At 46.2% G+C, this 286,614-nt stretch overlaps 3 protein-coding genes and 3 long non-coding RNA genes across 29 annotated transcripts; 4 read left to right on the plus strand and 2 right to left on the minus strand.

Annotated features, from left to right (window-relative positions):
* Nucleotides 1-9,324: 9,324 nt before the first annotated feature.
* LOC135314209 (uncharacterized) lies at nucleotides 9,325-15,667 on the plus strand. The gene is made up of 3 exons (XR_010373656.1): nucleotides 9,325-9,599; nucleotides 13,592-13,777; nucleotides 14,952-15,667. It is a non-coding gene; the product is annotated as an uncharacterized LOC135314209 (long non-coding RNA).
* Nucleotides 15,668-39,449: 23,782 nt separating this feature from the next.
* Nucleotides 39,450-151,149, plus strand: MBNL1 (muscleblind like splicing regulator 1). 21 transcript variants are annotated; one of them, XM_064457810.1, is made up of 12 exons: nucleotides 47,720-47,847; nucleotides 48,784-48,883; nucleotides 68,563-69,514; nucleotides 120,098-120,268; nucleotides 126,193-126,393; nucleotides 133,596-133,853; nucleotides 134,932-134,985; nucleotides 135,890-136,049; nucleotides 141,825-141,860; nucleotides 142,557-142,651; nucleotides 146,030-146,104; nucleotides 147,733-151,149. In XM_064457810.1, the coding sequence occupies exons 3-11, from the start codon at nucleotides 69,341-69,343 to the stop codon at nucleotides 146,084-146,086; spliced, it is 1,206 nt and encodes a 401-aa protein (XP_064313880.1). In that variant the 5' UTR covers nucleotides 47,720-47,847; nucleotides 48,784-48,883; nucleotides 68,563-69,340; the 3' UTR covers nucleotides 146,087-146,104; nucleotides 147,733-151,149. The 21 variants fall into 21 exon arrangements, with proteins under 21 accessions (XP_064313897.1, XP_064313883.1, XP_064313877.1 ...); XM_064457809.1 differs by lacking the exon at nucleotides 47,720-47,847 and adding an exon at nucleotides 48,045-48,183; XM_064457813.1 differs by lacking the exons at nucleotides 47,720-47,847; nucleotides 48,784-48,883 and adding an exon at nucleotides 39,521-39,538.
* LOC135314394 (uncharacterized) lies at nucleotides 64,571-68,105 on the minus strand. Its single transcript, XR_010373893.1, has 3 exons — nucleotides 67,658-68,105; nucleotides 65,966-67,443; nucleotides 64,571-65,424 (listed from the first exon to the last, which is right to left on the minus strand). It is a non-coding gene; the product is annotated as an uncharacterized LOC135314394 (long non-coding RNA).
* Nucleotides 151,150-164,537: 13,388 nt separating the features above from the next.
* On the plus strand, nucleotides 164,538-200,805 carry P2RY1 (purinergic receptor P2Y1). Of its 3 annotated transcripts, none has more exons than XM_064457830.1 (3): nucleotides 164,538-164,807; nucleotides 164,942-165,006; nucleotides 193,904-200,805. In XM_064457830.1, exon 3 carries the CDS (start codon nucleotides 193,972-193,974, stop codon nucleotides 195,061-195,063), a length of 1,092 nt encoding a protein of 363 aa, XP_064313900.1. In that variant the 5' UTR covers nucleotides 164,538-164,807; nucleotides 164,942-165,006; nucleotides 193,904-193,971; the 3' UTR covers nucleotides 195,064-200,805. The 3 variants fall into 3 exon arrangements, 2 of the variants coding, with proteins under 2 accessions (XP_064313900.1, XP_064313898.1); XR_010373894.1 differs by lacking the exons at nucleotides 164,538-164,807; nucleotides 164,942-165,006 and adding an exon at nucleotides 193,038-193,308 and having other exon boundaries at nucleotides 193,904-195,178; nucleotides 195,699-200,805; XM_064457828.1 differs by lacking the exons at nucleotides 164,538-164,807; nucleotides 164,942-165,006 and adding an exon at nucleotides 193,038-193,308.
* A 24,122-nt stretch (nucleotides 200,806-224,927) lies between these two features.
* LOC135314396 (uncharacterized) lies at nucleotides 224,928-230,247 on the minus strand. Its single transcript, XR_010373896.1, has 2 exons — nucleotides 228,960-230,247; nucleotides 224,928-228,077 (listed from the first exon to the last, which is right to left on the minus strand). It is a non-coding gene; the product is annotated as an uncharacterized LOC135314396 (long non-coding RNA).
* A 26,557-nt stretch (nucleotides 230,248-256,804) lies between these two features.
* On the plus strand, nucleotides 256,805-258,568 carry RAP2B (RAP2B, member of RAS oncogene family). Of its 2 annotated transcripts, XM_064457832.1 has the most exons (2): nucleotides 256,805-257,785; nucleotides 257,973-258,568. In XM_064457832.1, exons 1-2 carry the CDS (start codon nucleotides 257,292-257,294, stop codon nucleotides 258,340-258,342), a joined length of 864 nt encoding a protein of 287 aa, XP_064313902.1. In that variant the 5' UTR covers nucleotides 256,805-257,291; the 3' UTR covers nucleotides 258,343-258,568. The 2 variants fall into 2 exon arrangements, with proteins under 2 accessions (XP_064313902.1, XP_064313901.1); XM_064457831.1 differs by having other exon boundaries at nucleotides 256,811-258,129.
* Nucleotides 258,569-286,614: the final 28,046 nt, after the last annotated feature.

Consider the following 286,614-nt stretch of genomic DNA (forward strand, 5'->3'; position numbering starts at 1 on the left):
CCTGTCCCCCAGCACCCCCAGGTCCCTTTCCACAGAGCTGCTCTCCAGCCAGCTGAACCCCAGTGAGGAACATCAGCAATGTGCCATTCTGGCAAACGCACTGTCTGTCCCACCCTGAGCAATACCGTGCTCTCTGCCCTTGCATGTGCCAGGAAAACGAGCCTGGGTGCAGCATCCCTGCCTCGCATCCTGTAGCAGAGCAGGGTTAACAGAGCTGCTCCCTGATGGGATGCTCTCATACTAGGGTGGCAAGAGGAGTGGTGTCTAAGGAAAGGTTTTACTGGTCAGAACCACCAGCAGCAGTTCAAATGCTATATTTTCTGTCACTATAGCTAGCCACAAAAGCTATTGATGTGCCTGATGAGTATATGACTAAGTAGGAGGGTATTGCTCTTAGTAGCTTTGCAGCCTTTCCAAACTGTTGGTCACTGTTAATGTCTCTGTTGGTGGAGGAATATGCAGATGCAAACATTCTTCTGTAAGGTGATTGTTTGGTGGTATTTGCTTTTGGGCTTTTTTCTTGATTCTGTCTACATATGCTTTCCTTGTGTAAATCTTTGAGTACTTTGAGAGGCTTTGGGCTCGGAAGAGAAGCTGGAGGAAGCGGTGTTGTAATGGCAGCAGTTCGTGTTTCTGCCAGACAGGAGGGGCAGTTCAACCACCTAGCGAAATGTCTGTGCTGCAAAAGGGAGTGGTGAAGGAGAAGCCACTGGAAGGAGTGCTTGACCTCTGCTTGCATTGCTCCCTGAAAAAAAACCCTTGATATAACAATAAGGTAATCTAAACCTTGCTAATATCCTGTGTTGGTATTTCATATCAACAGAACTGAAACCACTCTTTGATGTGCCCTGATGACACACTTAAATCATCAACCTGCTCGCTTGACTAATGCTGCCTATTTGTGATGCTGAGAACTGGAAAAGCTAAAGCTAAAAATAACTGTAATTCTTAGGAACCAGATTTGAGTTATAGCAGTTGAAAATAAAAAACTACTGAGGTTCAGCAGAGAGATTATGTGCTGATCACTTGGCTTCTTCTGGTATATGGAGAAGCTGAAGTGTCTGCAAGTGCGGCTTTTGGGGGTGTAAAAGATGCAATATTGTGTTACATTGAAAGGGCACATAAAGTACTCCTTTCTCTGAAAATGATAACCATTTATAATAGGGGCAAGGGTGACTTAAACATGTAAATTTTTGTTCAGTACAGATTTCTCCACTCTTAATTTAGGAAGAAAAGAATGTTTGAGTACTTGTTGAAGAGCTGGGGCTTTTTTCCCTTGTGTAGGATAAGATCTTAAAATCTGCTGCTTCTTTATATAGCATTTTGTTGTAGTATTTAATATAAACTAATACTTTAGAGATTTATTCCTTCCAAGATGTAAATGTCATAGAAAAGTTTACCTCACTCCTCTGCCAGGCTGTGCATTTGCCCAGGTGGCTGAGCAGTCCCATGAAGGTGTAGCTGATAGCACCCAGGAAAATACAGCACGTGCCATGGTTCCGCTGGCTGGGGGGGGGCTGTCCACATGCAGCTGGGTTCTGGAGCATGCTGAAGGAAATCCAGAAACTGGTATAGCATGAACTGGCTTCAGAGAAACTTCTCTGGGGTTTGGTGACAATGTGAATTTGACAATACAAAATTTTTATATATACTTCAGTGTCATGCCTTCCATTGCCTCTGCTAGAAGAACACTAGGCAAAATAGTGACAGAGCGATGCTGGCAGAAGAAAAGCTTTCTGTGCACAGGGCACAAGTCTCAGGTGTAAAACTGAGCTCAAGTGCACTTTGGCTGCAAATGCTTAAAATGAAACATAAATACCAATATCAGTAAATTAAGCATTCATCTATTAATACATTGGCTCTTCCATGATTTATCATCTGATGATGATTAAGAACATCCTTGGCTATTGAACCCTCTTTCTTTTTTAGAGGGGTGTCATTGATTTATTTTTAAATATTGGCTTTTGCTTATTGCAGCATATCTCAGTAAGCGTATGAGAAGATGACAAAGAGTCACTTTATTCTATATATGTTGTGTAACTGCACAGGTTTAAGGAAAACACTGCTGCAGCAGCAATGCCATTATTGACATTGTTTGCAGCTCTCTCATGCCAGCCTCAGTTTCCCTGCTGCTTGCTTTCCAGGGGCTTTCATGCCCCCTCGCTTGTAGCTGTTATAGAACAGGCAATGTCTATGCCATGTGGTTTGCAAGTTGCTGGGCGTCTTCCCTCACAGCTCCCCTCTGCAGACCCGAGATCCCAGAGCCAAAATGTCTTGCCTGTGCCTGGGAGGGGAGATACACAGGTTGTAATAAAAGCTATAGGAAAATATTTCTGTAATAAGAAACTGTCACCTAGGCTGAGTGGCTGTGACATTACAGCTTCTTGGGAAGATACTGCCATGGATATTGGGAAACAGCGAAGAAAGGAGTTTCTATTTCCATGGATTTACTTTGACTTTGAGGAATCACTTTAAAAAAAAATAATCTATCCTGGGAAATATTTAAATACTTAGAATGATTCATCTGAGTGGAGAGTGAGTGATGTTCAGCTCTTAAGCTTAACACTTACATTTTTTTCTTCCTTTAGATGGCACTTCCCCCGAGCTTGACACCAGGAGTTGTTCCCCTGGGGTCAGGATGTCTTTCACCACTGGGACTGTGATAACAAGAGCCTTGGGCTGAAGCACATCTCCCAAACGGTTTCACTTGTGTACCATTAGTAATACTTGCAGAGTGTCAGATGTAAGCTACCAGGGAAGTGTGGGTTTAGTACTCATTTAACTTCTTGCTATGTATACCAACCCACACAATTTTCTTCTGAGCTTATTTCAATTGGAGAAGTCATTGTGGGACACAAGTTGGGTTTCTTTGGGCTTCTCTGACACTGAGCCAGGAAGCGGGAAATTCATCATCATCTTCAATAAACTGAATGTGCAGATGATGAAATTCCAAAGTGAAATGAGAAATAATATCAAGCTAGAAACACTTACCTGAAAATCATAGAATCATTAAGGCTGGAGAAGACCTCTAAGATCATCCAGTCCAACCATCAACCCAACACCCCTGTGCCTCCTAAATCATGTCCCTAAGCACCACATCTACACATTTTTTGAACACCCCCACGGATGGTGACTCCACCACCTCTCTGGGCAGCCTGTTCCAATGCCTGACCACTCTTTCAGTACAGAATTTTTTTCCTAATATCCAACCTAAACCTCCCCTCATGCAGCTTGAGGCCATTTCCTCTCATCCTATCACTTGGGAGAAGAGACCAAATCCCACCTTGCTACAACCTCCTTTCAGGTAGTTGTAGAGAGCGAGAAGGTCTCCCCTCAGCCTCCCCTTCCCCAGGATAAACACCCCCAGCTCCCTCAGCCGCTCCTCATCACACTTGTTCTGCAGACCCTTCACCAGCTCCATTGCCCTTCTCTGGACACGCTCCAGCACCTCAGTGTCCTTCTTGTACTGAGGGGCCCAAAACTGCACACAGTACTCAAGGTGGGGCCTCACCAGTGCCGAGCACAGGGGCACCATCCCTGCCCTGCCCCTGCTGGCCACACTATTCCTGACACAAGCCAGGATGCTGTTGGCCGCCTTGGCCACCTGGGCACTGCTGGCTCATGCTCAGCCGGCTGTCAGCCAGCACCCCCAGGGCCTTCTCTGCCGGGCAGCTCTCCAGCCACTCCTCCCCAAGGCTGCAGTGTTGCATGGGGTTGTTGTGACCCAAGTGCAGGACCTGGCAAAAATACACTTGTGAGATACGTGAGCAATATTCCTGTTTGTGTGGGCAGCTGAGATTGAGCAAATCAAACATTTTAAAGGCTGCCAGTGGGCTCTGATGGTCGGTGTATACCCTTTCCATGTTTCATCAAGAGTTCCTTGTGAGTGTGAAAACATGACAGTGACAGTGGAGATCCCTGAGCAGATGGCAAGGGAATAGCAAGCAATGAGGAAAATATGCATGTCATGTACTGGAAATGCAGATGAAGGCTCAGATCTTTGTTTCAGAGTGTTACAGAACGTTCAAAGCATCGCTCTACAGTCCAGGAGTTGTCAGGTAAATGTCGGCATTGACCGGCATTTCTAGGGCATTTATGCCCAACTTCAACTGCTGACACGCCTCATCCTTATCTTTCCCCATGACGTTACAGCTTGGGCTAAATCTGAAGAGACATCTGAAATCTTGGAAGTGAGCAGTTTTTCTGTTATTTGGAGAGGTAATTAAGTTTTGGTTGAATTTTAAAACCTTTAAAAACAACTACGGTCAAATGGCATCAGATTTCGTTGGATTAGGTGAGTACTGACACACATAAGTGTGAAACGTTTTATTTCGATATCTTTGAAGGAATTTGCAAATATTCACACCTGAAATTTGGGAACATGTTATTGTATTTCTAGATCAGCCCTCTGAATTCTTTTGGTTTTTTTGCATTGGAAGTAAACTGGATATTCACTGTGCTGTAAATGAAGTGCAAACTGGTATGCCAGGGTACCCCAAAGGAGGGCAGGCCACAACGCTGTATTGTAACTGGAGGACTGTAATAAAACATCATTTAAAAGCCTTTTGTTGCCAATGTGACCTTTAATATCACCTGATATGACTAGCAGCATTACAGGAGAGATGCTTAGGAGACAGAAAAATTAAGTGACCCACCAAGCATTTGTTTAACCAGGTCATTTAAAACTACTCACTGTTGTTAGCCCTATCGTTCTGCTGGTTTAAATACATGGTGGTAATAATTTGATGCTTTTTAATTCCCTTTAGGCTTTTGTGTGTGCTGAGCCAAGCACTAGCTGGTACCCAGCCCTGCATGCCTGTGGTGGGGGCACATGCACTGGTCCCCGCCTGCGCCCAGTCTGGGGCTGACCCACAGAGCCTTGATACAACAGAATTAGGGAAACCCTGTGATAATGGTGTGTCCTTGTCTGGGGTGGATCATGCTGGCAGCTCTGGGTTTGGGACCAGTGACATCAGCCAGCACTGTTACAGGAGGGATCTGGGGGTGATGCCCAGGTTGGGGCACAGAGCGGGGGGCTCAGCTGCCGCTGGAAGTGCACATCTGACTGCAGTGTTGATGGTTATTGCAAAGGCTCGTTACCGCATTGAGACAATTCACAGGGTAGGCCTTAACATATTAACGTAATATTTTCTACCACCTCCTGTTATAAACATATATCATCATGTAAGGTATATGAAAATATATAAATATATATAAATAAAACCATATTGTATAATATATACTATTTTATAATCTCTATTTTAAATATATTTTATTTAAATCGACTTCATGCCCTTGCAGTTGTTTTCCCTTGACGATCTTTTGTAGTGTTCCTCTTGTAGTCTTTTTCTCTTCTACTCCTGTCCCTATGTGTTCCTCCAGGCCCTAGCTGCTCTCTTCCACCCACGACTCCCAGGAGGCTCTTGAGAACCTGCTCCTGTTGAGTCCCCTGATGCATCGGCAGGACTTGACCCTGCTCCAGACACCCCGGACCAGTGTGCAGTAGAAGTTCACAAAGCCTTTGCTCAGCATCCCTTTGCACCCAGCAGTGACACCTGCTATCGAGCATGCCGGTGGGGCTCCCCTCCACAGATATGGAGATGCAGCCAATGGGATCATGACCCAGGAACTCCACCCTGAGGAACCTCTTACCTTTTTCTGTAATGAAGAGAAGTTAAAATACAGTATATGTTATTTGTTGGACCCTAAAGTTGGAGGTGGTGTTACCATCAGTGTATGAGACTGCACAATGTAAGGCTTAGAAAGGAGCTTCATTAAGAGCAAAACCCAACAGCAGTAAAGCTGGTGGTGAAAGCAGCAACTATTTCCATAATTAAAATCTCTACCTTTATAGGTTTCTGAATTAGCTGGAAAAAAATATTGCCCCAGGCTCAAGCTTGCCATTCACATGTAGCTTTCCTTTTATTTCTGTAGACTAAGTTTTGCATGTGCTTTAACAGCAGTAATTCCAATTATTTATTTTAAATTATCATCTAATTCAGGTGTAGAGAACTAGGTTTTGAAAATAGCATGACATTTAAGACAAATGTGGCGCACATGGGCAGCGTTCGTACTCAGAGTAAAATGTGTTAAACCTTATCTGGCTTATAACTCAAAATTTAGAGTGCCAGAATATCTGTTGGCATAATGTAGTAGGTTTTAGTACCTTTGAAGTGGCAATATAGAGTATAAGGTTAAAAAAAGATGCTGTTTCACAATCCCTGAATGAGGATGCAAAAAAGAGCTGTGATCAGGTTGCAGAGAACTGGGAAACTCTCTAAGTAAATAATTGCTTGATGGTCATTATATTCAATATTGTGTGTAAACTTTTACACTTGTAGAGCTGAAAACATCAACTAATGGGTCTACTTTTGATTATTACAGTAAATCACTCAGAAACTTGCAGTAAAATCTCCTTACACATGGAGCCATCCCAGCAGAAGATACCACCCTAGTGTATTGTGGGACATAGAAAGTTGGCTAAAAGGAAACCTCTGGTTTAACAAACACCTTGGCTGACATAAAAGGTCCCTGCCTTCTCTCACACCCCAGGAGGGACCAGAGGTCCATCCCAGGGCCACTGAGCTCTGCGCTGCCCTTACGCTGCTCTGAAGTTGCGTTGCTCTACAGTGCATTGTGTGCAGGAGATGGTGAAACTCTGTGGCGGTGGGAAGTGAAGGCAGGAGCCACAGCGCTGGTGAAAAGGGTTCTAACCAAAACCAACGCCAAATTTCTTGTAATAATACAGCAAGTGAAATTTGTGATGAGACCAGTGCAGGTCTGAATTTGCATTGAATAAATTGTGGTTCTAACCTAAAAGCAATAGTTGTTTTGGGCTGCTGCTTCAAATTTTCCTTATGTGGTTACTATACCGTCAATCAACATCGCTGATCTGTCAGATATCGCCTTTGGTTTCTTCTCTGATGGATTTTTTTTTTTTAAACAATGAATATTAGCATGAAATGGCACTATATCCTATTTATAAGATTGTTACTTAGTCATCTCATGTATGATTAATAGTGATTTGCTGAAATATTCTCAGAGGTATTTAATAGGCTTCCACGTTGCAAAGCATGTGGCTGCTAAGTGTTAGGAAGCTATTAGAGGTTTTTTAGAGGAGTTTAGAATTTTTTGGTACAAATTTATGCACTGTATGCATTTCAGCAGAAAATACTGCTGAAATAAGCATACTGGTATTAAATTTAGTATGAAATTGGAAATTTCATACTTTGATATGGTACATTCCTTCCTCTGCTTTTCCAGCAACAGGTTCCTGGTGTATACTTCAGATGTTTGTTCTAATCAAAAAGCTTCTGTAAGGTCTCACTTTCCTCCTCATATGTTTCGGCACACGTAGCAAATGGGAGGTAATGTGCAAAACCGCTATGGAATAGAGGTGGTTTACAAATAAAAATAGTCAGGAATGTCCTGTGTAAGTCAAAGTATGGAGAGCAAATTTAATCCAAGTCACCAGCCAAGAGCCAGTCTGCTGTAGGCTCTATGGGTGGGGGTACGTGTGTTTCTGTGCCATGCTGCACCACCATCCTCTGCTAATAGGGCAGATGACTCAAAAGGTGTGAATCCTTCAAATGCGCCTTTTCCATTCTTGTAATGGCAGCTGATGCAAGCTAGCTTTAAAAAGAATTTGGACTTTCTCTTTTTTCCTTTAAGCTAATAAACAACCCCCTGCATCTTATTTCCTCTAATCAGCTAATGGAAAGTTTCAAACTGAGATTTCTTTAAATGATGAACTTTGGGCTGCTCACTTCTAATCTTTTTCTATTGAATAGCTCATGGCACTTTACGAGTTTACCATTCTTCTAACCAAATAAAGCTATCAGGAAGCCTGATTGTTTTTTACTGGCAGGTTTACTAGAGGAAATCCTCCTTCTGAAGGAGCACAATAGGCTGGTGATTTCTCCAGGGTGAGTAGCAGCCAGTAAAAATAAACATTATCCTGTTATAGTACATTTCTACAAAGGCCTGAACTTAAAAGCTTATGTATGAGGTTCAATTACAATAATTTTATATCTAATAATATATTTTTGAGAGGAGAGAAAGTACTTTATCATCCTAATTTTTTTATGGTGTGTGGAGAAATTCTGGTTTCTGTTGTGCATTTCAGAACCAGTGTAACTGCAGGGAATGATTTAGGTATTGACTACCCTAAGCAATGCTGTTTTGCCTGAGGTTTGTGTATATAGTTCTGTCACAGGGAAATAACCTTTTCCTGATATGAGACAGCAGTTTATTTTCAGTACCTAGTTGGTTTTCAGGTTGTTTTTTCTTATCTTCTTTTAATTAACTTTTGTGCGTTTTAGGGAGGTCATTATGAAATTACTAATTCAGTCGCCCTGAGGCAGGTTTCAATATATCTTCAAGAACTTGGTTTTGCTTATTTCATGGCACTCTTCTCTTTGGGGCCAACAACATTTCTCTGCTTGACCTCTGCACCTGGGGGCTAGGCCTGGAATAAAGCCTTCCATTAAGCCCAGCCCAGGCAGACTAGCATTGCCCTGGCTCAACCATACATGCTACAGAAGAGCCTTCAGCTGTGGAAACTGTGACGCAGGAGCCGCCCTCATGCCCTGGGCGGATGTCCTCAATGGAGCAGCACCCATGCCAGTGGTGGAGGCATCTTCATCCTGCAGCTCTGGAAGGCGTGTCCATGTGAAGCTCCACCTTGGCTTTTGACCAAACAAAACCTGGAAGCACTGTCTGCCGTCTCACAGGGGGAGAAAGTGCTGCAGCATGAAAAGTGCAACTTTGTGCTGTAATAGGTTGAAGGTGCATCATAGGAAATGTGGATAACCTTATATATGATGCTGTTGAGTGCTTAAATAGGTAAGGAGTTATGCTGTGAGGTCAAAATAGGGATCTTTTCTCAGGGACATTTTGCTCATGTAGTAGTCACGTTCACTGTTGTGTATGATTTGCATGTTATTCCCAGAGATGTTTTGAGTGCCTTTACTGAAATTTGCATGAAGAAAGCTTAAAAGTGTCTCCAGTTCCATGGGGCTTTTGGACACGAATATAAAGGGAGCAGGAAATAATTCCCTGTGAAAATGGAGCTGAATGGCATGAAAACACCAACTCTTGATCCTGTGACAGCTGTAACATCAGCTTAGCATCAGTTAATATTATCAGTCATATTAACACTCATGTTTTTGAAGGTGCCTTTTCTTTTTAAGGTCTCATTTAAATGACTACGGGCAGCTGAGAGAGAGATTGGGGCAGCCTCCCTCCTGGGACAGGTCCTCCAGCAGCGACCACGGCCGCCAGTCGCACGGTGCCATCCTGAAGACCCACAGGCTGGAACCTGCAGAGGAATTTCATTCCTGGCACAAGCTACCTATTCCTGGCCCAGCTCTGCCAGGAGGGGAGGCAAGATGAGCACTTCTTCAGGGAGTTCTCTTGGAAAACTTTTGCATCATCTGGGCAGGGAAAAACAAAGGTGCTGGGAAGAACTGAAGGACGGTGCCTTTAAAAAATATCAGCAGGCTGTGCTGATGCCTCGTGCTGCTTCTGGGCTCTGTGCTGCCTGATGTGTTTGGAAACCAGACTGCCTCACTGCCTCCATCAGAAGCCATCTCTGTTTGGTGAGTGTCGCAGCCTGCAAGAGGGCAGCAGATCTTCATGGAAATATTGTGAAAATACATCAGTCTACACCCATTTTGGGATTTAATAAGTACAGACAGAGTCCTTGAGTCCTTAGTGGATGAGTTTGTGGGACACCTTGGGTGCTGTGCTGGCAGACCTGGTCCTGGGGTCCAGCAGCTGCCACTGTAGAGGCAGCGGGTGCTCGGTGCCTCCCGAGTCAGACCCATGCATCACTCCCTCTCTCCCCTATAGCTTGTATACAGCAAAGGGTTCTGGCCAATATGTTTGTTTGCTGAGACAAGTGATTTGATGGATCGTTGCTCTGAAAATTGGAATGGGATCATGAGAATGATTTTTGGTTTGTGGGGGGATTTTGCTTTCCTTTATCAGCCTACTGGACAGGATTTTTTTCTTTATAGTTTTCTTAAAAACGCAGCTGAGCCAGTCACTGGATTCTTTCTTAAGCAAAGTATTTGGCCTGTTTGAAGCCAGAGCTGCAGCTTGGACTGCTGATCCCTGGGGTCTGCTGACCAGGGAACGTCACTGGTAACTTGACGCTGAGCCCTCTGGCTCCGGTGTGGAATGGCTGGAAGGGGAAGACAAGAGACAGGGGCTCTTTCCATGGGAGTTCAGCAGATTTATCCCATTAAAATATCAATGTGATGCAGAGAGGTGCTTCAATTGAATGGGAAACCTGTTTCAGTAGTTTTTAAGGTCTAAAACATAACAGTATGGTGGTAGCGATATTTTTCATAATTTTGCTTTCCTGCATGTGGCGAAGTTTGCTGTTTCAATATGATAATACCCCATGAAACATGATCTTCAGGCCATTTGGGAAAACGATGTGCTGGAGTGTTTGTGCTGCAGACGATGTCTGCTCTTGGCAGCTGCCTGGACGAGCGTCCTGCTCTGTCTGAAATAAATCCTGTGGAGAACTGGAGCTGCCTGCCCAGCCCAGAGCATGCAGCAGTGCCCCAGTCAGCGGGGCTGGGGAGACAGCAGACGCTTTTCTTGGTTTTTAAATTGAAATTCTGTGTACTCAAGCCAAGGCTTCAGTGGGTGTAACTTAAATAATGCAGATATATGATTCTTTCAAACAGCCAGTGTTGTCTACCACGATAGAGTATTTTATTAGAGTTTATCTGCTCCACACCTGCAGATCTCATCCCAAACTTTAACTTGACACTTGGGCTGTGAAGACGGCACGCTGCTTTTTCTGTTGTAAATCCTACCTGAGAAGCTGGACACGGGGAGGGCAGAACCCTCTGTTCCACTGCTGCCGGCGCTGCCCCTGTGGGAGTCCGAGCCAGGGCAGGATGGGCTCCATCCCCACAGGAGGTGTGGGACCTGCAGCCCTGGCCAGCACCGCAGGGGTCTGTGGTGATGGCATGACAAGGGCAATGCTGTGAGTGCAGCCGGGAGGCACTCGCAGGGATGTCCAACGGGGAGATCCTGCTCCAGGCGTTGGGCTGTCAGCATGGTGCTTCTCACTGCCAGTTTTGCTTCACTTAAGTGTTACGAGGCATTTTAGATAGCTTTATTTCCATAAAATCCCTTTTGTTTATGATTTTTTGGGTAAGTATTGTGACCCCTGAATGCCTGTCCCAGTCCTCACCCTTGCCTTTGCCTAGGACCAGCTGTGCATCTTTCATCTTCCTCTTCATCTTTTGTATGGAGGTGGAGTTGGGTGGATAGATGGTCTCTCCTTTGGTTTAATTTCTGTTATTTCCTAGAATGATTTCAGTAGTATTCTCAAGGAAGCCAGAAATTAATTTTCCAGTTACCATCAGAGGTTAACGTACCCTTTGTTTTCTCCTGGCTGCAATACCTTTGGGCATAGTATTTGGTACCACTTGGCAAGGGAAGAAATAAAATCAGAATTGACCTTGGTACCAAAATAAATAGAGAAGAATTAATGTTTTGTTATAATTACTCTGTTCCTCTGCTTACTGCAAAACATATGAGGTCCCAAGGAGTTTTGTGTGATTTTTGTTGTATTTATGAATGTAGCTTTTCAAGACCTGCTGTGTGTGCAAGGATGAAAGAATAAGCCTGTGTGCTTCTTGGGGGTACTGATGGATGAAAAGCTGGATGTGAGCTGACAATTGCGCTCACAGCCCAGAAAGCCAACCATATCCTGGACTGCATCACAAGCAGCACGGCCAGCAGGTCAAGGGAGGGGATTCTGCCCCTCTACTCTGCTCTGGTGAGACCCCCCTCTGCAGTGCTGCGTCCAGCTCTGGAGCCCTCAGCACAGGAAGGACATGGACCTGTTGGAGCGGGTCCGGAGGAGGCCACAAAAATTATCCGAGGGCTGGAGCACCTCTGCTACGAGGACAGGCTGAGAGAGTTGGGGTTGTTCAGCCTGGAGAAGAGAAGGCCATGGGGAGAACTTATTGTGGCCTTCCAGGAGCTGAAGGGGGGCTGTAGGAAGGACGGGGGCTGTCTTTATAGCAAGATCTGTTGTGACAGGACACAGGGTAATGGTCTTAAACTAAAGGAGGGTAGATTTAGACTGGATATAAGGAAGGAATTTTTTACAATGAGGGTGGTGTAACACTGGCCCAGGTTGCCCGGAGAGGCTGTGGAGGCCCCCTCCCTGGAAACACCCAAGGCCAGGCTGGACGGGGCTCTGAGCAGCCTGATCTAGTTGAAGATGTCCCTGCTCACAGCTGGGGGGTTGGGCTAGATGGGCTCTAAAGGTCCCTTCCAACCCACACCATTCCATGATTCTATGATTCTTAAAACAATTTTCAGACTGCTCTAAGTAACACTCAGTATTGCTTTACACAACACAAAGATCAAAATAAACAGACTTAAATGCTTCCTCTAAGCTACTTTATTCCTACTTTGAATTCTATCAAAGAGAAATCCAGCATTTTTATGATAGGCACTGCATATTATGACAGCGGTTCAAACTATTTTATAATGTACCGATGTAATAATAATTCTCTGAAACAGTATGTCTAAGCATGAAGCACTTGAATTTGATTCCATGTGCTGGACTTAGATTTTATTTTTTATTTTTAAGAAGCTTTCCAATTTATACCTTAAACAGGCAACCTGTAAATCTGTTTTAATGGACTTGCTGTCTGCATGTGCACTTTTTATATATTTTTGTGTCTCTCTGTAATTTGATCTTTCACATCTTTTTCATATCTGTTTCTAAAATGTAAGGTACAAATAATGATGCCCGCATGATTTGGGACTCTCCATCTGCAGAGTGCTCTGTATGTGCTGTTGCTCTGCTATAGGGTACAGTCTGCCATGGACAAGGCAAACCAGCCTGGAACGGTGAAAAGACAACTTGGCTGAAAATGCAGTGTTCAGAAGCCTGACTTCACACATGGGCAAGAAATGTAACATGTTTGTGACATTCCCCTACTCATTATCCATATTCATTACTTTTCCTTCAGCTGTCTGAAGGCTATTAATTAAGCAGCAGTGCATTACAGATATTTTTGGAATTAGGAGTGTGACATCTGGTGACCCATGAAAGGAGCATCTCTCCACAGCTGGCTTTTCATTCCTGATGTGCTGCTTTGTGGCTGTACCACAAGAAAATACAGTAATGTGAAGGTGTGGAGAGTTTTTCTTCAGTAGGGTTTTTCAGTACCCTCATGATCAGAAGTTGAATAGAACAGCATATTTTGGTTTATATGGAGAAAGTTGAAAAAGTGTTGTAAAAATCAGAAAAATATCATTTATTTAAATAAAGTAACAGGAAATGTCTGCATTCAGCAAATCCTGAATTTTTTACTGTCATGAAAGTGTCTGCTGTGAATTTGAATCTTGCATCAGGCCAGCGTGGTCTGTAGTGGAGGAAGCACAAGGCAGGGCAGACCTTTGGCACAGGCGTGTGACGATGGTGGGGTTCTTGTCATGCTCAGTGCCTGCTTCACCTCTCTTGAGGCAACTCAGACTTAACCTCAGACATGAAAATGAGATGTGATTAATAACGAAATACACTTATTATGTCTTCTCAATGCAGCTATGACAGCATCATAACCAACCCCGTGCCCGGAGAGAGGCATTCACCTGCTAAGGTCCTTCATTTAACATAGAGAGACAGGCGACCCGAGAGCAACGGAGCCAGGGGGATGGTGCTTGGGTCTGTTTGCAAATGGCAAAGTTCTTTGCAGTGGGAGAGGTTTAACGTTTACTCTGGCACCGAGAGGTAAATGAGACTGTGGTCTGTGAATCCTCAGTTTGTCATTACTCGTATGTTTAAACTGTGACAGCTCAGTAATATTAAACATGAAATACTTGAGTTACATGTCAAATAGCAAAGGATAACTGTATTGGGGTATAACAGAAAAGTAATTAATTACATTTTAAACAGTTTAAATAAAGTAAATTTCCATTAACATCGTAACTGCAGATTCAATCACAGAAAGTGTATCTTCAGGACTAAAAAAATCTAGCAAAGTAGTTTTTACATTCATACTACAAGTATGCCCTCTACCAGCTGTTTGCCAGGGCTACTGCTCTGCTTTGTTTTTTGGGGTGGTTGTACCAAGGTTTGGTTAGTGCCCAGGCCAGTAGTCAGTGGCACATGGTGTGTCCTTGGTGATAATGGCTTTACTGCTTCCCCTCCAGGATCCCTTGGATTGCCTTTGGCATGCTTGTTGCTACGCGCTCCCCAGCTTCCAGTGTGTGTTGCCCGAGTTGCTGCAGAAACATGGGAACTGGGAGATTAACTCTTTCTGCAACTACTGAGTGCTGAATATAAAATGCAAAGCCGAGCAGTTTCTTGTGCTTAGGAACAAAGGGTTTGCTTTTCTGTAACCCTGCCATGAATTTTGTTGTTTCATAGAATCATTAAGGTTGGAAAAGACCTCTAGGGTCATCAAGTCCAACTGTCAACCCAACACCACCATGTCTCCTAAACCATGCCCTGAGTTGCCATGTCTATAAGTGTTTTAAATACCTCCAGGGATCCATTTCTTGCAGGATTGGATAAAATCCCAACATAAATAATATTTTAAACTACTTATGTATGAGCATGACGTTAGCATCCAAAGCATGTAATTTTTTAGTATACTTGTCAGAGTGAGAGAGCAAAAATATGGAAACACAACTCTCAATGTGCTTTCGTTCTTTCAGATGCTGTCTGTCAGTGTTCAACCATACAGTGACAGGACTCTGACTGCAGTTTGGAATTTACTGTTTATACCAATTTACTCAAATTTTCGTCTTTCAGGTAGTTCTGACCTAATGTGGTGGTTAATAATAGATCTGTAATGAGGACTGGCCAGTTCAATGCTCCCCTCTGTTGACACACAGCCTTAGCTCATGTGCTTTGACTTCTCTAAGGTATATATTTTCATTATACCTTTTCTTCTAATTAGTGATCATTCCAAACTGGGAATCCTTCCTGCTCAGCTGATCATTCGCAGTGTGTAAGTGATGGAGAAGCCGGGCACCAGCACTGCTCTCCCTGCCCTTCCAGCGCGATGGCTCCTGCTCAGGATTGGGTATGGTGCTCTCATGCAACCAATTTTCGAAGAAGGTACTTTTTGATGCCACTGGTGGACCCACAGCTCAAAAGCTAGATGTTACTTTTCAAAATGCTCCTTTTCATCACTGTTCTTTACGTAGCCCGGCTGTATTCAGGCCCCTGCAGCATCGTGTCTGCTGCCCGCTCAGCTCCTGAAGCCACCTGCGGTGTCACCACCTTCTCCCCAGACAGCACCTCGTAAAGGAACTTTCTTAAACATTTACCTATACAATTCTTTAAAGCAAAAGTAATCTAGTTACCTTTAAAAATGTGAACTTCATGTTATCACTAAGGCCCCAAATTTTGGTTCTGGTTTGGAAATTTTTTTCCGTCTTGTCCCATAATAGCCCTCGGAAACAGGTAACAGTTTCAGTCTGGTTTCTCCAGTTGTGTCCTCTGCTGACTTAGCACAGATGGTGGGTTTTTCAGACTAGCACCGAGAAATGAATGCATAGTATTTCCCACTAACTGACTTATGTTTGAATTGCCCTTCATCTGCTCTTTCTGTCAGTGATTAGTGACAGGAGGCTAGCCCTTATTTTCTTTCATTATATGCCATGCCTAACCCAGCTGAATTCTTCTACATTACCTTTTTATCAATATTGGCATGGCCTGTGAGGGACCGCATCCTGTATCTCTGCAGTGCCTGCCCGACCAGCCCTATGCCCCTGACCCACTGTGACAAACAGAGGAGTCCAGCAGCTGAATAACCCTGGGTTGGGGCAGGCGTCTAGATCTGTCCTGTGTACAAAGACAGTCCTATGAAGATCTTGCAGGAATAGGATTAGTATACCGACAGGTTAGTAGTGAATTCATTAGAAGCTTTTTTTTTCCCTGAAATGCCAAAATCTTTCAAAACTGAGTATTCTAAGAGGGCAAATTTGAAGCACCGCTCTGCTCCTCACCCTCAAGCCCTACTGACGGCACTGTTACTGCTCTAGGGGATCACCAGCATCGCTGCAGCTTCTGGGACAGGGCCAGACCAAGACACAAATATGCTCCAGAGTCACACTTAAGATGAGAATTTATTTGCAGCTTGGAAAAGAGTTTTTGAGCCGAGCAAGAAGGCTGACCAATCCAGTGTTCAGGTAATTTTCAAGCATACATCAGCTTCAGACGTGCCTCTCTGGGGCAGGGGGAGAGTCTGACAAACCATCAGTAATGTCTCTCCCTCCAGAGAGGAGGACTTAAACACTTCTGAAATTTGAATTCACAGTTGGAAGAACTACCTCTGCTTTTAATATTATCTAATAATGTGAGGTGGTTGTGAGAATGAGAAAGTCTGAAAGGATTTTTTTCCTTCATTAAGTCAGTTTCTACCTTCATGTCATTTCTGACCTTGGAAACAGATTGGCAAATCCAACTCAGATCCATAATGGCTACTGCTGTAGGAAGCAGCTGAGTAACAGCTCACAGATTAGGTAAAATAAGACCTGTGCTAGCAGATGAGTCTGGATTGTGAGCATGCTGTCATATAGAGAGCCCAGGACTGCAGTGCCATCCATGAGGATGGAAGGTCAGGGCTGGAGATGGGCTTTCCATCCCTTTCTACTGCCCCAGGCACTGTCAGCTGGTCTGCACTCATGTGCATCTTGCACTGCTTTGGCATAAGCCTGAGAGATGTCACTTCTCTATTTAGAGCCCTTGGTGCTATGAGGCAGCCGTGACTGCCAGTGCAGCAAAGCTACTGTCTCACCTACTGTCCTGCAGGGATCTCTGCAGAGGTTCTAGGTTTTATCACCATTCATATCGTATTGTGTTCAGTTCGTGCTGGAGTGAGGTTACTGGGCTGCAGGCAGCCACAAGACACCTGGGAGTAAACTAGGAAGACAGTGCAGGGACACTGCTGGAGATGGCTGAAGTGCTCTGTCAAGTGTGACTGTAGACAAGATGCAGAGGGACCGGCTGTAGCGGGGAGCCTGGACTGCATTTCTGAAGGTGATGCTGCCCCCAAAGCAGAGAGCTTTCTGAGGACACAGCAGCTACACCAGGAAACACTGGGGTGGGGATTCTGCTCTGTGCAGCTCCAAATGAGCTTTTGGCAGAACCCAAGAGAAGCAGCCTTTGTCATCTTGAAGTTGTTTCCTCTATTGGCCATCTCAGTTCTCCATCAGTAGCCTGTTCCCCAAAACTACTGTTACGCGGCTGATCCCAGATGTGGCATTTACCAAGTACAATTTTTCAGTTAAAGTGATCTTTAAAAGCTGCTGTTGAATTTGAGCTTCCCTTTTTGCTGCTTCTTTCATTAGCAATATCTGAAGTTACCACCTCCAGCACCGTGCTCCACATGGAGTAACAATTCACCTAGTGAATGGACAAAGCACTCTCATATCCCCGTCCCCACCAGTGCTCTGTGGAGCCTTGCAGGTTGTGAAGGTCTGTGTCCCCTCCAAAGGCTAGTGCCTTTTTCACTTAAAAAAAAAAAAAAAGAAAAATTGACCTAATATTCATTTACCTGAAATCTGTTACGACACGATTCTATGCTTGCTACTTAAATATAAAGAGTACAACTTTAAATATTGAGTTAGAAAATCCAGCTTATGTTTACAGAATAAGCTAATCATTAACTAAAGGCTCTAGAGATATTGCCCTATGCCCTATTACGTCCTCAGCTTGCAATGATTGCATCAACTGACCTTTACTGAGGGAGCACTGTTCTGCTTTTATTTCAATGGATGGCAGGCTGTGGAAGGGCTGCGCTCTGAAGCAAGTGTTTCCAGAATATGGTCATGAGCCCGTACACTTTGCAGCAGGATGGCTGTTTCTACGAACAGTTGTGTCACAGAAAAATAGATCGTGGAATTTTTTTGCTTGTGTCAAAGTGAAGTGAATGGGGTGGTTTCTGTCTGTTTTCTGTCTGTCTGCTGGGGTTTGTGTTTGTTGCTGCATTCTGGTTAAGGGGTAGGTACATCAGCCCGTTTGTAGTTCTTGGGAAATGGGTGATTACAGAAAAATCCCTGAAAGTGGGGTTTTTTGGGGTTTTTTGTTGTTTGTTTTTTTTTTTTTTACATGGCCAGTCTCAGATCCTAAGTGGGAGAAAGACAGAAGTACTACTGTTGTCTTCTCATTTTTTAGATCTGGTAACTTTTAATTTGGCCATGAAAGGATGGGTCTGGGTGGGTATGGACAAGGGCTGTTTGCAGGGAAAGGTGTCATAAAAAAGCAATGTGACTTCTTGAGATGCCGTGAACCCAGCAGCAGCCCCAAAATACTTTATCTGTTTTGGTTAATTCCTTAGACTGGGAAAATATGTGCTGTAAAAATGCTTGTTTGGAGGGTGTTTCAGAGCAGATGATGTGTTTGAAATTAGGTCTCACGACCTTCGAGAACTAGCAGCATCTTCTAAAGAAATTTGAGGACCATGGTTTACTTAAGAGATAGGGAGTTACTGAAGGGTGAGGCAGTAGTGATCTGTGAACTAGAATACCTTGGAATTTGAATTTGCAGTTAGCAGTGACTGAGAAATTTCCTACAGGCATCAGATTTTGATGTAACTTTTGCACCAGGAGCCAGAGCCGCACCTGAGCCCTGGCATCTCTGGGACAAGGGGTGTAACTGCCAACACAACGCTGCAGTGCCTCCCTTCAAACCTGCAATAGCATGCTTAAGTTCTGTCTAAATATTTGGTTTAAGCCACAGGATTCCATTTTATGCCATGAGCTGTAAAGCACCGTACGTGCCTGCTCATGGCAGCCCTGGGTGGAGCTGGCCAGGAGTGCTGCGGGGCACAGGAATGTGCATGGCTGTGTCAACCCCTGCATGGGGGCTTATGGCAATCCCTGAGTTCAACCCATCTCCCACGATGAATCCAGATCCCACAGTGGAGATTTGACCTTTCCCGCGTGCTGCTGCCATCCTTGCGGTTCCACTTGTCCCCTTCGTTTTGGAGGCCCTTAATGTGTGTTTCTGTAGGCTGAATGAGCTTTTTTTTTTTTCCTCTAGATGATTATAAGTGCAGAAGATGGAGTGTTGTTCATAAGAACATTTTTTGCTGGGGGCTGGAGAAGTGTGCTCCTACAACTGCCTGCAGAGCTGCCCCTCATGGATAAAGGGCTGGCTGGGCACAGCGCCCCAGAGGATGTTTTGGTGGGCTGAGAAATGCAGTTGAGAAAAACATCCAGTCCTAAGGCAGGCAGCCCTAGAACTGGCAACCCAAAAATAAAAGTGTGTATACAGCCTCCTCCAGAGGACTTGTGATCCACTGCTGCACTCTTCAGATAGAGAATTAATAATTTTCTTTTTTCTTTCTCTTTTTCTCTCTTTTTCTGACCTCTTCAACATGCTGTAGCATATTTGCATATAAAGACTGTTGCTATCTACTACTGCTATGACAAAACTTCAGATTTAACATAGATTTTTTTTTTTAATTTTAATTTGAAAGACCCCAAAGCCAGGCTTCTAATTCTTGTTACACTTGGCACCCCTTTTGGGGCAGGATCTGTGAAGAGCTGCTGAGAACAATGTTTCATTGGTGCTGACAGACCCTCTGACCTATAGGAAATTAATTCACACTTCTGAAACTCAAACTGGTGGCCAGCACATGTAGAGCTTTGATTGTTTGTCATTTAGGGACTTAATCACTATGGCAATGTTTTGTAACTTCTAATTGCAAGTAATTGGAGAGTAATTCTACTACTGTCGGCAGCAACACAGTCAACTAGTTCCCCTGCATCCTTATACAACCTTGTGTAGCTTGCGCAGAAAATGTTTTTCAACAAGCAGATTTTTCATCAGCTTAAGAATATTTAGTGTGAGATTCTGCAATTCAAGGCTTTACCATAACAACTGTATCTGCAGAAGCCAAGCCAAAGCTCTCCCAGCTGTGCTGCCACAGCCATTGTCAGAGAGCACTAAGCCCTATTCCTAAATATCAAGTTTTCTAGCAGTTTTAATAAAGATTTGGGGATTGAGAAACCATATATATGGTGAAGACAACACTATACCAAGCATTTGGTCAACTGCTAGAAGAAAAAATGACTCAACCAAAATGTTCTTTGATTTAGAGCACTGCCTAAAAAAGGTCACTTATTTCACCTAGAATATTTAAGAATATCATTCTTCTCAACAGATTCCCAACCAATATTAATAAAAAATTATTCAATGATTATAGAAATGTTTGTTTTCCAGAACTCTTATCACTAAAGTAATTTTCAAAAGACAAAAATGTACCAGGCCCAAACACTGGGAACATAGAAATTCCTCCTCTTTTTGGGCTGTTACTGAAGCCTTGCAACATGTCATGGTTCAGTAGCTGGCAGTGTGGTCTCCATGGCTGTGGCTGGGGTCGTGCTGCTTGTTGCTGCTGGGGTGGGAAGTCCCATTTTGTTTCCTACTTTGATTCCATGTCTCCAAGTAGGAAGCCATAACCAGGGCAGAGACATATTCTGAAGCTATGCAGGGTTGTAGTGCAGTGTGTAGTCCTTCACATACAGGGGAACTAATATGCAAAAGCAACATGTACCTTATCGACCACAGCTTTATGTTTTATTTTTCATGAAAACTGCCATAAGATATTTACAGAATCCTGCCACTCACAATGTATGCAGAATGATGGATGCTTCTGCGCTGCCGGCAGGCAGGACGCTGGCATGGTTTCTCTTCTTGGGTGTTGCACAGCTCCCATGACTGATTTAGCTAAATGGTGTGTTTGGATCATCCCACTTCTGGGGAGTGGCCCCTTTAAAACACCACCCATCCCCTCGAGGTCCCCAGGAGTGAGGGTGAATGCCAGCACAACTGAATCCTGCCGTACAGGATCCATCAGGTGGACAGACTTGGGGGATGACGTGGGTGGCAGACCTTGATTCAGATTATTTCCTGTTACTAAATACTTTGAAAACTTAGAAATCCCAAAGACTGGTGCTGGTGGTGATATGTATCTCTGAGGCCCTGTTTCTTGATTTTACTACTCTTAAGTTAACAGAACAACAGGATTTCCCTGATTTTTGTCAGCTCTTCATCTTTGTCATTTAGGGATGGATGAGTGTGCTATTGCATTTCCCCTAAGTATGCAAAATAATAATTGGGTTTTCTGGACTGGATATAGATTTGTCTCACTTGTATATAATATATTTTTCTTTCTTTAAAGTTTGCAGTCTCACCATAGGCTAATGTCCCCCCATTCAGTGAACCTTTCCTTTCTCTTACTGTGACACTGAAAACTGATATGAAAAAAAAAATAGGATGAGTGGCAAATGATTAAAAGAGACAACTATTAAATAATTGTCACATAAAGGAAAAAAAAAAGGAGGGGAAACAATGTCTGAAACCATAAAGCTGTCCCCTTGCCTTCGTTATTTAAACAATGGCCAATGTGAAATGACTGTCAGGTGGAGCCGGTGGGTGGCTCACCCTGGATCCCACAGGAAGGGAGCAATGAGGGCCCTTGGAGTGAGGGAAATAGGATGAGCCGTGGCATTTGCACAGCCATGAGATGACTCCAACTTCAGCATAACAGTCCTTGCTGTTCCTTTGTTGAAAACCAGACCCGAGCCAGCCCACGGGCTAAGGGCAAGCTGGGAGGCAGGGCAAGCACACATCCCAGCCACACTCCCTGCCTCAGGCTGGCCTGCTTGGGTCCCCACCACGAGCCCTGTGAGCCCCCAGCCCCGCAGCCTTCATGCCCCCGGGGCACCCCGAGCCCTGCTCCCCTCTGGGGACAGGAGCCCCTGGCAGGATCAGCCCGGGCTTGTTGCCTCCTCGTCTCAATGCATCCCCCTTCCCTGGACATGCTCTGGGTTTGAAAGCTTTCAGGGACGTGTCGTTCTGCAGGGGATGTCTGACCCAGGGCAGCTACCTGAATTGCAAACCATCTGTGGCGTTGTGCAAAACTAATTAAACCCGTGTAAATTTTCCCCACCACTCTTCGCTACCCTCTGCGTCAGCCCCTGCCTTCCCACTCATCTCCTCACTCATATCTGCCCCCGCTGTGGGCCGCAGCTCCCTCTTTTTGGGGGTGAAGGGTTGCAAGGGCAGGGTTGGTGCTGAGCAGGAATTCATGTTTCTGCCCAGCAGGTTTTCCCGTGCCAGGGCTCTGAGCAGCCCTGGTCGGTTCCTGCCACCTTTGTCTTGCCTTTGCCATGTCCTGCCTCTGCCTCAATGGCAACAACCCTGCCTGCCGGGGGAACAAGTGCAATCTTGCTCTACCTTAGATAGTAGTCATGGGAAAACTTACTGTTTTCTACAATGTCCCCATCAGCTAAAAGCTTTTGAGTGAGCTGTAGCCCTGGATACACAGACATGGTTCTTGCCTAAAGGGGTGCGCTCACCTGTCCCCAGAAACACTATGCAGAAATTAAGGAATCTCTGAAAAGCAGATAGTGCATTTTGTGTGGTCTGCTCTATCAGTCATCTATGTAGTATTGAAGATACTTTTTTTTTTTTTTAAATTGCACATAAAAGAAGAAAAAGTGGAACAGACTTTATATAGAACTATATATTAATTTGAGTACTTCAATCTGCAATATTGGAGGAGAAATTTAAGCATCACTTCAAATAAAGTGATAAAAAAAGTGATGTTTTTTCCTAGGCAGGGAACTAAACAGCCCATCTCAGTTGCTTCACGCTGCCTGAGCATTGCTTTTCCCCTGGCAGCCCCCAGGTTACCCGACGGTCTCCCTCCTGCTCTGGAGGGGATGGCTGCAGTCGGCCCTCTCCCAGGATGCCGCTTGCAGCCCTGTTTCTGCAAGCACGTTCAGCCGTCACCCCCTGCAGCCAGAGGAAATGTGCAGGAGCTGAAATGTGGGAACAACCTCCTTGCCATGCCTCTCCTTCCCTGCAAAGAACTGTGTCATCGGTCTGATGCAGACCTGAAGCCAAAGGCCTTTCATGGCATCCAGCCAGGGCAGGTCCTGCCACCCTCCTCCCTGGCCCGTCCCCTCAGAAACAACCACCTCAAACACCGACTCACGGGTATTTTTTCCATTTGGGTGTTCGTGGCTGCACTTTGATAGGAGGGTGCCTAAAACCCTTGCATTTGGCACTGCAGGGATTGCATGTTGTTGTTTAAAGCAGTGCAAGCAGACAGGGAGGGCTGTGCCCAAGCAGGCGGCTGTGATGGGCTGTGAGACACCCCTGGGGGTCCCCAAGCCCTGCAGTCCTGCCTCCACTCCCTCTCCCAGCAGCACCACTGATCAGCAGATGCACAGCAGGCAGGGCGAGGGCAGGACGTGGCCCAAACTCAACTATTTACAGAAAGATTTATGAAATGACATCGCCAGTAGCAGCCAAAGAGACTTCGCAGCATTTTTGCAGAGCTGCTGGTGGTGCTTTGCTCTTGTGCTGCTCAGCAGCTCCTGCCCGGCAGGCTGCCGCTCGCCCGGCTGCAGGCAGGGCTCAGCTCCCGCACGCCACACGCCGCAGCCTCCCCACCACCCACCACAGCCATCCCGCTGGGGCCAGGACCCTGCAGCCAGCCTTAAAAGGAGAGGAATGGCATTGCCTTCTTGGCACACGGGGCGGGCATTCTAAAATGGGAGCGAAACGGCCTTTGGCTTTGCCGGAGCTGGCAGAAGGGGTGTGAAACAAAATACTGGCGTACAAAAATGTGTAAGTCGCCAAAACAGGGCGTTTAGCTGGAGCTGGGGCACTGTTGTTGCCAGAGTTTTGAATTCCCTTGCTAAAAAAATGAAAAAAAAAATAGCATTCTCTTTATTTGGCTAAAATTATGTGGGGCACAGAAAGTCACGTCTGCTACGCTCTTTATAATGTAATTATTTAAGTGTGTGTGTACACTAACTGGCAATAACTCTCCATGTTCACATCAAAATGAAATCTGACTTTGAACTGTAATTTTAATCTCCTTCATTGGCAGGAGGGAAGCTGTGCTCCCTGTGACAAACCTCCCATCACACAGGACTATGTGAGCAGTTAGTGTCACTGTACACGAAAGGCTGTGTATTATTTTGGAGCCATTCTGCTACTCACAGCATTAAAGTGAGCCAGCAATATTAATAGGTCTCAGCATTTCAGTGGTAAATCCAGCCAATACCACTCTGGCGAGCTAATGTTAATCAGCTGATGTTGCTATAACAAATGTCAGAAAAAAATGATAGCTGTCCTTTAGGTTGTGATCCTTTAAAAACATCTCCATTCCTGAAATTGCTGTATTCCATGTAAAGGAAGAGTTGTCCTGTACTTCCACTTGTGCAACTTGACAATTTTGCAACAAAATACTTTGAAAATGTGCTTGCTTTGGATAGCAGATATATAAAACCCTCTCACGAAGCAAAGGAAATACTTTGATAAAATGCCAAAATGCCAGAGTTCTCAAACAGATCAGAGTTTACCGCTTCTGTTAGCACAGCAGCATACATACTTAGTTAAATATTAAAAGCAGCTAATAAGTACTTGGCTACAGTGTCTTTCCATGGAGAATTTTTTCATTTCTAAATGTGGCTGGCAAACTATTTGATGCCTCTACTTGAACTGCAGTTCAAAATGTCATTTAATTGCTGAAGCATACACAGCATCTTGCTTGTTTCAAAAATATTAATAAAGGTCAGCAGGCCTGTCCCTCAGGTGCAATTCTTTATTTGCTCCAGCTGATTGCTGTTTTGCTAAATTGCATCGTTTGGTGGAGGTATGAAAAACAGAGCAAAGCCTTCTTAGGTGTTCTGGGAAGGTTTAGTATGTCTTTCTCTGCAGCTGTGTGCTTGTGTGGCAGAGTATGTGGGGGTGGTTTGGCTTTCTAGCATGCTCTGGAGAGATGCAGGAGACAGGAACACCTTGCCTGCTGGGGCAGCCTGTTTTGGTGAGGTGCTGGATGGGTGGTGGGGCAGCCCCACGTGAGCCATCGGGTAGGGCAGGGTATGGCTGTGCGGGTGGGGTGTTGCCAGCTGCCTGCTGGGCTGAGGATGCCCACACTACCTCCCTAGCTGGCCCTGACAGCCAGGGAAGCTTCTGTAGGCCCGATCCAGGCAAGAGACAGGGAAAAGTAAATCCTGCCCTGTGTCCCCCCTGCTCAAACTTCTGCGTTATTGTCCACTGTGGGTTTTCAGAACAATTAATGTCCAGGATTTGAATTCCTGCAGGGTCTCTGCTTAATTCAGTCTCCTTCATTTCAAACAAACAAGCTGGAGTTGTTGGAAGTGTAATACTTCAGACCAATAAGAAGTTGAAGCTGTTGTGTTGTTATAATATTTTAGCATAAATAGTGGTTTTTTCCCTGGAGAAAAAAGGTGAAAGAGCTTGGGGGGCAGAAAAGCACCTGTGTCCAGGCCCAGCGTGAGTCCCTGAGCGCAGGGCATTGGGGCAATCCCCAAATTAACCCCTGTGATTTACCAGGCTCCTGACGAAGGTGTGTGGTGTGGGATCTGGAGAGAGCTGAACACTCCAGGGGAACAAGGTAAACTATTTACCATGTCTGTTCCACAACTTACAGAAGAGATTTGGTAGTGGTACTTGTTCCCAAATCCTTTTTTTTTTTTTTTTAACTGAAGTGGCGGCAGGGTTATAATTAAATGCTGTTTTGTGTTCCTAGTATATGAATTGGGCACTTGGCCCTTTGGAAGGAGGGAAACAAGGTCAAAGGGAATGTTTCCATGATAAAATATCAGGTTTTTTTACTGTTAGGTGAAAGGCCACTTGTGCAAATCCTGTGGGCCTTCCACTGTGAAATAGCATACAAGTCTAATACTTCATATTTAGTTAAAAAAAGGAAAAGAAAGTGCTGGGATTTGGCCCGTGAAGGCCAATTTAGAATACCGCAGGGGTGAGTTTGGCACGAAGAAATGATGGTTAGTCATGGATAAGTAAAGGGACATTTGTGATATTTGCTGGGCTTTTACCTTTTTTATTAGAGTTGTTCAGTGGATGTCAAAAGCGTTGTTTATACTAAGGCCTGGGAAACTCTGCCTTGCCTGGCAATAAGGGGTCATAAAATGTAGAGAGTTAGATTAATGTACATCTATTTAAAAAAAACCAATTAGTTGTTTTCTTTTGTTTTTAAAGAGACTTCTTTCCAGGTATTTCTAATTCCAATACACATTTAAAACTTACAGAGTTGATATTGGTTTGAAAACAGTGATATTTATGCTGATCTAATTTCCTTTTTGGGGACTGTCATAGACTGTTTTGTTAAGAACATTTAAAAATTGATAGAATTCAAGTGTTGTTAAGGAGGGTAGGTGAAAATGTCTGTTCATGAAGTTTGCCAGAGCCTATAGCAAGTGGTGGAAATGACTTTAACTTAATACTGGCATGACACTTCACTTCGAAGGGTTTTCATTGCCTGCAGGGTGTCCTCGGTATTGCAGCCAAGTTTCTCCTTCAGAGCGACTTAAGCACAGCTTTGTCTAGATGTGTGCGAGTCAAAAGCACGTACCCTCTCTTGTTCTGTTTAAGAGAATAACTGTACATTTGGGGAAGCTGCCACAGAGCAAAGCATGGGAGATGTAAACATAGGGAATGGGGGATGCCTCTTATGAATCTTATAGCTGGGTAGCTAAAATTTGACATAGTATATTTAGAGATGATACAAAAGTGTCTGAAGTTATGGTTATGCAGGATGGTTGGGTAAGATGCTGGTGTGCTAAGGATGGGAGGAGACATGGGTCCGGCAGTGCCTTCTTCACCCACAGAGGTGGGTGATGCTTGCGGCTCACACCCTGTTTTCACAGCTGGGGCAGCTGGAGTGAGGGGGGGACATGGGGGCGAGATGGTGACTTGGCCTCCCTTAAGAGGTTGCTAATTAAGTGACTGCTTTAGATGGGCTGCTTTGTGGTAATTAAGTGAATTTTTTATATGGTCTGCTCTGTGGTTTCATAAAATCTGGAGACTTCAGAAGGCTCCAGGGGAGGAGGTTGGTAAAATCAGAGCAGGGTACCCGTGGCTTGGTCAGGCTGTGACTGGAGTGGTGGTTTCTCTGCGTGCTGCAGCCATAGAGGCCACTGTGAGTTACTGCCTACATGGGGCTGATGTACCAGATGTGGATAAAAACATCTGTACGGGATTAGGAGAAAAAGAAAAGCTCTTATACATACAGCACACTAATGACCCTCTGCTTTACTCTTGTATTTAATTGGAAAACCAGTCTAGCATGCACATATCTCCCAAAATAAGCTACTGATACTGAAGAAGCACAGGGGAGAACCCATATGCAACTTCTGGCTGGATGACATGTATCTCAATTTGTTAGGGATTAGTGACTTTGGAAAACATTAGCAGTGGGTTTGGTTGTTTCCAGAAGCCTTACTGCAGGGGGTTGTGTATATCACCTTGGAGGAGGAAAAATAATTTCCTTCTGTAGGAAATTCAGCTCTAGTCTCCCTGCTGAAGTAAGGAAAGAAATTAGAGAAGCAAGAGAAAATGATCCTCTTGATGGAAGTTATAACAAGTGAGGGTTTATGGTGAAGTTACTTTTATATACTGACAGAACATTTTATAATGTGCCTTATAAAGTGGTATCAAAGGGACAATTTTGTGTGGATTTACAGAAAGGATGAAGGACTATTAAAGGAGGTCAGTAATAAATATTTCTTCACTATGATGTCAAAGGGGTGAGGTTAAGTAAAATCACCTTTAATATCATTAAGTAAGTGGAAGGGAAAGATAATTATGCTATCAGATGGCACAGCTTGGTAGGGATCCCACAAACCCAGTGCAAGCTTGTGAGTCGGGCAGGGAAGAAGTGATATGGACAGACGGGGCAGCGAGCTGACAATCTGCTCAGAAAACCCCAGCTGTGCCTGCCAGTGAGTGGCTGTGAGCACAACCAGTCCCCAGCACAAGTGATGGAGAGGTAAGCAGCAGGTTAGATATTAATGTGTGACAAAGCACGGCAGCCAAGGAAGCTCAGGTATTTCTGGCTGCACACACCTGCGTGTTGCAACCCATGCACCGGGAGGGGAAGCCTTCCCCTGGAAAGGTGCTGTGTGGTCCCTGGGATGTGCCATCAGCATCAAACCTCAGAGCTTAGGGGGACCCTTGTCCAGAAGGTAAGTGAGAGAGAGAAATGAGGAATGCTTCCAGGAGTTAATATTTAATTTGGCTGAGTCTGTATGGGCAGGAATGTGATATTGCTCTGAAAGAACAGGGAGGTTGTGAAAAGCTGGGAAGGAGAGGAGTTACGCTGTCTGTTTGCCAGGCAGTGGGTTGATAACAGGTAGAATAGAAAAAGAAAATTAAATAAAGCACTAGGCCTGAAAATCTGCAGAAAAGATCCAGGACGGTGTACTGCACTGCAGAAGGGTTGCCCAGAGAAAGAAGAGTGACACCATCGGCTGGGACCTGCTGATGTAAGGCTGCACAAAGCTCCAGAAAACACGTTGGGAAGCGACAGCACAGGCTTCCTTTTAGCAAATGGAGATAAACTTCTTTCATTCCTAAAAATCTATGACTCTGCTATATCAGGAATCTGCATTTGTCTCATGTGAATGAGGCTTAAATCACTCTATTGTCAAGAAATCTGTCCTTTGAGGTCTGCATTGGCAGAATTGTTGCTGTTAACAAACCCGTTTTCCTCAGAAAATAGTAAACACTTCAGTCTCGTGATCCACTTCCTAAGGTCCTTGGGATCTAGGAGAAATTAAATTAGTTGTGAATCTCAGGAGGAAAATGGCATTTTGAAGGGCTGTAGCATACTCAGACTGAAGATCTTCATGTTCCCATGGCATGGCATGAGATTTTGAAAGTAATGTCAAACCGCAAAGCTGTTAGTTACAATTAACTGTGTTACAGGTCTTATACCAGTATTTGATACTGAAGAAAAGAAAAGGTGTTTTGGTAAACAGGAGGTCAGGGTGGGGGATGAACTGGTTACCTTACCAGTCCACTAATTTAGCTCTAAAGGAGCATCATATACGAAGTGAGAATATTTCTCATTCCAGATTCACAAATCAAGTTAATTAGAATGTGAAATAAAGATATTCTCCTGTATTAAGAATGAAATGCATGGGAGCATGGCTGGCTTGCCTACTTTAAATGCCATGTTTATGCTGGCATGTATCCAAGGAGCAAAGTAGTCTTAAGTATAAACAGATTGTAAGAACCAGCTGTTTGGAAGACTTGTCAGCCTGTTCTCCAAAGCACTCGCTGGCTCACTTCTTAAAACTATCTATTATTTTATGCCTAGTTACATTTAGAAAAAAAAAATCCAGCAGAAAGGCCTTTAATAGCTATCAATGTTGTTTGGGATTTAACTTCTAAAAGGCAAAAATGCAAAACACAGAAGCCAAATAAGTAACAGCCATTTCACCTGGAGTATTTTGCATTTATATGCTGCCGATCTTCCATATTCAGGAATTACATGTTTTATTTCCTTGACCCAACCTCCTCTTCTTCCTCCTTACAGTTTGACTCGATGATCTTAAAGGTCTTTTCCAACCTAAATGCTTCTATATCAGATGGAGCTCGGGGAAGTTGAGGTGCTCCCACCACTGCCCGTTGACACCAGAGCTGACGGCCCGTAGCATAGCTCACAGCCAGCGCAGGTCTGCACTTGAGTTACACAATTTCTTATGGAAAACACGAAGGTTGCCTAAACAACACAAGAAGGTACAAGAGGGTCTGGTCTTTTGCAGTCCCAGGTTATTATGGGGTCACTGGTTTTTAGTACCAAAATATGAGGATCCTGCTACTAGTTCCCATATCAGAGAAGAGACCTTTGTTTCCGATCTGGATCTGTTTGACATGATTTACAGCAGGAAGGCAAAGCTGTTATCTCCAAACACTGGGACAAAAATGAGGATGGAGAATGCTTTATCTCCTAACTAGGGAGAGAAGAGATTGTCCATATGTTTCCCACATTTCCTCTGATTGAGATAACCCTTTACAAATTAATCAAAGTGCCCTCATTCTTTTCAAACAAAACAAAATGCCCCTGGAAACTTTAAATATCATTATTTTTTCAAAATAGAGCAAAAGACCTGACCAAAATTCAGGAAAATAATGAAAAGGACAGTGTCAGGTGTCTGGCCAGACAAAATTCAGCTTTAATAAGAAAGTGTTAAAGCTATTGATATATGCAGAATAGAAAACTCTTCAACACAGAAAAAGAAAGCAGCACTGCAGGATCAGTTTTGTTCTGATGGAAATGGCCTGGATTTCTCCTTTTCACTGGGAAAACAGTAGAATTCAGGAAGTTCAAAATGGATTTTCTTCTTGGGTTTATATTCTACTAGATCAGCATTTGAACATGTAGCTTCAGTTTAATATATTAGCTTCCTTTTTTTCCCGCCCCTATTGTCATTCATCATCATTCCTATCCCACAGACAAAAACCCCTTGATTTAATTGCATGGCTTTTGTATGCAGTGTGGTGTCAGAGACCTTCTCCTTCCCTTGCTATTCCACACCGTCTGTGCATGTGCTTTCCAGATGGCTTCAGTTGCTCCTTATCTGAGCAGATAAAGCATGGGTGACTCTATTTTGTCCTTAATGGGGGCTAGCAGTTTTTTCCCATATTTAAAGACAGTCTTTTCTCTCACCTGCCTGGTGGCATCGGCAAGCTGGGATGTCCACTGACCATTCCGGATGATGCCACAGTTGTCTATGCCGTGAGCAGCACTGCCCCTCATTTCAGGTCTGAGGTGCCAGGGCTGGGTTTGGCTGTAGGGAAGCAGGAGCTGGGAAGTGCTGGGACTCCCCTGTATTGTGAGGCTGAGACTCCTGGGAGCAGCCTCCATGGGTGCCAGCTCCACGCTCACACCAAGCCCATCCTGCAGGACCACTGAGCAGGGCAGCCTCCCGGCCCTGGGATGACACACCTGCCCTGGGCCCACCCAAAGGGCCTTTCTGGGCTTTGTTAAGGGCTCCTAGCTTGGCAAAAAATTCTAGAACAGAAACTGAACCCAATGCCCGTGCTCCCCAAAGGGGCCTGGCTTCAAAGACTCCCAGGTGGGAATGAGCAACCTCAACTCCTGTTGCCACTAAAATTTGGAGAAAATACATAATGCAGGTTATCGCTTTCCAGTAACATCCAGGTCTGCCCTATGTCTTTTGGAAGTGAAACATTTAACTGCCTCCTTAATTTTTAGTGATTAGTGTATGAAAATCACATAAGAAACCTCATTTTTCCAGTACAAAGTATTTTAATCGTGATCCTATTTTATTTTTCTAGAAATATACTAATTGGGCATTTTACAGTTCCTAGGTGTACTCCAAAGTTTGTTTCCTTTAAAAAAAGGTTTATTAAGGCTTTACCATCTCACCAAAGGCACAAACAAAGGTGTCATAAATGCAAGGGGTCTCCAGGGTAATGGAAACACTAGTTTTAAAATGGTTTTGGCATGTCATAGTCCCTCCCTGCTAATGTTGTGAAATGAGAAAGGAAATGAAAATGCAAATTAGTCCGCTGCAGTTAACAAACAGTAACATGTACAAAAATGGAATGAAGTTTGCTTTCAAAGTACATTAGCACAAAACAGCTTGTATTGTGTGGTTGGGATCACATAGTGTGTAAACATTGCTGTACTGTGCAATCCTGATTTTATTTTTAATGATGGATGATATCAGTGATGAAAATGCCACTTGGTAAGATGTATGTTGGTGGGGCTGGATACCAGAATATGAAGAGAGAAAGAACTTTGCATATTTTATCTCTGCTCAGCCCCACATATGCCATCATTGAAGCAGAAGTACAGTGGATGCCCAGGTTGTTTATCAAAGACCAAGCCAATTTGGAAGATGTTGGCCAGTTTTATAAATTTTCTTGTGGGAGAGCACTGATATTTTTAGGGAGTTATATATACTATGTGGATGTTGCCTACCTAGACTTCAGTAAAGCCTTTGACATCATTTCCCACAGCATTCTCCTGCAGAAACTGGCTGCTCATGGCTTGGACAGGTGTACTCTTCATTGGGTAAAAAACTGGATGGCTGAGCCCAGAGAGCTGTGGCGAATGGAGCTAAATCCAGTTGGCGGCCAGCCACAAGCAGGGTTCCCCAGGGCTCAGTGTTGGGGCGAGTTCTGTTTAATATCGTTATCAATGATCTAGACGAGGGGATCGAGTGCACCCTTGGTATGTTTGCAGATAACACCAAATTGGGTGCTCAAGGGTAGGAAGGCTCTACAGAGGGATCTGGGCAGACTGGATCAATGGGCCGAGGACAATTGTATGAGGTTTAACAAGGCCAAGTGCAGGGTCCTGCACCTGGGTCACAACAACCCCATGCAACGCTGCAGCCTTGGGGAGGAGTGGCTGGAGAGCTGCCCGGCAGAGAAGGCCCTGGGGGTGCTGGCTGACAGCCGGCTGAGCATGAGCCAGCAGTGCCCAGGTGGCCAACAGCATCCTGGCTTGTATCAGGAATAGTGTGGCCAGCAGGAGCAGGGCAGCGATGGTGCCCCTGTACTTGACCCTGGTGAGGCCACACCTTGAATGTTGTGTTCAGCTTTGGGCCCCTCAATACAAGGGGGACATTGAGGTGCTGGAGTGTGTCCAGAGAAGGGCAACAGAGCTGGTGAAGGGTCTGGAGAACAAGTCTGATGGGGAGTGGCTGAGGGAACTGTGGTTGTTTAGTCTGGAGAAAAGGAGGACCTTCACTTTCCACCGCTAACTGAAAGGAGGTTGTAGCGAGGTGGGTGTAGGTCTCTTCTCCCAAGAAACAAGAAATAGCACAAGAGGAGATGGGTTGTCAAGCACTGGACCAGGCTGCCCAGGGAAGTGGTTGAGTCACCTTTCCTGGAGGTATTTAAAAGATGTCTAGATGTGGTGCTTGAGGACGTGGTTTAGTGGTGGGCTTGGCAGGGCGAGGTTAACGGTTGGACTTGATGATATTAAAGGTCTTTTCCAACCTATGCGATTCTATGATTCTATAAAGGTCTGTGTGACTTCCTGGCTCCTTTTAGCCAAGAAATTTACAGAGCTTTCACTGAAGTTGGGAGGCGTATAAATGAGGCTTGTGACGGCAGTGACTGGTGCGACTTTGTGAGACCACAGGAAAAAAGTGGCTGTAGGGAAATATCAGGCTATAGTGTTTGGTCTGGGTTTGCTGTGAAAAGGTGTTTTCCCCTGTTGGCATTTCTAATGATTTTTTATGGGATTTATGAAGACATTTTTTCTGTGTCATTGGGACTTTTGTGCAGAGCTACTTGGGACTCTTAGGAACTGGCTGCGTCCCTGCTGACTTTAGCACAGTTTCCCTAGAGAATGATTTAGTTTTAGCTCTTTTTACTTCTTGGCTACACTGTTCCCTTTCAGGTCCTGTTCTGTTGGATGCCCTAACTGGGAAACACCACATATGTAAGTGCTGGCCAGTTCATAACACATGAATGCAATGAAGTACATAGATGATATTTCTTACATTTCTGCTCCTCACTTAAATGTCTCTTTAACACAACACAGGTATTAATGAGAGTTATTCCCCCAAAAAATCAGAAATTCTTTCTTTAAAAAACAAATCAAAACAACAACAAAAAAGCAACCCCTCCAAAAAAAACCCAAAACCAACAACAAGAAAACCCAGATTATAAACTTGGAGCCTTTCAACGTTATGGACAATATTTGGTTTCAGAAGAACAGTTTGCTTTATGAATTTTTCATCCATTCTGCAGCCAGTATAATTTGCATAATTATGAAATTGTATTATTGACTCAAAAAATGAAGTAATGTAGGGCTGTTTACAAACCATGAGCAATTGTACACCCTGGTTTTGCCAGCAGTTACCACAACAGCTGTTGAACTGGCAGTTTGTTTGAGTCTTTGCCTCTGCAGACAGCAGTGGGTGATAATGTTGGCACTTCCTTGCTGGGAGGCTGGAGAGCAGGTTACAGCTCCCCTGCGCCCGCTGCCCAGCACCGAGGCTCAGCAGAGCTGCTCTTTGTGAACGAGGCTTTTCATTCAGGCTTTGACCCAAGACCAGCCTCTCAGTATTCAAACTGTAAATCTTCAGGTCATGTTTGGCCACCTCTCCAACACTCAGGTTCTCTTTATGAAGTGGCATCCCAAATAGAATAATTAAAAATGCAGTAATGATCTATTACAATAAACAATACCATAACCCCCAAAAACCATAATACGTGTTCAGCTCTGTAATGGCGGTGTCAGGCCCTTGGGGGTGAAGCACTCCCCCCTGGAGGATTGCTGGGCAAGGGAAGGAACTGAAGCCCACCCAGGGAATGTTATCCCCCATCACTCCCTAGGTCCCGCACAGTCCACAGCATGGCGGCTCCTCTCCTCTGAGGCTTTTCACGAGGCTGCCATGCCATGCAAGGGGTTCTTCAGAGCTTTGTCATATGAATTACTAATTGAACCCCTTGACACATTTACATTTTCAAACCAAAATCACAATTTATGGCATACTCCTGGAGCTGCAGGCAAGTGCCGTGCCACAGTGGAGGCTTTGCTGCTGCTGCATTGGATGAGCCCTGGGTGCAGACATCTGCCCTCGGGAGGGCATACGTGGCCCTGCACATCCCCAGGAACAGACACATTCACGGTCCTCTCTGAAGATCCTTTCTCCACAGTGTTAGCAATTGTTAATCACATTTGCAGGGGAAAAAAGCATTTTGCTCAGCTCTTCTGCTTTTGCATGCTGTTTTGCTCTCTGGCATCATGTTCCTGTGTTTGTGATACAGGCATCTCCACAGCAACAAGTCACACGCAGGGCTATGACTTCAGCCGGGGAACATGCAGAAAGCATCGATGAGCTGCCAAGCAGCAAAGATGTTGTTCCAGCGCAGATGCAAAAGGCAGACAGTGACACGGCACTTGGTCACCGGCTGTCCTCCTCCTGCTGAGCTCCCGCTGGAGGTAATTTAGGCTCAAGAGGGAAAAGAGTCCTTCCAAAAGGAGCTCATTATTTTAATATCTGCAGAATAAGGCCTAAGAAAGACCTCAGGCTTTGGACAACTCTTTGAAGAAGCTAGACAGAGAGCGTTGTCACCTGACTTACCACCATAAATCTCCCTAAGAGTTCTGGTGTAGACGATACTTCAGTTCGATGCAAAAGAAACACAGAAAAGCAAATGACAGTCTGAGCAAAAATGTGCCAACAAATTCATCTTTAATCAGTAATTAACAAACAGTTTTACTCATTCATCAGAGTGTGAAGAGTTCCCCAGCTGCGTATCTCACACTGCAGGGAAAGAGTACTGGCCCTGTTCTAAACATCTTATAAGCCTGTGCATTAATATCACATTAAAGTGAATTACCGGAGGAGACAAGAAGGGGTGATGTTTGCTTACACGCTACGCCCAGCAGTGCAAGAACTATATGATAAATGAGAACATCTCTGTCATTTTAGCTGTGATTTTCAGACCAGAACAAGACCCTTCTCCGGGGAAGCCTCCGTTCTGATGGAGACCTCGAGGGCATGTTGGACTCCTGGACAAGTGGCTGGCACATGTGGAAAACAGTATGTGTTGCACTGCTGTGGTTGAAATTTCTGAGTACCTTTTCACTCTCATCTGAGGTTTTACTCTGACCAGGCTGCTGAACCCCTGAAACACCCTGACAAATGAGTAGCATGCCTGTGCTTTGCCTGGAAAAAGGCTTCTGCATGGGAAAAGCACAGCTCCCTCATGCATGGTATCCACGTCCTTGAAAAAACGCACCAAATTCTACTCTAGGAATAGGTATTTCTTAGAAAAGTGTTCCAAAATCATGGTAAAGTCAAATCAGCTTATCATCCACATTCTGCAATTTTTGTGTATCTTGCTATTTATTAGGAATTGAAATCAAGACTTAAGATTTAATCTTTGCAATGTCCTGGATCTTGCTTTACATTTGAACTCTCCATTTGGGAAAGACTGCTGGTTACCAAAAGGAGAGAAGTAAATTTTTCTGGAAGATGTAACTACATTTTTCCCTGCTCTGTTTACTACGTTATTTGTATCAGTTGATTAAACTCATGATGCAAAGCTCAGAAGGGAAAGATTTTATCCTTGAAACTGACAAAAATAAAGTTTACCCTATGCCTTGCAGGACATGCAATTAATGCAGAATATACTCTTACGTTACATGGTCCAGCTAGATTTGGGGTACTGTGATACTTTCAAAGAGATAAGAAAAAAAAAGATTTTTAAATGGGATAGCTCTTTAAAAACCTTGTGTTGTGGAAAAATTGCAGAAAACCATTAGGCACACCAGGCCATTTTCAACTCTCTCAACTGCTTACCTGCATCTGGTGGCTCAGAGAGAGCTCCCTAGCAATAATATTTGCAAGACTTTTATCTTGTGAGAAGCACTTTGCTGATAAATATACATACCGAGATTGCATGCGCTGCGTTCTAGTGTTGGCCTCAAACATCCCTGCGTTCACAGGGCAACGGTGCGTGCCCCGTGCGTGGGCGGCATCGCCTGCGGGCAGGGAGAGCTGGAGCACTGCACAGCACCCGCTGCAGCCCAGCAAAGCCTGCTGCTTAGATGCATGAATTAAGAAACCTTGCCCTGTGATAACGTGCAACAGACAACATTGTTGTGTGAAAAGCAGCACATGGCACCTGGCAGCACCCCAAAGGGCAGGGGAGGCTGGTGCACTCCAATTCGCATCTCTCTAAAGCTGAGATGCATGATTAGAAGAGCGCAGCGGGTCAGAAAGTAGAAATTGTTTATCTCCCTGGGCTACCGTGTGCAGGATGGAGGGCAGTTCTCCCCCCGCCTCCTTAGCAGTGCCTTCTCTCTCCCTTCTTCCTCCTGTCAGCCCTGTTCCTGCAGCTGTGTTCAGCAGCTTGCATATTTTACACCAGTAATTTTCAAAATTAAAATATAACCTATGCAGTGTAAACTTGCTTAGTTCTTTTCACCATAAAACCTAGGAACACGTGAAGTTTGTGGGCTTGGCCTTCATTCCCCCTAAACAAGCAGTAGCTGTGCATATACTTGATTTAAAAATTCACTGCTTAGTGGATATCTGTAGTATGAAGTCCCTTAAATAGTTAATGCATTTGAATGTACTCTATATTAAAAAGCAATTAACCCTGAAACATCAAATGTGTTCCCCACCATAGCTGCTGCAGTCTCCTTTTGGTAACCAGCAGTCTTTCCCAAATGGAGAGTTCAAATGTAAAGCAAACAATCCTAACACAATTTAACAGCGGCCATAGAAGGGATTTTGCCAACCTAGTTAAATCACTTTCTGACAGAATGAGAGCGTGTTTTTATGGGCGGGTGTCCGTGCCCTGCCCTGCCACGCACTGGCCAGCCGGGAGGAGGAGAGTCTGGCAGTGGCTGGGTGCGGCACGGGAGGACGTTGTTCCTGAAACACACCATCGAACCACAGCTGCCCTGCAAAATACCACTTTGTGAGTCATTAAAAAGCATTTCCTATGGCTCTCCATGTGAAGGTGTATTTCTTTTAATAGTTGTTTGGATTTTTAACATGGAAGAAGCCTGTTTTGTAAATCATCTCCTGATTTCCAGGTATAAAGGTGAAACACAGTTGTATAAGATGCCGAAATATTCAACTTAGAGCTTCCTGCTCCCTAAAAAACAGGTTTTGGGGCTTCATCTTGTAGGAATTAGTAGTTAAGTCCGTCTGCCTGCAAAACAAATGTAAGTGTAGTACAGCAAATATATTGTGGTGAGCAGTCTGCTTATTTCTGCTTTGAAACCCATGTGTTATTTCCCGGGATTAGATCTTTGAGATATGCTGTCTGCAATGCTCGGTGCTTTGAAAGAGTGAAGCCAGCAGCAAGTGCTTAACATCCTTTGGAGAAGGAGGACCTTGGGGGCTGCTGCCAAGGTTGGAGCATGAGGGTCAGCGCTGCCCCATTGCAAGAAGCCTTCCCCATGGACGTTCCCCCTCCAGCCAGCCCGCGGTGCAGAAGCTTGACAGTGGTGACAAAAGGGAGCCCTGGCGCTCATGCGACTTCCCCTCTCCCCAGTGCGCAGGGCTGTACCACTGCCCCCACTGCTGCTGGGAACGGCCATCGCCCAGCACTGGTGCTGCCTGTCCCCACCAGCTTTTGCCTTCCCACCCCACCTTGGGCTTCAGTGATGCTAATATAAATGGCAATATAAATGCATTTCATTAAATCGCAGCTCTTGCAGTCACTTCAGCGACAAAGCCGTGCAGTGAAGACACCTCCTCCAGGTCCCCGGCAGCGGGGCTGCGCCTGCTCTGCCAGCACACCAGCTCTGGGTTAGCTGGTACGTGCCACGGTGCTAGGAGGGGTATGTAAACTGGGTGAGTAATTTGTGTAAAAATATTCTGTTAACTCATGCAGCATTCTGTAGGATGAGGTGATGAACCTTCGTGCGTTGACACCAGCCTTCCAACAGCATGAGAGTAGTAGAGGGAGACACTGGTAGAGGAAGAAAGAAATAACAATAAATCCTGTCCATAATTCCTATTAGTGTTGACTGCAGCATCCCTTTGCAGTGGGTTCCAGGCTGCTTTTACCTGCAGGTTGCACCTCCAGCACATCCTGGAAACATGGGCCGTTTCTTGAGAAACAGGCCACTTTGCAAGCAGGTCTGTGTATTGTACCCTGCAAGTAAGTAACTCTCTTGCACCATGTGCCGAAAGCAGCTTAAACAAAGCAGAAAGGAAGCCAGTGTTTCCACTGCAGCGGTGCCTGTGCTGCTGCTGCTCCCTAGCTACCACCCACACACACCTTCTGCCCTGTGCAATACCCACCACGGGCAGCCGGTTCCTGCCAAGGCGCAGCCCCAGGCTGGGAGCTGCTCTGCGGTTTTACAAAGACTGGCAGTGACCGGCGAAGCCGGCAAGATAGCATTTCCCTCCCTGGGTTGAGCAAGGGCCATTTCTAGCAACTTCTGCAGCGCGCGGCAAGCTCTCGCTCTGCAGGGCTTTGGGCGGAGGGGTTGTTGCTCGTGCAGGAAGCCCGAGATGGCGGCAGCCACAGCAGAAACAACAAAAATGAGTCTAAATATCTCTGGTCGGTGAGGCCGGCCGTGCTGCAGGCACTGCCTGCAGTGTGCCGGCGGTAGCAGTGGCAGTGCTGGATGGGCAGCTGTTATCTGTGGCTCGCAGCAGGAAGGGAGCCCCAGGGGCACCACCCCAACCATCGCCCCATTTCCAGGGACTGCGGGCGATGGCCTGGTTGGGTGGCCTGAGCCTGTCCCCCCGCCAGATGCCCATGGGCAGATTAACAGGTCACAGCAGAGACATCTTCAACTGGTGCATTTCAAAATGTGCGTTTGTGCCTGAGATGCGAGCTTCCCCGGCAGCGAGGCACGCTGCAACTCAAGATGTGGCTGCAGTGCAAAAGCACTTCCCCTTGCGTCTCTTTTTTTATTAGCTGAAAGTAATTTTTGCTTCTTTAGGAAAATATATATGCAAACCACAGCCTGTCACCATGGTTACTGCTGTATGCTACTGCAAATGGCTTATTTCATATCCTTAGACCTATAGGGTTTGGAAAGCATAATTCTTCTGGCCTTTCACCATTTCCCCTCTCGCTAGGCCACCATCCTGCTGTTGCAAAAAAAAAAAAAGCATGTTGTAATTAGCCCCGCGCGCTGCCGGAGGAGGCGGTGGCTGCGCTGCCAGAGCGCTGCAGCACGCGCCAACGCACCCCGCGCATCAGGCCCCCCAGGTAAGACTTACGCTTTTTACCCCACTTTGTGGCCCTTGCTGGCCGTGCAAATTCACAGCAGAATAGTGTACAGTTGTTCAGTGGCTTACGGTAAGTTGTTCAGAAAGCTAAATTGTTTTATTATGTCTGCATTTCGTTGCACCTACTTTGGCATATAGGTCCTGCTATCTGGAGATAAGTTAGGGAAAATTTAAATAATATATTAAAGAAATGAGTGCTAAGTGTAAGATTTTGTTATGCAAAGTTTAAGTAACAAAACTCTGGAGTTCTGAAGAGTATTAGAAGTGGCAGTCAGATTCCAAAGCAGACCCTTCCTGGTACTTACTGGGGGTGTGGTGGGGCCCCCCACTGTGTGTAGCTGCTCTGGGACCCCAAACAAGCGCTGACCCACCCTCAGGAATACATGGGACAAACCTGGCGCGGGAGCCGCCTGCCGCATCGTTCTCTTGTCTTCTGCTTTACTATCATTTTGTCAGTTAATCTCCTGTGGTGCTTGCTCTGCTGGAAAAGTTGAAAGAAGTATTTTCACGTGCTTTCAAGAGCCCCATGAGTTGGTTTAACGGTTTATTCTGTACTGTCGGTGGAGGGGAGGCAGGGCGGGATATTTGTGCTGAGGCACCACCGCCATAGTTGTGCGGCAATTTGGGTGTGTTTCTCAATGGGGGCTGAGTGCTGCTCCCCCTGCGGGGGTCCCCTCCAGCTCTGGGCAAGGCGGGTGGGTGCCCGTCCCCGGAGCATCGCTCCCCAGCCCTGCTCTGTCTTCCCAGAAGTAGTTGGTAAAGCCCATGAGAAATTAAAATTACATTAATTCCCTGAGAGTTAACCCTCAGCTTCCTGCCATGAAATACATTGCTGCCAGAGAATGTCCCACCAGTTTTCCATGATTAAATACTATGTTGGATTGCAGGCAGGGTCCACCTGGACTGAGCATCCATGCTGCTCCCCATAGAGGTTAAAGTGGACCCTGGCACTGCCAGCTGGGCTCCAGCACGAACTGAAGAACAATAAAGAATTCATCTTTACAGAGAATGCAAAGGACACAGCATATATCATAATTATTTGCTGTGAAAGTAACAGTGTGGATTTTGCTCATTTATATGCTTGTAGACTAGTAGAGATTTTAAATACTTTATTAATTTTGACAAAAATATTGTCACTTGATAGTTGCAGGAAGCTTTAAAATAAAAGGACAATACAGTGGAAGGGCCAAGTCTGAAATGTATACATTATCTTCACTAAAATACACATGCAGATAATATCACTAAAACAGGGGAAAAAAAAGTAGGTTTTAGCCCTGTAGTGCGAAAGCAATGGCCTCCATGTTGCCGTGAAGCAGAAGCGGAAGTTCGTTACTGCAGAAGTTGCACTTTGTTAGAAGAGATGTAACGATTGCCGCCTTTATCAGCAAGACTGAAATTTAATGTCCGACCTTTTCGGGGAATGTGAGTTTCATGAGTGTCAAACAAATAACAGCCTGAGGAAGCAAATAGCTTCTCCAGGATCGTAACTGTGTTTAGTCTGCATTTGCAGTGACTTGTGTATCTGCCTTTAATAAAGGCCAGGGGAAAAAAAAAAGAAAAAGGAAAATTAAGAGTACAAGGTTTATTTTGTGACTACCGGATATTCCAGCTATTTGGTATGATAAAATGAAGCCACTGGACATACTTCAAGCTAGATGCATTTGCACTGTGATTTTTATTTATCTGTTTAGCAGATAGGGGTACGGCAGCACCCTGTACTCCTCGTGGGTGGGAGTTCTGCAGTTGGTCTGCAGTGAAGAGCAGCCCAGTGCTGCTGTAGTCACTGTGTGATCAGGGGGCAGGCTGCTAAGGAGACTGCAGATGTAGTTATCCTTTAAGTGCTATGTTACTGTAAATATTAAGGAGAGAAGCTTTGCTTTCGGGTACCCAGCTGGAAGCGCCTGTGCAGCTGAACAAACCTTTCTGCGCCCGTTCCTGCCCAGGGGTGCTGCGGGCACAGGGCACCTGGGAGGGCTGACAGTTCATCCAGGCTGCTCTCACCTAGCGCCAACTACACAGCTCGCTGGAGTCCGGGGACTTTTTCTGCTAGTTCGGAATTAAATTGCATTCTTAACTGACTTCTTCTTTAGCAAAAGATTCCTGTTCGACTTACAATCTTACTCAAGCAGGAGCTGTGGTTTGAAGTAAAGCGCCGGTGCAAGCCGAGCTGGAGGCTTTGGTCCTTGCTGGCTGTGCGTGCATCGGTTTGTGCACCTCCAGTCACACAGGCCTGCCTGCCTACAGGCACCGGGCCTCCACAGGGATGCTGAGGCTGCGTGAGGAGGCAGCAGGCTGCCAGGGTGGCTGCTTTTATGGCGTAACGATTGGACAACAGTTGCCAAGTTGGTGCTTAAAGTAGCTGTGGTTCATGCATCATAGGTTACCTTCTGCCCATGCTGAATGTCTTCAGAAACTGATCTCTGAGGGAGGGCTAGAAATGATCTGTAAGGCGTCCATAATACAAGTTTCTTAATTCTGCAAAGTCATCTTTCTGAGTATTTATCACATTTGGAATGACAAAAAGAAAATTTAAATGTATTTTCAGCTTATGTCCCTAATGCCATGCCTGTTACAGGATGACCTATCACTCAGAGGTTTCGCTTTAAACTTTTCCCTTCAGATCATTTTGAAGTAGGAACTGAAGCGGGAAGTGCTTTTACCCTGCTTGAGGTGTGGTTGTGGAGAGGATGCCAATGGCCATACTCACGTGTGCATCCCAGGACGTGTTGGTGTCCCACTGCTGTGCTTGTGGGCCTTCTGCCGGCCTGGGCTAGATCATCGTTGGCCCTGCAGCCTTCCTTGCTGAGTTTTGGAGGGAAGGTCAGGCAACTGTTGCAAAATTTTTGGAGGTCAGACTCTTGCTTCACTTGGGTGAGGGCTGCGTTAGCTCAGCCAAGAGAGTTCCTCTTTTTTGCTCCAGTTGTAATAACACATAGTGACTCTAAAATATGTCTCCCAAAATACTTTCTCTGTATACAACGTGTTTCTTTTTTCCCTTGTCTCCTAATTTATGTCTTTTTGGTTGAATGACATAAGTGTATGATAACATATTTCTTTATCTTTCTCTGCTGGAAGATAATTACTCCATTGTCTTGTTTGGTATCCCAGATGGTAATTATCATTATCAGATGATAATCTGAGAGACCACTGGATCTGCGATTTCCTTTGTTTCCTCTTTACCATGCCCTGCCTGCACATCTTGTTACTGCAGAGCTTGTCCTTGGCATCTGTGGTCTAGGGTTTAACCCCCTGTAACCTACATAAAAGGACATACTGAGAAATGACATTGCGGATGAACAGGGCACAAACCCAGTGATAAGGCAAGCTGGCCCTGTACCTTGTCAAAGAAGGGAATTGCCTGAGCGGGGTTCCCAGCAGGAGCCAGCACCAGAAGAAATGCCCGGCGGTGGCAGCTCCCCGTCAGGGCTGGCAGGGCTGGGAGGGCAGGCTGGCAGGGCTGCTGCCATTGCAGGCAGCGAGTACAAAACCCAGCAAGCATGTCGCTACGTGCTCTCACGTGAAAATGGACTCAAGGGGAAAATGAAACTAAATGAACCTAATTACCAATGCGACCAAATAACGGCTGTGGAGCTAGGCCCTTTAAACTGGGGGTGGAGGGGGCTGGGTAGGGAGCTGCCATTCTGGCTGCGCAGCTGTGAGCATCTCAGTGTCCACGTACCTGCTCTGCTGCTGCTGCCGAGGCAGGACAAGGAGGCACAGTTTAGGCACCAGTTGTATACACAGTTAGGCTCTGTGTATAGAAAAAATCATTTGTGCAGACACTGGCCTACTGAAGTTATTTAAGAGAACTCTGGGTAGTGAGGAGTTTGTACAGAAAACTTTGTGACCGGACAACTGCTTTGAAAATGCCCAGCATACTGATGTAAGCATATAGAAAGGAAATAGCCTCACATATTTCTTTGTGATAGAACAGAAACAGGAAGAGCAACAAATGATCCATTACAATATTAATTCCCAGAGACCTTCAAGGCGTGTGCAACCAATACTGGTGTTATCTGAGTGGTACATCTGTACCGCTGCTGCTTTATATAATGACAGGCAAAGTCATGTATATCAGGCAAATATAAAGATATGATGGGATACCAATTGACGTGAATTTTTTACTGATCTGATTAAACTTCTTTGAAATACAAGTGTAAATTCATGGCACATTTTCCTGAAAGAAAAAGGAATGTTTCTTTATGTCCTTTCAGTCTCCAGTTTCTATAAAAAAGCAAAAAAAAAAAAGATAAACAGAAAATACCAGGAAGGTCTCCCAGCCAGCGATGTGCCTTCACTTTTGCAGGTACTCAGCACTCCGGGATGCTCCCCGAGGCTGCTCGGTTTGGGCAGCTCCTGAGAAGGGACGTTCAAGGCATCCCGTTTCTCACTACAGGTTCAGAAGTGCTGTGTGGTCTGTTGCAGGGTGTGATTAGAGCACACAAAAAGAAAAGTTAATTACTTTAATGCCAGGCTGTATAATAGAACAAAAAGTCTTAAGAAGGAAACAGCTGGAGTTCAGATCTCTTAAGCAGGTAATATTATTTGTCTCCCAAAGTAAAGTGAGGAATTACTCATTAAAGCTGAAAAGCACGTTATGACCTCATTTCACAAAATGTAACACTTTGCTTAGTTCAGCCCTGAGTATGGATCGGGGAAAAAGGCAAATTTAAAGGCAAATTTCTTCTAGTCTCCAAGCCTAATAAATTTCAAAGCAAGCAGCAATGTGGTTTGGCTTATTCTGTTACAGATTGAAGGATGTGGTAGATGTAATTCTGAGTAATTTGTCATCATTCTGGATCATTTGGATCATTTGAAATTTCAGAAGTCAGCAGAAGCTCAGTATCTGTAAGTGAATAAAAGTAGCATTCAACTGCAGTGGAGATGCCACTTTCGTACTGATTTTTTTCATTTGTAAAGTATAAAGGTATTCTGGAACAACAGAGTATGGGTAACAAGTGATGCTCAGAATTATAAGCAGAAATTACAAGATTTGGGGGGAAAAGACAAGCGCAAGAGGGAGAAGATGGAAAGACAAAGTTCTAGCAGAACTACAACCCCCAGTGTGTTTGGCAGAAAAAATAAAATTGGAACAAGGTGCCTGTGTTGACAGAGGTGTTTTAACACAAGCAAGTTACGCTCCTGATACTGGAGATAAAGACTTTGTCTTTTTCCTTGTCTTCCCTGATGTCAATGTGGTTTGTAGTTTCCTTGTAGTCTGCTGTTCTTGTTGACTGGGGATGAACACCAGCCTCACAGCTTAAAAAAAGAGATTGCATGGGAGTTCTAGCCTGCAGAAACAGAGAGAGGCTGAAATTAAATCACGTCTGAAAATGGGAGCCTGCTCAGGGGAGTGTGTGTATTTTCTGGCAACAGGGCACCACTGCATGACTGCTACTTGTCACAGCGTCCAGCCCCAAGTGTGGGCATGACCACCATGTGCCTCCAGTCGAGAGAATACAATGTGGAAGTAACAATCAAAATAGTAAAGAATAGAGGGATTGGAATTCAGCATAAAGTCACCAACGAGCATAAGGTGTAAAGGACAGAGGTGTTCAGAGTATCTGGTATTTCCACACAAAAGGAGGTGAGCAGGAACAGAGATGTGGGGCACAGGACATCCCAAGCAGCACGTGCACTGGAGCATTAAATCAGCCCCTTCAGTGAAGTGCCTGTGCTGGACTGGGGCACCGGCCTGATCTGTTAGGGAGCTAGAAGGGAGGCCAGATGAAATTTTAAAACTTAACCGCAGAAAAACCTTCTATAGTTTTCTGTGTTTAAATTTCTGAAGTGCATGGTACCCAGGTCCTTGCAGCAGCCCTTGAACCCCTCTCTGGCCATGCGTGTCCCTGTGCTACAGTCCTTGCTGGTGAAGGACTGATGCTTAGCAACTACGGGACTTCAGAAAAAACTGCCTCCTTATAGACATTATGCTGTCTTTTTGGCATGAACTCATTTATAGGATTCATGTTCTTTCTCTCCATGAACACTCATTTATTTGATCGCTCTTAGTTTTTGCAACTAAAGTGAGGAGAAAGCTCCATGGAGGTGGAGCTGTGAGTGTTTGACGCGTCCATTTTGTAATGCTTTCAAAATTCAAGAGCGGTTAAAGCGTCTGTGGAAGCTCTCTGTGGTAACATTCCTGTGGAGAGGTGGGAGCTCGGCACTGGCAGCCAGCAGCGATGGGCCGCTGTGCTGGCCATCTGGCAACCCACCGCTGAGATACCGGCAGGCTGGGGCCGGGCATCAGCCTGGCTTTGGCACCCGCGGGAGTGGCACAGGCACAGAGCCTGTGCCGAGGGAGAAGCAGGGATTTCCTTGTCTTGGCTAAGTGGCCTACTGTTACATTTAGTAACAGGGACCAGGGAGGAACAGAAACTGCTGGTCCGCTTGCCATAAGGTAACAGTTCTTTGAATTGTTCCCTGTGGAAGAAAAGAGAAATTGAAATTAGAAGTTTATGGGAAAAGAGAATAATTGAGGTTTTTTTCAAAACATATGTGTATGCATTGAAATGTACTCAACCTTATCAACAAACAGTTATATATATATATAATACTTTGAAAAAAAAAAACCGAAGCAAAATGTCTCCTGGAATCATTGCAAATATTTGTAGTGTTTGGGTATCAGTTTGGCTAAGACATGACTCCTGCCTTGATATCAAAAGACAAAGCCAGAAAATCCTGCCACTGATTTTATTAAAATAGTAAAATACAGAGAACTGAAAAACATACTTTTCAAAGACACGAGAATCTTTTATGGCAAACGGCAAGCAAGAAAAAAAGCCCAACACTGTAAGAGATGTATCGTGAGCCTCCGGGATGGAACAGACTGCACACTTTAAAAGAGAAGTATAGATCAAAAGGAGTAAACCTCGGCAGGGTCAGAGGAAGAAGGAGCTAGAAGAGGGACCACAAAAGGTCACTTAATCCATTCCCTTGCCCCAGGCGGGATGGAGTATACCTAAATCACTCCTCGAGATGAGTGCCTAACCTTGATTTAGTATCCATGTCAGTCCTTTTTTTTCCCTTTAAGTCCAGCCTGAATCTCTCTTGCTGCAGTTTAAGCCCATCTTCTTGTCCTCACCACCATAAATACAGAGACAAGATTGTTCTCTGCTCTTTATAGTGTCCTTAAATCTTGGAAGATCATTGCTGTGCTTCCTCCAGTCTTGGCATTGGCAGGCTGTTTCCAGTTCTTTCCATCGTTTCATTCCCACCACCATTCCTGGAGCTCCTGTCCCACTTTCTCTCTCCTGGTGCACTGACACCGAACGGACCAGACCCCCCCGGAGCATCCCCCTCACCTGTCAGCCTGCCTGCCTCTCCGCATATTGAGGTGTATGTCCTGCTCTTTTTCTGTCCCTTAGGTTAGTGCCACATTGTTTTTTTGAGATTCCTTTGCGCATGGGCCTAGATGTGAGTGTCCTGGCAAGGGACACATTTATGTTGTGTCTGACTATATTATGATAGGTCCTTTCTCTGCACGGCTCCCATCAGTGTCACTGGCATGGTGGGACCGACACCTGCCCCTGTGACACTTGGCAGAGCAGAACTGCTGCCTCGGTGATGGGTGTGCTGGTCTCAGGGACAGGGTCGCTTCAGAGCCCGGTGAGGCTCAGAGCAGCACCCGGCTGTCGCAGTGGGTGCCCCCCACCTGCTCTGGCTGGAGGGTGTGCTGGGTGTCCCGGGGGCAGCAGGGGCACCCCTGCCCAGCACCCATGGGATGCCCATGCCAGACAGCGCAGTCCCCCAGGGGCCCCAGCACAGCCGTCAGCCTCCAGGCTTGCCTTGTTGGGACCAAGGGGGCAAAAATTACCAGTTTGCAATGCACTTTGCCAAGAAGAAGCCGGGAATGGGATGAAAGCAAGGTCTTTTTCCCTGCTCTGGAAAGGAGATCAGTACTATTGCCTCACTAGAGGAAAAGCATTTTTGGGGGGCCTGGAAAAAGCAGTATTGTAGTGGATAACGCAGTTGGAGGACACTCGCGCCGCAGGCCGGGCGGTGAGCGGCGGTGTCGGCAGAGCTGTTTTGCTGGAGACATTTTCCACTCGCTTCCCTCCCCCAGCTTTTCTTTTTTTTTTTTTACTTTCCTCCGAAACCGGAGGCGGCGGCGGGGCCGGGCACGTGTGCTGGGGCTCGGGCACCGTGACTCATGAGGCGCCGGGCCGCTCCGCCGCTGGGAGGATGAGGGAGGCGAGTCCCCGGGGGAGGGCAGCCCACGACGCCTCCGCTCTTCACCTTTTCCTCGGTTTTGTGTCGCCCGGATCCCGGAGGCTGCGCCTGGCTTAGGTGAGCGCGGCCGGGCCGGGGCCGGGGCCGGGGCCGGGCCCGGGCTGCCCGCGGGGCCGCGGCCGGGGCTCCCCGCGGGGGGCCGTGACAGGGACCGGGGCTGCCCGCGGGGCCGCGGCCGGGGCGCGCTTCCGGGCGGGGCGGGGGCGGCGGCGGAAGCCGGGGCCGGGGCCGGCGCGGGGAGCCCGGGCCGCTGCCGCCGCCGCCGCCGCCTCCCTCCCGCCCGCCGCGCCGGCGGCGCTGTCAGCATGCGCCCCTGACTGGGCCGGGCCGCCGCGGCCGCCACCGCCGTGCCCGGGCAGGGCCGCCCTCGCCCGCCTTGCGAGCATGCCAGAGGTGAGTGCCGCCGCCGGTGGCTGCAGGTGCCCGGGGGCGCCGCTACCCCCGGCCCCGGCCCAGCGGCCTCCCCCGGCGCGGCGGCTGCGGCGGGCCCCGCGGGCGGCGGCCTGCCCGGGGCGGCGGCGCGGCGGGAAGGAGGGGTCCGCTCTGCTCTGGGGGCGGAGGGCAGCCGCCGTCCCCCGCCGGGGATGAGATGGGGTGGGGGGCGCCCGGAGAGGCCCCCCGCGGCGCGGCCCCGCCTGCTCGGCCGTCCCTTCCCGCGGTGGCGGGGCCGGAGGGGTCGCAGCCCGGCTGAGGAAGCTCGCCAGGCGGGACGCGTCCCGGGTGCCGGGAGCCCTTCCCGGCCGCGGCCCCGCTCCCATGCGGGGCAGGTGCGGGGGGCGAGCGGGGCGTCCCGGGGGAGGGAGAGCCCCAGGGCGGCGGCGGGAGGGCCGGGCTGGGCCGGGGGTGCCGCGGGAGGAGGCGGCGTGGGGCGGGCGGTACCGGCGCGGCAGGCCGCTCAGCCGGGGCCGCCCGCCCGCCTCCGGGAAACGCGCGTGCTGGGGAAAGGCTCCGCTTATTGAGGTTAGATTTTTAAAGACGCCGGTAACTTCCAAGGGCCGTCACCAGCCCGTGAGCACGGAATCCCATCGTGATACGCACTGGCTGTGCTGCCTGTCCCTTCGGGAGCGTCTAGATTAACTGGGTGGGAAAAGAGGTGTGTTTTTTTTCTTTTTTGTTTTTCGAGGAAGTTCTTGGAGTCAGAACTTTGCTTGGCATCTAGTTACTGCAAGCAAATCAGTTTGTTAAGGTGTTAGTATAGCAGAGGAGAAAAATAGAGGGATGTCTGTGTGAAGTGGTTATTTTAGAAATATATATAATTATTGCTTTGAGAAATTATTTCTTTCGGTGATTTTTTTGAAGGGGAAGCAGCAAAACATATGGCAGTAGCAGAAGGACACATGTGAGAAAGAATTAGAGATAGCGAAATGGCATGAGAGCAGGTTTAACAAAAATGTGATGGATAGGAAAGACGTATGTAAATAGTAACACTGAATAAATAGCTGGACTAGATCTTCTTTAGCACTACGGAAAAAAGGATCTAATGAAACAACAACATGGTCCAAAGTGACATGGATATAATTTGCATAATGAATAATTAACTGATGATACTTAACTACTGCAGGGGAAGTTTGAGGGTGGGAGCCTGAGGTTGGGTGCTTGGAAGCCGTGATGGATCGCAGGCTCCTGCCGGGGTGTGTGGGCTCTGTCTGCTTTTGCTTGGTGCTGACCCTTAACAGACCTGCGATTATGACAATTTAAAGTAGATGAAAGAGAAATTAAAGGCTTGGCATCCCTGGTTCCACTGAAGAGGGTGACAAAACTGCTGTAGGTGGAGGGTTGGGACGTATCAGCGCAGAAACCCCAGGTGCTGGGAGTCTGTGCGCTTTCAGGGCAGTGTGGGCTGAGCTGGGAGTGCTGCCCCTGAGGTTTTCTGTGGAGTGGAGCACCCTGACAGTCCATCTGGAGGGGATGGGGATGCTGGGTGTACGCTGAGCTGAGCTCTGCGGTTGCAGTTTGAATTTTGAGGCCTGTGTCACTCTGCTTTCCTCAGCTCATGTTGGATCAGGTATAGGCTAGAACACTGTAAAATGGAATTGGACTTCCCTGGATTTAAAGGCTGGGCTTCTGAGCTACAAAACTTCTTTAGGCTTAGTTGAAACAAAAGATGTTTCAGTCATCACCATCGCTCTTCTATTTAATGTTTTAAGTTTTATAACCAGTTAGTCTCCAGACTTGAGAAAATTTTGAAAACTTATTACCCTGTATGTTGTATGTATGAAGTAACAGTAATCGTGGAGTCTGCCTAGCTTACCTGACACCCAGAAGTACAGGATTGTGCAGTTGTTATTTACTTGGGCTGCTATACCCAGGCAACAGATTTCTTCGTCTAATATGTGACAGAGAAAGTAACGGGGTATATTTGTCCCATATCCTTAAAGCCAGCTTTGGGTTAAATTTATTTTGAATGGCAGGCAAGGGTCTGAGTCCACGGATGCGTAGTTGTACTATGAGGCAGTTGAACTGATGGGCAAAATTGGGGCATTATGTGAGCAATTTGTAATTCACTTGAGTCAGAGAGGCAATGCCAGAGCTGTCCTGTGAAAACTCCCCTCAGCTGCAGCAGAGGGTATGGTTTCCATACATCCACTGCCCAGTGCTGGCGTTTCCTATGGTGGGAACAGCCTGGCTTTGTGATCTCTTTTCATTTACCCACAAGATCCTCCTTATGCTCGCTGTCTCAGAAGTGGTGTGAAGCACAGCTGTGCTGTGCACTGGATTGGCACGAGCTTTGTGTTTTACTGGGCTGAAAGCTGTATTGCAAACATGGGAAATCGCCAGTTCAGGGGCACGCAATGACTGCCTACAGCTTGGACCTTCCTACACAGTTGTCTGGCCTGCGTTCTTCACCCTCATGGCAGAAGATGTCAGAGGTTTGGATCTAGTAGATTAACAAGGCAATGGGTAGTATCTATCTTCAGGAGTATCAACAAAACATTTTAATTAGGGAAAGCAGAGAATTTTATTTTAAAATTTCTCTGTTATAGTATTAATCTAATTGTGGAAATAATCATAATGCAGAATAGTCTTTGCTCAAAGGTTTTTCTGTAGGCTGTCAGGGCCAAGAAGGTATTCTTCCACTGACTTGCTGCGGTTGGCATGCAGTGTTGTGAGGGCTTTCAGCCCCGTTCATCCTGGTAAGACTTAGGAGATGGCAAAAACATTATCCCAGGAAAGAATCTTGAATGGGGGTTTAGTAGGGTGCTGTGCAGATTCCTGAAGTACCTCGCCATCAGAGCAGCTGCAGCATGGGTGCCTTGGAAAGGCTGGGGCTGCAGGTAAGGCTCCGTGCTGGGCTGCGGTCAGCGGTGGGCATGCAGCCCTCTGCTGCTGCCAGCGGTGATATGCCTGGGGGGGGGCACACGTGAAAATTTCAGGGATTTTTGCTGATTTTACTTTAGACTGGAAATGCTGTTAGTTCATTCTGCTTTGGGAAGTTCAACAATATAATCAGAAATAAGTAAGTGTGAATCAAGCTGCTTCAAGCCTTAAATGTAGACATTAATTTTGAGTTTTGGAGAAAGGTTAGTTTTGTTTTGCATTACTCCCCCTCTTGAACTCTACTACTTTGTTGTTTCACTAAATCTTAGACGCTGTTCATCATTTTCTAGTATTACTAGATAATAATTGCTGAGTTTATCTATATTACGCTTCCTATAGTGAGGCCAAGGATTGAATAAACTAACATTTTTAGACACCTCTGTGACAAACACCACACACTGACAGGCATTTGAAAGTAGCAGGTGCTGCTGTTGCTTTCTTTTAAAACCTGTTTTGCATGGAGCTTTCTGGTGCTTGTCCAGTTTGCAGGTCTCACAAGCACTGAAAATGCTACTTTCCAAAATTTCATAAGCACAGAAGATACTATTGGAAAGAATCTGTAATGTCATTCACTGCAGTCTGTCCTCCAAGGGATTTTTAGAGGACTGGTAAATGTACTATTCTTTGGCCTTTGCACAACGGCCAAGCTGCATCGCTTTGCATCCCCTGCATCGGGTGCAGATCTGACTTCCCTGAACTTAGAGCCCATGTATATTGGAAACCTGGAAAAGAAATTTGAAGTAGATGAGATGGTGATGCATCACACCAAACAGCTGAAGCAAACATGAAACAGTCAAAAGGGTGTTGCTTCACAGGGCATTTTTATTGCTCCACAGCAATAAAAATATTTATTTTTTGTATATGCTTTTTGTATATATATTTATATTTACATTTCATTATATATTTATATATATAAAGCTGTGGAGCTTTATGTGCTCCACAGGGCATTATTTTAGTTGCCCAGAGGAGAGAGACTGTTAAGGCTGTATTGTTTTTACCATATTGTTCAGTATGCGTTATGTGGCCGCAGTAAAGGTTCTTATAGGTGTGGTGTAGATGAAGATCTCGTGGCCAGTTCAGATTAAAACATATGCTTTCCTCTCTGTTTTTATTTCCTTTAAGTACTTGCTTTATTCTGCTGCTTCAGATGTAACACAGAGGTGGCTGCAGCACAGGAATGCCTGTAATTAGGAGGATAAACCTTAGCACCTCTTGATGTCCAGAGTAGAGGATGATTGCTACTTAAGAACCGTATGTATAAACTGCAGCCGTCGTTGTTCTAACAGCCTAACACCGAGGAAGTCACACGTGTTGGATTATAAAAGACCCCTTGCAGTAGCTATTTGTTACCTCTGAAGGCTTAATATGTGTTTTCCTTTGCCTTATGCGTGTTTTAAATGCAAATGCTATGAAGAAGTGATTTTGTTGTTAACAAAGACCATCTCATTAAGATACAACTGTAAAAAAAAAGTTCTCTTCCCTTTTGTTGTCATATTTTCATTATTTTTGTCCATGCTGAGGATGAATTCTGTAACTATGAATGGTTATCAAAAATGTCCCGCAATTGCTCCTGTCCAGAAGGAATTTTACTGTGGTTGTATATTTTTGTGATGGTTTTCTGGTATGAGCAAGGAAGGACACTAATGTCAGCGATCAAGTGTTGCCTGAAATGATCTGGTTTTGTACTGTCATTTGTTTGTAAGCAGGCGCAGAATAATTCTGCACACAAATGTGCAGGTGCTGCCAGAGGGCTCAGAGATGTGCCGGAGTGTGAGCAAAGCTTGGATGTGTACATCCAGGATTTTGATCAATGTGCTTTATACACCTAACAGCTATAAGATGTGGAATCTGGCTGGATTTGATCGCTTCCCTGGGGACTCCTATGTTCAAATCTATCCTGCTGTTTTCAGCCCCATGCAGGGCAGAGGGGGGGCAGGACCACCCAGGGCATGCAGAGACTCCAAGGCTTTCCTTTGCCTGCATATGTGGTGGTCTCCACTATTTGTGTTCCTTAGGGATTAGAGCAGTTGCCCATGATAATTATTTTTTTAATTAATAATTATATATAGTAAACTTAGTTTCCCAAGTAATGCAGCAAAGTAAACAACATTTCCTTCCTACTACCCCATAATTATTTACCAAAAGGATAAACATGTGAATAGTTTTTCATTTCTATCCTCAGTGACATTTGGAGTCCATTCTGCAGTGAATACGTGCAACTGTATTTCCCATTAGTGTCAGTAAGAGTTCAGAGCAATTAACAGGGAAAGAGAAGGGACCATTAAAACTTGAATACATCCCAAGATAAAAATAATAAACATTTAATATTAGAATTTTTTCAAACAGAGGTGAAGGTTTTGCATACCACATTTTATAATGGAGTGTGGTTGTTGGTAAGGATGTTCAAGCAAGCAGTCAATGCCACTCCTTCCCGCTCTACCTTCAGCAGTTTGTGCAGGGTGAACGTCTTAGTTATTGCTTTATTTGGAGAATAAAACCAGTGGCAAATATTGTTTTACACTGTTATGTGCATCCACAATCAGCAGTAAATTTTCCTGCTCTTCAGCTGATCTGAAATTTCTTCCATAGCTTCAGTGGACGCAACAGGAGAGCGACAGCAGCAGCCTGTGTAGGTCGATGCACGCGAGGCTGTCCGTGCCCATCAGGGTGTTTGATGACTGTGTGAGGGTTTGATGTGTGCTGACATCAGGATGAAATCCAGCTGTGTATCAGGAGAGTTGCTTTTCCTCTGGGATAAGTTACTTTCTTTAAAATATCTGCTTGTTCTCAGATACTATTCTGTGAAGTAGTCCGTGTTTCAAATTACGTGCATATCGTGCTTTGTTACAAAAGAATACTTTTCTCCAAAATATCTTTATTTTAGGTAGCTGGGAAAACTCTCTTTTAATGTACTATAAAGAAAAAAGGTCAAAGTTTGCAATGGATATAAACTGTCCTTGCTGAATTCTAACTTAATTTCTCACTAAAAGCAGCTTGAATTTTCAGTGGGATGATTGCTATTTGGCATTAATTAGAAATAGCAGCAGCAGTTTATAAGGTAAAGTATATTTCTGTCACAAGGATGCTAAATAGTGTGCTCAGAGTTTTTTACGTTTAAACCTACAGATTGCGTGGGAAAACCGAGGAAGCCAGGGCTCAGTAAACCAAAACCGGCTGTGAGTATTGTGTAGCCAGATTACCATTTCCATAAGCCAAGTGTATAATCAGCATTTAACCTAGCGTAGGGGCACAGGCAGGCCTGGGTCTGTGTGTCCTTCTGCAGCCCTGCTACCTCCTGGAACTGGTGGTCACTGCTGGCAAGAAGTCTTGGAGAGAAACAACTTCCAGCCCTTATTTGAGCCCTGTCAGAAAGTGTGGAAGTGCTGGTGGTGTTCTTAGGATCTTACGCTTTTGACAAACATGCCAAAGCAATTGAGCAGGCAGTGTGCGCTCACAGCCCAGAAAGCCAACCGTATCCTGGACTGCATCACAAGCAGCACGGCCAGCAAGTCTGAGGGAGGGGATTCTGCCCCTCTACTCTGCTCTGGTGAGACCCCCCTCTGCAGTGCTGCGTCCAGCTCTGGAGCCCTCAGCACAGGAAGGACACGGACCTGTTGGAGCGGGTCCGGAGGAGGCCACAAAAATGATTTGAGGGCCGGAGCACCTCTCCTATGAGGACAGGCTGAGAGAGTTGGGGTTGTTCAGCCTGGAGAAGAGAAGGCCATGGGGAGAACTTATTGTGGCCTTCCAGGAGCTGAAGGGGGGCTGTAGGAAGGACGGGGGCTGTCTTTATAGCAAGATCTGTTGTGACAGGACACGGGGTAATGGTCTTAAACTAAAGGAGGGTAGATTTAGACTGGATATAAGGAAGGAATTTTTTACAATGAGGGTGTTGAAACACTGGCCCAGGTTACCCAGGGAGGTGGTTGATGCCCCATCCTTAGGAGCATTCAAGGTCAGGCTGGACGGGGCTCTGAGCAACCTAATGTAGTTGAAGATGTCCCTGCTCACTGCAGGGGGGTTGGACTAGATGGCCTCTAAAGGTCCCGTCCAACCATTCCATGATTCTATGAAATATTTGTTTTCACAGAAAAAATATTTTGGGACATAAATATGCAAGTTGTATATTGGTAGCTGAATCGGAATGAATTTCAGCACAATACAAAGAAGTAAGTAGTAGACAGGTTAAAATATGTCATTTGACATTTTGAGAAGCGAGCTTTCACGTAGCCCTCCATTGCTAGCCCAGCTGTATTTGGCTCATTTTATCAGTTCTTTGTTTGAAGCTACAGGTGGCAATTTAAATTTCTACATAGTCCAGGTTTTCCTATTGGAAGCGTACCTTGCTGTCTGCTGCTGGGGGAGGCTGCTGTTGCAAAAGGAATTTTTTTTTCGCTTACGCACTTGTCATTAACGTTGCATTCAGAGTTCGTTCTTACAAAAGTGCGTCAGTCTTGCTTGCAGTGGCACAGAAAAAATTGACAGAGTGCGCACTGAATTTTCCCCTTATCTTACTATACCACATTTTATATATCTTGTAGTGAGATGTTTTGTTTCTACGGTTTCAGACTTTGTGCTTCAGAAGATTAATAGACTTAGCAGCCCTGTTTGCCAAGCTTAGTAATGATAACAATGTAGTAAGTCATGAGACAGTTGCAGATCATCTGGCAAGGCAAAATATGCCTTGGGCTTGAACTTGGAGCAGGTATGTTTTGGAGAGAAAAGTAAAATATTGAAAGCAGCATAAATAGCACATCCTGACCTGGGTGGCTGTAAGTTCAAGTTTGCCTGAAGAGCCTGCATGGGAGGCTCAGTTGACAGCATCTGCATTCACCCTCTATACAGAGAGAGAGACAGCATTGATAAGGTACATGTGTGGTATTTAATGCAGCAAGTACGAAGCACAGAATTGTTCCTCTGGCTGAGCTCCAGCGAAGATGCCAGCGGTGTGGGCTGGAGGAGTGGAGGGCAGCGCGGTGCCGGAGCCCGGGCTCCCGCAGCCGGTGCTGCCTGCACTGCCTGGTGCGGCTCTGCACATTCCTGCTGTGCTGCTGGCTCCCGCGCAAGTGAGTCTGACTGCGAGCGGTGAGTAAGGACTTGGGAACCCAGAGCATGTTTGGGCTCTGAGCCCAATCCTGCTTCCAGAGAAGTTAATGGGAATTTTTCCTTCTAAAAAAGGGAGAGCGATCAGAGCTTGTCAGCTTGGTTCTGCAAGGCCCTCAGCGCTCGTCTCGCGGTAGTCCTTTAACCCCACGCTCCCCCTTTGCACGGGGAGGAGATGGTCCACAGGTACGCAGCTGAAGCCCACTGTGGGCCAGCCTGCCACGCGGCACGTGGGACCGGAGCTCGCTCCTGAGACCACTTTAGCTCTGGCATTGCAGTGACGTTATCTCTGCTGCAGTGACACCTACACAGTTTTCAAGGAGATAAGCTTTTCTTTTAAATTTAAGTAAATTGCGGTAGGAGAGAATGAAGTTCGCTGTGTTAATTGAGTCTAGAGGTACCTGAAGTCTTGAGCCTTTAAACTCCGCGCTCCTTGGGGGTACTGTGGAGGAGCGTGTAGGCTCCGGGAGCTTGCTGAACCGGGCAGATGTGTCAGGTTTTCCAAGCAGGTTGCCAAGCTGAAGGCAGCAGTAATTAGGCCTGGATTCACCATAGAAAATATGTGTGTCTGCGTGCGCAGGCGCCTGAGAGCCGGTGCTCCAGCATCTGCTGAGCTTGCTTGCAGAGGTGGTGGCGGGATGGCAGCTGCTGTGGGGCTGGCTGTGCAGAACCGCCTGCCCATCCTCCTCCTCACTGATCCCTGAGGGTTGGTGCTCTCCAACCCAACTGACACTGGCTATTTCGGTGTTGCTTGTGCCATCTGGTTTCCATGGAAGGAAGGTCCCATCAACTGCACGTACTGATAAACACCGCATGATTTACTTGTGAGAAATAAACTGTAGTATTTTTTTTTTTCTGTGACTCTCAGGGGCTGTAAAAAAACCAATCCAAACAACAACAAAAATTTCTTCCAGTGTTTGGAAGACTTTAGTGCCTGGGCAGCATTCTTGGCTTTGTGTGATCGCTCTTGGTTTTCAGTGAAGTCCTTTCCATAAGTAATTTTGTACGGGAATCCTTCAGTGCTCGATACAAAGGTAAAACTTAAACTGACTTTAGGACTTCTTTCACAAGCAGTGGAAAATCAAAGGTAGTGAGTCTGTGATACTGATAATGTAATTATGTGCTTTGCAGCTTTTTGGTGTGTAACAGTTAAAAATGTTCTTCTGGGAGTGCAGATACTTGCTGCTGTAACTTAGCTTTGCGAACTGCTTAGAAGAAAGTCCCTGGGAAAATATCTTGCTTGCTGCTTATCAGCATTTTATTGAGCTCCTGTATTTATGTGCAAATATTTTCCATAAATAAATCTTTAATGACGTGATTTTTTTGTGAAAAATAGACGCAGCTCTGTTCAGTTCTTCTAATTAAATACAGCTAATGGTGACAACTAAAATACAAGGATTTGAACTTCTTTCAGTCATTTTTATGCATGTCTGACAAAATTATTGCTTTGGGTTTGTTTTGTTTTCTAGAACTTCGAAGCATTCTGTCATTAATCACCATTTTTATAAAAAACACATTTTCTTAAACCTTTTTAGAAGCTATTTTCCAAATATTCTATGTTTTTTATATAAGACTAGAATTTTAAACTTTGATATTTGGTATTTTTAAATGGCTTTTGGAGGTGAGAATGAGAATACAGGGAAAACGGTAGTCTTTTGAGCTTTTTCCAAAATTCCTTCAGTGTTGTTCAGTTTGGGTAGCTTGCACAGGTACATTAATGAAAAAGGGGACAAACAGCAGAGAACTCAAGTAGAGGATAGAGAGGAATCTTCCATGTGAGAGATACTTTGGGAAGGCAGGTAAAAATAGTGGAGGTAGACAGTTACGATAAATGTTTTGGGTATTATGCCAGCCTCTACACTTGCTGTGCAGTGCTGAGAGCATTAATTGGAGCAGCACTGGGAGGCTCGCAGGGGTCAGTGTGGAATCACTGGGTGTTCTCATCCCTGGAGGTTGGTGTGACTGCGCGAGCTCCCCGAGCACGTGGGCTGACAGCCTCACTGTCTGCTTGGCCAGGGAACCTCTGCTGCAGCCCCTCTCTGGAAAGAGAATAGACAAGGAGCTGCAGAATTAGCACTCAGAGCACATGAGTGGCACCGTTAAATGAGTTTGAGCACTTTCTTGAATTGGGTTTTCCTATGGCAGCATTCTTCAAGCTGTTATTTTGGATCGTTTAAAAGACAAGAATGTTTAAAGTAACTAATGACGGGGTATAACCTGAGTCTTTTAGACACTTTAAAAAATTGTCAAAAATCTTTGGTCCTCACAGACCTGTGGTCCTCTTATTCTGTTGTAGCAGGCTTTTTGGGGAAAGTGATCCATTTTTATGTCGCATTAATGTATAGAGGTCATTTCTTCTGCAAGAAGAATTGATGGGAATTTGAAGGTTATGTGTTCTGTGATTTGGCACTGGTTGAGCATAAAAATGTTTGCCTACAGAGTGAGCAAAAAGGACACAGTTCACTTTTACTTCCTCACGAAGGAGATTGTATTGGAGACCAGACTGTCAGCCTTGTGTGCAGGGCTTTGCTAGGGCAGTGGGAAAAGCTGCTGCCTCGGCCTGACCTAAGCAGAGCAGGCTGAGAGGGTGTGTCGCAGGCACATGTTGGTGGAACAGAGCAGTCTGGCAGCTATTACAACGTGAGACCACGAGGAATAGAAGGATGCAAGATGGTAACGAAGGGTCTGCGTTCATTCTGCCTTAGAGACATTCCTTGATTGTTCCGTGGAAGATGGGAGCTCAGAAATAGTTCAGATAGCTCAGCCATGCAACAGCTGTAAACAAAAACTTAGCAAGGTAGTGGGTTATGACCCAATGCATAACGCAGAAAGAAAAAATTATTAGATATCTGACTGGCTGATGTGGAAACCCCCTGTAGCCACCATTTGTGGTGATGCAGAAGAAGGTGCCATTGTGCTTGTTGCACATTCCAGTGAGGCTGCTACTTGACCTTCTGCTATTTTTTTTTTTTTATGATGATAAGTTTAGTGAGCTCAGATGATAACAGCCTGTGGGTGATCTTGTGTGCCTTTGTGTGTTACACCAACTGTGTCCCTGAAGCAGTTTTTGCTCGGTGGCCCCAGGAGCGCCCCAGGACCCGCGCCGGCTGGGGTTTCAGCTGCAGCGCTGTTCGCTGGGCTGCACGCGTGAGCGCGTTGCAGCTCCCTACCATATGACACAGAGCTTCTGGAAGGGCTGCCTTCTGCGAGCTGAAGTAACCAGAAGTCTCTGATCTTCCCCTAAGTTCATCTTTATTACCCACAGCAAAAGGCTAAAAACGAGAGAGAAGTTGTATGCAAGCATGTACTGAAACAGCGTTATGCTAGCCGGGCATCAGGGAGTCCATGCACAAAATGAGTGTTAGCAAAATTCATTACCAAAGCCAGCTCTTGATGGAGCCTGACTGCTCCTGGGAAATCTGAGGGCCCAATGTTGGAAGGCTACAGTGCAGGAGCTGCTTTTCCTTGTGACTAGTCATAGCTCCCAGAGCTGGGGAGTAAGGCTAGCCTTCAACCCTGCGCGCAGTGCCCTGTCGCACTGAGAGGGTGCCCCCATTAACTGCATCGCTGCCGTCTTGCACGCTGGGAACAGCCTTGCTCAGAAGGCGCTTCGTAATTCACCTCCATCAGTCATGGTGTTTCTTCTGGCTGAGGTTTTGTGCAGAAGAAGCTGTTCTGAACAGGGGCTGTTAGTGGGTTGTTTTTCATGATTATTGTTAGCTACGTAAGCCTCATGATTCAAAATGAACAAGCATAACAATAAGTTATGGCAAATACTGATTAAAAATGGTCTCAAAGACATTTTTCATGTCTTTCCTAAAATAAAGATTAATTCAGTTTTTATTATTTCTTTTTAATACTGGTGACTAATTTGGAGCTTTTCCTTGATGTCTGAAGAAACATGTATTTATTTAGCCTGGGTAAGATTGTTCACAATGCAAAATTAATCGCATCAATAAGTGTTTCTGTGCTGCTGAGCACTGTATGTGTAGTGATCTCTGTTAAGTCAAGAAAGCATCTGTCTCCTAAACTAGATCGGTTTTGCTGTAAACAGAAGAATCATTTTGCCCTTACACTAGTGCATAACAGTTATCTCTGAACCTTGGATGGTGGCAGAGCGTAGAGAGTTAAAAACCCCATTCTCTAGGATTTAGATGCTTACATAAATAATGAAATTACTTTAGATTAATTGTATTTTCTGGTAAGTCATATATGTTTTTACTATCCTGGAATGATATGACTGATTGATATAATAAATTTAAAGCCAGGATGTATTAAAACATAGAAAATACTCTGTTTAGGATTTGAGATTCTCTGAGAAACAGAAAGCTTTGAATTGAAATGCAGTTGGCTTTATCTCTATCTTGCAACAGGTGCTGGGGTAGTTTTCCAGCACTGTTGTTGCCTCGTGATTCATGTTAACGGGAGTCCGGCAGTTACACCCTCACACTGAGCTGGCGATGCTTCACCGCTCTGGGTGTGCCCGGCGTGGCAGGGCTGCGATTGTTGGAGACTCGGGTGATTTCAGAAGTGCGGGTCCCCCGGGGCCCTTACTCTGGAGGTGCTGCCCGGCGGTGCTGGCTCGGTGCTGCCCTGGGTCTGTCTGGGGGAGCGCTGCTCTCCTTCAGTCCCTACTACATCAGTGACCTCACTTTCACCCCTTCCCATTTAATTTTCTCATCCTTGGAGAGAAGCATGTGACTGTCACAGCATTGCCACAGCTCACCATTACTGAGCTGAAGTGACCAGGCCAGTGCAACCTGAGTTCTAACATCTGTCAAAAGCGGAACTCTGTGTAACATGTTCCTCATTATCAGTATTCATGTCCCTTTTTGTTTGCCCTCAAGTCAGACGTGAGATGAAGCAATGCACGTAGTTATAACTCCTGATTGGCCTCGCTATGGGCAGGCCCGTTTATGCAGCAAGCAGTTAGTGGTGAGGTGACCCACACTGAATTTTGCTGAAGACGTCCCGGTGCTCCCTGGCAGGCCCTGCTGCGGCAATCCGCCTCTCCGCAGGGTGAGCAGGGGTGAGTGGGCGCTTCAGGGGAGTGGGATGGCGGGGTGTGACCGGGAGTGGGATGATGCGCTGGTTCGGAGCAGGTGACATGAATGGCTTTTTCTGTTTCTGGTAATGAAGTTCAGATTTAGTCTCAAGGATTAATTTGGCGTGTGCAAGGATGTGGTGGCTGCATCCAGATTCCTAGTTCATAATTATTCACATTACAAAGCGGTCATCATGTGAATGGGTGAGAGCTTTGAAATCTAGAGTTTGGTGATGGGGTCAACCACAGGACAGGGTGCCCGGACTTGGGCATGTTAGTGGAGCTACATAGAGGAGCTTGTTGCCTTGAGCAAATGCTATTAGTAATAAATTAATAAGAATCTTAGTACTGACCATGTGTATGCCGTAATCCATCAGGTACTCACCAGAGTGGTCTCTCAGGACTCAATTTACCCACTGCTGGGATCCAGCCATTTCTAGGGAAGAAAAAAGACCGCTTTGCAACCAAGGCTGTGTGGCAGCTGCTTTAGGAAGGGAAGTGAAAAACAATACATCTGATTTTAAAATTGGGAACCTTTCTAGAGGAAACGTGTACATTTAATTTAGAACCTTAGTAGTAATAAAATGCCAGTATATTTTTCCCTTGCTATAAAGTAGACGTGAAGACATCTGACCTGCAAGAAGCTAGGCTGGGCGTCTGCTGTATCTCATGTGAATGAGAGCTCCTCCAGGTCACTTTTCCTCCCCGAAACCATCGGCATCAGCTGAATTCAATGTTAGAGGGAAGCTGTTGCTTCTCTTGCTGAGTCATGGGCATTTCTTTTTTTTCTGTTATCATGGATGATGCTAATAATCATGTTTTTAATATATATATAAAAACATTTTATATATATACACACGTATAGTTAGAAATCACCTGTCAATATGGGAGTGTTTTTCAGTGATGTGTAGCTATCCTTTTTGCCACTGTTACAAGTACCTTCCAGTTTTGAGTCTCAGTTGTGGGACTTGTCCTGAGGTTTGGTGTGTGCCTGTGTTCTTGAGGAAAACACCCAAACTGCTGCATGTGGGACGTTCTTTATTAATACTTGGCTGCGTAATCAACAGGCACCCCAGCCTGCTCTCACTGAAACAAGCAGGAGAAGCAACAATACCAAGTTGCACATATGCCCGATGCAGGAGAGAGTGGGAAACATTTTACATGTGAGATGTGCCTTTCTAGTGGCAGGGGACAGTGTGGGACAGATGATTCAGAGTGACCAACCTGCCGGGCCAGCCATACTCATACACCCCAGGCTGCCCCCGAGGAGACACTGGGTTTGTGGGAGGCTCATCTTGATGTGACACCACTGATGCGGGTCATCCCGCTCCTCTCCTGCATCACTTGGCTTACGTGCATTTGTAGTTAACCAAACAGAATGCCTTCAGTGGTCAAGAGTCTGATTTATAAATAGCTTTTTACTTTTTAGTAAATACTTAGTTGTTTATGTATAGTTATGGCCTCTTAGGTGTCTCTGTATAGAAACTCAGTATTTAATATTAATTAGAACAAGCACAAGACTGATATTAATAAAAAACCTTTTGGTTATTTCAGTTCAGTTTGTTTTCTTTTTAAAAAACCCCTACTTCTCAGAGTTTTAAGTTGAATTGCTACATCACTGTTATTTTTAAAGATGAACAACTTCTTCCAGACTTGCATGGGAAATATCACATTTTATGGTTGAAATTCCCCTATGCCAGGATAATACAGAACTTCCTATATTTCTAAAAGATACTATGTAAATGTTATCGTAAAGGGATTATAGTATGGATATGTTTTTTCTACCAAAACCAATATTTGCAACTTCAGTGGAGTGGATGGATATGTGAATGCTTTGTAATACATAAATCGACGGCAAAACAGCTTAAATGCAGAGTAGTCCCTCCTGTCATTGTGTGTCTCTGGCTTACCAGTTGAAAGAGCAGAATAATAGCCAGTATACACATTTCCTCGTCTAGAGGCAGGCACTGACCTTTCCCTGTTTTAGTTTATAAATACACATCCATCTAATGCTGTCAGATAATGTGAATTCTGCATGTCTTTGAAGTCCCAAATTTTGTAAAGCAGATTGATACATACCATAGGTTGTAAAAAAAGAAAGATTTTAGCAGACATATTTCTTGACTTCATAGGTTTGGTTTTTTTAATCACAATAATAGTGGTTAATTCATAACCATTTACTCTTTAAAGGAGAGGGTTTATGGAATTTGCGGTATAACCTTCCGACTTGAAAATAGCATTACTCTAATATATCTAAAGAAAGAAAGGATTCGGCTATGGGATTTGTACGTCAGTGCCATTACACTGTTAGAAATTGGTTCACAGTTTGATTAGGGAGGTAAATCTTGGAGAACTGATTTTAAGGAAATACCTTATTTCTGCACGTTGTGGTAACACATGCGCAGTAGGGGGCAATTCCTTTATGACGTTGCCTCTTCTTTCATTATTGATCCAGTTTTCATGAACTGAGTACGCTTGAATGTGTTAAATTCAGATGTAATGTCACAGTTAGGTGTTTCTGCTAAAACGGTTTCAGAAACTGTGAAGTATACTCAAGATAAAAACATGTCTGATGAGGATCTGCCTAAGAAGCCCACTGAAGTCAGTGGGAGGTTGCACTGCCTTCCCAAGCAGCTCTGTCAGAGCTAAAACAGTACAGAAATAACCTTTAAAGCACTACTACTAGTACTACTACTAAAACTGTGTATATTATGCAGAATATCTGGGTCATAGAAGTAGTGTTGGCAGGTTTTTTACAAATCTGGTGTGGGACTTGCTTAGTAGTTCAATGCTAATATGTGCTTGTAGTTTTATCAAGCTCTGTTTATGTCACAAGCTGCTGGGCTGTAGGGGCTATGAAATACATCTCAAATAGTACAGTATCAGGGCATTCCTGCTTCAGAGCTGGCTGTTCTGTGCTGCTGCCTTTGTGCTCTGCTTTTTCCCTGATATATGCGAAAGTACAAAATTGAGAGAGGGGTTTGTCTGCTTTTACGTGCTGTTGTATCAGTGTGGTGGGTACAGTTCCTACAGAGCTACTTGGTTTGTTCAGCAGTAGTTTACTAGAGAATATTTTTCTTGAACCAGTCCTTCACTGTTATGTGGCCAAGATGTTAATTAGCTCATTGTTTCTGCTTAATTTTGTGACAGCGCTATAATTATATCTCTCAATTGTGCCACGAAGTAATTGCTGTATCTTTTCCAAATTTTATGTTGAGATATGTTATTGGTAAACTTCAAATTTGGCAGAGGTGTTTTGAAAATACTGTAAGGCAGTCAGTAATTTTTTTATTTCTTTATTTAAAAGACAGCCATTTGGCAATTTCAAGCTTCGAGACTGTACTGTCAAAGTAAATAGAATATTGATTTTATTCCATTTCCTATCTCATTAGAGTCATTGTCATGAGAATGAATTCACGTTGTGTAATTATCTGTTCTTGCTGACAGTTCTCATGTCGTTGAGACTGACGTTTTCAGCTTCCACTTTCTCTGAGCATAAAAATAGCATTCTTCACTGCCATGTTGTTCTTTAGTGTTGTGCTTTTTGCCTGTCCAGCTTTATACATCTTTCTTTCTAAGAGACGCGTGTGAATTGAGATAGAGAAAACAGGAACATCCAGCAAACCTAGTTACAGGAAGACTGAAACAATGGCTCCTCAGAACAGTTCCCAGTGCAGAGAGACGCTCCTGTTCAGATACCTTGTGTGTCAAAGACTAACGAGAAGAGGAGGAAAAATGTATCATTAACCTGGCTGTACAACATTTCTTTATAGCAGTAACAGGAAGTACTAGAAATTGAACATATTTAATCAGAACTTAGAAACCATAATTGCATGGTCCTTTCTGTGTTAGTTTCACTTTCTTGGGCATTTTCAGATAACTTCCATTGTTGTGAAGTTGTTTCTTAATCATTTTCATTGACCCAGCTCAGCAGACAACTAAGTCATCTCTGTTACCCTCTTAAGAAATGACTTCTCAGTGTTACTTCTCTATTTTGTCTTTTCTGAGAATGACTTTTTAATTTGCTTTCAGTATTTTTAGCTTCATTTTCCTTGTATTCCCAATAATCAGTGAAGGCAAGGTTATGCTTTGTCCAAACCGATGTTGCAACAGTCCCAAGGCAAGTAGCAAGTACTTTCAGATTTCAAAAGGTGAACTTCAAAAACCACCTGTGGATTAAGAACAGCCTTTAGTACTGAATGGCCTACTAGGCGGAGTCAGGTAACTGCCAGCCCCCAAATAAATTTTAATTAATTAAATAAATAAAAATAAATAAAAATCAACTCAACCCCTTTCCTGTCTTCTCACTATGGTTCCTCCCTCTGGATTTGTTGCAGTCTTTCTGAGCTTATCACAGACAGCCCAGAGAGACACATCACATACATCTGCTGGGTTTTTTTTCAGACAGTGGTATTTGAGGCTTATTGGGGACTCCTTATTGACTTGGAATGTCACAAGAGAATTTCAAAGTGAGGGGAAAAAATTTATGCAGATAAAAAAATCATAATTCTGTGCTAACATCTTTAGTGGAGATATTGAAGATATACCTCTGGTCTGAAGTCAGCCTTTATTTTTGCTAGAAGGCTATTTTTAAAACTGACATTTCTGGCTATGTTTTCAGGTAGATAACAAATTCTGACAAAACAATTTTTCTTCAAGTAACTGTGCAGACAAAATATACATCTAGCATTTCTTCACACTCAGATTTACCTCTGAGGCATCACAGCTCCTCGGAGTAATGCTTTTCTTTTTGTAGCTGGCAGCCTTGTTGAATGCAGTTGCAGGTATGTCACTGATCTCAACAGGAGCAGGATTTTGCTGCAAGTGGCTAGTCTGACTCCAAATAGAAAACTTATTACAAAGCTAGGAATAAAACATAGTTTTGTAAGTTTTACCAGGAAGATTACTCCTTTCACTACAGCTGAACTCAAAAGATAATTTTCATCTGTTTTAATTTTGTATGTTGCCTTCATGTTATCTTTCTGTCCTTGTAAGGGGTGACTACTCTTGTAATACAGTGCAATTAAATATCTTGTTTTGAAAATGTGGCCTTTAACTTGCTTTGGCTTTAGCATGTACAATATATCAATCGCTGCTCTAACTCTTGGTGTTCGGAAAAATCATTGCTTGGTGTGGATTGTATACCGTAGAGCTGTTTCACAGCTTTGTTGTAGAGAGCTCTTACCGGCTGCATCAGCATTGCCCTCACACTTGGAAGCTGTCACTTTGTGCCATGCAAGAGTGTTGGTGGGAGGAAGTGTATACATCTATTATCTGTATCTGTGGAGGACAGAGTTGCAGCACACCTTGGCTGGAGGCCAGGTGGTGTGTTGTAGGCTTCTTAAAGCTCTCTGATGTGAAGGGCAGTTGCACGTGAGGTGGCTGGGGACACCTGGCGTCCGCCCCACCCAGGCGCCCAGGTTGGGCCCGCTGGCATGCAGCTGTGGGCAGGCGGCATTGTGAGGTCCTGGGATATTGTTCTGTTTTCAAATCTCTTGGTGCTAACCCATCATGGCTGGGTGGTATGGCACAGGTAGGAGAACCAAACTTGTTTGCCTGAGCACTTGTTATGGGATGAGTTTTCAAGACCTGAGTCTCAAATGTATCCCCAAAGGCTGGCACGGGATAACTTCTGAACTTTAGGCAGCTGGAGCAAATTAATTTCTGTGTTTACCAAGAAGACACCTAGCTGTTAACTTATGCTTGCAAGTAATTATGCACAGTTGTTTGTCTCCTGCTAGCAGGGATTAAAAATGTGGACATGATTAGAAGTGTCCTGGCAAGGAAACCATGGTGCCTGTTGTAATCTCATTAGCTGAGTTAGCTGTGCTTTACTTCTCATGTAGTTTGTTGTTCTAATTGCTTAGTCCCTGGAAAAAGTCTCCTTGTAGGTTCTCCTCATCTGTTGGTTTGCATCCACGCTGACCAGCATCACTTCCCAAGAGGTGTTTCTGATGGCAGTGTCAGTGATGCTGCTTTGGGGGGTGGGAAGTATGCAGATTATGGAGCAGTGTCTTCAGAAAGACAGGGATGCAAACAACCTTCCCCCTAAACGCGGGCGGGCAGGATGCTGCTGGGGGAAGAAGTCCCGTTGCCGGTGTTGCCCGAGGCACCGGCATCCTGCATCATGCTGTGGGCACTGCTGCGGGGGGCCCTCCGCTCCGCGCTGCTCTTTTGAGATCTCCAGGCTGGGACAAGAGTGATAACTTATTTTAGAGTTATATTTACACGTGGCACCAGACTTCTGTAGCAAAGCTGGGCATCTGAATCTTGTCTTGAAAAAACACCCATTCCACCTTGGCACCTGAGGGGAAAGGTTTACCCTCTCATTTCTAGATGTTAAATGCCTGCGTGTTTTTTTTTTTTTAGTGAATGATACTTATCACGAAGCTTGTAGTTTACCTGCAGTATGTTAATGGGAGGAAACAAACAGAGCGGGCTGAGTAATCATTCTCTTCTGGAAGGGGCAGTCGCACGTGTGCAGGCACGTTATTTCCTGAGGTCTTGGATGAATACGGATCCAGGCTAGTTCGCGGTGACCCCAGAAGGACTCTGCATTGGTGACTGGGGCTACAGAGGGGCGCACGGCTGGCGTCTCAGGCGGTCCGCTGTGGCAGCAGGGCCGGCCGCTCCCGTGAATGAGCGGCGTTTGGGGACCATCCTCAGGAGGAGCGAGTCCCGGCGCCGGGGGGGAGCGGGGAGGGGTGGTGCCGGCCGTGTCGCGCCGCTGCCTGACCCCGGCCGGTAACAACCGCACGGGAACGCTGCCCCTGTAACGGGCTCCCCGCGGGGACGCGGAAAGCCGGGCCCGCCGGGAGCCCGTCCGTGCGGGGAGGGGTGGGGGGGGGGGCTCGGCAGGGCGGGGCGGCGGCGGCGCGCAGGCGGGCGGGTCAGCGGACGGTACCATTCCCCGCGCCGCGCGTGGGCGCTCCGGCGCCGCCGCCATGGTCCGTCCCCCTCGCTGCATGTCGGGTAGAGCCCGGGCCCACACGCTCGTCCTCCGGCGGCCGGGCGAGCCCCGTCGGGCGGGCGCGCTCGGCGGTCGGGACAGCGCAGCCAGCGTCTGACAGGCGCGACCTTTCATAAGACGGCCCCCGCCATTGGCTTCCTGCCCGGAATATCGCTGCAACGCTATCTGCGATTGGCTCGCTCCCGATCATGCCTGGCTCCGCACGGGGAAGCGGCCCCTCTCCTCGCAGCCCGGCGGCGGCTGGCGTGAGTGCCCTGCGCGGGGCGGCGGCGGCGGCTCCGCGGGACACCCCCGAAATGCCGCCCGGTGAATTGTAACGTGTCTCTTCTCTCTACAGGTTGGTACTAAGAAGTGCCTTTCCTGACGTCTCTGCTGCTTGGGACCGCTTCTAGAGCAGCCGCTGCTTTTTGCCTTGCTTGCTGCCAGCTAGACTGCGACGACAGCGCATCTGCCCGCCACCTCTAGCCAGACACCCCCACTGCCACCCAAAACCGAGAGAAAGGCGCTATCGGGCCTTGCCGTAGGCTGCTTTACTGTAAAAATAAAAGTTTTCTGGGAAGGTCAGATATCTTCCGCCTGAAAATCAAGGAGAGGAGAGGAAAAAAAAAAAATCCAATCTTGATCGTTGCTCTAAACTGCTGCATCTGTCTATGCCAAACTAATCGATACCGATTGCACCACAAAACCCCGTTGCAAATTCAGCTGCGTGGAGATTACCTTTCAGACAACTTTAACTGAAAGCAGCTTGGAAATCCCGCGTCAGAGGGTCTGCCACATTTTCATGCTTGCATTGTGGGCTCCGGCCGGCACTCAGGATGGGTTACTGAGCGCACGAGGCTAGTCCCGGGCCACACTTTTTAACGTTCACCTTGCTGGTAATCCTAGCATTTCTCTAAGTACGAAACCTCTGTCGATTAACGGTGCCACGCTGCGAACTCCTGGTGGCACATCTTTCCCTTGAGATTGCGGCCACCCAATTTTACACGTACTTTTAAAATAGGGAGTGGGGGGAAAAAAGTATTCTGGAGGTGGCGCTTTCATCATTACCAGTTTATCAGTTCGGCTACTCGTTTGTCCGTTTTATTGGAAATTTTACCTACCTGTAAAATCTAAAGATGGCTGTTAGTGTCACGCCGATTCGGGACACAAAATGGCTAACGCTGGAAGTGTGTAGGGAGTTCCAAAGAGGGACTTGCTCACGACCAGACACGGAATGTAAATTTGCACACCCATCGAAAAGCTGCCAAGTTGAAAACGGACGCGTAATCGCCTGCTTTGATTCATTGAAAGTGAGTAAATATTATATTATTTTCAAGGATATACAGTTAATGAAAGAAGCAGTTGTAGCCAGAGAAACCCTGCAGCCCGAAAGGGAGCAATTGCTGGCTGCCAGCAGTGGGGTGTTTTGCTGCTTTTATTTTATTGATGCTTGTTGATTTGTTTTGCTGTTTTCCTCAGGGGAAGGGGAAGGATAAGGATGAGGATAAGGGGGATGAAGGGAAAATGGGCCTGGCAGGGTTCAAACCCTCCAGTATGGCTACAGTGACTGGTTCTTTGCCTCCAAATTATTCTCTGCCTGTAGCTGGAATAAAGGGCGCTTCACGTAGAAACAGCAAAGTCACTGTAAGGATTCTTTGTTTTTAATAGCACAAACCACGTAAGCAATATGAGGATTTGTTTCCATCTCATAACTACCAGCGGGTTGTTGGTGTCTCTGGACAGCTGATGGTGAATCTTAGAAGTGTGTTTTCCTCCCTGGGTTATTTGGGTGTCTGTGAGCTCCCTGCTTGCATTTCTGTGCTTGGGACTGCTGTGGTTATCCCATCTTTTTCGCAAATGCACTTGCTTAAGGGAAGGACAGTGCTTAGCAGACAGCAAGGTGCCTCTAGATGTGCAAGCAGGGCTGTAGCAGAGAGGCTACAGCCTCACTGTGATTTTTAGGAGGCATATCTGAGTTAGGTGCTGTAAGCGTATGGCTGCTCTTTTACTGTAGCTATAGCTTCAGTAATAAGTGTTAAACGTGTGCATCCCAGCGCCATCCCTTCATTTTTTATGAATTAAATAATCTTAACATTTAAAATACTAATCCCACAAACAATACAGAATTAATTCAGTAGAGTCATAAAAAACAAAAGTTGGGAAACAGAAATATGCCTGTCGGTTTTTTCTAAAGTATCCTTTTCTCTTCTTGGGACCAAATCCTGGGAAGCGGAGCAGAGCCCGAGTGCGTGGAGTTGGCTCATGGCAGAGACGTGCTCTGGGGAGGGAGTTGTAGCTGTAACCAGCTACTGCAGGTCGCCTGTGCAGCCAGGCCCCGATCGCAGCAGGGGCTGGGCAGGAAGTGGGTTTGTAGCGGTTTTATATAAATCCTGCAATGCTCCTGAGTTTAAAAATGTGTGTTGTTGCAGATAAGGGTAGAGGGTGAACATTCAGAATGCTCTTGGGCCCGGAATACTCAGCCCCACCACCCACAGCCATGTTTTAACTTATGGATATTGAAATGTTTTTGTTTGTGTTGTTCAAATCTATTTTAAAATTGCAGTAATTATAATGCGGGGGGCGGGGAAGAAAAATCAATTTTAAAACGTGGATATAGAATGTTCCTATGCATCAAAACAGCGTTGTAGTTGGGAGCAGTCCCAGCCCCGAGGCGTCGCCCTCGGCGAAGGGGCAGCCCGGCGCCGCTGCCCGCCGTGGCGTGGCGTGGCGTGGCGTGGTGCGGCGAGGCGCGGGCCAGCCGCCGCTGCGAGGACGCCGCGCTGTTGGCCGTCACCGCGGCCGCCCCGCCGGTGTGTTGGCGGCAGCGGAGGCTGTGCAGCCTGCTGCCACGAGGACGGCGTGCTGCAGCGCTGCGCCCACCGCAGCACACCTGCTGGGAGCGTGGGCCTGGCCTTGGAGACTTAAACCTGCCTCTCTGTGAGAGGGCATGAGAGTGAAGATGTGTTTATTGGTAAAATAGTGCCTGCGATATCCACTGGTTTCATTTCCTACTGAACTGGAATTTGATCGGTCGGCACAGTGCAGTCACAGAGGCCTTACCCTGCTGGCCTTGCGCTTTTCAGAGTGAGGGTCCAGCTGAAAATATTGAAACAAGATGCCAGAGTTAATTGGACGTGAATCTCCTTCGCTATGGGCAGCATCACCTGAGTTTGCTATACATTGGCATCCTCCACTCACATTTCTGACATCCGTGGTCATTGGAAGTGCCTTAAAATCTCGGTGCTGGAGGAGGCCAGCGGCGCTGGAACCCGCAGGGGCAGCATGGGCTTGTGTCTGGATGAGAGGCAGACCAGGGACTGGCCAGGCTTCCATGTCCCCAGCAGTGCAGCTCGCTCTTCTGTTGCTGTCAGCAGGGCTCTTCTGTTTCCTTTTTTAATGAAGAAGATAATTATCACCTTTGCAAAGAGCTGCAAGGTCCGTGGATAATTGTAGGTAACATTACAGCATTATTACATTGCTTCAGAATACCCTGTTGAAGAGTCTTCTGTTGCCCATGTAAAGTCAATACAGTAGCCAAGTTGTAAGCTGGTCTGCTATTTAAAAATACACTCCTTACCAGATATGTTTACTTGTGTTCATGCTAAAAGGTTTGCTTGAGGCTGAGGTGCTTCCTCCGTGTGCTGTGTGCTGGAGAGGCTCCTGGGGGATCTGGTGGTTCCCCTTGCTTCAGCCTGGGGAGCAGGGCCGGGTCGCGTTGCTGCTGCTGCCAGAGCAAGGAGAGCTGCTCGCTCCTGAGCTTTTTTTTGTTGTTGTTGGGGTTTTTTGTGTTTTTTTTTTGTTTGTTTGTTTGTTAAATAGCTTCTATAAGGTATGAAAATACCTTTGGTAAACACAAAATTCAGTCTCTCTTCACTGAATTCCCTGTCCAGTCCAGTGGTAGAAAAGCAGTTACTCAGTTTTGGTTTTGTTTCACATCTTTGTCAATTTTTGTGTGTGCTATGCTAACGCTGGTTACTTTGTTGTGTTTGCTGCTTTATCACAAACTTTAGGTGTTATGCAAAAACAATTTAGGGAAATGTTATACCAGATTTGCCTAGGCCCTGTAAGGTCAGTTAATACTTCACCAAAGGAAAAAAAAAAATTTTGATGAGGACATTCAAAAGTAATTTTTAATATTTCAGTAATTCAGTGTGGATGTGATATCCTTGCTCTTTGCTAAAATAACAGTATACCTAAAAATTTGCCTTAATATTAAAATACTTGATTTCTTATAAACGTACGTAATATTAGTGTTAACTAAAGAGCTATTTTTGCATTATCTCTTGGATGTAAGACACATGTAGTCACTGAATTTTTCTTTTCAAACTATGGATGCATCTTTCACTCATAGCGCTCCCAAGAATTAGTGTGTCTGGGAAAAAATGCTTTATATTAGCTGACATCAGGCAGGTGTGTTAGTGCTGCAGAGAGCGAGCTGCAGCCCCTGATAGCAATACTTGCTCATGAGCTGGAGATGGCTGGTGTGCTCTGCTATATTTAGAACATAAACAGGCAAAGCAAATACTTTCTGAGGGGACCCCGTGAAATGGCAGTACCCTTCAGCTCTGCCCGGCAGACTTTGGCCTCTGTCCCAGGTGTCCTCTGCGGATGTTGTGCAGGGACGGAGCGCACGGAGCTCACAGCCAGCCGCAAGCAAGTACGACTCATCTAGTCTGCTCATAGGAGGTAAAAATAGATTTCAGAAGTGGAACTCTCAGCTTGGGTAAAATACTTTTTTTTTTAAATTCTCCCTCCCTGTGAAGTGAAAGCAAAAACTGTATATGTAGGTCTAGAGCAAAAACAGGGGCACCTACTCCCACAAATCTCTCCTCCATGTTGTGTTGCCACCCGCAGGTACTGTGTCGGCGTTTGCAGGGGCTGCTTGTGGAAGCGTGGCACTGCAGCGCTGATCTCTGGACACGTGTCATTTGTTGGGAAACATGTCCTGTGTGGACACCTTAGGGTTTTTTTCTTAATTCTGAATTGGTAACAAACAGCAGTTGTTACATGTTAATTAGAAGTGTGGGGGAGAAAAAGGAAGACACATACAGTGCTGTGACCTCGACAAGGTAGTCCAAGGAGGAGATCAGGGCCGTGTCAATCAGAGCAAGATTTTATCATCCCTCCGTTGAATACCCTGCTTCATAATTAGTCCTAATGAAATCTGCAAGGCTGTCCTTAGGGTAGTGCGTTACTCAATATAAATGCATGTGGGATAATGTAGCCTTTAGATATTAGAAGGATAATTTTAAAACAAGAATGATTATGTAGTGTATTCAAATTGTGCGCTTGAGTGGCTGAGTCAGCTCCAGCTCTGGCTCTGTGTTGTTTAAATGCTGTAGGATTTTTTTCCTAAATTTGGATGCCTAAAAGCCTGTTAAACTATCTACAGCAAAAATAAGCTCTTGAGTTCCTAAATCAGGAAACCAGTTTGCAACAGAAATTAGATTTTTAGCATAATTTTAAAATATTTTTCTTCATTTTTTGCTTGGAAAAATATGCCTAAGTAGGATTAATTTTTGAAATTATATTAACTTCATCAGATGTTCCGATAGATGAGTCATCTGATGTTTCCTGAAAACTGAGATAAAGATGTCTTAACAATGTGGAGATGGATGTCAAATGCAAATCTTGTGGGAGGCTGCAGAAGCGCTGAGGACACCCGTCAGCCTGCCTGCAGCTTGTCTATGTGCACCACATCCTTGTGTGTGTGCTGCCACAGTGGCTTTCCTAGCCATATATTTTTGAAACTGTAAAAACAATGAGGAGGAAAGTGGGGAAACGGTGATGTGGACTCAGACTGTCTTTTTCTGTAGTGCTGCCTGGTTGTGGTCAGTGCTGCTGTTAGTCTGCACTTCTCCACGGCAGTCTTTCTGTAGGGCTTTCTACGGGGTGCAAACTGTTGTGATCCGAAACATGCTGGTCCTAACTGATCTGAACTTCACGTGATTTGAGTGGACTCGGTAAACAGTGCAGGGTCTGGGCTGAATCACAGTTTAGAGCTAATGTTCACTACGGGCACTGCAACTTTCAAATAAAGTTTTGCTCTTGTATGTTACACTCCTGCTAAGGTAGCTATATCATGCTCGAGTTGGATCACCCGATGAAGTGCAAAAGCTTTTTCCTACTCTTCCTTCAACAGCTGAAAGTCTTGAATGTTCACATCTCTCTGCCTTTTTTTTTTTTTAATTCTAAGAAAAAGCTAGAGAGTAGAAGTTCAAGTATTTTCACTGATGATGTCTGAGGAAGCTGTGGCACCTTGTGCCTAAGATCCACCAATACATAGTATATTAGTACTTTATCTTCTGTTGTAGAAGTACTTAGTTTTTTAAAAATGAAACTCCTGAACTCTGTAGAAGTGACGTGCTACTTTTTACTGAGCTTTAAAAATATGAAAATGCATTATTATTATTATAGATTAACTCAGTGAGCATCTTATTTCTACCCCCTCAGACATGTAACTGTTAATTGTTCAAATCTTTCTACTTCGACAATGCTTCAAAAATGATTTTTTTGACTTGTCGTTCCCCTTCATGTTGTACTTACCTAAGGGTAATAATAAGGACCTTATTTATTTATTTTAATACAAAGAAAGGAAAATCATGGTAAGCGTATTTCACTAATAATGTGAGAATGGCAGATCATTCTGTCAGCCCTTTAATTAAGGCAGAAGAAAAAATCCAGAAACATAGTTGCAGAACACTTTAGTGGGTGACTCTTCAGTAATTTTAACTTCGGGGTGTACAGCATCACTCGAGTGATGCAACGACAGCATTCAGGGCGCAGAGGTTCAGTCTGGCTCAGGGGCTGGGAGGCAGATGGACACATGTCTGATTCCAAGGAAACTCGTAAAGCAGTAACCCTTGGAAAAAAATGAAAATATAAACAGTGTTCAAATTCCTAAGATCTGATTTGCCATTTTTCTCCTTTTCAGCCTATGCGTCTGCCAGTAGGCTGAGCTCCAGAAGAGGAAGCAAAGGGAGAGTGGCAAATACATTGGGAAAATGGTGCAATTGTTAGGCTGAGTGGCAAATAGTCCATTAGAAAAAAAAAAACAAACACACACACAAAAAAAGGAAAAAAAAAAACCAAAAAACTCCCACCAACAAATCAATCAAAACTATGTGTGTTCCTCTGTGCGAATATAAATGGCAGTTTGAAATCTTATCAGACATTCAGGCACAAGAGTTATGGCTCACTACTGTGTTCAGTGTTCACGTTACAGCTTCAGCTCTACCTCTGCGGGAAGAAATTAAAAAAAAATTAAAACATCGCACTGCAGCATTTGCACTGTCATTTTTTTAGAGGCTATACATAATAGAAACCAGTGCAGGTTTCTGTTCGGTACGGTCAGGAACTCTGCTGTGTACAGTCAAAATCAGTAGAATTCTGAACTAATTTGTGGGGAGAATTGAAAGAGGCATAAAATGAGAAAACCTCGTCAAGAACATTGTCATTTGCCCCAGATCTTCAAAAGAGTGGTCAGAAGCAGCCTGTGAGGCCTCTCTCTTCCCAGGATGACCCCAAGTCTCTGTTGCACTGTTTTTCTGAATACAGATGCCTTGTTGCCAAGGTTCACTCTCAAATTTGTTGGAAGCAACAAATGACATTCAAGACCAAATTATCACATCTGGTTTTTGACTTTGGAGAAGCATTAATGTTTCTTCATTGGGACTGCATAGCCTTGTTAGCCCGACAGGATACTATTTAGGAAATATTGCCCTGGGTGCGTCTTAAGAGTCTGTGCTGCACGTCAGGAATAGCTCCTGTGTCAGGACTGTGTCTAATGGCTGAGAATGGCCAGTCTTCTAGAGAAGAATTCTCAAAGCCAAGGCAAGTCTGCCACCCTCCTACCAATTAGATCAGATTAGGAAAACCCCGTTAAGAGAAAAACCAGTATTGTATTGGGAATTATTAGTAATGGACACCTCTTTAATCCTTTCTCTGTTTTCTTGTGCTTTCTTCTGTGCCGCATTGTTTTCCCCCATGGGTTGGTGACGGATGCGTGGGGCCGGGCTCAGCAGAGAGCCGAGTGCCTGCTCTCCCCGTTTCGCAACAGTGGTTCTTGCCCTGAGAACTGGTTCCCGGCACCGTCCCTGCATGGTCCCGCTGCTGGTCGGGGTGGGCAGCAGTGCGCCGTGCCCAGGCACAGGCTTGGGGTAGAGAAGACTTTGGTGAAGAGCAATTTAAAAGTATTCCTGTGTATCCTACATCTTTCCCCTGCTCTGTGTTGCGTTCAAAGGGAACAAAAGGTGGAGAATGCAGTGTCTGGTGCCGGCTGGAGCATCTTCAAGGGGGGAGCACTGCCTGCGGTGTCAGGTCAGTCTCCCCGTTCTGAGGTCCAGGATGCCAGACAACAGTGCAATTTCAGTGACACTAACTGCTTGATTTTGTCTGCTGGTTACCTCGCTGTGTGTTTCCTCCCACCGGGATTGTGTTACAATGCTTGGGGGAAATTAGAGGGTGATCTTTCTAGTCTTTAAAGGATATGAAGCCACCTCACTGAGTCTCTGTCTTGCGGCTGTGCTAATTGGCGAGCTTGCTGGCAGCCTTAATCGCAAGGGACTGGACTTGTACAGGTGAGTCTGCCCACAAGCAGCACAGTGGCAGCTGGTCCCTGCATGCCTGACTGTGTGAGCCCCACGCGATGGCAGGGGGATCCAGGCGTTTTGTTTCTTCATCTGGGGCTGCACAGTAGCACTTAAATTAGTTCCTGTACAAAATTACGAAAGGGATGCGCTTTTTTTCTGATCTAGAATGCTGTCCTTTTCCTTAATTTGTGTAGTGCCTCTTGAAGGGCTACTGCTATTGAAATAAGATTTAAGCAAACACTTAATTTTAACATACTGAAACATGGGATTGTGCAAATAAGTAAACCTTTTTGGGGTTCATGTTTGAACTTATTGAAGCACAGCATACCCTCTTTGTTAGGGAATATCTAATCATTTAACTGATACAAAATACTAGTTGAGGTAGTTGGAAGCAACTCCAAGATTTTAATCAAATAGAGGAAAATACTAACATCTAATAAAGAGGACTTTTTAAAGAGGAATGATAAATCCAGCTACTTCATCTTCAGCATGTAGTGGTGCTGGAGTGCTTCACACCAGCAATAGCAAACAGCTTCGTGAGCTCCTGCTGCGTCAGCAGCAACGTTGGGGACCTCAGAGGACTGCTGCTTCTCATGACCCCACTGGGGCTGTGCTGGAATGCATACCCGGGCAATGCTGGTCTGAGCACTGGGAGCTCGAGCACGTCCCTGTTGGGAACTGCCTCCTCACCACCCCTGCAGGGGTGAGGGGCCGGCAGGGTCGTGGCAGAGTGGTCCTGTGCATGCGTCCTGCTCAGCCGGGTCTGTCGTCCATCCATGGGCAGGCAGCAGGGTTTTCCAAGGGGCAGTATGACAGCAGCACTGATGAGTGCCATTGGGTGCACTGTGCCCCTCAGGTGTTTTTGTGCCCATGCTGGAGTCAAGATCTGCTCCATTATGGAGAAATGGAGCTGTGTTTCATAGGCACTGCCTCGAGAGGTGGTGTCTCTGCATCACAGTGAGTAGAAGCATTTCTGGTTGTAGCAGAGAGATTGATGTGGTAAACAGGATCTGTTTCCTCAGATTGCGTTTTTCTTTTTATGCCCCAGTCACTGCACAAACCTCCTGTGTGATAGAAGTGCTAAACTCAGCACCCCAGTGATTTTGACTGCCAGCTCTCAACCCTAGACATCCTGAAAAGTTCTTTTGCTTTTCAGAGATGGGATGCTGGGAACACTCGTACTGCTGTGGTGGGAAAATGCTGACACTTCAGAAGTTTGCTCAAAGGCTGCTGAAGAGTGGTGGTGCTTTAGCACGAGGGTTTGAAGAGGCCGGCTGGGGTAGTGGGTTTGGATCAAGCTTGCATCTTGAGAGCACTTCAAGTCCCGTGAAGTTCCTGGAAAGATTCTCTTCGGCTCCAGATTCCTTTGGACCATTCCTAACTTGGCGAAATAGTATAGAGAGTTAGTAAAAAAGGAAGAGAGTACTATTTGAAGAAAGGAGCAGTTTTTTGAGGAAAAAAGCTGCTTACTTTTTGTCAGCATGATTTCACTGAAGTTGAATGGGATGTTTTCCAGGCTTAAATATAAACATAAGTATTTGTAAGATTGAGATTTAAATTGGAAAAAGAGGAATGGCAAAGTATGGAAATGGTCCCTCATGTATGTGCACCCTGTCTATCCTGCCATGCCACCTGCATGGGAAGGTGCATGTCCTTATGTGCCCAAGGAGCCAGGAAGCAGCTGATGTAGAGAGGGGGCTGTAGGGACATATTTTGGGCACGTTGGAGGTGGGTGGCTCAGAAGCCAGCTCCTTTGGGGTAGATGCCTGTGGGGCCAGTACAACCAAGAACTCTGTTGAACCTGAAGTGGAAGATGGCAGTTTATGGCTGGGGCATATCATGGGCAAGAGTCAGCTCAGGTACAAGGGGGTCTGCAGTGTACCTGGGGAGCAGAATCATTTGTGGACACTCTGCAAAAAAAATCCAGGAGCAGCCAAGCCAACCCATGGTAGCTGCAGGTTTAGTGAGTAACCACCACCTTGCAGGAATAAAGGTCATTGTTTTCTGCTCCTCTGAAGTCTTTCCTGTTCCCTGGTGATGGATTGAGTGCTGTCCAAGGGAAGTACCCACCTGCTAGACTTCAGGGGCATCAGAAGCCCTATGGCATTTTAGCCCCTAGTAATATTAATCCTTCTTCAATTTCCAGCTTTTCCAGTGCTGTTTTCCCTTTCCATCTCCATTTTCTAGATATAGTCCTTTTAAAAACATCCTCAGTCTTGAAAGCACAAATAAAAGCAAATCATAAATGTGAACTAGGTTGAGATAACCATGTGTAAAAGTGTGCAACTGAGCAAGCAGAGCTCCATGATGAATTTATAACAGTGATTACACTCTATGAGCACAGACTGATACTCCATTGCAGAAGTGAATTTCTTCATCCTGATGGGATTCAGTCTAAAGTCCTGTGTGATTTTGGTGCTAGTCTTCTATACTGGGTGAGGGAGAAGGTTGCACATTTGTTTTGAGAGAAGTCTTTCCAGCCTAGACTGGCCCATGGAGAGGTTTTTCACTTCACAGGAGCTTGGCAGATTTTTAGCTCTCTGTAGTAGCTAGCATAGCAGTGTCAAAAACAGTTCATGTTTTTTCTTCGTTCATTAATGTAGTATGCACATTTAAATAAAATCTTTTGAAGACAACAGACAGAAGAAAATAGTCTTCTGTGAAATGTTTTCTGGGACCTTGAGACTCTCTGTAAACTGACAATGGTGAAGCAAATACTTGGACAAAAAAAAATTGTACACTTGGTCCTGCTCTTTGAGCAGAATTCATCTGTCAGCGTGCAGGAGCTCTGAGTACAGAGCGTGTTGTACAGCTGGAGATGGGGCGAGCTGAAGCTGGACAGGCTGCGTGGCTCTTCTGTCACTTCCCATTTTCTACAGCGGAATCAAGGTTTAGAGCCAGCATTTGTTGGGTAAATTGTGTCTGTAATTCAGCTTTCTGGTAGTAGGGCACATTCAAAAGACCATTTGCATTAACATACCCTTGCTTGTCCAGTGTCCTGGTAAAATCTTCCCTGCAATGAACTCAGCTAAGAGACAACTTGGACTTCGGAAGTGGTTGCAACTGAACAGAAATACAGGCAAGTTAGGAAAAACCCTAATTGGGCAAACTGAATGATTAAAGATTTCACACTCAAACTAGTCACTCCTTGAAGCAAACAGGAGAGTCAGTTCTTTGTACTTATTACGTTGTTATTTATTCCTGTTTATTGAACATTGAGGCTGCACCTGGTGTTTTATGGAGCAGAGTAAGTAGTTTTCCTCGCACAAGGCATGCAGGTAGTGCATGGATGGATACCCATGGATATATATGGCAGCTTTATTTCAAAGTAAACTACCTTAAAATACAAAGTTCTTTCTGATAGTGGAGCACAAGGAAATGTTTCATAGAAAAAAGAAAAATAATTTGTGATTTAATTATTTCCAGTTGATGCTGAGGGCGCTTGTGGTGGGGTTTGTCAGTCAGGGGAATTTCTCACTTGGCCAAGGGCCAAGCATTTGTTGCACAGAAATGAATGTGCATGGAGCTGCAAACTGCCAAAATATACCTGCAGCAAAAGGGAGAGCACACTGTAACCAGAGCGAAGTATGCTAATCTTTTTCTGTGGCTGGACTGAACAGGAAGAAAAAAAGGGATTTTTAGAGCAGCAGTACCATGCAGCTTCAGTTAAAATTGGCTTTTTTGGAAATTATTATAATTGAGAGCACTAGTTAAAAGGGTCTCCGAACGGTAAAATCAACTCAGCTTTTCATCGCATTGAAAGTAAAACTATCTGCATTTTCCTACTGGTACAATCAAAGGTAGTATCAATATAGGATTGGACAGTAGTTTAAAATATTGCTGGAAAAAGTGTTTAAGTGTTCCCCCCACACTTCCCCCCAGTATCCTACTTGTAACAACTTATTTGCAAGTTGTATTTTGTGCTCAGAAAACATTCTTAGCGTTGATTTCATTAATGTGCAAACAGAGCAGTGAACACACAGGTGCAATTTCTGCTTTTTCCCCTGTGAAAGCACACAATATATGGAGCAGTATTTGTACTGAGTAGAGATAAATTTTCAAGGAACCTTACTGAACTCTTTAGGAAGAATAAACCTGAAGGCATATAAAAATGTGGTAATGTTGGTAGGAAATTTGCTTTCTCATGCAATTGCTAAATAAGCCTAATGGCAACAAATCAACTAAAATGTGTGTTAAATATAAGGAAATTGATGTGCTAAGCAAGGACCATTTTCAAATGTAGAAGGAAGGCATTACTCGAGGACTGAAATGGAGTGGAAGGGGAAGAGCAAGAAAGAAGTGTAGTCAGTGGGACCCAGCAGCCCAGGGCAGTGGGGTCTGTCAGCTGTCATGGAGTGAAATAAACCCTGCGTATTATGGCCTCTGGACTTGGACTTGGCCCCTGATGTGGCCACCAGCTTGACCCATGGTTCCGGGGTCAAGGCAGGGATTGCCTTGCTCTCAGGAGCAGTTGTGGTAGGCCTCAGTCAGCCCGGGTGAACAGATTTTAAAAAATACTTAAGTGGCAACGCAGTAAGATGCAGCACACTAACCTGGCCATTTGCTAACACAGTGAGAAAACGCAATCTGAAGCATCATGAGTAAAACTGAAGGGAGACAAGTAGACACATGTGTCATCGTGTATGTTTGTTTGTTTTTAAATCAGCGGTTTTCCGAGTGACTTGGGTGAGACAAGAATGGGTGCTATCTCATAAATTGGAAAATAAGACCAACCATATAAATAGCCTACATAATTTTTCAGAAATACGTAGATATGTATGTGAGGGAGAAAGGCGTGGTGATTGTATATAAACCAAAATTTAAATGCCTGCACAGTGTGATGTGGCTGACTTTTGTTTGTGGTACAGCTACTTGTATCATTAAAATAAATGAATTGGCAAAGGTAAGAATGCCATTGTGAGAAGGCAGAAACACCAGCTTTTTGGCAACCATTTTCCATTTATTAGATCATGGATTACTGTGTTTAAAGCTTTCCTGGAACATTACTTTCCTAACGCCTGGAAGTTGACTGAAATAAGCTTAAATTCTACAGAGTCAAAGTCTGGTTTATATACACTGCCTTCTTCAGAGGTCTTACGGCGATTCATGTTATCTTGCAATCATTTAGCTACCCTCTTCAGTTAAGTTTTGGTGGAGCAGGACCTTGCAGCCCTCTGCTCAGAGATGAGTGTAGAGTTCAGCCTGTTGGGAGATGCTCGTAGCAGCTATGACTGGAGAGAGATCCATCGGTTAGTTGTCAGAGCTGGCAACTGCCTCTTCCTATAGTTGGTACCACTAAAAGGCCTTAGTTAAGGTAGCTGTAAATGATTAAGGTTTTTTATGTGCCTGCTTCCTTTGAATAGAGATGAGTGTTCCAAAGTGCAAGTTGTGTGCATTGTTGCTCATTTTACTTTTAAAAAAACCCTTTTGAATCATGCAGTTCATTAACTCAAATGCTGATTTCAAAAATGCAGAAAAAATTGACTCAAATTATTTCTCATTTGGTTTTAAAACCTCCTTGAAGTGCTGCGAGGTTTTTTGGTTTGTTTCTTTTATAATTATCTAATGCAGGTGTAAGTTGATAATGGCTTCTTTATGTTGAAGTAAACTGCTTTTCCTAAGGAGATGTGCCAGTTGTACTGGTTAAGGTCCAGAATACTAGAATTTCTGAGTGCCTTTTTATAGATCATCTCCGTTTTGAACTATGGATGGCTTGATTGTATACTTAGGGAAAGAAAAAAAAAAGAGAGAAATAGAAACTTTATTGAGTATAAACTCAAATATCTCATACCAAAATGATCTGGAACAGATGTATCATTAAGTGCTTAATCATTATTGCTATTCATTTAACTATCATCATATTACTGACCCTGCTTAGGACCTGGTCAGGAGTGTGGGTGGCAGGGTGGTGCGTTTGCCCTCCTCACACAGGTTCATTAGGGCAATGCCCGGTCCGGTGATGGGCTTCGGAGCCTGCAGGCGCTGAGCGGGCGGGTATGTACCTGCGAGAGTGCCCTGGAGGCGGTGGTCACCTAACTCTCTGGGGTGACTCCCTGGTAAGTGTTTTTCAAGTACATAAACGTTGACAGGATGGGAGCCATGAATATTTAGATGAACAAAATGTGTTCCAAGTAGTTTCTTTGAAAATATATACAACTGTGCATAGAAGGAAGAATATTGTCTGAGTTGCTGTATGCAAGATTTTGAATGCAGCTACTGCGCTTACTCCTTCCTTTTTAAAGCATTTATTGAAATTAGAAGTTTCTTTAATCTCATTCTATTTGTTACGTAAAAAATTCAACCAATTTTCTTAGGTCTATTATTATTATTTGCTTTAGTACATTAAAGACATATTTTTGCAGGAAGTTGCATAAGGAGGGGGTTGTTTGTTTGTTTTTTTTAATTCAAGGCTAGAAAAATAAAGATGTTTGGGTGCTAAAATGTTTACGTAAATGGCCTTATCATAGCCAGCTAAGGAACTGGTACATTGTTAATGCCATTTTGCCTCATTTTTTACAATACATTTGGCTGTAAGTGAAAGCAGATAGCAAGTTCGTGTATTGGGTTTTGGAGGAGAGCTGGGGGTCAGGAGGAGGAGCCGCTGCAGGGCTGAGTGGATCAGCAGAGCAGTCTGCACGCTGGTCCCTCTGCCCTTCCTTGCACCTGTATTTTCACTTCACATCTTGGAGGAAAAAAACCCAGTTCAGACAGAAAGCTGCAGTTATCCAAAGGGTGGCTGGCTCTGGCTGGTGGGTTCGATGCTCTCCCCTTCATTGGGCAGGGTGCCGTGGTTGGTGCCCGGCAGCCCCTCATAACGGTGGGATGGGTCCTCTCGCCCCCGAAGGCGCTTTCGCCTCTGGGCTTTGTCGTGGTGGAGGCAAAAGCCTGGGGATCGCTAAGCTGGCTCCACAGCCCACGTGTGGTCAGGGCCAGGGCCGGGCAGTGCCCCCCAGCCAAGCGCAGATCTCTGAGCACAGCCCCCGCCATGGCTGGGCTCCTGCAGAAACCTGGGCGCTGGCTGCGGCTGCTGTGATGGTTGGCCCCGGGTGCAGGAGCCTGGCTGCGAGCAGGAACTGTAGGAGACAAGGCCGCCTGTGCCGTGCCTGCTGCCTCACCAAAACCGGAGGCAGGCACCAGCATGGCCGGGGAAGCATCGCCACTGCCACCTCCCCACGCAGGGCTCGGTGCTGGCGTACTCCTGCACCGAGGTAAGTCATGGTGCTGTTAGCTTTACCCCCATCTGACAAGCACAGCAGAGGAGGGCTGCGTGGGGGTTGTGGTCCACACAGGAAAGGGACCCCCACGCTGCTGGGCTCCTCCTGGCCACTGCACCGTGGTTGAGGCCCTGAGTGGAGAATGGACCATGGCGGCCAGGCTCAGCCAGCCTCCTCACCTCGGGGCTGAGCCCAGTCCCAGGGAAGGCGCTCGTAGGTGAGATGGCGCAGGCTGTTGGTGAGGGGTCATGTTCAACGTGCACAGAAACGGAGATCATCAGTGGGAAGTGAAAAAAGAAAGTAGTCAAAGGGGAAGATGAGATGATGACCACGGGCGTTCTTCAGTTTACAGAAATGAAATGTGTTTGGAGGTGATTAAATCTCTAATTAGAGAAGAAGACAAAGCAGAAGAAAGAAAGAAATTAAAAGGAGACACAGTCGACAGAAAAAAAGTGAGGTTGAAGGAGGTCAGATGCTGTTACACCACCTGAAAGATAACAAAGGAGAAAGGAGTCTGTTTTAGAAGTGTGAGCAGACAGAAGGGGAAGAGGAAGAAAGAGTAAAACACAAGGAGTGTTGAGCACTAAACTGTGCAGGGCAATGCATCAGTTGGATATAGAGTACAGAAAGGCTTTTAAATTCCTTGAGAAAATGCTTTTTTTCTCAGTTTCTGCCAGCTCTTTGCAAGATGTTTTTTTGTAGTTAGTTGCAAGCATGGTTACTGGTGTGATTACTTTTCTGAAGAGAAAAGTAATACTTCTTGATGGATTTTTTTTTTTTTTTTTTAATATGGAGGAAAGTGTACCTAATTCTGCCTTGTTGGAAACTTTTAACATTTGGCTTAAGTAGGGCACTGAAAATACGAAGGGAAGCAGAGGCTGCCTCTTAATGTTTCAGGCCATTAGCTGAAGATATTTTAAATGTCCGTAACGATGTAAAATATTTTTACATTGTGTTTATCACACACTTACTGTTTAGATGTTTCTGGTGATTTTAGATGTGTAAATACCTAAGTGGTTAGACACTGAAAAAGTGGCTACAGTAGAAGTTTAAAGTTACTTGTGATAAAGCTTTCAACTATATGTTCTACTCTGTGCTATACATATGTGTATATACACACTGTATACTATTTGTGTATATATGCTCAGTATATACTATATACTATATATATTTGTGTATGTATACGAACATCACAGGTTAATGACAGAAAATAACACAAAGCAAGGTTCACTGAAGTCAGGCGAGGGACAGGAGGTGTAAACTTTTAGAGCTGTGTTGCTTTTGGGGGTTTGTCGGTGCTGTCACTGCCGCCTGATGATGCGCGGGAGGCCCTGGGCTAGCGGCAGCAGCTTTCAGGAGATGCTCAGTTGTTCCCCCAGGGCAGCTGTGCGTGCCCTGGTGCTTCCAGTGCCGCCTGCCAGCGAGCCCGGCTTTGCCCTGCAGGGGCTGAGCTGCGAGCTGCCTCCGGGCCCTGCTCACACAACATGCCTCTCATAATTTGTGTGCAGGCCGACTAGCTTTAGATCCAGGCAAATGCTGGAATGGATCATAAAATTTAAGTAGATCTGTTGTCAGAGTTGCTCTGAGGTTCCAGCAATGGGTTTGGATTCTGATGAAAGTGTTTGGCACCCAGGCATGGAGAGGTGCTGTCATTTATTAACTAGCTGCGAGCAGGCAGGCTTGCAGTACTTGGAAGCAGGGGCACGTGTGCACGCACATGGCAGCGATAGTTAGTTGTGGTACCTGTGTTGTGTATTGGCATAGTGTAGATAGGAGGGCATATCCCAACTGTTACATGATTTACTAATTGTCGAGCATTGGTTTCTTCTGGCTTTCTGTCTATCTGTATCCTGTATTGTTTAAGTCAGGCTGTTTTGCAAAATTCTTTTGTACTTGCTTTCTTTTTGGTGTCAGTTGACTAGCGTGCAGGAAACCAAAAGAGAGTTCCCCCAAGAACATGTGAGTGAAAGGCAGGGGAAGTGCTCTTGTTACGTTTCACAGAATCAGGGCTTTGGGGTAAGGATAAAGTTTTGTTCCCTCCAAAGACATGAGGGAAACACCAAGTGACCTGAGTAGGATTAGACACCCGCTGACTTTTTTTTTTTCCAGTGGTAAAATTTAAAGACTTAGTAAAGTATTGGAAATGCAACAGAGAACCTGTTTTTTAGTTTCTTAAAGGACCTGTCTTAAACTCTACATTGGCAAAATCTGTAAATAAAACTTCTACAATGAAGTATTTGGAACATAAAAACACATTTTAGGAAAAAGAAAACATTCACGAAAGGTAAGGCTTAGTCAGCATTTTCCTTTAACACCCCACTGCAAGCCAGCCCCTTCTTCCTTTGAGTTGAGGCTGGGGAAAAGGCAGTGTCTCCAGCAGGCTGGCCCTGGGCTTGGGGAGCACGGCTTGCTGGCAGCTCTGCAGGTGCTGCGGGCAATGGGAGCCGGAAATTTTGGTAGGATCAGCAGGTCCCCGAGAGTGTCTCGATGCTGTGTCTCCAGTCTTTGCTGGTAGAAAGATGATGGGGAGAAGCGTTTGTACCCGCTGCAGCCCTGCACGGCTGGGGTAGGCACAGCTCGCTGCTGTGCTCCCTTGTGCTTGCCCTCCAGACCTGCTGGCATGGTCACTGCACGCGCTGAGCAGGACGGGCTCTGCTGGCTGCAGTGGTCCGCACCCATGCGGAATGTCTGGGTGCTCCAGGGGTGTGAGTCGTGCCTCGGCAGTGAGGGCAGCCTGCTGTAATTCAGAGTCGGACTGTGCTTGGGGTGGCGCTGGGTGTTTAGGTCAGCACCCCAGTACAGCTCTCCCGGTGCGTGGAGGTCTGCTGGACCAACAGACAAGTCTGCTGAAATAGCAGACAACTGCAACTGCATTATGAGTGGAAAACACAGACATAGTGAGCCCACTGCGCTCCAGGTAAGTCAGGGTAGTATTCAAACCAGCTCCTTGATCTCCCTGCTGTAAGGCCAGTCTTGCCTTGCAGTCTGTCTCATGTACCTACTGTTATTCAAAGGGGGGAAAAAAAGACCCTGAAAGTAATTTGATTTTGATTTCTGTTTATACTCTTTTCCCATATTAATTGCACTGGTTTGAAAAACAGCTGAGCTTGGCATCAATCTATTTTATTTCACGTGACAGTTTTTAAAACTTCAACTTTATTATGTAAATTACACGGTGAAGATTACTTCTCAGTTTTACACTTTATCTACTGCTGATTCCAGAAGGGCTGTGGAGCTGAAACGTCCCTTTCCTGTGTGACTTTCTTCTATCTCTGTGTGTGTGTGTGTTCTGATAAAGTTATGGTTGGTTGTGGTGGGTTTCCTTGGTTTGTACACATGGACAGGTATTACTGCTGCATGCGTTTTTTGCAGTATGTTGATGGTTTGTTTTTAATACTTTTCAGAAAGTAATGTTCTCCCAGTCTCATTCCCCATATACATTGCTTGATGCTGGAGAGGTCTGCCATCCATCTTTCAGAAGGTGCGACAGGCTTCTGACACCCAGAAGCCACCTCACGGTGTGAGCTGGCAGAGTGACTCTGTAGGGTGGTACTGCTACGCTTTAGCAGGAGTGCACAGCCCTTGGCCTCCAGAATGCTGTGTGACATGTCCCTGCTCGGTGTGGCATTGGGCAGGTGGGTACAGACTGGCAGTCTCGCTGGGGACATAAATGGGGATTTCCCTTGGGGTGGGAGGTTGCTAGTTTGGGACGATAGTTGTTATCATCGTGATACACCCTGTGACCCTGCCTGTAACGAGGAGATAAAATGACCATGGATCACTGGGTCGACATCCTTAGACACCAGCAGTTTTGTCCCATGCCTCTTGAATTCTTGGACTTTCTATGAATTATTCCAGCAATTGCAGTAACTGGTGCCAGGAGGGTCTTCCAAGTGTTTTTCAGGCTGCTGTGTTTTGTGTATTGACTTTAAGTTTGTATGTAAAAAGGAGCCTTCAGCAGCTGTAAAGGCCTTTTGTGGATTAAGAAACTCTGCTTTGTGCTTAAACAAACTGAAAATAGCTGTTGCTAAAAATACACCCATATTTAATTTTTTAAATTTGGAAAGCATTGCTGGATTGAATTGTTGTCTGGAGTACAGCAAAAGGTCACTTGTCCAGCACTATCCTTAGTTGCTTCGTTCTTTTCTCCCTGTTCTATTTAAATGACAAGTAGTGAAATGTTATTAAGTGACAACTTAAGTTCTGTTTTGATCACCTGACAAATTACTCAGTTCAGCTTCTGCTCTTTAACTTTGTTTAAAAAATGTCTTAGCCTTTGGGAGCTGAGAAAGGCAGGGATTTCCAGTGGCGGTGGTACTGCTTCAAGTGCTCTGATGGCTGGGAGGCGATTTACCTGCTGGAAGCTGGGACCTCTATTCCCAGGCAGAAGCACTCAGTGCTGGGCATTCAGTGGAGGATGGGGAATTTTTTTTTTTTTTTTTGAAGGGCCTGCAAGTTCAGATGCTGTTGATAGGGCCAAGTCCAGGAGCACATGAAGGCATCACCTGTTAGGGTCCTCCTTGCTCTCTGATCTTGCAGTCATTATAATGAAACCCAAGGAGGAGGATGGTGCTTGGTGTGACACCGCCTAGAACAGTGGTGGGAGCAACCATGGGCAGCAACACCAGTTCTTCCTCCAGCCTTCTTACTCCTTTCTTTTTGTCTTGGCTTCTGGTCCCATCTCTTCTTCTCCCTCCTCTTCTCCATCCTCCTCCTCTTTCTGTGACAGGAATGGGCAGGCTCCAAGCCTGCTTTCTTAGAGTGGGAAAATTAATTTTGCCAGTACTGCTGAGAAGCCTGACATTAAGTGGCTTCATCCATGTGGAAGAAGAGGAGGGAGGTGTGTGCTGGTGAAGCTGTGTCTTGTCCTTTGCCGTTGCCCTCGAAGGTGCTGCAGTGGAGCAGGATGTGAGCACTGGGGCAGTGCAGGGGACAGCACTGGCTGTTGGGAGCAGCCCCTCTCCGGATCCCGTGAAACACCTTGCGGGGGCTTTTAGGGCTTGCAGTAGTGGTAGGTGAAGCTTTCAGCTTAAAGTTGTTTTACTGTAGGTAGGGTATAGTGTAGAAAGTTCTCATTTGCTATTTCACTTTTTTCTTGTTTCACTACTTTTGGAGCCAGTCGGGTCTCACTTTTTTTTTTTTTCAATAAAAGGTGGGGGAAAAGAGGGGAATGTAATGGTGGTTTTATTTCCTTTTAATGCTCAGAAATGAGTTGTTTCCTCCCTTATAGATCTGTGTGAAATATATTAAAGGAGAATTTAGGTTATTTTAGAGCAAACACCTGTAACGTAGCTCTCCAGCCCAGCCCCAAGGCTGATGCTCTCATCTCTGTGACTTTGATTCTGCCTCACACATGCTGAACTTAGGGAAAAAGTGCTTCTCAAATGAGATCATGATAAGCTAGTCTTCCTTCTGAATGTTACTTTTTGTTTCATCAGTTCAGTTGGCTCCCACACATGGAAAGTTTTTAATTTCCCACCAGCTCTGTGGCTGAAAACTTCAAGCAAGAACATTCAAGTCTTCAGGTCATAGGCATGTTTTTGAGCTCATATGCACTACAGATAACATCTGCAGAGGTTGTATTTTCTTTTTTTCAGTGTATACGGGAAAGGTAGTGGAACTGTTGAAATATAACGAACTTAAACTGCCGTTTCTTAGGGAAAGATTGCTTCTGTAAAACAAATACTCCCCCCTCCCAGCTTTTCACTATTTCATTTGGGTTGCTGTACCTTCCTCCTGGTGGGTGGGACCCCTGGGGCAGCCTGCTGCTGCAGCCGGGGCACCAAAAGGACCTGGGAACTGAACTTCCATCCAGAGGAGAGCTGCTGCTTCTGTCTACACAGTTTGTTTTTGTGACAGGACATTTCAATTGTCAGTGCCCATGTTAAAATAAACAATTAAAGGGAATTCTGACCACAAAGCAGTATTCTGACATATTTCGTGATTATTTAACTTTAGAAAAATAAATTCTGCCATCTGTGTTTCCCACTAATTCATGTCCATTGACCTCATCTATTCAACAACTCGAGCAAAATAGCAAGGGCAGATTAATCTTCACCTCTTTATTTCTTCAGAGCCCAGATGCTCTGTGAGACTGTACAGATGTGGAAGAACAGTTTCTGCTGTTGTTATGTACCTTCTGCTCCTTTAATGTCATTGTCACATATTTTATAAGCTTTTCTGAGCTATCATTGCCTTTTTTCCCCCCAATATGTGACTTGGTCAGAGTTCAGCTTTTCAGGGCTTTGATACTGAATATTCATCCTGCAGCCACATTTCTGAGCAGTTTTTACCTGGGTCCTTTCCAACGAGAACAAGAGGTGTATCTCAGAATTGTACTGAGGCTGCCGGCTGGTGCCAAGGCCAGCAAGCAGCCTCCCCTTGGATGTGGGGATGTGCCTGCAGCCGAGGGGGACAGAGAGGCACTGTCCCCATCTGCACCGAGAGCTCCCAGCCCGCCCTGTGACAGGGCTGCGGTGTGTGATCCGTGTGTTACCAACTTTGCCTGGGTCTGTACAGAGTCCCAGCTCAAGTGTGAGAACTATCAGACTTGTTCTAACAGCGCTGATCTATGTGCCTATATACATAGGTATGGTTTTGCTCTAACGACGAGTTGCATTTTTAAGAGTAAATCCTCTACAGAGGCTTTAACAGAGCGAAGATAGAGCTCCCGAGAGCAAGTGATGTTTTCTCGTAGCCTTAATTATATTTGCACTGCACTGGTATGGACAACGTAGATACTATCTTTATTTGCACACTGTGACTTACAGTAGATCTTTTCTTCTGTCATTCTATTGTCATTTTGTTTTATGTAGAAAGTGAGCAAGGCCAAACCTCTGGTGTAAAAGCTGAAAGGGATACAGTGTGTGTGATTACAGCAGCATTCCTTGTTAGATATGGTTTAATTAGTGCATGCATCCATCATGCAGCTTTGTCTTTGTAAAATATTGATCTACAATATCAGTGTTATGACGCCTGGAAAGCATTTAGTGCAGAAAATTATTCCCAAACTGTATGAAAAAAAAAAAAATATCTGTGACTGATACAGGGCCTGTTGAGACCAGCTTTGCTGTCAGGTCAGCAGTGTCCTGCCATTCCCCCCTGCTTCAGGCGGTGCAGTACAGAGCTCTGAGCAAGAACTTCTTCATCGGTATGGGTTGAAACTGTCAATTTTTGTTAGCGTTTCCATGTCCCAGCGCTAATGATTATTGGATCGTGTCATGGCGTGTCGGTGGTGGAGCCGCACGCTGGTCTGAGGGCATGGTGGCTGGACACTGGGCTGAGCCCATGCCTCAGGTGTTGTTTCGTTATTGTGTGGTGAAGGCAAGCTGCAGCTGGCCACCACAAATCAGAAATTAAACAACGCTTTACTTGTGGCATCGTGTGAGCCCTGGTCCAGAGCTGAGCAGAAACAGGCTGGGCTGGTGGACCCAGTGCCACCTGGCTCAGCCGTCCTGCTGCATCCCCCGCTGAGCCCTGCCGTCTCATCTGCAGCTCTGCCGCTGTCCTGTGCCACCCGTGGACAGGGAGCCGCTTTCAGAGCTTTCCTGCGCTGCTGGCCAGCCCTGGCTGTCCAGCTGGGGCAGTACCAGCAGCAGCGGAGACCCAAAGGGGCTGGCATCTGCGGCACTCCCCAATCCTTTGGTCTGTGGGGGGCCACTCTGTGTCCATTGTGCCATGAATGCAGACAGCGCACGGTGCCTGCCAGGTGAGGTTTGCGGAGGCTCTGCTAGGCCAACCTCACCCAGGTGTCCGTCGGTCGGCCCTTTGCCCTCCACCTGCCCATCTGCTGGGCCATGCCGTGGCATCCGGCAGCGCTGCTGCCGTGGTGCCGGGCTCGTCACATGCTGACCAGGGATGCTCGAGCCGCACACTGGCTGCTGGGGTGTCCTGCGCACGCACGCTCTCTGGTGCTCTTCCGTGCAGCCCCTTCCCTGCTGCGCGTGTGATGTGTCCGTAACGTGCATGTTTCTAATGAGGCAGTGCAAGCTTCCCTTCCCATCAGCTAAGATCGGTGTCCTCCTCTCGTTCTTTTTGTTTTTCCATGTAGCTGTTATACCACTTCAGGGTTGTGTTTGGCTTTGGTATTTTTAAATAAACATGATGAGTGCATCCCAAAATGCATCGTGAAGCAGTGCTTTATGTGAGGTCTCGTGTTGCTCCAGTGCTCGGATTCGCTGGCCCAGGCCTCCAGCCATACACCCAGTTGCTTGATTTTGCCACAGCTGCGGTTAGCCTGCAGGGACTGGAAGGTTGTTTATTTGGTTAGGAAGCTTTTATTGTGCCTTAGCACACACTTGTTAGGTAAAACAAACCTGACATATCAGCCTTTATTTGCCCATGACACTTTTCCTTTGCTACCCTTGCTTGCTTAAACTTGTTCTTTGTTGAAGACTTTTAACTCTCCCTTTTCCTCCCGCTATCAAATATCTGGTTCGCGCTTTTTTTGCCACTGAAATCTGAATTACTTATAGACAGATCTTCACAGGAGTAATTTTTAAACATAAACTTGGTGAAGGCTTTTTTTATTCCTCTGCTGCTGAACCGTTTATTCATTGCATCCGTTTCTTCTCTCATTTGCTTAAGCAGTAAAAAACTTTATTAATAAAGCTTGTCTCCATTTTGGCATGGTTTGGTTGCGTTCTTTATCTAGGCTCTAATTATTTTAAATTTGTCTTTCTCTCTCGCCCCTCCAGATGATGTAGTGAAATTTTGGATTTGTTGTTTTCTAACATAGTCCCTTTACTAACAATCAGTGCCATTATCCCCTCATCAGTGAGCAGTACAGACCTTATTTTAAGGGTAATGAGTACTTTTCAATGTAAAAGATCACCATCAGGAAATCTAATCTTTTCAACTTTTCTCCCCACTTCTGAGGCTTCTGCTAAGTACCCTCATGGTCTGACTACCATATTGCTTGAGAGTCACCAGAAATGTGCTAATTCTATACGGGAGCAGAATGTTCTCCAGGGTTACGCTTTGGTGTAGTGGTCTGTGGTCTGCCCACCTCGGTCCTTTCCTCGGCTGTGATTTGCACGCTCCCACGCAGCCACTGGCCACCTCCGATGCCGTTTCTTTGCTGGTTCCTACTGGGAGCAAGCGATCACTGCCTGTGAAAGGTGGTGGGTGTCCTGTGTTGCATCAGTTGTACTTGACGCACCTCCTGAAGCTGTTCTGTGCTAGGTTTGAATGATAATAGTAATTGTTAAAAATTAAATACATCCTTAAACTACTGTATTTCAGCCCTCCTTGGTGTCCCCTAGTATCTTCTTATCTGCCCCCAGGCTGAGCAGTTGTGGTGCTCTCCACGAGCAGGAAAGCGGAGGAGAATCTGGGGATGTGGTTTAATAACTAGGTCACAGTTTCACTTCAGTCGTTAGCACAAGTCATTAGCTGGACCCGCCTGGGGTGAGAGGAGCCTGTGCAGCAGATCCTGCTGTATTCACAAAGGGTTTGCCGTAGCAGGGCTGCTCATTGCCCTGGCCCAGCACCCTGCCGGGCACCCAGGCAGGACAGCCTTCCTCCGGTCAGGCCAGCGTCCATGGCAGAGCGCGTCCCTGGCCTGTCCTGCGAGCCGAGCTCCGCTCTCCAGGCCCTCCCAGCCCTACCACCGTGGCCTGCTGCTCAGCTCCTCTCCCGCCCTTCTCATACGCTTTGCTTTTTTTGTCCAGAAGTGACTAAGCTTCCTGTTATTACACTCCGTCAGTTTTTCCCCAATACTTGTGTAGTGTTGAGCAATATTTACTTGCCAGAAGCTTCCTCTGCCACTGTCCCGCTGTGGCTCCGTGGTGTTCCCATGTACCTTTCACCAGCCACACTTTGTTATTAGCAGCCCTTACCGATGTTCACATTTGCTCAGTTGGACTAGTATCCACCAAAACCAGTATTCATAAAGAGAAGTCAACCTCAGAAGAGCTTTAACTAGTTACTCCAGGAATGTACTGAGAACCAGCGTTCAGTGTGCAGAAGGGAAGCTTGCACTTTGATTCTTCCTTTAAGCAATGGTATCGGTACAGCCAGGGTGGGCATCGTCAAGTTGTCCTCAGCTATGCTGAGCTGATAAGTGCTGCTCATGTGTATGAAGGAATTGTTTCTGCCTCGTTGGAAACCATGGCCTCGTTTTGATTTAGAAGGGCTTTCCTCCAGGCTATTGGAAATCAAATGTTTCTTCTCTGGCAGCAGCAGCTCAGGCAAAGCCTTTTTTTCTGGAGCTGTGCGGGCAGCGTGGAGGCACTGGCCAGTGCCTGGTGGAGGATGGTTCTCCTGGGGAGCCGGCACATCTGGCAGGGTGGGCAGTGGCTGAGAGTGCACCTCTCCCAGCCCCACAGGGCAGCCATCTGCACTAGGACGGGATGGCCAGCCGTACAGGGACGTCCCTGATCCGGCACCCTGCAGGGCTCATGCGCCGGGCCCTGCCACGTGCCTTCACTGGGACCAGCGGCAGCAAACCGCCATGGATACCCGGAGCTGCCGGTGTAAAAATAACATGTCAGGAGGAATAAACAAGTTATTTTTGTGTATTGGGGTGGCCATGCGTAACTGACTCAAGGGCCTCGCCTTGCTCTGCTACCGAGGGCTTACTCAGACATCCTGAGCATTTAGAAACAACTTGAGGCATTTTCCCTGTTTTTCAGAAGGCAGGACAGGGGCCAGTGGGGCGCAGCGGGGTGTCGGTGCCCTGGGAGGGACCAACAGCTGCCAGGCGATGCTGCAGGCGTCTGAGCCAGGTCCGGAGGTCCTGCAGCAAGACAGGCTCGTCCTGCTGGACCTGCTGCCAGTTTGGTGGTGTTTGTGGCTCGCGTTTCAACAAACTAGGAGGGATAAAAAGCACTCAGACTTTCTGATAATCAGCTGATTTATAAAAAAAATCAGAAGTTTATGCCTAAATTCTTTAACTGGTAATATTTGAAATGCTGCTGGTGCAGATAAATGGAAGGAAAAGAGCCTGTTTTACAAAGTTAATGGAGCTGACTGGAACCTCCCCTCCCTGCTCCTCGGCTGCACTGCAGGATGCTGCAGTGATACGTTCCCTTCAGACAAGTGTAAGATTTTGCTTCCCTTCAGAGAAACACTTTCTAAAAGTTAATAGAGATGAAGCTGATAGAAAGTGAATAGCGCCCAGCAGAATTTGGGCATGAAAAATAACACATAATGGAAAATAGTTTCTCTCATGTCGAATTAAAACACTTGTTGCCTACAGACTACAGCAGGCCTGGTTGCGTGCGGGAGAGCATCTCCCTCTTTTTTTTTTTCTTTTTGACGGCACTGTACCATTGTAAAAGGTACTAATTTTAATTGTTTTAATTCACACGTGCCGAATTCTGTCAATTACTAAATTATATGGAACAGTACCCATTCCCAGTTAGGCTCCATAGGTTTTATGTTGGTGAGCAATGACCATATAAGAAACCACTCCTCATTTTTGTAGGATTTCTCCCTATCCATTTCTAGAGGCTTTCTTCTACAAGAGCAGGCAAGGTTTTCAGTGTTCCATAGGTGCTCGTATCAGAGCCCTTATTTTAGATTTAATGTTGTCCCTGTTTTACTTACACAGATATATCATTTGCTTTGGACACGCTCTCTCGTGGCTGGGGAAGAGCACTGTTGGGTGCCATGCTGGTTGCCAAGCCGTCAGCGGCATGGGCAGGTGCAGGCGGCTGCCCCGGCTGGTTTGGCCAAAGGGCCACCTGAGCTGCTGTTAGATGTGTGTAGAAGGAAGCACCTCTTTTTGGCTATAAAAGGTATCTGCGCAAGTCCTTGTTGTTTTTTTGCAACCGTATAAGTAACTGCCCGCGGGTACCTGGTGGTGTGAGTGCTGTGGCTAGCTTTTGGCAGGGGGCTGCCTCCGAAGCTGCTCTGGCTGGGCTCCTCTGCCACCCCTGCAGCTGCTGACTCGGCGTTCTCTGCAGCTCCTAGTATTGCAGACGCTGGGATGTGAATTATGGGTGTCTTCTGGATCTTTACCAGAGTGAGAGGAAGCCTGCTGCTCTCTGTTGAGGGTAAGAGGGGTAACAAGTGGATATTAACAAGCGGAGAGGATTTAATGAGTGCTGGCCTGGGGAAAGTTTAAAGGAAGATGGGGCAGCACGGGGAATTTGGCTGGCTGTGGCCATAGCTGCAGTCAGGACACATGGTACCACATATGCTGTGAGCTGTTAGAGACACTTCTGCCCATGCTTTGCCTGCAGTCCACCTCACCTTCCCCCTGCAGCCCCCTCGGGTGCTGCTGTTGTGGTATGGGCAGAGCCTGAGCCTCTGGCCTCACCCATCTTCAATTTGCAAAGCCTTTTGTTCTCCTCTTCAGTTCTCCTCCTCCACCCCTCTCCTCTCCTTTTGACTCACTTGCCTTGTGGTGGTGGTGTGCTCTCTGCAGTGCTTTTTCCTATGCTCTTTTGTCTTACCTATCAAAATCAATTGTTTCTATTTTCTCTTTTATTCCCTGCTCTTATTTTTGTAATGGCACTGATTTTGATGGTTCTCTAGAGCCTTGCTTACCTGTCCTGAGGGCGTATCTTTCTGTCACCAGGTATTCCTAGCACGTTTCTTAGATCTGGCCTCCAGGTCTCTTAAAAAACTCAACTTACTGCATCTCCCCTGTGTTTCAGTGCCTGCCGTCGGACAAATTTCATGTGTGATCTCTCTTTTCCACCAAATCCTCTGCTCTTCAAACACCTCCTTTCCTTCCACACCCCATAGACAGCAAGGAGATTGAGAAGGAGTTGTGAAGATCCCCTGCCTTACCCTGTGGCAGATGGGTAACTTATTTTTTTTAATCAGAGAAGTTTCCACAAGAGTTGCTTGCCATATAGCCAGCCCTTCTCCTGTTTCCTTTTGAAGTGTGTTTACTATTCATTTACATAACTTCCTTATATATGATTTCTGGTAATCAGTCTAACTCTAGGAGAACGATTTCACTATTTGGTGGAATATGAAGTTCACCTAGCTAGATGGAATATAAAGTTCAGCTAGGGCCAAAGCTAACAGTTTTACTTATGTTATAATGCAGTAGAGAGGAAAAAGAGAAGAGTAGTGTTTGTTGTGTCTTGCATGTTTAAGGAAGAATGCAAGTCTGATTTTTGGTCAGCCTAATCTTTTATCTCTGATTGTTCTCTGATTTTCACTTCAAAAAAGACAGCATTCAATTGCCAGCCAACAGAAGTCAAGAGGAAAGGTGTGGGGACGTGGCAGTGCCCTGTGGGTAGCTGGCACACCAGGTTTCAGGAGCTGTGGCTGACCTGTGGATGCTTTTAGGCTTGAGGTGCGTGCATTGTCCTTGCTCATAGGTTCATGCTGCTGGGTTCATTAATTCCTCTGGAACTACTGATTAAGTCTTGCTAAATTTTGTTGCCATTCATAACTTGTTCAGTGTAGTAATGTCAAGCTACAGGGAACTTTGCCGTTGTCTAATTGCAGCACAGGCAGCATGGTGAGATGTGGTGAGGAGCTGTATTTCATGCTGACCCTTGGACAGCTGGCCTTGCCCTGTGCTGGTGCATGATTGAACATTAATTACCGTTTTGTTTAGTGTACTTCTGCTTACAGCAGCTTCTGACAGCTCCAGCTCCGTCAGCGCAATAAATAATAATCAGATGCTGACATTTCTTGGCTTGGTAGGATATGCAGACCAACTGTTCGCTCTGGATTCTTCTTGTGCCCCTCCCATGGATACAGTTAAGTGAAATACCTGTTTTGTCAGAGTATGTGTGCCTGCCACCACAGGTACATTTCTGTGGGCTCTGGCAGTCTGTGCCTGCTGGGCTGTAGGGCACACAGTGGTGCCAGGACCAGGGTCACAGGAGTGGCTGCACCTCGAGGCATCACATGGTACTGGTGGTGATGCCCGGTGTCCTCTGGACACCGTGTGCCATGGGGGCTGTTTGGGTAAAGGAGCATGTCCCAGGGCTTGGCTGGCACATGTACATCAGCCCAGCTGTGGGCCATTGCTCATAACGCTCATTTCTGCTGTTGGTCTTAGGAGGTCCAAGTTGACTGCAGAGGGGTGGGTGGTTGTTTTTCAGAGATGCCTTTTGTTGGAAATCACTGTCATGTCAAAAGCTGAAGCCATTGGCTTCACCGAGTTCCCTGTTGTGGAAAACAGGTGGAATTTTTTTCTTAAAAATTGTTAAAGATTTCATTATTATTTTTTGGGTTTGGGTTTGGTGGTTTGTTTTTTTTTTCAGAACAGAATTTCTTCAGCTTTTATTAGTTTCTAAAGTTCTTGTTGGACAGGGAAAGTATTTTCTCCTTTACTCAAGTACGTTTGTGGTTTTGTCCTTGAAGTTGCAGCAATGGCTAGAAGAGGGATGTCCTCTGGCCTGAAGTCTGTTGTTACTGGAAGCTTTAAGCATTTCTCCTTCCTTTTCTCTGTATTGTGAATTTTTTCTTTTCTCTTTTGTGTCTCTTTTTGAACAACCCCTTAAGGTCAGACTCCGTTGTGCCATTTCATTGTCCCGTGCTGACTTGCTGGACTCTTGTCTCATGCTGGGTGCTGGGATTAGTGGAATATTTGGCAGCCAGGCACAGACAAAAGGCGCATCCTTCCTCCTGCGGCAGAGGATGCCCTGAGCAGCAGCCACCAGCGGTCCCAGAGCAGTGTGGCACAGCAGTGTCTCAGCATTGCCTGACCCTGGGGAGCAGCGAGCTGGGCTGGTGCTGCTGGGGTTTGCAAGGCTGGGTGGCACTTGGTCGGTTCTCCACATGCCTCTGTCAGTGGTACCGTGGTGGTGGCAACCGCGAACCAAAAGCAAACATTCGCTGTTAAAGTGCGAGTCACTCCCGACTGGTGCAGTGGGTTCGTACGTGGGACCCCACACTGTTACTCTAAGGGTCGCAATGTCCAGATTTTGTCTGCTGTGATGGATGTTAGTGGTTCATCAGCCCTGGCACCCTCACGTACCTCAGAGCTGAAGCCCTGTGGAGATTAAATCTCAGGGTTTAATGTTTTGTAGTGTAGTGACGTTAGACTAAAGCAGTTTTGAAATCCAGTGCAATTAGAGGTAAATGTGAACCGTGCCTCCTGCATAGGCCTTTCTTGTGTAGCTGTGTGTGTTATTTCAGTCTCTTTTTTTTTTTCTTTTTTTTTTTTTTTTTAGTGAGTAGACTGAATGGCCTTAATTTGATTAATGTGTAAGCAAACTGTACAAAAAGGGCCAGAAGTTTTAAGTTTTTGGTTGCCAAAGACAGAACATCATGTCAGGTGCCAAAAGCAGCCTGTCCCCTGGTGCCGCACGCCTCTGCCCAAGCGGCACCCACACAGGTGTCCCTGCAGCTGTAAAAATGCTGTTGTTTGCTGTAACACCCAAGAGAGTCTCTGTTGCAGTTCCCCGACATCTCTCCACCTTCCCCTCCATAGCTATTGCTCTCAGTTTATTTTGGCAGTACTGGGTATGTGGAGTAATTAAGTAGAAAGATTTGGATGTTATTGAAGCAATATGTTTCCATCTAAGAAAGTTTACTGTATTGTAAAATGTCTCGCACGTGTGGGGGTTAAGGACCAGAGAGCTGTTTACATTCCTGAAAATCAGGTCACTTCTCCGTGCCTCCTTTCAGCGACTTTCAGTGGACGGCCATGCCCTGCAGTTAGTGGGTTTTCCTAGCAAGCGAAATGCGCTGGGTTTATTTTGACTGGTTTGACTCAAAATGCCAGCCAGCTCTTACAGAACTGTACAGAGAAGCAGAGCATGTTGCTCAGCAGAGAATTCATTGTGGCGTTACTGAAAGAGATTCAAGATAATTTCTCATGCTGGTAATTCAAAAATGTTATTCTTTGCAAATTTTTTGAAAGTGTTTAGCACTGAGAAAGCAGCTATTCACTTTTCCAGGTAAAAAATAGCAGTTGCTTCCCCTAGTCCCACTAACCTCTTCATTACTTGTGTAAAAATTCATTAGAGCCCCATGTTTGGTGTTCGCTTGGTGAAGATTCACTTTCTGTTTTCATAATCAAACAAAAGTGGCATCTCAGAGCAGAGCTCAGTGGGTGCCTTTGAAATAATTTCCCCGGGCTTTGGTATTGATTCACAGAACAGTTCCCATTTGAGTGGTTGACCTTGGTTTCAGGAAAATGTTTTATTTATCTGAAAATAATTTTCATATTTGTAAGGGGTACCTCAAGTCCTGGCAAATTTCACATTCTGTCTTTTCCCCTTCCCCAGAAAGCAGTCCTCTCCCCTCAAACTGATCATATCAGCAGGAGAAGGCACCGTTTAGCTCTTCACTGTTGGCACGTGCTCAGGCATCTCCTTCGTTCTCCGCACAAGCCTGCCTGCTCACAGGAAAACTGCTGGTCTTCCCAGCTGACACCTTGTCTGCCTTTTAGTGATGGAAATGACCATTTAGATGTTCAAAATTTGGAGTACAAATTTTCAGTATTTGATTGAAACATAAGATAATTTTTCAGCACAGCTGCTTTGAGATAACAAAATCAGCTGAAATTAGCCCGTACCCAGTGTAGTTCCTTGCAAAGGAGGGAGACCAGCAGGAGTGATGCAGATATGTCTTGCCAAATATTAAGCATGTCCTGCAGAGCACTGAAAGCCTGCAGCTTCCAGTAATTTCAGTTAACATTTGGGGCTGATAGCATCCCCAAAGGGTAGCTGACCTTGCCTGGTGCTCCTGTGATCAATCCCAAGTCAGTGGGTCTCTCCTGTCATGAAAGAGGTCTTAGAGCAGGTCCTCTGCGAGCTGCCTGTGTTTGGGGTAGGAATGACAGTTCTGGTACTTCCAGCCTCTAATTAACCTTTTGGCGGATCCATTCACCTCTGGCTTTGGAAGTTTGAAGCAGAGGGTATGCAGCAGTGAGGCAGCCCGGGCTGTGGTAGGATAGTTCTGCTGCAGAAGTGGATCTGAACAGGCACGTATTATGTTTGGATTTGCCTGGAGAAAGAATCTGGTTGAGAGAGAGACTTTGCCAGGCGAAGAAATCAAAAGCACAGAAGGGCTGTATGGCACGGACACCCCAACGGGGCAGGGTGCGTGGAGCGTGGCTGATGACAGCCATCAGCGGTGTGCTGAGACGCCCAGCACAGGCACAGGACCCACAGTGGAGCAACCACCCATGTGGTGGGGTGGGTGGGTGGGAGAGCAGCAGCACCGTCCGCTGCACCTGGGGTTCTGGAAACGCTGCTGGGAGGTCTCGCCATCAGCAAATAGTGGGGTTCTCTGTTCAGATGCTGTGGCCACACAAAACACAAACTCGGAAGGCTTTGTTTCACCGGTGCTCACTTGTCAAGTCAAATCCTATTTTGAAATTAAGTTTAATATTTTTCCATATTTCAATCAGAATTTGTCACTTCACTTGAATAAAATAGTATTTTACCAATTACTTTTCCCAGTAATGTCATTAGGTAATTTTTAGTTAAATTTAGGAATAGTTTCAGTTCATGTTAATTATTTTTCCATCAAGAAAATACTTGTTTGACAAATTTATTCTAACTGTATGTAAAATAACATGTCAAGATGCTGTATTTGCTAAAAACAAAGTAGAATACTACAAAAGGGATAGCAAGAAAATAGAGAAATGTATAATTCTTATGTAAATCACATCAGTAAAAAACCCCAAACATATCAATGTGTTGGCATTTTCAGGTTACAATTCCAGCAGTGACTTCCAGTGTCGGTGGTGTGGGGCTGCACTTTTCACCAGTGCTTTTAAATCAACCTGTCTTCAATAAAAACTGAGACAAAAAATAATGACAGCAATTGACCTTCAGATTGCTAAAGGAGGGCTGTTGGTGTACTTTTGGAAAGTGGAGAACAATTTATTGATATGACGTTAATTTTTTTGTTATTCAGCAATGACCTTAGCTATAAATGCGAGAAGAGGCGGCACAGCGTTGGCAGGCTGCTTGGCCACTGACGTCTCGCCCGGCGCGGCAGAGCATTGCAGTCTGTGTCCTCGTTTCACCTGGGGCTTCATCCCTCAAGAGCCAAATTATTAATTAGGATGGAGGCAGATTAGACACCTCCCAGGTTTCACTGCCTACGTAATACAATATGCCATTTGCTTAAAACCTAACCTACAAGGGACCCAGCACGAGTAGGTTTTGGGAGAAATGAAACACTGCCACTGCAAAAATAGACTAGCAGAAGTAATATGCTTTGTAAGGGGTAATTTTGCGTGAGAGTTTGTAGGGATCACTTCTCTTAATGGAGTAAAAAAGAATGAGCCTTCAGAATAGGTCTGATGGTTGTAGGATGTTACAGAAAAGATTTAGCAATTATTTTGGACATCCAAACAAAACTGGTGAGATTAATACCAGTTAGGTATTAGGGGTGGGGAATGTCCTTCTTTTTGTCACTGTCTGACTGGGACTGGCACCCCTTTGCAGTGCCTTCATACCTGAACACGTGCGTTCTGAATGCACCTCCACGTTGTGTCTCGCTTGAGTGTTGTGGCAGCCTGTTATCAGCTCTTGCTTTTATCTTTGTTTTTAAATTAGTCCCACAGGTCTACAGCGCTCTGCTGATTTTGTGCCTTGAAAAACAGGGATAAATTTCAGCAGCAGTGGTGAGGTGTAATGTGGGCAGCTCCAGATATCTCTATATTGCACTGGCTTCTGCTGTTTTCCCCATTATGTAAAGGATTGCCTTCGAATTACTATTATTAAAAAAAAAAAACAACCAGGCACTTTGCAGAAGCAGTGGAAGTGCAGGCAGGCAGGCACAGCTGTGAGCACAGCTACAGTGTTGTGGAAAGCTGTTGGAGCAACACGCTGGAAATGAGATGCAGAGCTTAAAGAGGGAAATTAATCACATGTATAATTAAAGTGAAATTTTCTGCAAATATTTTATATATTTTTTAAAGGATATTTTTGGTTTTGCAGTGGGTGCATTGTGAATTGGTTATCAAATCGCTCATGTTTAGAAAGAAGCATGGCAGTTCGCAGCTGTAATCTGTTAACGTTGCTCACGTCTCAGACTCCATAATTGCAATGTGATGGTGTATGATCGCCATAAAGCCTCATCAGAGCTTAAAGGAGGGGAAAGCGCGCTTTTCCTTTCTAGAGTAAATGATTTAGTATGCAGAGGAGAGGCTTTCTCCCACTCCCCTCCTGGTCTTTGTTCTGGAGCTTACCCCAAGCCCCTTATTCATGTCTTGAAAGGGGCCCTTTGGTCTCTGGCCGCATCCAGCTGCAGGCTGGGGGGAGGGTGCTGGTCCGTCCGTGTGTCGGATGGGCCGGGTGCCCTGGGTGTACTGTGGCCGCAGGTGTCTGTGGGAGCTGAACGCAGCCTTCAGGGGTGCCAGGGCTGGGGGTCCCTCGAGCAGCGGGTGCCCCTCGCCAAGCTTGGTCCCAGGGCTCCGTGCAGAAGGATCGGCACAGTGACGGTGCCTTGCCCCCTTTCGTGATGCTTGTTTGCTTTGTCCATCCTGTGTGTTCCAGGTTAAATTTATTACGAAGATGCCATAATAGTGCTCTGTGTTGCATCTGTGGTATAAATTGAGCATCAGACTGGCATCACCCCTGTCGCAGAGGCATGGCCGGCGAGGTCGCTGTATTTGGCCTCCACTTACTCCCTGTTTGCAGGTGTAAGCAACAGGTGATGGCAATTTCTCTCTCTTGAAATCTCAAAAGCAAGATTTTATTTTTAAACTACAGCAATTCAGTTTTAAATATAGCACCTGTAATGGAGAATTCTGCTTCGTATTTACACTTGGGTAAGGACACTAATTATCCAATTTAGATCACCATGCCAACCACATCCCCTTTTCACCAGGTAGAAGAGACTTAAAACGCCAGTGCGCTGCAAAAACAAATGAAAATAGTTACATCTGGGTTTTGGTTTTGTTTTTCTTTTCTTTTTTTTTTTTTTGTATTTTACATGTGAATATATCTACCTTTAAAGTTACGTTTGATATCTAATAAGAAAACTATGCTTGAGTCAATGGAACCGTGAAGAGTGTGCGGGCAGGCGCTGGAGGCGGTGCACAGCGAAAACCCTAGGCAGTGGCGCTGGAGCTGGAGCTGGGACTGGGACGGAGGGAACACCCCTGCAGACAGCCAGGGCAGGTTTCTAAATAATCTTAAAATACATCAACTACGTAAAAAGTGTATGATAACATACATCGTGTCATTCCTCTTGTGGCATTCCTTATTTAAATATGCTATAAATAACATTGACCTGTTTCAGCAGTTCTGCCCAACAAGAGTCGTGTCCTTTTTGTTTGTTCCCCCAGTTTGGATGCAGCGTTTGACAACTTGCCTGCTTCCTGTCGTACCACACCAAAACAAATCAGAAGTCTTAAAATATTATTAAATATTAATTATGCTGCAGTACATCCATTAAACAGTTGCAGTGGAACCCGGTGGATCGTCAGCTTACTGCTCATTTTAGTAATTTACTTGGAACTACAGAGATCCTAAGCGCAGAGGCTGGATGGCAAGGGGACTGTTTTTCAGACAGAGTCATTTACAGGGAGAGTACACACCGTGAACAGAAATGTTAATAAAAATAATTCTCAGTACCTGCAGCTGGTGAGTCTTTGTACAGTGCTGCTTTGTTCACTGCCGCTTGCTGGTTGGCGCTGCGTGAAGCTGTAACGATAAATAGATTAAATCTTGTATGTGCTTTACTTGATCTTGACATAAACTCATTCATTTTACTTTTAAAATGTTAGTTATTATATGCTTGAGTAAAGATCATACGGATTACTAGAGATTGCTCTAACAGGATTTTATGGCTTTAGGAGTTTAGAGAGAGTGGTTTCTGAAATCCTTGGTAGAAATGTCTTGTAGTTTCTGACGCTGTCGTTATCCACATGCAGCCCCTGGGAGATAACCAACGGGGGGGGGGGGGGGCGTTTGGTTTTCCTGTATTGGCCCGGAAAAATGCGGTTCCCTCTTGTCCTGCAGTACAGCACTGGTCGGGTGCAGGTGGAGGGTTACTTGGGAAGAAATCCTGTGTTACTCCATCTCAGTCTACAGAGTTTGTGTGGCTTGGGAGTGGTGGTATAAATATAAATATCAATAAACTGATACATATGATGTGTATATACAGGCATGTGGATATACAAACATCTGTAATAATATGAATATCCATCCCAAATTTTATATTTCGGTAAGCTGTTGATGCATTTGCCAATGGCTATTATGAAGCAAAGATTCACAGTGATTTGGTGAGTCTCCAGCGGCCACCTTACCCCCGGGGCTACAGACTGACTTGAGCTGGACAGACGTTTCGGTGACACCGTTGCAGGTGCTGCACAGGAGGAGGAAGGTGCAAAGCAAAGTGGTGCAGGCGTGAATATTCCCATCCACGTCCCTGTCCCCACCCTGTCCCCATACCACCGTTCCTGGAGCTGGGGACCATTCTGCGTCTCCCCTTGTTTTTCCCTGTCTGATCCTGTTTGAGGTTGTGCAGTTTGAATTGCCGGTGATGACAGGGTGAGGGCTTGGCTGGGCCGGAGCAGAAGGTGCATCCCGTCCCACGCCGCTGGCTGGGGGAGAGGCTCGGGCGAGCCCTGGAGCGTGTCCCCTGCCTCGGTCCCCGTGCGTGGGCTGGGAGGAGTGCTGAGCCCTCCCAGCACAGCCCGGGGCAGCTCCCGGCAGGTTTCAGAAACAGCAGGGCGGGATTCGCTGCTGGGCTGTTTTCTTTCCTCCGGGGTTCATGCTGGGAGTCTGCTTACTCTGTTTTCGTTTCTCTTTCTTTGCTTTTTTGGTTTTGTTTGTATTTTTTTAAGCCTGTTGAATTTCATGGCAATTCGATGGCTCCTTTTCCCATACAAGTGCCATTAGTAGTAAAAGCCAAAGTGATAAATGAGAGGGTTTGGGACTTTTATCTACAAAGTACACGCTCAAAGGCGTCATTAAGCGGTCACTTCAGTGTGTTTTATGGCTCCACTGGATATAAAAAGATGCACAAAGGTAATTAAAAAGTATAAAACTTGTAGCCAAATCAATTTAATTATTATAACCAAGATCACATCATGCCAAAAATTGAGACGAAGTGTCTTAGCAAATTCAGATGAGTCAGATTTCTCCTTTTGCAAAGGTGCCTGTGACACCTCCTGGAGCGCTCGTACAGGGCAGCAACATAAGTGTGAAACATGTGGTCTGTAATGCGTCAGTGTTTTGGAGAGGTTGATTTATCCAAGTGCTAAGGAAGTAATTAACCTGTTTATTATTATTATTAAATGGTGAAATGTAATCTAACTAGATACATAAAGCAAGTGCCAAAGCAAATTGAGGTTTATAGGAATATTAATGAACGAAAAACGTTGCCATTAATTAGGAGGGGGAGCATGCGCGTGAATGGCGTCTTCCAGTGGTTCCCTGCAGATGTTCCTTTTTTCCATTTGTGATGAACTTAAGCAATATACAATTCATTATTTACTAACAGCAGTTATTTTGGTTGATGAGTTGCTTGGATGAGATCGGGGTGCTCAGACATGGTCTCTCTGCCCCTGGCTGGCGGCAGCAGTGCCCCAGTGCCCTGGGGCCGTACTGGGCCAGGGATGCTGGGTGGCTGCACACCGCAAGTTTGTCTCGGCACGCTTGCAGCATGGATCCAGCCCCTCTCCTGGTGTCAGTTGCTGTTGTGGCCACGCACTCAGTGCCGTGCTCCTCAGCTTCAATGTTTTATAACAGGGGTATTCAGCTGTGACTGGCCGCTGTGTGTTTATGTGAAATCCTTTGTTTAATAGAAATTCGGCAGTTATTGTCAATATTTATTCTTGTCTGTTGCTATTTAATCAGCCCCTTATCACATTTTGTGCTGCTTTCCCTCTGCGAGCAGGGACTCTGCCGTGGGTGTCGTGGCTGCTGGTCTCCACATGGCCGTACCAGCTCAGCGCCGTGCTGTCCCCGGGCTGCTGTTGGACCTGAGTGCTCGCACCCCACGGCTGCAGGAGGGGTTTGCCTCAACCACTGCAGCGCTGTGCTTGGTTTGTAGGTTGGATTCTACCTTACTTATAAGTTTCTTTATTTTGAGGCTAATATTATAAAGCTGGGGCTGGTGGCAGTCTGCTCGCCTCAGTAGCCACTGGAAGCAGGCGGTGGGACTGGCAGGGAGTTGGAACTGGGCTGTTGCTCCACAGGACATTTAGGGATGATTTTCCAGACTGGAGAGGTGTGCTTGGGTGGATAAAGCTTGGTGGTGATAACTGGGAAAACAGGTGAGTTCAGAAGGGCAGCTTGAGCTGCTAACAAGAGGAGAGACATAACTGCTGCATCCATCACTGCCAGCCTCTGCGCCTGCAGTCCTCTGACACTCCACACGTCGCCAGGCCGCTTGCTATACTCAATGGGGAAGCGTGCATTTCGAGGGCGGGGTGTTTGTCTCACCCAATTCCCCATGTGTTTGTTGTAGGCAGCTGTACCGGCACGCTTGCTCCCAGGGTAGCCTGACCACGATGGCGCCAGGAATGTGGTTATTGTCCATAGAAACAAGAGCCTGCTGGGTTTTGCCGTGCTGTCATGTATTTTCATTTTATGCATTAAAACCGCATACAGAAACAGAAATGTGCAGATGCTTTTCATCTTTTTTACTCGGGCACAAAGCATTGATTATCCCAACTTGGCATTTGCCCTTCTGCTGGTGCTCTGGAGCTGGTTAGTTTTCCTCCAGTGTGCTAGTGCTACGGAGGAACCAAGAAAGGAATGTGTTGCCTGAATGGCTCCAAAAACAGCGAAACGCAAAAATGTCCGTGCTTATCCTCTTGGGGTGAAACCACTGTGGTACAGGAGGTGTGAACCAGCGAGGCTGCAGGTAGATCCTGTTTTGAGATGCTATATCGAATTTTGGGCTGGAGCCCAAGTCCCCCCAGTCCCTCCACTGTCAGGGAATTCGAGAGTGGTGTGTGCCAAGGGCCAGCCCTGCCAGGGCCTGCACAGGGCAGAGGGGCACTGGTGATGGGCCAGCTGCCTGGATTTTAATGAGTTTTGGAAGAGCCTAATGTAAAAAATAGAGAGCATTTGTTTTTAAGGGCAGATCCTTGGGATGCTTTGTGCAAAGTATAAAATCAAGTATTTCCACCCAAGGATGGATAAGTACATACCTCTCGTTTAAAAACCTTTGTGCTCACTGGGATGGAGCGCTGCTAGCAGGTGTGATCTGTACCTCCTGCAGTAGTCTGGTCCCTAGTGAAGGGCTGCGTTACGTGTTTGTGTGCTCACATGGCTCCTGTGAGCGGCTAATGACGAAGCACACCTTGTTACTGTCAGGGAATGGTGAGTTTGTCTGGCTCAGCCTCCGGAGAAACTTCAGGGATGCATCAGGGTGAAGGGTGTCCATACCCTCTTGTATCCCTCTTGGGGAGCAAAAAATGAGCTCCCACACATCTGGAGTGTGCAATTTTGGACAAAAGAAAACAACCACAGCTGTTTACCCCTGGAAAAAAAACACCTGAATTAATTTTCAGCTTTCACCTTACGTGGAAAAAGTGTGTCTGCAGATGGTGCAAGCACCGGCTCCTGTGCTGCAATTGGCACCCCCGTGCCACAGCCTGGGGCTGAGGGACCTTCACAGGGCTGGTGCCCCCACCTCCTTCTCACCTCCTTCCTCTGAAGATGTAAATTTGCCACCAGCAGGCATTTTGGTTGCACATGAAAACTATTTGGGAGTACCCAAGCCCGTACCCTCTCCTTGGCAGGTTGTCAGGGTGTGAACTGGGGCCTGGCAGTGGTGGGGGCGTGCGGCAGGGCCTGCCTCGGTGGGCATGGATGGGCAATCGTGGTCCTGTCTCTGGATTGCTGCCTGGCTTGGGAGTCATAAGCATAGCCATTGACTCACCGGGACTGCAGTTTGTATGCTTCAAGTCAGTAAAATAGGTCCAGTAACTCTTTTTGTTTAGTATTAAAAAAGTTTATCTGAACGTATGCTTGGTGGGCCAGCTACTACAACAAAGCAAGTACAAACAGTTTATTTTTAAAAGCAAACCATAGCTTACGTGTAGTTAAATGTTTTCCTGTAAAACACATGGGCATTGGTATAAATAGTTTTACCATTTACAGGCAATATTCGGATTTTACATAACAGCCATCTTCCTGCTTGGTTTCAATGCACCAAGCGCTCTGCTGTCAGAAGGAATTTATACTCCCTAAAAGAGGGAGGTGTTTGCATGTTTGTTTTGGATCAAAAATACTTAATCTGTTACAGCTGTGCTGTTCAGTGTGGCTGCTGGTTTGCAAGATCTGGCTCACCCAGATGTGAGTAGATTGGGTACCCGCAGCACGGGGGGACCAGCAGCACTGGTGCAGAGGGGCCAGCTACAGGCAGAGACCCCTGGCCAAGAGGAAACATGAGCAGAGCATCCTCAGCTGTGGCTGTTGCCATTCAGTATTGCGGCGCGTTTGGAATACCCAAAAATGTCAGTCATTAATAATTGTTAAATAGTGATGGGGTGGTAAATGTTCATGCACTGCAGATGGGATTTCAGCACTCATAGGAGTGTCTGCTGGCCACAAGAAGCTTTTTCTTTTGTTTTTAGGAGATAGCCTGTTAAATATTAGAGGGTTATACAGCTGATTTTTGAAAAGTAGGACTTGCAAACTCTGATGGCACAGAAATGCCTTGGTGAGTCCATCATAACGTTGCAGGGGGTTAAATGTTGTGGTAGCTGCCGAGGAACATCAGCAGAGATTAAAGCCTGTTTCTGGTAGATGATTTTATGTTTAAAAGCCAAGTTCTTTGCATCCTGTGGCATAGAGGTTGTCTTATTGATTTAATGGTAGCAACAATGACAGCAATGCTGCACGCAGGTTAATACATTTAACTGTCATTTCACAAAACCACCTGAGGAAACAATGTTTGTTCAAAACCTGGAAAAACTCCACAGGGCAAGTGTTTCTTTCTCTTCAGTTTTGTTTTGGAATAAGCAAGAGCAGAGTTTGGGGCACAGTTTGTGTTTCCCTGTGGCACTAGGCAGCTGTTTTTACCTGTTGCACACAAGGTGCCCCATGGACACCTCCATGGCACCAGCTGCAGGCTGTGCGCCCCGGGGCAGAGGCAGCTCCTCAGGCCTGTCCTGCCTACCCATGGCCAGCCTTCACAGGCACCCTGCTTTTCGCTCCTGTATCTCAAGCCCTATTGCTAAGCAGAAATTTTTAATTGAAGAATTGATTTGGCTCCAGGACATCCTGAGCAGCAATGTATGCTCAGCTGAAAGGTTGTTGCATCAGTCCTGTACTTAAGCTGTGTTTATAGGTAACAGTCACTTTTTAAAAAATTTTGTTAGCGAAGAGGGGTGAGGGGAGGCGGCTGCGGTCCCAGCCAGGCAGCACTGCGGGGCTGCAAGTGAGTGCCTCAGCTCTGAAGCGAGCGGCCAGCTCGTGGTGGGGGCGAGCAAGCCGCCCCAGCATCCATGGCCCGTGCTGTCCCTGCTGCAACATGCAGGGCTCCATCCGCTCCTCCAGCTGCACCAGCAGGGTGTTGTGCCTCTCGGGGCAGCAACGGGGCCTGTGCTGGGACCTCAGGAGAGCAAGGGGTTTATTCCAGGGACCTTGGGGGAAGAGCCAGGGTATATTCCAGTAACGCGTCCACATGCAGTGAGTAGCATGTTGGTGTTCTCACTTCTCTGCCCCTGGACTCCTATGGTGATATTGTAATGGTACGATGTTGGTGGATTGATGAAAACCAAGGCGCTTTCCTGTTTGCTTTTGTAAGCAGTAGTTCTTGTATAAACATGCGCAAAGTGGTGTAGTAAGTACTTGGTAACTTGGGTTGTGCTACCGCAGTGGTATAAAAATAGCATAAATAAACAGACCCAGCAGGCTGGTGCAGCTTAGTTTTAAGACTTTCCCAGACCAACTGCATTTATGAAACTTGTCCATACAGATGTATTTACTTCAGATATGTGTAGGGTGGTCAATATTAACCTAACTCCAGCAGCATAGGGAAAAACTCCATGTGGAGTCAGGCAGCTTGCTCTGACTGAAGGAAGGGGTCAGTGCCATACCAAGGACGTGCAGAGTCAATGGCACACATGAGCGTGCTGGGTCTGTTTGTTTTTTTCTGGTTTTATACTGCTGCAGAAGGATAACCTTAAAAAATGATGGCAGGATCGCTGTGCTCAGTGTGCACTCCCCAGTGTTTATTGAATGACAGCAGTAACCGTGATCTTTATTTAGTCTCTGTCCATGCAAAATTCTTCTGTGTTTCTACTTTGTGCCCAATCTCATGTTTTCTGGTTGTCCCAAATCAACTCTTCTGCAAAGGATGCCCCCTCTCCAAAACTGCAGGCAACCCAGCGCTGTCCATCTGTCTGATTGCTGGTAACATCGCAAATAAAAACGAAGATGCAATGTGGCCTGTCTGTCGCTCCCTCCTGTTGTATGGGTTTGTTTGCAACGGTGCAGTGCCAAGCGGTGTCTTCCCCATGGCTGTGTACGCCCCATGACAGTCCAGAGCCCGTCCAGATGCTAGAGGGAACACTGACAACAGTTACACGTTATGTTACTGCAAATACCTCCCTGTGGATATAACCAAATGCAGGGTAAGCCCAGCTTTGAGGAACCTCAGCCTGAAATTCAAGTGAGTACTGGAGGCGGTGGATGTGGTGGGGTCCCTGGGGCTCCTTCTGGGAGAGGAGAGTTCATGTTAGGTGTCACACTGGGTGATGGCACCGTGGGTGCAAAGCCACAGCGGGGTGGTCTGGGTCCTCCCTGCTTTCTTGCACCCTGTGAGGACTCAGTGTGGAAAACCTCCTGTTGCTTGCTCACAGGTCTTGTGGGGACAAGGCACCTCGGCTTTGGCAGCACCCGTGCGCAGGGACTGCTCTGGGATCCTGCAGGTCCCTCGCGCAGGCGCTATGGGGTCCTCACGGCTTGCACCCAGAGGAGTAATGACCTTGTGAGAGCAGTTTGCTAATTAGTCCGTATTTATTGCATCACCAGGCTGTGCTTTCCAAGAAAGTTTTAGACTGGAGCCAAATCCACCAGGGTGATGAGTTTGCTGTTCTTCCTTTGCATGAGAGATAGACAGTGTTTCTAAGGAGAGGTATTGGAAAGCAATTATTTTTAATTTGAATTGGTTTAAAATTTATGCGGGTAGTGAAGCTGTAGACGCCTGCAAGTTCTTAAAACAGCTTTGAAGGCCTAATAGCAACTTATTCAGACTCCAACTACTCAGGGACCTGCTTTTCAGACCTTGGTGCAGGTACTGGCATGAAGTGTGCATGCTTTGGTCTGCGTGTGCATGGGATTGGGGGTTCACATGCACCTTACCGGTGTGGAGGTAGAAACCAGTGGCGTGCCAGAGACGCCAGAGCCACGGGTGCAAGAGCTGGACCTGATGCCACCCTGAGATCTTCTCTGCAGATTGCATGGCTGGAGAAGAGTAACTTAGGTGCCATTGATGCATAAACCCACCCGGTGTCAGCAGTGAGGTTGCTGCCATGATCTCTGCTGCTCCAGTAAGTGAGAGGAAGGCTCACTCCTGGCCTTTGAAAGAGGATTTGCAGGATACACAGGGTTTTGCCCGCAGCTGTAGGCTGCACTGTGGCCGTGGGTGAGCGGCCAGGGCTGTCACCGCACTGCACCGCGTGCCTTGGGGTTGCCAGTGGGTCACGCCTCTCTGCTGGGCAGTGGCACAGTTGCAAAGAGGGCTCTGCAGCAAGCTAAGCTCAAATTATCTTCTTGTTAATTAGTTATTGACTTCTGCTGATATTTCCATTAAATATTCCCTCTAGGAGAAAGTACAAATTGTTAGTACCCCTATTACCTAAGCCGTAACTGCAGTGGATAAAAGAGCTTGTAATCTCAGAAGTGAATCCCAAGAATACTTTTTCATTATTAAACATGCAGTCAGGGTATTTTCTGGAAGGAAACTATCTTCAGAGAGAAAGAATTGCTGTTGTATTTCTAACATTTAGTGTGGGATCTGAAAAACAGAGTATACTGCACTTCACAGAAAAATGGTGTTATAGAGAAGAACATGGTAGCGACCTCACAGAAATGGACTAATTTCTTGCTCATCTAAGTGAAAGTCTTAAATATTAAGGTGTAACAGCAAAATCCAACACGTTTGTCAAGTGATCCAAGTCTTGTAGAAATACTTACACTCTATTTTCAGAATGCAGCATTTTTGGGGTGATTTTTCCATGGCAGGATTAACTATGGTTTCCTTTTTGTCTGAGTTTTGCATGTTTCCTCTTCCACAGTTCTGCAAATACCCACATGAAATGGTTCCCACTTTGTGGGGAATAAAATTAAATTGCATAGCTAGGAGGTGCTTCTGGCGCTTTTTGGGAAGGCAACGCCTCGGGGACAGGTGCGTGTCCCTGCTCCCCTGAAGGCGATGGGAGGAAAAACTCCAGACCTGACTTCTGATCACCAGGCCTCGGTTAACCCCTGCTGCACCTCGATGAGGCATTACAGGAGACTGAACTCTGCTGGGGTCAGGCACGTGCGTCCAGGCTGCGGCTGGGGCATCGTGATCCCATCACCAGAGGGGACTGTTCTTTACAGCATTTTTGAGCAATGAGAGTGAAATATACAGAATAGGAAATAAATTTGTGTGTTAAAAACCAAGACAAAAATGGAGAGCCAGTGTGAGTTTGAAAGATTTAGTTCTGTAACAAGAACAGAAGCAAATGTGTACTTGCCCCATATTTCAAATCAGACTTAAAAATCTCTTTGTATAGTAGCTGCTGTTAGCTAAAAAGATTATACTTCTTCCTGGAATTTATCAATCATTTAAACACAAACCTGCACATTTAAAATGTGTCTGTCCCAATAAGTAGTGATTTTTCTGTAAGGAAGTTTGAAAAATAAAATAAGAAAACCACATTTCCCTGTGGTTGGGAAGTAATAACATAACATGGAAAGGTTCACCCCCTTCACTCCAACCATTCCACGTTGCAGTGGTTTCCCAAATATAAAGGTAAGTGCTGTTGTCTAGCACTTGGAGAAGGCAAGGTGCGTGCTGAGAGGCAGCACTACTCATTTCCTCCCGTCTAGGGAAATAAGTAGAAAACTCAAAGAAAACAGGCATTTTCTGTCAACAAATGAATAAACAAAGTAAATATTTTCCTATGGAGACATTTTTATTAATTCCTATTTCCAACTAAAAACTCCTCAGCACAATAATGAGACTAGCAGTTTTTACAAAAACATAGGAGTCTTCAGGAAAACATCTAGATTGCAGGGTTTGGTGTGTAGGTCATAACAAAAAATTGAGATTAGCAATAACCATTTTTAAGGGAAGCTTTGGGGTCTATTTTTTATTTCTTAGGAAACTGTGCAAGGGTGAAAAAGCCATGTTTGATGGCTTCCCTGTAGGATCCCGGAGTCCCTGGCCATTTGGGGTCACTCACCCCTGCACTGGCTCCTCGTGGAGCATGGCAGCTCCCACTCTTCTGCAGTTGCCATCTTTGCAGCTGCTCCCGGTTTGGCTTTTTTCACTTACCCGGCTGCCGTGGTTTTGGCCGGGATGCAAACCCAGCTTCCCCAGGGCAGCACCGCGTGCTGATGCCGTCTGGCAGTGCTGGCACAGCCGGTGAGTGGTGTGTGCTGTGTGCTTGTGAAGCCAGTGGCAAGTCTGCTAGTGCCCTCTGAGCGTGGGACCTGGCTGTTAGGGGCAGACGAGGACCTCCAGGCACTTCTGGGTGGAGGTACAGTGTTCCCCACAGCCAGGGCCAGTCTCCTGCACCCAGGGCACGGGGGCTGCACCAGCTCAGCATCACACACAGGCATGAGAAGGGCTCCTGGAGACACTGCTAAGAGGAGGAATGGTGCAGAAGGTAACATGCATGTAGATCAGCTTGCAAAAAGATGTCTCTTCTTGGCACTGCCCTTGCAAGCCCTTGCTGTTTCGTGATGTTTGCATGGTGTTTAGATTAGGCAGGTATTCAGAGGCGGGCCTGATCCAGCAGACAGTGGGGGTGGATGGACAGACAGAGCCCCCACGCGGTGCTGGGCCTGCGGCCCACCGCCCAATCCCTCCTGCCTCCCCAAATGGTGCTGGGGAACAGCCAGGTCCCCCATGGCTCCCCCGCAGCTCAGCATGTGCTTGCCATGTGCTCAGGTCAGTGACCTGTAAATATTTAACACGGGCGTGGGAAGTGCTGGAGAGGGAGGCAGGAGGCGTTACCAGCAGAGGATGACGCCCTCGCTCCCCCGGCCCTGTCAGGGCGGCTCATGCCAGACCCACGCCGAGCACTGCAGGGGGATTCGGGGGTCACCTCCCGGGGCCCCCACACAGGTCCCTGGCGGGTGAGTGCCACCCACTCCTCCCTGTCCCTGTCTCCATCACCTGCTTTTGCCAAGGCTAGACAGCTTAAAATACTGCAGACATCATGCTGCCCTAATTTAATGACAGTCAGGCTGGCTGTTCAGTTCACCCTGGGCTCTCTGCCTGAATGTTGTTGATATGATAGCTGGAAAAAAACATCATGTGAGAGCGGCCCGCTCATCTTCCTGCTCCGGCATTCCTGCTGGGAGGATGCCGAGCTGCCTGGCTGACCGGCCAAGCTCGCCTCCTTCCTCCTCGCTCTGCAGGTCGTATCTGTGAGCAGGGTGCGCACAAAGGCTCATCACAGCACGTGGGGCTGCGCTCGCGCGGTGATGCTGCTGTTGGGAGCGTGGTATCTGTTGAGTGCTGGTTAGTGACGGCAGGATTGCTTAGCGGGGACATGTGTGGGGAGGGCGCTGGCGCTGCCCTGTGTGGCTGGCAGGCCGTACAGGCTGCCCGGGTCTTGTCTCCCACGGGAGGCTGGTGGTGTGGCCACAGAGCATGGCATGTTCCAGCTGGTGCATCCCAGGCACTGCAGCGGGTCTGTGTCCATGCCCGGCTCCAGGAGCATCGCCTGGGCCCTGCCCAGCCTCTTCTCCCCATGGCTGCCAGCGGGGAGTTGCCGCTCTGGCTGTCAGCTGCGGTGTGAACCAGAGCCGGGTTTCTTCCTGCAGGAGTCCTGAGCGCAGAAGTAAACGCGGGATCTTGGCACAGATTTTTGCCCAAATATCACATCACTGTAGGAGTGAGTCCCTCCCCACCACTGTCATGCTGTGCACCCCTAGTTTCCCTGCTGGCTCTACCCCTGGCAGAGGCCCTGTCCCACTTGTCTCAAAGGACGGGAGATCTGTGGGCAGCCTCTGCTGAAGAGCATGCCTAAGGAGCCTCAGGAGCATTTTTAATGATTTTTAGTCCAAGAAGATTCTGGTAAAACCCTACCAGTGTGCTGGTACAGCATGTTGGGACACTGCTGGCATGCTCAACTTTTGCTTCTCTGAATTTACTCACTTATAGTATTCATTTTTTTATGATTAAAAAAAAACAGCAAAGGGTTCAGAAGAGGTTCAGAGAGATGAAAACCTGCCTTAAACTTTGTTGACTGAAGTTACCAGAATCTAGTAAAAAGGTAATTAAGAAACTACTTGCTCACAGTATAAAGGAGATGAATGCAGTCCTTGTTCTTGATTGAGATTTTTGACAGTGGTTTTCACCCTGTGGTTTCTGACTCCTGGGCACTCTGTGGACTGTTTGTGAAGGTCCATGGAATATAACTGAGACAAGAAAGCCATTTCCCAGAGAAGTCTGCATTTCTTTTGGAAAATTTGTTAGGATCTGAAAATTCAGAAAGGTTGAAAGTTAAATGCTGCACTAGACTCCAAAGCAACATACAAACAAGAAAGATGTAAACTTTTTGATAGTAGCTTATGATAACTAAGCATTACCAGTTTACCTGGGGATGTGGTATATTCTTGTAGTCTTTAACTCAGAGAAAATTGTCTTCCTTAAAGATCAGCTCCTAAGCAAAGAGAAATCATGGCTTTGATGGGGAAACAATGGAGGGGGCTCCTTATTTCCCAGGAGCCTGAGGACATTGCATTAGATCACTGGAATTGTTTCTTCTGGCCTTAAAGCATTTGAGTCTATGAAGTAAATTAAGCAGTCATGTTCCACTCATTGGATCCAGTCTAGAGAGGTGTGGAGCAGCTAAACCCCGCCACTGAAATAAGGATATTGAGTTTAATCTGCATTTTGGAATCAGGTTTGTTAATTGTTTCTCTATGATTCCAGCAACACATGTCGTTTCATGTTACTCATTTAGCAGTAATTAAGTCTGATTTTTACACTTCCAGGCAGCTAGTACATGTGTAATTTTGCCGTGTGTTACTTAGTGGTAGCAACAATTAACATGGGTTTTAGTATCAAGAGGAAAATTGACATAAATAAAGCTGTTCCCAAGTGCTCGCCTTTTACCTACCATTTCATATAATTGTGAAATGCTTTGGTGGGGGGCAGTGGTGAAATGAGGTTGGTTTATTTGTGCAAAATGGCTTAAATACTGAACTGTGTTGTCAGTAAGGCATTAAAGGAAAGAACTGAGGGTCATTTTGTCTGAAAGCATCCCCCAGGCTGAAAGCGTGCTTTTCCCCAAGTGTACAGACGAGCTGGGTGGGAGATGTCCCGCACGCCATTTCGGTCTGTCCAACCCAGGTCCCTGCACGGTGCTGGCTTTGATCCCCACGGACGTGCTGTGCCCACCAGCGGCTGCCCGCTGCTCTCACCGTGTGGTGCTGGAGGAGTCCTGGGGAGCTCCCATGGGCGGAACAGTAACCAGCAGATGTGTATGTGCACCTGTGTATATGTGCATATACACACACATATATAAAATTCACACTCCATAAACACTGATTCCTGTTGCCACCATCAGTTTGACTTTTCTGCTTATGAATCGTTTGTGTTTGTTCCTAAAGTATCCTAATCCTTATTTGCAGTAGGAAACTCCACTCCCCTGTAAAAATATTTTTTCAGGCTGCACATGGGGTTTTTTTTTCCTGTCTTATCTGTGGTATAGATGTTGTGCTCTTAGCTTTTGTGCATTATCTGGCCCCTGTCTTGATTGCTTTCCAACATTCGGAGCTGTGTTATTAGGGAGATTTTCTTGCAAGTGAATTCAGCGGTCCTTTCCATGCGTCTGCTCTGGTGAGGACAGCCTGTAGCACCCCTCAGTCCAAGGAGCAAATGCCTGTGGGAGTCCTGTGACAGGGCTGTATAAGGGGCAGGCAGAGGCCCCACACCAAAGGGCACGGCTTTGGGGAGCCCTCCGACATCTGCAGCCCCACGGCTGAGGGCCAGCAAGGCAGCAGCAAGCACAGCATGGCCAAGCGCCAGGGCAGCCTGCACTGGGGTTTCTGTTCATCTGCGCCTTCCCATTGTGACTGGCAGCAGTTGCTCAGCTCTTCTGTGTTGTCTCTGGAGGTAGATGGGATCATGTAATGGAAAATGCATTTAATTCAAGGAAATATGCTCAGGGATTACAAACGGATGCTCTGAAAGATGAACTTCCTTTGCTGTTTGTTACAGTACTGGTCTTCATATACCTAGAGCGTTCTGTGATCTTGGTGTGTAGCCTAAAGACATCCACAAAAGTTTACATAGTTTTCTTTGTACCAGCTATATCTTCTTATGCAAAGATCACTCAGATGTCAGTTGAATAACTATGAAAATGAGTTTTAAAAACTTTGAACCGCCAGCAGGTGAGGTGGATTGTGAAGGGGGGCAGCAGCAAACCACTTATCCCAGCCTTAAGGGGAGACAAAAATCATTGTACAAATTAGATTTCTGGCAGATCTTATAACAAGAATACATTTTAACTTTCTGAGCGAAATTGCAGTATAAGGTCAAACTACATTGAATTAATGTTTCCCCATAAAAACAGTTTCTTACTTAAATTAAGGCTGTCTTTTGCTTTGTCATTGTTCCTGTTTGGATTTATTTCAAAGATGAATGAGTAAAGGAAAAAAAAAATGTAATTTAAGGAATCTCTTTTTTTCCAGAAAAGGATTCAATTCTCCTTTTTAGTTGTGGGTTTTTTTGTTGTCGTCATCCCTTCAGTGAAAGTATGGGCTTCAGTGTTACAATTTTAAAGAGCAATTAGTGTGTAAAGCTTCTATATTAATGAATTTGCATTTTCTGAAGCCTCATGGCATGGGAGATCACAGCTCACATGCCATGAGAAGAGGGGATTCTCTTCCCCAGGAGTGGAGGTTTCTCTTCCCCAACCTCCCTCTGCCACACACCGTGGCTGTGCAGGGGGTGCTGTTTGCTCAGGCTGTGCCTTTCATTTTAGAGCTTTTTATAGTGGGGCCACAGTGGGGGGCTTGGGACCAGTTGTCAGAAGTCACGTTCATGCCCAGCTCCGCGTGCCCCAGCCGCCGGGCGGGCGCCCAGCGCTGCCGAGCACCAGCCGCCGCACTCCCAGCTGGGAGCCCGCAGGTGAGGGCACCCAGAGCAAGAGACCGCGTTCAGAGAGTTCACCAGGCAGGGCTGTCTTATGTGCGAAGCTGGTTTACTTGGTAACGAGGTACAGCAGGGTTTGGATAAGGATTGGACATAGAATTATTTTATATTATTTCTTGATGAGAACAGTTGTCAAATTGATGAATGTCCTTTCATCCAAATGGAATTAGTGCATCAAATTTGTTGTTTACTACGTCTGAATTTAATGAAAAGTTTAGAAACAAGTCAATTCTGGTTTTTTTTGTTTGGTTTATGCAGTTGCAACAAAAATGTACCACATGTAAGAGGTTTTCTAGAAGACGTTGTATTCCAGGTCTAGTGAAAGCACAGAGCTGGTGCTGTTTTCCTGGTAATAATGCTACTTTGACCACACGTCTTGCTGTGCATTCGGTGCTTCTTATGCTCCTGCACAGCAGAAAGAGAAGCGAGACTAATATTTTCAGAGTAGCACATGAACTTTTGTAGGCTCACTGCTGCAGCCAGACTGCATTTCTTTTGCTGGGCTTCTGGTCCAGCAGCTGCCTGGTTCCTGGAGGCAGCTCTGTGGTCAGGGTGAGTTGTTCTGGGTCCCCTTGGGCAAGGCTTTCACTGAGCAAAAACATGTGCCCGTAGCGGATGGGCATGCTGGACTTTCAAAACAACTGGTATTTGCTCACCTTCAGCAACTTTTAAAAGAAGCAGTATTTTTTAGAGTTGTACTGTGGAAATGCATAGTTTAGAAAAGCAAAGCAAGCAGCTGATACTAGAATTGTCAAGTTGCTCTGGTCAGTGTGTGATAGCCTGGAGAAGTAGCCAAGAGCGTTCCTTCTAGGTCTGTAGTGTGTGTTGTGTTTGTTTTAGCCAATAAATATATAAGGAACGAACATACACCTGTAGCTTCTAAGCCAATTGTGTCAATTCTCTTCTTCAGGGTCGATGTTCAAGGGAAAACTGCAAATATCTTCACCCACCACCACACTTAAAAACGCAGCTGGAGATAAATGGACGCAATAACCTGATTCAGCAGAAGAATATGGCCATGCTGGCCCAGCAGATGCAGATTGCCAATGCCATGATGCCTGGTGCCCCATTGCAGCCTGTGGTATGTGCACTTTTTGGCTTCGATCAATGAGTACAATGAGTTGTAGTTGAAGTTAGCAGGTGTGCTTACATGCCTGTAAAATCCCACAAACATTAGTAACTGGTGGAGAAATCAAATAAAATGAAATGCTGGTCTGTATGTCTTTGTATTGCTTAATTCTCCCTTGCCTGAAGTAATATTGTTAATTTAATTAATTTTGTTAATCTTTTGTTAATTTAATTTTTGCAATTTATTTCTTAAGTGAGTGATCTGTGTGGGATTTTTGTAAATAGATGTTTCCATTGCAATTTCATGTGCTCTAGGAAATTCCTGGGCTTGAGAGGATCCCCATTGGATGTTTTCCATTCACTCAGGGGGACCTTCTCAGGGAATTACTTGCTGGAATTGGACTTTGGTTTTTACAGCACATTGTCAGGCAGAGCAGAAGGCTTGGTGCGAGTGATGTACGGTGCATGTCAGTCTGAGCTGTACAGTCCACAGCTCAGGCTTGGCGGGAAGAAGGAGAAGTACAGATAATCATACTTTCTACAAAAAGCCAAGGGGTGAGGGAAGGAGAATCTATCAGAAATCTCTCATCTGGTCATAGTAAAATGTGGTCATATATTACACCATATCTGTTTCTCTTATGCCTCAGTAAGCGCAGTACAGTGTTCCATGAAGTCGAGCTCCGTGGCTGAGGTTCTTACTCTGCAGTAATCCCTCGTTTCAGCAAATATAAATATCATTGGCATCAACCTGTCACACACATATGTGTTTGGGAGCTGAACACCCTGTGCCAGATCCCTCTCGAAGGCAATCCAGAGAGGTCATTTGAGCTAACCTATGGATAAATTTGGCCCAGAACCCTTTTGATATAAATTTCTAGCTCAGACATGAGAGGGTTCTGATTAATGTATGGGCGAGACTGGCGGTGATTAATGTATGAGCAAGGCTGGTATATTCTACATAAAAAGGCAAACAATGCTCCCCTGGCTGAAGCTCTCTCTTTCAATGGGTAAAATGGCAAAAAAGGAAAAAAATAAGTTGAAAATATATATAAAATATATATATCTGCATTAGCACTTCTCTGACAGTTCTTCTATTCCTTTCTTGCTGGCAAAGGTAGAATTTGGGGAGTTTAATTTACCTTTAGATACTTTCCATTAGGAAACCTATATTCACTCTTTTAGATGAGTGCTTCAGCTTTTATTTCAAAAGACATAGTGACAATTAATACTCCTCAAAATACAGGTAATTCCTTAGGAAAAATAATCTCAGCAGAAAGGACTCTCATATTGTGCCAAATGGTTATTTGGCCCCATGTTTTGTGGGTCTACAGAATACCAGAAAATATTTTGTAGCTTACTTGATTCAGTTAATGTAACTGTAACTCTCCCACAGAGCTTTATGCCTCGGCTGTTTCAAGAAAAAGTGTTCTGGAGAAAAGCAGAAAATGTGGTAGGATCATCACAGTAAATTGACTTTAGTACCTATTAGCACAGCATGAGAAGATACCACATTTTGTTTTCTCTCTCTTGATTGGCTTTTCTTTAAATAAAACTGTCTGTATCACGTCGGCAAGGAGATGAGCTGCGGCAGCATCGGCACGCAGACACCAAATGCTGTCGCACCGCGGTGCTTCGGGGGATGCCCTGACACTGCGCCGTGCAGCCTGCTCCTTACTCCAGTCTCGCGGGAGAAATTGGGCTGCCTGTGGGCTGGTGCCCGCTGCTGCTGGTTTTCAGATCAGAACCAAATTAAGTGTCTGTACAGCTAGACAGCTCAAAAGCAGGCCATACTTTACGTGCTTTAACTCCAGAGCAACCTCAAAATGATTTTTCAATTTCAGCAGCTCAAAACAGACATGTGCACATGCCACAATTTTATTTTTATTTCCTGATTTGAGTATAGTGATACGGCCTTAGTGCCAGCAAAATCATGTCTCGGACTATGAGAAAGCTTAAGTCAAAATGCAGCCAACAGTAAGAATCATTGCTTAAAATATTCTTCTCTGTTAACGTGTTTGTTTGTTTCATGAATTGTAACCAAATACGGCTCTCTCGAGTTTATACAAAGCAGTGTATGGACACACACCAACAACTGGGGAAATGTGGGAAAAAAAAACCACTAATGCAGTCCTTTGGATTAACATTCCTTTTTGATATAAAGAGAGGTTAGTGTGAGGATAACATTTAAATAAAATTTAAATTCTGCTTTATGCTACACTCACACTGTCCCTAACAAGCAAAATCTAAGTGTGTTTTGAAGCGCAGCACTTCTACCCGTGCCTGGGTAATTTCTGTGTACATCACTTGAGTTTAAACATTACAGACCGTGCGTTTTCAGAATCCAGTCTCATTCAGTCCGAGGATTCATAGCAAGGCCCATTGGCTGTCCCAGCAGTAGTGTTTCAAAATGATGTCATCCTACTAATTTGGCCTTAAAATTATTTTATTTTTAGCACAGTTGAAACAGATGTTATTTCAAGGTGTTCTAGCAAGTGATTTATATCATCCCATCTAACGATGCTTCAGTCAGTTTGTTCCGTTTCACAAAAATCAATACCCTATGTTTTAATAAAAGTAAGTGAACTAACTTAATGAGAGACTCTAATTTGGTAAGCAAAGCAGTAGGATCCTTTCACTCATATGTCTGTCTGATAAATGTTTTCATTATCTTAGTTGCAAGTAGGATCCGTGGGCTTTTCCCGTCTTTCTTTTTTAGTTCACTCTTTTTATCTGTTTTCAGCCGGCACTTGAGGGAGGGGATTTCAGATGGTGAGCGGGGATTGCATGTCCTGCTGACTGCAGGCACTGAGATCCCGAGGAAGAGCTCTGCTTGCTCAGATCAGTTCTGCCCTCCTTGCCTGTAAACCAGTTTGGAGCTGGGTTCAGCTAGACTATGGCTTTGGTACTAGAGCATCAGTTGGTGTTAGTGCATCAGTTGTTACTGGGACATCAGTGGGTGATGCTGTGCTGCTTGACAACAGCAATGTCAGACCCTGGATTTGCCTTTTCCAGTGTGGAAGAGTGTGAAAAATGCTAAACAGAAGAAGGAAGATGCAGATGTAAGACCAGAAGAGCAGAGATGGACTGTGAAGGTGGCTGGAGGCTCTGGGGCCGTTCCTCGCCTCCAGGGGCATGAGGGGTACTGGGAGCATGGGGAGCCCCAAGGCGGCTTGCTCTATACAGGCCAGAACTGTGGGGCTGTAACTCAGGCATGCATTTCTGCAGAGCGGCGCTCCAGAGGCGATCCGCTGCGCACTGCAGGTGCGAATCTGCAGCAGGGCAAGGTCCCAGACCTTCCTGCAGGTGTGTTTGTAATTTCCAAGTAGCTGTAGGTTGTCAGTGTTTCTCTGTGTATGTGGTACACTCTTGTGCTCCTTGGCATAGCAGGTGCTCGGTAGCTGACTGTTAAAGATGCATTAAACGACTCCAGCTCCTTCCCTGCAGGCAGCTGGTCCTGCGGGGCCAGTTAGCTGGGGCGCTGGCAGAAAGCCCATCTCTCTGTCTGTCCAGGGAGGAGCCGCAGCTCTGCTGCACTGCAGGGGCCAATTTCCAAAGGTACCCCCATGTCTCCATCCCAATCTGTTAGTGAGTGGTGCCTTTGAAAGGCAGACCCATGGAGATCAGACCCTGCTGATGAGGTTCACACTGGTTGTGCACAGGCATTTTTAAAGCAGAATTGCTCAGTAGATAGGATGATGTGGATTATGGGGCATCTGGCAGCACAGAGCTGTGTCCAAGGCTATGTCCTCCTTCACCTCTGTTCTCTGTGCTGATCTACAGGAACTGCTTTTTTTCTTTATTTTTTAACTGGTTTGCATGATGCACAGCATAGTAGGGTCCTAACTGCAAGCCCAGTAAGTAGTTGTATGTTTGGTCATGGTGATAGAGAAATACTACCTCTGCTTCTAGAGATGGAGAAATGAGTGCTCGCAGGAAAACAATTGAGCAGTAAGCAGCAGAGATGAGCCCAGCGGCTCGGGCTGACCTGGGCCCCCCGCCCCGGTCTCTCCTCTCCTGCGTGGCATTGGGGTCCCAGTTCTGGCCAGTTTGCAGTCACAGGCTGATGCTTGTGGAGGGCAGGTCTGTGCTGGGGTGACCCTCGCAACAGAGGGGGCAGTGTGCTGGTGTCCTGCTCCTCCCCATCCCACAGCTGCCCAATATATGCCAGTCCCATATATCCAGTCTGTGCCATGTGTCCTCTGGGGCCACTGTATTGACACTGTATTGACAGAAATTTTCCTGGGTGCAGGAGTGTTTGGGTGGCTTTGTGCCCTGGCAGACAGCTCTGCTGCTGAGAAGTGGTTGTGTGCTGCCCAGGTTTCACCACTTCATGGTCTCTTTCTGCCAGCAACATGGCTCCCAGTCTGAGCTGATGAGACTGTAGGATAGGTTTTTATCTCCTGATTTGCATGTGTACAGCACATTGCAGAATACTTGTGAGTTTCAGAATAATATGAAGTGGCTCTGATAAAATAGGCTATTATTTTGCAGTGGTCTAAAGGCTGCAGGATATTTATATTGTATAAAATTATCTCAGTAGAAAATAAATGAGATGGTCTTTTATGTACTGTACAGTGAGTACATTGGGCTGAAATCAAACACTGATATCCCTTAAGTTACACACTAACAGGCTGGTTCATAGTTTTATTGTCAATGTTAATTATTACTTAGCTGATAACACAGTAATGAAAAGTATTTAAGAGTAATATTTTATTTCCTGTAAAATTTGCCTGTTTGTTTTTCATTCACATGGATGAAGAACCAGAGACATTAAAGAAATTATTCCCATTTACAGAACTTTCAGTCTTCTTTCTTCAGTAATCTCTGCATGTGTTTTTGTCCAGTGTTTCAAATGGACTTGTTCCTTGCTTCCAAACAGTTCGGTCATTTCCTCAGGAATACAAAAACAGGTGGTGTTACACGCTGTCTGGCTTAAACAGATATGAAACAGAGAAAAAGAGCTGTGGTAACTCTGTAGTTGTTTTTCCCTCTAAAAATTATTTTGGAAGAAAAATCTAAACTCCTTGAGTAACTACTTTAGATACTAAAGCTAAACACTCCGGACTAAATTTTATTTGGCAATTATGCTGATAGCACAGTGCCTTTGCATTCAGTGGGGCAGAAGAGTTATTTAATCTTTACTGCAGTGTAACAGCTCCACATTTTATCTTGCAGCATAATTTGGTCTTCTACATCCAATTATCGTCACATGCGATAGCCTACAAGGGCATCTGACTCTTTTTTTATAACAGGCAAACAAACAAGAAACCCAGTGTTTGCATGGTCTCTCTCTGGCTTAACGTTTTAGTCTAAAAGCATTTCCTTGATGCAGTGTATTTCTTTCTGAATATCTGCTTGGACAGTCTGTTTAATTTTGTAAAAATAAATTATTATGGTCATCTGACCTGTTGTATTAAAACTCTGTAATTTTTGAACCAGTGCTGGCTGTCGTCAGGGTCAGAAATGTATTTATCTGTGTCTGAAGTTGAGTGCAGTTTGATGGTGTGTCAGGGCTCTTGCACAGATGCCTTTTTCCCCAAGAGCGGGTCTTCGCACACGTTTAGGATGTGTCCTTCCAAGAGTCTCAGACTTTCTCCTGTGGCCACGAGGAGTGCTCGTTTATGATGACGTTGCTCAAGTGTGGATCAAATGAGAGTTTGCTCCAACAGCTGCCACGTGTTATAAGCATGCAGGGGAAGCTTAGGCAGGAGAACCAGCAGAGGCTGGTGGGGGATCCCTGTCCTCATGGTCTTTCTCATGTGTGATATTTCCTTGGGTGTTCTTCATGTCCCACAAACATGATAAATGCTTCTTTCCCATTAGTAGCAGAAACTCACCGCCGTTGCGCTCAAGATGATAGCTAAAAAGTTACGCTGGCAGCATGGCAAGTATAAATACTTAAAGTGTCTTTCTTCTTCTTCTTTTCTCTGATTGCAGCCGATGTTTTCTGTTGCACCGAGCTTAGCCACCAACGCATCAGCCACCTTCAACCCCTACCTGGGGCCCGTCTCCCCAGGCCTGGTCCCAGCAGAGATCCTGCCCACCGCCCCGATGCTGGTGACAGGGAACCCCGGTGTCCCGGTTCCTGCCGCTGCTGCCGCTGCTGCCCAAAAGATAATGAGGACAGACAGGCTGGAGGTAGGAGCCGATACGTGTAACTTACTCTCACAAACTGTATCATTTATTATGACTCCTAGATGTAAGATATTTTTCTTGTGAAAGAAAATAATGCAGGTTTCACTTCAGCTGATAATGTTGTATCTTGGTGATGGGTAAGAACGGGAAGTGATTGAGTGATCATACAGTAAGTTAATGCTTGCAGCTCTGCTTCTGACCCTCCGTTGCAGAAGGAAATGGAAATATTGAGCCCTTTTAGGAATGACCATGGTAGCAGCAAGAGTGCCTCGAAACTGTGTTAGTGTGTGCTCAGAAGGTGTTAACGTGGGGGGTGCACAGCCATGGGTGCCAAACACCAGGGGCAGGTGTAAGGGCAGAGCTTCAGCTACCTGGGTAAAAGATGGCTTTCAGCCTCTCTTACTTTAACCCTGGACAGATGGTGCCAGTACTCCCCCACCGATCTCCTGCGCCTGGCTTATCATCCTTGCTACAACCCTGACAAGTGTTAGTGCTCTCTAGCTGGTACTCTCCCTTGCCCTGAATCTTTCTTATCTGAAAAGCCTGACAGTGTTTTCAGCACCTTATCAGTGCTGCAGCAGCATGGGCGGCGAGCCATCGACATGCTGCCGGCTGCTGCGTGCTCGGAGTGTGCCTGTGAGCCCAGCCTGCGCGCGGGTGCTCGGCAGCCCCGGTCAGGTCCAGTGGTTAAAAGGTGGCGATGGAAGAGGCTTAGCAGGCAGGGTGATCCACTGTCACCCTGTTTCTGTGTTGGACACGGCTATGTGTTAGGGCATGCACTGCCTGCAAGAGGTCAGCTCTCCCTGTAGCACAGCCACCGGTGCGCACCCTCTCCAGTACCGTGCAGCAGCCAGTGGCAGCTTTGATCAGTGGTGGAGAGAGCCGAGCTGTGCTGTGACCCGGCCCTGCAACCGCAGCCCTCCTGCTCTGCCCTCAGTCCCACCCTGGTGGCCGGTGCCCAGCACTAGTGTTCGCGTAGCGTTAGTGCAGTGGCAGGTCTCAGAGATCCTGGTACTGCGACACCTCTGTGTGGGGAGGGTGTGAAGGCTTGGGGGTGTCAGGGGTGGGTGGGCTGTTCCGCTGTGGGATATGGTCCCTGAACTCAGAGAATGTGATCATAGAATCATAGAATGTCCTGAGTTGGAAGGGGCCCACAAGGATCATCAAGCCCAACTCCTGTCCCTGCACAGGACAACCCCAAATTTACACCATATCTCATGGTGTATCTGATGGGAGGAGCAAGAAGGATATCTGTTTTAAAATGAACCCAATTGTAATTGTGATGCTTTTCTTTCTGCCCATGCATCTGCCTTAACAGGGATTAATTCTCATTACAAGGAAAATTGATTCCTTTTTCTTAGTTGCTTCTCTGACTGACAAGCTGCCACTTAGAAGGCTGCGAGCTGGGAGGAGTGTGGAGGGGTCATCTGGCAGTGAGCACTTCCCGCTGCCGCTGTCACTATTCTCAGAGCTCACGTCATCACAGGTTCCCCTTCTGTGGGATCGCATCACTTCCCTTTTTAGAGATGTTTTCTCTGAGGAAAGCATTCCCCAAAGCACGGTCAGGTTACAGGAGAGGCAGCCGCACCGAGCAGAGAGCTGGCGCACGGGTGGCTGTTTGGAATCACCAAGGGATGTTTTTCCTTTAGGGACTCTATTTCACGGTGGATACCTGCCAGAGGTGGATTAAAACCAAAATGCAATTAGATAAATTCATAAATAAATAATTCTAGATTTGGAAGTGAGTACCAAGAGGAGGATGCCAATGGTGGGGAGTCCTTTGAGTCACAGCGTCGAGGTTGGCTGCTGTGTTTGATTGTGCTTCCACCTGTGTAGAGCCCACAGTGCTTGTCAGTGGTGTTGGGGACATGTGGGCTCAAAAGCTTTCTGTTCTTAAGCAGGAGCAGCACATACCTGAAGTCCCCCAGCTCTGCCTGTGGCCAGGGAAGCATGTACATTGGTGGGAGCCCAAGAGGGGCTGTGTGGGGCCATGTCTTCGTGTGGAGCCTCTGGGGCAGAGCTTGTGCTGGCCAGCAGACTGACTGAAGTGCACAGGGACCTAATGAAATTTGGGACTTCAGTGTGCAGGATTTGATCCTCAGGATGCTTGCGTTCTCTTTATATAGCTATTTAGAGAAGTGATACACTGCTGAGCCAAACTCCTCTGCATGAGAGGGAGTTGTGAGAGTGTTACTCTCACACGACACCCAGGGGCACAGTCTGCAGTAAAAAACATTTTTATTAATTAGGAAAAGCCAGCAAAAACATCGGAAATCAGTAAAATTTAAAAAAAGGCCAAGTGGTTTTGCTTTGACCTTGTATGGAAAGGAAGATGATGGCCAAGTTGAGAACCCCTGAAAATAAATGCTGAGACTTGGAGGAGTGCCTCTTTTGTCACCTTTCCTGGTGAAATGGCACCATGCGGGGATTCCTCCAGGAGCAGGCTTCGTTCACCACAGGAAATGCTGGCAGTGCAGGAGTGCACCAGGTCCCTGCGCACTGGCCGAGCTCCCACGGGGCAGCACCATGCGCCAGGGAGAGCCCTTGGCAGCACCAGGGAGGTGGCATGAGCCCTCTCATGGGCTCAGCTCATAGCCGGGACACAGTCAAGCAGGTCACCTACTTCTCAGCCATGTTCTCCAATTGACTAACATCCCAGCTCAGTCAGCACCGAGCAGCCTTCTCTGCTGTAATTGCATTTATCTCAGTAGGCTCTGCTCTAGGGAGGTGTCCTGGTCATTGGAGGAGAGCTGTCCCAGCCCAGCCTTCCTAACAGGACCTTTCCCTTTGCTCTGCTCTAGCCATTGCACCGTGTAGATCGTGTTAAAGAAATCCAGCTTCTTCTACCCTTTAAGCTGTTTAAGTTCTGCTTTTGATTTTGACTGGGATCAAGAGCACATCCATGTTGACCCACTGACTCTGCAATTCCACACCACACTGCTGTCTTACAAAATTAGTATCTTCTGGGGGGAGGGGGTGTCTTTTTCTCCTCCTTTTTTCCCTTCAGCAAATGCAGTTTTTTAAAAATAGTGAAATAGGTAAGTGAGAAGATAATTTGCCTGTGCTTTCCAGTGTATTGGTCATTTAATCTGGAGTATCCAAATTTAGTATACAAATACCAAATAAGCACATGATTCTTATGAACAGCAAAACATTTTATGTACTTTATAGATTACAGAAATGCAGAACTGATTTGAAAGATTTTGCAAGGCCTGATTGTTACATTTCAGAGAAGCTGGCATGTATCTACCTGCTCTTTAAGTGAGCTTATTGCTGTTGGTATTGTAAATTGTTATGACATGATTAGAGAGCTTTATAAGGCTTAGCTTGCTCTCCCTTGGAATGAACTGTCCTTGAGAAGAATAACCGCTATGATGTTAGCATCTAATCTTGGAATATGATTTGTTCTGCTTAGAATTTTAAATACTTATTTTCAAGAATGAGGTACTGTGGCATTAATTAAGTTAGCACACGTGTTCTGGGATACTGAATCAAACTGTTCCACAGCTAAAAGCTCTCAATACATATACCTGGGATTTTAAGGAAAGCAGGCAGACAACACAAACCAGGGCACCTAGTCCCATGAATTAATGTGAATGTTCGTAAGATAAGGTCAGTGAATGTTACTAGTGGTAGGATTGATTTCATCCGTATTTGGACCCTGTTGCCTGTACAGAGAGCATGCAGATGTTTGGGCGTCCAGTGCATTCAGCCACTCCCATAAGGAGCCTGGATCTCAGGGTGGAAATTTCATGGCTTGAGGCTTTTCCTACAGCTTTTGTCACACTCCCCTACTGCCAGAAATATCTCGAACTAAAGTGTGGCTCTTTGAGTGAACTAGAAGAGAAGTGAGAAGGACAGGGAAATGAGAGAGAAAGGAATTGCCTAACCGTTTTATTTAAAACACATGTGTTTCCGTTTGAATGCCATCATTTTCTATTAGGAGTATTCAAGAACCAAGAATGACCACAACCAAACTGCTGTTTCCTGCTTGCTTCATAGATACCATTTTTTGCCAGAAAGAAGTGGCTTAGAGGTTCTGGGAGATTTTCAGATCTTGGGTAATCAGTATATCTGACCTAATGGTGCCGTTTGTTTAAACATTCAGAATGTACTGGATAACAATATGCCCATTTTGATAAACTTTCTTCAATGCAGAAAAGGAGACAGGAGGTGTGCCTTGCTCCTGGAAGGGCAGGGATCCCAGCTCTGCTGTCCATGTCCCTCCAGCCAAACCTCTGCGCACTTTTGGGTGTGGAGCGTGGGGCCTCTGCCCTAGCTGAGGTGGCGCAGCAGTTGTGTCCCCACCACGGTGGGCAGCTTGAATCCCAGCAGGGTGATCAAAATAAACTCAGCCCAATTTTAGAAGAGGTTAAATGAATTACAGTGAATCAGTAATACGGCAGCACTAACTCAGCATTTTTGCAGACAGGCTAGAGATGTACAGGTGCCTCTTTTGCTTATGTTTCTTAACAGATTGAGTTGAAATTATGATAGTATTTACAGGCCTAATAATAAATAAATAAATAAAAGCTCTCCAGATCTGAAAGACCAGAAAACATATCATACTTCCATGCCTCTCTTTACTCAAGCAGATTAATGATATATTACTGCATGCCTGTGGCAAAAAAAAAACAACCCAACACCATTTTCAATGCTTGCTTTTAAATAAACAAGAATTGGAAACATTCTTGGCTACCATCACAGTGGTTGAAAAGCCACTGCTGGTCACACTGATTAAAAGGACTAGCGGTATTATGGTTTGTGTCTGACTGCTGTAAACCATCATTCAGAGATCTGTTAAGGAGCACTGAGAGAGAGCCATTCATTGCCTTATCTCAGCTACTGCGTGACAGCTCTGTGAAAATTTGCTCTGGACATGCCAAAGATTATCTCTATCTGCCGAACTATTTTAGTTTTTCTGTTCTTCTTCTTTGGGTTTTAACTATGATAAAATTAGCTTATCTGTGGATGCATTTTCTTTATCCGTCTCTTTCTCTGAATATAGATACTTTTTTATATATATACACGCACACACACTTATATGTGAATTTGTATACATCATCTTTTTGTTATTAATGGATTAGTTCTTGCTTTTATGTGGAGTGGTTTTGAGACCTCGGTTTTGTGGGTCACCAATACCAGACAAAGAGCAAAGACCAGTCGGTCCATTGACATTAGTTGCATCCTTTTCTTCAGAGGAAAAGACTTCAGCTTACTTCTAGACTGCAAACAAGTGATCAGAGGAAGTTATCCATTTGGGAGGCCTGTGTTTGGGTAGAAGACACTGGTTCATGGCTCAGAAAGTATTCCTAGATGATGAAAGAGAGCAAATAATAATGCCGGTGGTGTGGTTCACCAGCCCAGCACACGTGTCTTGGAGAAGCAATGATATGCCAGCTCTGTTTTGTGTATGCCTGAGAGTGAGGGGGGAGAGAGACCAGAGAGTCTTGTGTGAGCGGGGATGGTGCTAGCACGCGACAGATACCAGAAGCAGACTTGTATTTTTTGGAGGCTTAAACAGGCACCACCTCCTTCCCCAGCCACTCCTGTGTCATGCTGGCTGGCAAAGTGGCCCGTGTCACTGCATGGGGACTAGGCCAGGGAACAGATCCAGCTGAAGAATTACCTGGAAGGCAAATGGTTATTTTCCAGCTGAGGGATTTGCCCAATCTGTTTCATGTGTGTGGCAGAAACAGCTCTGCAAGCACCGAGCTGTGAGCAGTAGGGCCATGGGGATAAAAGAGCAACGCAGGTGCCTGAACTGGCTCTGCTGCAAATATGCATCCAGAGTCTTTGTCACTACATGGAAAAAGACTATAAATAGGGTCATGCTGGAATGACTCTGGAGAAATGGACGTTTCCTGTGAGCAGGTTCACAAATGGCATTGCTCTCGTCCTTCAGGTATGTTATTTCATAAGTCTTAGATGATGGGCAGCTGGTACTTGAAGCAGCACAGGGGTTAAAAAGCAGCTAGAGCACTAGCATGGGTGGAAACCAAACAACAACCAAATTTGGCTTGCTGCAGGGATCAGAGCCAACGTCCGTGAGGAAATACTGATGGCCCAAGCTCATGGGCACCCACCTTTAAAAGGAAATTCCATCTACTAAAGTGGTTTTATTTTTATACAAACTTGGTTGCTTTTGTCCCTTTCTGTTTCCTATAGCCTTTGGAAAACTAAAATGACAAACGCATTTTTGTTTGCGGTTTGTGAAGAGCTGGCCATGAGAAGAACACACGTCATTTTTTTAAATACAGGGTTTGCAAGGTGTGTGAAGAGGGAGCCAATGCTTGTCGCACTGGTGGTGAAGTTAGTGTCTGCACCGCTGGCGGAGGTCCGGGAGGGGTCTGTGCCGGCTCGGGGCCGGGCTGGAGCCCGCGTACCAGCAGTGGGGATGCTGCAGGGGGATGCCCTCCAGCCAAGCAGGTTTCTTCCTGCGGTTTCTGATTCCTTCAGCTTGCTTTGGCTGCTCTCGCGCGGTGGCGGTGTGACAGCGGGACTGGGGACTGCTCTGGCTGCAGCCTCCGCTCTTTCCCAACGCGGCCCACCTTCCGCTGATCCGCGGGGCGATCGCTGGGCAGCCCGGGAGAGGCAGCCGCTGCCACTGCGGGTTTCGGATTGCCCTCTCGTGGTCTGCCACGTGGTCTGGATCGCGTGGGACGGTGCGGTGCTGCATCCACCAGTGGGTGCAGCTCACTCCCTGGCACGGGCAAGCACCCATCCGAGGGGGCTGCCCGGGGGTGGCCATGCAGTCACCCTCCCGGCACCTGTGGCCGGTCACCTTAATTAATGCATCAAGCGTTGCTAACTTGGGCACAGCCAGATCACAGTGGAGCGTGACCACGTCCAAGCACCGTGGTGCTTGGGGTCATCTCTGAGAGCTAGCCACAGCAAGTTTCCTCAGAAAACAGAAAAAGCCCTGTGGGCGGCTAAGTGGGAGCCAAAATAAAACCTGCTGTGTGCTTGGCTCTTGGTCCCGGTGGGTTTTGATGCTCTTTGACATCAGAAGTGGCTTTAGAGAAGCCAGGTCCCTGCTGCCAGGGAGCCAAGCCCACCATCCTAACACCACTCTGCTCCTCCTGGGGCTGGGCACCCGTCCTCGCAGCGCTCTCGCAGATGTTCAGAAATCCCAACTCTGCTCTGAGCCATGCCCGCAACACCCATCACCCAAATTAAGCAGTTTTCTTTTCCCGGTGTCACAGGTATGTCGAGAATACCAGCGTGGCAACTGCAACAGGGGAGAGAATGACTGCCGGTTCGCTCACCCTGCTGACAACGCCATGATTGACACCAACGACAACACGGTCACTGTCTGCATGGATTACATCAAAGGGAGATGCTCACGGGAAAAGTGCAAATATTTTCACCCTCCTGCACATCTGCAAGCCAAGATCAAGGCTGCCCAGTACCAGGTTAACCAAGCTGCAGCTGCCCAGGCAGCAGCGACTGCAGCTGCCATGGTGAGTTTGGAAAACACCTCTGGAATAGAAGTATGTTGACAAGAGCAAATAATTGATGTGTTACCGGTTCTTGCTGGAGGGGGTGCGCGTGCGTGTGCTCGGGGATCCCAGTCACTACACGGTGCAATGAGCTTTCTCAGCATGTGATGCCAGATCTGCTCTTAAGTAGTTTCAGACCATTAAGGTGTTTCACTAATTTTGCCTGCTGATGTACAGAGTATCTATATGTACATATATGTGTGCATACATGTGTGCGTGTGTGTACGTGTGTGTGCATATATGTATATATAGTTTATTGTATGTTTGTGTGTGGGTAGATGTGTATCTATCTAGTTGCACAGATAGATAAACCCGTATTTCAGTTACTCTAAGTCCGTGTTTGTAGAGGCTTAGTTTAAAGTCAGTCTTACTGTGTTAACGCTATTCATAGCTCATCTCCCCTGGCCCCCACCTGAGGGCTGTCGGCAGCTCTCGCAGGGCACTAGAGCGAACCTCATAGTTGTAGCAGCCAGATCTGGAACTACTCAGGGACTGGTTTCCTAGCGAGGAGAGGACAGCACCCTGAGGAGGGCTGTGGTGCCATATTGTCCTGTCTGTGCTGAGCCCCATGGGGGTGTGGGAAGAGGAGCGCAGCGGGGCGCGCTGGGGTGCGGCGGCCAGGAGGAGTGGGAGCGGCAGCGCCAGCGGTGCGAGGCGGCAGCCGCGGGCTCCCCGAGGCACTCCGCCACCGGCTAGCACGGGTGGTGAGCCGGTGGCCGGTTGCGGGGAGCCCCGTGTCCGCTCCTGTGTAGCTGTGAGAGCCCCGCGTCTCACCCGGCCTGCCTGCGGGAGGGGTGCCGGGGCGGGAGGCGGCCGCCGCCCTGCCCGCCCTGCCCGCGCGGGGGCCGCCCGCCGGCCCCCCGTGCATGCCTAGTCTTGTTACCGTTGTACACGGCATCCGGTGATTTGTTTTTATTTGTTTTTTCTCACCTACCCAAATGCACTGCTGCCCCCATGATGCACCTCTGCTTGCTGTTTATGTTAATGCGCTTGACCCCACTGGCCATTGCCATCATGTGCTCGCTGCCTGCTAATTAAGACTCAGTCGGCTGTCAAATCACTGAAGCGACCCCTCGAGGCAACCTTTGACCTGGTACTATGACCTTTCACCTTTTAGCTTGGCATGTAGCTGTATCGTAGAGTCGAGTTTGGGTTTAATGTGTAGAAATGGAATATCCCGGTTCCCTCCCCCAACCCCAATCCCCGGCGAGGGGTGCGGGGGCGGCCGGGCCAGGCCAGGCTGGGCCAGGCCCCAGAGCTGGGCTCCAGAGCAGGACCCCGCTGCCCCCGCGCCCCGCCGGTCCCCTCCTGTCCCCTTCCCTCTCCTCCCCTCCCCTCCCGTCCCCCCGTCCCATCCCATCCCGTCCCTTTCCCTCCCCGAGGGTGCCGCGTGGGCGGCCACGGCGCAGGGCCGGCCGCGGGCGCAGGGTGCGTTGGCATGGCTTCGCGGCGCTGTGGCGCGGAGGCGGCCCGGGGGTGCCGGCATGCGGCGCGTGCTCTGCATGCCCGGGCAGGCGCTGGGGCCCGGGGAGTGGGTTGGCACCAGCAGCCCTGCCATCCGCTCCGGACGGTGACTATTAACATCGCTTCTACGTGTTGATCCTCATGGAGCTAGCAGTGCTGCTTCCCCCTACCCCAATAGCCTTGCTCCTGATTGAAACCCTGAAGCTTTACCGTAGCGTAATATTTACGCCGGTTCCTATAACGTACGGCTCCAACACGTTACCTGTGCCGCTGTAATGGTAGGCTAAAGTAGTGCTCCCTTGTAAATCTTTTACCTCGCCTTTTATTTGGTAGTTAAGTCTGCTATGCTGCTTGCTTGCTCATGGATAAACATGGTGCTGCCTGGTTTTTTTGCCTTCTACTGATTTTTCTTTTTTCCTTTCTCTCCTTCCTTTTCTTCTCCCTCCCTCCCATCCTCCTCCACACACCCCCCTCCCCCCCTTTTTTTTTCTTTTTTTTACTGGACTTTATTTTTATACCCATCCACCATTCAGGGACTTCCTCAAGCTGTACTTCCCCCATTACCAAAGAGGCCTGCGCTTGAAAAAACCAATGGTGCCACCGCAGTCTTTAACACTGGTATTTTCCAATACCAGCAAGCTCTTGCCAACATGCAGTTACAGCAGCATACAGCTACAGCCTTTCTCCCACCAGGTAAGTGCTTCTCGTTTGCCTTTTTCTGGGGAGGGAGAAGGGGGAATTCTGGAAAAAAAGTCACTAGGAAATAACCGTTTGTTCCTGCTGGCAAATGCATAGAGGTATTTGCGCAGCGGCTGCTAGTGCTGGGGCGGCTGCTGCCAGGTGCAGGCAGCCTCTCTCCAGGCTGAAACACTGCCGTGCCTGGCGAGATGTGGGCAGAGGAGGTGCTGACTGCAGGAAGGCTGGCTTCTCTCTGCTTCTCTTGGAAGCTGGGTGGGTGTTTTCCAGTCTAATATATAAATCAGCATCATGCTCTGTCATCCCAAATCAGAATTTGAAATCTCCTCTCATTCCTCTTTCCCTTGATTAACTTCTCTTTATTACACATCCCTTAAGCTGTTGTATTTGTTTCCCTTTGCTGTAAGACCCCTTTGCCTTCATGTGCTTAGCAACAGTTGTTCTGAGTCACACACTTGAAGGTTTTGATTTTAATTATGGTGCAGTGATCATGAAAAGCACAAGCAGGCAGTCTCACAGATAGGCTAATCAAGAACCTACACAAGAAATCAAGGTTCAGGCCTCTACCACTAAAGCTTCAGGGATGGTTTTGGTCTAAGCAGAACCGAGGTGCACTTGCTTTTATTCAAGAGTGATCAAATCTATACTTGTCCTAGTGTAATTGCTGAAGAATTGATGCCTGTACTATTTACATAAGCAGAAATCCCTCTGAAGTAAATGGGACTTAAAGCTTGAATAGATGTTTTGGTTCAGCAAACAGAACTTCATGAAAAATTATATATCTAGTATGTCATGTGATTTATGCCTATATTAACACAGCTGAGTTAGTGTTTTTACATGTGAACACACATTAAAATAGCCCTGTCATTCTAGGAGGTAGGTAATGAAATGCAGAGGACATCTGGTAGATCTGTACTCAAAATATTGGAAGGAGTCTATGAGGATGGCCCCTTGTAATGCTGACTAGCTGAGGGGAGGGGAGAAAAGACAACCATTCAGTCTTCACAAAAAAAAAAATTAAGGGTTTTATCCTAAACAGTTTTGGCAGGTATGTTCCCAGGGATTAGGTATAATGCCTTTTACCATTCTTTCTTGATGGTACAATCTGGCATACAACCAACATATATAATTTAAGTGGCACAAAAATCACTTGCTTGATGTAATACATCATTGTAACAACTTAAGTTCCAAAAATGCATTGCAACCACTAAAATATATTAGTTTATTTTAGTATATTAGTACAAGCTTGTTGCAAAGTTTGTTGGAGTCAATAGAGAGACTCTGGTTGAGTGTTAGGTCAGGTCTCTAGCCCACACTAAAATTCATATAAAAATGCGTGTGCAATCACAGCCCTTCCTGTAGATATTAAACAATTTCACAGATTTGTGTTGGCAACGTGTAACTGATGTAGTTAGTAAACCACCAGTTTTCCAGCTTCCATTAAATCAGCAAGGGGCTGCATGATTTCTGGAAGCACCTGAGCTGCTTTGAATCACACCCTTTGAACTTAGAAGGTGGGGTTATGGTTCATGTGCATCAGACCTCACTTGCACTACATCATTGACCGGGATCTTTCACGTTGGCACTTGCACACAACCTACCTCAGCTCTTCCTCTAGCAAATCTATACTGAAACCTACAGGAGTTTGCTCAGTGCTTCTTGATGCTTCTGTTGCCCTTTCTTGACCATTGAAGTTTAGTATATGATAGACAAGAAGAGTAAAGGATTTTTTGGCACTACAAGTTATCTTTTTATATTTTTCAGATAACAGCAGTTTGAGCTTTGCAATAATCCAGTACTTTTCTGAAATTTTGAAAATTTTACTTGCTACCTTGCCCTTCTTAGTTTTCTCCACTTTAAATTAACTAGCATCGGTCCTGTTTGTGCGTAGTCAGCTGGGAATAGAGTTTCTCCATCAGTCCCTAAGAACCGATGGGAGAGCACAGAGTGTGAGTGCCCTCAGCTCCAGTGCTGTGGAGCAGACACATGTTAATTCAGTGATGTCCAAATTAAAGTGACATTTTTCAGATTCAGACACGCAAAGTGTAATTACTCATATGTGTTCTTAGTTGCTTCAGCTGCAATTTATGAAAATGCAGCAGGTCTGGAGGGCAGGACACTCACAGGACCTCCATGGTACAGGTGTATATTCCCATGGAGGATCTTGGCAGTACCCTCCTCTCTGCAGGGCACTTCACTCTTGATGCTTCACCCTTGAGAGTTTTCCATTCATGTTCCAGACAAACCCAGATACCTCTTCTAAACTTTAAGGCTTAATTCTGGCTGCCTGTATGCAAGGGCATGTGAAAGCAAATAAAGGGATCATCCATGCCATGGATGGACGGATGCAGATGGACACTGGCACTCCAGCACACTTCAAATGATTAAATGCTCTTAGATACTCATCACACCACTCTCTAAGAAAGCTGCCTCTTTGCTTGTTGAGGTCTCCCAGAAACCTTGGCTGCTGGAATCTGTCCCCAAACTGAGAGGGGAGTCTAAAAGGTGTTGCAAGAAAGAACTGGGAACACTTGTGATGTTGGCTAGTTGAAATAAGGGGTGGTTAGTCTACTGAATGAGGAGGCTCTGCACGACTTAATAGATGTTCATAGCTTGTTTTGGTACTTCAGTCCTGGCTGCCGACTCTTGATGTCTTGGCAGACACATGGGCAAGCGTTTCGCTGTGGGGCTGTGAACTTGCAGAGCACGGGTTACTTGGTGTTCACTACTTCTGCACGTGCTCTTTGTCCTGCAGGAACTGTGAGCTGGCTGGGGGTGTGTTTGTACGTGCAGATAGAGACCTCCTGTGTGCAACTAGTTGAAATTCATGCCCTCGTGCTTGTTACCATCCTGTGCCTCAGCTCAGTGTCTTCTCAGTTGTGCTGATGCAGCTGTTCCTGGCCTGTGTGTGTAAACCGGCTGACCAGATGGTCTTTGAGAAGGGTAATCCTCCAGAAGAAAAGGGTCACATTTACAGGATACTCCCAGCAGTTGTGTTCCTGATGCACCTGCGAGGGGCAGAATTGCAGCAGGGCAGCTGAACCACGTAGCCAGCAGCGGTGAGGCTTCAGCCACCTCTGCTGTTAAGTTAACGCATTGCATATTTATTTAGTTACCGCAGCTTCAACTCCAGAGAACTTGTTTACTCATCACTGGGACTTAGTGCACAGATGCTTACCCAAAGCGATATTGATGTAAGCACCTTCCTCCATGGGGCTTCTGGGTCTGTGTAAAAACACTGCTGTCCTCCAGAATGTTAGGGAGGGAAAGATCAGGCACAACTGTTCACCTTGACAGGAGTGCTTACGCTGTCTATGGTGATATTTTTAATTAGGATCTAGTAGATTGGACAGAATAAACAGACTGAGTGGAATAATACGAGGGAGAGAAGAGAAAAAAATGCTTAAACACCAGTAGACCTAGAATATTTATAAAAATAGCTTTATTCCACTGCAGAAATAATCTGGTTGTGAGGTTACGATCAGTTAACTGAGCACATCCTTGAATTAAAATTCTGCCTTGTGCTGAAAAGCTAGGGAGCATCTGAAACTGCACATTTATTATTCATGCATTCTCATTAGTCAGTCAAAGCTTCTGAAGTCAAGATGAATATTAAGGTCATAGCAAAAATGATTTTTATTACTGGTAAGAGGGTCATACAGCATTATGTCTTCATATTTGCAAGTTACTGCACCCTAGCTAGTATTTTCTTTTCTGCCTTACGTTCATTTGCTTCGATTCCCTTTCAAAACTGTGTGCGCTGGTTATAATGTTAATGATCATAACTCAGACCAAATTTTTGAGCTGAAAAGCTTTACAGTGGTGTTTCAGAGTTGTTATGAAAATCTAACTTGTCTTTAACATGTAGACCTAATTATGCATGGAATGATGTAATATTCCAAATCTAATTAAGTATGTACAACCTTATAAATGGGGCACTTCTGCAGAAAGACAGAACTCAAAGGTTCTTCTGTGTAACCTCATTAACACCATAGAGATGTCATAAGAGGGACCGAGAAAGCAGTTTTACTTACTGTTTGCACTTTATAGCCAAATTTTGCTCCATTTTTTAGTCTTGCAAGTGGTCCCATTGACTTCTACCCATGATTCATGCATCAGGAAGTCAGAAAAGCTACCCTTCTTTTATTTAACCTTTTGTGAATATTTTCAGTCTCTTCCATGACACATAAATAGAAGAGTAATTAAGAAACATGATTATGCCCTTTTCTTTGTAGCCTTGCAGATACAGTGATGACAGAGAATAACCTTGTCCCCAGCAGTAATTATACTGACTGACTTCTTCCCTGCTTAGTTAAATGCTCTTGAGATTGTGCAAGCCACTACAATGCTTGGCACCAGCTAAAACAATTTCCTGTCCCCCTTGTTACGGTCACGTAATGTCAAGGAAGCAGCATTGCCGTGGTCCCACTGGCAGTCTTGTAGAATACATTTCTATTTCCACTCCAAACTCTGTTCCCAGATTTCAGAGTTTATTTCAGTTTCTTCTGTGTCAGATGTGATTAGCAGTGTTAATAAATATTACTTGTTAAATAAAAGAGTAAATCATTGATTAAAAATTGATATTCTGAAATATCAGTATATCTTCATCTGTCATACGGGAGGCAAAACCAGAAGATTCTGAGTTCAGTCTGGAGGAAGGCATTTTGCTATGTAAAGTAAACAGAATTACCAACTTAGTGATAGTTAGAAAATGATACCATAATGTTCCTGAAAACACTGTTCTGCTGTTGGCTCTCTAGTTGCAGGGTGGATTTCACCAGGTGCTGTCACTTCAGTTATTTTTGTGTAGCCTAAAGAGAGTGGCAGGTTGTGAGCCCAGACACCAGCAGCTTAAAATATATCTAATAATGTAGAAAAAAATGCTGAACAAGTATTCTTAGGTGCTGCCATGAGCTGCACGGGAGACTTAAGCTATTCAGTCACTCCTCTGAGCTGCATATTAAGCAAACAGACCAGAGGACAGTTAGGATCACTTCCACTTCACCAGAAGCTCACAGGGGTTGTAAAGATATGGCAAAAGTATTGCATGCCAAATTCACCTGGGTTTTGCCTATATATTACCTAAAAATTGGAGCAGTCAGACTGTGGCTAATGAAACAGTATAGATCAAGTGATCACTCTGTGAGGAATCATCACTCCAGCCCATCCGAGACGGGCCCCAGCTGAAAAGGCTGCTCTAGCAGGCAGGGAGAGCCTGGTTTGCCTCCTTCTGCTATCTGTGTTCCCCAGATAGAACAAGCCTTCTGCTGCGCTTCCAGAGCAGCTGCAGAGAGAGGGCACAACAGTGCGACTCCCTCGCTCAGGCTACTCCGTCCTGGTGTCCTAGCAGGGGCGGACCTCGGGTACCTGTAGGCAGGTGCAACTTTAAGGTATTTTAATCTGAGGAAACCAGGGTAAAGACCATTACAAAGCTTATGTCAAAAGGCAAAAGGATTTAAGACTAAAAAAAGTTTTAAAATAAAGCTAAAGAAACTTTTCCTAGCCATGCTGATAGTCCGTGGTGCTACAAAGGCAAACACGATACACCAGCACACAGTTCAATCAGCTCTTTCCCCTTCACTGAAGACTAGTTCTAATGGATCACTGTGCTATTGTATGGTTTGATTGTGCTGACAGTTACATGCCACTGTTCCCATAATAACAATTTTTCTTCTTTGTTCAAATGAAATTTTCTAATTACACGTGTGATGGGTTGTTTTAATTCTTTTCCCTTTCCAAATCCACCTTCCTGTTGCAATGCATGATGGGCAGGCTCAATATTGTGCATGACACCCGCTACAAGTGTTGGTAGGTGCCAGCTTTGTTTCTTGATTATCTTAAACCTGTGGTGCAGCTCACGGACCCTCAAAATCCACTGCTAGATTTTAACTTGTAGCTCTTGTGCCAATCCATCTCCCTTAGCCTCCTGCACTAACACCTGTCAATTAAATGCAATTGTTTTATTTAATTGACATGGACACAGATGTTGTTAATTTTGTATAGCAGTTGTTTGAATTGCACATTGTTCCTTGGTGGATTTTGATTGGACTATGAGTTCCAGTGTTCAGAAACTATCTTATGTTAAATAAAGACTGTATCTTACTATAGCCACATAGACGTATATTGTCCTTCAACAAGATTAATTTCTGTTTGCAGTAAATATTTGGGTTGAATTCTTAAAAGACAAAAATTTGTAAATATAAGGGCATTTAAAAATTCTTCTGTTGATTTTTGTATTGAAATGGTTAAGCTTGTTTGTGTCGATTTTCTTGATTTGATGGTAACAAGCATTTTCCCCTTTTTTTCTCTTTTATTTCCCTCCCCTCTTTCTCCCTGGAATGTTGTCCTGCTTTGCACTGTGGTTGCATGTCACGCGCTGGCAATGATGTCTCGGGCTTTTTGCTGTGATAAATACCATGCTCAATTATCCTACCACATGTCGCTCTGGTTCCCATACTGCTACACTCTTCTGTATGTTTGCTTATATGATTTTCCTTCCGAAAGTTCCCATGGTGCACGGTGCTACGCCAGCCACTGTGTCTGCAGCAACAACATCTGCCACAAGTGTTCCCTTCGCTGCAACAGCCACAGCCAACCAGGTTTGCTAATTTACAGCTTTGTTCCTTACAGACAACTTGAAATTGGTGCTTTTAATGAGCATGGGGGTTTTGATTTTACCTCTTGTTGGCCTACACATTCTCTCTAAGACCTGCAGCACAGCTTAATAAACCTTTATCCATGCTCAAAAGGTGCTGCAGTTCCATTTCTGATGCTAAAAATAATTGATAATAGAGTTTCTGACTCAGTCTTAACATTTATGGGCCATGCTGCTTATTTCTGCTCTCAGAGATGTAAAGAGAAAGGGATAATACACGGAACCCATTATTTATTTCTATTTCTGTGAAGCCGACAGTTCCTTTTAGTGCAGAACTCCACTGAAAGCCAGTAAAACCTTTGTGCAGAGGGGTTGCAGGATGAGAATTCTAACAGTCTGAATTGAGCAGTCTGAACATGTTCTGACTCTCCTCTTCCAAGAGCAAAACAAAAACATTTGAGCATGGGCCACACAGAAACTTCTTTTAAACCTTTGTTTCAGCTTGTGATTGATTCTGCTAGGAAAGGGCCCATTACTTGTTGCAGTAGACAGACATCAGTTAAGAAAATGTCCATTAGAGTCTGGTTTTATTTCTAAATAGCTACCCCGATTGTTGCCATGTTTGGATGTATTTCAGGAATAAAAGAATAATGCTGTACTAAATAAGTGATTCAAAGTCCTCCCCAAAAAGCCAGAAACTGTGCTCCAAAGATGAGTACCAGGGGCCAGAGGAGCTGCACCTGAGAACAGAACGTGGCCTGTTGTTTTTATCTAGCTGGGTTGTCAAACCTGTAGATTTCTGTTGTGCGTCTGGCTGAAGGCGCAACAGTAAAAACTTTTAAAAGACCCTCTTCTTATTAAAAAAAATTATTTTTTGAGATTTACTGGAAAGTTAGAGTTGCCTTCTGTCATGAAACCGTCAGTTCTGGTCTAGTATGCAGGTATTACTCTTGACCCAGTGGGAATCACACATGTGTCTTTTAGAAAAGGGAACTAAACATACTCTTGAGCATTTTGCAGGTGTGGTTCTCTATGTGAAATTAATTCTGAGGATAAACGTCAGTTTTAAGGGCAGGCTTACCTGACATATTCAGCCCCCTAAGTCATTAGAGCTAAGTCCTTAAAAAATTTCAAAATCCCATCATAAAGTTGTCAGGTTTGCAGCAGCAGTTGGACGTTAAGCAGCAACACCCGTGCCCGTGACCTGCTGTACCTGCACCTCCGTGCTTGGGGTGGATGGCGCCAGCTGCTGCGGACCCAGGAGCCCCTGCCCTCGCTGCAGTGCGCCGGGTGCTGTGCTGCTACTGAGGGTACCAAGTGTGGCAGGCTCTCACAGGATTAAGTCCAGAGCCTCTGGTTTTGAGCCTTCCCACCTCTGCCTGTTGAGCACTACCATTTTGTACTACGCCCAGCTGTACGTTCTTCGTTAACCTGTCTGCTTACTGATCGCGCAAAAATATTATTCTAAAAATTACACTCTTGCAGTGATATGCAGGTGTGCACATCCCGAGTCTCAAAAGGGACCTGGATATTTTACAATCCAAAAAATACTCAGGTTAGTCTGCTTGGCAAGTAGCACTTCCTGCTCTTGAGAAGTATTTGCTGAGTGACCATGTCACTGGCAGATTTAAGCCAGCATAAGAATTACTTTGTATTTCGAAAAGCTAGTTTATAGGTATGACTGCCTCTGCATACAAGTCACGTAAGCAAGCAACCACCTGTATGCCCACAGTTTCTTAATTGTAATTTATTGCACCATACAATTAACTTAAATGTCTCTATATCCTCTGTAAGTCCAGAGTTGTGAGAACAAGCCAAGCCACAGAAAAACATCATTATTTTAAAAAATCATCTCTGTCTAAATAACCATGCACTTCCCAAACAGATTACAGGGAAACTTTCTGTTGTAGAATCTGATCATTTCATGCATATCCTTCCTGGAGCCTCATAACACACTTAGTAAAGTACTGCAGCCAAACCTCAATATATACATATATAAGGAATATATGTATATACTATGTGAGCAATGCTGAAATTATTTAATGCCACACAATGCAATGTGCATGCATGTCAGAAGTCTTAAGATCTGGCCCTTCATCTTCATTGACTGGTGTTGAAGGTCCTTGGTATGTTCCGACAGCACTATCCCTGATGCTTCTACACAGTTGGGTGCAACAGCCTGTCCTGCAGCAGTAGAAAAAAATGGTATGAGAAGCTTCATTATGCTTGAAGCACATTTCTGTACAAGTTGGCAATGTTGTAGAGTTGTGTGGAGTTGCTAGGGGAGGAGAGGGCTCAAGGGGTGAAAAAAATGACGCCAAGACCTGTAAACAACTTAGTTAAGAGGAAACCTCCTCGTTCCCTTTCTTGTGTGGATTAACAGGTCAGCCTTAGTATCCACTAGGAAAAAGGGTCTTTTCAAGTGCAACGGCCATATGTGATGCTACAAATCAATTTTGTGTCATGTACCCCAGCATGTTTCCCTGTACGTGGACGCATCTATTTGCTCCCTCTAGCCAGATTTCTGGTCCTGTCTATGATGCAAGGTTGCTCACGGTTCCTCCAACACCTGCATGTTTTAGTGCTGTCCCTCCTCAAGGGCCTGCGAGGTCTGTTTGGGCTCGCTCCCGTTCAGCCTGTGCACTGCACATAGAGCGCTGCACGGCTGGGACCCAAGGATGGGGATGTAGAAAATGGATTTGTTGTTTGTGCTGCTGGTAATCTACTCTGATTTTAACTTTTTGTTTAAATGGGAAAGCTGAGTTGATGTGGCACTTCAAGAGAGCCCCGTAGTGAATTCCGTTTACACAGACGAACATTTTGAGAACTGTTTCACTGCTCTGGGGAGTCTTAGCTTCTCAGCTGATCCACCATGATGCCCGCAGCGGCCGTGGGAAGAGCAGGCAGCTCTTCTCAACAGTTGGTTTTCACCAGCCGTGAAAATCAGTCTTGGGGCTTCTTAGGTTTGGCATTCGGAAACCAAGACAATGAAAGCAGTGAACACTTCACAAAATCAGACTGAAACAAGGCCACTGTAGAATTTATCATTTTAAATGATACACTGAAAGCACAGAATTTTGTGTAGGCCAACAAAAAGGGCTATTTTCAATTACTGCACTGCATGACTTATAGATTTTAACTTCTCTTATTTCCTAAACAACCAATAATATTTATATTTGTCAAATAGTACTTAACACAATGTTTTCCAGTTTTAAGTTGCTATTGTAGCACTTCAGTTGACTTTAACTTATAGTTACAATATAAAATCCACCAACTCACAGCTGATCCTCAATTTTCCAAACTTATGTTCTAGAGCAAAATGCTGTGTCTCTGGGTCGGCTCATTGCACATGTTATTCATTGTTTACATTTTTTACCTATAGATACCCATAATATCTGCCGAACATCTGACTAGCCACAAGTATGTTACACAGATGTAGACATTTTGTCATCAAACAGTAAGTTCCCAATGTGTTGTTGCTTGCAGTTTTCTTACCTATATGTGTGCATAATTTGTCTTTTTCAGGGACTGAATGGGTTTGTTTTCTTTCTAAGAAAACCTAAAAAGTACGGGGGAAAAGGCTCAGAACTCCACTGCCGTGCCGTTCGTCTCTGAGTGGAGATCCTGTAGTTAGCAGTGTCCACGTTAGCTAGTGGGTTGGACCAGATGTCGGTTTTAGTTTGTGTATGTTGAAGGAACTTATTATACGTATGCATAAACTTCTGAATAGCAAAATCAGAGAGTCTAAAATTAGAATTTTACATTTTCTTTATAAAGTATGATGGCTCTGGCACTGATGTCAGCCAGGTCTTGGTGGGAGGTGGTTACATTAAGCTGTCTTTAGATAAAGAAGTGATTTTAAATCTTCAGATTCAGAAAGCCAGCATCTCTGAAAATACAGGTTTAGTCATCTGCCTAGGTGAAGCCTGATGTCTCTTGAGCGCAGGTTGTCAGATTACGATGCATTATGTACAGTATTTTTCCTGACATGGGTGATATGGCAAGGAGAGGTCCCACGGTGCAGGCGCAGTTCATACCTGCATTGCGTTGGTGTGAACGGCAACTGCAGACAGTGCAGGTCAGCTTTTCGTACTGTAACCTTTCATCCCACGGAGTTTGAAATCTAGGTTGCGTGCCTAAGCCTGAAAGCTTTTCCCCTGTATCTTCCTGTGAGTAAACTGTAGTTTCCAGTCTGTCACTAAATTGCCTGTTGTCATTAAGACCACCCGCAGCACATCACCTCCCCTAGGATAGCTTGTCATTTGTATTGCCTTCCTCTCCCTTGCACTCCATTTCTGCTGTGTTTTTTATTGAATGCCTCGGCCGTAATGGAATTATTACTTAGGGTGAGGATTAACTGATTTGTCACAGTGGGTTTATAATAATAGTTATTCCTTTCAACTTAGTATAAACATCTTTACAGTGCTTAAGTGCCTCAGGGGGGATGCCTCTTGTCTGCAGCCGAAGCTTGCTACCAGGCTTGCCTCCGCAGTCAGCTGGGACCGGGGTGTCCCCATTTTAGAGACCGTCCGGAGGTGGAGGAGGAATCACTCTCTAGAGATGTGATAGGCAATAGAGACCAGAGAAATAGCTACACTAGATGGGCCGTTGAGTAAGAAAAATTACCTGGGGAACATAAGGCCCAGATTTCTAGGGATGTTTAGGTGCCGGTCAGATACTGCTTGGGCTCCTGGGTTTTACAGGGCAGCGGCAGCTGGGCCTGGGAAGAGAGAGGAGCCCAGGGCTGCTGGGCAGTGCTGACACAGCACTTTGTGAGGAGCCGCCTCCCAGGGTCTGCGCTCTGGGGTCTGGAAACCGTCCCCCAGGTTCTGATCTCACGCCTGAGGGCTCAGGAACAGTGGGAGGCCAGTGTACTGTGCGCTTTTATGGCTGCAGAATTCATTTGTAAACTGAACGTCCTGCTGCAAGAACGTGACTGAAGGGAAATCCCGCAGGGGTTTGGGTGCAAGCTTCCCCAGTGCTCAGTGGCAGATTTCCCTGTTGCAAATGCAAAGTTCGGGCTGATGTGGTACCAGCAAGAAGTTGTGATTGTTTTGAAAGTGCTTTATCTTTTTTCCTTTCTAGATCATAACTAAAGAGAAAAGGACAGTGTGTTTGGGTTGAGAAGAGGACAAGTTCATTAGCCATAATGTATATACCGTCAAGCAACACTCGGAAACGCCCTCAGCAGTAAGACATCCACACATTGCATGTTAACAAGATGAAACAAGAACTTGGAAATCCACTGCACACTGTTGCCTATATACTTTGTACATTTAATTGATATTTGTGCTGAGGTGATCTTATTGTCTAAAAACTACAACATTGTCTATCTTTTCTAGCACAGCGGTATGCATATGGCTTTGAGTATGCATACATAGTCTATTTCTTGCATAATCATGTACGTCACCTTGAAAAGACAGACGATGGTGTAACCATAAATCTATTATGTATTGGTACGTCTGTAGACCAAGATATAATTTTTTAAAGTAAGTTTATTTCTTTCAAGGTTTACAAATAACAAAGGTGCACCTTGTATTTAAAATTGCCATTATAGATGAGAGCGTGCATGCACAGTAATTTTTGTTTAAGAGTAATATTTTTAATGTAAGATTAGATTGTAAGAAGTGGTAAGAGAGGTATCTGACAGAGATGAATGTGCCAAGCAAAACCACAACTGTGTATATTTTAAAGCACATCAATGGCTTTAAATACCATGTTGTTAAGGATTCTCATGAAGTGCCATAGACTGTACATCCGATTAGAGTATTATTTCTGCAGTGTTATTTTCAGAACCACATTTTCGCTTACTTTATTAGTACTAATCAGTCAAAGGGCACCGTTCTGTTTCAAACCAAAGCTGTCTCAGAAATGGCCAACTATTCCTTACAGTAACAATAGACAGCACAAGAAAGATACTCTAGCCGTACAAATTAACCCATACTGGACATATATATAGAATATTTTAAGGCATTGTAGTGTAATATTTATGCATATTTTAATGTATAACATGATAAACGAAAGGGAAAAGCCATTTCTGAGACACAGTAACAAATGTTTGAGGAACTTCTTTTGCTTCTATTTATAGCCTCTGTCGAAAGTCAAAAGGACTATAAATGTTTTGCAGAGAATGGGTTTCACTTTTACTTCATCAAAGTCACGCTTTACATGGTGACTCTAAACAAAGACGAAAGAAGCACTGACATCAGATGCATGACAAACCAAAATATGAAAAAATGGAGATGTTAATTAGCGTAGAAATTGGGTGGGTTAAATACTTGGGTGAGTTTTATATGTGATTTTTTTTGTTCAGATTAACTGCTTATAGCCTTAGAAAGCCTTTACAAAATAAAATAAAATAAAAAAAAAAAAAACACAAAAAAATAGATGTGCATTCAAGTTTTAAGAATGGATTCATCCAAAGGAATTCCTTTTTGTGGTTTGGATGTTGCAGCTAGTAAAGGATATTTTTGCTCTGTTCAGCAAAGTGCTGAAGTGGGGGCCAGGTCACTGGTAGCGTAGCGTGGAGTGGAAGAAGCGCGAGTTCGGTTGTAGAACTCTCCATACTTCCAAGTTTACTGCGAGTTTTTATGCTTGAGAGAGATGCTTTATAGTATAAGAATGATGTGTTGAATTTACTGATTGTACTGTACATCTATTAAAGCCTTAGATTATTACATTACGGGTTAAAACCCATACCAATGTAATTTCAATCGTGTTAAGAAAGTATAGGTGACTTCACATGTTATTGTAGTTACTTAACATTATAGAATATTACTTTTTTTCTTGTTAAAAGTGTAGTTTTTATTTCTTACGTTTATTAGATTGTTTTCATTTTCTATTACCAGTTGAATACCATTTCAGTTTATAGAATTTTGTTTTATTAGAGTTTACTGATGACTTTTTCAAAATACAAAAAAAGTAGTTTTCTTCAGAAAAAAGTAGTATTCTTCATAACATACTCAGTTTTGAATTTACATGTAGTGTCATATGAGTATTCGTATTGTTAACTAAATGATTTATATTTTACTGATTTAATATTACAATGTAAGAATGTCAGTCATTGTTAGTTCTTGTCTAGTTTTTTCATTAAAAGAACAAAGATCTTTTATATGGATATCTTATAATTATATAATCATTGCTAAGTAAGAGGTTAAGTTGTTGCTATCGCAACAATCCTGGCAGACAATTGAGTAATATTTTGATGATTTATTTTGTTTGTAATTAGTTGTTATGAGAAAATCTAGTTCCTAGATATTAGAATAAAATTTATTTTCTACTGTATCCATTTCAAATGTTAAAATATTGTTTAAATATTTTTTGAAATCCCTGAATATCAGGCCTTGTTATAAATAAGCTGCATAATCAATAGATCAAGGGACTTTTTGTTGATAATCCAAATACTCAAAGTTTACGTAACAAGAATTATAGCGTGTGTGTGCAAACTCTTGAGGGTTGATTATGCTGCAGTTTAGCATGTGGGAACGTATAGAGAGAAGGTTGACTTTTTGCACTTCTGTATATAGTCAAAAAAGAGAGAAACCTGTATAATAGTAAGATCTTATTTTGAATAAAAATGTCTATAATTACAAGGAGTTTTGTTAAGGCTAATAAAATGACAGGCTGAACAAAATTGCTTGCAAAAGTGGCACAGAGTTAGCACTCCATACCCCTTCAAAAAAGTTGCTTTGCTTTACGTGGACAGCTTGTAGTTTGCCAGGATTTTTTCAGCTGGAAAGATATGCCATCCTTCCAAGATCTCATGACTGACAAAAGCTCCACTGGTTCAAATCTGCCTGAAAATCATTAATACAGAAAAAAAAAAAAAGAAAAAAAAAAAAAGAAAAAAAGCAGGTACTTCAGACCATCAAGGTGAAATCATGGATCAAATATTCCGTACATTATTCAAAAACTACTGCATGTTTAAAGTATCAAAAAATATATTAAAGATATATGCTATTCAAACCAGTTTCTGACAATTTCAGTGGTTTATTGTTCACAAAAAAAGATTCTTCAAAACAAATACTGACTTTCACAAAAGAGTTAAATCATGAACAGGCAAACCAAACAGCACACCGTAGCTGTAGTTGTTATGTGATTATTTTTAATTGCTGTAGTGGTCCTGTTCTTTTAGCAGGTGAAAAAAAACCCTGGGAAATTTTACCATTTTAATGGAAAGCGTTCAAGAAACCTTGTCATTGTATATGCCAAAGCTGGAAAGAAGACGTGATTAGGCCTTTACTTTTATCTGATCTCTCCAGTACTCACACTGAATAATTAATGAAGTTGCACTTATTTGCAACCCCGCAACTTTCATCTGCTGAAAGGACAGATGTGCTTGGTTTTACTATTATGTAATCACAGACTTACTTTTTGCTTGTAGTTGCTCCAAATTATGTACTCTGTCCTGGGCTGCAATTTGTTTTTATGCTTATTTTATTATTACTGCTATAGTTGACCTTGCTGTATGGAAAAAATAAAGTGAAATTGCCCTAATAAAAACTCTCTTTCTTAATTATGTTTTTCTATATCAGCTTGAAAATCACACCGCTTCCTTGTGTACACATTTTTTCATTTTACCTGCATGTTTGTTTGGCTGAAGAGTTATAATTTATTTGGGGGGAAAAAGCCTATATGCTGCTATTGGGGTTTTCTCTTCACCCGTGCATAGTACATTAAATATACAGGATATATATTAAGAATTGTAAGTATACGTGATATTATTGTTAAATCCAGAGGACAAATATGAAGGATACCATAGATCCAGACCGAGCTGTTATTACCCTCTTGTGGCAGTACTTCCAAGATGCAGGTAAAAGAAGGGGACCCTCAACATCTGCCCGCCCCCGGTTTTAGTGCCCACAGCGGCAAATGGGGGTGCAGCGAGGCGGCGCCTGACGTTAGAGGGAGCCCCATTTCCACGTGTCGCTGCTGCTTGATTAGTCTCGCACAAACCACTCTGATAATCAAAATTACTGACCAAAAAATCACAGGCTTAATTTGGAAACACATCAGAACACTTGTTTTCCACAAGGATTTCGGGTGTCTCGGGTGTTCGGTGGTGCAGCCTGAGGGACCTCACGGAGGAGCTCACATTTCAGAGGCCGGTTTTATTGACTTCGTTTCTCAGCTCAGCACATCGGGACGCCTCAGTCCCATGGGCTGAACACCCAGCGCATTTGCACTGCGTTTGCATCGATACTTGCGACGGCACCAGCATTTTAATTTATCGTTACATTTAGCCACCGAGCTAAAAAATAATGTGTCAAGCGGCACGAATGTTCTAAATTAGCAAAAATAACATGAATTTATTTTCTCTCTGTCCAGTGAAAGCGGCCACAGGGGTTCCCGTGGTTAATCAGACAGCTCCGACAGCTGCTATCGGTTAGCACACCCACTATTGAATTCAGGCAGGAGGCTGCTCGGCGGCACTGCCCCTGGGTCGCCAGCCCCGCGGGACGTCGGTGTCACGCAGGACCCTCCGCCGCAGCCGGTCGGGTCTGTCCCGTCGCACCCGGGCGGTGCTGGAGGGGCTCAGGCCGCAGCCGCTGGTAAGCAGGTACCGAGCAGCAGCTCTGCCCGCAGCGGGGCTCTTGCTGGAGAGCTGAGAACATAAAACCACTCAGATGCTGAGGAAAGCCACGAGAAGGAGCTCCTGCCAAAGCGGCGCTTGCTGCCTGCGGCCCAGGAAGCCCGCGGCCGTGGCACCTCGCCAGCTGGGGCTGGGATGGTAACAACGGCAGGAGCAGTAATAACTCTTAACAGTTGTTAAAACCAAATAAAAGAATTTTGTTCAAAGGGATCCATGTATGTCTGCAGCTGAGGTGCTTTCTGAAACGAGGAAAGGATTCTCGGCCTTTGGGGAAGGAGGAGCAGAAACCTGAAAAGGAGTTTTAATTGCCTTTGCGTGATTTGTGATGAGAACAGGGAATGGCATCAGGAAGAAGGAAACAATAATTCTGAGGGTCTTTTTGCATCCACATGTTAGTTGTAATTAAAAAAAAAAAGCCTATTTCCTGCCCAAACAGCTGATCACACCACTTTCTGTGGTCCTGGCAGTAGTATCATGTGATGCCTCAGTGCCTCATGCTGGCTGCCAGCACCGCCTTGGCGCTGGGAGGGGTGCTGGTCCGGCATGGCTCTGCCCTCCGGCAGTGCCCACGGACATGTCAGCGAGGCGTGGGGCCAGGGAGAGCGACACGGCCAGCCTGCACCCCCACCGTGCCACCGCGCTGTGCCATGGGGTGCAGTGACCCATCACGGCATCGGCTCCTGCAGCCCCCGAGCCGCTGGGAAAGCAGGTTTGGAGAACTGCACAGGTGCCTGTGTTGTTGCTGAGTGGCCCCGGGGGATGGGTGAGGGTGGGCATGATCAGGACCAGCTGGTGGTAAAGGGCTGGAGGCAGCAGGGAGGGAGCTGGAGGCTTCTGGTTGTGTAGGTAGGAGCTGGTGGCTGGGGTGGGCATGGCTTGGGGTCCCTGGGGGGAGATCCTCCAGGAGACAGCTCGCCTGCAGCGTCAGGAAGATGCCAGCACTGAGGGAGACCTTGCCCTGGTGCTTGCACAGCACTGGCTGAGGTTTCCCTGCCAGGTCAGCCTGGCCAAGGTTCAGCCCAACTCACCTGGTTTCTGGCTAAAGGTGCAGAACAGTGGTGGGGCTGCAGTGCTGTGAGATTCCCCTTGGGTTTATGCCTCTGTCGTGGCTCTGAATGATGAAAGTGCAGGGTGGTAACGGGCCCTTGATGCTGCGGCATGAGTGCACCCCCCTCAAAATGCTTTCCAGCTTACTGCTGTGAGGAGCTGTCGGGTGTCGGAAAGGCACAGCTGAAATGCCCCAAAGCAGCTCACGTGCAGCTGCTTTGACTGGTATTTCTCACTGCATGTTGCCGGCTGGTGGTGCGGGGAAGCCCCAGGGGGGTGGGATGGCTGATGAGAGCAACGGTAGCTGATGAGAGTAACGGTACCTGATGGTGCTTTGTGGTGCTTCTGCAAAAGCTCCATCTGGTGAAGGAGCCGTGCCGTGTGCCGGAGGAGACCTGAGCACCGCAGCGTTTGCAGCGGGGTGTGCCCTGCGCTGGGTGCCCACTGCCTGCAGCCCCCGGGGCTGGCGGGGGGTGGAAAAGTCTCTCTTGTTTATATAGACTCAAGGAACAAACTGAGAGCAGGTAAGAAGTCCGTGCAATGTTTTTCATGGAGCGTGCCAGCAATACAGCCGTCAGCGTCCATCACATACGCATTCTCCTTACCTAAAAATAGCCACTTTGGAGTCTTTTACCCATCACAAGAATTTAGCAAGCTTGTTGCGCATATATTGGCAATTACCTGGCACTAACAGGGAAACATTCCATTAAATAACAGCAAAAGAAGTGTGGCAGTTATGGGATGGGAAAAGACAAGTTGTGCTCTTCTGAGAGCAAACAGCATGTGGCACAGCACTGCATGTTCAGTCCCCTTTGGGGTGATGGGAGCAGGGTCCCTCCGTGGCAGGCATCCTGCGAGAGGTGGGATGGGGGTGCCATTGGCATAGTGCGGGCCCCTGGCTTTGGGGGTGGAGAGAGCAAAACTGCTTTGACCATTTTCACGTGCCCTCAGCTACAAGGTACTGCAGTGGTGGGAGGCACTTGTGGCACTTCCCGAGGATGGGGGATGTATCTGAGCGCTCAGGAGAGCGAGCACACCCTGTCCTCCAGGCTGGGGGAACAGGAACGAAACTGCAGGGCTGAGCACCCAAGCCGTGGGGTGCTGGTGAGATGCCCGGATGGTCTTGGCCAGGAAAGAGGTGGGATGCTCACGCTGGAAAGCAGCATCTGCACCACAGAAAACATACAGTTTTAAGGGAGCTGGTTTTTCTCTGCTCTACCTTCCATGCTGTTATTAATCCCAGGCCATTCTTGCCTTGATGTGCTGGTTATCCAGCCCTGGCTGTATACAGAGCACACGGTGTTTGGGGCTATACTCCCTGCGGGGAGCGCAGCACGCTGCATAGGGCCGGGCTCACCGCCCCAGGAGCAGCTTTGCAGCTGGGCTGGCATGGCTGTGGCTGCCTCCTGGCAGGGCACTCTGCAGGAGTATTGCAAAACACTGTTTAAGAAAAACAAAACAAACCTTTCTGTAAAGCAGTGCTGCTAATTGCCTTTTCTACCCACATCTCTTTTCTCTCCTAAATGCATACCTCTGGTCCGGGAAAAGGTCAGCAGTGGAAGTTGCTGCTTTCTACCTTCCTCTCAAGTACAGCTGGTTTTTTGAAGCCCTAAGCCACACTTTATACAAAATGAACTGTTTATCATATTGTTGGCATTAGTAGGGTGCAGTGTCACGGGGGAAACTCCTGCGGCAACAAGCTGACCTCTGCTGAGTGGGCAAGTCTCATCTGAGCTGCTTGTCTTGGTAAGGCTAAAAACAGACTTCTGTGTCCTGCTGATAGCTCACTTGCTGCGGGTCAGGAACCACAGCTTGCCATCAGCACACAGAAAGTCACCCCGAGCACCAGACAGTGTAGCAGCACCCACACTGTCCCCCCTGTGCAGCACCATCACCCGTGGTGGGCAGGAGCTGGGGCCAAGCACCTTGTTTGGATGATTCCAGAGATTTCTCTAGGGCATTTGGCTGAGGGGGGACCCAGCCAGGGGGTGACCTGGTCCACAAGCCCATCACAGGCAGCAGCTTGGGTGGAAATAGGCCTGAGCTCTGGCAGCGCCGTGAACCTGGGCAGGAGGTGATGGGCAACCACCCACCTGTGCTTTGTCCTTTCTGTTTGCTGCGTGCTCGGCATCTCTGGCCTTCTGCGCTTCCGCTGCAGCATGCGCTGCGGGCCGGTTACCGCTTCCCATGGGGCTGTCACGACCATACCATGTGTCCTGCAGCAAAACTGATCTGGTGGTGAAATAACGCCTTTACTTAAAATGCCATCTTTGTAATTAGTACATATGCACATGCTAAATGGATCGGTCTCTCTCTGGTGTCTGCCTGGGTTCGCCGCGGCACTGCCGGGGAAGATGGGCTGCTCCCAGGCTGGGCTGGAGGAGCAGCTGGTGAATGACAGCCGGTGCAGTGTCCGGTGCATTCCTGGCAGTGCCAGTAATCGCAGCCCACCTCGCAGCATGTTACCTGCATGTGGGGTTTGGGACGGGAGGGATGTAGGAGTCACCAACACCTGATGGTGAAGGGGTCTGTGACGGTGGTCACAGGGCCTGCAGCATGGGCAGCCATAAGCAAAGGGAGAAAATATATCCAGTGTGTCATTTTACCCAGCCTCTGACAGCTGCTGCTGGCTCCAGCTCCTTCCTCTGTTCATAATTTCTAGTGCAAAAAGGAAAATGATGTGGAAAAGATCGTTACTGCATGAAACCCAGTTCTGAACATCTGTGCTGAATTGAAAATTTAATCCTAAAATAGTCACACAGCTACAGAATGAAAAGGAGCAACTTATGGAAGAGAGCTTGAGGGAATTAACAAGAATCTAACTTGCCCCATAAAATTGCTCTGGGGGTATGAGAGTGTCTATCAGCATTCCTTCCTGACTTCACTTACTGCTGCATTGCTGTTTTAATTTCTCCCAACGCCAGCTATTAGTCACTTTAACTGTGTCGATTCTCTGAAACAGCTCCATGCTGTTTGGAGAACATGCATCGCTAAAGTGTGGTGCAAGCACTGGGTCCATGTTGCCCTCTTATGTGTTTTATTTGTAACACAAAATCAGTTTGCCAGGAGATCCCTTGGGCACAAACTGCCTTGCCATGAAAGCTGGTCAGAGAGTGGAGTTTTACCGATGTCCGTCGGTAAAACACTGTGACCCCGGTAAGCTGCAATTTGTTTGCAAAATCCCCTTTGGTTCAGAAACCCCTTTGCATTTGGTTCACTGGGCTCTGCCAGAGCTGCAGAGGCCATGGCCAAGTTAAACCAGAAAGTGTCGTGTGTGCGGGCTGCCTGGCCGGCGGGAGCCCCAGTCCTCCCTGCAGTGCTGCGGAGGGGGTTAAGCAAATACAAACACACCGCAGAGGTGTTTTCCCCTGCTGGTGCATTCACTGCGGTAGCTGGGACGGCTGCTGCTCTTTTAGGGAGGCTGGAATATTGAAAATCAGGTTTATTGGTTACATTGAAATTCGTTTGTGCAGTGTGGAACAAGGAATACGCATTCTCCTTACCCTCACTACCTCTTCAGTTGGTGCTTGGTTCTCTGAGTTGCTATAATGGAGTTTCAATTCAGTCTGCAATTAAATTATCTCTGTTCATCTTTTCATGCAGCTTGGAGCAGCCTGTTCCCAGAGCCCTGTGCTCTCGACACCGCCGTATGTCAGCGGCACTTTACAGGGGCGCATGGGCGAGTGTCTGCTCACCTTTAGTCTTGAGCTATGACTCAGAATAAAAGGTGATTGCAGCCGAAGATGCTGGCTCAGCAGCTGCCGGAGCCCGTGTCGGTGCTGGCCCAGCAGTACCCAGCAGGCTCGCAGGGGTGCCACAGCAGGTGGGGGTGCTCGCAGCCACCAGCCAGCCCAGCCTGGTAAAGGTTTCCCCAGGCTGTGCTATTTGAGCAGAGAAGTCAGGATTCACCCCTGTGACCCCCGGGGCTGAGAACCACCCTTCCTCTGCTTCGGCTTCGTATGGAGCAGAGGGAAATAAGGTGGTTGGGTTCTGGGTTTTTTTAATTGCATGTTGTCCATAACCTAAATCTTTATCTTGTCCTCTTGCTCCATAAGCAGCGCTGGCTGATGCTGGGAGGCATGCTGCCACCGGGAAGCTCTTCAGCCCTCCTGCTCAGCCACTACCTGGAAAACCCCCTGGCGTAGCAGCTAACACCCAGCGTATTTTGTAGGGAATTACTTTGATCTTTACTATTTTTAAAGAAAATTCTGGAGCTTGGCTGGAGCATGCCAACTTAAACTGCAGGGAGAAGGGCCAGGAGGTATTTTATCACTTGAGTAGGTCACTGGGAGAGTAAGTTCATACACTAGGGACTTTACCAAAACCATTTGAGATGTTTGTTGTCCTGTTCCTATTATATGCTTGAGAAAGATGAGCAGTTCTTAGCATTTTTGAACAGAGAAAAATCTAAGATGGCCTAAAACCAAAGAGTTTTTAACTGCATCTACAGCTCTGTTCTTGAGTTAAATGGCCGAGTTGGAGACTTGCAAGAGACAAAACAGAGCCGCTCCATCATTTCAGCTGCAGGAACTCAAAACCCAGGCAAGGCGCCTCTGGCTCTTGTGCTTCAGGGATCACGTGCTTCCCAGCATAAGGAGCACGAGCCCTTCCGTGGCTGCACGTGGAGCCATCGTGGGCTGAGTCTCAGATTGCAGCTGGCCCATGTTTGGACACGGGGAAGCCTGGGCAGGCACGTGGGCCACTGGCAGGCTGGCATCTGATGTGGTACATGTGGAAGGAGCTCTGGTCAGGCTTCCGGTGCCCACAGAAAAGGGGGTTTTCTTTGGGTCCTGAGCCCTCCCCTCACTAAATGCTCTGGACAACCAGCTGCTGACCAGGGCCATTGCCCCGATTGCAGTCGCTGAGCCTGTGAGCAGGCAGTGCAAACAGTTTAATCATTCATTCCCTCCCTCCCTGGCACAGCTTCCTGCTCTTAACCCCCTAAATAGACTCAATCTGGGGCTGCAGGTCGGCCCCCTCCCTGCACTGTAAGGCAGCAGCTGGCTCTCCTGTGGCCTTGGGAGCTGGTGGTGGTGCTAAGGGGGTGTAGGGGGCTGGCAGGGCCAGTGGTGCCTCAGCGAAGGAGGTTGCTGTGGGATTTGGGCTGTTTCAGGTCATGGAAGCAGTCCTGGGATTCACAACCATTTGCTTGCTGGGGTGGGCAGGTGAGCGAAGCAGGAGAGGAACGCCCTTGATGCTGCTGAGAAGCTACACCCACATCACAACGGACATGCTACAGCACTTTAAGCAGTTTCTGTGTTGCTGCAGGGCCCCATCAGCCCTCCTGGTCACTGATGTAGGGCACAGCGGGGGACACCCCCATCCTGGCGGCTTGGGAGCTCTTGGAGCTCTGTCACCAGCGTGCGCAGCTATGCAACATGCGAGCACAGAGCAGCAGGGCAGAGAAACGTGGGTTTTCTCTGTCACAGTTTCAAAATAAGATTGAGGCTACAACATTTTCTGAAATATTTTATGGCCAATCTCAAAGCTCTGGTGCTGCTGGAGAGTGAGACAGCCACACAGCTGTGGTGTGAGGCTGCTGTGCTGTGCATGGCACCGGCGAGGGTGGCTGTGACTGCTGGTCCTGGATGGGGGCTCTACCCCAGGGGCTCTCCCGTCCCCTCCATTGTAACACGGTGCAGCTTCGTGGCAAACAGCGTAGCAGTAAGATAGCAGCAATGGGGACCCTGCCCAGGGGCTGGGGTTTGAGGGTCCTGCAGGGCAAGGGGTAGCACCTGGGGTGCGTGTGGTCATGGGATGCTCCGCTCTGCATGTAAATGAAGGATAGATTAGAAACCGGGTCAGGGGAGCAATAGGGGAGCAATGTGGGAGCAGGCAGTAGCAGCATAGCCAGCAGTGCATCTGGGGGTGACCCCCACCACACCCAGCACAGACCTGCCAGGGGCTCAGCTATCCACCATCCACCTCTGCAGGGTGGGGAGACCTAGGCTATGGCCCCCTCAGGCCACCTCTCCCTTTCTGGCGTCCCCAGCCCTCCAGCCTCCCACATGCTGTCAGGCTTCCCCTCCTCTTCCAAAACATCCTTCTCAGCCTCCCATCACTGCTCAGTCCCTTCTTCAGCCTCCCACCCCTCCCATGCCCACTAGCCCAAAACCTGCCCCTGCACATCCTCCACCTGCTTCCAGCAGCCTCTCCACCTCCTGTTCCCTCTTGGTCTCCCATTCTCTGCAGCCTCCTCTCCCTTGCCGGACTCCCATTCCCTTCACAGACCCAAAACTTTCAGACTCAGCTATTTTTCCAGTCTCCTGTGACTTCTCCGCCCATCTCTGCTGCTCACCTCCCAGTCTATTCCCGGCCTCATGATTTTTTCCCAGCATCTCATTCCTTTCAGCTGAACTTAATTTCTGACCTCTCAAGCCCTTTTGGCCTCCACTTTTTCCCCAGCCTCCCACCCCCTTTTGGCTTCCACTGAAAGGGCTTCCAACCCGCTTTTGGCCTCTACTTTTTCCCCATTGCCCCACCCCTCTTTGGCCCCAGTTTTTTTTCCTGGCCTCCCCTGCTTTCAGCCTCCCACACTTTTGGGGCCCTGACTTTTTTTTCCCCCAGTCTCAACTACTGATTATTTTTTTTTTTTTAATGTGGACTCCACTTTTTCTAGTCTCTCAGCTTTTTCCATGTCAGCTGAGCCTCTGACAGGCTCCAGGAAGTGGTTCTGAACTGTCTGATGTCTTCATGGTCAGACATGGCAAAAAAAAACCCATTGGCAGAATTTGGGTTGGACATGCCGCTTTCAGCATTCCAGGAGGAACCAGGTGCAGCACCTGCCATGCCGGTGCTGCCCTGGAGTTCCTGCGGTATCAGGTGGTGGTGCAGGAACCAAATGTCAATCCATCTTCCTGCTGAAGCCACTCATCTTGGCTCTGCAGAAGAGCAGCAGCAGCATCCTGTTGGTAATCAGATTGCCTCTCCTGGGGTAGGCAACATGTCCCCTGGGACTCCTGCCTGACAGCATCCTGGGCAGCACCAGAAGATAGGGGCTGCCAGGAGGATCAGGGGTGATTCCTCCAGTTTGGAGTTCAGTTTAACATCATCTTTTATCCGTGCTTCTTATTTAAATCCTAGAGAAAATGAGACCATAATAATTAATTTACTGGTTTTTTTTCTTTTGTGTTGCAAGACCTTCAGCGCCTGTGCGGCACACCAGTCAGCAACTGCAGCTGCTCTCGGGGCTCTGGCCATGCTGCGGCTGGGTTTGCCTGAGCCATGGTGACTTGGGCGCGCAGACAGGACAGGCTGGGGTGCTGGGTGGGGCATGGGGATGCGCTGGGTAGGACAGCATGCTCTGCTCGGGGCATCTCTGGGTTGCACGGTGCAGCTGAAAGGTGCTGCTCCTGCAGGGCAGGGTCACCAAGAGAGGAACTGTGCCCCTTGTTCCTCAGGTGCTTTGGTGTGCCGCCCGGCTGGTCTTAAGCAAGATAAAATAGTGAGGGCATTTGCTTCCCAGACCCAGAGAGGCAGGAGGAGCTGGTGTGTCGGTGGGGCTGGGCTCTTGCCATCGAGCCCACTTTGTGCACCAGCCTCCCTTTCAGCGCCCCAGGCAGCTCCTCCACAGCCCCCTGCTGTGCTGCATGGGAAAGGGGTGCTGCCGTGCCAGGGGAGCCACGACCTGTGAAGAGATGCCTAAGCAGGAGTACTGTCCATGAATAGCCTTAAACATTGCAAAAAAAAAAAAAAAGAGGGCAAGCACTGATCTATGCCTTACCTTAGCTACACCGGCTTGCCTGAGATGGTTCAGCAAGTGCTTGCCACCTGGGTTCCTACTCATGTCCTGGGTTCAACAAGTTCCTGTATCCAATGCTGCGTCGGTAACTGAACTTCAATGTACTATGCATTCAAATTTACTTAGATTATTTACCTTTGAAGAATCTTATATAACTATACATTGGCAAACACGGCTGTTGGCCTGTTGTTAGAGGCAGGCATACCCACACTCGGTAACAAATGTCTTAATTATTGTAATTAATGTAATAAATAATGTAATAAATAATGTAATAAAAAATGACCACTGAAAGCTTAAGGTGGTTGTTTACAATCGTTGCTGGAACTGGTCAGGAAAACTCTGGGTGTTTCAATTCTTGTTAGGCCCGGTAGCCACAGCTGTCCGTGATGGTCCCCTTCCCTGGCAGTGGCCACATCGCTAAGGCAGGCTGTGTCTTGGGGTCCGCGGGGCAAGGTGCTGCTGGCTGGGGAGCACCGCGGCTCTCTGGCTCTGGGTCCCGGTGGGCGGCTGGCCAGGACTCGCCCAGCACTGCCACAGCACCGGGTGCCAAACCAAGCCTGGAAATCTGCCTTCAGCAGCAGCACGACTCAGCCCAGCACAGAGCCTGATGTGAAAATACTCTGCCAGCAAAGTGAGGGGTTTGGTTTCCCCCCTCAGGTAGTTACTGGCTGCCTTCAGGTACTCCAGTCAAACAAAAAGCGCTCACTGGCACAGAGCAAACGTGCCAGGTTTGCCGCTTTCTGACTCACTGGTAGGTAAATTGGGCAATCTTCTGTTTCCCAATCTGTTTTTCCTTCTCAGGAATTCAGCCTTCACTTTATTTTCAGGACAGCAAAAGCTAATCCAGCTGCTAGTTCACACATGCATCTGTCTCCCTGCTCAATAGATGCTGGCAAAAGCCCTCATTTTGCACAAGAAGGAAGATGGGGCTGTGCCTGGCACCCCGGCAGCTGCGCACCCGCCCGCCCAACCTTGCAGGGCTGTGACCTGCCCCCCTGTGGTTCCCTCCTGCAGCCTGAGCTGTGTCCCAGGGTCCTGCCAACCCCAAATCGCTCCCAGGGTGAACCCTGCAGCTGGCAGCCATGGGAGCCCCGTGAGCTGGGGGCTGCTGCAGGGCTGAGCACTGCCCCACTCCCCCGGGGATGGGATGGGGCAGGACAGGATGGGACAGGACGGGGCTGGACTCACGCCCTGAGATGTCCCAACACGCAGGCGCAGGGTGACGTCCCACAGGCAGCACCCAGCATCAGAAACTGCCAGAACCTAACTCTGTTTTTCACATGCCTCTTCTGTGTCATTTCATATTCAGCGCTAAAATGTAGGCCTCGCCACTTCCCGATTTATTTGCTGGCATTTTACATTTCACCCTGTTTCAGTAACTTGCAGCGCTCCCCTTCCCCGGTGCCTCACAGCCCTGCTCCTGGAGGGCAACACCTGCATCCCGCTCTGCTGGGCAGGTCAGCATCCCTCCAGCCTGCCACTGGACAGACTGATGGACAGACGGATGGCAGGGGAAGGGAAGCACTTCCAATCCTCTCCCTTTTTACTTTTTCCTCCTTCCCCTCACCCCAATCCTCGGCAATGGTTTGTAATGCTGCAGTTTGAAGGAACACACTTGTGGTGGATGGGCAACATTTTCTTGTACTTTATTTGTACTTTCTTTTCCAATAGAGTGGATATTAATAATTATATGAACCGAACTGCTACTTAAGTGTTTTGCTTTCCAAGTGGCATTGGTTCAGGTTACTACAGGGCAGAAACCAGTGAAGAATTTGGCACCCTATTTCGAGCATGCTGTGACAGTCCTCTCAGGCAAACAGAATTCTGTATTAATTTTTTAAATCCCTCATGTCCTACCCTTCTGAGCTGAAGGCTCATTCTGGGAGGAAATCTGTTAAATACAGCACGTGACTTTCTCGCAGCACCACTTGCGATGTAGTTTTGAATGGGAACAGGAAGAAATGTGTCAACAACTTCGTGTCTCTTCTTGTCTGGAAAGCAGCATCCCTTGCCAAGTCGGTAATGCCTTTCGGCAAGGCGCACTGCCTGCCAAGTGCATCTCTGCGCCGCGGGCATGAACACCCCTGGGATGTTGCTTGGAGCCCTGAGGACCAGCGGTCCTCACCCACAGCCGTGGACCAGAGGTGTGTGATGGGGGCATCTCCACCAGCCTGCCGCCGGCTGGCAGGAGCCACGTGGTTTGCCTCCACACACTGCTCCTGCCGAGCTTCGGGGGGGAGGCTGAGTCATCCCCTCATTTTTAATAGTCCGGAGGAGGCCCAGCTGTCTCCCCGCCAGGCGTGGAGCGTCTGTGCCGCACGGCTTCAGCCTCCGTGCAAGCGTGGTGGCTTCCCACTTCATCCTTAATGTCATTGTTCCTGGAGAACAGCGTGTACCGGCAGCGTACCGCCCTGTCTCACAGGTCACTCATTGTCGCTGCATATGTTGGGATTGGCTTAATTAGGGCTAAAATATGGCTGTGTTCACACCTTCTCTCAAGAAAAAAAGGAGGACATGAGCATTAAAACCATGCTGGAGCTTGTATTTTGTCCTATGTAGTTGTCGCAGTTGAGGGGTGTTGGCTTCACGCACCTCTTTTCTTCCCAGGCTTGCTCCAATGATCGGATCAAGGTGGTTCTGGTAAAAGGAGGGTGTCCTCCTACCAAACCTGATCCAGCATGGTTGGGCCGTGCTTTAGAGCCACTGCCAGCCCCCCAACTCTGCTTTGGGCAAAGCTCACATGTTGAAATGCAAAATGTTGAACCCATGGCCACAGGGAAGCTGCTGGCTTTTATCATCTGTATGTAACCTGCAGCAACGGGGATTTGGATGCAGCCCTGGTGCCAGGATGCAGACAGTGGGTTGCTCATGCTCAGATACCCCACGCGCAGTGCTGTGCCCCTGGTCCCCCCAGCACAACAGGGAAAAGTGGTGCTGGGCTGGGTCCCACGGGCACTGCCAGTCTTGTAATGCCCGAGCCCCTCTGTGGGCATCGCCAGAGCCTGTTGGCACTTGTTTCTCCAGATGGGTTTTGGTCTTTGCTTGTTCGTGCAGGGTAAAAGAAAAGATATAAGAAGGTGAACATATATTGCTGAGCTTCACTAGCTGATGGGAGACGGCCACGGTGTTATAAAGTCATTAAAAATATTATTCTGATGGGCAATGCAATGTAATTAAAAAAAATTGTTTGCAAATCATGCAGGGATTTGTTTTAATTAAGTGTTGCCTTGTCAGACACACACTGGGTTACAGAGGCTGTGAGAGCCGAGTTTATCTCTTAATTAGCTGATTAGCTTCCTTGGCCTGACGAGGCCGGCAGGCACAGGCCGCAGGATGTGTGCGGGGGTGACTTGTACAGGCCATAGTTTGGATTTTTGTGGGGGGAGGAGTACAACAGTGCAGGAGCTTGATTTACTGCCACTACAGACAAATGAGGAAGTTAACATTAGAAAAAAACACCAAACAAACCAACCAACCCAAAAAAGCCCAGCCTCTCAGCCCCAGGCAGCTGCTCTTCCCAGGCTGCCCCAGCCCGGCTGTGCCCAGGGGGACCCGGGACCCCCGGGGCAGGGACGGACCCTCTGCCCCTCTGCGGGCGATGGGGCAGCACCCAGCGCCGCGTGTACAGAGTTGCGTAACGGGTGCCAAGCGTTCATTAGAGCTGCGTTCCTGCAGCGTGTTTGATGTTAAACTAATGCAGACGTTACTGCGATAACATAAAAATATGTGATGCATTTGTCAGAGGAGGAAAAGGACCACCCCATGCACGGTGCCAGAGAGGTTGGTACTCTCGTCGCTGCTTAGTAGAGTTTTAACTCAAGCATGGGATGGCCCCTCTGCCGGGACAGCTGCGTTACAGCTCCAGCCTGGGCACGAGCTGCTCTGACTTACCAACTACTTTTTTCCCCACACAGGCTGAATCCCAGGTTTGCCGTCGCTTGCCAGGGACTGCGAATGCAATGAGCGAGGAAAACTCCTTGTAAGTCACTCTGCAAAACTGCACAGATCTTTTTTTTTTTTTTTAAAAGGAAATAGAACACGAAAATTTTCAAAGGTCTTAAAAACAGGGTTAAACAAGGAAAACCGGCGATCAGAATATCAGTGTACAGTTAAGCTTTGCTGAGGAGAGGTTTCATTTCCTGTTAGTTTTGTTCATGAGTTTATGTTAGTTTCATGAAGTCGTATGGTATAATTTATCTAGGCTTACCTATTTATGGGAACATTTCAGAGTAAAATGTTGTTAGCAGCTTGAAACGCTGCCATGCTCTAGCATTTTTTTGTTTTAACACTAGTCAATGTGAAAAAATTAATATTTTGACTCAAAATACTGAATAGCAACTATGAATGTTAAAAATTCACAGCTCATTTCAAAATATGTCAAAATTTCCCAGGAAACAGAAATACCAATTTATTGTGTTTTTTTGGAGCAGCTCTAATCTTGCCAGCGAACTGTGATGGGTCTTTGCAGCAGAACTGTCAGTGACCAGCAAAAGGAGTCAGGGTTCTGCAGGGCAGAGCCCTGCGCTGACGTCCCATGTACGTGTAAAAGCCCTTTACAGAGGGAGCCCTCCGTTTTCTGTGTGGGGAAGCACTTTCAGGTGCAGCTCACTTTCAATATATGGCATTTTCAACAGGTATGCGATGGTCTTTGGAGGTACTGGACACCAGCCAGCACCACCAAAGCCGCTGCTGGAAAATCACAGCATTTGGTGACTCTGAAAACTGGTGCCTTATTCAAACAGCTCGATGGTTTTCCATGGCTGAAAACTATCCCCAGAACTGTGGGAAGTGGCAAACTTTAAAAACTTCAAATGCGTGACCTTCCACACATAGCCCAGCTAACAGGGAGTGCTTCTTGGTGAGCGTGATTGCCCCGGCACTCGGGATGCTTCGCTTGTCTGTTGACTCCTATTAAAATGCCAAGCATGGGTCTGGTTTCCTCCTTCAGCGCACCAGAGGAATCTGCGCAGTATGCCAGTAATTAAAAAAAAGTCATTAATTATTAAGCAGGCATGTTTCTGGGGTCAGTGAGATAACTTAGCCTAAGAGATATAACTCTGCAAATCTATTTGTGCAGAGTATCTGTTTCTGCAGCACAGCGTATTGTGGAGGGAAGAAAATTTATAAATAAAAAAGTTGTAAAATGTCAGCAAAGGGTCTGGTATGAATAGCCAAAAGTTCAAATGACATTGAAGCCTTTACAGACTGCTTGTCTCGGCCTTTGAAAACCAACTGGGATTTTTCACCAGTAAAAATTTTTTGACCTGCCCGTGAAGCCCCAGCGTGATGCCAGCCCCTGGAGTCCTGCTGGTGGCAGGGGCTGGGCATGCACGGGGCAGGAGCCCAACTGGCCCCCAGGCTCTTCCCTCCCGTGGGGCATTGCATCCCCCTGTCCTACAGCACGGGGCCAGGAGCTGTGTGGGAGTGGGGCGGCTGGTCCTGTCCCGTCCCATCCCATCCCATCCCATCCCATCCCATCCCATCCCATCCCATCCCATCCCATCCCACAGGGCAGGGAGAGGGCAGGAGCAGAGCCTGGCCAGCCACCCCACATGCCTTCACGCCGGCCAGCTCTGTGAGGCATCCCAGCATCCTGGGCAAGGACAGCAGCAGCTCCCTGTATCTTCTGGTCTTGTTATCATCCACCAGCACTTAAACCCCTAATAGCTTGTGCAAAATTAGCTTTACTGGGAAAGTGTATGTACTCTAGCTCTTCGCTCCTAATGCATCAATTAAGCCCCACATTACCTGGGGAAGGCACGGGGAGGCCAGCGGGAGGAGAGGGCAGCACCTGCAGAAGCCAGGCTGCAGGCAGGAAAAGGGAAAGCTGCCTGCCAGTGCCCAGGGCCCTGGAAAACCCTCGCCCTGATGCCCCAGTGCCCCTGCTCCCAACCCTCACCCCGTGACCCTGCTCCCTCCTGGTCGGGCAGATGTGCGTGTCCTCCTGTGGCTCTCCTGGGGCGAGTGGAGGGGAGAGCAGACATGCTCTGGGGGTTGGCACTGTCCCCGCTCAGCCCATCAGCTGGCACAGGGCTTGGGGAGCCCTGGCCCGCTGCGTGACAGCAGCTTCCAGAGGAAGAATAAAAGGGGCTGTGGCATGAAGGGGATTAGCATAGAAATGTGCTCCTGGACTGTGGGAACTGCAAGTTATACAACTCAAGTGACGTTTCTCACACCACTGCAAGGATGGGCATTTGCAGGTGTGGTTGCCAGTTGCGTGAAGAGCACAAGCTTTCTTTTTTATTGTTTAAACAATAAAAACTATGTGCTTAAAAAAAACCAAAAACCAAACAAACCACAACCCTAAATGGATGCCATTAAAATCCTTCACCTGGGATAACAGAGAGATCAAAGAGCAGAAAGAGACACTGGCTCTGGTTTTGCTTTATCTCATTGCTTGGCTCACTCCTCTGACTTCAGACTGCTGAGAGGGAGCTCTCTTTGCAGTAAGAACTGGTTGGTTTTCCACTGGCTGCAATTACAGGTCAGACTGAGCTCATATGCATAAGGCAATGTAGTTTCCAGCATTAATTATGCCTTGTCAGAACTGGCATGTTTAGCAGACAAGTGGTCAGGATCCTGGAGGTGCTGAGGAGAGTGATGTGAGGGGAGATGGAGAAGGGCTCCTTGGGTGGCCTGAGCAGTGAATCAAGCCTCTTTGGCTGGCTCACCGTTTGAACACTGTATTTGTATCTGAAAATTATCTTGTTAATGAGGTTTAAAAACCCCTGTGATGCTGTTGCTCCAGCCAGGTTGAGAGCAGCCCCCTGGCACAGGACTCTCGGGCAGCTGTCTCGGTGTGGGTCGCTCACTGAGGCAGCGGGTGGCCCTGGAGGAGGCTGGCGTTGGGCACAGCCTGGGCTGAAAGCATTGACCCTGGGTGACTGCGTTTTGAGCGAGGGGGCTGGTTGTGGTCTAATTACAACAAGGCATGTAGAAAGCTCGTTTGCAGCAGCTGAGTGTTGCAGCTCTCGTGTGCCCGGATCAGGTTCTGCTCTGCTTTAGTGAGAGGTAAATCAGCCATCGGGGGCTCCTGCTGGGAGATGCACGTTAAGTAATTGCACACTTGAGTATGTGCTGCTTACTAGTGTAATGCATTACTGAGGACTTTTTTTGATCCAGTGTTGAAGGCCTTCACTAATTTTGGAGGAGCTTTTCCCAAGTGGTTTTTGTTTGGTGCCAGCTTGAACAGAAAACAGAGATCCTGTAGAGACCGGGCTCCCTGGAGGACACCTCGCCTGCCCTTCTTTGGTGCTCTTCCATTTCAAAGAGGAGAAAATGACCGTAAAGCAGTGGGGTCAGGCTGCAGCAGCAGCAGATGACACCAAATTGAGTCAAATCTCTTTTCTGCCTGGTGTGACCTGTGGCAGCCTGGCCGGCTCCAGATGCTCCTGCGGCTGGAGGAGCAGAGGGGGTTTCTCTAGTCTCGAAATGACTCAGCCAGCTGCGCGCTGCAGCCCTTGTCCTGCTGCTCCCTCCTCCCAGCCCTCCCAGTGCAAGCAGCAAGGGGCTGGCACCCAAGCATGGTCTCCAGGGAGAAAACCAAAGAATTTGGCCACACGCTCCAAGGACAGCCAAGGATGATTTGAATGAGCAGATAATGCTGTTTCCTTGTTTTCAAACTGGACTTCTGATATTTCTTTCCCCCTCTGCTTCTTTTTGACTCCTCCTTATTGCTTCCGTTTGAGGAGTGGTGAGCATCGCCCTCTGCTCATGCCCTGTGGCCAGAAAGCCCATCTTCCCCTGGCACCGCATGGGCAGTAGGTGCAAAAACCCATCACTGAATCCCAGTCTGTGTTTGCAGCTCTTACCTCTTGGGTCATAAATAATAACTATTGAATGTTAAAGTTCTATTGTCCCTCTACAATGGATTTAGGTCTTTTACAGCCCTTTGCATTTCTAGATCTCCAAGTGTTTTACCAGGGTGGTTAATTCTGATTATCCTCATTTATAGAATCATAGAATCATTAAGGTTGGAAAAGACCTTTAAGATCATCAAGTCCAACCAGCAACCTGACACCACCACAGCTCCTAAACCATGCCCTGAAGTGCCACGTCTACACATGTTTTGAACACCCCCAGGGATGATGACCCCACCACCTCTCTGGGCAGCCTGTTCGAGAGCCTGACTGCTCTTTCAGTAACAAAATTTTTCCTAATATCCAATCTAAGCCTCCTCTGACGCAGCTTGAGGCCATCTCCTCTTGTCCTATTGGTTGTTACTTGGGAGAAGAGCCCAACACCCACCTCACCTCCTAGTTTACTTACTAGGAATCCGAAGCAGGGGCAAGTGAAGGGACCTGCTCCCTGCTGGAGCCGGTCACAGCTAGAGGAAAATGCCAAGCTCCCCTTCGGCAGCCTCCTGCCTTCCCACCAGCAATTCTGCCTCCACTTTTCTGTTAGAAAAGCCCTGCATGGCCAGCCACACTGGAATTTATTCTTCCTTTAAATGAATCATGCTAAAAAATTCATGACACAGGAGTGGAAGTATTATTTTTCGGAAGAAGCCGTGCCTGCAAAAGGCACGGATTCTGGCAAAGTAAACCTTGATCCTCCTTATTTCCTGCAGCAGGCAGAACCCATGAATAATAAAAAAACACCCTCCTCCTGAGAAGCCCCCTTGGCTCCCACCCTGTGTGGGGCTGGCAGCTTTGCTTCCATGTTGATGTGAACCTGACAGGAAGCATCAGGTCAGCAAAACTCATCTCTTTTTTTATTGCCCATCAGAGTAAAAGCGGGCCCGGCCCCAGCTGCCCCCTCCACCTGCACCCGTCGGTGCCCTTGATCTTTGCCTATCCCTGCGCCCCTGCCCATCTCTGTGCCCAGCTGCTTTCCTTCAATGGAATTGCTCCTGGTGACCTGCTGCTTCATAGGCAGAGACTTCCCTTCCACCAGGACTGGCCATTCTGCACATGAGGCAGCCAGCGAACCTGCGGTACCCAGGACAGGGGGATGCTGGTATCACCCACACACCTAGCACCATGTCTGCAGGCTCTGTGTTGCCCTAAAGCCACAGCCCGTTCCTCACCTGCACAAAGTGGGCTTCTCTCTCACTGCTACGGGACTGCACACACGCGCACACACACACACACACACATATCCACAGATAGGTTTTATGTCAAACAGAAAACACCAGTTAGAAATGCAACGTGAAAATAAAAGGCTGAGCAAACCCAAACCTGGTTTTGGCTCCCTGTGGCCAAGTGCTTCCCTGCTGTAGGGTCTGCAGTCCCTGCCCGCTGCTGCCATTTCCCTGCCAACGTGGTGGGCAGCGTGGGTAAGCCACCCCAGCTGGGTGCTCTCATGGCACCCCATCCCCGCGCTGGTCCCTGGTTTGCCCTGCATCACCCCTGGCTGGGCAGCAAGCCTTGGCGGGGCTACGTGGTAGTCCCATACGCAAGAAATATACGTACCAGCAGGAGTGCCTAATTGTTCTGGTTTAATGGCTTTTTAACTTAATCATCCTCCAGACAGAGGGCTTGAAGGGAAGCGCCACTTGCCAACTCTTCTGAGACACTTCAGCACTGAAGTGTGGAGCGGCTCCACACCGGTGGGCATTGGGAGGCACGGACGGGATTTCGCTGTGAACCTTCCAGTGATGCACAACTGCAGTTCCTTCCTTTATGTAACGCTCAGCATTTTCTCTGCACCTGGGTATCCACAACAACTATTTGCTACCTAATGCACCTTGCTGCAGTGAGCAGTGACGCACCAGGGAGTTAGCAGAGGAATTCCAACAACATTATCTCAGCGACTGTGTTTGCTGCGTTTCTTTGCTGCTTTGCAAAAATTGGGGCAGCTAAAAGGCAAACTTGCTAAGTGTTGGCTGGCTTTTCTGGGGTTGTAGCCCTTCTACAACACGTTGCCAAGGGAAAATGTGAACCGTTTGATTTAAACACAACTTTTTCCTAATCTGCCCTAGTAAAGAACACAGGCTCCTAACTGATTTTTTTTTTAATTTGAGTCTTAAAATGGTTTCTTCAATCAAGTATCTTTAAGGAGAAAAAAAACCAAAGCCATCTCCAGAAATCCTCTTGCCTAAGGGGTGAAGAGAAGCATGTAGTGGTTTGTCTTCATAGGAAAATCAGTCTTTGTTTGGAGAATGAATCAAACATGCAGGGACTTTGACTTGGATGAGTTAACCAGGCATTTAGCAATACAGTTTTATAACATGCGCGTGATTTCTAATGAGCTGCGTGACAAGAAATGGCCAAGACTGTGATTGGCAACAGCAGGGCTCTGTTTGGTAAGGAAGGTCAGCTTCAGTATCTGGCATGGTTCTGCCCACAACCAGCAACTCACTCGCTTATTGCAAGAGCTTACATATGACTTCAAAAACGTACGTTTGTGCAGTAAATAACATCATCTGCTTGGAAAAAAAATGTCTGCATTTACCTCAGGAGATATTCCCATTAGTATTTAATGAGAAATTGTTGCATGGATATGTATGAATTGGGTCACACTGCACCCAACTCTGAGACTTGTATGAAAGGCTTTTTGTTTGGTGGGCTGATTTCTGAAGCCCCTCTTTGGATGGTGTCTATGTGCTGTTACTTATCGCCGCAGCCGGTCCTACCTGCTGTATTTGTGGTCCAGCTGGGCAGGGGGGTCTGGTGTGGCTGTCACCCATGGGGAGAGCGCATGCACTGGGGACAGAGCACTGCAGCCACCATTTACAGTGCAAGTGGCCTGACAGCAGCTGAGCTGCTGAAGGGGTCTCTGTGCCATGAGAACATGGGAACTGGATGGGCTCTGGGTGCGTTTTTTGGTCTGGGCTCAAGCCGCTGCCGAGTTAGTCATCCTGTTTCTTGGCTGTTTTTCTTTGCTTTGAAAAGCATCTTCCACACAAGGGTGTTGCTACATTTGCCAGTCCCTGCTGTGCTCATCCGAACCCTGAAGACCCCTCTTCTCCCTTGCTGAGCACAGTTGCTCTTGGGCCCCCAGGCATGCTGCTCCGCTTCCTCCCTGCTCTGGCTGCCCTACGGAGGGCTCTGGGGTGAGCCGACGCATCACACCCTGAGCTGGGTGCGTACTTCCAGGGATACCAGAAAGGCTGAAAAATTAGTTTTTTTCTTGGCAGTAATGCTGGGGGGTGGGGGGAGGAGGAGGTGGACTCCCAACTGGAAAATGCCTTTTCTGCCCTCCTCTGTTGAAAACCGTCCTACTGTGAATGTAATAATTTTTCCACAGCTCTAGGAAATACAATAATAGGTTGCACATTCAAACCAGCTGCTCATTTATTTTTTCAACTGCCTCTGAAAAATGCTTGTAATTAGGAAAAATCTATAACAAGAAGTACAAACAAATCAAAGTCTGTCATTAGCCGGAAAGAGTCGGCTCTCTGCCTTAGCTATGGTTTTATTAAATTAGAATAATGAAGCAGAAGCTATACAAAGAAAAACAAGCGCTTTGGAAAGGTCTGAAAATATACAGCCATCAGTTTAGAAAACACATTTTCAAACTTAAACGAGAAGCTGTAAACATGTTAGCTTGTGCTGTTCTAATACCTCCTTCTGTAAGGCTGTGTGAACCTTAAAAGAAATACCCCATAAAAGGGAAACAGGAGGAAATCTTCCATAATGCTTTAAATTTAAACAGCAGAGCTGGCAGAACCAGTCCCAGAGCAGATCCCCATGGGACTCAGAGGTGGCTCCAGGGTGTCCCCGTCAGCAGTGGTGCCAGCAGAGCTTTGGCAGTGGCCAATTGGTTTGAAGGGCAGTGGAGAGGCTGTGCCATGTGGGATTCAAAGATGGTGGTGGCATCATGGATTTTTCTTCATCTCCTTCAGGATATTTAGTCTCCACTGCAAAAATGCTCAGCTCATGCATGAGGGGCATTGCAAAGCAATGTGCACCAGAGCAGCTGGGACACAGGGCGAGGAGAGGAAGGACACCCTGGGGCGAGGGGACGGTCCCCAGGGCATCTGTACCGTGTCACACCTGTGGTCAGAGCTTCAGGACAGAAACATGCTTCCATAGGTGTGATTTCTGCAGGAAAGGTGTTTTCCTGGCTCTGGTGCAGACCAGGCTCAGAAGCTGTAGCAGATCTTCCTGTTCGTTGCCTGGCTCCATACTTGCTTTGTACAACGTCTGGACGCACACAGAAGTGTTGAAGACTGCTGCAGCCCCAGGGGCAAAACGCAGGCAGGCTGCTTGAGGACGCCACTGCCAAAGGCCTGCTTTCTTGCAAGCACTAGAATAAATTAGTTTCAATGCATTTCACTGTTTCAAAGTTCATTTTTTTCCCATCCGTTTCTTTTAATAACTGCCATATGGTAGTTTGTTGTTCTCAAAAACAAAACAAAAATGACCTTGCCATTATGAGCAGAAAAAATACTTCCAAAAATCTTCACCTGTGTGTTTTCTAGTGTATAGTTGTGAGCTGGAAAAATAAGCCTTGTCCTTAATGCTCTTTAGATGGAGGTGCTGTGGGGCCAGGGCACCCTGTGGGGCAGGACGCGCGGGCCCGTGTGCTGCCTGGAGGCGCGGGAGCAGCCGGAGCATGGAGCATCGCCCAGCCTGGCAGGCCCTGGGCAGCCCCTCACTCCTGGGCTCCCAAGCAGAGCGAAAACTGCACCTAGCAGGGATCCACCAGCAGACAGCACTGCTGGAGACAGCTCTCTGAAGGAATGTTTGTTTATTGCTTTAGCAGTAGTCACAAAAAAAAAAAAAAAACTAAACCTGGATAATTGAATATTCATCTTCTGAGAATTCTATTAATTCTGCGTTTCGTGTTCTGAAGAGCAAAATAATTGCCATAATTTCATTTCAAAACCTAAAGTAAATAACCATGAGCCTGTCATTTTTCTGTGTGCTTTCACTGAAAGGAAATTCATCTGCCTGCCTGCTTTCATTATGAAATGATCAGTGGGGCCGCTAGAAGAACAGCATATTTATTTTTACATTTCTCTGCAAAAGCCTATTTACTCTAAGTGGCACAGTTAACATTGCCAGTGATTTCTTTGTCCTGATTTTAAACAGCCTTTTAAAACCCAGCATTAATTTAAACAAGATAATATAAATTGAATTATGTGGTTTGGTGCAGTTCAGTGTTTCCCCCTTCAAAGGCTTTGCCTTTTTTTTTTTAAACAATCCCTAAGGAGACGCACTTTGATACTAATCAGTGCTTAAAAAAAAAACTAATTTAAAAAAATTAGTTTTTATCCACTAGAGAAAAGTACAGAAAGGAGATGAAGTTTAAATGTGTTGATTTGGGACCTGTCACTCAGGAGACCTGCAGCAGTGGGGCAGACGGGCAGGGGCTCTGGGGACAGCTGGTGAAAGACCCACGTGCATGGGAGGGTACGTGGGAGGGTGCATGGGTGGGTGGGTGGCAGCCTTCCCCTCCTTTGGGTAAAACAGCCAGATAATGCAAATCCTGGCTGGAAAGGGCGCTTGCCAGAAGGTTTCCCCACTCTTTAAGCAGTGTGCATGGCGTGACCCTGGGGCTGCCTCCTGTTCTCCCACTGGGCCGTTAGCTCAGCAGAGGCTCGGCAGTGAAAAGCTGCTTGCCAGAGAGTTGTAAAAGAGTAGTTTTTATGCTTTCTGTGTGTCTCCCCCCCTTACCCCCCCCTTATCTTTTCATCAGTGTTTACCAGGCACACTATTTTCTCATGAAAGAGAAACTCCTGTTTTCAAAATGGGGGTAATTTGGTATCTGTGTCACTTACCCACTTATCCTTTGGCTGGGGGCCTGTAGACATTGTTTATGCATTGGAGGGGTGAAGGGAGCAACGACAATGGTTTGCATCCCTGCTCTTGCATGCTCAGACTGAAAGTCAGCAGCATGAAGGGCAATACAAGCCATCCGCAGTCCTGCTGAGTCCTGACTGCGTGCAGACCCTGTGCTCAGTGCAGGCAGCCACGGGCAGCCCCAGGCCGGCAGCTGGCAGTGCCTGTGCCAGGGGCAATGGCCCTGGGGATGCCCCCACCAGGGGACGCAGCATCGTACTGATTTATTACTTACTATTTAACAGACCAGGCTTTCCCATATTGAATTTCAGCAAGTACTAAAGTTTAAACTGCCTCAGCCTCCAGGAGCAGCAGCATCTTTCTGCCATGTTGTAATTTATCCTCTTTCTGCTGAGGAGCGTAGTGTGGTAGCACTGTCACCCACCCACTGTCCCATTGTACCCATCCTGGGGCAGGCAGACCCTCTTCATACAGACGTTACAAAATTTGCTTTTGCCACAGCGTACGGGAAATTTCCCTGACAAACCCTGCAACCTGCTGGCAGGTGCGACCGGCCGCATTACTGACAAGTACATTTGCAGCTCTAACTCACAGCTCCTGCCAGCATGACATGTCATGGGTTCAGGCACGCCAGCACACTCCTGCCGCTCGTCTGCCCTGCCGCAGCAGCACCCACCTCGCATTCACGGAAGGGAAAATGTTGGGGCCCTAAAATAACTGACCCAGCAAACTCAGAGAGCAAAGCAGCAACCCCAGCAAAGATGTGGGGCATCTCTCCTTTTCAGTGGCAGCAATTCGATGGGTTTATCCCACCTTGCCCTCTGGCTGTCTCGCAGGGTTCAATGGTCCTTGCAGGGAAGTATTTTGGGGAGCATGCTGAGAGCTATCGGGCAACTCCCTCTAAGCAGCGACCTACTTCTGCCCAGTGAGGTTGTGATTAGTTTATAGCTGAATTCTGACATCCTGGGTTTGGTGGTTTTTTTATTTGGAGGATTTGGGGAAAGGCTGTGGAGCCCATGCAAGTGCATGAGCTGCTGCTCTGCTGAGCAACCACTCTGCACCGATGCATTCCAGGGAGCGCTGCTGCCGCGAGCGGGGTGGCAGGTTGTCCCCTCCAGGTGCCAAACTTCCCCAGTTTTGCTGTGCTGCTACAAGTGAGGCCCAGCAGCGCAGTGTGAGAGCTCCTGGCCAGCCAGGGCCAGGACCAGCGTGTGGTGGTAGGCAGGGCAGGCAAGCAGGCATGCCCTCCAGCTGATGCACAGCCTCGCCTCCTGCCCTCAGTCCCCTCCTGTGTTTGTTAAAACCGCAGGACCCTGGTGGGTCCTATGGCAGTTGGTCGGGCTTATGGTGAGAAACCCTCCTGAGCCAAATCCCATGGTGCAACACCTCAGTGATGCCTGCAGGCACTTTTGGGCTGCAAACCTGGCACCGTCATTGATGCTTCAAGGTGTACCTTCTCCGGTGTGGACCTATCCTTGGGCCACAATCCCTTCAGAAGTATACCTGCTGTGGCACAGATGTAACCAGGGCCACAGATGCTTCAACATGTACCTGCTCTGATGTGGACTTATTCACGGCCACAGCCACTGCGGGGTGTCCTGCTCCCACATGAACTTATCCACGGGTCACAATCCCTTCAACTCAAGTTCATACTAGAGTTCCAGCCTGTCCAGTGCAGCAGTACAGAAACAGCAGCGATGCCGTGGCCATCTGCCAGCCCAGGTGCATCGCCATTGATGTTATCAGCGCAGAAAGGTGATCAGCAGTACAGCAGTACAGCAAGCAGTGAAAGCAAAAAGCAGCCACTAATGGGAACTAGACCCTAATATACAGTCAGGCAGGCAAGCCCCATGGCAAGCACAGGAGCCTGCCCATTAATAGCTAAACAGAAATAAGAGCTATAAATTTGATCTAGCACATTCCAATCAAACCTGTCATTATCCCACACCCTTCAAGCCCCTTGTTGGGCACCAAAAAGGACTGTTGTGGTTTAACCCCAGCTGGAAACTAAGCCCCACCCAGCTGCTTGCTCACTGCACATCCCCCCCACCCCCGGTGGGATGAGGGAGAGAATCAGAAGGGTAGAAGGGAGAAAACCCATGAGCTGCGATAAAGACAGTTTAATAGGTAAAGCAAAATCCATGCATGCAAGCAAAGCAAAACAAGGAATTCATTCACCAGTTCACATCAGCAGGCAGGTGTTCGGCCATCTCCAGGAAAGCAGGGCTCCATTATGCATGACAGTGACTTGGGAAGACAAATGCCATCACTCTTCAGCTTTATATTGCTGAGCATGACATCATATGGTGTGGGACATCCCTTGGGTCAGTTGGGGTCAGCTGTCCCAGCTGTGTCCCCTCCCAACCCCGTGTGCACCCCCAGCCCCTCGCTGGTGGGGTGGGGTGAGAGGCAGAAAAGGCCTTGACTCTGTGTAAGCCCTGCTCGGCAGGAACTAAAGCATCCCTGGGTTATCAGTGCTGTTTCCAGCACAAATCCAAAACAGAGCCCCAGACCAGCTACTGTGAAGAAAATTAACCCAGCCAAAACTAGCACAAAGGGGAACTGAATTTGGTCAAAGAAACTCCCAGTCTCTTTGCAGGGACTTGTTACTCTGGTGCCCAACAATGTTGCTGGGAGAAGCCCCGCAGATGTGGTGCCGTGGCTGTGCCAGTCCGTGCTCCTGGCAAAGAGTTGGGTGTGCAGCCCTTGTGCTCTGGGGACAAGGTGACTCGCCAAATCCCTGCCCACCCCTGTGCCCCCTCTCTGCATGGGCTGTTGGAAAGCAAGGCAAGGACTGATTCATCCCCCTGGTCTGTGGGTCCTGTGGCTGCTGGGGAGGGGGCAGCTGCCCCTGTCCCAGGCAAAATCCAGCACAGCAGTGTTACCAGAACTGCCACTTCTCCTGGCTGCAAAGCCTCTTCCCTGCAGCTGCCTTTGGCATCAGCGCAGCACCCTGAGGTGTGTGCCAGGTGCAAGGGAGGGGAGTCACCACCCAGCAAGTGAGTCCTTCTCATCAGGCTGCTTAGCCCACACTAATGTGCTGGGCAGGAAAGCCGATGCCATTCCAGCCGCTCGCTGCTCAGCAGGCTGTAAGCAGCTTATGGGGCTGGCACGAGGGGCCTCTCAGCAATTAAACACTCCCCTGCCGACCTGAAGGCAGGAGGCTCCTGCAGAGCACTTGGGACATTCCTCGTACAGCAGAAGTGAGACGTGACTGCAGGAGCATCCCCTCACCTGGGGGGGTTGGTGTGTGACACCTGCCTGCACCCTCACTGGGTACCCGGGCAGCCTCAGAGCAAAGGGGGTTAGGGCTGTTGGTGCTGGAGGACCCCTGATTTTTTCTAGAAATCGTTGCAATAATTAGACCCATCAGTTTACATAGAATTAGTCCTGTTCACTTAACCACCAAATTATGACTTCAGAGACTCAATCTCATTATTTGGAGAGTAAGCTTGGCAGGATGATCCTCTTCTCTCATTACTTTACAAAAGTACTGAGCCTTTGCCCTGGCTGCTATTTTCTCTGCTGCAGCCGGACGGAGGGGATTTGGCAGGATTCCTGTGGCAGCCGCCTCAGCCAAACAGATGGAGCCTCATTAGGACCTGTATCAGGGAGGTATTTATTTCCATTAAGACAGCATGGAGGGTGCCTTCTTGCTGGGCGCAGCACAAACACAGTGGGAGACAAAGTCCTGCTCCCCTTTCCTCGAGAGCTCCCTCATCACTTAGCATCTATTTAAACTGTCTGCCAAAATCAGACTGAACCACAAACAAGCTCGTCTGTGGCTCTGCCCTCTCCTCTCAGCAGCCAGTGCTGGCACCCCGGCAAGCCCGGGGCCGCGGGGTGTCTGCAGTCCCTGGGGATGGGGCTGGGGCAAGGCTGGCAGCCTCTCTGGGACAGTCAGCACACCCTGACCCTGGACATGGCTGCAAGGGGCTGCTGAGCAGGAGCCTTTGCTCTAGATCTGGTCATACGTGTGTGGCATTGCACAGCATGGGGGAAACCAGTGATACAGATGGGCTTAAAAACTGAGCTCTTCACTGGGGTCTTTATGCCCAGAAGGGCGTTTGCTGGTATCCTACCACCAGAAAATACGAGCCCTGTAAGTCTCCAGTGGTTGTTTTTAATATGCTTGAGAAAGAAGGCAGTCTTTACATTTCTCCCACACTTAAACAGATCTGGGCTGACCACTGCCAGCTCTGCACTGGGACACGCAAAGGAGGAAATGTTGAAAACCAGTGAGGTGAGGCAGCAGAGCCAGCTCTGGGGCTGGCAGGGCAGGCAGGCTCCCTTGCTGCTGGGGCTCACAGCAGCGAGTTTATGCCTGCTGGCTTTTTTAGGAAGCTATTCTGTTTCTGTTGCATATGTGTTGCTCCCTGCTTCTCCTGCTAGTGCCCATTTTTTTTTGCTAATTTAGTACTTAATTCCTGTACAACCTGTCCATCAGTTTTCTAGCCAGCACAGGGCAAAAAAATTTCAATCTGTAGTTTGGAACCAAGCTGTTAGGCATGGAGGAAGCAGTCTGCCAAGGAAAAACCCGGGTGCAGGGTAGTGGCTGGGCAGAGCTGTGCCTGGACGTGGCTCGGGGAGGGCAGCATGTTCTGTAGCATCAGCCACTACTTGGTCTTAAGTCTTTGCAGCAGGACTAGACAAATCTACTACAAACATCACTATTTTAATCAGTGGAAGTCTCTCTGTCTCCTACTGTCATTTTGTCTTTCTCAGTGACTCATGCTGAAATAATTTTTTCCTTCTTTGTCCCCTTGTCCCTTCTTATGTAGAGATAAGGAGAAAACTGGTCAGTAGCAATGCCCAAGCTCTCTCATAGAAAGGGAGTGATCACCAGACATATCTCACCGGTGTTTCCTCTTCCAGACATTGGAATTTCAGTAAATCACTCTCTCTGTGGTTGTGCAGTAGTAATAGGATAGCACATAAAAGGGCACTCCAAGTCTGAAGCAATTTGTATTTACAGCTTACAGTCACATTTCAGTTGTTTCCTGTAAAACAGTGCAGAATCATAGGCAGCCTTCCCTTTTCTTAACATTTACAACTGTCTCAAATCAAGATTTTAAAAATGTATTATTATGTGTGGTGATGCCATTTCTTAAAGGTCAGTGGTACAGAAAGGAAAGGTGGGCCACTCTGTGCAGTTTGGGGTGCCTAAGCCAAGTCAGTGAGGTTCTGAAAGCAGGTAAAGCTCATCCCTGCCCTTTCCCTAGCGAGGGCACGGGCAGGTGGACGAGAACTGAGCAGAAATGACCTGAGCAGGCAGCAGGAGGGAGACGGCGCAGGACAGATTCCCAAGAAGGGTGGTGGGGTGATCCCCGGTCCCCAGCAAAGGTCCCCATGGAGCCACAGCTGCCAGCCACAGTTCCCCTCTCCCCTCTCCCGCGGTGAGTACAGAAAGAAGCTAAAGCAGGTTACAGTAAAATAACTATCAGTGTGGACACAAATACCAGACCACAAATGACAGACGTTGTAAGAACAATTGAAAAGCATTTAATAAGATACATCTTAAAATAGAGTTATGTTTCATTAGTTGAAAAATTAGGTAAACAGCTGTTGGAGATGAGTAGACGTTGCACTGAAGGCTGCTCCAGAAAGTCAGGTCGGGGTCCTGCAGCAATGCGAGTTATCTGGTTTGCTGTTACATGCAGAGCAGCAAATTCTGTGTTGGTGCAATTCCAGGAGTGAATTACATTTAGGCCACTTGGCTGAATATCACACTGGCTATCTCAGTACTTTAAAAAAGGAATCTTTAAGGAACTCTTAAAGGAACTTTTAAGGAACAAGTTTTGCAAAATAAAAGTTGATTACATGGGATTACACGGGATCCACCACGGCTGCAACACGAGTGCTTCCCAGCAAGCTCTGTGTGATGATGCTGGTTCTGTGCATGAAGGACACGTTTCTCTTAAGAAACCCTGTGTTAAATAGCAGTACGTTTTGGTATTGACCCTCACCTGAGACATCTCTGCAGTTCTGGGAGTGCAGCTTTTCTACCTGCACCCATTTATAATTGCTCCTGATTTTACTTATATTAGAAATCAAAGTGGCAAAGAGAAACTCAGGGAGGAAATTTTGCCTTTCTACACAGAAGTTTGCTATCATTTTAAGTCAGTGCTGATCCTGCCCCCCATTAAATACAAGACATTAAAATCAATCATTAATAGCTTTAAAAGGTTCGTACAACAACAACTATACTCACTCATGTTTGAACATTAATGGAGGTATTTTTCCTTAACAGTGGGTTCTTTTAGATAAATTCTAGAGATTATAAAAAAGATTATCTCTGCCAGTGACTTTTTTTTTCCAGTACATTTTTAGACTGGATTCCTGAAATAAGCTCCTGAAGCTCCAATTTTAAAAGCCAAAGGTTAATCCCTTAAAAGCTCAATAAACAATCATTAAGGGGATGGAAAGCATTAATGCAGTGCAAGCAGAGGCTGAACGGCAGAAGGGAAAGATATGCCCGCAGCAGGCAGCAGCCACTGGCCTTGCCTGGGCATGGGGAGCAGAGAGTCCCGCTGCCGTAGCAGGCAGGCACGGCCCCACGGCACAGCCCTGTGGGCACTGCCGGCTGTCAGGGGGTGCAGCATGCCAGGGTAAGCTGGTTGGATTTCTAGGCAAAAATCCAAATACTAAAAGAGGGAAAGAGCATAAAATTCACCTGAGCAGAAGGAGGATCTTTTTGGTTTTCCTGAACCGTTTCAGGGGAGCACTCGGGGTTTGAATGGCTCAACATCTTGTTTATCTGTGTGGGTTTTACCTGGGAAAGAGCCAACAGCAGCTGGGCAGCAGAGGCATCACTCGGTACCCACCTGGGCGGGCATCTGGAAGGGAATTAATGTGCAAAATGGTTGCACACAGCGGGTGTACAAAATCAGAAAAGTGACTTGCTTGGTATGAAACAGGAGACAAAATCAGGGACATAAGGAATGGAAGCTCAAATAAATCAGATATGGTGAGAGACCTGATCCCAGCATGATTCACTGAAAACAGGGATTCTGATGGGGGTGAGCTATTTGCAGGGACAACAGTCACAGCTGACCTGCAACGCTGCAGGGACTGATGCAGTCTGTAATGGCACCGTACAGACTCACCTGAATATTCATCAACTGGTCTGAAACTGGTACCTGATTCCCTGAGGGACAGTGGAAACTTGTCTGGTTTAGCCAGGACTTCCCACCAATGCTGCGCTGCGGTCTGCTCCTTGAGAGCATTTCTGTCTTGTGTCCACATACACTCATCAGCTGAGCGCATGCTAACTTTACAACACGTCAGAATAGATTTATATTTATGGTTTTTTATGTTTTTTCTACAGTCAATATGCCTATCGTGTGGTTTGTTTTTTTTTTTTTATAATAACTCAGACACAAACCAGGTAAGTCTATCTGTATTTGGAATTTAAATAAGGGAGGTGGGGACCTGGGGACAGAAGAGTCCCTGCAGCAGTGCTGCTTCCGACCAGGACTGCAGTGCTTCAGCTTTTGCAGCTCAAACTGAAGATGTTGCTTCAGCAACTGCATATTCAATTAGAAATGGCCTTAGTAATGATTGCCAGGGTATTTGTTTCCAGTAAGAGCTGAGTTGGCATTTCTTTGTACTACAAGATTAGCTTTTCATTAAGCTTTTTTATTTCAGGTACTGACATATCTCTTTATTTCTCAGCATCACCTCCTTCCTAATTGTCAATGGGAGTTGTTGAATTTTACCTTAAGTTGTCAAATATGTATTGAAGTTTCACTGAGTTACAGCGAGCTGAGGGATGCCTGGGCGCTCTGAGACATGGCCAGGAAGATGTTCAACACGCTTGGTTTCAGCCCAGTGGCAGGACAGAAACCAGCTGAGGGCATCCCAGTAATGAGCAGTGACTGCGACCCACGCAGCAGCTCCCAGGGAGGAACAGCTCTGGGAGGAAGGAGGCCAGAGTGGCTGGGAGAGAGAAAGAGCTGCACAATAATGGGAAAAGGGAACAATAGCTGAAGGAGGAATGAAAGGGTCTGGCTGCAGAGGCATCAGCGCAGAGGTACTGCTCAGGTTGCTCCTACCCTGATCAGCTTCAAACCCACTGGAAGATAGTCCAAAAAAGGGGGACTTCTAAGACTTACTTTGAACGCCTGTCTCTTCTTTGTCATTACCATATTTTCAGATAATCCCAAAATATAATAAAATAGAGTATTGGCATCAGGACAGCTAAAAATCCAGGATTCATTATGCAGCAGCACTAAACTGAATAATTTAGTTTCTGTTTCCATGACTGGTATTTTCAAGGCCCTTCCTTCCCCAAGCTAAACCCTTGGGCAGGAATGTGAGGGAGGGCAGTTTGCAAGAAAGGCTACCAGTCCTAGGAGGAGGGGATGGGCAGGGCTGGTCCTGCAGGCAGGCAGGGCTGGCAGGGCTGGTGCCACAGGCAGGGCAGGCAGGGCTGGTGCCACAGGCAGGCAGGGCAGGGGGGCACCGCCACCACCCAGGGCCACTTGGGTTTCAGCACTGACAGTGAGACTTGGGCAAGGATTGCACCTTACTTATTCTTCTTGTAAAACTAGGGCTAAAGTAGATCCTCATGATCCATTAGGAAAAACATTGACAGGTCATTACTGGTAGCTTTGGACCCTTGAATTCAAGAATGACAAAAACATAGCCAGACTCTAACATGGCCCACATTTAAACAGAGCCTGTGCCATTAGCAGGGATCTGGTAAATAACATCAAATTATGCTAACAGGCTTTGAAAATTCAATTCTATGGTCAGATATTCAAAGTTTCTGTGTTTGAATGCATAAGCATGTAACTGCTGCTGTAGAGCAAAGCAAAAGGGTATGCGTGTGTTTATTTTTATCCATGTGGAAATAACAATCCAACAGAATTCAGAAGTCATATATTTTCCAGTGAACTAACGGGCCAGGGTAACTAATTGCCAGGGTATTTCTTTCCAGTAAGAGCTGAGTTGGCATTTCTTTGTGCTACGTGATTAGATTTTCATTAAGCTTTTTTATTTCAGGTACTGGCATATCTCTTTATTTCTTAGCATCACCTCCTTCCTAATTGCCAATGGGAGATGTTGAATTTTACCTTAAGTTGTCAAATAAGTATTGAAGTTTCACCGAGTTACAGCGAGCCGAGGGATGCCTGGGCGCTCTGAGACACGCTCCGTTCAGAGCAAGGCGGTCGCTGCAGCTCCTGGGGCAGCAGCCCAGCCCAGCTTTCAGACAAGCCCAGCACTGCTGCTCACTGCAGGGACGGCGCTCGCCCTCGGGCAATGGGTACTGCCAACTCTGGCCTGAGCCCTCCAGTGCAGCATATCCAGCAGCTCCCATCACACATGATGGCTCTGGTGAGAGCATGTGGCACAGGTGCCCTGGGAGGCCGTCGGGTGCTCTGCACCACAGCAGGCGAGATGCCACTGTATGGAAAATGATGAGTCACCCACTTCAGCTCCATCAGGATAATAGCATAGGGTGAGATTTCTGCAGGAAATATAATACCATGCGTGGGTATATGGCATGTTCCTCCTTTTATCTAGATCAACTCATGTAGAACTGATTAGGAAAGAAAATGTGGATACAGAATAAAGAAAAGCGGAAGGATAAAAGCTCAGAAGGGCTTCAGTAAGTGGTTTTTGCTATCAGCAGCAAGAGTTCACCTCTACAACTTTTAAATTGTGGTTTTTGCTACCTGCAGCCCATAGAGAGACAATAGGTCAGGCTTTCACCTACTATTACATTACTGTTCTCTGACTTCTTAATCTTAGCTTTCAAAAAATTGTTACAGATCAGTTTTCACGTCTTCTTTCCATGTTTCATACACAGTAGGAAAGCTTAGCACCTGAAAACATTGATTTTAGCTTTCCTATATTTTTAGTGTTGACAAAAATTATTTTAACTAAATAGATGACCTGATCAAATACTATATTAAAATATCAAGAAACAATTCTGCCTACATTTAAACATGCTTATAAAGAAATACCAAAATGGAAATGTAATTGAAAAATCCAATATTACCATATTTTCTAATATCTGCTAAACATTAGCAGATGATATTTACCATTGATATGATTTGCCAGTGATGCAGTCGCAGGATTTTCTAAATAGTATTTGCCTTCCTCTGTTCCAGAACTGGATGCTGCCTCCAGCTGTGCCTGCTGGGCCCACAGCAGGGCTGCTCTCTCAGCAGCCTGGTGAGCTTTGGGAAGTGCATTCAAATAATTTCCCCCTGCAGACCAGCACAAAGTGGGGCCAGCACTGGAGGCCGACGCTGTGTGACTGTGCAAAGTGCCTGAGATCTGATTCCTCTGAGAGCATCTGCTGAGCACCCTTTGCACAGCTGGAACTGGCCAGGGAAGCAGCCCTTGCCATCCTGCCTGAGCCAGGGGATGCAGGGCCACCTCTTTCAAGTCCCTGCCTTGGGTAGGAGTCCGGGATCCAGCTCTCCCCACACCCACACTGCAATTCCATGGGCACAGAGGGAGGCAGGGCTAGCTCCTCTATGCCAGAGGGGTCCCTGCACGTCATTACGGCTCAGAGTCATAGCCGAGACATCTCCTTACACAAAGAGTAAATCGTCGCTGTCAGCACTGATTATTCAGCAATGCGAGTGTGTTTTCCAGCAAACTCTCCATTTGCCTTGGCCGTGGTCAGAGGTGCCCTTGAAGATACATCACTAACGCCCACAGAGCACAGGTTTGCTGCAGCAAAACCAGAGAAAACCAAAAGCTTTGCTCTGATCTCTGCAGCCTGAAGAACATGCCCGCTATGCTGATTACCAGATTCTTGCTGTCAGTATGGGTGCATAACCATACCTGTAAGCCACAGGTATCTACAGGAGGCAAGACAGAGCTGAAACCTGCCCAGGAGGTGAGGAGTAAGGACATACACATAAATCTTGACTTCTGAAGAGCTGTTCTGAGGAAATGTGGCTCTCACACCCATTTCCATCACCTCAAACAAGATCAGCACTGGGATCACTAACACAGAGTGCAGAGTTAATGCTCTTGAACCACCTGAAAACTCCCTGCTACAGCAGGGCTGTGTACAGGCGGTGCCGTGCAGCTCCCCCAAGCGCAGGCTCCCTCTGCTCCATCCAACTCCTGCTTCCTCACAGCCCTTGCTGTGCTGGGAAAACCCAACTGCCTTCCCTGCTGCTAACTTCAGTCCAGGTAACAGAGAAAAAGACAGAGAGAGGGCTAAAAGAACCAGACAACCCATTATGCAGATGTACACAACTGGACATTTAAGTGCAAGCTAGTTCCAGCAAAAAACAGGTCTCAAAACAGCATTAGAGTGAGATGTGATGCTGCCGTTGCGTGCTTGGCTGTATGACGAAATCCAGCTTTGCTGCAGTGGCAGCATGGATCTGGGGGTGCAAAAGGCTTTGGGGGAGCAAGAGGAGCCAGGCAGGGCTGGAAGGAGGCGCCAGGCACCCTCAAGGCCCCGCTGCCATGCTCCATGGCTTCACTGGGTGTCCATCCAGCTGGGTGGCCACGTGGAGATGCATCCCTGCAAACAGGAAAACCTGTCCCTGTACCCCACCGAGACAGGCTCATAGGATGCCTCGGTTATAACACCTCAGAGGGAGTGCTGTGTTCATTTCCCTCAGTGCATTAGGTGGCAAGTACTTAATTGAAATACTTAATTTTGTCTCCCTTGGTATGCAATCTTCACTGTTTCCTGCCTGTTTGTCTTCTTGGCCATTTGAGGAAACTGTGTAACGTGAGTATTAACGCACTATTAAACCTTCTCAGTAGAATTGTCTTTCCTGGCTGGTAGCTGAACAAAAAATCTTTTCTACTGAGAATAGTAATTTCAATTTAAAATGGCAATATAGGAAGGAGGCAAGATGCTCCCTGCTGTAATTAGAACAAGTTTTCCAGTATTCTGCATTATCTTTAGATTCTGGAAGTGTAGTTGCTCTACTAGGATTAATAAGTCACGTCTATTAACTCTATTTATTGCTGTGTTGGTATCACAGGGGCATCACAGCGGCAGTGCTGATCAGAAACCATTTGCATATTCTGAAATACAGAAGGCACTTTGAAACAGCAGATTCATTATTCTTGTTGGTTTATAATATTAATAAAGGCAAAGAAGAAGAAAAGACATAGACTTTTCATTCCTATGGGAATATATGACCGTCATATCAGATATTTAACAGGGCCTTACAGACCAAGTATTCCGAATTCTCATGTGTCCTGGTTTCCGCTGGGATAGCACGTGTTTAGCTGCTTGCCGGGTTAAACCACAACATCATGCTATCTGCTCACCACATTACCCACTATTGATTATAAAATTATAATCTTTTGCATGCACAATACTGTGTCATTTTGTCTTCCAAAGTTCACATCCTGTTGGGACTCTGTCGCTCCTTGGGTCTTACGTTATACTGTGTGCAGATCTATCTAATTAGCCCATGAACAGCTTTTGTTTTCAAGACAGCAAAATGTCAGCTCAGATATTAAAAATGCACACAGGCGCACGCTCCTCTCGCACCAGGGTGGGGAGAGCAGCTTCCCGTGCCTTTGCAGCAGGCATCGGGGGTAACTCCTTGAAGACTGTAGCACAGCAAGATATTTTCACCCCTTAAATAGCAGGTTGACGGTCTCCAAGAACAGCAATAAGGACAGCAACTTCCACTCGGTAGGGGCAACAAGCACAGGAGGGCAAAGCAGTGGCGAAGCAGAGACTTTGCTGGCAGAAGCACCAGTGGAGCTTTGGGCATGTATTCTGCTGGCAGTTTTTGTGAGCAGGCTGGGAACTCAGTTAAGACTTGCTTTCAACCAGTGGCGCATGTCGTATCTGCAACAGACATGTCTAATTATTCTTATCAGCTCTTGAACTGTCATTTCCCAGGTTTGTTTTCCAAAGAAAGGCGAACAGAGGCAGCCAAGGCTTGCAGCGGTGGGCAGGTCCCACGCCGTGCCAGGCTCGCTGCGGTGCTGTGGTGGGGCAGTGTGCCAGGAATGCTGCACCAGGGTCGGGGTCCTCTGCTCCCTGCGCCTCCTGCTGCCCCCCCTCTCCCCTTCCCAGTTTCCCAGGGGGACACGTGCTCATTTTCTGCAGCTGAGCGACTCCTGTGGTGCCCTGTTCAGTACGATCCCTGGGGCTGGTGCAGAATTGCAGACCAGAAAGCCACCCCGTCAGCCCTTCGCAAGTGGGAAAAGGGAATATTTGGCATCTCTTCTGGGAGATTTGACATGCCTTCCTGGTTTTCTTTATTGTTACGGACATTTTTATCTTGCACATCATTTCCTTGCCAGCGTTCAGCCTTCCGCCTCAGTTGCTAAGGGCCACAAGTTCTTGCAGGAAGGTGACAGAAATTGCTTATTGCACAAAAGCATTTTTCCACATACCTGCCTGCTCACCCTCAAATTTCCCAAATAGATTTACTCACAAGTTGAGGCCAAACCTGGGCATTTTCAGTATGTGAAGCTAAGGCTGGAAGGAAAAAAAACTGGGGCAAAGAGCCATTGCTTACAGTCTGTCTACTATATCTTTTTAAGTATTTTTACATAGAGCAGGATGAGCTTTGCATTTTTTTTTTTACAAATAAATGTTTGTTCAAATCCTTTAACCCAAAATTTCCTCAATTCTCACCTATGTGCAGGTGGCCGTTGGAAGTCCAGCTGAGGGACCTCTTACAGCTTTGAAGGTGTAGTATTTTAAATACTGCATGCAAGAGTATTTGAAAATAAAATAAATTAGTATTTCAGGCTCACTGTGGAAAATCTGCACACCATATAAGGTGTGCTGGGAAGAGATGCCACCTTCCGTGACAAATGAAAAAGGAAGTTAGGAAACGGCAAAGACTGGAGAAAGAAAACAGTGTGATAAAGCATTATTTGACCTAAAGAGTTTCCTAATGAAAAGAGGAATGAAGCTCACCAGAAGCCAATAAGTAGGTCACAAGCCAATTCTGGCAAAATGTGAAATAGGCATTTTTGCAGCAGGTAAGATGTCCTGCAGCAGGGAGCCAAGAGCAGCTCACCCTCCAAGTTCTGTGCTTACTCACCCCTTCCAGCACCGCTCCCAGGTGAGACATGGAGTGCCTTATATATGTGTGTGTCTATATATATACACACATGTATTTTTACCCTCACTATGAGCAGGCGTTGTGATGATCATTTATGGGTGTCCTTTCCATCAGCCTGCAGCTGGTTTGGGCCCATTGTTCATACTGGCATACTTTGAAATATTGAAATTTGCATCTGCCTTCCTGATAACCAAAACCAACAGGTAGAAACAGCTGGATTTACGTCCAGACCGTTCCCTTTGCGCACCCACACACTGCAATAGTTCAGCACTAATTGGACTGGTTGGGAATTTCCATTTGCTCTCGAGCATGTTTTTTTTCCTCATGAGAGATATATCATCCATTTGAGTTAAATCAGCTGTTAACAGAACAAAACATTCAGTTTAATGGAAATCAGTGGTATAAAATCCCAGATTTTGGAGAAAGTGCATTAAGAGGCAAAGCTGGAATGAATTCATTTTCAGCTACACCAGACAGAAACCTATTCTGCTACAAGGCATATGCTAGAGCTATGGAGGAAAAGGTGCTAATGCAACATGCTTTATGGTTGTGGTCCAAAATAAGAACAGATCAGTGATACAAGCAGGAAGACACTAATTTGCTGGCTGTGTATGAAGGCATGTAACAGTATGGCTGCTAAAAAATATGCCTTGTTCTTTACTCATGTAAGTGCTTGGACCTTTTGCAGCTGAAGCACTGCAGTCAGAATGAGCAAACTGTTAAAACCAGTACGTGAGATTTCCATTTCCAGTACTGGCAGGCTCAGACGGGCGGTGCTGAGATGCAGGCTGCCGACGAAGCAGCAGGGATGTAGCTGCTTATACAGCACGGGCTGCACGGGTCCGGCTGCAGCGGGCAGGGGGTTTCCTTGGCAGGTCCCAGGTGCCACTAAAGCAGGTGAGGAGTGAGGGTCCCTGCCGTTCGCATGCCTCTGCCCTCCATCAGCAGTGCCTGGCTGACCCGAAGTTGTAGGAAGAGGGGAAATGTAGTGTAGGCAGAGGTAATAGATAAGGTTTTCAAGGCTAGGCAAAGGATGAAATATTGAGCAGTCACAGTAGCTGGGGTTTAAAAAAGGAAAAGGGACACCTAGATGAAGTAAAGTATGTGAGGCAGGAGTAAAAAGGAGCCAAGAATGCCAGTGATTCAGAAAATGTGCATAAAAAAGGGAAACACTCTTTTCTACTCTTGTGAGGAAAGGTGTGGTTCTTTGAAGTTGCTGCTGTTTGAAGTATGTGGTAGCACCTGATCTTCTGATGATGGAGGTTCTTCCCCAGAAGAAGCTGGGACATGATGCACGAGTGTGATTTTACACCCTCAAGGGTACCATCAGAAACTGCAGGGAGACAGCCTGCAATCAATGTAAGCAACACCGCCACAATGGTGTCTGCTTCGGGTGCCCACCCTTCAAACAAGCCATTGAAAAATGAGATGATACTCAGAGAAAAGGTTACAGGGATGAGTCAGGTATCTTGGAAAATCCTGCCCTGGCACAGCAGACTAAATAAATTGAAGTTTCTCAGACCAGATTATAAATCTGAGCTTGGAGGCTTTAGTAACAGATCAACAGAACTGCAGCTGAAGGATGTGAAGCATGGGTTTGGTACAGATTCACTTCTGCCTTTGGATATTTATACATTTGTATTATACCTTGAATATTTGTATTGGTCCCACAAGAACATTACGCCAGATGAGGTGTCACCTCTCTATGCAGCCACAGCTTCATGCTGGATCAGGTGGTGTCTCTCCTGTCCTCACCGATGTCGGCATTAAGCCTGAAGTCAGTGTGAACACTGCCACAGGTGCCTGGGCAAACCCAGCACACGCAGCGTGTCTTCCTGCCAACTCCTGCTAACGCTTGTGCTGGTGACCTCGTACTTCTCCAAGTCCCATAGAAATGAACGCCAGCCCTGTTCATAGCCAGACTCACAAGCCCTCTTCCAGAGAAGGCTGAGAAGTCCCCATGGCCAGACCCTGCGCCTGGCTTTGCTGCCTCGGCCTAGGCACAAGCGTAAAGCCTAAGAAATGCCTCCTTCCCCAGGCAGCCATGGGCTCCCTGAATTACTGCTCTGGCCTTTCATCTCCATGATTTGGATTTACGGTGCTGCTTAGGTAACAGAGGAAAACAGGCTGTAGTTCATAGTGCATATTTACTGATGCTATCTAACGCTGCTTCAGTATGACTCAAAATTTGCTCAAGACAGGGAATTCAAGGAAGCTGCCAAGAGAAGCTACATGTTAGCAATGGACAGAGAAAACCAGTAAAGAAATAACAATTATAAAGGGAAGGATAAACTCAAAGGCTTCTTGCATGCTAATAGCTTTGCTTTTTTTTTCCTTTTTTTTTTTTTTTTTGTTACACAATAATCCAAGTCCTTCATTAAAATGAACTCTGGTTTTGGCCATGCAGCTGATTCTCTGAGGAACAAGATGGCTTTTTGACAAGCCAGCATGATGGGCTTGATATTATTATACTGTATTCACCGTACGTCTGGTTTGTGGGTTGGGTGTTTTCTCTTGTGGGAACACCAAGGCTAAGGACTAATTTTTGCTAGCACTTTAAAATCCTAGAGGGCACCACTGAACAGTTTTGTAAACTGGGCTTGCTTTACAACACAGATTTTACAGGTGTTGCTGTTCTTGTGTCATTTTTCACTTCCCTTTCTCTTCACATTCAAATTGTATTAAAATGAAAAAGAATCTTCAAAGGAATAAATATGCAGTTTAGGGGATGCGTACAAAAAGAAAAAAAAAACTAATATACAGGAAGAAAGGGTCTTATATTTACAAAATTTAAGCTGTTGCTTCAAAGTTGTAGTCTGTGTAACTTGCCCCAATAGAGATGCCAGGCTGGCAACTCCATCTGCATCTGCTTGCATATTCCTACAGGGGTACAATATGCAGCTGATTTCCCAATTAAGCTTTCCCAACAAAGTAGTTTTATAATTTAGACAGACTCAAAAGTTTGAAAAATGAATACATATTCATGAAGTACTAATAATCCTCCGTCTAAAACACAGCTTTTAGCTGAGAGCAGATATGACTAGCTCATGTATCACTCACCACACACCCTAACTAAAATGTGAACAAGGAAGAAATGGCTGAAACCAGCAGATTGTGTTTTGCTAAGACAATAAATAATAATCATATTCTGACTCAAGTGCCAAATGTATAGCGCTTAATTAGAGGTCAGTAGAGCATATTTCTGCTCAGCTGTTCCATTTACAGCAATTATCATGTTCGTGTAGCTTCAACTGGGTTCCAGAGCAGATTTCAAAGGGTTGAGAGAAAGCAAAATCAGGAAAGTGGTGTTCAGCAACAGCAGCTCAGGAGGAGCACGCCTAGCACGCTGCTGCCTGCACCCCCCTGCCTGTGCCCCGCTGCCTGCGTCCCCCGACTGCGCCCCGCTGCCTGCACCCCCCTGCCTGCGCCCCCCTGCCTGCGCCCCGCTGCCTGCACCCCCCCGACTGCGCCCCGCTGCCTGCACCCCCTGCCTGCGCCCCCCTGCCTGCGCCCCGCTGCCTGCGTCCCCCTGCCTGCACCCCGCTGCCTGCGCCCCCCTGCCTGCGCCCCGCTGCCTGCGTCCCCCTGCCTGCGCCCCCCTGCCTGCGCCCCGCTGCCTGCGCCCCCCTGCCTGCGCCCCGCTGCCTGCACCCCCCCGACTGCGCCCCGCTGCCTGCACCCCCCTGCCTGCGCCCCGCTGCCTGCGTCCCCCGACTGCGCCCCGCTGCCTGCACCCCCCTGCCTGCGCCCCGCTGCCTGCACCCCGCTGCCTGCGCCCCGCTACGCGCCGGTGCTGGCAGGAGGGAGCTCAGCCCAGGCGCGGTGTCCCCCCCTCCATCACGGCGGGGGGCTGGAGGGGACGCTGCCCTCCTCCGCCCCGGCGAGCGCTGGGCCGCCCCGCCTGCCCCTGCCGCGCCGGCACCGGGCCCGCCTCAGCCCCCGCGGAGGGGCAGCCCCGTCCGACGCGGGGGGCCGTGGCCGTGCCCGCTGGCCTCGCCGGCGGCGCCACTCCCGCCACGCCGCCTGTGCCCCTCCGAGCCCCGCGTCTCGGGTGACCCGGGTGGGGCCGGAGGGTGGCGCGGGGTGTGCCGGGTCACAGGCGCTTGCCCCGGCCGAGGCGGCGTCGGCGCCAGCCCCGCCGCGCCCCCCGAGGCGCCCGCAGCCCCCGGCCCGGCCCGGCCCGGCCCGGCCGCCATGTGGCGCGGGCGGGGAGCGGCGAGCACCGCCCGCCTGCGAGGGCGGTGCGGGGGGCGGGCGGCGCGCCCCTGGGCCGAGTCGGCGCCTCGTCCCGCCCGCCCGCAGTCCGCCCGGGGCCGGCGCGCTGCCTCCCGCGGCAGAGGGGCTGCGGCCGCTGTCCCCCGCGGCGGTGGCGCCGCCATGGAGGGGCGCCCCGCGCCCGAGGCGCGGTAGAGCCGCTGCCCCCGGCTGCCCTGCCCTGCCCGGCGATGGGAGCCGGCTCGGCCGGGGCAGCTGCGGGCGGGACGCCGCCCCCCGCCGGGCGGGCGCTGCTGGCGGCGAGGAGAGGCGAGCGCGGGCTGCGAAGGGCGCCGCGGGAGGCAGGTGGGGGCGGCCCCGGCGCTCCTCGGAGTCGGGCTGGGGCGCGGCGGCGACGCGGGGACCGGGCGGGCTGAGGTGACTCGGGCGGGCTGAGGCGACCCGGGGGAGCCGGGCGGGCTGAGGGAGCCGGGCGGGAGCGGCGGAAGCGAGGGGCGCGGCGGGCTGTGGGTCGGGACCGGCGACCGCGGAGGCGGCCCGGGCGGCGGCGGCCGTCTGAGGAGCGCGGGCGGAGCGGCTCCCCCAGCCGGCCCCGCTCCCGCTGCCCCTTCGCGGCGCTCGCCCTTTCCCTTTCGCCGTCGGCGCGTCCCAGGGCCGGGCCGGGCCAGCCCTGCCCAGCCCGCTGTGGCTGTCGCCGCCGCCCCGCCTGCCCTGCCCGTCCCCGTCACGCCGACAGGCAGCGACCCGCCGGGGCGTCCGCGGCTCCCGACCCGCGGCGGGTCTGGCTGCTGCGTGGGGGGACAGTCCGCACCCCACTGTAGACCGACTCGCGCAGGTGGGAGATGCTGAGCCGAGCAGAGCCGCATGGAAACCCTCTGAAGCAAAGCAGGACAGGTTTTAACCTTCCAGTTAGGTTTTCTTTGCTCTTTTCTTTTTCTAGATGCGTTACTGTTCCTGTAGAGACTTTGTTGCTTCACCTCAGATCTATGTGACTCTGGTGGAAGGATCATGACTGAAGTCCTCTTCTCTGCTGCTTTGAATGGAACTGAACCCAACCTGTTATCCAGCAGCGGCTGGTCTGCGGGAAACGCCACCACCAAGTGTTCCCTGACCAAAACTGGCTTCCAGTTCTATTACCTGCCCACTGTCTACATTCTGGTCTTCATCACTGGGTTTTTGGGAAACAGCGTGGCCATCTGGATGTTTGTCTTCCACATGAGGCCTTGGAGTGGCATCTCGGTGTACATGTTCAACTTGGCACTGGCCGATTTCTTGTATGTCTTGACGCTGCCTGCCCTCATCTTTTACTACTTCAATAAAACAGACTGGATCTTCGGAGATATCATGTGCAAGCTGCAGAGGTTCATCTTCCATGTGAACCTGTACGGCAGTATTTTGTTTCTAACTTGCATAAGTGTGCACAGGTACACGGGAGTGGTGCACCCCTTGAAGTCGCTGGGGAGGCTGAAGAAGAAGAACGCGGTGTACATCAGCACCCTGGTCTGGGTCATTGTGGTGGCTGTGATTTCTCCAATACTGTTCTACTCAGGAACTGGGATAAGGAGAAATAAAACCACGACGTGTTATGACACAACGGCCGATGATTACCTGAGAAGTTACTTCATTTACAGCATGTGCACCACAGTGCTTATGTTCTGCATCCCGTTCATACTGATTCTTGGTTGCTATGGGCTAATTGTGAAAGCTTTGATTTACAAAGATTTGGACAATTCTCCTCTCAGGAGAAAGTCTATTTACCTGGTTATTATTGTGTTGACAGTCTTTGCTGTGTCTTACCTTCCCTTCCATGTGATGAAGACCTTAAATCTAAGAGCCAGGGTGGATTTTCAGACTCCACAAATGTGTGCCTTCAACGATAAGGTTTATGCCACTTACCAAGTGACGAGGGGTCTGGCCAGCCTCAACAGCTGCGTTGACCCTATTCTTTATTTCCTGGCGGGCGATACCTTTCGAAGGCGGCTTTCCAGGGCGACCAGGAAATCGTCCAGAAGAAGTGAACACAACGTGCAGTCCAAAAGCGAGGAAATGACTCTCAATATTTTATCTGAGTATAAACAGAACGGAGATACAAGTTTGTGAACGAATGCAAAAGATTTAGGAACAGTTTGAAAAAAATCCTCTGCTTTGAGACAGTGGGACGCTGTAGTGCTTGAGTGCGTGAGGAAAATCTACCAGTCTCTCAAATTCGTTTTAGGTAAAGCCTCATTTTCTGATCTTAGAAAAAGCGTAACAAAGTCAGCAGAAGAATTTTAATGGAAAATAACGTGTCAAAATTCAGCCTTCCTTCTCCTTACAATATTCTCATTTCTTTCTGACTTGTGTCAGATAAAGTAAAATGAAGTAAATCCCCTAAAGGAAGAAAGCAATCCAAGTGCTTCTGTTTTAATGACTTAGTCTCCCACATTCGAAAACGTTCTCAATCAGCCTCTCTTTAAAAATAGGAAATAAAAATAAGAGCGAGCAGTATCTTCTCTTCTGAGGCTTAGTCCACATACCTAGCCTTTTGCTCACTTGCCGTCGTAAACAAGTGTTTAAATCAAAGTCACGATCCAGTTATCTCACTTTTACAGTTCTATTATTTCTTCATCTACTTCTAGTGTTGGTAATTATTTGATAGTTTGGTAGCATTTATGACATTTATGATTCAGTCTTCTTTGAGTGCCGGTGTTTTACAAAAGGTAGGCTTACTGATGTGTGCATGATTATGCTTTCAGATTACGATGGTTGTTCGTGAAAAACCTGGACCCCCTTAAAGGCAAATTGGCTTCCAGGTGAACTGACACCTCAGCCACTGGCAGATAAGCAGGTCTCTCTAGGAACTGGTGCAAGCAGGCGCCTGCTTTGCACATGCACGTAGCGGTGCGTTTCGTGAACAGATGTCGGCATGCAAACGCATGCGGAGGTGATTTGGTTCTGAGCAGCTGAAGGTCTGATCCTGTCTTCCGTGCTGAGGAAAACCAGCGGGTTGTCAGCCGGAGGAGCCACAGGACAGGGCTGAGCACGGACTGGGCTCACCTGGGGAGCGCCTGCGCGAGCTCTGCGGAGCCGGGGGCGAGCCGCCCTTCCCGAAGGCTGACCAACATCTCGCTGCAGCGTGAACGCTTGACTGCCGGTGTTGGGAGCCTTGCTGGAGTTCTTTACGGGTAAAACATGAGAAATGTGTGTGCTGAAAATAACTGTACCTTTCAGACAAGTTGCTCAAGTTACTTGTGTTTTCATTTGGTACGAGAATATTTCTGTTCCTGTCACTCTTTAGAGATAACGTTAAGAGTTGTTTCCCAAGAAAATAATTATTAAAATGGATAATATAAATGTTTTATATATATAATATATATAATAGGGGGGAATTAATTTTTTTGTACTGTGACAAATAAATGACTATTAACAAGGTATTGCAATATACTACAGACTAAATCTGGCCCTTTACTATGTATCTTCTCCAAATGTGGAATAGGTCATCCAAAATTAGCCAAACTGCAATATTGTGTAACGCGAAAGCTAGTGATCAGAGCACAGAGGAAATCTCACATAGGCAGTCTTATTCATTTCTCATATTTCTAAGAAATGTATTTGAAAATATTGTGTGCTAAAAATGTTATGAAAGCATGCTCTGAATTATAAATCTAGTGTACAAAATTAAGTTCTGTATAATCCTAAGGGTGATTTTAATAGATCTTCATTCCTCCAGTCTTCATAGTAAGAGTAAAATATTTATATTTTACTTACTGATTTCCAGTGATTGGTACCAAACAAGAATAGCTCTAGTTATTTTTTGACAACATTGTAAAGTAGCTTCTGTTCACACGTACAGCTTCTTAGTCTGCAAAATCCCTATTTATTGAACTTATTTATTAGAAAGCTAACTGTAAAGTATGTAAAGTGTGGTTCTCCATATTCATATTCAGAATTGGGCATTAATGGAAAATTTAACAGCACATTTCAGTCACTGTAATACTGTGTCTTCTAACAGAACCTCTTTATAATAAACTCAATTCCACCCTGGCTATTCACTGTTGATATGTAACCTAGTGATAAATTAAGCTACTGATTTGTAGCCTAAAGATAAATTAAACTGCTGCTTAGGAAGCATGGCTTCTTAAAGCAACATTAAGATCCCATTTAGCTCTATAAGATGAAAAATGTAGAGGTAGTGAAGAAATTCCAACCAAGGGTCAATTGCTAATTAATCCCTACTGACAAAAGGCTGTGGAACAGCGCAGCCTATTTATATCACCAGAGAATGAGCCTGATTCTCAATAAATGACTTCTTCTATTATGTGATTATTTGAGATTTCATTCAACCGAGGCATGTCTTGTTTGGAATGGCAGATGAATTAAATGGGGAGAGAGCATAAAAATAGGATATTCTCCGAATCTGCTTCTCCAGGTTCAAAATCGTATTCATTTCCCAGGATTTCATGGTCTATTTCTCTTTTTCACTTAGGAAATAAAATGTTCCACTAATCCATGTCTGAAAAAAGATCCTAAACAGACACAGCAGAATGTAAAACCATACACCCAGGTTGGTCCTTATGTAGTTACTTACAGTCTTTTTGCAATATGTCTCTTTAATATGGCAAAGTTGGCTGACTATTACAGTGTGTATGAAATCCAAGTGCAACAAAACTCTACAAAACTAACCAGCTGTAGCAGGCTGGGCATGCTGCAGGAGAGACCCACGGCCCGGACAGACACCCTGCCAGGGAGATCCACCTTCTGGAGCTCGTTTCGGCCACCTCTGTTCCAGCATCTGCCCTGCAGTCTTCTGGGTCTTGTACACCTGCAATGTTTTTATGCTTTCCTCGTGAACCGTTGGACACTCTCTGTTTCATCTTGCCTCACTGAAGGGAGCTGTGCAACCAGCCAGATTATTCACCCAGTTCATTACTGAGGTCTGTTCTGATTATTTAATGAAGATCTCTTCTGATCAGCCTTGGCAGGCAACTGCACTTGGCATCTTCACCTCACAGAAGTGTATGGGAGCCTCCCACCAAACACCGAGAAGGATCATTAAATACATTTTACACACAGTTTATTTTCCATCTTCCCGATCCTATGACCTGCAGTGCTAACACCTCAAACCGCATCCTGCTCTGATGTGACTCCCTGCTGTACACATACTGAGATGTCACAGCCTCCTCTGAATCCAGCTGGAACTTGAAGCTGAGCCTCAAAACATCATGTAAGGTTCCCGGTCTTTTTTAGAAGTATTGCTGTATTTGACATGGGGCAGTTGGAGCCACTGCAAAATCATGCCAGATTCGTATCTCCTCCCAGACGCTTACCTTTTACCTGCAGCATGACGGAATTGTGTCTGTTGGGCCACCCCATCAGAGGGGAAGCTGGTCAGATGTGGGGGGATTGGACACCACTGGGACAAAGACCAAGCAGTTCTTCTCCAGGCAGCGTGATGGCTGGTGCCGTTAGCTCCTGGGGAACTTGGCAAGACTGTTCTTAAATATTTGCCTTTTGGCACTTATCCTTACTATAATATATTTGTGGAAGACAGTCGGTCCACCAGCCTTAGAGGCAAAAGGTGATCATCCCTGTGTTTATACGTAAACATCTGTGATGGGTATAGTCGAAGAAGTCTTTCTATAAGCCACTCAACTGGAGTTTCTTTCTGACCTATCAAATATGCAAAGAGAATGCAATCTCAGCTGCAGCCTTTGGCCTGTTAATTAATGATCAAGGACGACAATGGGTTGCGTTCACTAGGAACGAGATTCAGCTCATCATCTCACTACAGGAAGACCACCTAAAAGATCCACCTTCCCTCATTGTGCTGCATTAGCCTTCAACTAACAAATGAGATGAAACATTTTATGATTTCGTGGTTATGCTTTTAACCTATTTTTCCTCTGGGTATATTTGGGAATCTTAACAACTACAAATCATTCACTGAAGATGCCAAAAGGTTTGAAGTAAATAGTTATTTAGAGCTTAAGTTTTGCCAAAGCATTCTACAGTGATCCACGCTGAAACAAATTATTATTCATTAGCTATATTTTGCTTCCTCCAGCTCATAGGGTTAATTTTTTTCTCATTTATGTCCATAACTCCCACATACGGTACTCTTCAACACAAAATGAAATCAGTATGAAATATACACATGATCTGCTCTCAGTTTGTGTATTTTCATAACAGCATGCAGGATTTTTTGTTTTAATCCAGTTCATCCGACACCAAGTTAATGAAATAATGATCAGACATAGGGAACCAGAAGGATCTTGCCTGACCCTGCTTTGAGCAGGAGATTGCACTAAACGCCCTGGTAAGCTGCCTCCCAGCGCGAATTCCCCTGCAGTCCTGTGGAAGGTGACTGTGGGAAGCTGCAGGGCCATTTCTGCGGCCGATGGCCCATGAGGGAGGGACTGCTGCAGAGCATCCCACCGCCTTCCTGCTCACAGCCAAGGGCAGAAGCTGAAGATTTGTGGGCTCATAGACATGCTGTAATAGCCCAAAGAGGGATCATGCCAGGTTTTCTTGAGCCTGGCATCCTTCCCTTCGCTTTCTTGATGAGGAAGGGCAAGGCGGGGCGACACAGAAGGCTCCAGGCACCCCGGGGTGCAGGAGCCTTGTGGAGCAGGAGCCCCAGGGCGCGGGCACTGCTTCTGTGGCTGCTTCAGCTACAGGGCTGAGTCCTTCTAGAGCCCCCTGAGTGTAACACGCTTGTTCTGCTTGCTCTGGTCCCACCGAGAGCCGGGCAGAACATGTGATGGAAAGGGCTGTTCTTCCCCGCTGCCACACACGGACAGTCCTACCTGGAAAGTCAGGTCTGTAGCTGTTAAGCACACTGGCCCTGGGGGTGCCAGGAGACAAAAGAACTGCTAATTGCCTTTCTGGGATTCTTTTTTTTTTTTTTCTTACTAGTTTTTGTATTCAGATTGGTCCAGAACAAAAACATTAATAAAGTGTGGTATGTCTTAACACAGGTATTACTTACTTCTGTGATAAGCTTATTATTTTTCAAGTCTATACATTTGTATTTCTTACCTGCAGTAGTTGGAGACTAACTCTGGAAAAATTTTTGAAGGAATCTATAGGCCTGAAGTTGAATTTGAATATTAAAAAAATGTATTCCAAGCTCCTGAGCAGCCACATTTGACAGCTGCCAGTTGCAAGCGGGACGGTGCAGGTAGAGCTGCAGGGGTACGCTGGCCCTCAGGTATAAGTTGGTTTGGCCCTACACTAAAAGCCCTTAACTTAAAAAAAAGTAATAAAACCAACAATTATAGTTGCTTGAATAGGACTGTTTCACCCTACTTACATTTGCTGTATTATTCCTAATTTTAGGTGCTTTGCACTGAATCAAAGCCTACCACAGACTATTACTTCTGGAGCCTAACTGTATTGGCACAGTAATTTCAAATACTTTGGGGACATATGACTTGTGAATTAAAACCACTACTTATTTTGTGGCTATGAATTACAGTGTGTTTCAAGGATATACGTGAAAATGTTTATTTTTCTATTGTACTGTGATTTTAATATTGCTAAGTTCAATTTTTGTGTAAATACTAGTGAAATTTGACTGCAATATCTGCAGAGACAGTGCTACTTGGTATTTAAGCTCAGGCTATGTAACCGCTTTAATTAAATAGTAGTAAAAAAAGCCCCTTATTTGTCTACTATTTTAACGAATAAAAGGATTTTGTTTTTTAATAAAGCATGGGGTTGTTTGCATGTACATTTACTGTTAGGCATGGCTTTTGAAGTTGTAACTATTTTTAGTGGCAGCAGAATTGCAGCCACAGAGTTACTGGCACTGTACCTAGCAACCTCACTTTGAAACTGCTCCAATAAAATTATGAAACACTTTTTCTGCCTTTTGTATTATTGCAGTTAATTCATGTTTCCAGGTGATTCTTCAGGCAGTGATACGTACTTAAGAACAGATAATAAAAGGTTTGCAAAATATATAAAATTTAAAACCTTGAGAAGAACCAGGCAGATCAACTGAGGATCAAAATAAGTGAGTAAACGAATGACGCTTCGTCTTCTAGGATTTTAGGGGACAGCCTGTCCACAGGTGGCAGGTGGATGACCCACCTCCTAACACAGGTGGAAGCAGTATGCCTGTGGTTCTGCAGGCAGAGGGCTGAGCCAGCGCCCCGCTCCGAGCACCCCTCCCATTTCTAGCATTCGGCTGGAGAAGAACCTGCTCCCAGTCCCTTTCCCTCGGCAGCTCCTGCTTGGTCTCGGGTATTTATTCCTGCAATTACTGCCCAGTATGTGCAAACATAGTCTGACAGCCTGGAGTGAATCACCTACTCTGTACAGATCAAAAGCTAAATCTGTCTTTACAGAAACTTTTCTTTCTCTTTGCCAATGGCTGCTGCATGCTGATTTGTTGCAGGATGCAGAGTGACTATTCCTTCACAGACAGCTTAACATTTAAAAATCAATTAAAATATTTAACCCCCTTTTTTATCCATATTTTGCCTGACAGTATAGGTATTTCAGATTTTATGTCAACCCGTATTTACATGCCATTGACTTGTTTCACTGCCTGCAGCTACCCTAACTTCACACAGCATGGAGTTTCATTCTGCTTACCTCTTTATTCATGTTGTGAATAAACAGTGCCCTGCAGTGCCCTGAGGCAGCCCTCCTCCCAAGGGTCTTAGGCTGGGGCTGCTGCTAGGAGAGCTCAGGGGCTCCAAAGGGCCGGGCACAGGCTGCCCGGACCTGTGCTTCTGCCGACTCCTGCATCCCAGCTTCCCGCAGCAGCACAGTTGCTTCAGGTGACCAGGGCAGAGTTTCTGCCATCTTCTTCCTGTTGAGGCAATTGCAAGAGGCAAAATCCCAGCACAGAGCCCAGGGACCCAGGCCCTCAGCCAGCATTACAAGGGGAAGAAGAGAGTTCTCTTTTTGGAGATTTCTTGATCCTGCAAGCTGATGGTAGAGGTGTGAGGCACTGACAGTGATGCTGTGGTGCAAACTGCAAGTACATGGGATGTAATATATCTGTACTTCATTTATAATCTGTTTTATTTTAAAATGTATTTATCCATTTTATTTTCATTTCTTTTTCCTATTCTTGGTTTATCTTTGCACTTTATGAAAATGTTTTATCTTTGCTGTAACATCCCTTCAGTTGTAATGTTATTTTCTTATCAGTAAATGGATTCCATCCGCAAAAAATTGTGCTGTTTCACACATTTCTGAAGTTTCCTTTCCCATCCAGCACCCACTAAGACCTGATGGCCTCTTCCACCCTCAGCACAGAAACCTTTAAATACCGACAAGTAAGTCAGGTCTAGAGATGTGGGGGTTTGTAAAGCTCTGCTCTTGCTGATTATATTTAACATAAACAGCAACATACAGTATGAAAATGCTATATTTTAATACTTGAACTGATTGTGCGTTTGTTTCTAGCTTCCTTTAACCTTGGCTTAAGTGTGCAAATGTGGTTTGCTGTTACCCTGCAAATGTGAGGCAGTGCATGAACACAAGGAATATTTGTTTATAAACTTTTTAAGAATTATCTTACAGCCTTAGAAAAGTGAGGACAAACCTGTGGCAATAAGCAATGGGCTGGATAGATAAATAATTAAATAAATGGGGGGTTTCAAACCATGCAGCTCAGGTTTCTGTTGCCAGCATCAGGCTCCTGCTCCGATGTAAGTGGGAGGGGGATGCTGGGAATACAGCTGAATGGTTCGGGCTGAATTCAGGCAGGCTGGGCTGGAAGCAGGTCAATGCTTGGAGGCTACTGGGAGAAGTGACACATTCCCATGGGATTTACCCCGAATCATCGCTGGCAGCAAGGCGGGTGGCCAGTGCACAGCCCCACTGGACTTGGCAGGGTCCCAGCCTCGCTTCCCGGACAGGCGTCCCCGCAGCTGCCTCCCTCCCCTGCAGCTGTGCCTGCAACCCCGTGGGGTTAAACCTGACCGAGGGTTAGGCGTGAGAGATGCAGAGCTGTTTGGTGCTGCTCAGACTGATCCAACCATGACTGCTGGCAGAAATATAAATACCTGGAGGCTTCACAAGATACATGGCAGCTGAGTGTGGGTGTCACAAATGCTAGCAGTGCCTCTACGTGAGGTACCAAGAGGACAGTGAAGCGCAGGGTGTATTTATAGCCCCTGGGGCATTCACACCAGCACAGTGCTCCTTTGGGAACAGTGTCACTGCCCTGCGAGGTGGCGGTGACCCACTGCTGTTCCCCAACCCTGCACCAGGAGCGGGGTGCTGAGGAGCCCAGGGGAGGCAGCTGCCCCACTCATCCACCACTCCTGGCCAGCAGCCAGGCTGCATGAATGGCTTATCTCACTGGCAGGGCAGGAGCAGAGGGTGCAGGAGCTGGACGGGCTCTCTGTACCTACACCCGCCCCCTTTAGGGTTCTCGCTCCCGAGCCTGGGTCACGGCAGCTGGCACTGGGCAGCAACCAGCAGGCAGGTGTTCTGAAGCACAGGCATACGCTGGACTTCCCAGCCGAGAATCAGGCAGCAATTCCCACAGGGAAACCTGTTACCAGGGTCCTGAGCAGCTGCACCTCTGCCTGTGCATGCACCACGGGGCTGCTCCCCGCCCATGGGAGCATACTTGTGTCCCTGAGTGTCCACTGGAAGATCCACTCATTTAAAGTGCTTGAAACATCATTTACATTTCCTGGCATTCCCATATAGCCAAGGAACAGTAGAGCTATTTACGTAAATAATTCATAAAGTCTTCCCCATTCAGTTTATGACCCTTCAACGCAGCAGCAGCACCAGCAGCCGCCCTGCACGCTTCTCCCGGAGACTGCGGCAGTGCCCCAGGGACAGACTGAAATCAATCAGCAAGAACCCTGCTGCTCTCACGGACACTACTCAGCAGGAGGAGCGCCTCAGCTCTGTTTTAGTGACATTATGAACCAAAGCTGCGTCCTAATATGTGTTATTGGCCATTGACAGGAGCACTTAGACGCTTGCACTGCGTCAAAGAGCATGATGGCTGTAAGTGCACCGCAACACAGGGGCTGGGGCATCTCTCTGCCTCTAGACTGGACACAGTCACGCTGGGCTTGTCCCCTGCCCACCGATTGCAGAGCGCCATGCTCCAGTGCTGCATGGTCACGCAGGCACCCACCCACCCCCTGGCAGCACGCGCTCGCTAACAGAGATTTCTCTGTGCGAGTGGGGTTTGTTGGTTAAAAGAGTGAGCGCTTAAAAATGCACTTCCTTCCACTGCAAACAGTCTTCTGTAGGAAACTGATTTTTTCTCCAAGACAGTGACTAAGAAATGGTTCAGCTATGGAGTTAACTGCTAACTCAGTGGAAAATGGTGCTGGGGCCAGGGGAGCGGTGCAGAAGCGGACGGGAGCAGGGCAGAGCCAGCACAGTGCCTTGGCCGACCCACCGAGCAGCTGGGAAAGCTGAGCAGAGAGAATGCAAGGGGCGAACATTCAGAAGAACACAGAAGCAATTTCTGTAGAGCAGATAGCATTTACTGTTGGACATCATCATCCAGCATTTGAATTATCATAGCACCAAGGCCCTGCCCTTGATATCAAGCTACCCAAACAGACAGAAGGGACTGACAGAGGTGCAGAAGGGAGGATCCTGCACACAGCTGAGCATGCCAAACAAATACGCTAGAGACTTGGGGCACAGCCCCAGCGCCTCTGGAGGAGGACTCACTCGCTTGGTCTCTCTGGGACCCAGCTGGGAGAAGCTTTTGGGGGTTATACACAGTTTTCATACCAAATATTATGCTATTATTAATTTCAGAGTTAAAAATTGCTTTTAAGAAACCACATAAGTTTAATTCTTTGCGGACTACTTGCAAGGTAGAATTTCAACATCCTCAGTATAAACACTTGAGAAGTTCAGCCATACATGGAAAATAAATAAACTTTGCATGGTAGAAGAGAAATTATTTATTTGTTTTGTATTGCTGAGCTGTTTTTATGGGAGGTTCATCAAATGACACTGCCCTTGCTGCTGTTATTTCCTTAAAGCCTCCACTGACCCTCCCATGACCGAGCAGTGTCAGCACTGGCCCTGGTGACCAGGAACAACTCCAGCATGGCCAAACCCTTCCTGTGCTGAGCCAGGACGGGGGGTCAGACCTGCCACCTCCTGCCTCACTGGGAAGGTGCTGCAGCTGCTGGAGCTGATGGTGTTGGGCTCAGGCAACCCAAAGTTCATCTCTCCCCCTTTGAAGGTCGTGCTCAACATTGCGATGTGCATGTCTTCCTTAAAGGGAAGAAACTGTGGTTCTGTCGTGGCTGCTTTGCCTGTGCATGGCCCTGCTCTGCATGGCCCTGCTGGCACTGGCTGCCCTTCGGCTGGCTCTTCCCTGAGCAGCAGTGTTGGGCATCCCCGCAAACACCAGTGATGTAGCTCACTTGTCACCCTGAGAAATTTTTTCTGCTCCAAGAAAGCTTTTGCAGCAGAGAGAAACCCCTCCTGGACCAGCCTTCAGAAACATAGATGAATGCAAAATGAAGTCATACAGATTCTGCCTCATCATACAGACAGGTGGGTACATCCTATGTAACCAGTAAGAGCAGTATGTTGTGTGGATTTTGTTCCTGCTCCAGGAGAGTTGTGAATTAGTGGCGCTGCCATGCAGCACATCCCAGGGGACACATGCAGCTTTGGCAGGAAACCTGGGACCAGCACAGGCAGAGACTATAAAATACTGGTTAAAAATAATAAACCAGAAAGGGGACCATACCTGTGAATTTTAGTTTACTGTAGGGGAATAGACAGGGATCGGCGACCGGAAGATCACGGGATGTGATGGAAAGATAGACTCCTCCCCATAGGATTGGCAGGAACAGGAAGCACAAGAGCTATATAAGCGTGTGATGCAGCTAAATAAACGGACATTTTGTGTCCATCATATTGATGTCTGTGCATCACTGTCCCCAGGGTGGGTAGAGCCCTGTGTCCCGGAGATATGCGGCCCAAGATAAGTTCTCCCATAGAAGCGTACAGCAACAGTTTACAAAGTCAAACTTAATTTTTGCAAAAAGAAATCATGATTATGAGCCCCTTTGGGTAATTTTGTAGGTGCTCTTTGGCCGCTGGCAGTCGGAGGAGCCGGCAGAGCCCATGGGCAGGGGAGGCAGCGCGGCAGGTCAGTGCTGCTGCGAAGGGCCTGAGTTGTGCTGACAAGTGGCAGGAGCCGGGACAGAGCTGAATGTGCAAACATGTAATTATTTTTTCCCCTGGCAACTCCCATTCCCCTGTTTTCTATTATAGTAATTCCATAACCAGCAACATCCTTTACTGCATACCTCCGCAGCAGCTGCTCAGCGTAGTAGTGCCACCCAGGGACCACTGGCTGGAGGTCAGCTGCTGAACCAGCCCATCCCCATTTCTGTCCCCATCCCCATCCCAACTGAAGGCTTCATACAGGACTTGACCAGGCACAGCAGAGGATGGGTTTTGCCTCTCCCTGCTCCCCTCGGCTGCAGTTAGGCAAATAAAGCATGAAAAATGGCCTTGCAGGGGTTTTGTAGCAATTACCAACATGGCGACAGCAATCAGGCCAGATAAAAGCAGCATGCCCAGGCCCTGCCTGTGCTTTCTTTTGAGCTGCAGCTTTCATCTGCCTCGGTAATGTGTCAGGACATGTTTGGCACAAATAAAGAAGTAAGTTGTTGTTTAACATTCTTGTGTATTACTGAGCAGTGGCAGCAATGCTTCCTGTAAAACATATCTGCAAGCGTGGCAAAGCTGTTTGATATTACAGCCTTATTTAAAACAGCATTTAGATAGTAAAAGCAGTCATTTCCCTCCATCTCCACATACCAGCTACCCATTAAAATTCCTTCTCATGCTCTTGCACAAAGACTAATTTTGGCAAAAGACTGACTTGCCCTAGATTTTTAAAAGACTACTTGTTTTAAAACAAAGTCCTTCGGGGAAGGAAGAGAGCTGGGAGAAGAACTGCTTTGGCTCCTGGCCCCACAGAGGGGTGCTGGAGGGGAGCGGGAGCTTCGGGCACCAAGCAGGAGGAGCTGGGGGAAGGACTGAAAGGCTGCCATTCACCTTGACATTTACACGCTAAAAATAAAGTTTCCAATGTTAAACACTTTAAAAAAAAATTATGCCAATATTCAGATATTACTTAAGGGACTCACAGTAAAAGCTCCAGTTTTATTAGCCAGCTCTTGCTACCATTAGAATAGCTCTTCACCAAAATTATGTTTTATTTTTAAGTTGTTTCCTTCAGGCACTGGGCAAAATGTCGCTTGACAGTGATAACTGAGCACAGCAAAAATCAGAAGGAAAATGACCTACAGGTGTCCAATGTAACACCACAGAAAATAGGTACAGAGAGACCCATGGAGGCAAATTAACAACTAAAAGCTTACTTCAAGCAGATGGAGAAGGCTGACTTGACTGTTTGGATGTGATTCAATGAAAATGTTCTCTAGCCTTCCCTTTCTGCATGGGGAATAAATCTGCAAAGAAAAACATTTCTCTTTGCTGTTTGCTGGCAGGACTGGTGTCATACCAGCGATATCTAGCATTACTACGGCCAGCTTCATATGCATTTCTTAATAAGTACATGGAAAAGCTTCTTTGGCTGGCTCTGGGATCATCAACAGGCTACTAAACTGAAGAGAGGTTAAATACCATTGAATACCAGTGAATATGATTCCCCAGTAAATGGCTGTATAAGCAGTTGCCTCTATCGTCTGTACATAAGGCAGTAGACCTGAATTTTTGGCTAGCATCTCTCTGCAGCACTCCCATCCCAGGCCACGGTGCCCTGCAAGTGACAGCTTCATGGTGGGACACTGCCTTTAAAACCTCTGGAGGAGCTTGCAGGAGCCTTGCCTGCAGATGGGGACGGAGCCCAGCACAGCCACAGCACCCACCTCCCTGCTCCCAGCCACCAGCTGATATTCACCCCATTGCCCTGTGCCAGGCTCAGACAGTGAGAAGGGGCCAGAGCCAGTACCCATGCTGTCACCCGTGTGCCGGATCCACGGCTGCTGATGCTGGTGGAGAGGCTCCAGGTTAGCTTTGTGACCCCAGCACACGGACCCGAACCTTCGCCAGCAGGTTTGGTCACCGGCTCTGCTCATTTAAGCTCTCCTGCAACTGATACTGGAAGGGATGACTCAGCCCTAACTATAGTTATCTGTACCCAAAATAGAGCCGAGCCCTGCCTGCAGCTCGCCCGGCTCACGGTGTGCCTGTCAGCCCTCTAACGAGTCCTAAATCAGCGGGAGCTGAAGGTGCGATGCAGAGCGGCAGCCCGCAGGCAGCGCATGAGCCGCAGGCACCAGCAGTGCAGGCTTTTCACCTGGTTAGGAAAAATCACCAGCCATCCTGGAGGGGATTTTGAAGTAAACCTTCAAAATCCATTTTGAATTCAGTTTCCTTTCCAGAATTGCATGAGTACTTCATATTTTTATAGAAACAAAATCTTTCAGTTGGTGCTTTTCTTAATCAATTTATACTAACCAGAGTGCTTATGAATAGGATCAATTTACACCGCACCTAAAAATACACCATCAACTACATACACACATATGTGGGGGGCAGGGTGGGTGTCTAAATACATGCATGCCTGTGTACCTAAAATGCTAAGATCCAATTGTAATTTATACTATTTTTTTCCACTTTGAATGACACATTTGAAATTGCTTACTGCAATACCCAGCCTCGCAAGGAGAGAAGTTTTACAGATTCCTTCTGAGAAGGTTCCTACCACCCTTGACAGGGGCTGAAGAAACAGGTACTACTACCAGCACATTCCCCCAAAGCCCTGCACGCTGCCTGGGGCTCGGAGCCGCAGCCCTGGGAATTCGCAGTGGCCAAGATCCTGCAGCAGTGAACCGAGCCCCACCCGCAGAACAGCCCCCTTCCCCAAAGGTCTGGTATCTCAATGACCAACCTGCTTTAATATGGCCCTTGCAGCAGTTAGTGTAAGCATTTTGGGGTTTCAAAGTTAGAAGTTCCTGACACTTTGCTGTAAAGGGTGGGGAAACAGAAAACACAATGCACTGGAAACACACAAATGGTGCTTTTGTAATTTGCCCACCATGCCATGAAGCCCCCTGTGCCTGTAAAAGTCAGGAGCAGATCTAGAAGGATTGGTAAGTTCACACTGGTGGGAAATCTCCAAGATGGAATGAAGGAGCCAGAGCCACTCAGCCCCATCGTCCTTTTCATCAGCATCGACACCAAGAAGATGAGGGGCTGCATTCTGGGCTCTTTTGCCTCTTAGACTGAATTGTTTAAAATATCAAATAAAAGAATTTGCTTATTAGCCTAAGATAAAATTAAATTGTGAAAAGGTCTACCCCAGAAAACCCCAGAAATAATTTGCACGGTGTGAAATGCTTCTGCATCTCATCCGTGTGACCCTGCTGCCAGCAGGAGAGGCGCTGGCTGTGCTGCTGCCTCGCCTTCCCTCACTGCTGTGTTATGCCTAATGGCACCTAGTGAATACAAACCTTGGGCTTAATTACTGCATTATGACTAACCTCGCTGTCATCACTACCTGTAATTAAATGCCAGACTTAATATTTGAAGCTAAGCAGGTGACATTGCAGGAACAGAGGCCTCCTGGAGGAGCCTTGCCAAGGCGCGGTGTTTCCCAGCTGGATTTTGGAGCCAGGGCACTTTCAGCAGCAGCCACCAGCTCCACTCTTCTCACACCATCAATATGCAGGTGGGGTGGTCGAGGGGTCTCAGGCAGGCTGCAGCCCCTGTCCAGCTGCCCTGGGGTATTCTGCATTGGGCTAATGGGAGGGAAGAGACCCAGCCTGATGCTAGGATGGAAAAGGGTTTAGGAAGAAGTCGTCTTTAGTTGGCTTTAGCCAAAATGAGGACAGGAGAATTATTTTACCATGGCAAAATGCAGCAAGTTACTAATTTTCCAGTTTTTCTCTGTCTTCTGAGATTCCCTCATCCCGCTCAGTGTTGCCAAAGCAGAAACTCCTCAGTTTGCCCATTTCGGTGCCTCTTGAGCTGGATGTGCTGCACCTCCCCTGCAGCAGCAAGGGCACCTTCTCAGCACTGAGAGGCCCTGGGACGTTGGGGCTGAACCAGCCTGTCCACCCCCAGAAATCATTGGGATGCCAAGCTGATCCTGGCTCTGCATCCCCAGGATGCTGGGGCTGAACCGGGCTGAGCACCTCCAGAAATCCCTGACTGGGAGCCGCAGCAGCACGCCCGCCTGGCCGGTGCTCCTTGAAAAGCTTTTGCTCTTTTTTCCTAGTAATACTTTTACGGGTATAAATATGCATATGAGATCATTCAAAATGAGTCATATTTCAGTGTCATCTAATTATTAGTTATATTATATGATATTTGCCAGCTCATATTGTAAACAGTTACTTTATATAACATATGGAGAAGTGTGTCAGGCTGCCAGTGGTTAAGAACTCTGCTTTGAAAATATGTGTTTGACATCACATTGAGTGTGATGCTTGTTTTCATCGACTCCAAACCTGTAAAGTTGTTAACATGTTTTATCCTGTAAAATGCAGTGTAATGCAGATGCAGTTGTCATGAAACCTTTTGGACTACACTCTGTGAGTAGAGGAGATCATTTCCCAGATGCATAAAGCCCTTGCTAGCACTGATGCTGTGACTTAAAGAAAAGTCAACAGCAACAAAAGAAAAAAGATGTCCCTGTAACGCTAATGAGTTGTATGCAGGAAGCATGTGTCAGGGCTGGCACTGCTTCCCCTGCCGTAGATCTGCTTAGACTCTGTCGCTTGCAAACTATCGGCCAATCCTGAGGACTCCTGCTTTCCTTACATGCTACAATTTGTAATTTGCAGACTTCAATGTAAAATTACATAGGTGCAATCTAGAGGTCTGCAGTTCCAGGTACTGAGCAAGGAGAGTCACTCCAAACCATTTAGGAAGGGGCACAGGTGACCGATCCCCCACCACCGCACACTGTCACGCACAGACAGCAGTGAGTAACTTAAATCTCTGGCAAAGCAGGAGAGCACCATTTTGGTTCCACTTTGAGAAAGGACGTGGGGTTTGTGGTGTGCAGCTGAATATAACAGTCATCATCTGTCACTGCCTGAGAGCAGGTGGGCACCCACGTGCCCTCCCCAGAGCCACCACACGTGCTCCCATCTCGGTAATGCACACGGGTGCTGCAGGACAGACGAGGTCTGGGCTCCCAGCTCGGGAGCTCAGAGCGGGTCCTGGCAGCCAGACCTCTCCGCTGCCTTCCCACCACCCAGACGGGCATTTGCCAAGCCAGCCCCTCTGCCATCTGGTTTTGTTCTGCGGCTGCTCAGACCAGCCTCAGCAGCAGCGCGGAGGCTCAGCCCAGATCCCAGCTCACTCCCACGGCTGGGCTCGGTGGGAGCAAACCCAGCAGAAATGCACTGGTTATCGAAACACGTGGTGCTGCCTGGGTGGGCACTTGTTGGGTCGGGACAGGCTGGCGAGGGCTGTGGCACAAGCCCTGCACCCCTCTGGCTGCTTGGAGCTGTGCCTGCACCCCTGGGCGTATGGCCCTTGCAAGTGGCTGTGCTCACCAGCTGCTTTTAGCTAGCATGAGTTTATCCTTAACCCCGTGGCGAACAAAGAAGTCTTGTTTTAGGAGAGAGCTGTGCTGTGTGACAAGACTTTGTCCCCTTTCATGCTTATGCTGGTAGAGATCAGCCAGCCTAGGGGCTTGCCTTTCCTCCCAGCCACAGGCACGCTGGTCCCGGTCAGCAGGGGTGATGTCCGTGGGAAGTGGGAAGGAAAAGGTTGTGGAAGAAGCTTGCCAAGGCTTTTGGGTAGCTGTATGGAGAGATGTACTTGGTGAATTTTATTTTGCAGAACTTGTACCATGAGCTCAGCACACACAGCACACAGATGTGCACAGCACACACAGCGTGCCCAGCACACAGGCAGTGAGAGGGAAGGGAAGGAGGAGGCAGCTCACCCTCTCTGCTGGGTCAGAGGCAGTGGCACACACAGTGCCCGGCAGGGTCCAGAGTGTGACGGTGCTACCACCCACCCTGTGGCTGCCCTGCCCAGCAGCTATGGGACAGGGCTTGTCCCCCATGACCCCCATGGAGCCCTCTGAGCCTGGCCAAAATGGCTGCCCTCAAATCAAGGGAGGGCAGCACGGACACTGCAATTATTCAAATGGGCTTTACTGTGGCTGGTGAGGGGCCTTTCTGGCTTGGAAAAGGGAAAGACCACACCTTCTATTTCCCCTCAGATTTCTGGGCTATTTTAAAATAAAAGCAGTTCTGCTCCAGCCCAGTGCAAGTCAGTGCTGTAATTACTCAATCACCAGGAAAACTGGGATGCTGGGAGACAAGCGGCACGCGCTCTGACAAGCTCCTCTCAGCCTTTTCCTGGTGACTTGATGTCTCGTGGCTTGCAGAGAGAGATGTGTGCTATTATTTCAACTTTGTTTTGACTGATGATGAGAGGGAAGAGAGTGCTGGAGGCTGCTGGCATTGTTTGATTTAAGTAACTTCAGGAGAACTTCTCAGTGCTTGTCTTTGCTCATGTTGCTCATTTGCTCATGCTTGACCAACCTGATAGCCTTCTATGATGGCGTGACTGGCTGGGTCGATGAAGGGAGAGCAGTGGATGTTGTCTATCTTGACTTCAGTAAGGCATTCGACACTGTCTCCCATAGCCTCCTCACAGGCAAGCTAAGGAAGTGTGGGTTGGATGAGTGGACAGTGAGGTGGATTGAGAACTGGCCCAACAACAGAACTGAGGGTCATGATCAGTGGGGCAGAGTCTGGGTGGAGGCCCATAACTAACAGTGCTCCCCAGGGGTCTGTGCTGGGTCCAGTACTTTTCAATATATTTATCAGTGACCTGGATAAAGGGATAGAGTGTAACCTCAGCAAGTTCACTGATGATACCAAGCTGGGAGAAGTGGCTGATACACCAGAAGGCTGTGCTGCCATCCAGCGAGACATGGACAGGCTGGAGAGCTGGGCCGAGGGGAACCTCATGAAATCCAACATGAGCAAGTGCAAGGTCCTGCACCTGGGGAAGAACAACCCCATGCACCAATACAGGCTGGGGGTTGACCTACTGGAAAGCAGCTCCACTGCGAAGGACCTGGGAGTGCTGGTGGACAAGTTGACCATGAGCCAGCAACGTGCCCTTATAGCCAAGAAGGCCAATGGTATCCTGGGGTGCATCAAAAGGAGTATGGCCAGCAGGTCAAGAAAGGTTATCCTCCCCCTCTACTCTGCCCTAGTGAGGCTACATCTGGAGTACTGTGTACAGTTTTGGGCCCCCCCAGTTTAAGAAGGACGTGGAACTGCTTGAGCAAGTCCAGCGGAGAGCTACCAAGTTGATCAGGGGATTGGAGCATTTCCCTTATGAGGAAAGGCTGAGACCTGGGTTTGTTCAGCCTGGAGAAGACTGAGGAGGGATCTCATCAATGTGTATAAATATCTAAAGGGTGGATGTCAAGAGGATGGGGCTGGACTCTTTTCAGTGGTGCCCAATGACAGGACAAGGGGCAATGGGTACAAGTTGGAACACAGGACATTCCACTTGAACATGAGAAAAAAACCCCTTCCCTGTGCGGGTGCCAGAGCAGCGGCACAGGCTGCCCAGAGAGGCTGTGGGGTCCCTTCCCTGGAGACATTCAAACCCCGCCTGGACGCGGTCCTGTGCCCCTGCTCTGGGTGTGCCTGCTCAAGCGGGGGGGTTGGACAAGATAATCACCAGAGGTCCCTTTCCACTTGCACAGTTCTATGATTCTGTAACAATCCACGGTGCTTCATTAACTGTCCCCTGTGCATCTGGTGTGTCAGAAGCTGGCTATTCGGGAAGTGGCGCAGGCAGGCTGGCAGGCGGCAGCAACTCCCAAGAGGTGCCAAGGCTCCGATGCCAGCATTCCGCTCTGCAGGATGCCCTGAGCCCTGCTGGTTATTCTCTGCCTCTCCTAAGGAATCGCCAAAGCCACCACAAGTGTTTCAATCGCTCTGCTCCCCACCGTATCTAAGCCTCAGTGCCTTTAGCATCTGTTTCTCTCTCCCGCCCTCCCCTGGGCTAGAAGAATGCTGCCACCAGGAGAGAAGGAGGCAAGGAGTGATGGGGATGTCCCAAACCACATGGAAAGTCTGTGGAGCAGCAAAGCACTATGTCAAAAGCAGTAATCACGGCATCAGCTCTCTCAGCTGGGCTGGAACTATAAAAGCCACTTAACTGGGATATTAACTTTCTCCAACAAATCTAATACATTTGTCTCAATGCCAAGTGACTATTAAATGAACACAGTCCAAAACCCACATTAGCACATCCTAAATGGTGAGCCCCAGGGATGTCGAGGGCAGCTGGAGAGAAGGAAAGCGAGCTCCAGACCAGCCTACTTGAGCTGCAACCTCTCTGGCACAAGGATGTAAGCTGGTGGTAGACAGACCGGGGTCATCATATGGGAGCACAGACTCAGTCTCAGAACCAGCAGCTTCAAGACCTATGATAGAAGGCCTGATTTGGCCAGGCAGCACTGGCAGTGCCCCCGAACCCCAGCATGCTGGCACAGCCCTCTGTTCCCCTGGCACCCTCACAACAAGCAGTGATGCTCAAGGCAATGTCAACAGACAACTCCGGCCACTGCATACGGTAATGGATGCTTTGGACAAATCCTTTCACAGTTTCTGGAAAATATGCAGAGAGAGGAGCTGAGGACGAGAAACAAGAGCCACCGACATGCCCTGGGAGATCCAGCTGAGGAGCGGCCCTGTGCCCAGCTGCATCCCACACTGCCCATGGTGCTGCGGTCTGGCCCCTTCTCCTCCCCACCACTTGTGCTCCCAGCATGGTTCACCTTAGCTATAAACCCTCCACAGAGATTCAAATCAGCGATAATATGTACTGAAGTGTATTCCCAGCTGGCAGTGCGATGGAGGAGCTGCTTTAGCGTTCCTGGCTGCACTTTCAGCTCAGGCAGTGAAGCGTGAACTGGTGGACGCCCCCCCTCACCAGCACTCCCCAGTTTCCCAGCCTCCGTTCAGAACGTCTTCCCAAGCCCTGCTGCTGCCACCGCTCCAGAGCTATATTTAGCCACTGGCTGTCATGCTCTCTCTTAATTGTCTGGGTTAAAACACTCAGTAAGATTTCAGAGCTAGGTTTAAAAAATTTGGTTAATACCTTTCATATGGCCCATCATTAGAAATGCCCACCAGTGGTGGCAGGAGGCCGGCACACATGCCCTCCCCTGTCCTTGAATAGCACCTAGTTCTTTTATCGCCCCTGGCTGCTGGTGGGATGGGGGCTGCGGTTCCCCAGGCTCGCTCTGCTGCCGGCAGCACCTTCTTGGCCAGATGGGGAAAAAAGGAAAAATTGTGATCTGTCTTAGTGGACTTAGTACTCAGCTCTACATGTCTGAAAACTGACCTGGACAGTCCCTGAATCAAAGCTGCTTTGAATAAGATACTAATGAGGTAGAGCACAGTTGTGCAGGTGGAAGCCAGGGCTCCCTCTGCAGCTCTAAGATATGACTTTTCTCCTGTACCAACCTGTCATTTCCACCACCATCACTGTGCTCCAGCAGAACCAGGCACCCCTGGGACCTGCTATAGGGTTATGAAGCTGAAGCTGTATGCGTCTTGCCTTCAGCCACCCCTGCCACCCGCCTGTGCTGCCCCACCGGCAAAGAGCAGACCCGGCTCCCCTCTTCTGGGAATGAAATGCACTAACAATAGTGGCATCACTGGCTTTGAACTGTCAAGTTCACTGAGATCCTCAGATGTGTCACCCCAAGGTGAGCTCTGTGTGGGCTGACGACAGGACCCCCACTGCCCGCCCCGGGCACAGCCGCCTCCAGCTGCTCAGGAAGGGGCATTGCCCTCCTGCGGCAGGTCCCGCAGAGGAGCCCAGCGATGCAGCCAGAGGTCTCTGTGCCAATGCACTGACACCAGCCAGCCACACATGGATAATGATCAATTGCTGAGCAAATGTCCTTTGCGCTTTTCGTATTCAGCACTAACCTGGTACTCAGTGAGCATCAGGCAAAGCCAGAAATACACAGAAAATGGATTTTCCTGTAAAACGCAAAGGTACGGCTGTCCCACAGTCATGGTCACTGACTGTAAGGCGCACATTTGTAAAGGGTATATAAATACGGATACAAGTGTGATCTCCATTTCCAAAGCCACTTAAAAGGCTACAGTTCAAAAAATAAAACAAAAATAGAACTAAAGGTACTTCTTTAGCAAGGACTTAACTGAAACAGAGATGATTAAGTGCAATCCACTGTATTTCCAACTACTTAATTAGAAACAGGACACTGTAGGAAATTATCATGCCACATTATTTCAGTAAAAAGCTTTAAATAAAAAGATTAAACATGTCTATAATGCGTGAAGATATGAGCAGGTTATAATTACTATTGACCTCACCTCATCAGCAGTATTTAATTGATGTCAGGGTCTCTGTTGTTCAAATTAATCAGCATCCTTGGTCCTCCAAAGACCACATTTGCAAACCTCCTAAGGAAGCAGAAATCTTTCTGGTTTTTTTTCCCCTCATTTCTTCAACACGTTTCTCTGAAATGCTGGCATCTCTGGCTCTGCCAGGGGCACTCACTGCCTGTGTTTTTAAAATAAACCACTAAAATAGCTGCTCAAAGCCACCTCCTGCCACTTGTGTTTCCCAGCCACTTGCAGCATGTTCATTTTTTCTGGAAATGTAATTTTACACTTTGGGGAGTGAACTGCTCCCAAGTGGGCTGCAGGTGTCACGCAGGGTTTTTTCCAAAACTGTGCCTGCCAACCCGGGTGAGGATGCCCAGGGTGGGACGGCCACCGGTGAGTGCCAGGGCTGTGGACCTGTGCAGCCCCAGGCCCCATCGTGCCCTGCCTCTGCAGCACGCCCCAGCAGACCCCACGCCCCGGCAAAGGGCCAGCGGCCGACCTGGTGCTTTTCTAGATATGCATATAGTGAGCGTTTATAAATATGCCAGGAGCCGGATATGCATATGTATGGGCTGCAGCAGCACGCCGAACGGGAGGTGGGTTGGCTCCCGCGGGCTGTTCTGCTCCGTTGCAGGCATACATATTTATATACAGAGGTTTTTTTAAATATCAGATTATTTTTTTGCCCTGCTGGCCACTGAGGAGTTGAATGCCCTATATAACGGGTGTTAAAAGCAAATCAGTGCACAGACTTTTAAAAAAGTGATGCTATGGTTGAAGAGACAGGGATTTATGCTGTGCTCAAGTGCAGCAAGTTTGAAACATACAAAGTGTACAAAAGCTTGTGTCCAGACTCCAGGATGGAATAGCTTTTCTTAAATGAATCTGGTTATCTGATTATACCAGAATCAAACACAACCAGGACCAGAAAACTTCCTCTTTGGCACTGCCATACTTTTACCATAAAATCTGTTATGTAAAAAACCCCAAAACTCCAGCAGTGAAACATTTCTCTTGGCCTTGAGCATCAAGCTCAGCTCTGATTAAATCCCCAGGTGCTGGAAGGGGATGGCACCTTGGCATGTTGGGTGCTGCCTCAGGCTCCCTATATCTGTCCTGGCTGCATTGGGGAATGCATCCAGAGAATGTCCAGCAGAGATCAGGGTGGAAGATGTGTCCCTCCACATCTCCTTCTCCCTCCCCTCCCACCCTGCAGATGCACGGAAAGTAGATTTGGAGACAGGGCACCCCCGACTAATTCAACAGTGAGATCAGGATTGCAAGGGTTTCTAAAATTAAAAAGAAACTTATCCACTGTGCCCTTCATTGTGTTAAGCTGATTAGTACCATTTAAAAAGCAAAAAAAAAAAAAAAAGGAGTTTAATTCTATATTTTAGCAAAGCTTCTTTACAAAATACATTAAGGAGAAAAATACCTCTTTTCAGAGGACCTGAAACTATTAGGAAAGATTTGCTGAAGGAACCCGTCCTTTGTCCAGCTCCTTACAGCCATCTATGTGTCCTGGGCTTCATCTAGCTTTTTACTTGTTAAATATTAAGGAAAAATATGTCATAGCTGTAATGGGCTGAAGCAAGGAAATGTCAAACAAGTCCTGTGTCACCTCCGCCAGACACAAACCCACTGTTGGTTTAAGCAAGTGCCACTTAGCATAACTAAAGTTTTTTGAATCTTTCCTGCTTAGAAAACCTCTTGACTTTTGCCAACCGCCAGTTAAACTCCGTGAGAAGCAGCACCTCTGCCAGGAAGCCTTGTGTGCTGGAATTAAACCTCACCAGGTGCTGGACTTCATCTGCTGTGAGCATCCCCCTGCACTCACCAGGACTGACTGCGCCCCAGTGCTGGCAGCTCCCTGGCTCTTCCCAAGCACTTCCATTTCAAACCTCTGCTGCAACATAATCACTCAAATTATTAGAGGCTTATATTATTTCCTAGAGGTAAGTGTTTGATTATAACCCACAATGTCTGAATGGGCACTGCAGCCTCCCAGGGGGCTCAGGAAGCCCTCAATGGACAACCACATGCCATTTACCAGCACACGGCCAGGCAGCACCTCTGTGAGTTGAGCTGTGGCTGGTGCATTGCACTGAAACTCCATCGGGAAATAAAACCCCATTACAGGACACCATTTATTCTGTTTTTGCACTCGCATAAGCTGTGCTTTCAGCTAAGGGCTACGAAAGCTAAAACAAGTAAAGAAACAAACTACTAGAGACCTGTTGTTCAGCCAGTGTTGCAGCACCGAGCACGGCTGGGAGCACTGGGAAGGCTGGGAGAGCTGGGAGCAGCAGCACTGCCATCTGGAGCAGAGCGGCTCCTGCCCCTCTCTGCCTGCAGCAGGGACTGGCTCAGCCCCACACTGGACCCCACAGCATCTGCCAGGCAAGTGACCCATGTCCGTGCAGGCAGCCCCGGCAGTCACTGGCACCAGCCATAAAGAGGAGGGTCAGCCTGGCCAAGCAGTCATGGAACAAACCCCTGTGTCAAGCCCCGGCTGTTCAGCAGCGGCCCTTGAGCTACTCCCAATCCCTTCAAAGCAGCCTGTTATCACCTCTCCCTTCAGCCTTCTCTTCTCTTCTCTTCTCTTCTCTTCTCTTCTCTTCTCTTCTCTTCTCTTCTCTTCTCTTCTCTTCTCTTCTCTTCTCTTCTCTTCTCTTCTCTTCTCTTCTCTTCTCTTCTCTTCTCTTCTCTTCTCTTCTCTTCTTCTCTTCTCTTCTCTTCTCTTCTCTTCTCTTCTCTTCTCTTCTCCTTCTCTTCTCTTCCCAACTCCACTTCTTCCAGCATTTCTTCCCAAGCAAGCTTTTCCACGCTCCTTATCACTTTCAGTTCATCCCCCCAGCCTCTCCGCAGCGGATTTGCATCTCCCTGGGCACAGCACCCACAGCCGGCGCCTGGGGCTCTGGCTGCACATCAGCTAACATTTATTATTGCACGGTAGACAGGGAAAAATGTTCTCTGAGGGATACCACACTCCCACAGCTTCTTTTCTTGCAATAACACTGCATTTCTGGCTCCCATTCAGCTCCTGTGCCGCGGCAGCCTCATCCCCCTCCTGCCAGGCTACCGCCAGCCGGGGCTCAGGCTTCTGTGCCAGAGCCGCACTTGGCCATGCTGAGCCTTGCCAAAGGCATGGGCTGGATCTGCCGCTTGCCTACTGCCTACGCAGCCATAGCCGGGGCCTGTGGCACAGGGGCATGGTGACCCCCTGCTGCCCACCCTGCCAGCCCTGCCCACTCTGCCTGCAGCCCAGGCTTCATCCTCCCCTTCCAGCGCCTGAAGAAGGAGCACATGGGGGAAAAACAAAACTTTAAACTACTTTTACACTCCACCATTTTGCCTGTCCTGGGATGATGCTGTAGAAGCTTGCCTTCCCGCAGCCTCTCCAGGCACTGGGAGTGAGCGCAGGGGGACAGGCTGCTGCCAACCTGCCCACACTGCTGAGCAGGATCAGACCCCGGCTGCAGCCCCCAGCCTGGCTGGAGGGGACCCTGCGCAGAGGCTGGCCTCAGGGGGCAGAAAGTGGCTTGCTTGTAATTTAAAATAAAAAATCAAGCTGTGCATGCTGTGACCAACAAAAGGAGCAAAACCTCCCCTACCACCCAGGTGGGACCCGATGTGGTTTGTGTCCAGCTGCAACGCACTGCTGGAGTCTGGCTGTGCTGGAGAAGGGGGAAAGTTTCATTTCAGACATCGTTTACGACAGGCTGCAGCAATGTCGAAGTCAGCAAGCTTTCCAAAGTAAATGAGGGAAAAAAGTGCTGTTGATTTAGAAAGTTGTTTTGTGCTTAAAGCCAGAAAGTGGCTGTTCTCTGCCAGTTACACTTTTATCACAAGCCTGCCATTTATTTCAGCATGATGTGACTTGGAAGCATGCTTGAGACGCAGCTGCATCACAACATCCCGACAGGGCAGTACCCCCCACTGCTGGCAGACCTGTACCACGGGCTGAACCTTCTCCTGCCACCTCTGACCCTCTGAAGCTTGGATGACGGCTACCAACTACCTCAAATATGGTCAGGGAAATGGTGCCTGCCCATCTGCCTCAGCCCCCAGCAGGGAGTGTGTCAATCCTCTGGCCATGCTGTCCCATCTTCAGCTCATTGGACCCACAGGAGAAATTGCCATAGGGTGCTGGGCTGTGCAGGAAGCTTGTTGGAGCAGAGCCTGGGATATGGCACCAGCAGTTTCCCAAGGGATACTTTTATTTTCCATAGGGCTAGAGTAAAACTGCACATGGGAAAAGTGAAACATGATTAGCCGGGATTGTACCCTGAAGGTGCGGACAAAAAGCTAGTGGTGAAAGCCTTTGTCTTTTGAGAACTGGGATTCCTTAGTCTTCATACATGAAGGTATGTCCAAAAAGGGGAGTTTCCGATTCAATGTCTGTCTTAGTGCAGTTCTTGAGCTTAGATGCCCCCTTGCCACCCAGGGGCCAGGTCGCATTCCCCAGGGGCTAAGTGCCACCACTCAATGTCCCCAGTTTTCAGAAGAGGGGACAAGGGATTTCTCTGCCATTCTCAGACGGGGAGCTTTGCACCAGCCCTGCAGAAGCAGAGTGAGGTATTCTCTCTCATTTGAGAGGGCAATTACTGCCTCATTCCATTTTAATCACAGCTTCGATGTGCAAAACCTCCAAAGCATAGCACCCTTTCTGGAGGATGCGCTCCTTGCACAACGAGTCGGCAGAGCCCAGCACCGGGGATTGCCAGGAGAAGGGATTTCCTGCGGGGCTGAGAGCAGTGGGACCCGGTAGGGCATCTGGGCACTGGTTCCATGGCAGCAGAAGGGAGAAAGCCTCAGGTGTGTTGGGGATAACGTGATCTGACTGGAAAGGGAAAGGACAGAAAAGGTGTGTCCGAGCAACAGGGGAGCACCAAAATTAAAAGCCTTATACATTCCTTGCATAGTGAGAGCATAACCCTGCTATCACACAAGACACGCTGAATACTGCAATTCGGGACTGGAGCAAAACAAGGTGGGTGTAAAGAGGCTAAGAAAGGAGTCGTGATGTTTTGGTAGAATGTAAATGAGAGCTCTAGCAGCGTGCTCGGCAAACTGCGATCCGGATGCAAAAGCAAATATGTTAGGATGGAAGCAGGGTAAATGAAACAGTCTTCTAATAACCCCAGCAGTTTATAGGAGGAGTGCTCTGCCATTACGGTCTGTTCAAATGTGTCGGTAACAAGAAGTCACCTTAAAATCATGAAGCGTTTTTGGAAAGATGATATCTATTTCCCTTCTTAACAGTGTCCTAATCCCACTAAAAGAGCAATGGTCTTGTAATGTGAATTCCTAAATAATGTATCAATAATGTATCACAGGTCAATTTAGAAATACACTAGAAAGCATCGTTTAGCACTGAAGGCTTTTTATTCCCTTTAGGTATGGTAATGCATTAGTTGGATCCCAGCTTCTGAGGTACTGCAAGTGTCTGGGTGCCTCCGCCCACCACACACAGGCTACTTGGCATCAGTTGGGTTTGTTGTTTGTAACGGGCCCGTGTCTTGCAAAGCTTGCGGATCTATCTCTTTGCAATGTGTGATTTGTGAAAACAACATGTATTTTGTAAGTGCCGCTTGTACTCTCATTCTTCACAGAAATATTGGGAGCAGGTCAGGTACCAAGTGGGGAGTTTAAAGAAGTGTTAAGGGAATGACAAAATCTTTCACTGTCATATGAAGCTGGTCTCATCCTGACCCAGATTTTAGCTGTGTTTAACAAAGCATATACTTGTTTATTCTCCTTCTAGATGTTTAGGTATGGTGGTACAGGAGAGCTGGATACAATCCCCAAGATGAGCTACCTCATTAAAGTGCCTGTGAATGGAGGCAGTGCAGGTAGGGATATTGAAAACCCTTAACAAAACACTTTCCAAACAGAGGTAATTGCTGTGAAACCTATTTAAGAGATTCACCCCCTTAATGGGAACCAAAAACGCGTGCAGTGCCCGTGAACAAGTTCTCGCTGGGCTTGGCTGTTTCCCCTCCCTGGGCAGCCCTGAGACGCCTTGTGTTCCCCCTGGCTGCTGATGCCCACGCGCTGCTTGTGGAACAGCTGCGAGGGACAGGGGCCAGGCAGAGCTGCCTCAGAGGGGGCAAGGAGAGTCTGAAGGATGGGCCACAGAAGAGGTGAGTTTGTCACTGGCACAGGACTGGAAACAGTCCCCGTCCTGGAGGTGTCAGTTCTGCAGCTCAGCTGCTGGAAACCATCGGGTTTGTGCTGGGCAGAGGAGCTGGGTTCCTGCAGATGCAGGGTTAGCCAAGCACTGGCACAGATATTCAGCAATATGTACGAAGAACAAGAAGAGGGTGATGGCAAATAATAGTTTGCTTTTCTGCAAAGCAGCTTTTCTCTTCCTCTCTTCCTCTGCAGATCCACCGGAGGACGTACCCCAGAGCTGCAGGCATCTCCATGGTTACTGCTCGGCGCCGGCTCCCACAGGGTGCTCAGGCAGCACCAGCAGCTCGGCTGGGCACAGGGAGCCGGGCAGGAGCAGGAGGGAGGAGACAGAAGGATGGGGTTACATTCGGCAATGGGCTGCCATGCAGACCCCTTCAGGGCCAGCACTGGGCAGAGACACGGTCTCAGCACCTGGGAAGTCTCAGTGCAAGCTGAGATGTGTGAGGGCAGAGGTGATTTTCATGCTGGTGTTGCACTGGTCCATGGTGATGGGTAACACACCAAACACTGTCCTGCCCACAGTGACCCACATCCACTGCCCCTCTGTACCAGCTCAGAGGGTGTTAGCAATAGCTGCAGGTTCATTTATGCCTGTTTTTAAGTTGGTGATATTGTCTCTGCACTGGCTAAATATATGTCTTGTACTGTGTGGTGAGTAACGTTTGGCCAAGAGCCACGGCAAAGCAGCATGTGGCCGAGCTTTGAGAAAGCTGCAAACGTGGTGCAGTGGGGTGGAAGAAGATGAGATAAAAAGCACCGAACACCCAAACTGTTGCTTGTCGCATCCTGGGAAGACACGTGGCAGAAAGGGCAGTGCTCACAGGTAAGCCGGCAATGTGGGGGAGATGTGCTCGGCACCCTGTGCAGAGAGCAACTCTGGAGGGATGCCTGTCCCCATGTGGGCAGCACATGGACCATGTGGGGAGATGCTGGTGCAGGCAGGTCCACAAGACCCCTTGCTCTTGCAAGGAGGCCCCAGGTCCTGGTCCCAGGTCTGGGGGTTCGGCATTGTGCTGCCAGCTGCGTGGCACTGACCCCGCTGTCTGCTGTGTCCCCATGGCCTTGCATACCCCACGAGAGCTGAGTCGAGCCGAGCCATCCTTCCCCTGCCCATCGCCCCAGGAGAGGTCACCCCTCCAGGGCCCGTTGGGTCCCCCACAGGAGCCTCAGCTGCAGCATGCTGCTCACACAAATTAATCCACCTCTACAGAGTGTTTTTCAGACAATGAACATACTCCTTAAGCAGTAATTATGCAGAGCCCTCCATTTCCCACCCCCAAAGCTGAACCCACTTCCCGGCATCCTCTCCAGAGGGTGGCTGGTAGCCGCACCAGGGGGCTGGCAGCCAGGCAGGGACCGGTGCCTGCGTACATGAGTGGAGCAGCTCCTCAGGCCTCTTGAAATATTGGAAAGCCCAGGCTGTGCTGGGAGGAGCTGAGTAACCTGGTCTGTTCTTGGGCTGAAATGTCATTCCCACCCCCCACCCCCCCATGTTTCTCCAGCAAACATCAGTGGGCACCTTGTGTACTGGCCTCATGCATGCAGGTTTATTTAAGAAGCCTTGAAGAACATATTTTCTAAAAGACATTAGTAAATATATGAAGGCCGAGGTAAAGTCCCCCTTGGAAACAACTGAGCAGAAATGAGCTGACATATTATACCACCGCAATTAATCAGAAACCAGACTGAAAGCAAAGGGGCAGTGCCTGGGTTTTTGTTTTCCTTTTACATGAAAGACATTTTATTTTCTGTGTCTTTATCCTAAACTCCCTCCTGGTGATTCTTGATTAATAAAACTGCAAGCAGAGGACGGGGCTGTGACTAGGTCACTGTGCCAATCCTAAAACTGTCACCACCTGAGGGTGGCCCATGGGAAGTGACGGGCTGACCTGCGCCCAGCCACCAGCCAGCCATTTGTACCCACAAGGGGCAGTGACCACAGCGGCGCTCAGCTGCCGCCCCGGCACGTGGTGTCCATCGGCTTTCTCGCTCCGCTCCCTCTGAGCCGCGGGGGTGACATCCCAGGGCTGGCTGGTGATGGCAGCGCCGCAGACGTCCCCTGACAGCAAGGAAAGGGAGCGATGCAGGACTGGCTGTGACAATTAGCGTTCCTTGAGCCCATGGTGGCAGTTGCAGCGCAGGGCCAAGAATAAATGGTTAGTAGGATCTCTGCCCATCTGAGAGAGGGCTGCCTCTCATTTTTCTCTCTGTGTAGCCAGGAAACCCTGGCAGAAAATCCTGCAGGGGCTGTCTCTGGGTAAGGATGCAGGCCATGATGCCCACAGCCCCAGATCCAGCGCCAGTGCAGTTTCTCTTGTTACTTCATCCACAGTTCACCGAAGCCAGTGAGTCTTGCAGTAATTTTGGTCCTTATTGCACTGAAGTGGAGTAAAAGACCCAAAAAACCTGCTCTTCCCCTTGCCAGCATTCTGACATTTATTAGGAAATTTTGCACATGAAAGAGTTAAATGGCATTGGCTTGATAGTATTAAGAAAAAAATACCCAGGCTTCCGAAGTTTCTCAGCTGCCTGTGGACAGGCCCGGCCGCTCCCAGCCCCTGTGGGACAGCTCCGCCGGGTAACGCGTGTTCAGACCTGGCACTCACTTTGCCAAAAATCTCCTCCTGATGAGGGATTGTCGCCTTTGCTCTTTCTTCTTCGGTCTAAGCAGGTAGTCAGGGCAATCTATAGCTAAAGGTATAAATAAGGGTGGGATGTTCTGCCATCTGCAACGCTTTGAGGTGTCAGAAGCGCTTCTGCGGGCGTCGCTGCTGCGTTGCCCGCACCGGGCCGCCGGCCGGCCGGCTTGCAGTGGCCCAGCAACCCGCTGCTCCCCCGGCACCCTGCACCCTCTGCCTGGCACCCGTCCCCCGCCCCCGATCGGCCGCTTGCTCCCAGAGGAGGCACACTCAGCCCTGGCTCCCACCGCCCCAGAAGGCGGGCAGCGCCGCCCGGAGCCCCCGGGGCCGCCCCGGCCGGGCCCGGGGCGGCCCTCGGAGGGTGTCAGGACCCGCGGATAGCACCAGATGGCGCCAGCGGAGCCCGGTTTTCCCTCCCGGCCAGAATGAATGGCGAGAAACCGCGGGGGAAGCAAGCGGCGAGGGGCCGGGGGGCGGGGCACGCGTGGGGGCCCCTCGCGCGGCGGGGCGCCGCGGCTGGCGCGGTGCAGAGGGAATGGGTCCTTGCGGAGAGTGTCTCCGTGGCCCGCCGTCCCCCTTCTCCTGGCCCCGAAGCTCCCCCAGGCTCAGCAAGCACCGGGGGCGAGCGGAGGGGCCGCTGCCTCGGCCGCGACCGCGTGGGCTGCCGGAAAACTGCTGCAGCACCACCCCTGCGGGTCTGGGGGCGGGGGGGCTTCTGTGGAGCCTTTTCACCTCCTCGGATTTCAGTGTGAGAAGTCTTTTTGACCGATTGCTCAGTACGCCCGGGGTTTGTTGCAGATTCAAATGCTCGTTTTCTCTGCGGTGCTGGTAAAACACCTTCCTGACCAAGGACGTGATTCATTACTTCTTGCACAAGACGGAGCAATGTTGATCCAAGCCACCTGCCTCTGTGCAGAATGTAAGTTGTTAAATGGTTTGCATTTCACAGGCTCTACTTGCTGTAGACTTACAGTCTGCATTCAAAGAATCCGAAGCCATAAGAAATCACTGTAATTTTCCAACATGACCTTCTCCATACTATAAACTGCAGCACTCCCCCAGCCGCATTCCTGCCTGCCTGCAGCATCCCATGTAGGAAAAAACGATCTGTTTTTAAAAAACCCACTGGGGTAGGAGGCTCCTTCCAGTTTCCAGGAAACTGTTCCAAAGTGTAGTTATCCTGGCTCCTCACATTTGCCCCACTCTGCCATTACAGAGCTGCAACCTGCAGTCACTGGATCTTAAAACACGACTGTCTGCTAGGCTAGAGAGGCCTAAAACTAGCACAATTGTTCTCCTTATAGGTGTTCATAAGCTGTAATCGAATTACTGTAATTATCTTTCTGTTAAACGAAACAGACTAAGCTCTTTAGTTCAAAGAGCGTTGAATATTGTTTAAAACCGGACCTTCATTTTTGACTCACCAAATTCCAGCTCTGAGTGAAAAGCAGCAGCTGTTTTTGTGGGGTCTGGGTTTCATTTTTAAATATAACTGAATCTAGAAATAATTCCACGCCCAACCTAAATTTGAGAAAGGCAGAGATGTATAAAATAAACACAAATGCACTCATAGCATTGCAGTGCTGAAAATACTCAGCAGGCTACACGTAGGCTGACCCACCAGGGAGCATCCTGCCGGTTACCCACATCATCGAGAGTCTATTCAACCGATATTGCTGAATATAATGCAGCTTCTTCTGCTGTGCACTGTTGCCTTGGAGATATTTTACATACAACAGTAGGTACAAGGTTTCCTTTTTGCCTAGGCTGGTAGCTAAAAGCAGTGTGTATTTCTTCACGTGTTGCCATTTGCAGTGGTTTGGCCCCTTGAGGATGCCCATCCCCGGCAGCACCGCAGCCAGGCTCTGTGTCGACATCCATCCGTCCCACCCAGTGCTGCGCTGCCTGTCGCACTCTGCCCCACTCCACAGGGGCTGGCAGCCGGGGAGAGGTGCACAGGAGAAAGGATGAAGCAGGAAGAGTATGTGAAAACAAGGTACAGGTCACACTGCATGTGATTTTTAGGCCAACACCTCTCTCCAGCAGTTCTGTGGTGCTTTTGGGTAGGAAACAGAAATTATTTGAGATGAAGCATGCAATTATAATTATTGCTCATCGAGGTGAACACAAGCATGTTGCTCTCTTCATATTGAGCCACTTTGGGACCCAGAGGAGAAGGTGCTATTGAGTTTGAACTGCCACAGGAGCAAAGACTTGAGCAGATGCTGTGCCTGGAGCAGGTTGTGCATGTAGCCGCACACAGGCCAGGAGTTTGGAAATGTGAGCACAGCAGTAGCTGCAAAGCACCAGCACTGTTTCCTTTTCCCAGGCATTAGGAGAAAGCAGAGCCCGGCCCCAGCAATGCCATCAATTTCACAGGGAGCCTGGAAAAGCCAGGGAGCGCCAAGCCACAAGGCGTTTCAGTTCAGAGCCTGCCCTCATGTTACTGGACCCCTGGCTGGGAGGCAGAGTGGCTCCCAGCTGAGCAAGGCTGTGCTGCCGCTGCTGCCGCCCCACTATGTCCCCATGGCACCTGCCACTCTGTCCCTTCAGCTACTCTCTGCTCCCAGGTTGCTGCTCCATCCCCTTGCTTGCTGTGCTGCTCGGTGCCAGTGGCACACATCTATCCTCCTGGTGTGCTCCAGGGACAGGAGGAAGACTGATCATCTGGCACAGGCTCAGCGACAGGCCTGCTCCCTCCCTCATCCACACCACTCGACACGTAGCCCGCTCCCCCCAGCACTGCCCCACAGCCCTGCCTGCAGCCCTGCCTGCAGCCCCTGACTGCTTGGGTGGCTCCTTCAGGGGGATGTGAACCCTTGCTTCTCTTTGGGTAGAAAAGAGGGTTTCATCAGGGTCTCCCACATCCTGGGTGGCAGCTCTGATCTCCAGGCTAGCACAGAAAGGGGCAGCAGCTGCTTCCACTGCACTGAAAAGCAAAGTGTGAGCACATGTCAGTGGTTTTGAGGGGGAGAAAAAGGGAGAGAAGACAGTGCCAGCTGGTGAGGGTGGGCAGCTGGTGCCGACTTCAGCTGAGCCTTTCTCCATGTGCAGGCTGCTCCAGCCCTGCTCGAGGGGTCTGCCTGTGCCGGGCTCGGCAGCGCAGTGTCCCCCTTTCTGCTCCACTGAGGCCACGCAGCCGAGGTCTCCCTGGCTCCAGCCCTGCGGGGACCGGCACTGTTTGGGGTTCCTGCTCTCTGTGCCTGTTAGCGCTGCACACAACACCCTGGACAAGTTTGACTCCCATTCAAAAGACAAACTCGCCTCTTTAATGCACAACAACTCTAAATGTTAGGTTTAAAACTGATGAGTGCAGCAGTCTGGCAGATATTTTTTGGTTTGAGAAGCAGGGAGGGAGGGTTAGACCTGGAGGCCAGTGCTTGCAAATCCCCCCGGCTGGTGGCTTGCACTGACATGTGTGGAGGAGGAGGATGAAGAGGGATTGCTCTTCCTTCCTCTCCAACCCTGGCTTCAAGCTGGTCTCTGCTGGCTAAGAGTGTGCGCAGGGCTTAGCTGGGTGCAGGTCACAGTGCTCCCCGGGACCAGCAAAAAAGATACGAACTCAGCTGCAGGCAGTGAGGTGAAGTGCTGAACTTCAACACTGGATATACAATTATTACAGGATTTGTGTTTTGTGGTTACACAGTATTTGTGCCCCTGGGTGAGGAAGCTGGGCAGTGCCGCACTCTGCCTCCAGCAAAGTCTGCAGCTGACTCTGCTCTCATACCAGCCAAAAATCCTCTCTCCTGTTCTTACGTAAATCCTCCAGCTAACAGCTCTCAGGTAAAAAATAGACCATTTATTCATGTACCTGGTGGCTGTGACCAACAGCTAGATCTGTTAGGAGGGAGGTTGCAGGTCACGAGGGGTTCAGAGACAGGGTTACAGGCTTGCCTGGTTCAGGGGTGATAAGAAGAGTTGCTTTTAAAGCTGGTGGCTGCTCACTTCAGAATAAATTTTGGTCCCACACCACAACTGCGACCAGATGCACATCTGTTACTGGATTAAAAACAAAACAGAGGCAGACGTATCAATAAAATGGCATTAGGCCATAATCCCCAGCGTTTAAAACTCTCTCAAGACTCAGTATTTATAATTTGGGGTAACTCAGTGGAAGCCAGTGGTATTGCAACGGTTTCTACCAGCTGCTGACCAAGTCCTTGAATTCTTCTTGCTTTGTCCTCATTGTTGGGATATTGTTGGACCTGGGCCAAAATGACCAACTCCTGTCAAACTCACCGGTTTTTATAGTGCAGACCAAGGCATGCATGAAAAGAGGCAGCAGCACTCGTGTGAATGAGACAAAGCTCTGTGTGTGTCGCATCCTTACGTGAGTGTTCACTTGCATGATGGGAAAGGAGAGCCTCTCCTAAATCCCCTCATCAGCTCCGTGATCTGCAGCTGTCTCTGTCCTGTAGCTCTGACTCTTCTCAGCCGTGATCTCGCCTTAGTGGCTGGAAAGTTTCAAGTACATACCTATTAATGCAGTGCTTGTGAAGGTAAACAGACATGGGCTTACCTCATTGGACGTTCTCCAGTTTGAATGTTCAACATCATCTTTTTGTTTGGCAAGCTGCTACACACCCCTACCAGAATCCTAACCCTGTTTGTTAATCTGACTCTTTTTGTCACCCTGTTTGGCGAGGAGATCTGATTTTAAAATAAACAAGACTGTAAACAAGAGTAGCAAATGGTGCTTGAAACCTCCCGATGGGTTGTTGAGCCTCAATGTTCCCATTGTTACAGCCTGCGAGGAAGCACCGGCTGGAATTACGGCTGCTTGTGTCAGAGGGGACCTTCCCAGTTTCAAACCCTCGGGGCTGGGGGAGCCTTTTGTTTACAGATGTAAAACCTCCCTCTGCATTTGGCTTTCCTGCTCCCTTCACTAGATAACCCTGTTTTGGGCAATTTGCTTAACTTTGTTCTGAGCTGTCAGCAGTCCCCTCTGTTAAGGAGGGATCCCGATGGGATTAGTGTTAACAGAGAGGCTTTGCAATAGACCTGCAAACACAATACAGATATGGAGCTTAACTTAACACTAACAAACTAGTAAAATGACTTGTACATTTGAATAAAGTATTTATAAGATTTTAAGTATTCTTATACCATTAATACCCTGCAGGAGTGATCCTCGTTGCCAGGGCATTGTGAAGAAACAAGGCAAAAGGCCTTTGGGAGGGATGGACAGGGCTGGCTCACCCCACGGCAAGAACAGCAGCTCTTCAACCCACCTTGGAAATCCTTCCCCTTTCCAGTTCTCTGACATCCTGGGTGCGGAGGAAAAAGGCTGAAAACACAGAGGAAACCCCCATAAATTCCTACAGCTGTCCAACGGGGCTAAAGGATAATTTGAGATTTCAAGAACTTTTGACACTTTTTCATTAAGATGGTGCAAGGTATTTTAAATTGTCTTCTGCACAGGCTCTCAGCTGCCCACTCTAGAGACTGGCTTGATTTTGCCTGAAATCGCTGTATCAAGTTATATATAGACTTGCTGTGCAGCTCTGGAGTATTTGTGGCTGAACAGGGTCTGATCAGCACAGATTTGCTCCAGTGCAAGAAAGCCAAAGTAAAGCTGGGCTGGATTTGTAAGCCATTCATTGAAGTTAATGAGAGTATTTTTCCAGTAAAATAAAATTTAGCTCCACGTGATTGAGCAATCCCAGAAATGCAAAGACAAGACCGCACAAAACCAAACACTTCCCAACGGTAGATTGCTAATGTGCTGATTGTAGTGCTAGCGCTAGAAATATGAAATGAAGTACAGTCTGTGACCTTACCTACATTTCTGGTTTATTCCTATGCCCAAATCAAAGACTGAAATTTATTGTCACCCAGCCCTTTGCAGGCTGAGGTTAAAGTAACCCCGCTGACTCCAGTTCATGCAGCTGACATGAATCAGGCCCCGCAAGCATGAGTCACCAGGCAAACCCCTTCTTCATACTTTGGATATGTGAAGTGTGTAAGTCTGTTTTCTGGAAAAATTCCTTCACCTTCACTCTTCTCTGGAGGTAGGTATTTGAGCTGGAAGGTCTCCAAACAATTTAAATAATTGCTTTTCTAATTATCTTCTCCATGGGAGATGAGGGATGCTGGCTAGGGACAGTGCCCCTCTTTAACCATGATGGCTGCTTGGGGAAGGTGACAGAAATAACCTGCCCTTCTCTCCTGAGCACTCCCACCAGAAGAGACCTGATATCTGCAGGGCCAGAGGACATTTCAGTCTGAGTTTTCTGCTGGGATGAGCAATCATAGAAAAACTATCCTGTAAACAGCTGATGGGTCTGGCTTTTCCTATACAGCATCAGCTATAAGTTTGCTTGAGCACAGATCTTGGAACACAGATAATATAATGGCAGAGAAAAAAAGACAAAAGGCAGTTCAGTTAGGCTGAAGGTGTTTCAAACACTGTCTTTCCTCATGGGACTCAGAGCAACTCAGTACCGGTGGCCTTTTGCCGTATCACCCCATCAGCTCCTCTCTACTCTGCCCTAGTGAGGCTACATCTGGAGTACTGTGTACAGTTTTGGGCCCCCCCAGTTTAAGAAGGACGTGGAACTGCTTGAGCAAGTCCAGCGGAGAGCTACCAAGTTGATCAAGGGACTGGAGCATTTCCCTTATGAGGAGAGGCTGAGAGACCTGGGTTTGTTCAGCCTGGAGAAGACTGAGGAGGGATCTCATCAATGTGTATAAATATCTAAAGGGTGGGTGTCAAGAGGATGGGGCTGGACTCTTTTCAGTGGTGCCCGATGACAGGACAAGGGGCAATGGGCACAAGTTGGAACACAGGACATTCCACTTGAACATGAGAAAAAAACCTCTTCCCTGTGCGGATGCCAGAGCAGGGGCACAGGCTGCCCAGAGAGGCTGTGGGGTCCCTTCCCTGGAGACATTCACCCCCTGCCTGGACGCGGTCCTGTGCCCCTGCTCTGGGTGTCCCTGCTCCAGCAGGGGGGTTGGACAAGATGATCTCCAGAGGTCCCTTCCAACCCCTGCCATTCTGTGATTCTGTGCAACCACACCATGTTCCAGTGCCTGTGCAAACCAAACACACACATCTCTGACTTTTTATCCCAAAAGCATTAACTCAAAGGTGCTTAAATAGACACTTAATTATGAAATTTCAGTACATTTAGACTGGCTCAGTCAGTGCACTCTCATTTTTTATTCTGTAGACATGTCTACGTGAATTTAGCACCACATTAAAATACGAGCTTTCAGATTTCTCAACATCTGTCACAATTATTTATTAAGCGGGAGATCCAGCACTGTGCCAAGGACTGCGTTCAGCTCACAGTGACTGATTAAGCTCCCTCCGCCTGACTCCCACTCGCTTCATTCTCTGCCTTGGTAACATGAAAATGCTGCACACCGAGATCAGTGGGGTAACAGTTTTTATTAATACCCAAAGAAGTTTTATAAATGGTAGCTGTTAATTAGTTTTAAGAGCTTTGCTTATTTTTTTGTGTGACTTAATCCACAAACAGCATGTTTGTGAACTTTTAGTTGAGAACTAAAAATGTTCATTTATCTCCCAGTGAAACATGGCTAGAGTTGTAAGAAAAGCTGGTTGGTACCACTCTGCTAGCACTCGCTAATGCCTCCTCCTGACAGCATTCCTTGGTGCAAAGAAGGAGCTGAGTTGAGCCAAAGACCTTCATTCTCTGAGAACCATTTGCACCACAGCAGTTATACAGCTGCAGCTTCGCATAGATACCTACTCATAGCAGATCAGTGAAAATTGAGTTTCTTTGCTTTCCCTCCCCTGGAAGGGGTGGCTTTGTTGTTCAAAGGTTAGTTTCACCTTTGATAGGGAAATTTGCAGATAGGTTTCTTTTCACTGATACAGACACTGATGTCTGCTCTTCTCCCAGGTGGGAAAACAGGGCTGCATCCCTGGCCCACCCCTGGGGAGCAGTGGGGCTCTGCTGCTTTTGTACAGCACCTGGGTCTCCATCACTAGGGGAACACACACCACACACTCCCCCTGGCCACCTCACCTGGCTGGTCAATGCTCAGATCTGTGTTCAGCAGATGAATTTACAGTGCTGGGTGCTTTTGGGTGCTGGTTCCCCAAGCACCACCACCACATCTTCAATAGCAGTACTCAGGTACCACTGGGATTCCTGGTAGTGCTCCTCCCACTGCTCCCAGCCTTCGTCTGCCCCAGGGAGAGGATTTTTCTCTCCCAGCTGTTTCACATTACTGGTTTTTCTATGTGATATTTGCACCATTCTGCAACTGAAATCTCACAAAGAGTCTAGATTTGATGTTTTGCCCTTAAACAAATCTCAGGCGTTTAAAAAGTCCATGAAAACTGTAGAGAAACAACATTTTTAAAGGGCATTGAGTACAGATGAAATGTAAATAACAAGCCACAAATGAACAACTATACGTAAAGAGTCAGGAGAACTGCTGAGAAAGACAAGCCCCACATTGCTGTTAAACCAAAGCTGCACCTGAGGTGAAAGGCCAGAGCTTTTATCCACTTAGTTACCAAGCCTCTGGTTTAAAGCACAAGCATAAACCCATCTGCTCAGCAGCATGCAAGAATCAAATCAATTACTGCCACGTTATGTGACTTTGGAACCTTTATGCTTTGGAGGAAATAATCTGGATTTATTACTTGCTTAAGAAAATAATACTACCTCTAGCTTATTTTCCTAATCATTATTTTTTCACTTTGCTTCTGTAAGAATTATTCAAAGCGCTACTTTCTTAATGGAGTGCAAAAACCATCCCACCCATCTATCTGTCCTATAGCAGCAAAATGGCATTTGCAGTCTTAAGCAGGAAATGAGCAATTAAAAGGCAACAGGAGGTTATTTTTTATTTCCCTCACTTCTCCAGACTAATAAACATATCAGAGTGTATGTGCTGTGTGTGTTGATTACTTGGACAATTGGATGTGAGGCAAATAGTCCTTAAACATGATGGCAATAGGTGCGTCCATTACAAACTGAAAAATTCCATTAGCTTTTCAAAAGAACTAGGTTTATATATTTTCCAGAAGCACAGGGTAAGCAAAAGTCTTTTAAATTAATTAATAAGTAAAATAAATTCATTTTCCCAGACTCCTTCAACATGAAGGGATGCAACAGCACAAGTACATGCCATAGATCATTTAAGTAGGCTAAATGTTAACAGCCTAACAGTTGTTAGAACACAGCATTCATCATATTAATTCCAACCTATTCAAAATTCCTGTCAAAAACACTAAGTGGAAGAAACTAAAATAATTTGGCTTGTAAAGGGCATTGGCACAACGGAGGTTGTATGCAATAAAAATAACAAGTACTTGGCAGAGCCTTTTGAAGGATGCGTGCTTAATCTAGGGAGTAAACGTCAAGAAAAAAGTCACAGCCCAGAAGAAGCACAGAAAAAAAGTTAAAGAAAAAAGTTCACAAGAAACGGCTGAAGTCACTTGTTCAGCCTGGAGAAAAGGAGGCTGAGGGCAGACCTCACGGCGGTCTGCAGCTTCCTCACAAGGGGAGGAGGAGGGACAGGCGCTGACCTCTTCTCTCTGGCGACCATGATAGGACTTGAGGGAATGGCAGGGACATGTGCCAGGGGAGGGTTAGGTTAGATATTATTAGGAAAAGGCTCTTCACCCAGAGAGCGGTGGAGCCCTGGAACAGGCTCCTTAGGGAGGCATCACGGCACCAGCCTGGCGATATTCAAGAAGCACTTGGACAACACCCTCAGAGGCATGGTGTGAATTTGGGGTTGTCCTGTGCAGGGATGGGAGTTGGACTTGATGATCCTTGTGGGTCCCTTCCAGCTCAGGGCATTCTATAATTCTATCATTCAGTGTGCTCTGCATCTGAATTTTGCAAACAACCAGTCTCACATCCCTCTGTGCCCACCGCTCCCCAAAGCATCCTCAAATACCTCTAGTGAACAGGACTTTCAGAGGCTTTGGACAGTGCAAGCCTGCGCAAGATGCGTGTCCTCTGGACCACAGACTTCTCTTGGTATCTTTAAGGCCTGCCCAGCCCACAGAAGTGAAAAGGAGAGAGAGAGAAACTGAGATCAAAGTCTGAGGAAGAAAGAGTACATGTATGCTAGTGGACTTGGCTTTGTCCTTGAGAAGCCCAACTTTACTGTGAACCAACATCGAAAAAAGAATATGCATGTAAATCCCAAGTGGAAAATTGAGGCTTTACTGAAATAGCTTGTTCCCATAATGTTATCAAATACAAATACCCGGGTTCATTCCTGTCAACTTCTGGCAACTCCATGGAGCAATTCAGTCTGAGATGTCATTCATCTAGCTGGAGCTTCATCTGGCCGAAGCTTGCTCTTTCTCTCCATCAGTTGAGTAGTGAGACATTCTGGCAACCTGGCTTCTAACATAAGCATCTTCCATAAGGGTATAAAAGGGATGAATAGAGGTGTAAATTCATGGCTGCAGAGTTGTGCACCCAGAGACTCGGATTTACATTGCCCATTGCTAGACCTGAGCTAGCTCCAGTGAATACGTGGAACAGCCATGCGGCTGCGCTTGCACCATGCTGAGAAAGGTGTATTGTTTTGGTGCAACACTTCTAATGCAAATATTTGGCTTCTCTGTTGGATGCAGCCTGTATCCTACCAGCTTAGAGCACAGGCAGAGTAACCTTGCGTCTGTCTTCACCAAGTTAACAAAGACATATCCTTCAGTCCTCCCCCAGCGATGGATGGCATGCTGTAGGTGGGTTGTAGTTCCTTTGGACATCCTCCACTGCTGCCTGGTCGTGATTTGGTGGATGGTTGCTAACTAAAACAGTGCATGTACCTCTCTAAGCACATATAGAATAATGCTGCACACATACAGACAGGGTTTGTCTAGGCACCTTTTCTTTCCATTCAGTGTACGTGTTTTACACATACTACATATACACTATACTATATACTACAGCCACCTACACCAGTGGAAATGCAGAGATCTGTATCAGATCCTCAGCCCACACAGATACCTAGTAAGTTCATGTTTGCATCAGCCCAGTAATATCCTGGTATTCCTTATGTGACACAGAAGATTTCCCTGTCCCAAATCCCATGCCACTGATTTTGCACACAGTGGCACTGGGTCACAAGGCAGCAGCAGCGCAGCCGTGGTCTCTGCCAGCAAGGGGGCTGAGCATACTGCCTGCCTTTTCTCTGCCATGAATTCCTCCCTCTCTCCTGGCTTGTCTCCGATGTGCCCTGTTAACAAAGCTGCAGAAAGCATTTTTGTGAGATAAACTGGCACACTTGCATAGCTAGGCTTGTTGTGCTGTTGAGCAAAGGGTTGAGCTAGTCCAGCTGGAGAGGGGTGGCCAGAGCCCTGAGCCGGCACTTTGCCCCTCACCACTCTGCACTGCACAGTTTATGGTAGGGTTGGTTAGATGGAGATCTGCACTCATTTTCTAACCCTTTATCTTAGTTCAGCCTTTTATTCACTTTAGGAAGGAATATAATTTTAGGTTATTAGATAGCATAATTTATGCAATTGGAAAGCATTAACATAAGCATTAACAAAAATATATTCACAATCTTTAATAGATCATTGTTAAGAACTATATGAATAAAATTACAGCTTTCCACAGAGCAAGTGATGCTAGGCCTTGAACATAAACAGTTTAAAGGCATCCATGTTCTGTTTTACCAGTAGTGAAACAATATTCAAATGTCAGTCCAAAAATTAATTAATAGATGTTCATGGTATATAACAAATCAAACTACTTTTAAGCTAGATTCTGGACACCAGTTCTATTGTTTCTGCTCAGGCTACAGTAGCTGAAAATGTCTCTCTCTCGTTTGTGTCCCTAACCAAAACAATTAGCCTGCTCTTCGCTCAGCCTGAACTGCAGCCATGCTTAATGACAAGGAGGGAGAGGAGAAAAGCCTGTCAAACAGGATTATTCACGAAAAAATAGCTAAGTGGATTTAAAATTGCAACCTGTCACTGCCTTCTGCAAGTCATTTAGGAAGAGCTGGAAAGTAGAATAACAATCTTATCAGGAACAGAAAACCTAAGAAAGAAAGAAAGAAAAAGGGGACTTGTGGGAGAAGATGGACAGACCTGGCTGTGGGCAGAAATGGTGGTGATGTGTTCAGGTCACAGCAGTCCTGATGAATGTGGGAGATGAGAATGATGCCTGTAATTCACAGAAAAAAAACAGCGAAAGACACAGAGAATACAGAATTTTATATGTATTTTAAATATGGAATATATATTCTATTAAATATAGAATTATATATACAAAGATATAATCTATAATAAATTTATATATTTACATACCTAATTAATATTTGTATATGTAAATAAATAATACCCTGGTATATATTTTTATACCCATATATATGCACATATGTATAACTTCTTAAACTCAGTTGTTCCTAGGATTGTTCCTGGGATGGCAGAAATAATGGTGCTTCATTCCTCTTTGCCTCCTTCCTTTCTACCCCAAAGACCACTTTCAGAAATCTCATGAAATAACTAACTGAAGATAAGCACAATTTAATTCTCCAGTGTTCAACTCCTTCCATAGCCTCTTAAAATAAAATAAAAAAACCCTCTAGTAGCTGGCCCAGGAAGAAAAGCCAGTTTGTGGGTCAGGAATTTTGCCCCCATCCAAGGCTGTGTCTAGAAGTACACTGAATGCTGTCCCTCTCCTGTACTGGGGATATGGCATTCTGTAACTAATATTAAAATAAGCTAGAATATTTTAAAAATCCTTAGGGTGTTTTAAAATATGTATGATGGGGAAAAAATAATGCTAGAGCAGAAAGAATATGGACATATTGGCAGCTACATGCTGGACAGGAAAATACAGTGAGTGTTTCCAAAGGTGACATGGCAGTGGTGATAAACTGTGAAGGAAGGCCCACATTTTACATTCTCCTTCCATAAGCTCTTCAAAAGAAAGAAATGGTGACAATACCAATGTTCTTACAAAATACAGGTAGAATATTTTTTGCCCTGGTCAATGCAGATATGAACTTTTATCTTCTGAAATTTATGAGCTTTGGGCAATTTGAAAGCTTTTCCTCTTGGCCATAGCAAGGCTTTTTTGCACTAAGTGAGAAGAAAAAGATGCTATCTTTGCATATCAAAAGTAATAAAAAACCTACTAGAAAATGAGAGAGAATGACTATACCTACTATTCAGAGACAGAAGACATGAAAATCTTTTAACATGTTGAAGATATTTCTAGGTTAGAATTAAAGAATAATATTGACAAGCTCTATGAAACCACAGTTCAAGCATAGCACAGGACTCATATCTAGGCTGTGGATGGATAAAATTGGAAGTCTAATCACATAAGCATTTCATCACAAATCAGCATGACTCAGGCTGATTTGCAAGGCAGGGCAGATGCAGGACCCTCCTGCATGGTCTGACAACTCACCGTTCAGCAGTGTCCCCTCTTCCATGTCTAAAGAGCAGGTTTTAGCAGCTCCAGACACTGCTAGCCAGAGCAGGAATACCTTTGGGGCTCCTACTGGGCTAGAGGCACTGCAGGAGCTAAAAAAGCTCTCCGCCTCGTCTGTGCAGTTACTTAAAAGGTTCTATTTATTTAATGATATGACCCAGGAACGAGAGCATGAACTGAGAACAGAAATGAGAACATAAGCAAACCCAATGATTAAATGCCAATGCTTATTAGCCTGTGTTCTTCTACCCCCTGCATTGAGATCTGCAGGAGAAAGCCAGGATCTCTCCACTGAAGCCCACTGACATAAATAGGGCTTAGCCACATATATCAGATTACAGGATATTGGTCCTGAACTAGTCTTGAACCAGTGATCTAATCCCATTACCAATCCTGTGAGTCATTCAGCTCCACCAGGAGTTTCTAAAGTATTTTGTATTTAATAAAAACATACAAGAAAGACATAGTGTGTTTGTAATACACTCTCATTATCTCAGCAGATGTACTGATAGTGGAAAGAAGTCTTACTAGTCTCAGACCTCTCTTGCTCAAATGGAAGATGTAAGAAAAGTATAAACAGCTTAAGCTGTTCGTCATCCGCTAGACTGGGTCCTAACTTTGAATTCTCTCCAGGCAAACTGGTGCTGAGATTTCGGGTTTCACTCAACTGTTCAAAAAACCTGGAAGCAGTGGTGTCTGTCTGGACATCCTTGTAGCTTTGAGAGATCTGCAGGGGATCACAGAGTCACAGACTCATAGAATGGTTTGGGTTGGAAGGGACCTTAAAGATCACCTAGTTCCAACCCCCCTGCCATGGGCAGGGACACCTTCCACTAGACCAGGTTGCTCAAAGCCCCATCCAACCTGGCCAGGGTGGTTACAGCTAGATGATCTTTTGGGTCTTTAAGGGATCTGCCCTGAAGAAGCGTAAAACAGGAAAGCAAAAGAGAAGACACATTCTTCAGGAAATAAGTAGTACCAGCATTTCTTGTGCCTAGTTTTACAGCTCTCCAAGTGAAGTCTCATGGACTTTGTCCAAAACAATGGATGAGGAGAGCCTATTCTGTAACTCTGTGTATTGCAATAATTTCCTCCTTGAACTGAAACTGTCATCTTCTGATGAGCAAACACTCCAGAGCATTGCAACTGAGTCTCTTGTGATACTTAGTACAGAGAGGAAAAAAAAACAAGCAAATTTAAAGAAGTGTTTTGTTATTTGAGTGAATACTAACACCATTTCATAAAGTAACATCAGCAAGACATTTTCTGCTGTTAGAAATTTCTGGATGAATCTGTTTTAGAAGCTATTAGGTAATTATTTTATCACAATCACCTGTTTTTTATTGGTAATTGTTGTGCTAAGGCTATACTCCATAACGGTCCTCTCTGGCAGTTTTCCTGTCTCTTCTCTTCACAGGCATTTTGCAGGTATTCTTGTTCAGTGGCTGAATTTCCAGCTCTATTCAGGCTGCTGTCCTTTCTGTGCTGTTGGTGCTGAGAGCAGATTTGTGCATTGCCTTCAGTTCTGTAGGCGGTGTCCAGGCGGCACAGGCAGAGCTGTTCACAGACACCCCAGCTCGTCCCAGCCGAGCAGGCACTGGGAGCAGCACAGCACTCAGTGGCCATGCTACCCAGCTTGACGTGTCCTGCACAGAGACGTTACGCTGCCGTGACAATATTCCTTCCAAACTCAAGCGTGCTTAGAGCTCATTCAAGTATGTTAACACAGCACTGTGCAAACTTGCTTCTTGCTAGTCTCAGCCATTTATCTGCTTTTATTGTGCATGCACAAAGAGAGCAGTATTAGGCCCTAACAACTCTGATATCATCAAAAGTAGGAAAGAAAAACAAAACCTGAAGCTATAAGCACTGTCTCACTTTGACTGAATGTCAGGAAAAATTACTATCAGCAGTTTGAATTCGGTAGGACCATGCGATCATGCCTCCCCGTGCCTTCGTTCTGTACAAGACTGGCTGCGCTCATGGCAGGGCAGGACCAGCTCTCATTTTACTATTCAACTGAAAGTGGTCACTTTCTTTGACTTCTTGTTTTGTACTGCTAGCTAAGTGGACAGTGTGTCCTCTGTCCTCTGAAATGGTTCCTTTGTCATTAATCAAATTCAAATGTATGCCTCAGCTGCTCTCTTAAATTCTCATCCATGAACTATGAAGCAGCAATGGTTTTCTGCTGAACTAAGTAGTTCAACTAAAAGAATCACATATATTGTTTCCAGTCAAGGGACACTATGAATAGATTCTATGTAAAATTACTGGGAATGCATAGCCATTTTGCCAAATGTTATGGAATTTCTGATTCCAAACCCTGTGTGAAATGTAATTTATGTTCAGATACTGACAACTGAATCACACTCAGCATTTATGCAGTGCTTTACATATGTGAACTGCCATAAAACATTAATTAAGCAATAGATTTCCTAATACTGAAAAAGTACACTTACACCAGGCTCGGTGCGTTAAATGTTTAAATACTGTCAATGCTTAAATACTATTTACAGATTTTCATTGTACTCTGAATTCAGTTATTGGCATAGCTGTAACATTCAATGGCTTTTTACATACGGTAAGTGGGAGTAGGCACAGTGATTTGGTCTTTATCTACACTAAACTTTACTTTGAAATTTTACTTTTGCTACCAATATGCTATTTTAAAAATGAAGTAACTGTAGTAAAAACACAGCCTGCCTATTTGTAGACTCATGGTACCTCAACAATAAAGAAATAACACTACAGTTTATTGTTTTTTTTTAAATGTTCCAGATACTTTTACTCTTTTTTGCAACCTATTCTTTGGTATTGGAGGACACGCAAAGGAGAAGCTTTGAGGAACCCTCTTCATTCCCAAACCGCTGCCTGCAGTCCCCAGGTAATGACCATATTGTTCGTGCCACTGCTACACCCTGACTGACAGGCAAATCAGCCGAGTATCAGCTGCCTGTAGGCTCTGAGGCTTACAAGGGTAAGTTAAATCAAGTGCAAATCCTCTTCAGGTGAAGCTTTGGTATACTGTTAACTGAGGGTCACTTCAGTTGACCCTTTAATAGGCAGGACTTAGAAATATAACATGAATTCCTTTACAGTGGAAAAGACATACTTTGGGCATTTATCTGTAGAGTGATAGACACTCTTTTCTAAATAAAATTTGAAGAGCCTCTTGTCTCCAGGGAAGCTCTAACGACTCATACCAAGGCGATTTAAAAGACTGCTGCCTGTGACTGCCTACTGGAGCCTTGCTAGAGGTTGTCCTTTCCCTTCCTCTGGCAGCAGCAGTAGATGCTTCTGACTGGTGCCACCCACAGCCCAGCACGCACGTACTGGAAACAGGGGCAGCAGCTTCTCAGAGCAGAACAGGGCGAAACACTGCAGGTAGCAAGCTGCCCTGTCATGAATCCCCAGGGCATGTGTTTGCGTCCCTTATGTTCAATATACTGCAAAAGAAGCACCAAGAGGTCTGCAGTCTGATGCATGCAGTGCTGTAGGTGAGTACAGTACGTACGTGTGCTCACACCTGCACACAGACGTATGCATTTGCAAAAGCACACTTCTGTCCTGAGAACCCTACAGTCTACACTGGATTTAATGAAGTGAGGATGGACACATGATGAGACAGGGAAGCGTGAACACAATGGCTATCCTAAGACATGACAAGGTTTATATAATGTTGTAAATGTACTACGTAAACGATAGTAGGGCTTTAGCCATACTATCTATCCCATGGCTTAGAAATACCATTACAATAAGCACTCATTTGATCTCTGTAACTGGAATCTTAGTGGATCTCAAATTCAAAAGATCAGACAGACATAAATTTGTTTTCAACCATGAAGCTAAGCATCACCAGTATTTCAAACTTTCATTCCTCATCTTTGTGTCATCTTTAATTTTGCTCACAAAAACACCTGCACTGAAAATGCAGCATTTATTTTTATCTGTTTCTTTGTACGGCTTTTATTGTCATGTCAGTGAAAAAAGCATTTGGACCCAGAGGCAACTTCACAGCCCCAGCACCTGACCCCTGGCCGGGACAGGGAGAGCATGCAGCTTTTCTCTCTTCAGGAACTATTCCCAATTCCCTTAAAATATTCCTTTACTGGTACAGTCTAAGCAAAGTCCATACTATTAAAAATTTAAATGACCTTTGTCTCTATAGCGATCAGAAGATGAGGAATTTGAGTGTGTCATCTAATTTTTACAGACATAATCCTACCTCTTTTCTAAAATGTCTTACATGAGTCAATGTTACCTTCAGACAAGTCTCCCTGCACTGAAGTCTGTCCTTCCCTTATGTGCAATAGAAGAGGACAGACTCACCGGTAATGCTATTTACAGCACCAGTAAATTTAACTGTGTGACTTCTCAAGTGCCTCATGTATTGTAACTAGGACTATGAAATAGCCCATACAGTTATATTCACTATATAACAGTAAAGTTAATAATATCCTGGATATTTCTTGTCGGAGCCTCTGCTCTTTTTCAAGTGAAGCAAAAACCAGCATGTATTTTCTGTGGACCACATTCATTAGCAAGAACAGACTATGACTTTGATTCCATATTCAGCTCTCCCCTTCTAACACAGCTTACTTTCTGAGATGACAGGTTTTTAGGTATTTGGTTAAAAAAAAAAAAGGAGAGAAAAAAGTTAATTACATATAATTAAAGCTTCCATAAGGTTTCTACTGATGATGGGAATAAATGGCTGCGTTACATATAAAAGAAGAGAATTAGCTTTTAACAAATTTGCCATTTGGATAGCAATCTTTTAATCATTCGGAGCAGTAATGTTTGTCACTAAAACAGCAAACCCACTTTTGTCTTCCCTTGTGGTGCCTTCTCTCTACAGACATGCAAGCGGCAAAGCAGCAGCAAGGAATTTGCCCCAGCTTCTGCCATTCTCCATAAATCCAGCTAGAAAGCAAAGCCAGGCCTTTGCACTGAGAGAGCACCAGACTGTGTGGAGGCAACAGTGACTGTGGTATTAACCACAGAGTATGGGGAAGCACGGGGGGAAGCACCCCATCCTCTCCTCACGCCATGCAGCACAGCTTGCAGCTGCAACTCTTTCCTTCTGCACAGTCCCTCTTGTAGGAGGATCTGATTTTGTAATAGTGTCTAGTACTCTCTTTTATCAGTGCTAGTGATAAGCAGACTTAGTTTAAATACAACCAATTTATTAACAGAAGTCAATCTTTTCAAGACTGAGCTTGATAACTACATGCTGAGAACCAACGCAGATCTCTATATAAATGTAAGGCTATCCAAAGCCACGGGGCACGTGTCAATCAATGTGCCGAGACATTCTCTCCATATTGGTTACTGCAGAAGCAGCTAACTGCATTGCTGTGGTGGTTCCCAACCCCTACAGCTCCAAGCTGTATCCTCCTCCTGAAGTACGATGTTAGGTTTGGTGCTCAGTCATCTTACACAGTATGGCAGACAGCCACTTTGTATTGTTTAAGTCATGGCATTTTGTTGTTGTTGTTACTGGTTAATTCTGTTTATTGGTCAGGAAAATGGTACGATTTAGTTGTAGCTAGCCTGAGTCAGCACCACACCTTATAAAATGTCCCGCATATTAAGTACTCTCCCCTTCCCTCCACTCCCTGGAGTCCCAGAAATGGCTTTCAGTCCTACACAGGAGGCATGACTCATGTTTTCTGGGTGGTATTTATAGGCTACTAACTGCAGCACCCAGGTACTGACATTTCTGTGCTCACACCAGGTATGAATCTGGCAGACAGAGAGCAAATACGACTCACACTTGGTAAACACCAGTAACTGCACTCCCCAAAAGCCTTTGTCTTTCCGCTGTCAAGCCCTACCAAGTCAGCCAGCTGGTGAGCTGTGCCAGGAACAGCTGGGCCAGCCCCTTCCCCAAATGCTGGCACCTCACCCCAGCTGGAGGGAAATGCCCAGACCGGTCACTTGTGGAATAAGGATCTGAGAAGCTTCTGCTTCCAGTTAACTGAGAGTGAAACTAAATGGGAATTTTTTTTTTTTAACCCCTTCTTTGACAGCCTGCCACAGCAGTCCTTCTGGGGAGAGGGAAGTCTTTTCATATAAGAGCCTTTAATCAGGAAGACTAAAAGGAGTTTAAAATAATTATTTTAAGCAATGACAGTGCAGAATGAGTTCATGATGCAGAGAACTGGCACGTTCCTTCCACGTCCCAGCAATTGTGAAATCCTGAACGCTCCTCCACACGCTTCTCTGGGCTGTGAAGACCCCAAACTGCTCTTGCTTTAGGTGCTACGCACTACAGTGCTGGATGGTTTAGTTTTAAAAAAACAACAAAAGACTATTTTTAATTGATTTGTTGGTGCAGCCATGAAAGTCCCAGAGTTTACTTTCCTTTTCCCATGAATTTATTTGCTTATATTTGCAGAAGGATTCAATCTAATGTAAACTACGAAATATGTTGTTTACAGTACAAAGACAGATACCGAGGCACTGGGTAACGTCGAAATCAAAAGTGACTCATATATATTTGCATTAGTCAGTACCTCAGTGTCAGCATAGATGGCTGAATGCTACAGCGCTTCATTAAACAGTCTGTGAAAATATCTAGAAGATAATTACCTGGTAAGAAACTTCTTATGTGAATCCAGACATAGATATGACCAAACCACACCACAGCGTACTACAGTTTCCATTTTTGTCCAAATAAGTGGCCATACATTAAAAGTGGGATCCAGCGGACCTGATGTATTTTTTTTACTGTAGAAAAGCTTCTCCTACACCCCCCTATTTCTAGTAAGAAAACAGTGTTGATATATTATTGTATTGTATTCACAGTAGTTATCAATCATTTGCCATAAAACTGGGAAACATATAAAAATATTTGTAATGCAGTTTGTATTTGCATTAATGCCTTGAACGCCAGCAGTCCAAATGCAAAATTTGCTGAGGCTATCAAGTTGGTTGTCAGCACTGGGGAGAACAGAATTGGAATTTGAAGTGATTTTGATAAATTGGATAACTATCAAACATCTGTGCCTTGGATGCCATCTTTAATGGTGTATCTAGTTTTAATTTTTAGTTTGCCATTACAGGAAAAGAATCTGCTCACAGGGTGAAGTAGCCTGCAGGCTTCACTAGTAGGGTGAAACCAAGCAAAAAAACCTTGAAGTATAGTTGAAAACCAAAACTCTCCGACCATCTTGACGTTTTGTTTTGCTTGCAGTGTTAAAATGCCACATCTGTTTCATTGATGCCAAGAGATCCCCAAAGTTCACCTCTTCTTGAGCAACTGAGAACTGGCCAAAATGAACAGAAGCATTAGTAAGATTAATTGGAATAGATCCTAGGACCAGATGTCTTGTTTGCTGTTTGCAAGTGAGACAAACAAGTAGAATTCAATTCTGTCTGGGGAATATGCTCGCTGTAAATAAAGTAACTTGTGTATTTTTCCCATTTACTACGGATCAGCTCCTGACTCCACATCACTCTACTTTCATTCAGACATGATTCTCAGGTAAGTCACAATCCCCTTGATAAAGAACCACGGGGTCTGTCTCTATGAGCCTGCTGTAGGTCCCTCAGCCCCGTTAAGTGATGGACTACAAACAGAATCAATTAACATTTGAAGTTATTTTTAGTCTGGTCTTTCCAGTATATTTTTATCACATGACAGGACTACTGCCATTGGTACTCCTGTGGTATCTTCTTACTGGAACTACCTGCAACAAGAAGTATACAGAAATATAAACACACCCACATTCAGTGAGTGATAATATTTTGTAATTACTGTTGCAGTTATGGACTGTGGCATACAGAAAGGCCTACAGAAAACTCAGAGCGGTGGGTTCCTGTGGTGGGGCAAGGAATCTGCCTGCCAGGATCCAGCCTGGGGATGATGCCCTAAGGGAGCAGCCAGAGTCCTGACTGCACGTGATGATAGCCAGCCTTCAAACAAATTCTCCAAGGGCTTGTGGTCACATCAGCATTCCTGACTGCCCTGGCGGACAATATCGAACATGGCTTATAGATCAAGTGGTATCAACATAATTTTGTCTTATCTGTTCATTCTCATGAGGTCATCTGTCAATACAACAGAGGTTGTTTGTGCCGTGACTTGGCCTGAAGTCAAGCTGGGTGGGGTTATCTCCAGAGGCCAGGTGTTGCAAGAGTCAGTTTGCTCCCACATTCATGTTAATCTGGCCCAGCAGCTGAAGGCCTGAAAGATGAAACAGTACTTAGGCTGGTGACACAATCAGTGATCAGCAACAATGATCCCTCTAACCTTGACCAGACAGAAACAACCTAAGTGTAAGCAAGCTGTAAGAAGCATCAGCCCTTTAAAACAATCAGAAGACGTGGCATTTTGTTAAAGTAGAGGACTTCAAGAGATTTGAAGGCTATTGAGGCTGCAAATAACTTATCAGTCCGAGCGTATCATGGGTCTTAGTTTATCAAAAAAACCCTTATCTCCTTTGTTGATATGTTTACCCCAAAATTACTTCAAAATACTCAAATACAAGAATACACACATGTAAAGAATAACAATCAATATTTAAGCTCAAATGTTTTCAATTAGCTATGACATAGCTAAAGAACTCTGCTGGTTACACTGGTAGTTTATATACAATGTAAAGAATAGTGTAAGTTTCAGAGCTGAAATGATGCCATCCTTTCTAAAATCTTGTCTTACATATTCCTTTCAAATGACTGAACAGTAAAATTATACAACTGGCATTGAAATGGTTTTCACTGACCTGCATGTGGTCATCATCAAGGCTGCCAAATCTGGCACAATTGTTTCATAAACTGCCATTGCCCATATGGCCACATAGCTTGCAGAGATTTGCTGACCTTGCAGTCTGCCTGTGTACTACAAAATAAAGCTCAGTTGTGCAGGCAGTTCCTCTTGTCTAGTTTAATTTCTTTTCTCTTGCAGTCTTAAGGACTCAGTCAGTGGGAGGCTGAGGGACCCGTGCTTCGCCTGCCTCCCTGAGACCCAGAGATGCTCAGCTTCCTGAAGGGCCATGCTGTAAATATTTATGAATTTGTACCAAGTGCCTAAAAATGGGTGCATTTTTTGTGCACTTCTGCAAGTCTAGTAATATCATCATTCCTGAAAAAATGTGGGGATAGATTCAGACAGAGAGCTAAACATGCTTGTGTGGCAACTTTCTCTTGCGCAGCTTCTACCACAAATACAAAACCAAAAGCAGGCAAAAGGCCTTGATGGTTACTCTGTACGTTTATTTGGTTTTAAAGCTTTGATTGTCCACTGATTGCTGTGTGATCCGTGTTAAACCTGGAGACACAAACTGCAGCTTGTCTTCTACAGTCACTGCCATCAGAGAAATACTATTTTAAGTCTCCTCCAGTATGAACCGATTTGGCTCAGGAGTCTAAAGGATAAAATATGGTAAACAGGACAGAGAACAACGAGTCAGTCAGCTAATCCTTATTGATCTGTCAGGTAACACATGAATTTATACAGATATCCCTGGTGGTTGAATAAGTGAAATTTTTTCCGTAACTCAGCTTTGTTGGTTACAACCGGTGTTCCTAACTTGGCATCTCCCTTTTGTAGCCAGTGTAAATATTCACAGCACCTCTGTATCAAGTGGCAAAAAAAGGAGATTTTGGGTTTAAATACATTCACTTTGCAAACACCTACTGTGATTTAAAGCTCAGTTTCCTCCATTCCTCTTACAACTGAATCTACACTGGAGGCTACAGGAAAGCTGGCAAAAAAAGGAAGCTGTGGACAACCTCCTTGTAGCTCGGTGCAAGGTTAGCCCTCTTAGCTTCAACTGACAAAGCATGTTTGGGCTAACCTGACTCCCTCTGCACTGAACTGGCCTAGCGAGCTGTCGTACTGCTCCTCATGCAGGGCAAACTGTGGATGTAGAAATTTTCAGCTGGGGATGATAAAGACATCAGGTGCTCCATCTGAACCCAGGGGTGGATCTATTGTCCACACTGTTTTAAAAATGTACTGAGAAAAATAATGTCAGGAAATGGAAAGAGTTTGCCTTGACAGATGCGTCACAGTAATTTGAACTAGAAGAAAGCAAGCACTAGCAGCCATTAATTTCTTACTTGCTATTACAGTTAGTCAAAATGTACCACAACACACTGTTCAACAGATAGATACTTTGATTAAATGACATTCTAGGGGGAAATTCCATGCTGTCCACTGAAAACTATAAAAACACCTAAAAATGAAAACCTTTTATGTATTTTCACTATGAACTTTTCCTTGTTAATGTATGGAATAAATATTTTTATTTCTCTTGTTCTAGGACACAGGGGAAACAGGCCCACTTGCTTTGCCCATCTACTGGCCTCTTGCTCACGCCAGTTCCACAATATCTACACTGTGGCTATGGACTCACAGGTTTGTTGCATCCATCTATCACTCTACAATGTTCATAGGAGATGTAGGCATTGAAAAGGGAATGAAATACAACTCTGGTTTTATCAAGATTTCCTTCCATAGATGTTTGGTACTTTTTAGGATGAGATGTGTTTCTCTCATTCTTAGTTAGGAAAATAATCTTCAGACCTTAGTAACTACCAATACTTATGACCACAATTTAATACCACCGATCTGAGACCAAAGGCAGACTATTACAGTGATTCCTCATGTGGAAGAAAAGACCATAACCTGGTGACCTGCAAACACCACTTTCTGCTTCTTTAGGACTTCTGGAAATCTCCCATCTCACTTACGAAATGTGATAAGATCACAGTTGAAAGTACTCATTACTCGCCATTTCACAGAAAACTGTCAGACAAAGCTCTTTGCTTCTGGTCAGGAGATGGAGGAATTAAACAAATTAAAGAGTGAAAACTCTGCAAATTATAATTTTTTGCTGTATCTGAACACTACTGCCAGCAGAGTTAATACTGCAATGTGACAAAATGCCATGGGTCAATGAAGAAAATACATTTTTCTACAAAAGGCATTTTGCTGCAGACGGAAGGTTTATTTTTTGAATTACTCACCGATTTCACTTCATGCTGATTATACCATTTTCATTAACATACAATAGCACTGTTTCCATGCAAGTGCTATCAAGATTACATTTATGGCTCCAAAAGCTGTTTCACTACACCTACACACAACTTGACTGCTGCACATAGTAAAGATAAGCATTCTCTCTTTGTTTCGTATGCTTACCCAAAATCCTAATCTTCATCACCTTTATGTAAACTGCTACTGTGGTAAATAGAAGGGGCTTGATAACTAATAAAGAATAAATAAAGAAATAGACCTGAACTTTGACAATTATGCATATTTTGACTATAAACATCACATCTATGAATGGGATATAAACATGCCATTGAACACATTCTTTATAAATTAAAATGGCATTATTACCCCTATTCAAGTGAGGTGATATATAATAACTTCTGGCAGCACAGGTGATTTTTTTCAGTAGTGATAAGATCTCTGGCAGGACTCTTGTTGGAAATAATGAACTTTTTTCTTCTATGTGTAATTTTTTTTTTTATTTACACCCACCAGTAGCTGCTATTATTCCTTGAAAAATGAAACTTGGGTATTCTGCATTTGAGAATCTTTTTGCAGAGGAAAGTCACAGTGGAGCTACATTTCCCAAAGACATGCACGCTAGACTTGCTAATACAGAGAGGCAGGAAAAGGATGACTCTGCACAAATCAGCTCCTACTCAGGAAGTAGCTGGCAAAGGAAGACTGTTCAGCTGGTTGAGTCAGGGGAGAAACCAGCTCGTACCACTACACACGTATCCAATTACAGCATTAAGCAGTACCTTTGGCCTGAGTCACTTAGCAAATTGTCTTATCTCTTTCTTTCTGATTATCTGGGTGTTGAGCAGATGGAACAGTTTCACTTATAATAAAACTAGTCTACCCACAGAATTACCCTAATTGACTCTCTCATTTAACTCCATATATAGGCATTTTGATTCTAGAATACAAATACCTAATACCATTGGATTAAGATAAACAGACATCAGGCAGTCTTGTTTCAGATATTCTTGGTAATTCTATATGTGAATACATAACTCAAGGTACAGAGAAGTTTATTATATTTAAATACTGTTGGAATGCCAGGCTATTTTTGATGAAGAATTTTGGAAGTTCTTTTCTCTCTTAAATATGAATCTTCTGTAGCATAGAACGTACAAAAACAAGTGCACTTTTATAAACAACCACATAACCTGGACACAAGAATGTCCAGCTTTTTGCACAGCTTTCTGGGCAGAGCGTGAGGGCAGAATGCTTTATTATAGCAATATATTTCATTACTTTCTGATCAGTATTTAGGGTTACTGGTATAGGAAAGAGGAAGGACGAAGCAGGAGAAGAACAGATAGGACGACAGAGATCTGCAACCCCTCACTGCCAGGATATGGACGGATTTTCAAGAGCAGTCAGCTGCTTCCACTGTTACTCTCTAAAACAAGTTCATACCCACCATGTAAATTTTTCTTGCTGATTTTTGGTTAAAGCTTGCCAGGAAATTTTTAGGGCTGAGGACTGAGTCTCTCTTGCATAGCGCTGAACGCACCACCACTATTCAACAGGAGCAACCCAAATGAAAGAAGGAAAACTAAAGTCATTGTTTCAGAATGAGAGAGGCACACTCAATGTCAGTACAAATATAATTAGACACTACTGTGGCAACTGTAACCAAACCCACTTTAGCTACTATTAAAGGCTACAGGAAGCCTTATGGATCAAATATGCACACAAAATCTTAAAACCGCTATTGTTTATCAAGTAGTAATTAATTGCATAAAATTAGCATTTTAAAGTATTTGCAAGTTTTAATGCAATTAATGCAAATTCAGTTTTTGTGCTCAGAAGGTTGTCTTCACCATCCTCAACCCCCACCAAAAGAACACCAAACAAACCTACAATCATCCTACTTGTAAATCCAAAATAAAGAGTTCTTTGTGTACCACTGAATTAAAAACTACTTCAGGCCCAGAAATCTTGATCAATTTCATGTAGTCAAAATGAATGAACATTGAAAAATTTCTCCAGATTTGCCAAATGCCAGAAAACACTTACTACAATTCTGTACTTTGAACTCTTAAATATTATTTAATCTTCTTAGTTTCCCTCAGTAATTATTTTCCCTTTACCTTAAGGTTTATTGCTAATATTAATGTCACATACTAACAGTATGGGAGTGACAGAATAGCATCTCTTCCCCAAACGATTCTACATCTTCTCAGTTTAACTGTTTTATATCAGATTCTGAACCAGTTAAGTCATTAAAACTTAAGTGAATTGCAACATATCTCTATATCCAGGGAACATTTCAGATATTAGGAAGAAAAATCACTGCTTGCATAATTCTTAGACCATGACTTCCCTCAGGATTTTCTCAGCAGCAGTGCTAAATTCACACATTCTCGGACCCTGTAGTTCTGCTGAAAATGAGGATCAATTCACCGTTCAGTGCTTTTCATTTGGCCCCAGTAGCCCATAAGTGGTTATGCAAAGCCTAGAAGAGAAGGGCCTATTTTGATCTGATTCCAGATCAGTTCGTTGTTGTAGGGCCCGCTTAGACCATGGACCTAAAAACTGTTGCTGTACAACTGAAAGCAAAGAAGGGTATCAAGTCCATTGGTCACCATTGTCAAAGAGGAAAGGAGGGGAAAGAGTATATGGAACTGCATCTTCATAGAATCATAGAATAGAATCACAGAATCATTAAGACTGGAAAAGACCTCTAGGATCTTCAAGTCCAGTCATCAGCCCAACACCCCATACCTCCTAAACCATGCCCTGAAGTGCCACGTCTACACATTTTTTGAACACCCCCAGGGATGGTGACTCCACCACCTCTCTGGGCAGCCTGTTCCAGTGCCTGACCACTCTTTCAGTAAAGAAATTTTTCCTAACATCCAATCTAAACCTTCCTTGATGCAGCTTGAGGCCATTTCCTCTCATCCTGTCACTACTGACTTGGGAGAAGAGACCAACACCCACCTCACTACACCCTCCTTCCAGGTAGTTGTAGAGATGACTAATGTAAAAATGAAAGGCATTACATAGATATCTTATGAAATTATTATTAAAATCACTTTTATCTCATAAAACTTCAATGCTAAAATACAACATTTAGTATTATTTGTAGCCTTAAAATTCAATTATCATCACACCTAGCTAGTACATGGCAGAGCACTATGATTTCAGAAGAGTCTCTTTCACAGTCACAAGAGCTTCCCACACATTAACAAAATTATTTAAATGAGTAGTCACTAACAGAAGCCAGAGGAAATCTGAATGAAGGTTATCACCTCTTTCTACCTGAGCATTACAGAGTTTCAGATTTCTGACACAAGCAAATCCGCACACTCAACTAACTCTGAGCGCATTTTCAAAGTGTCTGTTTTAATCAAAGCTGCACATTTCCTACAGATTCTAGTTCTGTTTCATTTACAAAGCTCATGCGTCCAAAATTCAGAAGCGTACAAATGCTATGCAGGATGTATCTTGCAACTCAACCCATGGCTCCCATCATTTTTCTGTTCCACGGGTACAGCACAGTTTTTTCTATAAAATACTCATCCAAAATAAGCTCAGTGGTACCTAACCAGATCTCAGGGGCTATATATCCCTTTGCTAACAGTGACCTTGGCTGGGAGTTAATCCCATAGCTGTAAGTGGTTTGGCTATCTCTCTCTAAAGGAGTACCAGAGGAGCTGGTTAGAAGGTCCCTTCAGTAACAGCAGAACATCATTACCTATTTTTATAGCACTAAATTTTGTTGTCATCAGACATTGACAAACTCTCACGGTACTGAAATTCTAGATACCATATGTGTTATTGATTTAAACTACACTTAAGGTTAGTCTTTGCCTCTAATAAGTGAAACGCATTTTCAAAAAAAAAAAAAACCAAACCATGCTGCTTTACAGGCCTACACTGCTGATACTTGTACAAAGGTAACTATAACAGAAGCAGCTAATGACTTGATCTTTCTAAACTATGCAAAGAAATGATCTTGTATTAGTAGTTTTACTGAACAAGCAGGGCTGCTCAACAGAGTAAAAGCTTGTTATGTATGTAAATATTGAGTGGTAAACTGCTCAGTAACCAAATTTATGCTTTTCAGCTGATTTTATTTTGACATTTTTAAGATAGTATCTAGTCATCTTGAAATTGGTTTTAATATGTACTTGATCATTTTGAAAATCCAATTAATACAGCCGTCTGGTAATTATATTTTGCCTCGATTCTGCTGCATTGTAATGCTTTCATGTTGCCCAAATAGAGCTTGTTTCAGGGCAATTTTCATTTATTCCTGAGAGAGTCTAAACCACAGTACCATTCACAAAGTACAACTCAACAAAATGTGTGCTTCATAATTCAGAAATGATGTGCTGAATACTCCTGCAATTCATTTAACTTAAATGTCTAAGCCCTTAGCCGGGGATTTTCAACCTTTTCAACTTGTGGATCCCCTTAGCGGTCTGTAGCCACACAGAGAAAGCTTATTTCTAACAAAACCAGACTCGCTTCTTTTAGGTACTTTCCACAGACTCCTTGCTATTACTTCAAGGACTCCAAATTTCTAAAAGCCGTACTGCAGACTAACTAATTACCTAGAGCTGGCTGGTAACAAGAGAGATTAAATTAATAGATGTACCAGAGGACTGGGACTTGAGAAATAATATTCCATATTTAAACTCAAACAGTGTAAAGATCATTTGTTACTTTGAACACAATGCACTTCCTTCTTCAGAAACAGCAGCAATTAACAGCATAGTGTAGAATGAAAAATTATCTAGGGTAATTTTATTCTGTCACTGAAAAAACCCCAGATCATAATTCAACAAATTTGGATTAAATAGACTGGATTTAAACCAACATTACAATTGTCTGGTCTTTATAAAATCTGCTACTGCCATGTTAGGGGAAAGGGCAATATAAGTAATTTACATGTGGCCTTGCTATAGAGGTGAGGAAGATAAGCAGATCCGCATTGTACCCAAAACCTTAGAGTAGCATAAGCAAAGTGCGTCAGCAGAACAAGAAAATAAAATATTTTTTCAGTGATACTGTAGCCTTTCAACCAATTTTGATGGCTGTTTTTAAAGATAACTTTGCAAATGCTGGCTGGTGACTGGTTTTGGCTGGCTTACACGAAGGTGGGAGTACACTGTCAACGGGTGATGTGCTAGCTCTGCCTCTGGAGTACTTCTTGAAGGGGGAAATCAGAGGGACAGCTGAGAAACAGGAAGAGGTGAGGAAAGGACTTAAAAGCCTCATAGTGAACTCAGTTATTTTGTTTCCAAAACCAACATCCATGCGTGTCTACCCTGAGTTGAGCAGTAATTGGGAGGAAACTCATTCATGGAACGCAAGGTTATAAGTACTTGTAGAGGTTGTCTTCACTTTTTCAAAGAACTATAGTACTGCTGTGGAAAAAGATGGCCTACAGGTTTGTCACAAGAGTAATGTAGTTAGCAGGCAGAGTCTAGAACAGTGATACAGCCAAAGCCCAGCCCTTGGGATTCACTATAAAATAAAATATCTGATGAATCTCCAGACTGATCTATACAGCACCGTGAACTATCTTAGGATTAGCCTGCAGCTGACAAATTTTGCAGATGAGTGAGAAGACTATGCACCTGGAAGAAACTGGGTGGAGGCCTGGCAGACCAGCATCCCACCTGGGCACTCCCAACTAACAGATACAGGGCCACGACTACACCTACAAACCGAATACGAGAGTGCTGGGTTTCAGATATGTGACATATTTAGGGAAGTTTAAACTGTTGCCTGCTCCAAAGCAGGGTTGGTGGAATGCAACCTTTATATTCATTGTGAGAGGCTTCATTTGCAAATACTTGCTCAAGCAATAGCAGAGGGGTTTAGTTTAAGCTCCTGAAGACAGGAGATCACCAGAGGTGCAGTACTCACCAGAGGATCAGCAAAGTTACAGTACTCACCAGATGACCACGGTGATGCAGTACAGCTAGACCCAGCAGAGTGAATCCCAGCAAACTCTGGCAAAAGTAATAAAGTTGAATTTAGTCTCTGTGAAAAATGTTTCAGGAATAATAGAATGCTGCTTACAAAACTTATTTCAAATCCTTTTGTCTTTGTCTACCACAGCCCGTTTCCCCAAGTAGTGTGTTTAAATCTGGTTTGTAAACAAGAAGGTGAGGTAGAAAGGACCTACATGCCACAACTATTTGAATAAATACCAAGAAGAGTGAAGAACTAGGTAGGATATAAAACCAAAGACTAGAAGATGCCAACATAACTAATGATATTTTCTTGAAAGGAATGTCTGATGATAGGAAGCCCAAGGAACCACTTCTACAAAGAGTGGCAGAAAGCCAGTCCCCATGAGGCAACCCCACCAGGCTAAACTGCTGGTCATGGGCCACGAAGCACAAACAGCATCAAATCTGGCTATTGCCACATCTTTGGCCTGAGAGATCAGCCAGTCCTGACTTCAGACGGACAGGGACAACACAAAAGCTGGGGCATCCTGGAAGGGGCTCCTCAGGATCCACTGATGGCCAGAGCTGCCACAGCCATGGCCTCCCAGCTCGGGGAGGAGGCAGACAGGACAGCCTACCCCAGCTGCCTCTCCCGAGAAGCCCCACAGAGTGACACCAGGGAGTTTTCCCCATCAGGGAGTGGCTGCCTTCAGCCTCCAGAGCCAGCTGGGCAGAGAGGCGCTGGGAACAGCTACGGGGGCTGCTCGGGGACCCCAACGCCCACCAGGCACTCTCACACAGGGCGGGAGGGCACTGCCAGCAGCCCCTCCGCGGCGGGGGACCCGGCCTCGGCAGCGACTCCCCTCTGCTGCCTCTGTAGGGTCGGCAACGCCACCAGGTGCCCGTGAGGAGGCGGCCGCGGGGAGCGAGGTCCCGCAGTGCCCGGGCACAGGCCCTGGCAAGGGCGATAGTGCAGGAGGGCTCGCGGTGAGGAGATAACGGGGCCGCACCCTCCACCGATAAGGGTGCAGGGGGACCGGGGGTTGCCGGTCACGCCGCCCTCCTCCCGTTTCCGTGCCGAGTACGGGACTCCGCCGCTCGCTCACCCGGCAGGCCGGGGGCAGCGCGGCTCTGCCCGCGCCGGGTGAACCCGCTCCGCTCCTGAGGGGACCCCACCACTCCCTACGGGCGCGGCGCCGCCGCCCACCCCATGAGGAGGGCGCGGGGGCGGAGAAACAGAGACTGCGCCCCGACCCCGCACCGCTCCCTCCGGGCGGCGGCGGGGCCTGGCGGGAGCGGGGCGGGGCGCTGCGCGCGCGGCTCCCCGCCGCCGGGAAGCCAATGGGGGCGGGCGGCGGCGGGCCGGAGCCAATGGGCCGGGGCGGGCCGCGGGGCGCCATGGGCCGCGGCAACGCCGTCCCGCCGCGGGGCAGCGGCGGCGGGCGGTGGGGCTGGTAGCGCGGCTCTTCTTCCCCTCCTCTTCCTCCTCATCCTCCTTCTCAGCAGTGGCCGCCACCGCCTCCCCCGCCGCGCAGCCGCCGCGCACGGCCCGGCGCCCGCCTCTGGGGGCGCGGCGCTGCCCAGCGACGGGGCTGGCCCGGCGCGGCTCCGTGAGGCGCGGCCGCCTCTTCTTCCCCGCCCCGGCGGGCCCCGCGCGGCGCCAGTGAGCGCCCGGCGGGGCGTGCGCGCCCCTCCCTCCCTCCTTCGCCTGCCTCTCGCTCTCTCTCGCTTTCTCTGTCTCTCCGCCCGCCGTGAGGGCGGGAGGGAAGCGGCAGCCCCGAACGGGAGGCGAGGGAGGCGGCGCGCCGGGAGCCATGCGGGAGTACAAGGTGGTGGTGCTGGGCTCTGGCGGCGTGGGCAAGTCCGCCCTCACCGTCCAGTTCGTGACGGGCTCCTTCATCGAAAAGTACGACCCCACCATCGAGGACTTCTACCGCAAGGAGATCGAGGTGGACTCCTCGCCGTCGGTGCTGGAGATCCTGGACACGGCGGGCACCGAGCAGTTCGCCTCCATGCGGGACCTCTACATCAAGAACGGGCAGGGCTTCATCCTGGTGTACAGCCTGGTGAACCAGCAGAGCTTCCAGGACATCAAGCCCATGCGGGACCAGATCATCCGGGTGAAGAGGTACGAGAGGGTGCCCATGATCCTGGTGGGCAACAAGGTGGACCTGGAGGGCGAGCGGGAGGTCTCCTTCGGGGAGGGCAAAGCTCTGGCCGAGGAGTGGAGCTGCCCCTTCATGGAGACCTCGGCCAAAAACAAAGCCTCGGTGGACGAGCTCTTCGCGGAGATCGTCAGGCAGATGAACTACGCCTCGCAGCCCAACGGGGACGAGCAGTGCTGCTCCTCCTGCGCCATCCTCTGAGGGCGGCGGCGGCGGGCCGGGGCTGTCTGCGGGGACACGGCGGTGGCGGCCGGCGGGAGCTGCGGGGAGAGGAGGCGGGAGCGGCGCCGCGTCCCGGCCGGCGCAAGCCGCGGGGCGGGCGCGCTGTGCTCGGCGGCCGCCAAAAAACAAACAGAAAAAAAAAAAATCGGAAAAAAAAAAAATAATCGTGTTGGAAATGTGGCTTTTTTCGGCATGTACGTTTCGTCCAGTCTTGGTCGTTGCATATTTCCTGTCAGTGTCTGCCGTGGGCCGCTGCCCTGCGCCGGCAGCGGGCACGGGGGAGGAAAGCTTCGGCGAGGAGCGGTCCCTGCCCGCGTGGGAGCGCGGGGCACGGGCGGGGAGCCCCGCCGGGGCGCGCGTGAGGAGCCGCCCCCGCGGCCACGCGTGGAGCCGAGCGCCCCGCCGCCCGTCCCGAGGATCTCTATGCAAAGTTGGGTGGTCGTGCCGGGGCGTCCAGCCTGGAGAATTGCACATCTGAACTGGGACTTTAACTTAAACACTGATGCCAATACAGTGTGGGGTGCCAGAAAGTGTCTGCTGATGATTCGTGAAATAATTTTCTATTTTGTTTACCTGCTGTATCGGATGGGAGTTTGCAGGAGAGTGGTAGCGTGTTGGGTTTTCCCGTTTTGTTTGTTGTTCTGTGTTTTGGTTTTTTTTTTTTCCTAAAATCAGCTGTGAAAATGTTACAAATCTGCACAATTTTTTAGGCGTGCGTGTGTGATTTCGTTTTTATTTTAATTTTTCTTTGGCGGGTGGGAGAGGTGGTGTTTTTGTTCCGAGGGTTTTTCTTTTTAGGTTGGCAATAACTGATTTTGATGACTAGCTCTCTAAAGTGCAAAGACTTCCTACATGTGATGCAGGGCAAACAGCAACCCTGTGTCTATAGAGTGCCTTCAAAACTCAGCTGTTCCAGCCGGTGCCAACCTGTGAAAGCTCCACAGAATCCCATTATCTACTACTCCAAAAACTACTTAACAGTTTCCTTGCAGTAATCATACCGAACAAGCCAGGACAAAAGGGCCTATTGTTAGTGGAATTTATTTCTTATTTCCATCTGAGTCTTTTAACTGTAATTTCCATGTCTTGCCAGTTCAGGCTTCATTTACTTCAAATTTACAAGAATTTAGCCTTTTGGGATTTTGGGGGGGTGGGCTTTTTTTTTTTGCCTTTTTTTTTTTTCCTTTGGTTTTGTTGTGGGATGTACCTCCAGCCAGCAAAGAAGGAAATCTTATCGTTGTGATGTACCAAGAAAATACTAACAACTGTCATTTTAATTCCAGACGTGCATTTAAGAGATGTCTATCCGTTTTAAGAATTTTAATACAAATGCTGTTTTTTAGAAAACAACTTTGTGCGCTTTTATGTATTACATGAAACACTAACTTTCACAGAGGCTGTTAATCCTGATTTATATCTTAAATAGAAGTGAAGGGGGGGGCCTCGATTTAGCTAAGGAGAGTGCTTAACAAAAGAAAGACAAACCACAAGATTGCTATTTTACCTAATACTTAGTAATTTTTAATAGAGTTTTTCATTTGTGTTTAGGTCCTGACCCTGTGTGATGCCAGCATGTGAGTGGAATGCTATATTCAGTGTAGGCAGCTTTAGGAAGGTAGTGTGGCTTTAATGCAAAAAGACTTGTAAGATTAGGCCCTTATTCCATACTGGGAGCAGCATGGTTTATTGAGATAAAATTCTAAAGGTCAATTATTTATAAAATTTAAGCTTTTAATCTCATTGTGTTATCACTCTTTAAAATTATGCATCAGACCATTATTTCTTTACTGGTTTGCAGTGGGATTGGGGTGGGAGGAGACCTATATGTTCTGTCGTTTGGAAGGTCCAGGGAGTTTGTTTACCTCCATTGTCTTCCTCTCTTATCCCCTTCTTGAACGATTAGCACACAAACCCTGCAACTCTTTTCCCCCCATCCCAAGAAGACTTGAGATTTTCTTATGACATGAAAGCAAAAGTTGAGCAATGATGTGTAAAGGGGTTTTCAGTCAGACCAACTGAAATCTAAGTGCCATGATTCCTACAGGGAATCTGATAATTTTTTCTATTTTAAGTAGGAAAGCTTTCTGCCTGAGCACTGGAAGAACAATTTTTAGTATTAGTTTAATTCCGTGTATTGAAATCCCAGTGATTGAAATTAAAATGATGATCTTGGGGTTGACTTTAAAATTGGATACCTATTTCAGCAACATCCAGTATCTACTGAAAATTTGGAAAAATTATATACTTTGGAACTGAACATATCTCTTCTCCTGAGCTCACATGTATGCTTCAAAACAGCAAGGATCTGTTCCAATACAATAGATGGGTTGTAATCAGTCAGACTGATAGAATCACAGTTAAAAACAAAGAGGTTTGGAGGAGGCAACCCCAGTGATGGTCTCTCAACTTCTGCTTGGGCCCTTCCTATCACAGACAAATTGATCCCTTTTAAGTAAAAACTGAAAACTTCTTTGCAGCTTAACTTTCAGAAATTTCTAAAAATGAATTAGAAGCCAGTTCCTCAAGGCCTTCCACCTTAGAGGGGCAGGGGAATAAAGCTTATTAATAGTAAGGACTTCTTTTAACAAAAATACCGCATTCAAAAGTAAGAAAGCTTGACTGCAGCCATGTCTTGCACTGAAGTTTAAAGAATAATGCCATAAATTTGCATCTCAGCTATTACTATGGTTCGATTTTGCCTTAAATTCAATGGGATTATACAGTTTTTAGCACCCAACAGGCCTTGCTTTGGATCAGTGTATTGAAAGCAACTTGTTCTGCTTAATAAAAGCAGATGTTTATTCTGTTCTCCCCAACAGATAGCAGATTCCTCATGTTTTCTAGTGCCTCCTGTTCCCCTACTACCTGTGTTGCGACTGAAGAATGATGCAAAAATGGGTGTTTGTAGCACACAGCAGCACATAAAGTCCAGTTTTTCATAGCTAAATTCTGGATTATGCTGGTCTCTTTTGTAGATACAGTCTAGTTCTTGCCAAAAAGGTGTGTTCATTAAACAGTGAAGGATTTAAGAAACCATGGCATGGATCTAATCAGAGTTTTGAATGTATTTAGATGTTCAATGTTCTCTATGACTTGGTGAGGACAGTACAAAAAGTAGAGCTCAGTAGTCTGATCTTCCAAATACTCTGAAGTGTTTTGGTGCTTGTTAAACATAGGCCTTGTCTTTAAAGTAGAAGAAAGTCATACTGCTTTAACTTGACTGAACAATGAAAGCTATATTAGCTTCTACACTTGAGGAAAATGTTGTATCAATATAAAGGTACTCTTTTATTCCTTTTCCCTGTGGGAATATGTTACACCCGTGTCAATACAAAGGTGGTATATAGCTCTTTTCACAGTAAGAATTGCAAATATTTAATTGATTTGGAAAAAAAGTTACATTCCCAGCCAAAATACTTCCTGACAGTGCAAGAAATTGTGTAAACAAGGCCTTAGTTTAAGGCTGGTCTTATGGCCACATATTTTGCTGTACATAATGATTGTATTTTTTAAAATCCAAGCTTGTTCTATTGCAAGAAAGCGTGTCTTTGAAATCCTAGTCTCTGTGATTGTAACTGTGCAGTATTCTCGACCTAATTTTTCAATACAAGTGTGGTTCTTCTCAACACAATGCTCAGGCTTTATTGATGCTTATCTTTCTGGAGATGATGTTGAATTCTGTGGCTGTGGATTCCTGATGGTTCTGCTTCTCTCAAAAGAATGTACGACAAGTTTTTTGCAAAGGGCATTTTAAATAAAGGGCAGCTGGCTCTTTATGACTCTCTCACTTGGATACTCATTGCGTGCAGGTGTTGTTAAGTATCAGATTTCCTTGTGGAGTGACAAAATGCGGAAACCTCTACTTTCTTTAAGAATTTTGTATGAAAAGGAGTGGCATGTGTGTTCTCTTGAATCTTCTCCCATTCAAATTAATGAACAACTCCCACGACTGTAAATGGAAAATGGTTGGAGCCCTACTCCTGTTAGAAGCTCTCTTACTCTCCAGGTTTGTATAGCAGGCAACCCAGACACTCTTCTGGATAGACCATCACTGTATCTTTGGGAACTATTGTGTGGAGTGCCTGTTCATGTTCTGGTGAGATTTGAGACTTGCTGTAGAAGTAAGTATGTGTATGAGCTCTGTTCGAAGGTGAAGTAGTTTTGAATAATGATCCTCATAGCTTATAGCCTGCTCCTACAGTGTTTATAGCCTCGTGCAAAATGTGTGTGTTAAAAAGATTCTCCTTGCTGTCACTGTTAAAGCATGGTGCTCTAGAATCTCATTTTTGTAGGAATCCAACATCTGCCCAGCTTCTAAAACTTTTTATTTGGGGCTGACAACCTTCAGTAAATGTGTGCATAGCAGATGGGTGATTCAATAGGAGATTTTTAGTTCAAACAGCTAAAGACATTCAAGTGAGTTATAGCAATGAGAAATGGAGTGGAAATGCATTGCTGGGTCTGGGTGTGTTGGGTTTGGGGTTTTTGTTGGTTGTTTTTTTTTTTAAATTTGAGTAGACTAAGGGTTTTTTAGTCTGTAATTGAGAATCTCGTCGTATTTCCCAAGTAAGAGTCACTGAGTGTATGTATGTGTGTATTCTGACTTCACTGGAATTGGAATTTAAATTCTTGCCCTTACCACAGACGATCTCAACCTCTGTGATCTCAATTCTGTTTGTAGTCCATATCATGCTGAAAAAAATGCCCAAAGAAACCTGAACTGGTTGACAGATAGTAGTCTGGAGTAGAGAGACTTATGTGCAGAAGGTTCAAGAACAGCCATTAAAATTTCCCCATAATTATTACAAGTTTTTGGAAAGGTATGACTGCTCTAATGCACATCACGTGCTGCTTTTTAATCCTGTTGATGCTAGAGCATAGTGGTTCAGTAGATGACATACTGTGCATAAAACAAATACATAAATATTCAATCTGCAGTATCTTACAGGGCCTTAGATCATAGAATCATAGACTGGTTTACGTTGGAAGGGACCTTTAGAGGTCATATAGTCCAACCCCGCTGCAGTGAGCAGGGACATCTCTCCAGATCCTATATAAAACACTGTAAAATTAGAAGTCAGTTAGCCAGAACTTGTAAGCTGTTCAAATAAGTCTTAAAATATTGGAAGCAGCTGTTCTGTAATGACTTTATTTTATTCTGGCAGTCTCTGGGTCTTTTGGAGTTTTGGGCAAAGAGAAGACTAAGTGATCAAGAATCCCTAGCTTTGTTATGGTAATCAACAGGGAGATGTTTTTAGGAAAATTGTGTCTGACATGTAACTTCAGCTTTAATGATTTAAACCCCATTAATGTCTTCAAAGTTCTTTAAGGGGACATTATAAAATGTGCATAGTTAATAGATCTAGTGTCCAGGTAATGGACAGATCCCAGATGTTTCTCCTCTGCTTGATTGACTGGTTGTGATTGTGCAAGAAATGCTACAGCAACTAGACTGGTCAGAATGACATTGCTAAATATTTTGTCTTGATATAGTCCTGTTATCCTGCTGCATTACGATGCTAGGATGAAATGGGATGTTTACGTTTGGTTTTGAGAATGGTTGGAAACAGACTTCTGCGTGAAAAACTAATCTGAAATGGAAGGTGTTTGCGTTTTGTTTTTTGTTTTTCTTTGAATTGGGTATTGAAAAAGGTACAGATCAGCATTTGTATCAGTATTTCCTTACCAGTTTCTCATTTATGGGTATATTCACCTAATGCTTTGTTTCTGCAGTGTTACTACTGTTATCCTAATTTAAACAATTAGGATGAATACTTACAAATTCAATTTATTTTGCTGGAGATAGAATTGCAGGTAAGGCAGTAAGCCCTGAGCTACAGTTGAATATTTGCGTTTGCTCTGTTATTAGTAGGCAAGATATTCAGGTGTGGAGCCTGATATGGGTATCTGAAAGAAGTCTCGTTTTAGCTGTTAGGAGTGATAAACCTAAAAGTGTTCCTAAGGTGACTGTTGATACCCTTGTGATAGCATTTGTTCTGAGGGTTGAGAACAGATACAAGAACAAGATGCATTTACTGGTGAATTAACTTGAGTTGTATCATTTCCCTGTCTTGCCACAGGATGATGGAACTGGTAGCGTTCCTTCCAGCCATGGTGGCGGCAATCCTGAGGTGGGGAAGCATTACACTTTCCTGGTGGGAGAGATCATTTAAGCTCCTTACCATCTTGCTGCCTCTAAATAGTTTACTGCATCTGTCCCAGAGTTAGAAATGAAAAGGAGGGAGCAGGATGTTAGTGACTTGCAGAGCTGTAACAGGGGTGTCTAGCTTAGCCCTCTATCAAAGCTATGGCCTACTTCTGGTTTCCAGCCTCAGCACTGATTTGCTGCATGTTTCCAGCAAATTTTTAAAGCTTTCTACACCTTGGTTTCTCCAACTCTGTGTTTTGTTGAAATGTTGATTTCGGTGCAGATGAACTGATTCTGCGTGAGCATTTGGTTCTGGAATTGCAGCACCAAATGAAGTAAAGGAAGAAGACTGAGAGGGGAGGGATTGAGGACACAAGAAAGTATGCAGAAAGGATGCTGTAGCTTAAGAGTGTGACTTTTTTCCCTCAATGATAGACCCAAATATTAGAAGCAAGTTTTTGAATGTTAAGTGTGTAGCTGAAATCTTGGTTTAACCAAGCCTTATGCTTAAATCAGAAAAGATACAAACGCCCTTTGAGTTGGAGGTATGGTACTTGAATGATTTCAGAGAATGATCTTTGTAATTTTTCACGGACCTTGGTTTGTTTAAATATTCTAAGATTTATTTGTTATTGTGATAGTTACCACTAGATAGAGAATGTGTTTAAATATGGTTTAACATTTATACTGACTTAGTACTGTAAATATCTCGATGTCATAGGGATTGATAGATATGGTAGGCATGAAGTGAAGGTCTGTTTACTTACTGAGGGCCTTAAAGGAGGTAAAGAATCATAAGATCCAGGCTTCTGTTTTCAAAAATTACGATGATGCAAACAAGAATGCTTAATGTAACTTTCTGAATTTACAGATGACTTCACATTGCTCAGAAAAATAGTTTTTTAGATGGGAGGTGATTACCCCTTCTCTTCACTGCTGCGTGACTAGCTATGTCTTTTTTTTTTTTTTTCTTTTTGCCTATAGCAAGAAAAACTGTGATCCTTCTGCTGCCATGGATGTTTGTCAGACATGGGCTGAGTTCATGACTTTGTTGCTCACTTGGAGCTCTGGCATTCTTCCTCTTGTAGGTTGTGTGGGGGAGAAGGGAGCCCAGATGACGCAGTGATAATGAAGTGATCGCATATCAAAACCCTGGGGTGGAAGTCTAAGCATCTGAGAGGGTGTATCCATTCTTGGAGTTACACTTGAAACCGAGAGTACCTACAATATGTGCAACTCCTTGCTTTTCAGTGTTATATGTTCATTATAGGTTTGTTCTGGGAAAGCAGAAATCCTCTAAGGTGAACGGAGATCCTACAGCATACTCCCCTGGCTAACACATAGCAGTGGCGTCCAGCACGTTCAGAGGAAAGTAGTCGGGCATTCTGAGGAAGAAGTATGCACTTGCATTGTAATCACTTTTGGTTACTTGGTACTTTGGTTACTTTGGTAGCTTGAAAGACAAGTCTAATGCAGATATCCTGGAAATACTTTCTGTAGATGCATAAAATAGATACATTTCAGAGGTCAAAACAATGAATGTTTTTGTGTTTAAGGAACGCATAATGTGACTTCTGTTTAAGCTTCTGTACTGGATCATAGTTTATTCCGCTTGCACACCACCCCTGTACAGCAATGCAGTGTGCTGCTTCAGACTCTTGTGAGTGATCAGAAATTGAATGCATGTTCAGTGTTTTCCAGATCTGTAACAAAAGTAAGTTTGGAGTGTTACTGTACATGCATGTCCATGACATCTGGTGTATTAAACAATATACCTCCCATGCATTTTTATGAGAAAGATAGAAATTAAGAAATAGCAATGGAGGACTAGTAAAATGCTGGCTAGGTAGGACAGGAATCTGATGGGGGATTGTGTTTTGGGTTTGTGGTATGAGACTGGAAGCAGGACGCACTTTGCTGGGTTCACTAAACACCAGACCTGATTTGTGTGGAAGGGTAGGACGCAGGATGTCTCCCTGGGGACGGGGGGAGTTCTGGAGAAGATTGGCTGAATTGTTCTGTTTCAAGTACAAAGAAACATAATTCCCTGCGTATATGTTGTGGATTTCCCCACATACACACACTCTTTGGTGCTAAGCAGATTTGGAAGTGCAAAAATTTTGCACAATGGATGTGTTTTCTACCAAGTATGATTTTCATGTTCTAAACTGAGTTTCATAGCTTCCCTACACTGCTAATCAGGAAAATCTCTTTTTAAACTGTGTGGAACTTTGTAATAGTGATGGTTACAATGTGACTCAAGGTAGTTGGGAGCCATATGTATTTAAGGAGGAGATTAGTGATAATTTTATTCCTTGAATGAGCTACAGCAATATTACGTACCTCCATTTAATACTGGGAGTTTGCTGCCAAGTTTACCTGATGATTAACAAAGTTAAGATGAAAGCATGCTAATGAAGTACTTGAGTAATTAAGTTTCTGATGTTCAAGATCTTGATCTCCTTTTTGGAATACTCTGCCACGCTCCAGATTGGCTCTTTTCTGCTGGGTTTCTTGTTTCAAATGTTATGTTTGCTTTAGTGTGGGTTTTGCTTTCTCTTTGGTTGTTGGATCTTTTGGTTTTTCCTTTAATTAAAGGAAAAAGTAGAGAGGAGATTCACATTCGAATTACTGCATAGCACAAGCTGCCTGGATTCCAGAAATGTGTGCCATGAACTCCACGATTTTTGTAATAAAAGCAGGTTTAAGGAGAACGCTCTATGTTTAAGATATTTCCAAGGCCTGGTGTCTCAGCAGAGAAGCAGCTTGAAAAAGCTTATTTACCAAAGAACTAGGTCAGCCTGGGAGTGAATTAGAGCGTTCACAGATACTTAGATATTTATTCATAGTATTACTATACTTCAGCCTCTGTAGTGAGAGTGAAGGTTACAGATTTCTGAGTATAAATATTTATGCATACATACAAAGTTGTATCTGGTAGCCACAATTTGGAAAACATCCATGTCTTCCTACTCTGAGTGTAGAAAATCAGGAATTGGGTACCTACACTCACTGAATATCAGACTAGTAGTGTAGAAACTTGGGTGTATATTCATTTAGCCAATTATAACTGCCTAAAAAGAGTTTTCTTGATTCTCTTTGGGCATTTTTGACCTGGCACAAATTAACTTTCAGCATTGCTAAACAAGAAAATGACTGTGGTTATTAAATGTGTGCAATGTGCATCCTTTTACCAGATGTAGGGATGGCAACCTGTTGGACTCGTCTGAATTGTTTGTGGTCAGTGCTGTCTGTGAATAAAACTTGTAGATTGTGTCTTACCTCTGTATTTCTTGTGATAAGGAAATAGAAACCAAAACTGTCTAGACTGAAATACTGAGAGTTCGAGAACAGATATTCTTGGATTCTTTGCAGACTTTACAATAGATTGGAACTGTTCAATGTGCATCTGGTCGCAGCTTGTTTCAGGTGTGTTTAAGACACGGACTTCCTTTATCATCACTCAGGGTTTTTCAGCACTTAGAGTAGTTAACAGAAATTAATTGATGGGTAACTTGAGTTAATTTGGCAAGTGTGTTTGTGTATACTAATATGAAGACATAAACGGTATTATTCCAGGATGTAAACAAACTCTAAACAAATGTGTTAGGTATCCTAATTGCCTACAGTAGAATTTTTAATACAACTTCAAGACTGAAGTTGTATTTGTGTATTGACTTACACTGTGTTGAATCTGAACTTGACTTATTCGCTGATTCTATAAATATGTATGCTGAATTCCCTGTTCTTTTGTAAGCCGGTTGAAATTGGAGCCTTATTTAAGTGAGTGAGAGCAGAATTTAACCCCAGTCTGCATTTCAAATATTTTACATTCACCTAGTAGTTCAATCTTTGTCCTTTTTAAAAGTTGTAATTTCATTTAAAAAAAAAAAAAGGCTTCCCCTGTGCCTTTAGTTGGTTTTCCAAATGTTGAAAATGCAAACTTTTTTCCTTCAATGGGTGTTTCTTGAAGTGATGCTGTGTTTATGTAAATTGAATATCATCTTGAAATGGCAATAGGTCTATATAACTTTATTTTATACAGTTGTTTCTTCCTGTTCTACTGGGAGGTTATAATATGTTGTATTTCAATATCAGTAAGGTTTGTTTATACTTGCAATTCACAGCCATTAGACAACCTTTTATCCCTGTAGTGTTATCTAATTGATCTGATGTGCAGGAGAGCACAGACACTGCACACTGGCTGACCAGGAGGCTGGGTCGCTTACAGTGTAGCACCTCTCTTACCTCTAGCTTGCATTTAACAGCATTTTTCTTGTGAATATAACAGGAGAACACTTTTCCCTGTGCTGCCCAAATGCTGTTGAGACAGGCTTACAGGCACAGTGGTTTATTTGCATGGCTGATCGTGTACATCAACTGTAACAGTAAAAGTTCCTTTTCGTGACAATTTGCAGAAGAAGAGAAAAGGGAAAAAAGTGCAAGGGGGTGGGGGGAAGCAGAGATAAGGTGGAAAACTCGTGCTATTTGGCCAGCCAGGAATAGGAGCACCTTGGGTTCTTTTCAGGTAAAGGTCCTGCTCTGGGTGTGCTCTACAGTGCAAAAAGCAGCCCCCTGCAATGCTGTTTCCATGGCTGTATGGTTTTCCAGGACCTGCTCACAGACTCTGCAGGTTGCTCCTGTTTCTGCTGCTCCCGGTGCTGGTCAGAGCACGCCTTGGTTGGGTGCTGGGTTTTGTGCACGCTTGTTATTTGGTGATGTGTGTTGGCTGTGTAAATGATACCAATCTGCTGGGTAATTACTCTGCAGTAATTCACCAGGCACCTGAGAGAGCAGGAATGTCTGCTGCCTGAGTCTTTTAAAGTTGCGTGCCCTGAATTGGTTGTACCGCAGCTGCCTTATGCTGTCCTGGTGGGATGCACAGTGTCACAGCTGGAGCAGTCCTGGTGAATGTCCATGATGTCTCAGAGCAAGTATTGAAGTTATGTACTAAGCACTCTTCTCTGCACTGCTCTATGCTGTATCAAAAGAATGTAATTTAGATGAAGCCTTCACTTTTTTAAATTTTTTTTTTTTTATGGTTGATGCCAGGAGCTACATAAGCCCCTGAATTATGTCAGAACTGGAGGGAGAACAAAGGTGCCCTGAGCTTGCCTTTCCTTCTGCCCTTCTGCCATGTCTACATTCATAAACAGATGAACTTTGTGAGCCTTGGAGTCTGTGGGTCACTGCAGGGGTGTATGGCCCACATATATGAAAACATATATTCTAAAATTAAAAAATGCGGCTCTGTACTTCAGGAAGCAAGACTTCTGTGTTGCTTTGGCGTAAGTACTACACTGTGCTGTAGAAACTTTGAAAAGAGAAGTATTGGTTCCTTTGGGAGGCCCCACCCTTCACTCTCTGAAGAAAAATGGAAATATTTCTCTCTCAGATCCAAAGGTTAGATGTAAAACATATGATTTGAGTAGACTTGAAATTGAATCAATTTGAAACTGTTACAATTTTTATTCACTTGAAACTGGGAAATTTCAAATCGATCTCTCTGAAAGATTAAATACATTTACTTCAAAAAGGGTTTTTGTGGTGATCCATCACAACGCTCATAAAATTAACAAAAAGGATTGATCCACTAGAGTGTTGAAAAACAGAATATTTCACTCCTGCATTATGGCGTTGTAACAGGTGACGGGGTGCATACTCGCTTGTGGCTCCAGCTTTTTCAAGGGTAGGTGTTATTTTTAAGTCTAATAATTGTCCTTACAGAAACCCAATATTTTTTCCAAAACCCTCAGGAAAGGTTCAATCTAAAAAACAGTGATTGCAGGACTCAGGGAGGATTATGATAATTTATTTCAATTACCAATGCAAAACAGGTTCTATATCTCTGTGCTTCACCATCTTGTTGAAAACCTAACATTCAAAATGTAGCATAATCAGATTTTGATTTATGCAAGCTCTCTGGAAGACACTACACCAGTCTCTTGTTCTGCTGCCTGTTAGTTGCAATGATTGTTAGGAAGTTTGCTTCTCTGGTGGGTTTCTAGCAAGCCTTGTCTGTCGAGGCTGGAATAAACCCTGACTGATGGGGTGGTGCTCCTGCCTGAGAGCAGAGCGCTTCATTTCGGTAGTGCTGAGCCACAGCTTACAGATGCACTCGAACTGGTGCGTCTGCACAGTGTCCTTTGAGCAGGGGTTGCAGCAGCTCTTTGTGCCAGGTGGCTGTGCCCGGGGTTGCTGATTTGGGTGAAGACTGGGATGCTTCAGCCACAGAGTTTAGTGGGTTTAGCCCTTCCCAACTTACCATGCATCACACTAGAAATCTTTGGGAAGATGTACTGCTGCTTCAGAGAACCAAACCTTAAGCGATGGACCTTGTTTACCTTCAAATATCAGGCTAATTACCTTCCTTCTTAAGGTCATCGTTGAAGGATTCACTAGCAACAGCTGGAGATGGGGCAGGGGAAGAATAACAAAGTTAGTTAAAAGATCCTGTGTCTTCACCTGTGAACCAACTTCCAGCCTACTTTGCCTAATCTAGAGGAAGGTTAAAAGTGACTTGATTACCTGGGAACCTTATGTATTTGCTTGCAAAAAACAGCATTATGATGGCGTATGGCCCTTCAGTCTTGTGGAAAGATGCATCCGAAGGACGGAAATAATCTGCTGCCTTTTCTTTTTTCTTCTTAAGTGGTGCAGATAAACATTTAAACAATCTCCATGTCTGTGGGGAGGAATCTCCATTACTTGCAGTCTTTAAATTAAAGCAGGATGCCTTTTTAGAAGACGAATTGGAGCTCAAACTGCAGGGCTTTTGTGTCCACATTACTTTGGGTGATGGAGCCTCACCCTGTTTGCAGCACCAGCAGCCCACGTCTTGGTGTTAGTGGGGTCTTGCTAGAGAGGGTATGCTCATTTGTATTTTCTCCTTGGTAGATGAGTGTGCCTCCTCACTTCAGAGCTGTAGAAGAAAAATGTTTGAAGATCTTAGCACATTTCACTGTTCTCGGCTTCCTCACCTCTTCCCTTTTACACACACCTACTTCTGCTTCCTCCCATTCTACCCCAACAGAAGAAAAAGTGGTTAAACTCATATCAGGGGGTGCTAAGAAGGAAGCACATGTTATCCTGTCTGAATTTGGAGCATGTGAATGGTCTGTTCAGCTGCAGCCACCCTCAGTTCCAAGAAGATGGGTGGCTGCAGAAGTGATTATTCTGATTGCCCGACACCTTCAGCGCCTGAGAGCAGAGCATCATCATCTTCCTTGGCATAATGGAAAATGCAGTGAACGCTGCACTGCTAAATGACTAGCTTAAGAGGTTTACACAAAGGTTATAAATAATTTAAATTTCCAATCATGGGTTACTCCAGTCACTGCTAATTTCACTGGGTGTAGAACAGGCACCACGTGACAAGCTCTGCCTTAATTTGAAAAAATAATCTAGCTAATGAACTGAAATGCACTCGATCTGAGCATGGCATGGGACATACAGTCTTCAAGCTCTGTGCAATAGTAATGGAACTTGCAGTCTCTAATTTTAAGCAATAAATGCTGACTAATATTCAGAGTTTAAGGGATTTAGAAGTAAAATGGTTTGTTCTGATTAAAAGCACTCACCAGGCTACTGACTTTCCTTTATCTGTTAAAAGGTTTATATTTTTTGAATTATTTAGAACATAATGCTAAATAAAATTATATATCTATTCTTTATGGGCTACTGATTCCTACTACTTATTGATCAGGCATCTTGAATACATGCATCTTCTGTGGTTTTGTAAGCATGTCTGAGGTAGCAGAAGTGGTGCTATGGCTCCATACTCGTGTTTCACGTCTTTGTGCAAGCAGGTTTCCCAGAAGCTGGTATCCTTTGCCTGTGCGTTCGTAGAGTCTTCTGGATCTGTGTGTCTGTCAGGTCCCACATCTTAGCAGGAGGTGTACGTGCCTTCACAGTGGAGCTGTTTGTAAAACTGTTATAAAATGATGGTGTCAGGAGATGTTGGTAGTTAATGGTTCTTTGTATGAGACTTAATGAACAGCAAATCCAAGCTCCCTAGCAAGCCTGTGGTGTGGGAAGTGCTGGATGGAGCCCAAGGCTCTTGCTTTCCTCCTGTCTACGCACGGGGATCGTGTGATGCTTTACAAAACATAAAACTGCCGATGTACTTGTGGGAGGACATGGACATCATGTGGTCCTGGGTGATTAAATGATGCTCAGAGTGACCTCAGAAAGCCAGGCCACACTGGTGGTTACTGGTCTGCACTGCAGCTGCTTGCTCTAGGCTGGGACCCCAGCGCTGCACGCTGGCAGAGTCAGCGAGCGTGCGGAAGGGGGTTACGGGAGCAGCTGCTTGCTGAAGGTTTGCAGCTGCTTAATTCAGGCTTGAGAGCTACAGTGATCGACTGCGGAAAATAAAATCATTGTGTATATTATATCCTTTTTCTCAGTCATACTAATTTCCAAATATGTTTTAGGAGTTGGCATTTATGTTTCTGCATAACAGGATAAAACAAAACTGGCTGGAATTCAAAGCCTGTTTGTGAAAAAACTGAGAGTAAACATTTTTTTTTGTTAACTTTGATCACTGTCTGCTCCGACTTGTATTTGAATTGACAAATTCCAGGTTTGGTTCCTAAAGGCCACGAAGCGCATTAACTCCTGCCGTTCGCCCATCGCCCTCCAAGTCAGCCGTGGCTATTGGCAAATAATAGTCCTGGGCGGAGGGGAAGATTTTGAAGAGGAATGTACTTGATGCTTTCTCAACTGAAAAGTGCTAGCCAGTGACTTACTCTGTATTGATTAACAGGGTTTGATTTGTTGTGAGTGCTCATTTTTATTATCCACACTTCCCTTTTGGGAATACCCTAAATAGATGGAGTCAGTGCTTCTGCCTAAAGTGTGCGGCAGTCAGGATTTGAGGTTGGTTTTTTTTTCAGCATCATAAAGATCTATAAGAGACTAACACTTTTAGAAAGAGAAGATTTCATGCCATTGTTCACAAGAACAGTGAGCATGAAGTCAGAAGCATTCTATGTAGGTTATACAATTGGCTAGTTACCAAGTATGTGCATTTAATTCCTTTTTACCTTTTGTCATTTGCCCTATTATGAGTGTAGCTGATACTTGCTGTTGGAGATCAACTATTACATGTTAGATGTGAAACATCTAAGCATGATTAATATATGTATAAGCACAAATAAGTTATACTTGTTTTAAGAAAAAAAACCCCTCCTCTTAGGCTTTTATTTTTTAAAATAGCTCTTCACAATAACTGCTCTCTACATGGGTGTTCATAGATACGTACATGTATGAAGTTGTTTTACTGATTTGGGGGGTGTGTAATAAAAATGCTAATTCATTCTTTCCATGTCTGCTCTTGACAGACGTGGCCTTATAGCTCTGCTGCTGCAGGCTAATCCCTCTGTGCTGGGGAAGCCGCATAGCTCCCTGCTCAGGGGAAAAAAGCAGTGAAGCAGGTAATGGGGATTTAGAAAAGGGGAATAAAAGCTGTTATGTCAGAAACAGGGTGGTATGAAACTTCAGATTTTTTTTTTTCTTTATACTTAGTTTCCACAGAATAGAATGGAAAATATTTTGTGCTCAGGAAATTTCTGAAATTTCACTTGGAAATTTCAGATACAGTATTTTTATATTTCATGCCATGTGAGAAGAAATAGTATATGTGTTGCTCCACTGGTGTACCAATATATTAGTAAATATGTATATATGTTTTCATGTGAAAACATTATTTACTTTATTGAATATGCTTATTTATTTGAAAGTGTTTTCTTTCTATCCCTGATCAAAATCACAACGTTCCCTGGAGAAATTTAGCATTACCTGCCAGCTTGCGCCTCCCCCCATGGTGGCCTGCCAGGATGCTGGGATGGTGGCGTGCATGACCTGTGCTGTGGCTGCCCCGGAGCCGCTACATTTGCGTGCCGCAGGGCTGCCCACCTTCGTCTGCTGGTGATGTGGGGCTTGTTCATGGGGAATTTTTTCTGAACTGGAAAGAAACCAGCTTTTTCAATAGGAAAATAGTGCATGGAATCTTCCTCCATCTACTTGTAAAATCAGTTTTGTGGGTTTCTGGGTAGTTGGTGAAAGCTTTCTGTGCAATATTTGGATGCTGACTTTGAGTGCCTCAAATAAATGCTTGTCCCTAGATCATAATTTGTTTTTTGATGGAACAGGAATTGATGTATTGATGGACTGGTGGGAAACCAGTGGAGGGACTCCCAAATATAGATGATCCAAACATTGAAAGAAATTCCTATTTATGGTTTATTCTTGGTGTTAACTTTGATTGTATGTATTTGACCATAATTTATTCTTGTCAAGCACACTCATTCTAGGATTAAGGCTGGGACAGAAACTCAAGGAAATTAAGATACCAGCATAAGCCAGCCCTTTCTGCTCCACTCCAACTTTTCTCTTTATGTATAGGTGATTTGTGTAATTAACGAGACTGGCAGAATCTCAGAGCCACGTACTCCATTAAAGAAGGCACAAGCTTCAGTACAGGAATTTCACTGTGTCTCCAGGGCACCTTTTATTGGCTTCAGAGCTCCTAACAACCATTTCTGTCCTGTGTTGCCTTTTCTTAATAGTTATAATGACAATAATTTCACTTTGTCAGAATTTGTTTTCGCATCATTTTAATGACCTTTAAAAACTTCCCCATCAAATTTTGTAGTACAAAATCCTCATTTGCCATTTTCTTCCTACTCTAGGTGAAGGTCGTTAAAGGAATGCGAAAAATTCTCTACATCTCTACCCTTACAAAATGGAAAGGGTCAGCAGCCTCTGTGCTGGTTGTGTGGAGCCTTTTTATCCATATTGGGATAGATGGCAAACATTTTCAAGGTACCTTTTTCAAGAAAAGTGTAAAACAAAAAAGTCCTAAGCTCCTGTCACGCCTTCTAGTGACTAACTGCCTCCAAAATCCTAGCTGGAGCCTGGCAGTTTCCCCAAGGGCTCCCTGCTCTCCCTTTCACAGGCACGTCTTGGGGAGTAACGTGCCTAGTAGTCATGTTGTAATCAGCCAGTTTTTATTTATTTACAGGGTTTTAAAGTGTTACTGTAGAAATCATATTTCAGTTGTTTATTAATATATTTTTTATGTATTTTGTGTCTATAAATATTTTCAAATGATGTTATGTAGTATAATTACTTAGTTGTAATTAGTATTATTTTACATAGGGTGTTTTGCCCTCTAGAGTTATTACCTAACCACACTGTTCCACACTTTTATACCAACAGTATAGAAATCTCCAGCCTGGTAAATAAGTGCTGGGCAGCAGCTGGGATTGTACTGTCATGCAGTACAATCCTCTGATACCCTGATTCAGGGACTGGTTTTCTGTCTGCATAGAATTTGCAGTTTCTGAAAAGGATGGTTTCTTTCACACATGGCTGGGCAGGCAATTTATGTGCTGATCACCATAGAAACCTGCAGATACATCACTTGGTCAAACCACTTCCATGTTTTATCAGCGAGCTGGCATCGGAAAATGCAAATAAGGGGCGTGAAAGAGGATTGGTGAAAACGCCTTTTTTCTTTATTATTACCAATCCTAATCTTTATTCTAAGCAACCCGTGTTCCTTTTTTATCTCAAACTCAGGCTCTCTCCTTAGTAATCTTTTTTGTCAGGTTGCACCAGCTTTTCTGAGAGGTTGCTTCTGTCCTTACTGTCTGCCCAGCATGAGGCTGTTGTTGTAGGCCTCCTTCCAGCCATGTAAGAGGGTTGGTCTTTCTCAGGTCTGTTCAGACCTCCTGGGCAGCAGGGTCTCTCCTGGCACCTTGAAGGGTCCTGGATCCACCAGCTCCTCTCCTGCATGGTAGAGCTGGTGATGTTTTGTAGGTTATCTCATTCATAAATTAGCTGCATAGGATTGCAGGTAATTTTGTTACTGAACAGTAGTTTTTTTTAATGTCACACTATTGACAGCTAAAGCAATGAATGATTCTCAGGAATATTGAAAAAGGGGTTGATTTTCTTAAGAAATAAAAATGCCAAGGGAAAGGCTGAATTACACTTGCATAGAGTAAATGAATAGTCCAAGTACTTGCAATTGCAGCTGGCCTGCAAATTAACACTGAGAATTTTTTAATTGCAGCTCACCCTGGATATTCTGTGCTTCCCACGGCAGCAGGAGTTGTGTTAAATTTGAGATGTGAGCGTGACTGTTTGAGACAGGAGGAGGCTGTCAGCAATAAAATGCTGCTTCTGTAGGAAAACAACAGAAAGGTACAAGAGGAGGAGGAGGTTTGGTCTAGAGCGCAGAAACAGCAAAAGATGAGATTCCTCATCATTAAGGAGTCTGTCCGCCTGTTTTTAATCATGAACACACAAAGCAAACAACCAAACAAAGAAGACCAGGAGAGACTGCAATTCTGCTGGGTTCCTGGGCTGCACTCCTTGCCTGGGCTGAACGCAGTGTGACCCAGGATGTCACCTTTACACCAGCTCAGGATCTTACCTCCCTGGATGGACTAACGTCACTTTTAGGTCCACAAAGATTTCACTTAGCTTTTAAGGATACTGGTATTCAAAGTATAGACCCCAGTGGAGGGCTGCTGAAGCCATGGACCTCTCCCAGGGTGAGCAGCAGGCTTCTGCAGTCCAGGTCTTAGTTTTTTTGCCTTTTGGGTGCCTCTTTGTCTTAATCATGACTCCTCATTTTGAGGCTTTTCCCCTATCAAGAAAGGTGACAAACTGCTTGGAGTGAACTACAATCTACTGAAAAAGGGTGGAGAAAGGCAATAATGATTTACAAGAAAATGATGATTGCTTGTGCAAATGGATAAGTACTGAGTGAGGGCAGTGTGTCAGGTGAGAGAGGATGTGTGGAGGTGAGAGAATCCAGTTATAACGTATTATGGGTATTTTGGAGGGCTTAATTTTCTTCCAGTAATATTGCCATTCATGTTCAACTCTAAAAACTGGAATCCCTTTTCATACAGCATTTCAAATGATGATCAGTTTAGTCTTTTGTGATTACCACAGCCTGCTGGGAAAGGAGGATTCCTAATGTGGCAGCTGGGATTCACGTTTCGTTCAAACCAAGAACCTGCACAGCTGACAGGAGCAGTTGATGTGTGGGAATAACTGGAACATGTTTTGCAAATACTGGATGCAGTGGACTAAGTTTTAGTGTAACCACAGCAGATCTGGTGGTAAGAAAGGTTCTTATTTTAACTTCTCTTTTGAATGCAGGGTTGAAAAAAGGGACCAAAGCTGTTCCACGGTCTGAGCTGAATATACTGATCAGTTTTCATGGGGTGGGGGATGACACAGGGGAAATGATTCAAAGAATTTTTGTATCATATTTTCAAAGCCAAGTTTCATCTAGGAAGTGCTAAAAATATTTTCCTTTTAGACCTCTTATTTTCAGTTTAAAAATTAATTGAAATTAAATGAGAAAGTGCCGGACAAAAATAAAAATATTTCTAATTTTGATCTAATGCACCTTTTTTTAAATTAGCTGGGCAACCTTACATTGCAACTGTTTCTCCTTCCATGCAGCTTGAATTTTTGCTGTTATTTTTCTATTTAGCTACCTGTAGAGAAGAAGAAAGCTCTCTACAACACAACACTGATCATTTTAAGACATCTGAGTCCTTTCCCATAAATTCAATAATAGCAAAATTTTAAATTATTTTATGTTTTGCATAATGTGCTGTTGTTTCTCCCTCCTTGTTCACTAAATGACAATCCTGACTTTTATTTTGATGTCACCTTTCAGATGCTGTCATTCAGAACTGGTTTTGTGAGTACTTGGGTCTTATTTCCACAGTAAGATTTATTTTAACAGTGAGGCAAGAATAGTTTTCCTTTCTGTGCATTTGATTTTTAGAAATGTATATGCGTGGTACCTGAACATTTGACATTACCACTTTTTCCTCAATCAAATACAAAAAAATCAAAATTAAAATCATGCTTAATGCATCTTACCAAGCCCATGTTTTTCTTGGTTTTGAGATGAACTGCTACAGTATAGTATTTTTTTTTAATCGACCATGATTTGACTTTAGAAGTAACTTGAGTTGGTATAAAAGGGGCCTACTCTGGGGCCATTTAAGTCACATAGAGATTTCCTCAGCATAAGGCAGGAATATGATTTATTACTTCTGCTGGTGACAGTCTTCCTTTGATAGAAAACAGAAAGGAGTTTGATTTTATAGAAGACATATACTGGGTGGGTGAAAAAGGCTTGCATATTGTGAATGTATACAGGTTCTTTGTTCAGACTGCACCTATACAATATATACTATATTTTGGTGACTTGGCAGTCATCTAGGAGCTATGCATAATAAATCAGAAATTGCTGCTTTATATGCATAACTAGGTATATATGCGCTCACTCTATTGAGAGTGCTATGCAGCAGAAATTTAATTCATATGCAGCTCCTATCAAATGATGCTAGGTGTTCAAGGCTATGGTAACTAACCAATTCATAAAGACCAATTTAGCATTTTTTGTTTATAGGTTTTGCATTTGAATTTTTATCAGAAGTGCCATACTTCTAAAAGGATTTTTTGCTACTTGTTTCATGGTGTTCCTCAATTGTCGCTTAACTTATTTTGGGTAGAACAAGCTGGAAGGTCGTATTCTGAGCTAATCTGAACGTATCCGTTATGAAAGCAGACGTATACTGGTTTACAGCTGGGGTCTGACTCTTAAGAGACAGGCTGGTTTCTGGTGTAATACTGTTGAAGTTGGCTTAAGGTTTTGCTTAAGTTTACCCTACAGATAATGTGATATAGCTGCAGTTATGTGAAGTTTGCTTATAGGAAAGATGAGGCAGTGATGGCAGCTTCTGGGAATGCTGCGAAGGGTATCATCGCCATGGTAATTTATTCCAAAACAGGACACTCCCATTAATTTGTTTCACATGCCTTCCAAATTGTGAATGATCAAAATATTGCAAGATAAGTGTTTTTGTCATTGTAAGCCCTCTCCTCCTTTTTTTATATTTTTATTTGACTTAAAGCCTAAAATTTTAGATTTGAGTTTAGGATTTGATATGTAAATCCCAGTCTTTCTGCAATGACAAGAGACAGCTGTTAATGTCTTTCAGAGAGCAGTATAACATCGTTTTCGATGTTTTTAATCAGACTGGCAGATCACAAAGGTTGAATTATTTAAGACAATATTCTCCTACTTAAGAATACATGAGACTTGGCAGAAATGCAATCTGCATGTGCTGAAATGGCTGATGAGCTTTTGATTTTAAAGTAGCAACTTTTGTCAGGGATCCTGTATCATGGCCTTTGAGTCCTCCAGTGCTTATATTAGTTTTTACACTGGTCATTGTACCATTTTTATTCTCTTCAGGAGAACCAGAAAGTATATCACCAAATGTGACAGTAAGAACTAAATAAAGGCTTCTCTGAAGCCCCAATACCTCCTTGTCCATTGGCACCCATCTGGAGCAAAGGAAGAGGTGGATGTTATTCTGTTGTCTGTCCTTCATTCGTAGCTTCCTACACTGCAGCTCCTGCTGCAGGTAACTTGTCAGCAACAGGGACACATTTGTTTTCTGGAAAGGAGAGTTGGACCACCTTCTGTATTTCTGCAGACTAGCAGCAACTTGGAAGCAGAGCCTAATTTTAGTGCTGGGTCCTCCCACTCTGTGACATCTCTGGACAAAGCACCTGCTGCAATGTTTTCTGTTTCCTGCAGTGCATGTGACTGGCAGTTACAAATTTTTACCCCTTTCCACCTCTCTTTATCTGTGATATCTTTTTCCCTTTTTTAAAAATTCGGATAGATAGCAACTGTCTGTAATTCCCTGAACGTGAGCTTGTGGGGGAATTCGGCACTTTTGAGCAGCATCAGCTCTACCTGCTTGGAATTGTCAAACTTAGCTTTTGTAAAACTTAACCATGAGGACTGCTATGTGGTGGGCTTTGCAGTGTGAGAGTTTCACTGACTTCTGTGTGCTGCCAACTGTCCAGAGCCACATTTGAGTTGACAGAAGGGCAAGGGCCAAGGACAGCTCTTCTAAAACCAGCCCCTAAAACTGAAATACCTGTTGCATCCTTCCACATGCAATGACCAAGTGCACGGTGGTGGGATGCCTTCCCACTGGGGCTGACACAGGTAGAGAATAGACAGGGAGCTTCAGGATGTAAAGAGGAGACCTATGCTGCCTCTGTCTCTGCAGATACCAGTATGACTGACAACTGGCATGAGGCTAAAAAGACATGAGAAACTGAAGGATGTGGAATTGAAGTAAAATACTGATATTCCCTCTAATAAAAAAGATTATGTAAGTAAAGTCTGGTTTTGATAGAACTAAGAATAATTTCCGCGGTCCTCTGAGCAGTTCGTCTGCCAATGGAAGACTCATGTCTTGGGTAGGAATGGAGAAATGATCCTCTATCCACTAGTTTTCTGTTACTGGAAGGCCTTAGGCATCCTAACACAGTAGCTTCTGTAGATGTTTCTCACAGCTTCATCCTACTGGCTGTAGAAATAATTTCCCATTAAAATAATTCATGAAGTATCACTTAATGTTCTGCACACTCCTCCTCTGCAGGGATCAGCACAGCAGCACCAGGTCTGCCTGCAAATGGTAACAGTGCAGAAAAGACTTTCTGCCTTGCTGGATCACCGAATGTGCTGTAGGGCATCTTACTCTGAGGTCAGTCCCAGAAGAAGTTATAGTATGCTGCCTCTAATGCAAATAAGTCTTAAATGGTTGACATCAGTTAGGCACTTCTTAAGTGGCCATCAACATCAGAAAATGAAGTGACATTGGGCTGTTGCATCCTGTTGCTGCTGCATGTCCCCCTGGCAAGCTGCCCGGCACCATGTGCTAGCCGCTGCTCCTGGCCAAGGGCAGGCGCCTGGTGGCACCGGGGGAGCCAGTCTCGTGGCCCCGTCCCACCCCAACTGTGCCTCTCATGAAGGATGTCACGGCATCAGCTGCGTGTTGCACGGCCAGGACGAGGGTGAGCTGGCAGCACAGCATCGCTCCTCGCAATTTACTGATATGCTGTTGGCATGGTTCATACTGTTTCAGCTGCTGGTTAGGCTGGACGGGGATAAATGGGGGAGAAAAAAAGCTGGCTTGCGTTACCTTCCTCTCTGACTGCTCCAGATATTCAAGTGGTGTTGCTGTTGTTCTGACTGATTTTGTCTTTGTCTGTGTCCGTCAGATGTTGGGAGTTTGGAGTATGCCTAAATGTGGCAACTCTGAGATTTGTTTTTCAGATTATGTAGCAAATCAGCCTGGAAAAAGATGTGACTTTTCAGTCTGCCTGTAAATACGAATAGCAGTGGAGAAAATAGCCAAGAAAAATATACCCTTGTAGCTTGTTTACTTTTGCCTGTAATACTCCTGCTGAGCTAAAGAATTTCAAATCGGTCTTTATAGACCTGAATCGGTCTCATCAGGGATTTGAATAAAAATAGCCCCTAAATGATACCATTGTAAAGAAAAGAGAAATTTTAAAGAGTGGGAATGAAAACCTTGCCAATTTGCCATGCATGCAGAACCTCTTGTTTCCTTTGCTGCCAACAACCCAACTGGGTTAAAGAGCACCAAGCTGTATTTAATGATTCAATTCAGTCTCATGGCCTAGAACTGTGTACTCTGCCATACAATGCAGCCAGAGGGGTTTTTTGTTGTGTGGGGGTTGTTTTAGGGTGGGTTTTTTTAATTACTGGCAGAAAGAACAAACACTTTCTAGCCACTTTGTGTAAATTCTGCTTTTGCTTAGCAGGGTGCGAAGGAAGGTGGCTGTGAATAAAGGCCCCTGACAAGTCAGTCCTGTTTGAACTGGGTCTGTCAATAGGAAACACCCAAACACCATCACTTACCCAGCGTGTGGAGAAATGGCTCCTGGGGATGGTTTGCTTTTTGTAGTTTAAAAAAATGCAACATTATTTATAAAGAAAAAAGCTTGGTCACTGTTAAGTATGTCAAAGGAATTTTTTGCTTGCTAGAAGTAACGTGCAGGGAGGGTTGTGCTGCCTTTTTGTTTACCTTTGTAACAGAAAAAAGAGTTAAAAGATGACAAAGTTAAAAGTGTGGATCTGGGTTCTTTTCAGCAAAAACTCCCCCTGCTTCCGGGGTGCCAGATGTTGTCCTAAGATCTATCATTTGCCATGTCAGCTTTACCAGTCTCCAGCTTTCAATACGTTGTAATGTTCAGACAGCAGTTTGTGGTTTCAGAGGTTGGTTATTCTTTGCAAATAAGTAACTAAATAAATAATGGCTTTCATGGGTCCGAACAAGATTTGTGTAAATTTGGGCTCCTTTCATTTCCTTAAGGTCAAGGTAAAGTCCAGAATTAGATAAATGTGATGAAAAGGAAAAATCTGGGTGTTTTTCCTACCATGTGTTGTCTCATGCTTTGACTTACAACCAAGGTAGCTTTTCAGAGATTCTGCGAAATGGTTGTGTTACATGAGAAACTCTAAATTTAGTTGCAGAATGCTTGTTTCAGCTTTCTTGGTGCTGAGTGAGCTGCCTCTGCCTGGGGTGTGGGACTTGGCTGGGGACTGCAGGAAGGAAGGGTGGATCTGCTGGAGGTTTCCTGTCTTGCCGCGAGTACTGATGCACGCTGCTGTTCTTGCACTTCACTTGCTGCTACACCAGTGTCAGAAATGGGGCCCTGAGATCAAGGCAAGAACGATGGTTTCATGTGATGTTAAGCATGTTAGCCATCAGTAAAGAGCAAGGCTTCTCTTTTCCAGGAGAAATGCTGCTTTCTCAAAACAGGAGTGATGGAAAGGAGACCTCTGCAAGCTTGCTTCAGCTGCTTTTCTGATTTATTGCTAAAAGTGCAATGAATGAACAACCTGTCTGGCTGAACTCTGTCAGATTTCCCTCTCTCCTGTAGAAGGATTGCTGCGTACTGATTGTTTTGACTGGCTGGTGCTCTACATCCAGCATAGCTGTGTTTGTAGGGTCCGGGCTTACATGTGTTATTTTCAGGTTTACGTGTGTGTTATGAGCTGCTGTGTGGTACAAAGTGCAGAGGCCACCATGGAAGTACCAGAGAAGCATTTTATGTGTGTCCAGTGTTAAAGGTTATCCTTACAACTTTACCATCTGCAAATAGTCAGAAAGGTCTTGCTTAAACACCGCTAAAGTTCAAGCTGGGCAGCCGCCTCGAGTGCCCTCCGTGCTGCTTACAGGGATGTGCTGGGATGGTGTAGCTATTGATTGTGTACCTAGTAGATGTGAGCCCAGATGGGATAAAAGGGTAGGGAGAGTCACATAAAACAACAGTAATTGCCCACGGGGAGAGAGGGTATGCACCCTCTGCACCAGGGTTCCTGTGCTGACTTCTTACCAGTGACTGTACCTGACAGTTCAGCTTCCTGTACTGCTTTTAACTTTAGCTGATGTAATCATGCTGGCACAATATCTGGGTAAATAAGGTCTGTATCACATCTGGAACGTCAACTGTTGAGTTAGAGCAGCCTTTTGATTTCTTTACTATACTCTGGGTACAAACGACTACTTGCTATTTAAAGCAGAAGTAGTGATGCATTGATGCAATTTTATGATCAACTTCTTGTTCTTTACTCTTCTGCCTTTCTCCAGCTCTGCCCATTTTTTCTGTTTCACCAGTTATAGTGAGGGAGAGTGTGCCAGGACTCTGGGCATCAGGCTTACATCTCCTGTAGATCCTGCCTGCACACATGCTACCAGTTTCAGAGGGGTAGAGATGGCTGCAGGGCACTGATGAGCCTCATCTCCAACGACTGACCATATTCACAGGTTGAATTCTTCCTTGTCAAGAGAAACATGTAAGTGTTGTCTCCTTGGAGCCCATTACCTTGCTGTGGCAAGGTCTGTCTCTCCTGTCAGCAGCTGCATTCAAAACAACTTAAAATTTTTTAATTCTGTTTGTAATATGCATAGCCACTGCAGGAAAGGAGATTTTGCCTGAGTTGCATGGTGACTGCTAGGTCACTGAGGTGTGCGCTGAGCATGTCACTGTGGCTTGAAAATGTAGCTGTATTGGATGTCTGGGGATCTTGTATTTAAGTATGTATGTACTGGGGCCAGTTCTGTTTAATATCTTTATCAATGATCTGGATGAGGGGATCAAGTGCACCCTCAGTAAGTTTGCAGATGACACCAAATTGGGTGGGAATGCTGATCTGCTCAAGGGTAGGAAGGCTCTGCAGAGGGACCTGGACAGGCTGGATCGATGGGCTGAGGCCAGTTGTATGAGGTTTAACAACGCCAAGAGCCGGGTCCTACACCTTGGGTCACAACAAGCCCATGCAATGCTACAGCCTTGGGGAGGAGTGGCTGGAGAGCTGCCCGGCAGAGAAGGCCCTGGGGGTGCTGGCTGACAGCCCGCTGAGCATGAGCCAGCAGTGCCCAGGTGGCCAACAGCATCCTGGCTTGTGTCAGGAATAGTGTGGCCAGCAGGAGCAGGGCAGTGATGGTGCCCCTGTGCTCGGCACTGGTGAGGCCACACCTCGAATGCTGGGTTCAGTTTTGGGCCCCTCGGGACAAGAAGGACATTGAGGTGCTGGAGCGTGTCCAGAGAAGGGCAATGGAGCTGGTGAAGGGTCTGGAGAGCAAGTGTGATGAGGAGCGGCTGAGGGAGCTGGGGGTGGTTAGCCTGGAGAAGAGGAGGCTGAGGGGAGACCTTATTGCTTTCTACAACTACCTGAAAGGGGGTTGTAGTGAGGTGGGTGTTGGTCTCTTCTCCCAAGTCAGTAGTGATAGGATGAGAGGAAATGGCCTCAAGCTGTGTCAGGGGAGTTTTAGATTGGATGTTAGGAAAAATTTCTTTACTGCAAGAGTGGTCAGGCATTGGAACAGGCTGCCCAGAGAGGTGGTGGAGTCACCATCCCTGGGGGTGTTAAAAAAATGTGTAGACATGGCACTTCAGGGCATGGTTTAGGAGGCACAGGGTTGTTGGGTTGACAGTTGGACTTGAAGATCTTAGAGGTCTTTTCCAACCTTAATTATTCTATGATTCTATGATTATGTTTATTGTGTACGTTATAAAGACATACATTTATTTTTCTATATGCATATATATATATAACAGTGCACTAAATGTACTGCATATGCTCTCAAGGAAAGAGGCTTGTTTGCATGAAATGGGTTGTTCTGGCAGCAAATAGGATTGTTGATCTTAAAGATTGTATTATTCATGAGGAGTTTATTTCTGTGGGAGGGAGAGAGTGAGGCTGGTTTGGGAATATTTCGATTTCTGGTTTTTATTTTTTTTAGATTAGTTTGTATTTATGCAGACAAAGGGGAATTCTGTTAACTTTGCCTATGCAATCTGGCTGTTGTCAGAGTTAGTCACATAGTGCTGCTCTTGTGAACTACAAGAAATGGGCTTTCTATCATCTGAAGACTTACCTTGGGCTGAAATCAAGTTCTGGAGAAGGATATATGCTCATACAAGTAAGAAAGTGAGCTGTCCATGAGCAAAGCTTAATGTTAGAGGCTGTGCTTACTGGTGTGCAAGTGGTACTGGAGCAGCAAAAAAAACACGTAGGAGCATCTGGGTACTGCTGTCAGCAACTGTAGAAGTAGCCTCGTCCTATGTTCTTTCTCCTCTTTTCTCATAGGAATGATGTGGAAAAATGCTGTTGTTTTTCAAACAAATATGTATTACGTTACTATAACCGCAGTGTTCAGTGCTTACTCTTCAGTATGGAATACAAAATCCCCTAATTCCACTCAAAGCACAGAAATTCAGAGATTGCACGTGACAAATGTTTGACATTCATACTATAGTGCATCAAATGTGGCTTACTCTTGCACTGCTAGCAGTCCTGAGTATGCAACTGCTCTCTGCAGCTGGATGAATTTCATGTGGATGAAACTGCAGTAAAATATCTGACTTGGACACGAGTCAGCAGTGATTCACCCGGCACAATGTGCTGAGGAGGAAGTTGGGTTAAATACGGGTGAAGTTGGGCAAATCACTGTAAGGATGATGCTGAGCTATAAGTTTATTTTGTCAGTCTGAATTATGAAGTTATTTCCCAGTTTTGCATTCTTTGTGCTACTTTTCAGGGATGCCTCTGAATTCATGCATCAAATGGATTTCCATAAATGTCTCTTGGTCACCCGAGTGGACCATGTAGTTAGGTGTGCAAATATGGCATTTGGAATTGAAAAGGGTTTGTGACTCAGCCTGTGAATTGTTAGGAGCTGGAGAGCAGCTTCTGGTCTGACAGATGCAGGTACTGATGTCCAGTTCTAGACAAATTTCAAAGTGTGACCAGATGCCTGGTAGGCTGTGCAGCAGTGCACTCTGCCGCTCACCCTCGTTCCAGGGTGCCCGCATGGTAATTCAGATCTGCTCCAGGTTTGGCTGCTCTGGTGAACCTGCCACATTCTCTGCCCTGGTGCTGCACAGGGTCACCCTCTGTCATCTCCCAGCTGAGCTGCTTTTACGAGCTCTCCTAATCTCCCCATCAAAGTACATCTCTGCAGTGGCAGCCAGCACAGCCATGGGGGCTCATGGGGAGCGAAGGGCAGTAACCTCTTCTCTGGACAGCTGTTTGCAGGCTGCATGAGTGCATGTACATCCTGACATAGAAACCTGCCTGCAGAGCTTAGCAGTGATGGGTTATTGGTAAGGACAGTGAGAGCTACACCCTGTAAGGATAAAGTATTTGTATACCTC

Source organism: Phalacrocorax carbo, chromosome 7 (genome assembly GCF_963921805.1).
Source record: "Phalacrocorax carbo chromosome 7, bPhaCar2.1, whole genome shotgun sequence".
NCBI classification, from domain to species: Eukaryota; Metazoa; Chordata; class Aves; order Suliformes; family Phalacrocoracidae; genus Phalacrocorax; species Phalacrocorax carbo.

Coding starts and splice junctions, on each gene's coding strand:
- MBNL1 (XM_064457813.1), top strand. CDS start 69,341: ATGGCTGTTAGTGTCACGCCGATTCGGGACACAAAATGGCTAACGCTG. Junction 133,854..134,931: donor CAGCGACTGCAGCTGCCATG/GTGAGTTTGGAA, acceptor CTGCTAATTAAG/ACTCAGTCGGCTGTCAAATC. Junction 142,652..146,029: donor CAACAGCCACAGCCAACCAG/GTTTGCTAATTT, acceptor TTTTACCTATAG/ATACCCATAATATCTGCCGA.
- P2RY1 (XM_064457830.1), top strand. CDS start 193,972: ATGACTGAAGTCCTCTTCTCTGCTGCTTTGAATGGAACTGAACCCAAC.
- RAP2B (XM_064457832.1), top strand. CDS start 257,292: ATGCGGGAGTACAAGGTGGTGGTGCTGGGCTCTGGCGGCGTGGGCAAG. Junction 257,786..257,972: donor GAGATCGTCAGGCAGATGAA/CTACGCCTCGCA, acceptor GGCGCGCTGTGC/TCGGCGGCCGCCAAAAAACA.